Source organism: Squalius cephalus, assembly GCF_949319135.1.
Source record: "Squalius cephalus genome assembly, chromosome: 12".
Lineage (NCBI taxonomy): Eukaryota > Metazoa > Chordata > Actinopteri > Cypriniformes > Leuciscidae > Squalius > Squalius cephalus.
In genome coordinates, this window is record NC_137133.1 from 31,965,525 (window position 1) to 32,183,024 (window position 217,500).

Consider the following 217,500-nt stretch of genomic DNA (forward strand, 5'->3'; position numbering starts at 1 on the left):
CAATGAGGAGTTCTTGTAATCAACGTGTTGGATGCAGGAGAAATGGGCAGGAATAAAGATCTGAGCGGCGACTTTGTCGAGGGCCAAATTGTTATGGCAAGGGTTGCATGGTCCAATAAGTCCCGGATTCTTTTACATCGCATGGATGGCCGTGTACATGTGCGGCATTTATCTGGTTAAGTAATGGCATCTGGATGCACTGTGGAGGACAAGTTGGTGGAGGGAGTGTGATGCTCTGGGCAATGCTCTGCTGGGAACACTGCGGGTCCCGCCATTCATGTGGACATAAATTTGACATGTGCTACCTACCTAAACATTGTTGCAGACTAAGTACATCCCTTCATGGCGTTCTCTGGTAGAAGTAGCCTCTTTCAGCAGAATAATGAAGCCTCCATATTTCCCAGATCTGAATCCAATTGAGCTCTGTGGTATGTGCTGGACCAACAAGTTAGATCCACGGTGGCTCCACCTCACAACCTACGGGGCTTGAAGGATCTGTGCTCAGCTGCATAAAGCACCTTAAGTGTTATTCTCCCTTAAGAACGCCCTTAAGTTTCACTTAAACTTAAGGGTGTTGGAAAAAAATAGGCTAATTGTTAAGTGTTGCTTAAAGGGTAAGTTCGGTATTTTACACTTAAAGCCCTATTTACAGATCGTTTCTGATGAAATAGAACGGTTAAGATTAAAATTTGGACACATGCTGCTGTCCCGAGAATTTTAGGTTTCTTTCGCTTTCCCCAAAACCTCTAGAATGGGTGTATAGGTGCACTGGAACAATCCTTCATAAAACGCATTAAACTTTCGTTTACAAAGACGTGAAACTCACCGAGTGGTCAGGGGTGTTCACTGATATGCTCACACAAAAATCGCTGCAAAAGATGCTTTCCAACAGGTGTTTTACCATTCGTTGTAAAACTGTGGATCTATTTTTCCAAACGCCTCACACCCGTAGATTCTTCCGTTGAGAGCTTGAATAATAGACACTCCAGCCCAGTTGGTGGCGATAATGCACCTTTGCCAATTGCAAGCAAACCGCTGGCATTTCATTGAATACACAGAAGAAGCAGAAGAAGTAGCGGCGGAGTAAAGGCCCGTTCACACCAAGCACGATAACTATAAAGATAACAATAAAGATAACTATATATGCGTCCACACCAACGGCCGATAACAGTCTTTTTATTCTAAGCACGCGCTCGCCCGGATGATCCAGATCCATTTTAAATGCGCGAGACCTTTAAATTAGAGTGGATTCTGATTGGCTGTCAGTGTTTTATCGTTCGACAGCTGGAAAAAAATCGTTCTGAAAGTTATCCCAACGATATCGTTCCTCATATCTTTATCGTTATAGTTGTGGTGTGAACTCTGTTATTCTTTAATATGGAGAACGATTTTTAGAATTATATCTTTATCGTTATCTTTATAGTTATCGTCCTTGGTGTGAACGGGCCTTAATACCGTACCTCACACAGCACATTCAATACAAGTCAATGGAGTTGGACAAAAACTACGATAAAACCTGTTGGAAAGCATCTTTTGCAGCGATTTTTGTGTGAGCATATCAGTGAACACCCCTGACCACTTGGTGAGTTTCACGTCTTTGTAAACGAAAATTTAATGCATTTTAGGAAGGATTGTTCCAGTGCCCATAGGCTGCCATTGTGTAGGTGGGGGGGGAGCGAAATAAACCTAAAATTCTCGGGACAGCAGCATGTGTCCAAATTTCAAATGTAAAATTTTGAGTAAACTATCAATTTGAGTTTCTGTCTCATCTGGTCCTTCTCTTTCATATTTGGTTTTCTTCTTTGTTTTCCTTATATTAACAAATATAGTGTCTATGGCAACAACAGAATTTTATAATGGCAAAACCTGGATCGCTGTCGTGAAAAACTTAAAACTTAACTTTCCCTTACCTAAGAGAACAGTTTACGGGATTATATGCAACACCCGTAAGTCATTCCCTTGGGTAAGGGGAAATCACGCCTTGAGTCTCATACTTAAGGGAAAAACTCAAGGTGCTTTATGCAACCTGGTCCTGCTGCTAACGTCTTGGTGCCAGATAACACAGGACACCTGCAGGGATCTTGTAGAGCCCATGCCTTGGCGGGTCGGTGGTGCTGTTTTGGCAGCACATGGAGGACCAACATAACGGTCATAATGTTTTGGCTCATCATTGTACACATGTACACTACCGTTCAAAAGTTTGGGGTCAGTAATTTTTTTTTTTTTTGTGAAAGAAATGTATACTTTTATTAAGCAAGGATGCATAAAATTAATTAAAAATGGCAGTAAAGACATTTATAATGTTAAAATTTCTTTTTTGCAGCAGCAGCAGCAGCAGAAATGCATTTCTGTAAACTGGTCAGAAACTCTCTTACACTGGTCCTGGTCCAGAGGGCCATCCTTTTTGTTCTAATAAGTGTTTATAACTTCATGGAGCTGCTGGTGTTCCCTGTGTGGGTGTTCCTGGCTACATATAGTTTCTGCTTCCCTTGTTGCTGTCTAGCAAGTTTTTTTTTTTCACACCGACAAATGATGCATTTCACCTCTAATGCTCTCAGACAGCAGAACGGCTCACGTTCAGTCATTAAGCGGTCGTTCCTCTGTAGAGTACAGGAAGACAGCAAGGCTGAGTTATCGCAGGAGTTTAGCCACAGATGGGAAAGAGTGAACTTTCTGTGCCCTTATCTTGTACCAGAATATGTAATGTAGACATATAACTGTCACCATCGATTAATCTGTAGTGTCAACAGGCCAACCAAACTGTCACAGGGGCAAAACTGTGGAGGAAATCAATACATCCGAACACATTCTCTACAGAATGTAAAATCTCATACCGAGAAAGAAAAGAAAATGGCAATTAAAAACAGACAGAAGGAATGAGATTAGAGAAGGAGGTAAGAAAGGAGATGGTGCTAATGACGGTCATTCAAACAGCAGGAAGCGGTTTCCTCCATCACAGGATGCAGTAGAAACAAATCTGTTCCTCTCTCTGATACCGCATGGTTTCGAGCAAAAGCATACATGCACCATCTTTTACTGTTAAAGCCAAAATGTATAGATTCCGCATGTTTAAAAACATCTATAATCTTTAGTGTAAAAGATAAAATATGGGATATTATGCGCTAGAAGAGGCACATGATCATTTTTTTGGTATACTTTTTAAATTGAGAGTGGATGTGACTCCATGCTGATCTGTCCAGAATCCAGAAATCATGCTTCACTGATCTTGATTTATGTCTTAAGACGGATTATCGTCTACATTTATCCATCATGGCATATGTATGAATTAGTCTATCAATACTAATCTCAAAAATTGTTTTTGCTAAAACATGTTAACTAAAGGGAAAAAAACATAAATTGCAGATAAATAAATAAATAAATAAAATATATTTAAAGAAAGAATGAAAACAGGAATGTATATATTATTGTACTGTATATATATTATACTGATATATAAATGATAAATACAATAAAAATGTATTATAATAATATAATAAATATTTAGTCTTTCATTCTGTCAAAGCCATGATAACACAAATCAACTAAAGGCCTCTAGACCTCAAGATATCATAGATACTAAGGGTACATGAGGATTAAAAGGGTTATGGCATGGAATTTTTATTTTAATAATTAAATATGTACCTTATAATTTTAATAAAGTTTTTTTTGTACAATAAATAAATAAATAAATAAATAAATAAATATGTGGAAAAACAATTATTTTCAAACTTCATTCTATGTCTGAAATGGTCCATTTTTAAGGGGCGGCTCCTTTAAGGCTTGTCAGTAAACGGCCACAGTTATGATTGGCTAACGTCATTCCATAGAAACAATATCATCATTTACAGACAAAGCGTTATGAAATCATTTACTGACAGTTTGTGATGCAGCTGCTGTCAGATTCAATACAGCTGACTGCTTCATCTTACAACAAAAGTTTCTTTGCGAGCTCTCATTACATAGTGTCTCGTTTACAAAAAAAATGCTTCAAAAAAACATATAATCCTCCGACACGATCCGGACTTAAAATAAACCATCCACTTTGTTTCCGACGCTGGGATCCTTCTGAAGTCTGTACAGACAAGCAAACGAGCTGTTTTAACTGGACGCGTCAAAGCAAATGTCCTTTCATTCTTTCATTAGTCCTGTTAACAGACTGCAGTGTGTGGAGAATGTCAGAAACTGAACCCGCTATACTGTATCCAGTGTGACAGCGTCAGTGATTATAATTGCTTCTATTTTCTTTTGACGCAACGCAATGCTAACATCAAGTGTAGGCAAATGTCAGCAGTTAAGCGAGTGAATGCCATGCCAGTGGGCATGGCCTATGGTGTGATGATGTATAATTTTTCGTTGAAGACTTGCTCTGGAGGCACGCATATGGAAATGTATTTGCCCGTGTGACTTCACAGGTCACCCAATTTCAGAACGAGCTATTTTTCAAGCTTGATTAAATAAATGCTTTGTTTATAATGAGGACGTTTTAAGCTATGAAACATGCAGGATGTTGTACAAAGACCTCTTATATGTCAAAATATCAAGGTATATTTGTTTTCTCATGTCATGACCCCTTTAAACAGATTCTCTCTCTCACACACAAACAAACAGACTGTCAGTTATCAGCAATCAGTGCTGCTCATGAGGCATTTTTCAGGCTGAGTCTCAAGGCTGAATCTAGAAACCTCCTGCTTCCTCTCTCAGGCACCTGCGTAAATTCACAATCAGTACACCATTCCCAGCTGCAAAAGAGCCTTGATTATGTAGAGAAGGTTCCCTGATTACAGTGGAAGAATATGTTCGCTACGATTACTCAGGGTACGTCGATCAAATCACTCGATACACTGCCCTACAACACAGGGCATTCACAGGGTATTCAGCTAGTTACAATTTGCAGTGCGTGAGTAGGTACCATTACCATTTAAAATTTCAGAATTTTGCAAAGGAAACAACTATACATCAATATATCAATAGAGCCCTACATGAAGTTTGGCTAAAATAAATTTCATTTCAAAAGCTACAGGCATCTTTATTAGTAACAATTAAAAATACATATATTGCTAATTAAATTGCATTTATTTTCATTTTAAAGCTTGCAACAGTAATTTCTGACAAAATGTAAGAAGTTTTAAGCTATTTAGATTCATTTCACCTCTCAAGAGTGAAGAGCATTACGTGAAACACAATAAATCTCATATGCCATTGGTCAGACAAGAAACTCAAATTCCATTGTTTTAAAAGGACCCCAGAAATATTGTGTTTTTACCTTTCAGGGGGAATTAATCTGCAAATGGCTTACTTATAACTGTTTCTACATATTAATTTCACTATTTGTATTGAGATCTCACTATTAGTACAGAAATACAACTGCAACATGTAGATACACACACACACACATTCAGCAATGTGAACTGCTCAGTGGGTCAGCATTAGGAGATGCTGTGCTGCCCTTCAGGAATGTTATATAACACACACAGCCAGGGACCACAATCTTCTATTTTTACACGAGATCGGAGAAGGGCCGCCTCAACAGACATCTCCAGCGAACACACACACACCTCTATCTGAAACCATGTTATTGTCTATCCTGTTAATGCCCAGGATAGACAATAACATGATTTCAAAAAGTCCAACAACACTATGGGCCAAATATATTAAATGGTAAATTAGCATGAGAGCGAAACATCAAAAAAAGCACAGATGGGAGTGGAAAGTTCTGCGCGTGATCTACTGACGACGCTCAAACACAGACGGATCATTTCCATGACCAACGCAATCTACCAAGAGCAGCACAAATTAGCATCTGGTTTAAGACTTTTTTTGGGGCGGTAAATTGATGAGTGCAAACCTTAGCAAATCACCTTGCATGATTCATTTGAATACTCTCCTCCCATAAATTTTGCGTCTGAAGGGGAAACTCCAACAAATGCATATGCAATAAGGTCAGTCGCAAAGATAACTGTGTCCATGCTTTTTCAGCACAGATTTTTCACTGCATTTCTTTAGTAAATCCTGACAGCAGTTTTTTTTTTAACACCAAAAGAGGGTTTGTGCTGGCACAAGCTGTTAGTAAATCTGGCCCTATATAAGTAATGATGTCAACTGAATTATGAATATTTCCACACTGATCATTAGATTGCATTAGATTCACCTTTAATATCAATGTGCAGAGTAGGGCTGTGCCAGTGAGCGTGACAATCGCACCACCGCAATAGCAGGATATCAGCGGTGGTGGTATGCAGTTTTACATGGATATTGGGACATAAGTTAAGAACAAAGCTTTGTTTTCCAAAGAAATTAATATTAAGCCATATGTAGGCTTTGTACTTGTTCTTGCGATCTGGCTATATAAAGTCATGTGAAAAAGAAAATACACCCTTTTGAATTCTATGGTTTTAAGTATCAGGACATAATAAAATGAAAAAAAAACTCTGGTCCTTGATAGCTCTTAAATTTTGGTAAATACAACCTCAAATGAACAATAACACATGACATATTACACTGTGTCATGGTTTATTTAACAAAAACTAGGCCAAAATGGAGAAGCCATGTATGACAAACTATGTACACCCTTACTGCTTCCATATGAATTAAGAGGGTAAGTAGACTGAACAAGTATGGCTTGATTGGAAGGGTTGCCCAGAGAAAGCCTCTTCTCTCTATAAAGAACATGGCAGCACGGTTTAGGTTTGCAAAGTTGCATCAGAAAAAACACAAGACTTCTGGAACAATGTCCTTTAGACAGACGAGACAAAAGTGGAGATGTCTGACCATAATGTACAGCATCATTTGTTTTGCAGCCACAGGATCTGGGCACCTTGCTGTCATCGTGTCGACCATGAACTCTAATCAGTATTCTACAGTCAAATGTGAAGCCATCTGTCCGACAGAAAAAGCTTGGCCGAAATTGTCTCAAAAATTGCACGATCTGAATGAACGGGTGACAAGAAACCACCCAATGCATTATTTTAGTAACGGATCTAGTATTCTGATCTAATATAATATACACAGAGTTGTCTGATACACAGAGAAGTTTTTTGGAAAGATAACATTTATTTAAAATAATTATTGTCAGATAGAGAGAGGGTTGTACATGTGCATTATCTGCGTCTGTGCAGCATCTCTCTAATAATAATAATGAAGCTGCAAGTTTAAATGCATCAAAAACAGATACATGACCACTTTGCTGTAGCTTTTTAGCTTTTCAGTATGTTTCTGTGCTTCTGAATGTTTATGTGTGCGCGCAACTTGATCTCTTTTGTGTGTGTGTGTGTGTGTGTGCGCTTCAATGAAGGCTGCACATTAATATAAACACAGAAAGATGATCAATCTGTCCCCCAACACTGCCTGGTTCATTTGACTAGTAACAGCCAGATTGTGTCTTCATATTCAAATTTAATTTGTTTTAAAATAAAATAAAAATGTTAAATGTAAGTTTAATCATTTGACAAAAAAAAGATGACATTTAAGGTAAAACAAATCCCCTTAAAAAAAACTTTTAAAAAAGCCCATGGAATTCAATTTAAGGAAGCAAATATCTCCCCATAATGAGAAAATATTTTTTTTTGTCAGAAGGTCATCCTAAATTTTTGGCTGTGCTCCTAAAAAAATGTAAGTGTAGAAACTGCAAGAGTTGAAAGCAGTTTAAGGAAGCGCCTGACAGCAATATCTATGATTGCATTAATCAGCTCTACTGTGACATAATTAGCTGACATGCCATGTTAACTTGTCAACAGGATGTGAATTGTGTCCTGACACATTTGAATTGATAAACATCCATTCGTAATGTGATCTGTTAACAACACAACTAAGTAACTGCACTAAAGGGTCACCAAACATACACAGTGTCTCCAAGACATCCAAGGCATCTCCAAGACAATTCAGCAGATCAAACGGACACACACTTAGAAAACTTTGTCCTTCATAGGAAGCCCATCACCATCAAAGCGATCAAACAAACCTACCATAAAGCAATCTCATGACAGCATCTGTTGGAGAGATCCAGCATGCACACTTGCGTTTATCACGAGTTACTGAGTGCACTAAAGAGAAATCATGCATGAGCGCTCAAGGAATGCTGTCAGGGAAGATTCCGGTTTCCCTTTATTATGCACCAAAGCCTGCAGGACACACACACATAGACAAGCTCAGCGCTTACCATACATTGCTCTTGATGTCAGTGAAGAGGCTCTCTCTTCTCAATCCTTCCCTGCAGCGTCTTAGATGCAGCCACAGAGAGATTTTTGGAGACACTCAATCTACACGCTCATACACATGAGGTCTGGCTGCTTTGACGTCTGAAATTGATGCGATGCAAAACGGGAGCATTCAGACATGCTAATGGACAGTGATGGAGAAAGCTATGATGCTGCTGGGATGACCTTGGTTATTGCACCCGCCTGCACGTACAGGTCTCAAAAGAATAAAGCTCATTTTACATGCACGAGTGTACACCTTCTGCACGCCAATCACCACTCAAAGAAGGAGGAGCCAGAGAGAGAGAGAGGGAGAGAGAGGAGGAGAGTGGGTTGTGCTCATTCATTCTCACCAGAAGCTCCTCCCACATTCTCAATATCTCTCTCTCTCTCTGGTTGTGTTCAGAAGCGAATACTAGTGTACTGCTTACAGTACAGTGGACAGTATATATATCACTGATTCTTATACATGAAACTTAAAAAAAAGAAAAACTGACATATAATTATGTCCTTTTTAAGAAACATTACAATGTCCTGAAAGAAAAAGCAGCTATTTATTATCAATATTGTCAGATTTTAATGAAAATCCTGAATTTATTTATGTATACTAAAAACAACATACACTACCATTCCAAAGTTTGGGGTCTGTAAGATTATACCATACCATACCATACCATACCATCTTCTTCCGCTTATCCGGGGCCGGGTCGCGGGGGCAGCAGTCTAAGCAGAGATGCCCAGACTTCCTAGCCTGGCAAGCCAGACCTACATCAAGATGTTAGGTCTGGCAACTCACCATAGACACGGCTCAATCCAAGGGGCGGGATAAACGGCTGTCTTTCAAATTCCCTCTGCACGCAATAGGACAGGGCTTCAACCAACCAGAGTGTTTTCCCAACAGCGGAGCAAACGTTAGTTGATAGATTCAAGTTTTAAATCTGGCGGGCAAAACTACGAACACATCTTCCTTTTTTAAGAATGACTTAAGTGCCGTTCTTTGCTCTTTTCTCTAAGAAAAACTTAACTCCAAGTCCTCCAGAGTCGCGGCCAAAGCCGATTTGAAAGACTGTTCTCCAGCAGCAGCCGCCATTCTTTGTTTTCAAGTAACGTTAGCAGGGAACCGTCACAACTCTGCCGTCATTATGTTAAGCCCGCCCCGCCTACTCTATACACAATGTGATAGGCCTGACCCAATTTAGGTTTTTACAGCTCCGAAAGTCAATGGAGAGTTGCTAGACTACCCTGGCTGCAAAATAAATTTTGCTGCCGCTAGGGTGCGTCTAGATTTCTAGGCTACAGACTTCCCTCTCCCTAGACCAGGGTTCACCAATCTCGGTCCTGGAGGGCCGCTGTCCTGCAGAGTTTAGCTCCAACCAGCTCCAACACACCTGTTTGAAAGTTTCTAGTATGCCTAATGAGACCTTGATTAGCTAAACTCTGCAGGACAGCGGCCCTCCAGGACCGAGATTGGTGAACCCTGCCCTAGACACTTCCTCTAGCTCTTCCGGGGGGACACCGAGGCGTTCTCAGGCCAGCCGGGAGACATAGTCCCTCCAGCGTGTCCTAGGTCTTCCCCGGGGTCTCCTTCCAATACATTATATTTTTGAAAGATGTCTCTCATGCTCACCAATGCTGCATTTATTTGATCAAAAATACAGTATAGTAATATTGAGAACATTTATTACAAATTTAACTGTTTTCTTTTTAAATATATTTTGAGAATAAATCCTAAAATGTATTTATATTCATTTATTCCTTATTCTGACATTGGAAGGGGACCTTATTATAATATTACCGCCCCTTAATCTGCATGTTTCCATCCACGGCGCCACCATTTGGTTTTCGCAAGCGACAACAGTGTAACCGGTTCTAACACAATGGCAAAAGTTCGAGCAAAGCATGCAAACTGTTGTGTCGTTGGCTGCACAGACGAGCACAGAACACTATATGACCAAACAATCTCACAGCTGTCTTATAAAGACCTCAGGGAACTGTGGGGCGAGGAAAAGCAGCTCATTTGCATTTAAAGGGACACACATAAAAAGGCACGGTTTTGCTCACACCCAAAAAGGGATAACTTTAATAAATGATCAGGGCAGTATGTATTTTGAGCTGAAGTTTCACAGACACATTCTGGGGACACCCATAGATTTATATGACATCTTGTGAAAAGGGGCATAATATGTCACCTTTAATTAAATTAATAAATAGAAAATGTTATGCTTTACACACCTGTTGCAGCCAATTCAGCCATTTTAAGTGTGAATGGCTGTCACATAGCAGTGGTCAAAAAAAGATTTTTTCCATCAGTTCCTCCTCCTAAACTCAGAGATATTGATTCAGACAGGAATTAAATTGAAACCCTCCAAACCCTGGAGTTTGTCTAAAAACACACAAGTTAATTCAGCCTGGAAATTTCTTCAGGGACATCAGAAAAAAAAAAAAAAAAAACACTAACATTTCCAAATCAGATGGCAATTAAATCACAGACTACCACCTGTAAATGCTGAAATTACTTTACATCCCCCTGGGAAATAATTACCGCAGGAACAGGGCTTTAGAGCAGTATGTTAGTGTGCTATTCCAAGCATAGCCTTTCTCTCTCTCAAACTGCATGGTTTTCCTCCTGCAATTCATCACTCTCCTCCTACACACTCTCTCCTCCTCTCACATGTGTGTGCTGTGGAAAACATGCTACACACAAACACCACCGCTAATGTGTAGGCTTTCACAAATGCTAAAAATTCTGCTGGCAGTGGCACTAGATTGCCTTCGAGTTATGCAATTACAATGACAGACATCTTATCTGAAACTCTAAACAAGATCAGAACTAGACTATATCCAGTGTCATAATTGTTAACTAAAACAAAACTATTAATACAGCTTTTGTTCAAGATTAAATATAATATAAATATTCTATGAAAAACTTGAAAGAATCTTTGTCTTTGCAATTAAAAAAACTCGAAAGAATCGCTGTTACTAAAATGACTAAAAACTGAAATAAAAATAAATTACAGCTAAACTGAATTATTTCAAAAACTAATAAAAAAGACAAAAACACAAAAACAAAATTACTGACACTAAAATGAAAATAAAAACTGAAAATACAAAAATAAAAGCTATTTTAAAATATGAATAAACAGATCAATAATATATAAATCAACACTGCTAGACTACAATAGTAATCAAAGGTCTTTTTGAATGTCAAAGCAAACCTGATGCAAATGTCAAATTTAGGCAAATGTACAAAAAAAAAAGAGAAAAAGAAGAAGAAGAAAATATTCATTTGACACCAGCTGTTATAGATCTGGAGCAATTATGAATGCACACATTTTTAGTGACATTTACACAGGAATTTGGCTTGGCCAATTAGCAACTAAATGTGCTTAATTAAAACCAACCAGAGCGCAGATGCCAAGTGTCATAGATGAGTGTTTCCAAGACGACGCAACAAATAAATCTGTCACAATTGCAGCCTCCAGGTATCTCCGCACTGTCATCACTTGCAAGAAATAGTGGTGCTTTAGACTTTGGTTAGTAAACAACCACATAGCAGCCACCCAGAATACCCTAGCAACCATCTAGCAATGACCCAGAACAACTTAGCAACTGCATAGCAACACCTGGCAACCATCCACACCAATCTTGTGCCATTGCATTGCACGTTTTGCATTGGCAGACAACATTCTTACACTTTGTACTTGTCTTTTCACCCTAAAACATACATTTACTTTAAAAGATTTAATCAATCAAGCAATGGCGGCTTGTCAGGTAAAAATGGGAGAAGGACGATTTAATGTTAATAAAATTGCAAGGTATTCTTGAGTGTTTGTTTCAGAAATGCAATTTCACCACAGTAACACCAAAAAAATATTACTTAAGTCAGAATCACCACTGCTCTTCCCCGAATGTCCCAAATCTGCTGGTGTAATTACAATCGGTAAAACTGTGCTCAGGCGAGGGGAAGGGAAGGCAAAATCCATGATAGCCGGACACTTTTGCCTCTGTTGGTTAAAAAAAGTGCAAATCACCATGGAGTCTTTCACTTTCAATGGTTAGAGTGTTGAGAACAAAATAAAAATCACAAAAGGAGGATTCAGTCATCCTTGGCCTTGGTATATCAACCAATCATTGTAGAGACGTAAATTACATGATATTAGTTTGAACTACTACCACTGATAATGTACCAACTACCTTAATTATAGAGAGCAGAGATATTGAATATTTGATCGCCAACACATTTACCAAGCTACCATACAACAGCAGCTACAAATTAAATCAATCAGCTGCACTTAACTGCTAAACGTGTTCTTTTAACAGGACAGAAGGATAGATTTTTGCTTCAAGTGATAGGTTAGGTTAGTGAAACTATATTGTTGTGCTGTACATGTGTCATTTTCTTTAAATTTTCTTTCTAAAAGTGATTTTTTTTTAAAAACTCAGACCTCTACAATTTAGTGTGCCTCCTCTATTTTGAAACCCACCAGAGTTTATTTCTTCAACTGAACACAAAATAAGATATTTTGAAGAATTTGTGTAACCAAAAAGTTGATGGACCCCATTGACTCCCATAGTATTTTTTTCCCCCACTTAATATGAAGTCATTGGGGCCCATCAACTGTTTGGTTACCCACATTTTTCAAAATATCTTATTTTGTGTTCAACAGAAGAAAGAAACTTTCAGATACAGTTTTGGAACAACTTGAGAGTAAGTAAATGATGAGAGAATATTTATATTTTTGGGTGAACTATCCCTTTAGTATCCCGAAATTCTCAAGCCATATGTAATTAAATGTGAATGACATCACTTCAGAGTTGCTCCATGAGCACAATGGCATTCCACTGAGCAAATCTAATTCTGTGAGAAGAATACATCAGTATCCTAGCAGAGACAGGACCTCTTACCACGGCTCGGGCGGTGATCCAGCAGGGTACGGCAGTCCAGTGCCAACCTCCGGGTGGCAACAGGTTCCGGGACAGCCATGGGCATAAGAATATCAGCTCACAAACAACTCTTAAAGTCACAAAAATATTTATTTAGATAACCTCTTGGTTATCTATATAAACTAACAAATGAAAAATATAAGAGAGCAGCCTGTTGTCTTGCAACTCACATTATCCTCTAATGTCCTAAAGTACAGAATGCAGAAAGTAAAGTAATTTGTTGATCCAATACTCAGAAAGCCAAATCAACCGAAATAGAAACTCTCTGAAAAGCTCCCACGAAACACTTCTGAAATAATGTTATTAAATCCTTCAAAATCTTGATTTTTACAACAACAACAACAAAAAAACAAGCAAGCAAACTAAATCCTCTGGTTCTTGCGCTTTCTCAGGTCTCTCTTTTTAAAGTCAATCACTGGGTTTTTGCAGGGTGTTCAGCTCACGGCATCCCTTCAGCTCTGGGCAGATTCCTGTGCCTTGTCTCACTTGCCTTCTCACTGACAGCGTCTCCTCGGTCCGACAAACTCCCACACTCTCTTTCTCTCTGGAGTTTATTGAGACAATGACGGAGGAGGAATAGTGGAACTCATTGTGTCAGTGAGATGTTTATTAATGAGAGAGAGAGAGAGAGAGAGAGAGAGAGAGAGAGAGAGAGAGAGAGAAAAAAATGCAAACTTGCCAAATCCAAGGTCTGTCCTAACAAACATGACTACAAGAAGTAAGCCCAAAAGAAATCTGCACTAGCAGAAACCTTCCAAAAACAAACCTCCAGAGTCTTCTGCAGAATGGAAATTTCTATAATTGACAAATATTTCCAGTTAGTTGCGCAGCACTCTCAAAATCTGAACAAAAGTTTGCAGATTCCATAAAATTGCAGTGACATTTGCGAATTTAGTCAAAACTTTGCTGGCTCACACTGAAGTCACTTTCAAACCATGTAGCTTTCTGGCGGTCATCACCGCAATTTGTATGACCAACATAAGCTAAATCTGCATGTGGAACTTTTTCAGCCCAATGTGAAACATAAACATGGATTAATTATTCAAAATAAGATCAATGAGATGTGAAACAAAATATTGAATAATAGAGGGTGAGGTTTTACTTTAGCGCACTTCCTCTCCATCCCTCGCTCATAGCAGATTGATTAATAAATATATTCAGAAAGATATTCAACCCAAGCCGTCAAACTGATGTCATCAGAGAAGGAAAGCCATTCCAGAGCGAAAGCAAATTTTCAGATTTTGATTCAAACCATGACAAACAATTTTTTCCTGTGTATAAATTTGCACAGATTAATTGATCACCACAAGCCTAGTAATGTGCGCTAACAGAGTAAATAGGGTTCATTTTGATTTCAAGACCATTTTAAAGATCTGCTAAAACTTTAAAGGACAGTTTCTTTGAAAAAAAGATGTGGTGTTTATAAACGGACAATCCTCATTTCTGGGAAACTCCATAAATGCTTCCACCAGACACACTAAATTATGTGGACAATTAAACACAATAGTATTACATACTCTGAACACTAACCAGCGAATTAAAAGCTTTTCAAATAACTCTTAAATAAAGATGCTGTTATACCTGCAATAGGCTACTCAAACAGCACAGCCATATTCAACCAAACCAAACATTCACCTAACTGTTGTAACCAGTTTCCAATTAGGTTATAGTAACTAAAAATACTGTAGTTACTAGTTTACCATGGTGAATTTTAGTAGGTATTCATTCATTTATATACAATCATTATGCGTTTCAAAATGTTACCTGTATGTACTTCACATGCATTGAACCTTAGATAAAGTAGAATAAAGCTCATACCGGTCATGTTTGCTTTCAGGTTACGCCAGATGTCGCTCTTGCACTCAACCAGTTACTGCGACGCACCGGCGTCCAGCGGTCCAAAGCCGGACTTCACGCCAAGCAAGCGGACGCTACTTTCCGTTCACTCACAGTAGGAAAGCCCCAGGATGGTGTGAGGCCTACCGCTAGAGCACATAGATGAGATTCAAAACAGATCCCGCTGCACTTCAACACTGCTTACATTTATAGGTACAATTAACATGTTTGTGCTTTTGTGGGTTTAATAACATCAGTCCAATGTTGTGAAAAATGCTCTTCTTGTAGCTTTCCAATCTGTTATTGTGAGCGATTTCTAACAAAACACGAATGTAAATACTTTGAGTAATTATTCACGTTTTAACAGCGTTTTTCTTTTCATTCAGTTTATAAACTGACTTAATAATAGTCAAATAATATGAAGAACATCTTAAGAAATTAACTGTCTAGACAGGGTGTGTAATATGTACAGTTGTTACTAAAAACAATTGTTTGAACATGCTCGTTTGACATATTAACACTTTCATAACTATATATATATATAAAAACCGAATCTCATATTTATTTCCTCACCGCTTGTTTTCAGTTGCATAGTCTGGTAGAACATTAAGCTCCTCTCATGATCCGTCAACGAGCCCAAATAAATATAAGTGACTCAAATTCACTGCCTCTCATGTAATGACGGTGGTTCCACACAGTAGTGATTCAGACACACACACTTCCTCTGAAAGCTGCACTATTACAGTAAAGCTGCATAGAGGAACTCCCCACTTTCAGATTATTAATTTTTAATCTTTAGTCATTTTAATACGAGTAATAAGAATAATCATCATCATCATCATCTTATTATTATTATTATTATTATGTAACTGCATGAATATTAATAGACAAACCAAATAGATTCATCATACATTAAAATGTCAGTTGCTGATTCCTTTTTTATTATTAATAACAATAATATTGTGAATTAAAATGAATAGCTGAACACATCCATATGAATTCATCATGCATTGAAGTGTCGGTTTATTTTTTATCATTAATAACAATAACACTGTGAATTCAAATTAATAACACTTACAGAACAATTGGTAACACTTTACAATAGGTTTTCAGTAGTTCATATTATTTAACTACATTAGTTAATGCACTGTGAACGTGAAGTAACATGAATAAACAATGAACAGCTGTATTTTTATTAACTAGCCCTCAAAACCTTTTTTGGACAAATGTGGGCAAAATAATTTGTATTCATTTTTTAAAAATACTTTCCTTAATCTGAGCGGTACAAGACTTGGCAACTTTTCCTAAGTTTGCCACCTGAACACACAAAAAAAAAATTGACTCGATTCAAGAATGTTAAGTGGGTGAAAAAAAAAAACTCCTTAATCTCGTGTTTGTGGACAAAAATGGGCACCCATAGGAATGAATGGGAAAAACTGTAATTCAGAGCATTTTTTTGGGGGGAGTCAAAAAAAAAAATCAATAGATCCAACACAATGCATATCATACATACACACAAATGAAGGGGTGATCCTGTACAACAGTCTCATTGTGGCAAACACTCACACTCAGACACACACACACACACAAACACACACAAACACACAGACACACACTAAGAAAGCATTCAATGAGCCAATAACAGAGCCGTTCTTTTTTTTTTTTTTGAATAAAAAGTCACTCACACATAAAAACAAAGAATTGAATGAGCCAATGACTGAATTTTTATTTTATTTTCTAAAATCACCTGTGCACACGCACACACAAACACACACATGCGCACAAGTGCATGAACACATTATAACTATGATTATTGTTTGTTCTTACCTGTTTATTCTTACTTAACACTTACTTTTTTGAGTTATTGTTGTTTATTCTTACCTGTTGGGTACCAATTAGCTTTTTGAGTTATTGAAATTTGATGTTTTGAAATACTTTGTATTTTCCTTATAGCATCATATTTGATGGGTCATATTTGTCTAAGCATATTTTGGTATCTTTGTACAGTCTCACCTAACAAAGATATATATATATATATATATATATATATATATATATATATAATATATAATATATATATAATTTTAACTTGTGATAAAGTAAAAAAACTTGGTGGTTAAATTCATAAGAACAGTGAGTTATAGAGCCTACATGCAGCCCTTTAGTAGAGCCATCTAGTGGCTAATGATATTATTTTTTTTAATTTTTTTTTTTGTTAATTTTTTACCAACATAAGACACCAGATGTCACCAAAGTCATTTATTCTTACCAGTTTTGTACCAAAACATTTTTTTTATATTTTTAAATTTGATGTTTTTTGTTTAAAATAAACAATAAATGATCTACTACTTATTTGTCATATTTGGTCATATTTGTCTAAGCATATTTAGCATTTTTGTATTGTCTCACCTAACACAGATATATATATATATTTTAAATTACAGTTTTAACTTGTGATAAAGTCAAAAAATTACATTTATTATAACATTTTTATAGAGTTCAGCCTATATGCAACCATTGAGTACTAAAGCCATATTTACTATTGAAATAATTGATATTATTGCTTTTTTGTAAAAATTTTTACCAACATCAGACACCAGATGTCACCAAAGTCACCACATTTTTTGAGTTTTAGCTATCTGAATTTAATGAAATGATGTTTTTTACTGAAGTTAAAGAAATATTAAATATAACATAAAAATAAGCATATTTTAAATATAAAATATGGTATTATTAATTTAAATAAATTCAAAAATACCCCCAAAATAAAAAAAAAACACCATAAATTGATAGTTTTTATTTTATTGAAGATAGTGATATAACATTTATTTAAAAAAAATTGTTGGATCACACCTTAGACCCCCGTGCCCACATTTGTCCACATTTACGGAATTAAGGGCTGTAATGTGAATAGGGTTTGAGGGCTAGATGAACAAATACAGTAACAAATGTTTTGCTCATGGTTAGTTCATGTTGGTTAAGACATTAACTAATGTTAACAAATGAAATCTTATTGTAAAGTCTTACCAAATAATTCATAATTTTCTGAGAAATGCCTCTTTAGGTTCCTGGAATCAATGGGAAAGCCTTTTTAATAAGTCTTTTAATTGCACTGAAGTTACAGATGAAGACATATGCTGATGAAGATACTTTCTTAAAGGTGCAGTTAGCGAATTCTGAGAAAGGCTGTTAATAAGTGGATCTCACCAAGCGCCACAACAAACATGTATCCAATCAGCAGTAGGGGGCGTGTCCACTCATGATGGGGGAGGGGCAGGGGCACGGGGAGGACGGGTGCTGTTTTCACAGGATTTCAACGTATGTTTTGTTCATGTAAATTTTTTCATTTTTAGCTTTTAGCAATTTATTTTTAATAAACACTTGAAGTGGGCTATTAAAAAAAGTGTTATTTATATGTTGAATTATGTTTTTTAAAACATACGCGCAGAGTGTGATGTCATATTGTGACTGTTGAAGTGTGCGTAGAAAGAATTTGTCCACTCTCCCGCGAAACGCAAGTCCACCTTCGGTGTTGTGTTAGGTAGGCAGGTTTTTTTTTGTGTTAATTTTTTTACCTGTCACTGTGCAGGCTCTTTTATTGTATATGACAGTGTAAACAGCTCAATATCCCTTTTATTTAAAGGCTTAATTTATGTCCCGTAGACCAGTCTATTGCATTACGATTGCAAGCAGTATCAATAATGTCAAAAATGTGATGTGCAGTCAATTGTCCCAGTGTGTATTTAAGTGATGCCAGGCGGTCATGTGAGCAGTGATGCATTGTGAAGCAAAGCTGATTCAACCACATGATGGCAGCATGTCATGCCATTGCCTGGGCAAGACTCGACCATCGAAATTTCGCAGGTACATTCTCAGTCTATTTTTCTTAATAAAGATTAGAAAAATGTATATTTGATTAAATTAAATAAATATCATTAATATAGATGTTTCAAACTCTCAACGCTTTAGTTAAATGAGCTGCTAATAGAGATAAACCAATTAAATTAAATATTCAAATGCATCATTAACATCATGACATTATGCTGCTGAGACACATAATGAGTCTAAATGAATGTGTGTTTACACTGGCCAGGAGCCACTTTCTTTACGGTTGTTTTTAGAAGAGCTAATACTCTCCTTCACCTTAAATCACCCTCACCCAGTTTAACCTCTCTGCCACTTTAGTATGTTATCTCCTTTCTACTGTATATTTCTGTCTGTAGTATATACCAGTCAACTGTGTCCACGAATAATGCACTCAGTTGATATACATTACGATGTTCTGGGGCGTTCCACCATTAAATAATGCTTGCCATGTTTTAGTGAAACAGTCTTCTGTTTACAATTCATGGCAGTCAAAAATGGATCAACTGCTGTTTGATAGCTCATCACTGGATCCCACTTTGATAAATGGAGCGTTTTTCAAGTGATTAAAATCCATCATCATCTGTAAGGTGCACTTCGTGCCAACATTTTGCATAATTAATTTAGCAAGTGTAACTTCTCCGGTTCCACTCTTAGCGCGTTTTGAACCGCCGTTTCCAGCATGAGAGGCTAACAAGGATGCTATAAACCACAGCCTCTAGCGTCAGTCGCTAACGCTACTCTTGAGGCCAAAGGAGTGAGGTTTTACCAGCACAACTCTTAGTAGCTGGCCTCTGTTATACTAGTTGGCCAAAACGTTTGTGGTTTGACCTCCTTGCGCACAAAAAAAGGAACTGCTAAGTTTAGCACAGATAGAGTCTGGCCAGGAACAGAAATAGCAGTTTTGAAGGCTTAGCTGGGTCGGCTGCTGTTTGAGGAGGACTGGATTGAATCATGTGTGTATTAACTGATTAGTGAGCTCTGGGAATCCCATTAGAGCCAAGCTACCATTGCTAATGCTGATTAAGTCCCTCTAGAGCCCATAGACCACAGTCCACAGTAAAATCTCATCCTCTCCCAATAATTAAGCTGCATGAAAAGCACTCATCTTTTTTTAACTTTTCATTTCCATTAATGTGAAGCAGTATTTTTTGTAGATAAAGACTGTGGCTCGGTCATTGTATTAACTATGACATTACATCCATGGCGACCATATGGTCAATTTGTTCAGTATGTCTACCCATATTACTCTGTCTGGTGTTTCCTCATTTTCCTCATGTGAAATGTCATTAGTGGTGCTTGCTAAGGCATGCATTACATGCTTAGGTTCAGGTGTTTGATGAAATCCATAACCCTAAGTATTAAACTTATTTTTATATGCGATCAGACCATTTTTACCTAGTGGATGAACCACCCAGAACACTCTAGCCACAACCTAGCAGCACCCTTGTAGTAACTACCCACAGACCGCTAATATCTTGGCAGCAATATAGCGCAGGCAGGCAAGTACCACTCTCGCTTTCTTCCGGAAATTTATAATGTGTAATGAGAATGTGCACTTATTTCAGAACTGTGATTATGGACAATCATTATATATGATTGCCCTGATGGGTTCACAAAAAATATAAATGGTACAATAGTACATCATCTGAATCTTCAATTGATACCATTATTGTCTCCTGGTACAACAACAGTTGTGGGGTACAAAGGGTTGTTGAGTCACTAGCTTTTAGTTTGCATTGTTTGGTATTTCCTGATTTTACCTTGTGTGATCTCAAAGACTTTCTCCTCATCAGGTCACTATCTGAAGTCTTGTGCATAGTGCACAATTAGTAAATTCTGTCGCAAGCACTTTATCCAGCTTATAGCCAACATTAACTGATCCTACTGACCTGCTTAGCTCAGTTCAGCCAATCAGATACTTTCTTTTACTCCTCTGCCCCACAGATATGTATACCTAGATTCCTCATTCGACCGCTCTAGACACGTATCGCTTATCATCTTGCGACAGTCAGCATGTCGTCACTCAAAGTAAGAATTAATGCTGACACATCATTGCGCAGCTTCTGGTTGTGAAACTGCCGAGATTTAAATTTTCGAAGAAATGGGATAACCTTTTACAGGTGAGAATGTGTTTGGTTTGTGTTTTTACTATGATAATTGTAATGTTTTTACTTTTACTGTGGTAACTTTGTAATGTCAGCTGACGTCTTCGTCATGTTGTGTTAGTTTATCTGCTGAAGTCTATTACATGTATAGATATTTTATTCATTTGTGCGTCTAACTACTGTTGCAGACGCTCAGTCAACTCACTCTTGAATGTTCATTGACCACTCCAATATGGCGGATGGCTTACGTATAGCGGCCCATTGGAATGCCCGCTAATGAGGCATCTATATATATATATTTCTATGCCCTGCCCTGCATTTCATCTCTATTATTTTAAATATAAATATAGTGTCCAAATAGTATGTGCCATTTTTACACTGCACTTATTTTGTATTCTTTGCATTTACATTGTTTAGCCTTTTATACTAATAACATATATTTCATGAGAGATCTATTGACAAATCTCCCAGAATTTTTAAGGTACTGACATTTGACCCTGAAGGGCTCTTGTCAGCTAAAGTTTTCTCTACTGTGCATCATGTGATGTCAGTGATGGATGCTTTGAGTAGCCAGGGCATGAGTGCTGAGTAAGTAATCCTATTTGGGAAACTTGAGCTTCCGTCTCGCTTTCGGCGTGGCAATCTGTTGATCGCTTCTCAGCTCAATGAATCGTAAAAACGTGTTGTGCTTTTTCATCAGCAAGTTGGTATCTAGATTGCGTAGGTATTTTGCCTGTGTCTTCCTTTACCTGCATTTTGAGAAGAATGCTGTGTATAACAACAATATGTAGGATGAAGAGAATCAAAGGAACGACTCTTCGATGGAGATGAACAAGTGGATTTTTTCAAAGAGCAGCAAAATGTACAAAGAAGCTTTGGGAAGTTTATTAACTCACAGGTAAGCAAATACATTTTTATGATTGATAAGTAAACTATTGGAAATGTTCGATGAATATATATTTCTATTTTAATGTATAAATGTACATCAAAATTATTTATACATCAAAATATAATGTATTTTTTATCTATAAATAATGTGTTTTGTATATTTATGTAGGCTACTTTACTTGAAAACAATCCTAATGTGTAAATTATAATATTTTCCAGTCAGTTTCTATATTAGTGTAAAAATAAATGGTTATTTATATAGAAATTAACTGAAAAATTTTTTTTTTCGAATTTTGTACCAGCATTTTTATGATCTAGTTTTAGAAACAACATTTACATGTACTGTACGCTGTGGTAATGGTTGGATAAAAGATCTCTTTCGTTGACCACTTCTGTTTACATTTGAATTCTGTATACTGATGCTTTCTGAGTAAGAGCTGGGAGAGTTTAAGTAAGAGTTTAAGTTGGGATCACAGGTGTGGGATGGGTTGTGTACGGCGAGATAGAGCCACACATTAAGGGATTGTTTATAGCAGCTAACAGTATTATGGAGCTCAGTGCTAAATCTGGCAGCCTCTTTTAGAGCATAGGGTGACATCACAGGTCCAGTTAAACAGCTCAGTCTGATTTGTCAACATAGTTGTAACTTGTACATCTGTAGAATAAATGTAACTAATTCAGTTAGCAACAGGTAAAGCAACAAGAAGTCTAATTTAAAGAGAAGTTTCTACTTTTTATTTAAATTCTAAGTGAGGTGCTTATGGCTTTAGAGAAAATACATATGAAGTGCTGAATTTCCTTTTTTCTTTTCTTTGAAAGGGTGATTCAGCGAGTCCCTATGTCATGGGTAACGGTGGCAAGATAAGCCTGTGATTGTCATGGTAACGTTTAGTGACACAACTGACATCCACAATATGCAGCCACCATCCTGCATACCCACTTCAATGTCACCTAGCGTACGGCGCAAACAACTGCTGTGGCAGAACGCAGTGAAACACATCATCAGCCAACAGGGGCTGAGGCAGCAGTTCGGCATGGAGCCAGCCCAAAAGATTCATGTCACTGATGCCTATATTGAGGAAATCAACCAACAGATACGCAGTAAAGCATCACGGGGTATGACTAAACGGCGTTCCTCGGTTGCCAGAGTTCATCCATCCTTTTTCGGGGAACGAGGCAGTGCATCTAGTACACAGACTGGAGCATCTGCGGACTACGTCAGTGATGCTGACTTTTTTGTGCACTGGGGCCACATCATCCATGGGGTGTATATGCCAACATTGAGACACATCTTCAAATCCAAAGATCTCGAGAAACTCTACCAGCGCCATTCATCACACACTAGAAGAACCTCATTAGTTGTCACCAACATTATTGATGCAGCTGCCAAACTACACCTGCTTTTGCTCTACCTGGCCCTGGCACCGGACAATTCGGACATACTGCTGGGCTGGTTTACGGGGTTCTTCATGGCCTGCGCAACTGCCCTGTGTGTTTTGGTACTCACCTGTAAACGCTCACATTCCCCAAGATGGTTGCATTACGCTGGTATGGCTAGCTGGCTGTCACAGACTGCTCAGATATTGGGGGGGCTGGCATACGGATTGGAAAGAGACCAATCCTGGTATGTTCTGTTCAACCTGTTTGCCACATACACTCTGCTGCCACTGTCACTGCTCTGGGCAATCGGAGCTGGCACACTCACCTCCATACTGCACCTCATTGCAGATACCATACGTCACCTCAGTGAAGTAGGACTGCTAAGAAAGGTAGAGATGGATGGTAGATGTATGGATGAGTCAATGACCTGTGTAGATGTTGATGTATGAGTTCCTTGTCTAACCAAACAAATCATTTATCAATCTAGCTCTAGTCATCCCAGGTACAATCATTTAATTTTCCTTTCTAAGAGACTGGTTCTCAATTGGCCTCTTTGTCTTTAGATTCTTGCCAAGGCTTTACTGTACACATGCATGAATGTGGCAGGTCTGTTCATCCATTACCTGACCGACCGGTCCCAGAGACAAGCCTTTCTTGAGACACGCCGCTGCATCGAAGGCCGCATGAAACTAGAAATGGAAAACCAGAGACAGGCAAGTGGAACTGAAGTCTGTATGTTTTGCTGAGATTCCAGTGTCCTTTGTCCAGTGATGTTAACAAATTGGCGTTAATACGGACGATTGGAAGAACACATCTAGTATGTGTCAAAGTTGGTTCAGTGAGAATATCTGAGGTCAGCTTTTGTTCCCGCCTCAGGAGCGTTTGGTGCTGTCGATCATACCCCGCTTTGTTGCCTTGGAGATGATTGCTGATATGACTTCTATGGATGATGACCTTGATCCACAGCAATTTCACAAAATATATATCCATCAATACAAAGATGTCAGGTATCTAACAGGACATGTTTTAGCAATAAGTTATACAGCAAGGATGAATAGAATATGACCATTCCATTCCTAGTGAAATATTATTTTCTAGATGAGATCATTTGGATTAAAAAAAAACAAAAAAACATTTGGATCACCTAAATAATGCAATGTCAGTGTTGTCCTTAACACCCCAATTCCACTGGAAATGTAATGTGAAGTTTGGTCCTTATGGAAAGATGAAATTCAAAACTGATTTGTAGATTATAGTAAACTATTATAGTAACCTTTTATATTGAATATAATTAAAAAGTATTACTAATACTGTCACTACTTAATCTTTATCACTACCTCATCATTATCTTTCTTTCCCAGTATCCTCTTTGCTGATATAAAGGGATTCACACTATTATCCATGAACATGTCCGCTCAGGAGTTAGTGCGCTTACTCAATGAGCTCTTTGGACGTTTCGACCGGCTAGCCGAGGTATGCTTTCAGATTTTATTTGATTTTCTGAAGTTGGTATTTTAGAGCTTCCAACGAGTGTCTTAATTTAAAATCACTGACAGAACACCATAGTCCATTTTAAAACTCCTATGAGATGTGTTCAGCTGATATTTCCAATGTGTGTCTTTTTAGGAATATGACTGCTTGAGAATAAAAATCTTAGGGGACTGTTACTACTGTGTGTCTGGAGTACCAGAGCCTCAGCGGGCACATGCCAGCTGCTGTGTGGAGATGGGACTAGCTATGATCAGCACTATACGGTACAACACAGTGCTATTCCCTGTATAACCAATAAGTTCAGAGAGTTTCTGTAGAATTAGAAATAGTGTGCTTTTTAAGTGATCGAAGTGCATACAATGAAAAACTGTAGCGCTGGATAAGGTAAACATCATTTTGGTTGCCTAAATCCGGAAAGCTGAATCAATGGCTCCACATATATTTGTGGCTTAAACTAATAATAGTTAATTCTCCTTCTGAGCTTATTTATACAGGCATTAAGGATTTATATCTGTATATTCTTAGATCTATAAGGAAACAGCTGAACTTTGACATGGATATGCGGATTGGGATCCACTCTGGCTCTGTTCTTTGTGGGGTTCTTGGCCTACAAAAATGGCAGTTTGATGTGTGGTCCTGGGATGTAGGCATTGCCAACATGCTTGAAGCAGGGGGGATCCCTGGGTGAGTGACCAAAACTTTATACAGGAGTAGATATCATATAAACACATTCCAATGTTACATTACCTCAGTCTTTGCTCTAAGTCTTTAAACAGACTAGTTACTAATATTGGAACAGTTTCACTTTAGTGTTAAGAGGATCTGCTTTTGTATGTAACACTATCTTCTGACTGTCCACTTTATCAACAGACGCATACACATTTCACGCGCTACTCTGGACTGCTTGGATGGGAACTACCAAACAGAGGAAGGGCGTGGATATGAACGCAATGAGTTCCTACGAAAACACAAAATTGACACTTTCCTTATCTGCCACAAGGAAGAGGACCTAGATGAAATTAAAGCTGATCATCCAAAAACCCGTCCCTGGAACAAAGAGGTTCCATTTAGCAACATCATTGATATTAATTGTGTATGGCTCTCTATCAGTAGAAGAATAACACTGAAGATGATTTCTAATTCTTGTATAATGGGTCTACTTCTCTGGTGAATTTTAACCTTGCAGATCTTGGCCTCCTTCTCCGGTGGCTCTTACATACAACTTCCTACATCCTCAGTGAGCAGATCCACATCCAAGGAGATCAACAAACGGATAGAGCATGCAGTCGATCTCCGCAGCAGTGAGCGCATGCGTCAAGAGCACATTACTTCAACCACATTGGTGTTTAAGGATACACACATTGAGGAGAAGGTACAACAGGCAGGATGTGATGTGATAAAAATATTGTCTTGGACTCGAGACTGAGGCTATGTTTACACCTAATATATTAAGATGCCTTTTGGTCGATCGGATCACAAGTAGACGAGGGAGACACATACCCATTTACACCTGGTATTTTAATACATCTCTTTTGTCCACTTTCAACCACTTCTGTCCTGATTTCTTCGAGGGGAGGGTCTATGGGCAGGTAAATCTATGGTTTTTTTCAGATCTTTCGATCTAATGGATAAAAATAAGCTTGCGCAATTTACATATGAGCGCATCCTGAGACGACGGAAAAACATACGGAGAGCAGCAGCTTTCATTTCTGCTCTGACAGCCGCGAGACCACGCTGAATGCTGTGAGTGTGTGTTAGAAATCAGGAATGGAAAGAGAACATTGTGCTTGGTACATTTTTCTTCTTCAAACCAAATTTGGGTCTTCAGCCGACAAAGTTTAAATCCCATCTGGCTAGCGCACTTCCCGTAATGTTTAAGTGTTAGGTCAGTAGGTGGAGAGTAGGTGGTCTTTTGTGGCTGTTCGTGCGCTTTTGACCACATGAGCATTTACACTACGAAAGCAATCCGGTCAAATGCGTTTTCGACTACCTCTGGAAGTGGTCGAAAGTGGACAAGCTCAAAATGTTTACACCTGTATTTAGCATCATCCACTTGATCTGATCGACCAAAACGCATCTTAATACCTGGTGTACACAGGGCCTGAGTCCTGTCATGAATTCAGAAGCATGAGGACTTGACTCAGACTTGAATTGGCCTCTGTCTTGACTCAGACTTGAATGAGCTGGTCTCGACTAATAACACTGGTTTGTATAGTCTAGATCATGAAAAGACCATCATGAAAATAATCTAGCAATCCAATTGATCATAAAACATGAAGTTACTGAAATGTGTAAATGCCCAAAGATTTGTTTTCTTTCTAATCCTAAAGGTGTCTTTTGAAACAAAAACAAAAAACTGACTGTTTATATTTTGCTCCTTGGTTCAGTTCTCACAGGTGAGGGATGAGATGTTTAAGACCAATTTAGTATGCTCCTTCATCATGTTTCTTCTCCTCATGGCTGTCCAAGCCCTCATCCCTGTACCCAGGTAAAGAGTCTACTCAACTGATGTTTAGCACCTGAAAAAGATTATATTTTTGTCACATTTACATAGAGCTTAGATATGTTAAATTTCACCTCCATTCCCCACTGTCTTATCTGCAGGTCGTTTCACTGGACAGCATTACAGTTTTGTCTGTTCTTGCTGGGATATCTATTATTGCTTGTGGTGGTCCTGGCTGAAGAGTTTAAACATTCTCCAGGCATCCTTCAGCAGTTTTGCTGCTGGGTCCATGAAAACAACAGTATGCGGAACATTCTCACTGTCGCAGCTATAGCCATCAATTTTGGCATGGCCCTCTTTGACATGGTGAGACTTGCATGAATTTTTTTTAGTGCAATTAAAAAATATATATACATTTTGAATTCTGTGATTTATGATGGCATTTTAGGAGGTAAATCAACTTGCCTCTAGAGAAATACCCAAACAAAACATGCAGGTTTTTTTTGGATGGTGTGGCATAGTGCGTAAAGCTCAGGGCTGGTAACTGATGGCTGGCTGATTCAAGCATCATTGGGTCCTTGACCAAGGTTGTTTTGAGGTGGTAAACATTGTTCTGTGAAACTCTCGTGAGATTTGGATGAGTTCTTACCAAGGTTAGCGTAAGAGATAGGATTACTGTGGGATTTTTTTTGGATGGTGTGGCATAGTGGGTAAAGCTCAGGGCTGGGATTCAAGCATCATTGGTTCCTTGACCAAGGTTGTTTCTAGGTGGTAAACATTGTTCTATGAAACTCTCGTGAGATTTGGATGAGTTATTACCAAGGTTAGGGTTAGAGATAGGATTACTGTGGGATTTAAAATAAACTGTTTATGAATGTCGAATGTGATTCTCGCAAAATATTTTAGAGAGGGTTATCTAGACACAACCCTTGAGCAAGACACTTAACCCTGCTCTCCTTGTATTTTGTTTAGTTGATTTGGATAAAATGCTAAATTCTTACCACGTCAAATTATTTAAACTGTTTCATAGTGTTCCACCTTATGTTTTAATTGTTGGAGGATAAAAATTGGGCTTTACAATTTCAATTTTGGTCCATTCATTATAATTTTTCATCTTGTGCTTATCCAGATATGGTGCAACGCCACTGAGACAAGAGAAATAAACACCAGTGAAACAGAGGACTATCAGACCAGCCAGAAGCCATTTACTGCCTGCACCTATCCAGAGGTGTGACTACCATTTAAACTGTCCTGTTGTGAAGACTCCACCTATCTGTTATTATATGTCATGCCTATTATATTTATATACACAGTTCTTCATTCTGAGTGGGGTGGTTTCCATAGTGACCTGTGCTGTGTTCCTGAGGATGAGCTCTCTCTTGAAGTTGACTATTCTGTTGTTAGTGGTGGCTGTCTATACTTACTTCATCGAAGTGTCCTTCCACATGCTGTATGTACATCAACCAGAGCAGAAACAGTTAAGTAGGTGAGTGTCTATCATAAATCTATGTGTCTATCACTATTTAGAAATACTTTTAAAAAAACACTTTCATACTAACTTTTATTTGCATTTTATACTTTCAAGGTCCCACTACCTCAGAAGAAAGGGAGTCTCAATTATGTTGATTGCAATGTTCATCATAGCTGTGTTTTACAATGGACGACGGGTATGAATCTTTCAGGTTTTTTTTCTTTTTAGTTTCAGCAGGGTTGCCAACTTTCACGCATTTGGCGTGAGACACGCTTTCAGGCTTTGTCTGATGCTCTCACGCTGCCGAAGTAAATCTCACGCCAAATTTAAAAATCTAACCGTTTGGCATATGACATCGAGGATCGCAAGAGCAATTCGAAAGATGTGCTTACGAGTCGGTCTCTAGTATTTTGATGCCATATACCATTTGGTCTGCATAGCGCCGCATGATGTTGAACACACGTACTGACATGGTATGGGTTTTAATTCAACCAATGAAGACCTGCAACCTCTTGATTGGACCAGTCTGTACCAATCATATTTTCCCCACACCGTGCAAGGTCATTGTATATAAGCTGCTGACCCCTACCTGTGCAACACTCACCAAAGATGTTTAGGCAGCATTGTGAAATGTAGTATTTGTGCACACAAGCAGATTTACACGTCTGAGATAACTATTATTAATTTGAGTTGTTAATTTAACCTTTAATAATAATACCAGTTGACAGGGCTCCCTGTATGTTTACAGCATTGGTTGAGAGATTTTTCCTTGAGAAAAATTAACATGTAGCTACTGTACCTGAGATTTATCCAAATGAATCGATATTGAATCAAGATCGGAATCATATCGCAAGCTTATGAATTCAAATTGTGAAATTTGTATCAAGCACTAATAAAAACAGAAAATAAACTTAATGAAATTGTTTCACAATCATAATACGCAAATTTGTGTTGCAAGGTTTTTGTGTATAACTTTGTATAATTCTCACTCCAAGCTAAACTCAAAAGTTGGCAACCCCGGTTTCAGTCTTCCGTTTTGACAACACATTGCCCTGAAGCATTATATTCTCTATATAGCATGTATTCATTATCTGGCAGGGAATAGTAAAATGTAGAAAACTGTAATACACATCTGGGATCTTTCCTTATTCTGTGCCATCTCATTCTGATTCAGTGGGAGGCCACAACACGGCTTGACTTCCTGTGGCGTTTGCAAGCTCAGCAGGAAGTGCAGGAGATGAGAGACCTGAGAGAACACAATGAGTGTCTACTGCACAACATCCTGCCTGCACACGTTGCTCGTCACTTCCTAGAGAGGAACAGAAATGACCAGGTACATCAGAGTCATATATAAGCAACTATCAGTGATGATATTAATTTTGAGCAAACTTGAAGAAAATGTGAGTGGTGCTTGCCTGTGCAGAATTTGCTCCCATGATGCAAGGGTGATCTTATCATCCGCCGGGTGAAAACAGTAATATTTTAAAGGTGCAGTAAGCGATTTTTGAAAAATGCTGTTGAAAGTGGATCGGACTAAGCACCGCAATAAACATGTAGCCAATCAGCTGTAGGGGGCGTGTCCACTCATGATGGGAGAGGAGAGAGAGTGAGCAAGAGGGAGATTTGAAGAAAGACTGTAGAAAGAGAGATGGCTGAGAGACATTACAAAAGAGAAAAGCATCTGAAAACAGATGCCAAGGTTGTGTTGTTTCTGCTCCATAGTGAGTAACATTGGTTTTACAGTGTTTCCAAAGGAAACTGACTGTGAACAGAACTAATATTGTTGTAATTAGCTCTAGTAACAGGACAGTTTTGAGTGTCATTAACCGTGTTTCCACTGTCGGCCCAAAAGCGAGCGTGCTAGTGCGTGCCAGGGCAAGTCGCATTTCTACTGTCACTTCCGGGCTTGATCGGGCCTTATCGGGGCTTCCTCAGGGCCAACAGTCAGGGGTTTTTGGCCCGCCGAATACCTTGGTCTGAAAACGGGCCAACTGGGGCCTGAGAAGCGGTCATGAACAAAGGCAGAGTTTACCTGAGTCAGGAGACGGTCAACACCGCTGCTCATTTCCCATGTTATTATATCAGGCTACCAGCTAACTTCAACATTTAAGATATTTTAAAGAAAATTCAGCTGAAAACTCACTTTCAGACACCAGCGAGTGTTTGAAATCATTTTCTTGCGATCCGATGGGGATTATGATCACCGTATGAGGCAGAAATATATATATGTGATGCTAAAGGCTACTTATGCTAACCACTGTCATATTAAATACACATATGATTATATAAAATACTAAAGACCACTTGAAGAGCGTAGACAAATCATATATGATTATAATTGTGTATTTATTTGGTTACATGTTTTATCTGTCTCTTCCCTGTGCCTTTGTTGAGACTGGACTAATGCATCCGTGTGCGCTCTGACTGAAGAGTATAGCGAGACGGGAGAGATCACATCACTTAGTGGAAAATTAATAGAAATGCTCAGAAATATGACGTAAACATATGATATTTTATCAATATTTTTTTATTGTGTAAGCACTTGGACTTAAAAGCCTTAATGGAGTTGTTTTGTGCGTTCCTGTGATCGCAAATAAATGGAAGCAGGTGCAACTGAATAGGTATGTGTTCTCTTTTTATGTGAAATGGTAAATACCAGTTTGATTCAGCATGATCGATGTGCGCTCCAGACAGAAAAAATAATAAATAATTTTTAAAAGAATTAATTAATAAATATTTATTATTCATGAATCGTTATTTTGCGTCGCTTCAGCTATGATAAAGAAACATCCACTGCATTGTGTGTTTGTACATTTTGGGGGCGGAGCAATAAAGGGAGGGTTGTGTTTGTTTGGTTTGATTTCAAATATCAACAGTGTTCAACAACGATTCTCAGAAATCACATACTGCACCTTTAAATAAGAAATATCACAACTTAACCCTCTATGGCATGACTTTTTGTTTTTTGGGAAAAAAAATCTTTAACCCCATTTTTTGGGAGCTTGGGGGTCCTTGATAACATATCCATCATAAAATGTGCCCCCCCTCCACCCCTGAACCAGATATGGGTTTGTTGCCTCAGAGCAACACTGTGCTACGAGGGTACTAAAACTCAAAGGTTTTCTACATAAGTGGAATAAGGGAAAACAAGCAATATGTGTATTAGAAAATGATTTATTTTGACAAACATCAATCACAAATGGTTTTAACCTATCACAAACATCAAATAAGCAACAAAAACAACTATTACTACTAATTACAACTAACACCCCCCATAACACTTTATGTATAAATTTTCATTTTCATATGAACATTTACACCAAACACTACACATACACATACATATGGGGGGTGTTAGTTGTAATTAGTAGTAATAGTTGTTTTTGTTGATTATTTGATGTTTGTGATTGTTTTTTTATTTATTGTTTTCTCTATGTTTATGTAACGTAGGGTGCTTTCACACTTGCATTTTTGGTGCACACCTGGGTTGACATCAGAGTTTGGTTTGATTGGATGAAAAACTCACCCTTTCCGAACCATACCCCAGTCTGAATAAAAAGTGTGGTCTGGTGGACGTATGATTTAATAAAACTTTGTGTTTGTGTGTTCTCACTCCCTTTTCTGGCAAACGTGACTGACGCACTGCATACTTTGGGGGGGGGGGGGGTGGTGGTGGTGGTGGGGGGGGGGACTCTTAAGCAATTAAAATGTCTTTTCCGTTGCTTTTTTTGTTTGTTTTTTACAGTTAAAATTACAGGAAAAAAAATACAATCACAACTAACACCCCCCATATGTATGTGTAGTGTTTGGTGTAAATGTTCATATGAATATGAACATTTATACATAAAGTGTTATGGGGGGTGTTATTTTTGTTGATTATTTGATGTTTGTGATAGGTTGAAACCATTTGTGATTGATGTTTGTCAAAATAAACAAAATAAAATAAACCTTCTAATGCACATATTGCTTGTTTTCCCTATTCCACCTATGTAGAAAACCTTTGAGTTTTAGTACCCTCGTAGCACAGTGTTGCCCTGAGGCAACGAACAAAAAAAAACAGTTTTAGTATATAAATAAAAACAAAATAAATCTTTAAACAATCAAACATACTTCTTTACATACTGATGCACATGCATATATTTTTTAATAAAACAATATTTTAACGTAAACATGTTAAAAAGTGATATTTATCTTACTAATTGGTGGCACTCTGTAGCATGTGGTTTTGCTTCATTAAAGCACAGCTCCACCCCCCAAAAAAAGGTCACACCCACTTCAGCCCCTCATTTCATTGAACAGACATGTCAGGTGATATTATATATATAAAAAAAATATATATAAAAAAATTAAAGGGCCGGTGTGAGGTCCAAAAATGTGGTTTGTTGCCTGAGGGCAACACCATGCCATAGAGGGTTAACAACCCACACAGTTTGAGGTATCAATAACATCCATTGCAGTTTGTTTTATTTTACCTGTACAAAAACAATCCGTTATGCTGCTTGATATTTATCATAATCATACACACTGGTTTGTATGCAAATAGTCATTCTTCTAATTATTTACCTATAGCGGCTAATTTATCAGAAGTCTCGCACATTCACAGAAAATGTTGCAAAAACAATGGTGGGAATGACCCACAGCTAATAAACTACAAAGACCAAATAAAAGTCCATGCATCATGTTGTCTTTGTCCTCTCAGGAGCTGTACTCTCAGTCCTATGATGAGGTGGGGGTGATGTTTGCCTCCATCGCTGGCTTTAATGACTACTATGAGCAGAAGGAGATCAATCACGAGGGAGTTGAGTGTCTCAGACTGCTCAATGAGATCATTGCGGACTTTGATGAGGTAGGACTTTGATGAAAGGTTGTACTTTTTTTGCTGATGTTTTTTCTCTCATCTGTCTTATACAAAGCCCTCATTGTTTTTGTTTCTCTCTGGAAAAGTTGTTAGAGGAGTCATATTTTTTGAACATTGAGAAAATCAAAACCATTGGCAGTTGCTACATGGCAGCATCTGGTTTATCACCCGATAAACAGGTAAACCATTCTAATTAATTTGATTAGCCTTCTTAATTATATACATTTGGAATTTCCAACTGTAATGCGCTATAATTGTTCTGTGCTTCATCCTGACAGTATTGTGCTGTAAATGACTTGCATCATATCAGTGAGTTGGTTCTGTTCGCTTTGGCTATGCAAGAGACTCTGAGCGAGATCAACAAACATTCTTCAAACAATTTCCAGCTGCGCGTTGGTAATGGCTAGTGGAATAGACCTCAGTCAAAGTAGATGCTATATTTAATCTAATGCAAATGAGTCTGTAAGGGATAGAAGTAAATATTTTCTACAGTTGTTGTGTACCTGGGTCTCAATCACAATACATAAAAACATGGGTTGTATAAAATATTGAACAGACTGTACGTCTGTCTTTCACAGACTTTTGGTTTTGGTTCATGCCACATTTAAGAAATAATTCAGCTAGATTTTGTAATTAATTACAATAATTAGCATTGAGTGGCTTCAGAAGGCTTGCCCTTTTTGGATCTTGACAGAGCCTGGTCACTGTAAAATGAAAGTGACATGTGAAGGCCAAGAATGGTAACCCATACTTTGTCCTCTGCATTTAACCCATTAAACTTAGTGCACACACATTAGGAGTAGTGAGTAAGTACACTGCAATCCGTGGACACACACACCCGGAGCAGTGGGCAGACAGTTTTGCTGTGGGGTTAAGTGTCTTGCACAAGGGCATCTCAGTCATTTCCTGCCAGTATTGAGAATTGAACCCGCAACCTTCAGGTTAACAGTCTGACTCTCTTAACATTAGGCCACTATTGCCAAAATGCTTATCTTGTAAAAAAAAAATCGGTCCCTTTAAATATGCCATCTACTCTGAAAATGAAGTCTATACAGTTACCTATAATTTATGACAATAACAATGAGTATATATGAGTAACTTCAATATTCCCCCCCTAGGAATTGCCCATGGCCCTGTTGTTGCTGGGGTCATCGGTGCCACCAAACCCCAGTATGATATCTGGGGCATGACAGTGAATTTGGCAAGTCGGATGGACAGTACTGGAGTCAGTGGAAGGATTCAGGTCCCCGAGGGCACACGTAATATTCTAGCAGACTGGGGCTTCGTGCTAGAGTTGCGTGGTGAGATATACATCAAGGGCGTCAGTGAGAGAAAGGGATGTGTCCGAACATACTTCATCAGCACCAAAAGGCGTCAGATGGCAAGCAACGGTATTGCAGACAGAGGAAAGAATGGACGCAGTGGGAGGACCACCCTGGCCACTGTGGTATTTGGCCTTGTACAGGCCATTCACAGAGAGAAACAGAGAGGTACCAATGGAGGTTTCACTCTGCCAAACAGCAACTTTAGCCACTAAAGATTATGATGTGACATATCAAACCTGGATTCACTGTAACTTGAATGACACTCAGTTAAGACACTGCCTTCATCTTTGAAAGGATACCTCAAATATCATATAAAATCCTCATATGGACTTGTCTGTAGAACATTTTTTTTTTTTTTTTTTTTTTTTTTTTTCATAAATTTCACTTTTAACTTCTTATAATGAAACAATCTAATGAGATCAAAATATAAGGAGACTTTGCAGGTAATAATTTTTTCACCTTGATACAGTTAATGTAAACATTCAGATAGAATGAATTGATCCTCATTCATGCCATGACAGCATAAAATACCTCATATGTACCACAGATACAAATTGTGCACAAACTGTCACTTCTTTTTAAGTTTCGTGATGACTAGAATTCTTTTGTACCTCAGGAGAATAATAAAGATTAAGAAAATGTACTACAATATTTGTTTTTAACATTAACATATAGTTTTATAAGTTAATAGTCTTTATTCTTTACTTTTTCTTTGTTTACATAAGACGTTTGTTTCTGATTTCCACTGAGATGTTATATATGTAAATGCCATTTAAAATGTAAAAATACATGTGTAACAGCCATTTTATATTGCCTTGGAACTACACTGTAGTTAGTAATGTGTGCTAAAAGAGATATTACATAAAATCACCTTTATTTACCAGGAAATGCTTTCATATAATTAAAGTTTAATGATCAGAGTATCATATTTAAAATAGAAAATGTCATACTTAACACCTACACACGTTCACCACAAACTGATTTTGTAGGTTTTTTTGCAGAATTTGTCTAAACAAATTTGCCATGATAACACCATGGTATTCTTTGTTCTAGTACTGCTACACAATTACGTGAATTTGCATGATGGAACAATTTGCATAGGCCAATATTTATATGTATGAATGAAATAAAAATAAATAAATGTATTTACCTTTTTTCTGTTCTCTTTTTTATGATAAAAAGCCAGTCTTGGGTAGATACCAAAGTTGGCCTATCCCATGATTCCCATCCCTTACAAAAACTTTACCATGATAACTAGTTCACGCCAAACTAGTTATTGACCACAGTTATTTTATTAAATGTAAAATTCAAACAGAAAGATTTTAACCCTTAGCTTTTTTGAAGAGGATAGCGTGGATAGGATAGGCCTACTATTTTTAGTAGTCATGGACGCTTTCGAAACTGCTTCGTGAAGCTTCGAAACCTTTGCGAATCATTTGTTTCGAACCAATTCGGTCATAATTATTTCAATGGTTCTTTGTGACCCGACTCGTGAAACACTGTCTATATGATTTTTAGCTAATGAATTTGTAGACATTTTAATGACAAATTTGTCACAATAAAAAGGAATAGTTGTGGTTAGTCTCTTATTGGCCTGACTAACCAAGCGTTTCTTTAAACAAACAAAACAAGCCTTAGTACACACAATAACACACATAATTATACTGTCACTTCATATTTGATAATATTATATGATCTGTGTCAACTGCATTTAATAGATGACACTTTTAATAAAACGTGTATTTTATTTGGTTTGTAAAAGGTGTTTTAACCGTTCTGACCAGCAGGAGTCACCAGCGTTTCTCCCATCACTTCATCTAGGAATGAGCAGGTTATCAAGTTAGAAGGAATGAAAGTTATCATTAACAAGATAACACCACTGATCCTAACCACTGTGGAAGTACACGTGTCGTAATGTTTAAAACATGTCACTAAAAATACACAGTCATTGTCGGAAAAGTAGCTCGAGTTCGATTAATTCTGCCTGCGCGTATTCTCTACTCTAGAGGAATGTAGAATCGATTAGTTTGGACTGGTATTCTGCGCGGGTGCTTCTGCACGCGGACTGAGTGCTATTTCTCATTGCATTGTAACGTTAGTTGTTGCCCTCTCTAACAAGAATTGAACCGCAAACGTCCACCTTTCACAGTTATATCTGCAGAAATGGCTGATTCACAGGACGACAAGCTGTACAAAGCCGAATATGCGAAAAGTGGACGCGCCTCTTGCAAGAAATGCAAAGAAAACATTGCTAAGGACTCGCTGAGAATGGCCATTATGGTGCAGGTAATAAATGATGTGCTACTTTGACCCAATGATGCTATTAAGCATCGGTAATTTGGTGTAAATGCATTTGTATTTTGCAGGTATGCTTTTGAACGCATATTGTAGTCAATGCAATTGCATTAGCCTACACGTAAGTTATGTATGCAAGTTTCGCGGGCCCAAGAGGAGTTTAATAAATGGTTATGGAATGATATGAAGAGTTCAGATGCAAAAGCCTCTAAGTGCCATCTGAAATTTTCTTCTAGAATGATCATTTTTATCAAGCTCGTATATTTAAGTTCAGTAATTTCACTTAAATGACAATTAATAGGTCATTTTCATTGCCATTTAAATGAAATTACTGAATTTAAATATACAAGCTTGATAAAAATGATAATTCTAGAAGAAAATTTCAGATGGCACTTAGAGGCTTTTGCATCTGAACTCTTCATAACAGTTATTTCATATGGACATCAGTTTGCAATTGCTTTTAGTGGTGCATTGGACAACATTAACAAGAAACAAATGAAAATGTGGAAACAATAAAAACAAAGCTGTGTGCTTGTAATGAATTGATGATAATACAATGAATCCCAAAAGAAACAATGTGTTTGCAATGACTGAATTTCACATCTCTTATAGTTGGATTCATGGCTTAATAAACACAATGTTTACTTCTGTAAATAGACTTCTGTAACAATTAACAAGCAATAGAGCTGTACAATACACAATATATTATGTTTAGTGATCTGTTTTACTGCAAATCCTCAACCAAAAATGACCAAGCTGCTGACTGCTGTAATGTTATGTTTATATGTGCTTTCAGTTTCATTTTGCAAGGAACTAATGTTTTAGTGGATGTTTCTTAATCATCCCGCACCTGTCTCTCTCACAGTCTCCCATGTTTGATGGCAAAGTGCCTCACTGGCACCATTTTTCCTGCTTTTGGCTCCGGGCTGCAGTACAGTCACCATCTGACATATCTGGATTTACTGACCTGCGCTGGGATGACCAGGAGAAAGTGAAGAAAGCCATTGAGAGCGGAGGTGCTACTGGAGGTGATTTGTTGAGTCTTTTTGACCTAAAAACTGATTTTGTTTGGTTTGATATGCCATATGGCTGTAAAGCAGTTAGGCTTAAGTCACTAAGTCTTAAATGAATTCATTAATCCTCATTGCTTTGCAGGGAAAGGAGAGCAGAAGGGAGCAGCTAAAGGGGAAAAGACACTGAATGACTTTGCAGTGGAGTACGCCAAATCCAACAGAAGCACCTGTAAGGGATGTGATCAAAAGATTGAAAAGGTACATAATGCATAATCTATTGTTTAACAAATTATGCTTTTTTAACACAAGACGATTAGTTATTAGTTAATATTTTCTTCCCTGCTGATGTTCAGGACCACATCCGTGTGTCAAAGAAGTCAGTGGACCCAGAGAAACCTCAGCTTGGTCTGATAGATCGCTGGTACCACACTAGCTGCTTTGTGAGCCGGCGTGAGGAACTATTGTTTAAACCTGAGTACAGCGCCGCCCAGCTCAAAGGTTTCGGAGCTCTACGAGATGAAGACAAGGAGGAGCTGAAGAAAAGACTTCCCGCAGTGAAGAATGAAGGGTGAGCGTTCAATTTCTTTTTGCTGTCATGTTGCCTCAAACTGTATAAGCACAGTTTTAGGATGCTTTTTTCTAAAGGTTTTAGTTTTACAAGAAATGCAGCATGCCTGTTTATGTAAGCTGGGCAGGTTTGTGTAGCAATTTCAGCTTAATAGATTTAGTGTGGATCCGTCATACTTTTCATAACAGGAGCAAAGTATCGTTGTCTATGGTCTTTAGTAGGGCTGCACGATTAATTAAAACCAAAATCACAATGTGGATTAGTGATATTATCAAATCACAATTTCTGCGATTTAATTAAATGCATATATTAGGGTTGGGCCAATAGATGCCTGACAGACATCACAATGTTGAGCCGGAATCGTGTCTGTTTATGCCGCAGTCCAGAGAGTCCTGTCAGTCGGATTTACAGCACGTTAATTCATCAGTTTCTCCCGAAATACATGAAAGTAAGTGGCCAGTGAACTGGGAGAAGAATAGAGTAAACTTTATAGTTACTTACACTATGTGTATCTGATATGACTAAAGCACGTTGGCAAATTATATTTGAATGGATTGTTATTGCCTCTTCCATAGACACCAGTGTGTATTTTACAAACTAGAAACTTTTATATTGGCAGGATATTTTTTTCACACCAATATAAAAGTTTGATCTTTAATATTTAAAAATGAAAAAAAAAAATTAATGCAGGAATAAATGTTAGTATTGTATCTGTAAAGTTGTACTGTAAAATGAAATTGACACTTTTTATTTTACAGTGAAATATTACAATAGTTGTATTTCTTGTTTTGTTTAATATTTTTTTATTTAGTAAATATTTATAATCATATTAAAATCATAATAATAACCATTATTTTATAGTTATAGTAATATAAAATCACAAAATGTTTGTCCAAATTGTACAGCCATACAGACAAGCACAACAAACCTGGAGCTTTTTAAATGTCATTTTAAATCGCAATCACAATTTTTATTAGAAAAAAATTTGCTTGCTGCAATAGTTCATGTTACAGGTGTTCAGTCGCACACCAATAACATCTCTTGCCTACCGTGGCACTCACCCCCACTGTCGTTTTCATTTTTATAGTAATAAAAATAATTTAGTTCAGTTAGAGGACACTACAAACTGACATTAATGAACAGGGTTGCCATGGGTCTTTGAAATCCTTGAAAGTCTGTGAATATGAAAAAAAAAATTGAAGGCCCTGGAAAGTTTTTGAAAATAAACATACATAGATACAGGTCCTTGAAAGTGCTTGAATTTATTTTGTGCAAGTAGTTTACTGGAAATAAATCCATATTATTCCCTCCGGTCCACTAATGTGTTATTTCGCCAACACTTGCGTGGCCTATGCATACTAGCTTGCTTGATTTACCTTAGTTACCTTCAAGTGCACCACAAGAATTTTGTTAATGTTAATTAAGCCATCTTATTCGTTTTATTAATAAAAATCTATGTTTTAAGTTTGTAATTTTGCTATTTTTGTTGTGTTTTTCATTAAGAAGAATAATAAACCCACCATTCAAGCAATTTCCGTCCCCGAATTGATGCTAATTCGAATGCCGTCATTCATAAGCAAATTAAAAGCGAGGTGGAAATGAGGGGAAAACTCCAATGGCAACCCGGTGATACCAGTATTGCTGGAGTTGTCACATGTCGATTAATCGGCGGGAAAATTTCATCACTGTCACATCCCTAATTTCCTCCACTCCCCCCAACCCCCAAATCGTCCAGCCCTAAACTGAAGTCTATTGTAAACTGAAATTATTTTCTCTCTCAAATCAAAGATTGTTTCTTAGAGTGACTCGTAGAAAATATAGGTCTGGATTTACACATCAAATCACCTTAGAATTTAGTTTTTACTCCCATTGTTTTGATTCTTTTCAGTCTTTACTTTAGGACTAGATTAAGTGTTAGCGTTCAAGTTAACACTTGGGGTGGGTGTTGTTGCATCCCCCGTCATCATGCCTGATGCTCATCACCATCACTGATGCCCCTGCCACATAGAAAGATAGCCTTGAAGGCTTTTCTGAAGGTTTTCATCTTGTAGGCGTAGAGGAAAGGGTTAACAGCCGAGTTTGCGTGGGAGAGAATAATGGCCGATAGTAGCAGCGGTAGTGGAACGGGACATGAAGGGCACAGCAGCAGGAAGCAGTTTATGATGTGTAGCGGAATCCAGCAGACCGTGAAAAGGAAGAGGACCAGAAAGAGCGAAGTGGCCATTTTCATCTCTTTCTTCATCTTCGCCGTTCCCTCTGTGTTGGTCGCGCCGCCCCGCTCTGCTGCAATCCTCCTCATCTGACGTTTGACCGTGACGAAGATCTGTGCGTAGATGAGGAACATCACCACCAGTGGGGACAGGACGCAGGCGAAGAAGTTGAAGTAGACCATGTAGGTCATATCCACCACAAACACGAAGAAACAGTAGCCCGAATCAGGCGGAGGCTTGTGCCAGCCCATCAACGGCACCAGACCGATCAGGAAGGCCAGCGCCCAAGTCACACACAAGACCAGCACTGCGTTGCGAGGTGTCATGAGCCGGTGGTACTGGAAGGGCATGAAAATGGCCACGTAACGCTCCACAGCGACCGCCAGCAAGCTGAAGATGGAGCTCTGGGTTAACATGATGAGCACAGATAACATTAGCAAACACAGATACAGATTGTGCCGTGGGATTCCCAGGTCCGTCATAATGGCGCAAGGGATCGCCAGGGCACCCACGCATATATCCGCCACTGCTAGCGACACCAGGAAGTAATTCGTAACCGTTTGGAGGTTTCGGTTCAGTCCCACTGCAACACATACCAGCAGGTTGCCCACGGTGGAGAGGAGGGCTATGATGAGCTCGGCTATCATGTAAGGCAGGTTTATTGATGCTAGGATGTTCGGTGCAGCTGTTGTAGTTGTAGAAGTAGTAGTACTAGTAGTAGAGGTAGTTTGGGTAAGTTTACCTTGCGTAAGTGTGGACATGGTGGACAGGCCGTAGGTGAACTGCACAAATGTGTTATTTTCATAAGAGGTGACATTCATAAAAGTCGTGTTGAGGTAGAGCAGAGTCGGCGAGAAAGTGAAGTTGGCGATAGACTCATTCATTTTGACCTGTAGACATAAAACCAAGCCAGGAAGAAAAACGATGATTGAAAATCAGTTATTGAGCTTTGTATTAAAATGATATAAAATGGTCAATCTGATTGCCTTTGAATGAGGAATTGACCTTCTGAATAAACCATCAGTCGGTAAAGAAATCAAGAACTCCTTCTCAAATGTTAGTGGAGGGAGTGAATGTTCACTTTCTGAATGTTATATCCAGTGTTATGTCTGAAAGTTTTTGATTAAGTCAAAGTAAAGCAACGAGTCGGTGAAGTGTAGATGGTAAACAAACAAATCACAACACATGTGCTCTAACCATTGTTCTTTCATTATTTAACACTTGTTTTTTCCATTTCTTATTTATGTGTAATAATTGTATTCAGGGCTTGACATTAACACTCGCCAACCCGACAAATGCGTGTGGATTTCAGCAGTGGCGTGTAACGCAGTCACTCCTACTAGCCAATTTACTGGGTCGAATTTTATATTATATACATTTTTAATTGTAGTCTTTTAAAAAGGCATCTGAAATAATAAACTAAATGCAATTTAGTGTTGTCAAAAATGTTGATATTTCGATACATATCAATACTGAAATATCTGACACTCTTCCGCAGGATACACAATAGCAGCTGCGCATTCTCGCTCTCTAATCTCTCCGACAGGGAGTTGACACACAAACCCTTCACTCACTCGTTTCATTTGCGCTGGATGAATATTGTTAGTGTTACAGGGCTTGGATTTCAGCGTGGGATTGTGAGTATTCAGCATAATTTTGCTCACTCCAGATTTTGTGCTCACTCCTACAGTGTGCGCACATAAAGATGAGTATATTGGCTATATAAAACAGTATAATGGGTCTTAAAGTGACAGAAGACTATTTAAGAAGAAGTCTATCCAGCTGCCAAATTATGAGATAATATAAAAAATATTTATATAGCAGTTTTCCCCTATGGTATCGATGTCAAAGTTGTGGCCGGTGAAAATGCTAAGTGGATAGTAACTTTGAAAACCACTAGCCACAGTGGCTGGTGAGCAAAATGTCAAGCCCTACTTGTATTAATATAATAACAAATATATGTTAAAATGTAATTTATTCCTGTGATACAAAGCTGAATTTTCAGCATCATTACTCCAGTCTGATTTGATGCTTAAGAAATATTTCTTATTGTTATCAATGTTGAAAAAAGTTGTGCTGCTGATTATTTTTATGAAAACTGTTACATTTTTACAGGATTATTTGAATAGAAAGTTTTTAAAAAAAAATTTTGATTTGAAACCGAAATCTTTTGTAACATTATAAATGTCACTTTTGCTGAATAAAAGTACAAGTATAAATTTCAAATAAACAATATATTATTATTGTTTATTATTATATAAACATTAAATGTTAAAGTAAAACAAAAAAAATACTTAAAGTTTAGCAAAATATTGAATTTCAAAACATCTAATTAAAAGTAAATATTATTGATGTACATACCAAGTCTCTGTCGTGTATGCTTCGTATTCTGCTCTGAGATGTCACTCGTCGTTTGTTGTTTGCCTATGATCTGCCAATGTGTTTGACTTCTTTGGATCTGCTTAGAAATGTTCTATCCATTAGCAAAAGATGCCACATCTATATTCATTTATTTTCTCTCGCTGTGTTGTCTTTCACCTATCACTGTGAGATATGGGCTTTTATAAGCCTTTCATTCTAATGGGAAAAATGCTCCTGTTTGTGTTTTTCCCACTATCGGTCATCATTATCGCCACCCAAATGGGCATTAATTACTTTATGGAGGGAAAGTAGGCTCAGTGGTGATGTTGAGATCAGCTTGTTTGTCAGGAGGGGAATTATTAATGATCGGCATTATGATGGGCGCTGGACAGAGGAACCTGTCCAGACATGACTGTGACTCAGAGGACTGATAATCTTCTAATGAGGTCCACTGATAGATGAGCCGCTACACGAGCTCAGAGGAGTCCAAATCTCTCTGTAGGATTAACTCAAATCCACAAGGTGGAAAAGTTCACCATTCAGATCAGGTGATCAGATCATGGATCAGGGTTTGTTTTTTCAGGTTTTCAGTGAGAATATCCTATTTACATCCTTATGAAGGAGCAGTGTTATTTAAGTTATTTACATATCATTATAGTGTTTCATTTTGACATTTTTCACTTTTTCTTAATATTTCTATTTAGCTTTATTTTTGTTTTATTTTTTTAGCAATTTTAGTACTTCAGCTTAAAATTATTTCAGTTAGTTGATTTTTTTTTTTAGGTTTAAGTTTTTCATCTTATTTATATTTTATTTTATTTCAGCTTTAAAATAACACATGCATTTTGTAATAGTTTTCATAATTAAGAATAGCATCATTATGCAGAAGTATTTAACTGGTGAATACCTCAGTTGATCATTGAGAATCAAGAAACTCTTAAGTAAAGAAAATAAGTCGGTTGTTTGCGTATTTAAGTAATGTCCTTATTTCAAAATGACCACTAGAATTTACAATGTGTTTTCATGAAGTGTTTTAGGCTCGTGCATCTGGTTGTCTTTGTTGTTTGTTTTTACAAATGTCTTTTCTTTCTCAGGAAAAGAAAGACAGATGATGTTGATGGAGGAGTTTCTAAGAAACAGAAGAAAGAAGATGAAAAACTGGAGCTGAAACTGAAGGTATGAGATGTGTTCTGAGATCATCTATAACATGGTTTGGATTATTGTGGATAATTATTACCTATTAACAAATTAATTTTAACCAATATAATGTAGAAATAAATTTTGCACATTTAAACGTTCAAACCCCTATTTGTTCTAGTTGCATTTTATTATTTGCGTTTTGGATTCTTTTTCCCTGCTGTTACTACAGAGCCATGACACATGATTGTGGCATCTGTAAAAAATTTATTGTAGCGTTGGCTCCCAACATTTAACTTATTGCTCTTTGTTTTTTCTGTAAATAGTAGAAAATATATCAGCCTAAAAATGCTTTTGTCTGGTTCTTGATGTATTCTAGGAGCAAAGCCAGCTGATCTGGGGAATTAAAGACAAGCTAAAGAAGTTCTGCTCCATCAATGACATGAAGGAACTGCTTATTGCTAACAATCAGGAAATTCCCTCTGGGGAGTCAAATGTAAGTGTGCAATACAGAAAAACTGTTTTGACATGCTGATTTGACCTGATGCTCGCTGTCTGACTGGCAATTTCAATAGAAGCATCAAAAGTCAGATACACTATAACTTTATGACTTTGTGTATCATTTCTTTAATAAAAATTGAATTTGATCGACAGGTTGTGGACCGGCTATCAGATTGCATGGCGTTTGGGACCCTGAAGCCTTGTGAGACTTGCAAAGGGCAACTTGTGTTTAAGAGTGATGCATACTACTGTACTGGAGACATCTCTGCATGGACCAAGTGTGTGGTCAAGACTCAGACACCTGATCGCAAAGACTGGGTCACTCCTAAGGTCAGTAGATCTGTGCTCTTTGAATTTCAGCACGTTGTTCTCCTAATCCTAACATGTCCTGACTCCTGACAATGTTATACTTCCTCAGGAGTTCAGTGATATTCCGTTCCTGAAGAAGTTTAAGTTCAAACGGCAGGACCGTTTGTTTCCCAAAGATGCTCCTCCTGCGGCTCCCACCCCCTCGTCTGCTACTGTGACCTCAGCCGTCCCGAGCATGTCCGCTTCCTCCAGTAACAACCTCTCAGAGGTGCCTGCAGGTCAGTGACTCTGAGAGAAACACTGATGCTTATTTAGGAGATCAGTATGAGTCTTTCAACAGCGGATGCCCACACTAATAATGATATCTTATCAGATGTAAGCAAAATTATTTTTGTAATTTTTTTTTTATAGGCTATTTTAGTATGTTTTGAATTAGCTTTGACTTATATTTTCATTTATTTTCTCTCGCTGTGTTGTCTTTCACCTATCACTGTGATATGGGCTTTTATAAGCCTTTCATTCTTATGGGAAAAATGCTCCTATTTGTGTTTTTCCCACTAACATCATTATCGCCACCCAATTTAGTTTAACTTGAAGTACTAAAAATGAATAAAAACATTTTAGACATAAAAATAAAATAAAAAAATCTTCAGAAACCAAAAATCTTCAAATAAAAATTCAAAATATTAATTTAACTAGTTTATCGATGATACTAAAATAACACATTTTAGTACAATAACTTAAACAACAATTAGAAATGCTGCCTTGGCAACTAACTGAAATAAAATAAGTTGAAAACTATTTTTATTTGTCAATAATACTGACAAATATTACAGAAATTAAATGAACGCTACATTAATTATGTTGTGTACTTAAAGGGACAGTTCATGCAACAATGAAAGTTTTATTCACATCTTGATGCATTTAAAATATGTGGATGGAAGCCTGGCTGATCTCAAAATGGCCAAATATTGGACAATCTGCTTCAGTCTGTCACTTGTATTATTTAATATTCTCTCAGGAACTGATCATTTGGCAAGCAGGTTGTTAAGGATTACTCTGCTCTTTCAATTTTTCTAGGTATAAACTAAGAATGTTTTTGTCTGAATGTATTCTCTAGATAAGCCTCTGACAGGACTGAAGCTGCTCGCCGTGGGAAAACTAAGCAAGAACAAAGATGAGCTGAAAAATACAGTGGAAGGACTTGGAGGAAAAATCACAGGCACCGCCAACAAAGCTGCTCTCTGCCTCAGCAGCAAGAGTGAGTGATGCTCTGTAGCTCTTTTACAAACTCTAGTGAGCTTCCTTGTTAAATAGACAGATTTTGTGTTTAGCTGGTTTGCACTGACTAAATTAAGTAATGCCCAATACATTCTTAAAAATAAAGATTCTTTAATAGTGGCATTGATGGTTCCATGAAGAACGTTTTAACATCCATGGAACCTTTGCACTGGACAAAATATTCTTTATATTATTAAAATGTTCTTTAAGAATGGTTCACTAAAAGGTTCTTTGGGGACCCAAAAATGGTTCTTCTATGGCATCGCTGAGAAAACCCCCTTTTGGAACCTTTACTTTTACGAGTCTATAATACAAAATGAGGTGTGCGTGTTAACTAGGTGTCCTATATAGGCCAGTATGTTCTCACAGGAATCGGCAGTCTGCTTCTACTTGCCGATTAATACATTTGTCCCTTCTGATTTTTCGCCAGCTTATTTATTTTTTGGCGAGTCACTTCGAAACTCCTTAACAACCCGCTCTGTTCTTCTTGTGTCTCAGAGGAGATTGAAAAAATGAGTAAGAAGATGGAGGAGGTGAGGGACGCAGGTGTGCGTGTGGTGGCTGAGGACTTCCTCACTGACATCAAGGAGTCCGGCAAGGCCCTCCAGGAGCTCATCTCCCTGCACAGCATCTCCCCTTGGGGTGCTGAAGTTAAAGTCGAGGCCCAGGCTGCAAGCGCGGCCTCCAAATCCACTGGAGCTCATTCCTCAAAGAGTACCGGCAAAGTCAAAGAGGAAAAAGGTTAGAGAGATTTATCTGTAAATCGTCTTATGAAGCAAGATTTTGCATGAGATTTTATTTTTATTGATTATTTAATTATATTCGCAAAACATTTAACTTCAATTGTATAAAATATTTGAGATTGAAACAAAATATGGAAATGATTTTGGGTGGGTTTTGATTGGGTAAAACACGTTAAGCTTTGATATTAATATTATTTTAATAAAATATACAGTATATTAAATAATATATATGAAATGTTATAGAATTATTTAAGTAATATATTATAATCATTCTATATTATATGAAAATATTATTATTTATAAAGTATATAATATTATCAATTTTCTATTATAAAACCAGGGACGTTCATTAAGAAATAAACACTGTTTATTTTTATTTGAATTTATTGTAGTTTTGTTCTAGGATTGTTAAGCTTTTTTTTTTTTTTATCTTTTTTTTTATTCCATGTATATACATGCATAAATGCACTGTCAGAAAGATTTCAGAAACACACCTACATGATATTTAACTATAATAATTAGGGATGCAACGGTACACGGTAAAATCCCGGACCGTTCGGTCAGCCCTGCACGGGACAATCTACCCTCGTGTCCCGCGGGACTTCGGTTTTGCCATTGAGTTCGTGCTGATCCTTTTAGTTTTTGCTTTAGGCGCCGTTCACATATCGCGCCTAAAAACGCGTAGAAAACACTAGGCGCGCCGCGTTCTCCTTTTTCCAAAGCGCTAGGGCGGTTGCGCTCCGGAGGCGTCTGTCGTTGCTAAAGCAACCATCAGATGCGCTCTGGTTGGTTCTTGTCACGTGACCTACGGTGCGCTTGCGGCATTCTGAAAAGTTGAGAATTTTCTGCTGGGGACATCGTTAGTGCCAACCGGTCTCGCCTTGCACCAGACAGTGTTGATAGACTCATCTTTTTGCACAGGAATCTCTCAATAGTGGATGAGTAAATAACATTGCACTTTGTATCCTGAATGCAGTATTTTTTTATTATATTATTTTGCTCTGCTTTTTTTTATTCAAAGCACAAGCTAATTTATGTTTGTTAAAGGTAAAAGTGCACTTTTTCTTTCACATTGATCACTTCATATACCAGTTATCAAGGTTTGGAATTGGGATCCACTTGAATATTTTGAAGTGTGTTTGTTTACATTTTGTATTTCATATTTCATTCAAGTGATAGTTGAAGAGGTTGTATTACTTAGTGTTGTTCAGTACAGACTAGAGTGTTAATTTATTCCATACATTGATGTTCTTCCTACTGTGACATTCTGTTTATGCTCATAAGAAAAATAAAACATATTTTTGGGATGAAATAGCAGTCTCTTTCTGCACAAAACATGTACCGAAACCGAACCGAGACCGTGGCCCAAAAACCGAGGTACGGACCGTACCGTGGGCTATCTGTACCGTTGCACCCCTAATAATAATTATTTTTGCTGAATAATACTTTTTATTACTCCTCCAGGTGAAAGCAAATCAAAGAAAATGAAACTGACAGTGAAAGGAGGGGCAGCCGTAGATCCTGCCTCAGGTGAGACTTAGTACTTTTTCCCATAACTCATTCAAAGTCAATATACTGTATTTTGATATCCATTGATTGTGCAATGCCTTATTCATGATTTAATTGCTCAGGTCTGGAAGACTGTGCTCACGTTCTGGATCAGAATGGGAAGATTTACAGTGCCACACTGGGTCTTGTGGACATTGTTAGAGGGACAAATTCATACTACAAAGTACAGCTGCTTGAGGATGACGTCCAGAAACGGTGAGCCTTACCCATTTTTGTGATTTTACTATGGATTACTGTTATAAAAACATAATTTCATCTCTAACACAGTACTATTTAGTACGTCTATATACAGGCAATTAAAATTTTTTTTTTAATTTATAGTAATTTCATACTGTATGAGTTTCTTAGACTTAAAAGTAAGTGCTTTGCCAGCCGCATTTTTATCCAACACCTGCTTCAAAACATTAAAATATTTGTATATTTATGCATGTTTCCCATAAGGCATTTCTCTTATAAAAGTGTGAATTTACAGTGCAATACATGTAGATTCATCAATGCAAGCATTTTGTAATGTGCACATGTTATAAGGGAAATACCTTTTAATTATTTTATATCAGCAGCTGCACCAATTTCCACTTTTCTTGAGCATGCTTGTGTTGCTTTCTCAGATACTGGGTGTTCAGGTCATGGGGTCGAGTCGGCACCACCATTGGGGGAAACAAACTGGAAAAGTTTTACGATAAGAACTCTGCTATGGATAATTTTTGCAGCGTGTATGAGGAAAAGACAGGGAATTCCTGGGCCTCAAGCAACTTCACAAAACACCCCAATAAGTTTTACCCCCTTGAGATTGACTACGGACAGGTAAGAACTGGGACAACATGTAGCCAGAGAACGATTGGGCATGAGTTTGATTTCAAAAGCATTGCCAGAATTGTGCATACATCTTTGTGAATATTATTGCTTTAGTGTTTGTCAACATGAATTAAAAGTCAGAAAGAATGAACTAGATTTGTGTTGAATGAACTAGATCTTCTCCCTGCTTTCAGTGAAGAACCTACAAATGTAATCATGATGTAGTGTTACAGCCCTAAGTGTGTGAGAGATATGGGAAAGAGGCCAAATATATTTTACTAAAGTATTTTTTGGGACAAATCTAACTCCAAAGATCAAAACAATCTGCATAACATCATGAAGCCTCAGTTGATACCCAGGTCAAATGTAACTTTTAACTTTTTTTAATGATTATTTCACTAAAAGAAAATCTATTTTACTTTTTTTATTGTGCATTTTGGCAGTTTTGACACATTTCCAAACTTTGGTTCCCATACTGAAAGCTTTTTTTTTAGGTATTTCTTCCAGGTCAAAACCAACCCAAATGCATTATGAGGGTAAACAAGTTGATTATAATCTACCTTTTTTTCACATATATTTACCTAGGATGAGGAGGCTGTAAAGTTGTTGACTGCAAGCGCAGGCGCCAAATCCCAGTTGGCCAAACCCATCCAAGACCTCATCCGAACGATCTTTGATGTAGAGAGCATGAAGAAAGCCATGGTTGAGTTTGAGGTGTGTTCACTTCCTTTTTTTTATTAAAGCAAAATTAAGAAATGCATGTTTGTGGTCATGGATGTGAATGTAACTGGGTGTAATTTCTCCTACAGATTGACTTGCAGAAGATGCCTTTGGGAAAACTAAGCAAGCGACAGATCCAAAGTGCCTATTCCCTTCTGAGCGAGGTCCAACAGGTTGGTCTTAGTGTTTCTGAAACTATATTTTGGTAGTCCAAGCCCAGTTCTTCAGTATATTCATAAATAAGTTATCCCCCTGGTTTCACAGACAAGGCTTAAGATAGTCTCAGACTAAAATGCATGTTTGAGCTGTGGAATTGGCATTCGGTGCTGCTTTATAAAGGTAGAGCACCAACCGCTATTCACGCACTTGAATGCTGATGCAACAGCTGTTTTCTTTTTTTCCCCTGCTGATCTGTGGTCTAATTTGCTGTCCTAGTTTTGGTTTCCCTTTTTGAATGATGAAAATATTCAAATACCTGCTGATATAGACAGATATTTCCTTACACGCAGGTGCAGAATGCACGTGCTAGTCGTCTTTAGTTCTTTAGGTGACAATACAGTCAGTTTCATCGCCTTTAGTTTTTTGAAGTCGGCTTGGTTTGTCCCGGGCTTAAGCCCTGTCTGTGAAACCAGTCCATCAAATAGCATCAAATATGCACTCCTTTTATTTTAACTCATTTATTTCTGTAGGCTGTGGCAGATAGCTCTTCAGAAGCACTGATCTTAGACCTGTCCAATCGCTTCTACACACTGATACCTCACGACTTCGGCATGAAGAAACCACCGCTGTTGAGTAACGTGGATTACATACAGGTATGGCTTGGGCAACTGTCAAAAATATTGTCTCGGCAGCATTCTTGTTGTGATGTCTGTCTTAAACCTTTTGCATATTCTTTATAGCAAAAGGTGCAGATGCTGGACAACTTGTTGGACATTGAGGTAGCCTACAGCCTGCTACGGGGAGGAGTGGAGGACAATAAGAAAGATCCCATTGACATTAACTATGAGAAACTCAAAACCAAAATTGAGGTAAAAATGTCTTTCATTGCAAGACGAGTGAATTTTCCTTTGCGGCTACCATTGATATAAACATGCTGTAGTGTTTGATACTGATTTTGTGTTTCTAGGTGGTCGACAAGTTATCAAATGAGGCTGAGCTTATCCTACAATATGTGAAGAACACACACGCTGCTACTCACAACACCTACACACTGGATGTTGAGGAGGTGAGATTAACGCTAAAAAAGTCTGCTATACGGAACCATTTAATGCGCAAATTTCAGAGGCCAATATAATTTAAAAAATAGCTTAAAACCCTGTTTTACACAATCTACTACATGCCTTCTGTCATCTGATTAATAGTTTATACTTTTTAAGTGTAGTAAAGCACCTTTAGTATAATTGTAAAAAAAAAAAAAGTCCCCCTCAGGTTGTGGTACTCTTCTTTTTTCTGTGTAGTCTTAAATGATTTAAGAATAATTTTTATTTTGTTAGTAATATTTCAATATGAACACTTGCTAGACTGAAGCATCTTAGGTTTATTTGATTATCCATACATTTTTTTTTGAAAAATCTAAAATGTGATTATCAAATATGATACATCAGTCTTTTGAAGAACTTATTTTTTGTACATCTCTTATTCAATGCATTATACAGTATGTTTTGCCTCCCACAATAAAAAATACAGAGCTTTGTTCATAAAACTAAGCATTTAAATTTTAACTTACTAAGACATTATCAGGTGTCCACTGATATTGATATGCATTTTATGTTAGTAGTCTGCTATACTGTTGTAAAGATCTCACTGATTTACATTACGAGCTATCAGAATGTCATCGTCTTTTTTTTAATATATATTAATATCAGCATCTGCACCAAATTGCAAATTTTTGGGTCTCTAAATATGTGTGAGCTCTATATTCTCTTATATCATTCTATATGAGCCATAAAAGCCTGATGTATCAAATATAATTAAACACACATGCACATGCATACTACTTTGTCTAAAGGTTCAAAAAACTTATTTTCTTTTTTTTAATGACTTTTTTTATATGCCAAACTTTACAGGTTTAACTAGTGCATTAATTATTGTTTCATAAATGCACTGGGTACACCATAGCTGCAAAATAACACATAATAACACATGTTTTTATACCATTAGATCTTTAAGATCGACAGGGAGGGTGAGTACCAGCGTTTCCGCCCCTTCAAAGAATTACCCAACCGACAGCTGTTGTGGCACGGCTCCCGCGCCACCAACTACGCAGGTATCCTGTCTCAGGGTCTACGTATCGCTCCGCCTGAGGCTCCAGTGGTAAGTTTCTCCTCCTCTAGTGCCATTAGCTGCCTCTCTCTGAAAAATGAGTACGTAAAAATCTTCTTGTTGATTAATGACTCAATTAGAGCAGTTTCTTTCTTAGTTTATGCTTAATTTATTATATTTGTTGTGCTTTGATATAAAACACACATTTGCAATATTGCTGTACTCTAATGATATCGATACTGATTATGTGATCTTTAATACAGACAGGTTACATGTTTGGCAAAGGCGTTTACTTTGCTGACATGGTGTCGAAGAGTGCAAACTACTGCCACACGTCCCAGGCTGATCCTGTTGGCCTCCTTCTGTTAGGAGAGGTTGCCCTTGGAAACATGTGAGAGATGCTCTTTTTGTCCTAGTTTGTTTTAAGTCTCCTTTTGTAATTATGGTATCAAGACGGGCTTTCGCACCGGATAGTTCTAGGAACTTAGTTCCTAGAGTTTGAACTAATGGTTCCCTTAGTAACATTTTCCTGGTTGCAATCGCACCGCCAGTTGCAACTCTGAAGTGACGTAAGCCGCGATTGTTGTTGTGACTTTTATTTTGACAGCGCAGCTGTCCTTTATTTTGACGGTGCTAAGAACACCAGAGCACACAGTGCTTACATTCTCCGTGTTCATTAGTTTACGATCTGTCTAACAGTCCTGTCTAATACAATATTAGATAGAACTGTTATACATAGAAGATAGACATTATATGAAAAGGTATTAGCGTATGCCGTGTGGTTGATGTCCAGTGTTGCTAGCTGAACAGAAATACATAATCATATTTTGCTCGGACCCCTCAAAGTTGAGTTAGATTTTCTCCTTAGCGTAAAGGTTAAGAGGCCCATCTATCACTGTTTTCCATGTTCGTAGAGTTAGTTCCTCCTGGAGTAAATGTATAGGCTATAATCTATGTGTTGACAACTTTTTTTTTAAATGGCGGGTGCTGGTGTTTTGCATGCATTCGGCCAATCAGCGCACAATAACGTCACTGGTAGTTTCTATAGTGCTGGTTTAGACACTACTGTGAAGTTGGAAAGGGAGTTCCTAGAACTAAAATTGTTCCTAGTTCCTGCGGTGCGAACACGCTAAAATCTGGGTACTTCCGCCAATAGCTCTAGGAACTATGAAAAGGTTCCTCCGGTGCGAAAGCCCCTAAAGTCACTAAAGTTGAACAAGTTAATACACTACTGTTCAAAAGTTTTTTTTAAATTGTTTTTAAACATGTCTCTTATGCTCACAAATGCTGCATTTTATTTGGTCAAAACATGTTGTGAAGTTGTATTACAACTTTTACAATACAACTGTTTTCTATTTAAATATATAAAAACTTTAATTTGAAGCTCAAGAAACATTTCTTATCCATTCTGAAAACAGCTGTGCTGATGTTTTGTCTGAACCATGATACATTTTGTTTCAGGATTCTTTGATGAATATAAAGTTCAAAAGAACATTGTTTATTTGAAATATAACCCTTTTGTCACATTATGAATGTCTTAACTGTCAATTGAATGCATTCTTGCTCAAAGGTATTAGTTTCCTTCTTTCAGTAGTGTTTGTCACCACTTTTAGGAAGGCAAATGATATTTGAAAAATGAAGCCCTTTTATGATTTGTTGCTGAGTGCTCTATAAAGATCTGATTTTGAGTTTTATTCTACTCTAAAGGCATGAACTGAAGAAAGCCTCGCACGTTACAAAGTTACCAAAGGGTAAACACAGTGTAAAAGGTATGGTGGTTCTTCATTTAGAAAGAAATCTTATTTTATAGTTCTGTTTTTTTGTTTCTGACAAATGTTTTACCATGTTTTTGCTGTCTGAAGGTTTGGGAAGAACTGCTCCGGACCCAAGAGCTACTGTATCTCTGAATGGAGTGGACGTTCCGCTGGGCAAAGGCGTCAACACAAACATTGATGACACAAGTCTGCTCTACAACGAGTATCCTTTAGTTTTTTGTATTATTTGCCTCCTTGCTGTCTTTCATCTGTTGTTTTACATAAATATGCATCTTATATATATATATTTAACGGAGTGTCTATTTTACACCAAGTGCAAATAGCCCATCTTTTGTCTGCAGATACCATTTACACTAACTCCGCCCAGTCGCCCACCATTGTCTGATTGAACCAGACAAAATACAAAATAAATCCTGCTCATAACAGCGCAAGGCTGATGGCGCTAGCTTTTGATGTGACCGACCCGAGTTCGAATCTGCCATTTTTAAAACTCATTCTTATCCCTTTTCCCATCACATATCAGCTCGGAGAGAAGTTTTAAAAAATATAAAAATTAAGACAATAAATGAGAAGTGGAAATCAAAGGGCCTATTTAATTGCAGTAATAAAGTTTTAAAGGGGTAAGGTTAGGAGTAGGTGTAGTGGAGGTAATGTCAAGTACAAGTAATGTCCCAAAAAAGCAGCATCCATTTATAGTTATAATAAATACAATCATATACACTGAATATGTTGTTGTTATTGCACACTGTTTTATAATATACTATTACATAACACTGGTGCAAACAGTATCTGCCACAATTTGCACCAAGTATAAATAGCATCTAACAACTATTTACACTTAGTGTAAAGAAAATACTTATATTTTAATTTAATGTACATAGAATATATCGCGATTAGCCGCTGCCTATATTTATATAACTACACATTCATCTTTCACTGCGTTTCCCTTGACTCAAACTTTCCTTCAGGTACATTGTGTATGATATTGCTCAGGTTAACCTGAAATACCTGCTGAAGGTTCGCTTCAACTATCAATCTTCTCTCTGGTGAGACAGCGGATCAGATCTGCCCATGTGGACAGGCTTTTGGACTCCACTGAAGCCCACTGCTACAGCTTTAGCATCAAGACCAAGCAGCATACGAGTTGACAAATGGTTAAATCAGTTCTCTAGCGCTTCAGTAACACATTCCCAGTTGCTCTAGTTTGTTAGTTTGGAGTAAGTTAAGTGGCTATATCTAAATCTTCATTTGCAATCACAAATTGTATCACAGCATTGTTGCAAATGTTGCAGGCTTTGGTATATATTCACAGAATGATTGGACTTATCTGTGGAGATCTTTCTTGTAAGCTACCAACAATAATAGGTAGACAGTCTTCCATTTTTCATAGACTTTTTCTTTGTTTTAATACTTTTGCTAAACCTGGAATCAGGTTAACTGTAACACATGTAGTGTACATGTTTTTGGTTGTCTTCTCAATATAAGAAAATGTACAGTTTTAGAAAAAAAAATTGTTGTAAGCTAGGATATAGCCTGCCGTGAGTGAGTAACCTTTTACTAGAATTGCCATGTTTGGACAAATATTTTGTATGTTAAATGTGTACTGTCCTGGTTTTGCTTTTCTGTTTTCTGTCCCATGCGAAAATGTACTTTGGCCAACTAAAATTGCAATGTAAAGCTAAGAGCAATGACTGCTGCTGTACTCACACACCTGTAATATTTTTAGTTTTTTTGGGGTAAACGACACAATTTTTGTGAAAAAGAAGCCTGTTTGCGTCCTGACAAACGTCTTTGCTTCATAAATAAAACAGGTTTTGGCTTATTTTGTTTGAAGCTCATTTATTTCTGTCAAACGCTTCCATAATAATACAAAGAAAAGAAATAAATAAAATCATGTTTTGCAGGGGTTAATATAATAGATTTTTAACTAAAATGTACTGGAATAACCTATTTCTGTACATTATTATTACTGTAATCTTTTTTTATTTTTTATTACAGCTTTCGTCCTGTTGGAAGTCCCTCAGTTAATCTACACTACAGTTACACTGCAAGAACTATGGTCAATTTTTATAATTTTAGTCCGACAAAAAAAAAAAAAAACACTATGGTACTATGTTTCTCTAAAGTCTCTTAGTTTAGAACTGATTCAACGTCATGCATTCATGGTTTTACCTGTGTTTACTATGATCTTGCAACAAATACCGCAAATAAACTATGGCAGCGCCTTTTTTACTTGAAGGCACAATATTTAAAGGCCCCTTATATAAGCGATACAATTTCTCTGCTATGTTCTGCTGTCATTTTGAAGAAGCTGCTTGTTTTCAAACTACTTTTAACAGGAACTGAGTGTAAATATGTTCAAATAAATCTTTGAGTTTCAAGAAATAAAGAATCTTTAAGACAGTTATTGTAAATTAATAAAAGTTCATAAAAGTTTTGCAATTAATTTTTTTAAATGTAAAATGTAACTTAAATCATTTATGTCATCTTGAGGCCTCCTAATGTGCCCCAATCCCCTGCTTGACAACCGCTGAACTATGAAAAAGTGTCCTAATGCCTAGCTAGTCATATGGGGATACAGAAGATGAACCTTTTTAAACATGTTTTATAAGGTTTATATGAAAAGAAGAAACTGCATAAAAATTCCTAATGCATCTTAAGATTCTCATTTTTCTATACAATGTAGCTGAAATAAGAAATGTTTTGATAGTTTTGTGAGCGCATACTGTCGAGTGTTTGTTTGAACTGCCCTCTCTGTCCCACAATGCATCGCGGCACTCGGCCTTTGAAAAACCGGCGCGGCTAATTCAAGATGGCGGAGCTCGAGCAGCTGTTAGACGAGAGTGAGTAAAATAACAAACTCCTCACTAAACCTTCATAACTCTCCTGCCGAGCATGTGTCCAATTTAAAAGCGCTTTATAACTCATTTTACTCGCCATACATTTCAAGTGTTTTTCAATGTTATGAGTGGTGTTAAAATAGACGCAAAGTTATTAGCGCTGAGGCTAACGAGCTAACAGTTAGCTTTCAGAGGCTACTACTATAAATACATATCATACCTGAAGAGATTTTTGCCTTAAAATCCTGTTATAATCATTTATTTATAATCAGCACAAACCGTACGGCTGGTAGTAGTAGCGTGGTGTTTACAATACGGACAGGGTTAAACTTTACAGACATTTATAGGGTCGTAACTCGATGACAGCTGCTGGGTTTTGTTGTTCTTGTCAGTGTCAGTCTGTTTGTGTATTAAAACACTCTCCATATGATAAACAAACACGTTCCATATGTTCACAGCACTCTTCCTATGTTAATATACGCTTTTTCTATGATGCAGTACTGGTTTTTGGATTTTATCTGGTTCATCAAAATAGTTATCAGTGGGTTGTTTTGTTCCACTATCATATATACATTCTTTGTTGTATTGCGTTAGGGTGAATCTTGATGTAATTCCTCAGCTTTGCTCTTCAAGTGTTGTTATTGCCATTAATTAATCATTATTACTGTTAATATTTGCATATGAAGTGATTGCATATTGAGCTAGAGCAGTGATATAAAATGACACATTGTTATTTAGTTAGTTCTACAAGCAGCTTGTTGTTACAAAGATATTGTTTGTTGTTTCTGGTTGGATCACCATGGTTGGTGATCTAAAATAATAAGCCTATTCATTTATTTTTATCAACCAGGGTGATCCATCCAGAAACCACAAGCTGTGTCATTTATCACTGCTCTAGTTCAATAAGCAATCACTGTAGAGAAAGATAGTGTCAAAAATCACTGGAGCATTATTGATACATGATAGCATTTTTATTAAGAAGTTGAACTTCTATTTTACTTTATTGTTGAAAAACTTTGAGGTGTTGAAATAGATTTTTTTGTCGAAATAGCTTTGAGGTGCAAGATAAATAAAAATAATAATTGAAATATGATCTAGGACTTTATGTGTGTTGCATGGTTTATTTGTAAGACTCATTTCAAACTCTTAATCATATGTTGCTTTTGAAAACTTTATGTGTAGAAATCGATCAAACTCTTTGTGCTCTTTTACCCTTAGGCTCTTCAGCTAAAGCTCTTGTAAGTTTAAGAGGTACGTCAATCTTGTTTCTGGCACAAATACATTGCGATGCCAATTGTCAAAAAATGCTTTTTTTCTTTACATCCCAGTAATTTTTGGCACTTTTGTTTTGTTCTTCTACAGAAGGAAGTTTGTCTAATACTCTAAATGAGAAGAACAATTTACCAAAATCTCAGACCACCAGGGGACGGAGCAGTTATGTTTCTGTGGAAACGGTAAGTTGTCATCAATGCTTCATACTCTTTTTTTTTTGTATTTACAGGATTGCTTACTGGACAGTTTTACATCTTAGCATTTATTGCTCCCCAATGTCTCACGTCTGCTTTGTCCTTCAGCCAACAAGGAGCTCAAAGAGGAGTCGACTGTCGTGTGAGGATGAGGAGCGGCCTCTCGCCTCCAGATCTCCCAGGAGGAGCCAGAGGGTCACCGCTGTGCCTCAAGTGAGAGACGTCCAGGATGTGTTTATAGTAGATGGATCTTTTGACATGAAGTTCAGTGAAATTGCATTTTCATTTTGAATGTTTGCCTTTGCAGAAACTTACAAATGTCACAACACCAGACAAAAGGGTTTCACAGAAAATTGGTCTGAGACTAAGAAACTTGCTCAAACTGCCCAAAGCGCACAAATGGTGCATCTATGAATGGTTCTATTCAAATATTGACAGGTATGTTTTGCCTACTTTATATTTCCAGTCACTGTGTGTGGTTCTTGTTCTGTTAAAGGGTAGAGTAGAGCAATTTTTGGGAATTCTGGTTGAAACATTCTTATCACATCCTGATAGCAATCAATAATAGAAGTGGTCTAAATATTAAATAATGTAGATATTTCATCTGTGGATGTCTCAGGACCTACTAATGTTCGTCCAATCATTGCATTCGGTCCGTGATGTTCCACTATGAGTTGTTTCCTCAGACTCGGATTTATGCGTTTCTATGTCAACAACACTATCAATGCCGAAATAAATCTGCTGCAGTCAGGTGGTACAAATAAGAGCTCTATAAGTTGTTTACATTCATTATTATTGTAATGCTATGTGCTTTGAGACATGAGGTAATTTAATGCTGTCTCTTATGACGCTTTGCTGAATCTGCTTTGGCTGTGCGCCACCTGTGCGTTCATGTGTTTTGAAGGAGGCGTGGATTGCTTTCAAAGCTAGCTTGCTATTGCTAGCTGCTCCGAAATTGCCTACCCTACCTTTAATATTCACATTCTTAAATTTGTAATCATTTTGATTATTGGAAAGTGAGAGTAGTGTCTCTCTTCCATGAAAAAGACATGTCATGACATTGCATTTACATTATAAATAGATAATAATAGTAATAGACTAAATCAATTTGCTTTAATAGTCTGCTTGGTTGATTAAAAGAACAGTCAATTTATAATTAAAAAAAAAAATCCTTTTTATTTTATGCAAATTCTAGATAAATATTATAAGTAAACAATATTACATAGATGGGATTTGCTAACTTTATTAGGTCTGTATCAGCATTAAATTGGATTATTGATCTACCAGTAATATTTTAAATGATTGTCTTTCCAAATGTCATCTTTTTCATGTTCTTTAGGCCTTTATTTGAAGGAGACAATGACTTCTGCCTGTGTTTGAAGGAGTCTTTTCCCAATCTAAAGACCAGAAAATTGACAAGAGTTGAATGGGGAACAATCAGAAGACTTATGGGCAAACCTCGAAGGTTAGCTGACTCCTCATTTTTTTTTTAACCTTATAGAGTAATCACTTAGAGATTAGAGCTGCATTAGAATGCAAATGTATTGCATGTGCTTGGACTTGTGTGTTAATATATTATGTTTTTCAGATGTTCCTCAGCATTCTTCGCTGAAGAGCGAATGGCTCTGAAACAGAAGAGGCAGAAGATGCGTCTCCTGCAGCAGAGGAAAATCACAGATATGTCTTTATGCAAAGACTTGCCAGATGAGATTCCTTTGCCCTTGGTCATCGGCACTAAAGTTACAGGTGAGGATCTGATTATACACGTTTGATATCTGCCATTATCTGACGCTGTCAGGAAAAAAAACATTTCAAAATAGAATTTTTCTTAAGATTGTGAGTTTAGAAAGAGTGAACCTGATCAGGTGATGATCTAGTTTTCTAAGTTTTGCACTCTAGAACATGATTTCTTTGCTTATTGTATAGGCAAATGAATGTCTTCTAGAGCAAAAGAAAAAATGTACAAAATGAAATGGTTTGAATAAAGATAACTTTTTTTCCCTCCTTTTTCTTTTTTCTTTAAACTCTAGCTCGTCTTAGGGGTGTCCATGATGGCCTGTTTACTGGTCAGATTGATGCAGTGGATACCAGTGCAGCAACATATCGAGTGACTTTTGACAGAAATGGGCTCGGCACACACACTGTTCCTGACTATGAAGTGCTTGTAAGAATAAAACTGTTTTGTCATAAATGGCTATTATCATCCAGTCTCTTCATTAATAACCTTGTCATTTGATTTTAATGGCTAACACTCTCAAATGCTTTCTCCCCAGAGTAATGAACCTCATGAGACGATGCCCATATCTGCTTTTGCTCAGAAACAGCGGCCACCTCGTTTCCAAAACTTTCTGACCCCACCCCGTGGAGCCTATCCAGGCTCAACCCAGTCCATCTTAATGGTAAAATGAGACTTTCAAAGATGTGTTCCTTGAATTAGTGGTGGTTAACTGGTGTGTCATTACCCAAAAAATGTTTTGCAGGTCTGTTCTGCTAGGGTTGCATGGCTCCTGGGATAAAACAGTGTTAAATGCTAGAGCTGTGCTATTAATCCTAATTGATTTTCGATTTTGATTTTGGCTTCCAACAATTATGAAAACAAGATACGATTAGTGTGCCACTTTCCATCTAGCGCACCTTCCTTTCCTTTACAGCAGTGCGCTTTCGTTTCTCCCTAAAATCCGAATAAGTTGCAACATTCAGTCTACTGTTGCTAAGCTGTGGGACATTTTAAACTGTTTCAACCGCATTAAGCTGGAAAAGAGACCTTGTTTCCCAGTCGGCTTTCTGTGTGTGTGCGCTCTTGAGTCTGAGCCGAAATGCGGTTAAGCAAATGGTGGATAAGCGCATACACACAAAAATGTCAAAATGCCTTTTTGGAGAGTATTTAAGTGAACACAGTGGATTATGTCTTAAATAAACGTACAGTGTTGTGAAAGAAAACACCTGTGTAACAGTATCCGTGCATTAGCTCTTAAAGTGACAGCAGCCTAATATACCTGCAGCAGTCTGTCATTAATGATAATCAAACAACAAATAACAAAGGAAAATCACTCTCTCCTCTTGACTGAATAACTTAAGTAGCTTTAATAAGGTTATTTCACATTTGATTATATTTTTTTGTTGTTTTAGGCTATTTCTTAGCGTGACCAGATTTCTCAGAATGGAATAAGGGATGGACAGGCACCCTCCTCCCCACCCCACACATAAAAGTATCTATGACAATAACATTATATATATAGCCTCAGATTTGGTGCGAGCAGAAAAAAAAAAAATCTCGTTAAATGTAAATGCTTTTTTTTTTTTTTTTTTTGACATCTTCGCATAAGACTTGATCTCTTCCACGCTATCCATCACTGAAACACTGATGCCGGATCCGCCTTCACTAATTACTAGTTATTCAATATTCAAATTGAATTGTGATTGGATAGTAATTTTGTTCTCCAAAATATACTATGATGTGATTGGTTAACCTTTGATCAGGCTGTTCTTGCGTGACAGAAGACTACTACTTGCTCTATCGCTGAGCAATAAAGACATTTTAGGAAAGATGAAATACGGGACAAAGCATGATTTGGCCAGAGATGAAGTAAGGACACTAAAAATAAAGCTGATTTACGGGACTGTCTCGGTAAAAGCGGCACGTCTGGTCACCCTACTATTGCTTAGTACATCTTCCTGAAAAACGTTTTAAAAAACATTTAATTTGTATTTTTGTTCTGTTGTATTTATTTGTCTGTTTTGTTTGTCATTCGTTTCTTTGTTCTTATTGTATTGCTGATTATTTACTTGTCTTCTGTAATTGTTTTGAGAACCTTTTTCTTGCGTTAGTTAACCGTGTATTAGTTTTTGTCAATAATAAGTGTCGATAATTGTGATATTTGGCAAAATTGTTCAAATTACTCATATCGTGAAATAAGACTTTGATCATATCGTCCACCAATAATGATATTAAATAATCATGATATCAATATTGACCAAAAATAATTGATTATGATTTTTCCCATAATCGAGCAGCCCTAATAAATGCCAATAATTAAATGATACAATATGCAGTTTTTTCTGACCTCAAGATGTCAATGAGTCATTTAGAAACCAAACACTCAATCTTTAAAGTCAATTCTATTTCATATTAATCATTTTCAGATTGTTGGGCTATTTTATACATTTAAGGGTATGGGTGAAAAAAAAATCGTACATTTTTTTAAAGGATTTTTCTTTTTCTTTTATTACAAACAATTTTGGTACAATGCAGGGTATCCACTTGCTATTCAATGTAAAATCTGTGTCCTTAACCAAAACCAGTTGAGAACCACTGACACAAATAACACGTTTAATAATTATTCCACCAACATTTTTATAAAAAATAATTGTAGTTCTCTTTGCTCTCTTCCCAGGATAATGACCCTCTATTCAGTCAGTCCCCCTGGAAAAGTAAACTGACAGGAACTGATGGAGAGACATTGGGTGGATTTCCTGTCAAGTTTCTTGTGCAAGTGGTGAGAATTGCAGTCACTTATGATATCTATTTACTTGGGTTTCGTTTTACACAGAATTTTGTCATTTTGTTTTATTTTCCTGCTAGACACGCCTGTCCAAAATCCTCATGATTAAAAAGGAACATATAAAGCATTTGAAGGAGATGAACACAGAAGCTGAGAAACTAGTAAGGCTGTCAGTAAATGACAAGAGCTAATATGGATTTGTTATTTTGTTATGGTTGTAAGGCAAATAACTTTTTCCATTCTGCCACTGCAGAAGTCCTATTCCATGCCGATTGGGTTGGACTTGCAGAAGAGATATGCCACAACAGTACTGGACCTGGAACAACTCAACAAAGACCTCAACAAAGTCCTCCATGAAGTACAGCAGTTTTGCTTTGAAGTACGTGTTTCTTTTCCCCTCTCACTACATTTGCTCTCCAGATGTTCAGTTCTGGTTTTCTTGGTAATATTTTGGACATAAAACATGCATTCAAATTGCGTTCACTCTTCTATAATCTTCTCTGCTCAGCTGGCTCCAGATCAGGGCATGCAGCCTGCAGATCAGCCCAGTGAGCTGCGACGGCGCTGTGAAGAAGAGTCACAGGACGTTGTGCGTCTGAGTAACGCGTTGCCTGATGGAGAACAGCGTGTCCAGAGCCCCGGCCTCACTCAGCTCGTCTCTCGTCTCACGGCACTCCTCCTGCAGATCAGGGTACCAGACTATAGTGTTTACTGTTGCATGTCGTTTACAACAACATAGAACATTTTTACATTTTCTGAAGGAAAAATTATTTGTGCCCATCCTTATCACTAAAAATGCATTTACATAGAGCGCAGACCAAGAACTTGGGAGTCAGGATTGCCATGGTCCAGCTTAATTAATACTAGCTTAACCAAGTTGTTTGTCCTGCTCTATCAAGCACATTTACATACTACATGTACATTGGATCCTGATCATATCTTTCTTGTTATTTAATGCAGTGTTTGGCCGAAGGGGGAGACTTGAACTCGTTTGAATTCAAATCACTCACAGACTCTCTTAACGACATAAAGAGTTCAATAGATGACTCCAACCTCAGGTAATACTTATTTTGCTTTGTTTTTCCCATTTCCCATTCCCAGAACTCCAAACATTCATGTGCTTTGCTTTTAAAACATTGTCTTCTACAGTTGTTTTCAGGATAATGTGGAGATCCATGTAGCACACATACAAAGCGGTCTGAGTCAGCTGGGTAACCTCCATGCTTTCTCTGCCAACAACACCAACAGAACGTGACTGAAATAAACTTGCACGCCTCCCGGGAATCCGATCGCAAATGCGGATAGCAACTCGCCTCCTCAGATCACCACTTTGTTCTTTTGTGTTCGTTCTGTTTGACGTTATGGAAGGTCAGAATGTTTGTTCATTAACTGTACCTGCAAAAGTAGTGTTCAAATTCCATGCCCGAAGGCACCAGAGTGTCTTGGATGATGTTCGACTAGCTAGTAAAAAAAATGGAGTGTGAAGTTTTTTGTAGATGTAAATGTTTGACATAATTTCAGATGTTACTCACACTCAATTTGATATTTATGTTTCCCCTTATTTTTATTATTATTGCTGGTTTACAACTAGGGTGTATGCCGAGCAACACTACTTGCTGGTGCAGTTTGTTTGATACTGTTTTGCATAATTTTATTTCCTCTGTTTCTTTCTCAAAGTGCTTAACTTTGAGTGTCCTGAGAGAAGAGGTACCGTTCTGTCTGTTTTAAACTGTTCTGTATGTTTTAAATATGTACATTGTAGATAACTGTACAGTTCACTCAAAATATATCAATAAATCGATCATATATAGGGTAATGTGGACATTTTTGACTTGCCAGATTTAGGTATTTTTGCAAAGAAACCATTCTGTTTATACAAGGCCTATAATAGACAGCTGTATGGAATGAAACAGTTTGTCTTGTCCTTAGGAGAAGAAATAATCACCCAAATGCCCCACTGGTGTGTTTTTCAATGCGGTAGTTTTGTGTTTGTTTTTTTTTGTTTGTTTTTTAACCTGTAAGTGTATGCATGACACAAAACATTTGTAAATAAATTGATTTCTATTATCTTCATAAAGGCTCAGAGTCTGTATTTTGGTGGTTTATAGAGATTTTTATTATGAGTGTAGAATGTCTCCCTTTTACCCCCATATTGTGTGATAATCACATACATAATATACAATAATATCTGAAATATACAATAAATATCTGATTTTCAAACCATAAATGTTCTTCAAAGCTTCAGATAAAGTCTGTGAGTGTAAAAACTTAAAAAGCTAAATGAACCCGTTAAAAATGGCTTCTCTTTCCCAATCTGAGTCAGAATCTGAGAACTCGACAGCTTCGCTTGCTCTGATAGGAGAAAAAGTTCCAAAACTTCCTGGCTGGACCTTGACTGGTATGTTTTGGACAGAACAGGCAATGTGTTTGGGGGATGATGAGGACATCATGAAGTTATTCTGTGATGGGAGAGGTGGAATAACCACCTTCATCTCTGGCCCAATGGTTTTGTTCGGTGGGAAGTTGTCGTATTCCACCAAAAATTGCTTCATTGTAGACTTAGCATGGCTTGCGGCTGTGAATTGTCCATGTCCCTTCGGATACTGCTGTGTGTAATTGCGTGGCACCACAACGCTCAGGTGATCTGTTTTGATTTGGTTCTCGTCGGTTCTGCTGAACATGCATGGAATCGTGGTTGGGTCGTATATGTCACCTTTCAGAGTGCAGATCTTCTCTTCTGAAGAGTTGATCATCTGTTGACTGAAGTTGTCCATCGTGACAAACTTTGGTGTTCTTTGGGTCTCCAGGCTGGTGTGGTTCTGATGTGTCGTAAACTGGTTCATAAGGAGATTGTTGGGGGTCAGTATACTTCCACTGGTCTTGTTGGGAACAGGAATTCCCACCTGGCGCCGTGACTTTGCCCTTCGGTTCTGGAACCACACCTGAATAGAAAATGAACACAGTTTAGGAACCTGATGCCATTCAGTTATCTACAATATAGGCAGTGAACATTAAACCACACTGGCATACATTCACACAACAGTAGAGAAAACCAGGGCTTGTTGTCACACTTTTCCTAAAACTTAATTTTTTATAAATGTTGGGGCAAGCTGTTATATATTATAATTGCATATAAAAGTGTTTTGTTTTACTGTTTACATTTCATACAGATCAACTTAAATACATAGCATATTACATTTATGTATGATGGCTTTTTCTTTCTTTATTTTTTCAAACTTTATATAGAATTTAATATTTAAAACAAATTCTCAGATCTGTGTCACATCTTCTTGACCCCTCTGAGTTCAAAGTTTGTTGAATAAACTAAAACTTATTCCCTGGCCAATAAAATGTTTAAGCTTTTGTAGACGTTAAACCAAACGTGTGACAACTAGCCCCGGCGTCCCGTTTAACGTTAAGCAGGTCTTTTACTGAGGAACACTGCAAACAGAAATCTCACCTGGATTCTCGACTCTGGCAACCCGGTCAGTGCCTCAAGTTTCTCTCTTAAATAAATATCAGGGTATTTGGTGTCCAAGTAAACTTTCTCCAGGACGTCAATCTGCTGTTGCGTGAAGTTGGTGCGTTTTCTGCGGTGTGTAAACAAGCTCGAGCTGTCCGCCCTTGAGGCGCCATTGAGGAACTTCATCCTGTCTTGAGCTGCGTAATCTGAGGAGAAACACGAGTGAAAATGATATTAGTTAAGCGTATTGATTACTCAGTCACTCTCAAATGTTTCATTTGAAGCATTTCAAGAAAGATTCCTGCGTAAACACCCACCTGTCGTGTGCATGTTAGTCCTCCTTTCCAAATCTGCGGTTGGAAACAGCTGGAATTGTTTTAAGTGTCCATTCCCAAGGTTTCCATGCACGACTGCCATTGTGACCCAGACCTACTCGTGTTCAGCATGCAATAATTTGACTATCCTTCGAGCTGCATTATATATCCAGTCAGCCAGCCTTCCCTCAGAGTTGATCAAAGTGAAGCTGAGAGGCGGCAGGACGCAGGTGTGAATTTTTGACCTTCGTGGGCCATTTGCATCTGTAAAAGGTTCGTGTGTGGGTTTAATGGGATCTCCACCCGAATACACATGACTTGAAAAAACATGTACGTGTATTGTTGGGTTGAGATGTTTCCATGATCAGCTCCTTAGATCAGTTTGCAGCCTTGCACTTCCTGCAGACTGATCACCTTTTTATACAACATCTTGTAGAAATGCATCAGAAATGATATGGGTCTTCCATTGGGCCCTGTATATTTTTTTAGAAAATACTCTTTGTAGACATGCATCAGAGGATTCTGTCATTTTTTAAATGTAGCCTATCACAAATGTATCCAACAACAACAACAAAAAATCAGTAATATTTTCACAAAATAATTTTTGAAATACTTTTTAATATTACATTGTGATATATTTCTTATTAGCAGAGTTTTATATTTTTAAAGAATTTAATTCATATTTTAAGATTGAAAGGCTGGGGTCTGTTACAAGGGTAAAAGAACAAAGCTAAATATGAAAAAAGCACAAAAATAATTGGCAAGAGAATAAAAATTAAACTTTTAAAAGCTTTAAAGTGGCTGTCATTTAACAAACAGAAATGAGCAACAAAAATGTTCATAGTCAAAGAAACAAAGTATTGTGGTTTATATATATATAGCATTGATTGTTTTGAATGCCATGGAACAAGCATGTGTCATATGGATAAATTTGGCCTGGATTTTAACCCTCATCTGAGAAGAACCTGTAGAGTTCATGTAAAGACTGTTCATGTAATCTGACAATGATTCAGACAGGTTTTCTTAAAACAGTCGCTCCACTGAATACTTGTGAAATGACAATAAACTAAACTAAAGAAAACACATTTGCTGTACTTTTGCAATAATGCTAATGTATGCACTCCTTTAATCCTCTTTTGTCTTGTTTTGAATGCCTCCACTAGATGAACATTTTTTAACTTTGATCAGATCCAGGGCCACAATGATTAACTCACCTATTCATAAATATCACCATCTGGAAACATCAAACATAAGGCTGTGTCTTTTGATGCAGCCAACAGCAGCAGCTAATGATCAGCCATTAACACATCGGCTGCCATCTTTGATAGACAAAGCTTTCTCACCTCCAAAATACCTCCATAGACAGAGGGATTAGAGAGGGACAACTTGCCCTTAATGTCACAAATTTGTTGCCATCATTTGTCTAGACATTTGTCTAGAGTTTTTCCTTCTCTCTAACTTTATTTTTTCTAAAAAAATCCTGAATCAACTAATCGAACTATACATTATTTAAAAAAGTTTTCTGTTTAATAAATGATCCCCTGGTTTCACAGACAAGGCTTAAGATAGTCTTAGACTAAAATGCATGTTTGAGCTGTTTTAACTGAAAGCAACTTGCACTGATATATCTTAAAATATGTAAAAAAAAATTGTCTCAAGATTCACACCAGTATGTTTTTTTTCTAAGGCACGTTTATAGAAGCTGCTTAAATGGTGCATTGGTAAAAGAAGCTGCATTGGTGGTGGTTGAGGAGATCCCCCCTTCTATGTAATGCGCAGAGAAAAGCGCTACATAAAATGTTATGAATTATTATTATTATTATTATTATATGTCCTTATTGAACTAAGTCCTAATCCTGGCTTAATCTAAACCCTGTCTGTGAAACCAGGCCTATATCCTTCAAAGGTAACACATTTTTGTATTAATTTAATCAAAGTATGTCTATTTTTTTTTATACAGACAGTGTAATAATGCAAACTTACAAATAATTATTGCTGTTTATTTCGCCTCCATGAGATAAATGTAGTTCTTATGTCACATTTAAACAATCCCTGAGACAATGCAAATTTTCATCAAAACCTCTGAAATCTTTGGATATTAATGTGTGTGAATGATTCAAAACGCAAGTGGATTAAAGTACAATAAGTTGCATTCAATTTATATTATACTATATTATAACCCTAACCAATGCACAACGGTATAAAAATGTAGCAGGTTGATAAATGTACAATCAACATAAAATGGCAGCAACAAAAAAAGTATAGGACTGAAATTCCATGAAGGATCCGTCCTGAGAATTTTCTGTTCTGTGAGGCTTGTACAATATTTCCTAACCCTCCCAAAGTCTAACACTTGTTTACACTCTAAAATGTGGCGCAAGGATCATATTTACAATATGAATCTCCCAACAAAGTCACACAACATGCTCACTTTCTATACGGACACCAGTTTGGGATCAAGTGTTTCGTCTCTAATATATATTTCTCAATATTCCATACTTTTTTATAACCAGTGGCTGTCCAAAATCACTTTTAAAGGGGAAAGCATAAAATAGATAATAAATATCAATACACGAGCAAGCAGTGCTTACAGACAGATGTTATCAGAGGTGTGTCTGAAAGTGTTTTATTCAGCTCTGACTAATGACTTCCTTTTGTTTTCACTCTGCTTCCTAAGCTTTTATTCCTCCATTATGTCCCTTGACCCCACAGTCAAGCTTTTCTCTTCTAATCTGCATTGTTACTTTGCAATAAAGATATATGAGACGATCAACAAACAGACATCAAATTTGAGAAGGAATTGCATTTGATGAGCATTTGAAATTGAATGGCCAATAAGGCAGTATCACATCTTTTGCTCCCATTTCTGCTATCTGTAATATCAGAACATGTTTCAAAACTGATTTGAAATGGTAAGCATGATCATTTTATACTTTAAACAAAGATATATATGCACCACCCAGGAGAGGAAGGTACATTAGGCGGAATAGGAAGTAGAAGTGTCACTGTCATAAGTCTGGCACCCAGACCACACTTCAGCAAAGATAAGTGCAGAAGTGTGAAGGTCTCCACTCCCAACACACATACAAAATAAGGTGCTCTACCTTTTAAACAAACATTTAAAACCTCTTCAAAGTCCCAGTTTTAGCCTTATTTTAAGTGCTTCCCTTTTGCAAGAAGCATAACAGGAAGTAGGCTACACAAAATTAGAAAAAGCTGTGACTTATATTAGTATAAAAAATAATTGTTGATTGTTGTAGGTAAAAAAAAGAAAAGAAAAGGTGGTGTTTTGGTAAAACACTGCAGCAAAAATAACCTTTTCACATATTGACACTAAGGTTATGTTCAGACCATGGGAAATCAATTTTTTTTTTTTACTTTTCAGGCAGACTCTCCGCAATATTAATTGCAAGTGATCAAATAAGATTTGTTTGCCTTGACATAACCAACCTATCTGCATGGGTTGCTTTAGTAACGACGTAGGCGTACCCCCGTTTGTGACAAGACTTTTAAAATGTATGCAGGAAAAATGAGGTGCATCATCTCGCTTTCCAAATAAACGCCCTGTCGGGTAAGGGTGCAGAACTCCTTGAGGAAATCTTTGGACAAGCCATTTGAACACCGGCATTTCCGTCACCAGTTTTGATGTTATCATTGTGCCACGTTAAGAGACTTTCTGCTTCGGAATTGATGCAATTTGACAAAAAAGACTGATTTAAAATCTGATTTGAGCAGCCAGAGCGTCCAGACTGAAACAAATCTGTAAAAATCTGATTGGAATTGCATTTCAAACCACCTCCATATTTGGTTTGATTAAGATTTCAAAATTTGAAAAATTCAGATTTCATGTTTTTTTTGCTGTCCAGACTTTCAAAAACATCTGCATATACAAAAAATCTGATTTTTACAGAAGTTCCTCCAAACGCAAACTTTTACTTTTTTTCTTGATGAGACAGGAGTTATCAAATGCACGATCACTGCCTGGCAAGTTTATGTATGGATATTTGTATGTAGATGGATAGATGTGTATGAATACATGAAAATAATTCTCTTACCAACCACACACACTTCAATGTTTTTGAAAGGCAGTAAAAATATTGTGAAATCTTGTTACAATGTAAAATAATTTTGCATGCTACAAAAAAAACCCACTTTATAAAAGCTGTTCATGCAGCACAGAGTGGAAAAGGTTTAACAATCTTTTTTATATTAAACATCTCCAGTCCTCAATTTCAGCACATTGCTTGATGGTTTTCACACTGTGTTGGTGTCTTTTCATCACTCCACGCCTGCCAAAAATCACCATTGCTTTTCCAAGCCAATCTAGTCTGACTGCCACTATTCCACATGCCATCTACTAACAGTCCATACACAACTGAGCTTTTTATCTCAAATTTGACCCATTAAGAACTGGGCTGTCTTTTTGAAACACTATAAGAAACTCAAAGATCAGAGCTGTGCCATCAAGTTGCAAATTTTTATACTGCACTGAAATATAATGGCACGTTCATTTCAACACATCAAAAAGCCAATCTTAAGACAACTAGTTTACTAACTTTAAATTTTTTTTGGGGGGGGGGCATAAAGTCAACGTGTGGTAAAAAAAACAAAAAAAACTTAAGCTTTTATTACTTAGAGTACTATGATGTGTTTTTAAATATTTAGACCCTTTGTTTTTGCACAAAATTTGAGCAACTGCAACCACACAACTCATGTTTAGGCTTATTGGACCTTTCTGTACAGTAGCTCATGAAAAGAAATCATACACTTGGTTTAACTACTGCTAAAATTGACAACTGCAGGACACAAAGATTAGGCTTTTTGAAGACTTTATTAAGGTTTCAAATCAATGGACTAAGAGGCAGCAAACAGAATTTTGCCTGTTGACAGCTGTGCTTTCTGGATCTGGTCATTAGTTGGGTCTCTTCGTACTGTCACATGGGAAGAAATAAGTTAGTTCGGACAGATTTCACAAACCAATACACAATTTAGCATACTGGATTGAATCTAAAATAAAGTCAGTAAAAGCATACCTTTCTTTCCGGTTCTTCCGAGACACAGTCTCTTACAGATTCCGTCACTCTGATCGGCATCACAGAGCACAGCATCACAGTGTACATAAATCTGGGGATAGAAGTAGTCTCAGTAATACAGCCTAGTGCACAACCACTTCTCAGATAAGATATATATATAAATACCTGATCTTTGAGCATGACGTCATCCTGCACAAAAGTAAACATCTGGATTTCAAAGCGTTTCATGTGAGATGGGTATGGAACCCCATCAGGAGTCACAGGGTGGAAAATGGTCTCATAATTGTCCTCCAGATTCACACAGCTGTCAAGATCAAAGAAATTTAATGCAAACAAAGCAGATTTTAAAGTCCTTCTCCAAGGCCCTGTTCCACAGCAAGCCACTCGCTCAAAAAAGCCTACATTTATGCACTTGACAAATGCTTATGCACAGCATTTAAAGGCATGCAATTTAATGTATCGCAACATTCCCTGGGAATTGTGTAACGTCAATTTTAGATGTTTTCATGTTGAGTGGGCAGCAGTAACCGCAAGCATACAGAATTGCTTTGAACACTTCATGGTATAATAGTTCATTTGTGATGGAACAATGGGGAGATGACCCCTGGCAAAGTTTTTGGATAAAAATGGTTTTATAGACTTTAGAAATAAAAGGTTTGTATAATGAAGACAGCTACTACCAAAGTTGTTTTGGTTCTGATCGGTAACATTTAATATGGAACACTTAGCAAAGGGTCAATTAAAATAAATGTTTTACCCATCTACAATCAAGTCCCATCTTGGAGTAGAACTCCGGTCTTCTTTCAGAGTAGCCCAACAATTCTCCAAGACTAGCTCTATCTGAGGATCAGTGGACTGAAGCAACTCCACCTCAAAGAACAGAGGACTTCTCAAGTACTGTACAACTGGGTAATCCTCCTCTGCATAGAATTTATTATAAGAACCATCTGGGTGGAGAGAGAGAAGAAAAGCAAAGTGATCCATGAAGAGCACATCTGAAGTTTACCTTCCATTTTTCAATGGTCCAAGACACCCTTTTACACCTGAAATTAACCCTGGTTTTGGGCGATTTGATCACCAAATGGTCAGCATTAAATACAAGCAGAAGTGGCTTCAATGTGTGATTGAACCACAATTTAAGTAGAATGGAGTGTGGGCAGGACTGGGACGTTCGGTAACTGTATAACAGCCAAAATTTCAAACTTCACTGCGAGTATATCTGGGTCTTTGAACAGATAGCATTTAAGTTAAAGTAGTCTAGCATACCCAAAGCAAGTCTCAGTGCAACATGCAGCTCCCCAAAACCAGTCTCCAGCATAGGATCATTTTCCCGTGGCTTTGTGAAGAACGCAATCGTCTGGGTATCATTTATCGTGTAAAAGCAGGACACGGTCACTCTAACAACGAGAAAAGCACACTTTAAAATTTCAAAGACATCAATTAGCAGGCATGATATACACATGTTGTTATAGTCCATCTCACCGATACTCTGGATCAGGAGGTAGAGTGGCTACTCCGTTACCCAAGAGGACTTCATTCTGATACATCATGACACCATCATAAAACTGAGGGAGAGACAGGAGCATAAGAGGGTGAGCATTTATTACTATGACAAATAAAGTTTCAACTCTATACCTTTCTAGTGGTTCCACAACTGTTTGCATCATAAGAGAAGTAGGCAAATCGGTCGTTGCTGAATTTGGGTCTGCATGATTGATCTCTCAGGGTAAGTTGACTGGGGACAAGCTGGGGTACAGATTCTACCTTTACTGCAAGGGCTGACATGGAGCCATTGCTAAAACACTCTGGGAAAAGGTCATGCCAAAACAATTGTTATTCTCTAGGCAAAATTCAACAGAAAGTGTAAAAGTTGATAACTTGTGAGAACACTGTAAAAGAACATACCAGTCATGGTCATGGGAAAATTGCAAGCCAGGGAAAAATCACTAAGGGTCCATTTGTTGACGGGCTCCCAAAGCAACACATCAAGCCGTGCCCTCAAGGATGATGGGTACATCAGCTGCAATGTAAAGCGAGACACTTAAAGACACAGCAAAGTATACAACAGAAGGTAACAAAGGGAAGCCATACCTCAAACGCAACATCAAGTGCTAGGAAAGGCACCACCAAGCTCATGTGACTAACGTTCTCCTTTACGTCATACTCTGCTTTCAGGTCTGGTGTCAGGTCACGCTTTCCCAGCATAATATTAAAGTTTTTGCCCAGATTTCCATATGAAATCATTATGTAGAACTTCTCCTTATCACAGGATCCAGCCAAAGTTGGGAGAGCTGGATGGGGAACAATTCATTAGCAACAAAACAAATCCCTTCAGTATTTGTGAGATGACTTTGGATACCCAAGTTGTTACTTACTGATATCTTGAAGGGTTACATCAACTGTTGCAATGTAGGAGAATGGAACGGATTCAGGGAAGATCATAAAACCGAAGACAAGGCGAAGACTGTAAACTGTAAGCAGCAGACTAGTTTGCTGCAATAAAACAAATTCAGATCAGAAAAAGCCATAACAAACAGCCCCACTGAATTATATTAGACACTCACAGTTTTAACAACAAAAGAATCAGAGAAGGGGACTTGAAGTCTAAACGCCTTGGAGCCATTTTGAAAGCGCTGTTCCTGTATGTTGAAACCCCTCATACTGGCCTCTGCCAAAGTAAGGACTTCAGCAGAAGAGGTGAGGTTTACCAACTCGACATCGTAAAGGAAAGGACCCAAGAGCACATCAAACATCCTTTTGTCTACATCAGTGACTACAAGGGAATGAAAGTCAAGCAGCAAGCAATTAAAAACAAATTCTAATGAAACCACCACAACGACTTCTGCTACACTAACACCACCAAATGGAAAAGCAGCTAGAGCATATAGTGATTGTGCAAGTAAGGACTACATGTTCAACAGGAAAAAGTGAACCTTGTCTGTTATTTTTTATTTTTTTTATTTTTTATTTATTTAATTTGCAGCACAAATATTACACTAGCTTGGAATGTCAGAGAACCCATAACACTCACGGTCAACAAAATGGGGTGGTCTAGGCATGAAAGGAGTCTTGATGGGAAAGAGCACTCTGTATCTAGTAGAATCCATGCCTCCCTCACTCCACAGTAACTCCAGCATTGGCTCGATGTAGTATCTTATGTTGTAATGGTTATCTACAGCATGACTCTACAACAGGATACAACCATAAGCTCAAGACTTAAAGTGGTCAAATTCAAGAAAGAAAACCAACCTTGTAGTAGCCATCTGGTCCACCAATTGGTATTTTCATTACAATATTATTGCCTTCTATTGTCAAGATATATCCTCTAGAGGCCATCTGCGCTGAGTCTATTTCACTTCCATCGATTCCCATGAGCATCCCAAGGATAGTGGCCTCACCAGAAGTCATTAGTGGATTAAATCGTGGAAAGTTCCAGGTGATCATTTCATCCGTAAAAGAAAGGCCACCTGTAAGTAAAGCAATAGATCAGGGTTCCTCCATCCTGGTCTTGAAGAGCCACTTACTTGAAGGATTTGGTTACAACACACCTAACTGTAATTAAGTGAACTTGGACGCATTTAATTGGAACTTAACACTTCGGGAAAGAAAGAGGCTCACATCTTAAGTCACACATACCAACTGGACATGCAGCAACAGTATCCAACATGGTTACAGACCATTGTCTCTTGAAGTAGGTAGTCACCTTTATCATCTTCATTGGCACTCCATTCACCTGTAGAGCATGTACAACAGCTCAAACATTAGCTCTTAGCAAATCAATGATCTAGAGTTTCTACTCACATTTTCTTCATAGGTCTCAGGCATGTCAAAACCACTTCGCAGCACCAATCGAGACTTGGTTGTTGTTACTCCATATCCTGCCTTCAGGGCATCTTCCAACAACATGGCTTTTTGTTTTGGCGTAAAAAACACCATCCGCCAGATGTTGGATTTTGAGGTAATAGCCTAGAAGGTGAGAAGTGCACATGACCGAGCTGCATGTGCAAAGACGACACAAAACAAGAACTGAATCTCCATACCTCAGGAACCGAATCAAGCCACTGGTAATCACCCTTTGCTTGCCTTTCAGCCGTCTTAGGTTGCCTACGCATGGCTGTAATTTCTCCCGTCAATCGTTTAACAGAAACCTGAGGAAAGTACCTTGTTCAGATATCTTAAGACCACTAGTGCGAGATGTTTTTGTGGCATCACTTAAGACAAGAATTTACCTCCATATAATTCCGATCGCAAAGAACTTCACGGGGGGCCCAATTGTCATGGGTACAGGTCTTCTCCACCTGAAGGACGTCTTGTTCCTCTTTGACACCACGCACCCGGACACGCATGTTAATATCAAACAGGTGATCATCCTGAAATTGAGAAAGAAGTGAAAGACAGCAGAATACAGCAACTGTTTTTAAGGCCAAAGAGAGCCAATTACCTCATTCGCTGCATAACAGTTGAAGAGAGACGCAAAGACTCTGTAGTTACCCCAGGGATCAGAATTTACACTAAAGCCACATTTAGAAGCCAGACTTGGAGTTAAAGGTTCAATTTGGGAACCATCTGAAAAGGGAAAAAAAAAAAAAAAAAAAAAAAAAAAAAAAAGTACAAAGTTAAAACATGATATAGATTACAATAATCTTGCTTGGCAATATAACTAACTGCAGGCAACTTACTGACGACATCAAATTCAACCAGATTTCCAAAAGCTAGAGATTTATCAACAGTTAGCCGCATATAACTTCCCAGACAATCGGTTTTCAATCCTGTTCCTGAAAATATGTAATTTAAGAGAAACAGAGGGAAAGTGGACATTAGTGGTAATTGTGATCAACACACCTAAACAATACACACATACAAAACATACTTTGGTTGAAATTCTGTGCTGGAATCACAGTTTTCTGTGGTGATACAACATTGAAGTTTTGTGCCAAAACCACAACCCCCAACAGCCATAAAGTACTGAAAGAGAAAAAAACATTAAAGAACAACTGGATTTAAAAAAAAAAAGCAACAACAATACATTCTTAACACAGATTATAATTTACCAAAACCCAGGAAGCCATGGCATCATTGTTCACAACAGTTTTCTGTTATCAGGTGGACTAGATGTATAATAACCACCAAAATGTAAAGCTTTCAAGCTCAAGCACTGAAAGTAATACTTGTGAATCTTTTTGAAAGGAAATGTATAAAGAAACCAATATAGTGCGCAGGTGATGCTCATCATCATCATCATCTAAAGAACAGCTGTCATGAGTTAACTATTATGCTGCAGTATTTAGAGGGAGCAATCCCTCTCACCATTACTGACTGAAAGCTGAGCCCAGCCAATGATTGTTGCAATAAAACATTTATATTTCTAGAAACTGTACAGGCTTCTGAGAAGGTTAAATAAATGTACATTTTAGTTAGTTACTGCAGGGTACAAGTAATAGCAGTAATGAGCAGTTTTTCCTTTGTGGTATTTAATATAATTTGAGAATACAACCCATACTGAAATATTATATAAGTATACCTAAATAGTACAAAATCTAAAATAAATTTTGGAGTTAAATATGCACCAGTCATATACTTGAAAGGTCTTGTGAAATTCAACAAAATGTATTTTAACAAGATACCAAAAAGCATAAATACAAGCAAAATGCACATTTTAAAGAACGTGTTTATTTAAAAAAAATATATATATATATATATACATAATTATTGCACCACTTGTGATTGACAGGGTTCTGCAGTTTGGAAAATGTTCCGGGTCTGGATAAGTATGGAAAAAAGAAAACAGAGTATGGAAAAATATTTGTTTCGAGACTATTGCTCCAATTCAGTTCCCTAAAATATATAATAATTCCCTAAAAAAATGCATCATACAAGCAAGGTATTCTTGGTAAAATTTTAGTGCTTGTTTGATTGTCAAACACAACTGAATGAATTCAAGGTTCACATTTTCATTACACAAAACTGCGAGTCTCTTTTGAACCTCACTAAACAAATGTGCGTGTGTCACTCAAACCAGCAACATATAAAGGAGCAAAGAATCATCTAAATCAGACTGTACTTTGATGTTTGGTGATTGTGCAACGTCAAATCAAATTTACAGTATCAAACTGATGTGTCAGAGGTGAATATACGCAGGTAATAAAGCGTTTTAGGTTTCTTCTTATCATGTAAAAACATTATCACTTCAGGAAAACCAGTGGGAAAAAAAAACTGAGAAAACTAAAACATTTAAAGGTGACTTCTATCAAATAAAATGCTGTATGGTCTGGAAATTTCAGTCATGAAAAGTATGGAATTTTGAAATGGAAAGCATGTAGGAACCCTGGATTGAGAAATCAACGACTATTCAAAGTACTCTGAAATGCACACTGTCATGCATTTTATTCAGAACAGTATTCACTCACATCTTGAGCAGTGACCAACAGGACTGGACAAAGTCTGAAGGACTGCTAGCAGGATTTGTAATTGTCCACAAAAAAAAATCAGTATAGATACAGAAACATAACATTTTTGAATGTTACTTAAACTCATGAATGCACAATCACTTTCTATTGGATTGTCCATGACAATATAATATATTGTTCAACAGTTCAAACAACTTGGTTCAGAAGAGAAATGTAAAATGTAATGACTAGCTCTCATCAGTAGCCTCTCTTCCACTTTTCTTCACTGTCCAGGAGTGTCTGACTCAAACTTTCTTTAGCATCTTTAAAACCAGGATTCAGCTCCAGGGCTCTCCGAAAGTCACTCTCCGCCTCCTTGAAAAAGCCTTGGGAAGAAAAACACACTGAAATCATACAGCACCCCTTAGTGGAACACAAATGATTTACAGAAATAATGCTCTGGAAAAAACAAAGTTTAACTGGTTGGATGTCTGAGAGTTTAAGCTAGTCTGGCTGGTGCCCCATTAAGCATACATATATGAGGAAAATACTTAATCTACAGGCTTATGGTTAAATTTTGTACCTACCTAATCTATAACGTATCAATCCTCTGTTATATAGTGGCACTTCAAACTGGCTGTTGATCTGTATGGCCGAAGTATAGTCATCCATGGCTTCATAGAAATCCACCCTGAGATACTTCACCTGCCCTCGATTATTATAGGCGATGGCCAAATCAAGAGCATTACAGTCTCTAGAATATATAAAACATGTGATTTTTAGTGAAAACAAATTATGTTAATTTATTAACTAACTCAATGACAAGCTAATCATAGTATTTTATGTCTGTACTTGACAGCATGTAGACTGTGCTAATGTTTACACTGGCAGTTTCCTTCTAACTAATTTATTCACATTAAATTATAGTCATTAATACCTGGATTTGGTGCAGGACTCGATGAATTGTGTGTATATTTCCTCTGCTCGTTTAAAATTCTTACTGTTGAACTCATCGTGTGCTTTTTGTAGGATTATGAGCTCGCTGTCCTCCATGAGACGCGATGTGGCGACAGTCAACTCATGAATATTAATTATTGCGTACTAAAGTTGTTTTACACTTTTTTTTATGGCATAGACATACAGGCTACATATGCCAGTGGCGGACCGCCATATTGAAACGGTCAAAGCCGGTCCGTGAACACAACACTCGAGAGCAAGTTGACATCGTCTGCAACCATACGAATACCATATTTATATCTGCAAAAGACTTAAACAGATGATTTTGATAAACTAACACAATACAAGACGCAGACATTAGCTAACACAACATTAAAAAGTTACTATAAAAGTAAAAACACACACAAAAAAAACTGTAATATTGAGTTAATAAATATTAAAACACAAGCCAAACACATTCTCACATGTGAAAGGTTATCCCATTTCTTCGGGAATATAAATATTGGCGATTTCAAAACCAGAAGCTGTGCAATGTTATGACATCATTGACTCTTATTGTGAGTAACGAAACGCTTACCGTTCCAAGATGGCGGGAGCGCCGACGTGTCTTGAGCGGAATGTGAAATCTACGTATACATATCTATGTTTCCTGAAACGTACAGTTCCTGAACGTAATTAATATTCATGAGAGTTAGATCGTTTGATGTTTCTGTGCGTTAGCGAAATGCGAGCGTCCCCTTCTGAGCTGGAGTAATGATTAGTGCTGTGCTTCCTTTGCACCATCTTAAAACTGTCTTTGACCACCAATATAAAGTGTGAACTTTCAAAGTGCCACATTGAGGTCTGATGTTGTTGGCATCTGGTAATTTTACTTCGAAGAAATGCATAGCAAAATATTTCTGTGAGGTGTCTAGCACAGAAATTCACCCATGGTTATGTCAATATGTACTGTCTTTCAGCATAATTTTTTTTTTATGCCTAACCTTTTTAACTTGCTGGGGAATTTCTCAGCTCCATGCTTACCCGTGAGGTTAGGATGTGAAAATCTTTACCAGACTTGTTTTTCAACCAGACTCTGACAGAATAGATGGTTTGAGATGCAAGTGGAAGGAATATGTGTAGGGAATGCTTTGAAGGGAATAGGATAATTTATGACCAGCAAAGTGTGCCAGTCAAGATTCAGACAGACGAAATACTGGCCGCTGTGTACTTTAAAATGGTTGCGATAGTGAATGTCTCATGTTGCAATCATAGAAGGTGGACAGTTTGAAATGCACCAATGGTGCCTGGTGCACCTTCACCCAGATCTCAGTGAACTTCGAGACCTCATATTCTGGTAGATGGATTTTGCACTGAACCGAATGATCTTTGCTCACACCTTTGACCCAAATATTGGTGTTTGCTGTGAGAATTAACACGTTACACTTAAGTCTAATGTGAGCAAGGCCAAGAGCAGTCAGATGGGCACTGATCAATCCTCTCCAAAAAAAAAAAAACTCTTTCATTCCATCTCCTTGCAACCAGATGAATACTTTCTCTGTTTGCTTTAACGGGTGATGGAGAAATATCAGTTGAGGTGATTCTGGAAATGCTCCAATGCCAAGGGGTTGTGAATCGATTTTAGATGGGATTCATTTGGGGTGTGAGAGGGATCTTGATGTTCTCAGTCTGTCTGAATAATTTGTAGGATGTTCAAATGTTTGTATAGTGCATATGTGGGCTTAAATGGTCACAATCTCACACAGCTGAATTGTCATGAACATGTTTTTGTGCAGTTCATACTATATGGCTAGACTGATAGTCTACAGTTGGTCTGTAATGTTTGAGATATTGATTCAGGCACATCTCACATTGGTTGCAGACAGACAGGTTTTTGACATCTTACTGTTAAACCTATAGTCTGTCTAGCTGAACTGTGTGATAATGATTTCAATAGGGATGTCTGTACTGTTTCAATACACCATGCGCTATGAAAGCAAGGCAAATATTATGAATCGGACAAAGAGACTTTGAGACTGTTATTTGAAGGTATTTAAAGTTTTAATGTAATGAATACTATTGATTAAATTGCTTGATTATAAATATTGTAGATTACAGTATGTCTTTATTTGTACTTGAGAGTCTACATAAGATTAAACAATAATAATATTGAAAATGATTCATTTTTGACATGAACATGGGCAATAAAAATGACACCTTAGATGAGGATGCAAAGCAAAACAGATTACAATAGATTGCATAATTAAGTCTATTTAAATGAAAAGATTTCTACTGTCCACATCATTACACATCATACACAATCAATACATCTTGCATTGTTTAATATTCATTTATATTTGAACACAATTAATAATCATTTCTGGAACTTTTCAGTGATCTGTGAACATGTGAAACTGTGCTCCAGGTGTTTTGAAGCCATAAAGAGGTTCATGAGATCACTGTGGCCTGTGATGAAGCTTTGCTGATGACTGCTGAAAGCTCACAGAACATGCGGACCCTGATGAACAGAAGTAAAGTAAGACTGCTTTTAAAATCCATCAAAATCACGTCAGAGAATCACTACTCACCAATAGTCGCTCCGTTACATGCGTCCCAGCATGTTTTCCATTTGCTCAACCTTTCTTATGACAGCAGCAAGTATAACGGCTGTTAAGGTTAAAGGGTTTAAAAGGCAACATTTCCAGAAACAAATATAAAAGTAAAAAAGATGGCAGAATTTACATTTCTGGGTGAATTATTGATTTAACTTGCAATGCATTATGGGAAATGTAGTTCCACTAAGACAGAAAGGATATTTCTGGCGTTGAGGTCCTGTAGGGAGGTTTGTGTCTGCCTCTGGAAAGCCAGTCGGGCCTCACACATGCAAGGGTCCTGAACAATCTCCACCTTCACCTCTTCACATCACAGTCAAACAAGAAATATCACAGAAATACCTCGCAAAGGGTGATTTGAATTAAGGGTAATAATTACAGAGCAAATTATCTACCCCCAACTCCAAAGTGAAAGTTATTTCATAAAGTCTTTTAGCAACTATGTAACACCGTGCAACACAGTTTATGCAATGTTGTTCATTTCTGAATTTCTCACAACATTGTGAGAGTGTTACATATTATGGGTTTACATCGATGTTGAATCAGTGTTCAATTGACTCAACATGTCAGAAATTATAAGACACTGACAGATGAAGCTTAGTGATCCCAGTTTATTTTAATGAATGATTTCTTTAGCTGATTTTAATGATTAATTCCGCTTTCCCTTCACAGGAAAAAAATACATTTTAGAATATATTCAAATAGAAAACAGTTATTTAAACTGTAGAAATAATATAAAAAAATATTTTTGATAGCCTTGCTGAGAATAAGAGACTTCTTTCAAAGGCATTAAAAAATCGGAATAATTCCAAACCTTTGACCAGTATATGTGTGTGTTAGGCATTGCCCACCACTTATTTCAAAGCCATATAATAAACCAGCACCCCCCCCAACCCCGCTATTTTCTACATCTATTGCATTCAGTGCAATATTTGATCAGAAAACACATGGTTGAGCTCTTACGTTTTTTGGAACATGTTTTCTTGTCTTCTTGCAACACAAAACCCTGCCGGCACTCACAATGATAGGAAGAATCATCGTTGACGCAAACGTGATCACATTCATGACCCAGCGCACAGTAGTCCAGACCTGCAATAAGTTAAAACTCTAGAGCCCTGAAGCTAACAAACCTCAGCAACACATACAAGACAATAGAACTATTCGATTCTTCTTAAAAGAATATTACATTTTTAACAACAAACATATTTATATAATCTTCAGCTGGCTAAAGAAACCTATCATAAAATGGTATGATGATAATACCATTTATGAAGGTCTGAGACCGAAAACTCACTGGCACTACCATCACCATCAGCATCACTGGCTTTGAAGCATGATCTTGTGTCCTGCATCAAGACAAAGCCAGGGGGACATGTGCAGTAATAGGAAGAACCGCTGGAGACGCAAGTGTGTTGGCAGTCGTGGCCCAACGCACAGACATCCGCACCTGAAATAAGCCATAGCGATGGCCAATAGGTCCGGGATTATTTTTTTTCTACTTGACTTTCAGAAAATCCATTGAGACATAGGGCTGGGCGGTATGATGATAAATATCGTTACCATGGTATCGTTAGAGATTTTGCTATATCGGGTATATCGCGGTATGCATTAGCACTATTGACACTTCAACATGTCAAATCAGCATGTGAAATGCATGAATGAGAGTTTAAACAGTGGGACGTGCTTGATGTTAAAAAGAGTTATAAGCGCAATACATCCTGAAAAGGATGACTGGCACACTGCTAAAGTGCACACACAGAATAAAGTGCGATCACGAATTCAGTTCTCTTTCACGTCTTACTGCGCTTGAATGGTCGAATTATGTCAAAATGCCCGTTGTGTGGCATATTCATGTAAACACAGCTGGTTATGTCTAAAGGAAAACTTAATTAGTTCAACTCATATTTTTGTTATATTGTATTTTTCCTATTATTTGTAATTTGCTTATTTTTAATAACAGAAATTAGATAGCACAAAAATAGCCTGGGTTTCCCCATACTGCCTTGAGCGCAGGGCGATTTTATTCACGCTGCTAGGCAGCCTGGATACCATGGACCAGATTTTCCCCTCAAAAAGGGAACCAATCACAGAACGGGGAGTGAGCAGCAAGACGATGACGGCGTCTATGCGACACACCAAAGCAGTTTGTTTATATCTATGGGTCCAACATGGCATCAGACGCGAAGTTACCTTTCGATGCAGCCTTAGATAGTGTTCTAAGTAGTTTAGAACGCAAGTTTATTTCGTCTTCTTCCTCGACGAATTTCTGTCGCTCTACATACGTCATCTGGTATAATTGAAACGACTGGCTATGAGCTACGTACAGGCGCATTTGATAGACATTCGTAGCGCCCAATAAACGGCTCTGGGCATTCGTAAACCACGCCTCAAATACAAGAAAATGAACATGTGGTTCCCAGACCACGTCTCAATGAGAAGAGGTCTGACTTTAGCCAGGCTAGCACAAAATAGCTATATCATGGTATATATCCTTTATCGTGAAATAAATTTCTCACATCGTGAAATAAGAATTTGGTCATATCGCCCAACCCTATTGGGACACATTGCTGCAAAGTTAAAATTTTAAGAACTTTTTGTTAAAATAATATTAATATCCAATAGCAGTCGGATCACAAACTACTTGTAATCGTTTGATGGAATTTTTATTTGATTTTCAGATCACAAAATGGCATGAATAAAGTCATAGTCATTTCTGATCGTAACTCACTAGCACTACCTTCACCGTTTTGGTCGCCATCATTGCTTCTGTTTCGGTCACCCCTGTGTACTCTGTCACCAAGCCCGTAAGCACCAGCGCCTCTAATGGAGCATGTTTGCATGTCATCGTTCAAGATAAAGCCTGAGCGGCACTTGCAGTGATAAGAGTCGCCACTGCTCACACAAATATGTTGACAGCTGTGTCCCATTTCACAGGCATCCATATCTGGAACAATCCATAGGACATAAACACTGACAATGCTGTGCACGGTAAAAGTAAAACATCAGGGATTTTTCCATTGCAGGGTTTGGGGATTCAAACAAAGAGTGGAAAATGTCATCATAGCACTGCCAAGCTTACCTTCTCAATAAACTAGTTCAATACTAACATCTTCAATGAAATTGAACTTCACACTGCATACAATCCTATTCTTAATGAGTATTTTTTCTTCTTCAGGTTTTCTGGTTCATATAAAAAATACCCAGATTTACTTAAGAAGCAAGACTGCATTAAATATTAAGACTTATTTTCAAAGACCGTATTTTTGATACGACTGCATTTTACCTTACTGTACCGGAAGAATTTTTCACTCATTTTAAGTAAAAATTGCAGTAAGACAAAATACACTTATATTCAAGATAAAACCTATTAAAATGAGTCTTGATATTTTATGCAATGTTGTTTTTCAAATAAATGTCTTGTTTTACTGTAAAAGTCAAGCAAAATTTCCAGGCATTTTCAAGCCAAGATGTAACCAATACACCTCTATGCAATCTGCTCTATTGGCCCCAAATGAAATATTATCTGCCTCTAATAAATTAGCTATGGTTTGTCATCTGTCTCAGATTTACAGCAACACTGACACTGATGTTATTGCTGTACTGTTCTGGCAACGGAATAGCACAGAACAGTAAAGTCCACGGTAATTCAACAGTGATTTTGAATGGGTTGAATTAGTGGCTAGAATTCAGCTGCTAGTGAGAAAAATAATGTTACATTGCACACACATAACTAAATTACAGCTCTGTTCCAAAACCCAATGAACTGCCAAAAGCATTTTAAGGCACAAAGGCTGTTCCAAAACATCAGCCACAACGAGATTATGCTGCCTTCTAAAATACATAATTTTCCCCTAAATCTGAGGCAGCCGCCCATTCAAGACATCGACGACTTCAACAAACATTTGCTTTTCTGCTTATTGGAGATTTGCTTTGTTAGCTTAGCATGTTAGCATCTTTTGTGTTGTCTCCCATTTGCTTCATGTTCAGAGGGCTATTTGTGTGACATGAGTAGAGTGATCCAGATCAGTCACTTTTGAGTTTGCATGAGGAGTTGTCTGAGGAGTTGTAAACAGCAAGGCAGCTCACTAGGTTTTGGAACATCTTCATGTAACCTGTAACTTAGCACACACAATAAGATAAATGAATCATAGACTGCCATCATATGATATCAAGTAATACAATCCGAACACTTGTAAAAAGCTGGCAAGCAATTGCTAGCTAAACAGGTTAGTCAAATAGAATTGCAAGTATTGTCGCAATGTAAGCATTCTCTATTATTGAGCTGAAATTAGTCACGGTTAGATAAAATCAAATATGTTTGTACTAAGTATGTCTTCAAAATATAAAGTTAAGCAGTTAGCATAATCTTCTGGCTCTTACGTTTTAGGGAACATGTTTTCTGGTCTTCGTTCAAAATATAGCCCTTCCGACACTTGCAGTAAAAGGAGGAGCCACTGCTGACACATATGTGCTCACAGTCATGTCCCATGGCACAGGCGTCCATACCTGGAACAAGCTTTCATTACTCGACTGAGTGATGAGCCACTCTAGCAAGATTAAGTTAATGGGCAACTGCCTGGATTTTATTACATCTAGCTTTTAATTTTGGTGTGGGGGGGGGGGGGGGGGGGATTGTTTAAAATATCTGCAAAGTCCCTAAAGACACACTGGAAACTTTATGGGAGTTTTATTGGCTCTTATGTGATGAAATTACTCAGCAAATTTGATGCCCTTAGTTTGCATAGCATTTAGCATTTATATCAATATGTTATGGTGACTAGCTGACAGCTGCACTAAGCAAATTGTTTGTTCACTCTGAAGGCGTAACTAGCAAGCACTTTTCTAGCGCAGCCCTTGATTGAGCAATTTTAATGTCCAAAAGATCGACTCTCGTCCTGAAAAAGACAAACAATTTTAATTATCCACAAACAGTCAGTCAAATATTCAAAGCTCTCAATTATCTGAGGTTTCTATGAAAAACATACTTGAAGCACACTAGTCTAACAACAATTGTGAAAAGACATTGACAATATTAAATTTCAAAAGCGTTCCATTCCAAGACCTTCATTCCACAAAAATAGGATGCAAAGCACATATATAAGCTGATTCAAAGCATTCAAATGAGCCAAACTTAGAAGAATGCTTCTTTGAATGATCGGTGGACTTTATCAGCACTCACATACTGAAGAAAAATTTCCTTCAGGATATGTTGCGATCCGACGATTCAAACTTCTGGAGAACACAATAATCACCTTGAAAGTTCTAATGCCAAATTATCACAATGTATGTTGAATTGAAAATGAATTTAAATTTGGGGTTCAGAGCCAACTGGTTTCCAGAGAATGAATCATCACCCACTCCCAAGGATTGAGATATATATCCTGTAAAAAAGAAAAAAAGAGAGCCCCATCTCCCCTTTTCTTTGCATTAGCCCTACCACACAGCGTCTCCCGAAACTTCGAGGTGAGCTTCTCAATAACACCGTAGGTCTCCACGTAGAACACATGGTCCTCAAGTGGATTGCTGGCCATGAGCTTCAGTGACCCCATGTCAGCCCTGTCCACTCCAACGGCGTAAATCTCAATCCCTGACGCCCGTGCTGCAGCCGAAACCTCCTCGACTTGGTCTTGAGGACGTCCGTCGGTGACAATGATGGCAACCTTTGAGATGTTCTTCGATTTAGGCCGCGCACCTGACTTTTCGGTAAAGGCTTCATCCATGGCTTTCTTGATGGCCATACCAGTCATGGTTCCTGCTGCCAAGGGTTCGATGCGGTTGATGGCTTGCTTTATCGTGTCCTTCGTAAGATGGTTTTTCAGCAGGAACTCGATTTTGACAGTGCTGGCGTAGTTCACCACTGCGACACGTGTGGCATCGGGACCAACATCAAGAGTGTCCACCATGTCAGCCAGGAAGATCTTGACCTTCTCGAACTCACCTGGACGCACACTACGTGAGCTGTCAATGATGAAGACCAGGTCCAACGGGCGGCTCCTACACTGTGAATCTGTTGCTGAGAGTTCAGTAAAAATGAAGCACTTTAGAAGTTGCGTTACTCAATGTCCATATGATATAATGAAGACTGGTCTTTTAGTCTATTAAAGGATTAGTAAAACAACCAGATTTAGAGTTGACGGTGATCCACTGGAATGGTAAATATGAGTAAAGCATATACTTTACATGCAAACAGTTAGATTACATTAGTCAGTTAAAAAATATTGAGTGTGGTCGCTTTTAAAATATCCCATTGGACCTCAGCAAAATGACATACTTCAAACCACTGGAATGCTAGAATGCCTCGGGAATATGAAAGGTCACATTTTCTGATCTGTAAGATGCCTTACATCAGGAATCAGGAACAAATAATCGGCCCCTAATGTCATTTTGCTCCATCCACCCATGAAACAAAGAACCCTTAAGATCCCTACTGCTTTTATGTAAAAGGTGTCCAATTCTGCCCCTGAAGGGCCACTGTCCTGAGAATTCATCTCCGATCCTTATTAACACCTGAACCAGCTAATCATGGTCTTCAGGATTACTGAAAACTTCCAGACAAGTATGTTGGGGCAGGTTGGATCTAAATGGCAGGACATTGTCCCTCCGGGAGCAGGATTGGACACCCCTGCATGAATAGATGGAGGGTTAAACCAAGCAGTAGAATTATTGATGGAATTATACCTGTCGACCCTGTGATGGCTATCCTGCCGTGGGTAATAATCCTGCCTGGTGCCTCTGGTAGTGATTCTTGTGGCACAGTGGACATTGGTGAGAACTGTGGTGGGACGGTCTGAAGATGTGCTTCTTGTGTCAGATTGGATGTTGACAGAGATTGGGATGAGATCTTTTGATAATATGGCCCTGATCTATGAGTGGACATTGGCACAGGCTGGGATGAAGCGCTTTGGGGATTGTCCTCTGATGTCAGTGTGGATGTTGGCAGGGATTCGGGGAAGGCACCTTGGGCATACGGCTCTAGTGTGACTGATTGGGATGGGATTCTTTGAGGATTTGGCCCTTCAGTATAGGTGAACTTTGGCAAGGGTTGGGATGAAGTGCTCTGGGAGTATGTCTCTGGTGTAAGGGTGGATGTTGGCAGGGATTCGAAGAAGGTACTTTGAGGATATGCCTCGGGTGTGGTTGGAAGGGATTGGGGTGAGGTGCCTTGTGAATTTGCTTCTTGTGCCAATTTTGACAAGGATTGTGGCATGGATTTCTGAGGCAGGGAGAGGTTCAAAGATTGTTGGGCTGTAAAAGTCAAGGAATGCGTCATTGATGGCTTTGATGGCTGAAAACCTGTCTCAGGAGCAATTGTCGAAAAGGTTGGTTGGTTATTTGTTGATCGAACCACTGATTTCTCTGGACCTGAATACTGTTGTTGTGGAACAACAAGTGGCTGATTTGACACCACCGCAGAAACGCCTGTCTTTTCCCCTGATTCTCCTGTAACTAAAACTGTTTGTTCTGGATCTTGAACTTTTCGACAAACTATTGGCGCCCATTCACCTTTCAGCTGTTTGAGTGCCACAGGTGGAGATTGGTATTTATTTGTATTATAAACTTTTGTGGTTGGTATGTCTTTTAGCCAGTCATAAACTTTGAGCTGAGAAGGAGCTGTGGGTCCTGGATAACCTACTGGGATAAGATGGGGTAAAATCCTCCTCCTCTGTTTGTGAGGGCGATCAGGTCCATCTAACCAGTATTTAGTCCTGTACACTACGGACCATCAGAAGGTTGAAGAGGAACAGGAAATTAGGCAAACAGAACGTCAGTCAAACAAATACAATTGGCATTGTTTGCAATACATGCCCCAAGTCCTCATTGTTAAACATTTAAAATACATGCCACTCAGATATCCCACGAATGCTTTTTCTGTAGCATTCATGCACTTTTTTATGCATGCACAAGGGATGGTTCGCACAAAAATATTATGTCATTATTTACTCACTCTCAAGTGATTCTAAACCTGTATGTATTTCTTTCTTCTGTGTTAACACAAAATATTTTTCATTGACTTTGAATGATTGGACAAAAGAACAGTGAGGCATTTTTCAGAAAAATGTCTTGTGTTCCACAGATGAAAGAGTCATACGGGTTGAGTAAATGATTTTGATATTTTTGGAGTGAACTAGCCCTTCAATGCTTAAATGTGGATGCATTTTATTTTCACATAAGCTATTATTAATGCAATAAATATATTTCTAACATTGTGCATTTAACTATGAATTACACACTGTTATGTAAATATTTTTTTGTAATGCATCTAGTAAAATAATGAAACCATAAATGTTCCATTGCTGTGATGCAGTTTAAGATACAATGCAAACACTGAAAACGTACATAATACATAACTTAGTCAAACATGTCAATTGAAACTAACATAGGCCTAGTGGTTTAAGTTCAGAAACCTACCTGCTGGGCTCAATGTCCGGTGTGGAAGCGCATGATTTCTTCTTTGTGCATAACTTTGGGCCAAAATGTAGGCTGGATTGTTAAGGTCATAGGATTCACAGAGATCCACCAGCAAAAGAGAAAAGCAATATACCAAACTCCCAATGAAGGACTTCATTGTTTCTGCGTTCTTCTCAAGTCTGCTTCAGGTTTGTGTGCGGTCCTCTCGTCTAACTGACACCAGTATGCTTCTGACAGCATCCTAGACCGCACATTTAAAGGGTTGGATGTCCGCAAGAAACTTGTCAGATTTTTGTCCAATCCAAATAAAGGAGGGGGAGCCCCACCTCAAATTACCAGGAATCTGAATTACACGTATTAGAACATTGCACAATAGACCTCATAAAGGATGCAAAACATTAAAGGGGACATATCATGCTAAATCCACTTTTTTAGCCCTTAAATGCATTTTGTTGTATATTTGGAGTGTTTAGAAGTACAGAAAAGTTGAAATTATTCTCTTCAGGTGCTTCGTTGATATCTTCATATTCTGTTTTGGCCTTATTTTTCAACCTGTTCCGATTTTTCTGTTATCTATGACGTTTTGTGAACTATTACGTCACAGTATTTGCAGCGGAACTGCAAAATAAGGACATTGACTTCCAGCCCAACACTTCGAGTAATCCGCCATTTTTATTTCTCGCTGCAATTTTGTAGTCCAAGCTAAAAGATGCAGAAGTTACGAGAGGGTAAGTTAAAATGTTCTGTTGTTGGATGTAGTAACCCACACGCTTCATTACACCGTCTAATGTAGATGAACTGCCGCGCTTGTGACAGGGCGCATGTTTAACTGAAAGAACGAGCAGAGAGAGAGAGACCCGGTCACGCACACGCACTCTCTCTCTCTTCGGAGCCAGGCGAAAGTGTAAACAAGACACCGTCTCCAAACTAGATGCTGTCTTGCTCTCTCTCCCTCGCACATATTAATCAAAATAAATTGACACGGTGGTAAAAGGTCGGAAGACCAAAGTTTCATGTGTAAATACAGTAACACACCATTGCGATACATCCATATGAAGACGTTGTTCTGCAGGTTTGTCGTCTTCATTTTCATCTCGCTCCGGCTCCGACTCTGGCTCGAACATGTAAGGCTGGCTGGACAAGTCTTCCGTTGTTGACATTTTGTTAATAACGTGTGAATAAAAAGTTTCTGTGCCGCTAGATAATCGTATCTCTGCTATCAAACTACAAAAATGGCCGAACGGGGTGGAGTTGAACCGAGTGTCACCTCTGCATCCTGGAGAGGGGGCGGGGTATGAAGTGTCTCAATTGTATTTAAAGAGACCGCACCAAAACGAGTTGCTCTCAGACGCACATCAGAAAAGGGGTAGAAAAGGGGCCTGTGGAGCTATAATAATGAGGAATTCAGACCCAAGCATTGCAGTTCCGCTTTATATAGACTACAAATGTATGATTTATATGTAAAAAGGAACGATTTAAAAGCATGATATGTCTCCTTTAAGGCAGTTATTCTAATTGCAAATTGAGTAATACTAATGAACCAAATGTTAATTGTAGATAAAAAGTCTGATAGCAGATTCAATGTTTTGAAACGTTTATTGAAGTAATTAGATTCAGAACATGTACAAGAAAAGAAACGGACCACAAAATAAAATAACATGCATCCATTGATTTACACAACACTAGCAGTTTTCTTTTTTAATTCTAAATCATTGTCATTCATGTGAGGAAAGTTTCCTCTTGTGTGTTAACCAGCATTACCATGACAACAGATCACTGTGACAGCTGCATACATGATGGTGCACAATGGCTCAATGGATGGAAAACAAACAAACACACACACGCACGCACACACAAATTATATAAACAAGATAAAAAGTGCTTTGAGCTTTTTCACTTTTGAAAGGATGTAAGTCCTACGTCCACAAATAAAAGTACACAATGGAAAAAATATATCTTTTAACCATCACACTGGATTGTCTAAACATTTTTAATCTAGCAAAACAGATTTATTAGCCAAGGGTGGTGATTTTTAAATGTAAGTACCCAGTCAATGTTGATTTTCACTACTAAGACACCAGGAACAAAATATAGCATTGAAAAGCATGGAAAAATAAAGATCTCACGGTGGCAGGTAAAGTGAAAGCTTTCATTGGTAAAAACATCATTTTAGATAATCTGCCCCATCTCAGAATCATTTCATTAGTGATTGACTATCAGTTAACTATATAATTCTGTCGTAAGCACAATTTATTGCAGAGCCCGAGTCATGATGTCCACAAAAGAGAATGGCATTTCATATCTCAGATACAACACTAAGTAATTAAAAATAAATCCCGCCACAAACGATCTCTTCCCCAACACTGTACCGCTTCAACTGTTTTCCTATAGTTTTACAAAAATAGATCTGCAGTGACGAGCTGTTACAAGAGTCATGCGAAAGAAATAGTCATGGGTAAGTCTAAGCTGCTGATGTGATGAGTGGATGCTGGGAGTCTAAACGCCTTCCAAGTGTTGGGATGGAAGGCGGGATCGAAAGGCAAAGATGGGAGTCTGCACTGGCTTTTACTGACGAAACCATTCGGGGGAATTCAAGCTGGCATGTAGGGAGGAGGTGGCTCCTTCGCTGGCATTGTCATGGCCATTTCATAGGTGGGAAGGATGTACTATGATAAAAAGAAGACACCGTTAAAATAAAGCCAGTCTGAGGTCATGTACCACGAACAAAACCACACAGCACACTTTCCTTTGGTAACAAGCAAAAAAAAAAAAAAAAAAAAAAAAAAAAAAAAAACTGTACAGCTGCTGGACTGTTAAGGAGTCTAGAAAAAAACATTGCTCAAAAGCTCTTTCAGAGGCAGAGAGTGCCATCTACTGTAACAGTGTGTAACGTGTATTTGGATATAACTAATGAGAGAGGATATTAGGATGCTAAAAATTAAATCACTGTACAGATCAGTATTATTATTAGAATTATTTTAATCAAATATAAATATTAGATGAAAAACTTGAATGAAAATTAGAAACTAAGTCAAATAAATAAGTTAAAGTACTAAAATTACTAAACCTAAAACTGAAATAAAAATAAATTAAAGCTATATGGAAATGAAGAAAAAATAAAAACTAATAAAAATGACAAAAGCACAACAAAGCAAAAGTTTAAATAAAATTAAATTATTTTAAAAACCTAATTCAAATTATTAGTAAATGCAGTATACAGATTAGTATTTATATAGTAGATAAATAATACTAAAATAACAGAGAACAAAGAAAGAAAGAAAATATTCTAATAAAACAAAAACTTTCTGAAAAAGTTCTGTTAATAAAATGGCAAACCGAAATGTGTTCGTGAAGAGGTTTGGATTGCAAAAAGTGGGCGTTATATGCTACAATGGAGCAATGTATTGAAAAACAAGAGAAAGATGTTTCAGAGGCAAAGACAACCATGTTTTTCATCAGAATAATGTAAAGTGATGAACTGTACACAATTAGACCAACATATTCTAAAGTAAATAGGGTTTCATTTATGTTGTTACATTTCATCAGATTGTATAATGCCTGTTAATGGTGTAGTGTTGTTGTATAAAATGTCATCTACTCAACTCAAAGTAGCCTAGGTTCAGACTGGGAACCCTGTTAAGATGGACATACCTGAGGGGGGGTCTCAAAAGCAGGATAGACGGCAATCTCTGGAGTGTTCCTGTTGTTTATGTACTTATAGCAGTTCCACACACAGTTGATCAAATAGGCCTGTTAAAAAAACACACAAAAAAACCCCACATAAGTTACACTCTGTAACCTGGATCTTAAAAATAAAATATGTACAGAAACATCAGGTGAGGCTCATATATCTACCTTGAGGACGATGAGAATGGCAAAAAAGATGAGCACAAACAGAAGGAGACAGCTGGAGTCCAGAGAGAGCAGGTTGTCTTTGTAAGGGAAGTCCGGCTAAAAAAGAGACAGATTTTAGGTTACATGTTTTTAAATGAGCTTCTAGTGTCAGAGGCTTGCGACAGACAGAGGGCAGACTGACCAGCTGGTCCAGGTAGTCCTTGATTCTGGGCAAGTACGTGAGCGAGCTGATGGCCACCAGACAGCTCAGTGCAAAGTCAAACAGCTGGTAGCAAAAGAACGGGATGAGCCAGCCATCACGATTCTGTGCCAGAGGGGAAAATAACAGTCATGTCATAGACTGTTTCTCACCATTTTAATGCTGATGCAAACCTGTAAGACTCCAGGGAATACTGAATCATCCAGTTTTGAGCAAATAAAAGGAGAACTCAGAGAATGCCTAAAATGGAAAGGGAGCTATTAGCAGATCTGACAAGGCTGTGACTCTACTGGAACAGCATTTCACTGCCTATAAGGCCTAACATTTGCGGTCAGAGGATACTCAGGGTCTAAAACACAGTTAAAGCTCAATGTTCACTCGAGGTATCAAGCTCAGGTATGGCAAATATGCATTGGCAACAGTGAACTCATGACTTCACAGCAGAAACTACCATACAACAAATGCTCACAGATCCAACCTGTTTTTTAAAGATGACATCAAGCAAGACTGTGAAATACAGATGAACACAATGATGAAATGCATTATTCTCACGTCACAATACATTAACCCAACTTACTCCGCATTGATAGTAATAATGGATGAAATTCGGTGCATTGCCTTTAAAAGTCAGAGAACGTTTACCATGTTTAAGTCCTTAGTATATGTGCATCATGACATGCCTATTTACAATACCAAAGAATACAATTTATTGTGTTCAACATCAGATATTAAACTACTAGCCAGGCATAGTAATCATTTAAACTTACAGTAATGGCTCCATACACCATCATGGCACTAATAGTGAGCATCAGAAGAGAGATGGCAAAGCCCACACAAGCGTTCTCTACAGGGGTGAAGGAGATGTTGTATATAACATATAAATACAAAAACAATATACAAACAAGTATAAAAATGTATAATTAGGTTTTATAATTAAACATTTAAATACAAATAAATATTGAAATATAAACGTGGCATAAAAATATCGCATTACAAAATATTGTATTTGTATTAATGACTGAAAAATCTCATAACATACCTGACATCCTGTCTGACGCGAAGTAATGCTCAATAACCTCATACTGCAGGTCAACAATAGGGACGTTCTCAGGGTGAGTTACTGCCACAGTCAACAGAATACCCATCAACAGGTTCACCACCTTTGGACAGAGATTATATTAGCAAAGAAAGTATAGATGGCATTGATAGTAAGACATAACACTGAAACCAAAAATGAAAGTGTAATATGACAAAGTCTGATGATTCACTGTCATGTGACTCCCTGTACATTTTGTAATTGTAATTCAGCAGGTTAAAGAAATCAAGGTCTTAAAACATATGTCTTGCACTTTTTACTAAGAATATATGTGTAACTTATAAAATTAACAAAAAAAGTCAAAAAACCAGTCAGTCTTCAATGGGTCAGGTTTTCTGAAAACACTTTGACACAATGATTTACTTCAATATTTACCATTGAGATTGGCAGAGCGATTATTTATTTATTTTTGTCGGCAAAAAGTGCCATTTAATCCAAAAGTAATCATAAACTTGCCAAGCAACACTTCATTATCGTTTATTAGTAGTTTTTTTTTGTTTAATATCTAGTTGGCATTCAACATACAAATATATAGAGCTGACTTAAACAAATATTAAATAACTTACCATCATAAACATATAATAGCTATATTATTCTAAATAATTTCCTTTAAATCACATTTCGTGCAAATTATCAACGAACTGAATTTCAACCCAATGGCAGTGTAGTAAACACAACGTCAGGCCTCAGCTAGCGGTTAGCTTGTTAGCTACATACAAATATAATAGAAAATTAACACTTAAATATAATCTCCACATCACATTGTGCTACTTCAATTGAGAGATAAGGTCCTTATAAAGCGTTTAATACAAATGTAACACGTCTAATCTCGTTTATGTGTCTTGCTTGTTGATAGTTCCAATTCAAAACATTGAGTTAGCCTAGAGGTCGTAAACATCGAGCTAACACGGCTCTGCTTACCAAAAACCACCCACACAGACGCACTTTAACACACAGACACACCTCGAAAAGAGAGGGGGAGACTGCTGATATATTTCAGTTGTGTTAAAATCTACAACACGACTTTAATTGAATGTTTTAAGCCTCGTACCATATACCAGGTACCCAGGATGATGGTTCCAGTCCGCACGTGACAGCAGCCGCAGCAGCGCGCGCTGTACAGTCGGTCTCGAGACGGCTTAAAACGCATGTCGTTCTCGGTACTTTGAAGAAACATCGAAAAAAAAAAAGAGACGAAATGAGTCTCCTCTGTCAAAAACAGCAGTTACAACAGCAGTGTTCAATCTTTCTGCAAAACTCCCCCTGACGGGTGAGAAACGATGGGGGCGTGACCACAGCTAAAACATAGCGATGCCCGACTCGGAAACGAATCGTTCTTTTGGTTCGAATCTTTTTAATGCATCGGTTGAACCGATTCACAAAAGAGGTTTGAAGTGGTCTGAATCAGACTGAGAAAAACGAGTTTTTTACTTTTCATTGTTTCTCGAGTAAACCTTTTGGCAAAATTTGATTTCTAACTAGAAACCCAATTTTATGTTTTTATTGACAGAGGTAAGGCTGCATGTAAAGAGTATTTGAGACTGTGAATAAGAAGGCTATCAAGACTTTAAAAATATGTGAGATTTAAGTATTTACTTGATATCTTTATTGCTCCTTTATACTGATTTCTATATTATCATCTCCCCTGGCACCCTGTTTTCTTGTATTTGTATATTTTTGTTTTTCAATATTTTTTGTTTTGTATTGTATGCATACTGGCATACATATTTAATACTTGAATTTCTATATTTCATGTTGCTTGAATAAAAAAAAAAACGCATCGAACCGAGAACCGACTCTTTCAAACAAAGTGAATCGAGGACTTCCACTTGATTGTACGACAGTTTTATTTACACATATGGAAATAGTAGTGAAATATGCACGCTGGGGTGTAAGGGACGTAATACGCAATGGCGTAAATGAATTCATTTTGAACAGGCTCTTTGAAATGAACTGTTCATTTGAACCGATTTGCGAAAATGAATCATTACCGAGTCGTGCGTGGAAAATGGGGCGTGGCTATTCGGATCATGCATGGAAAAGGGACATGGTCAGAGTTTAATCAAACATGACTGCGTTTATAATTACTACTGCTTTGGTGGGTCGCACAGGGGGATGATGCTGTGCACGAGTCCATCCAGCTGTAGACAGATGCATGGAAGTTCAGGGCAGTGTGCTTTTCTGAGAAAAGCTTTTATGAATTTGAAGAGCTGTTATATAATAGATAAGATGCTGGAAATTATATAAGGGATCAGGTGATATACATATGTGTGTCAGGCTAACATAATCTTCTAAAATGCCAATTGATTTTTGTTTTTTGTTGCCCTAGACAGTTTTATACACCTATTCCTGTGTTTCCAACTATATTTTGGAGAATATAGCTAATAATAAAATAAAGTTTGGACATCTTTGAACTAAATTAGTTTTTTAAATGTTTAAATTATTTTAAAAAATAAAATAAATTGTGCCTACTGCCTACATATGAATGTCTTTACAAAACTACAATTATATATATATATATATTTTTTTTTTCATGGAAATAAATGTCCTGCATACACATTATCAAACACTGCTTGAGACCTGTGGTTTAAGTAATTATCATCTATTGTGCAGAAATAGACTTGCTTGATACCTTAAAGTAAGACCAAGATCCAGACCAAGACTTTATGCCTGGAAACTCAGAGTAATAAGATCCAGATCAAGGCCACAACTTCATGACTCACTTCCAATAAAACCTCCTAAATATGACTGCATGCAAAGGGCAATAAAGGACAAAGTATGCAATGATCGCCGTGGTTGTGGGTTGTATCACGTAGAGGTTGTCTTTGGTTATGTATTAAAGTCCTTCAGCTGTTAAAAGAAATGAAATGTTCCACCAGTGATTTAAACATTTATGCTTGAATTGAGCCTTGTAAAACATGTCCAAAAAAAACGCCACCCTGCAAATCATTGATTTTCAGTTGTTTTAATGGAGACACTGATTAACCTTATTCTGTGATGAGTTACATTAATTTCCATAGTTTCCGACTCACAGCCAGACTTAGAAAAGAAAAGAAAAAAGTATATCAATATGCTGTTGCTGCAAAACTAAGGTACATTATTTACATTCCAAAAAACAAACAGAAACATCAAAACAAAATAATAACAACAGTGCCGTTGGTTCTTAGGGATGGGAGTGAATACTGAAGCCTTGAAACGGCAAAGTGAAAGTTCTGAGCCGAATGATTCATGGTCATCGGTGCGCCCTGGGGGCCGGAGCCAAAGCCAAGACATTACAACGACACCTGAGAGCGTTTCGTCATCGCCTCAGGCCTCGTAAGGAAACAAACTAAATACTTCGACGGACCAGGAAGGAAAACATTCCCGATCTCGTTCTTTACGTTCCATTGCAGTAGCCCGTCGGCTGAAGCGCACTCGATCCTGGCCGTCTTCAGCCGTGTGTAGCGCTAGAAAACAACAAGTGGGAATATCCTGGGTTGAGGAGGAAAAGATGGTTGGGAAAGTGGAGGAATGGATGGATAGCACATCTGGGAAAATGTGCGTAAATCAACATTGGCCATTTGCTTTGGCATTCAAGAAGGGTATTGGCAGGAGGGGCGGAACGATAAAGAGAAATACTGGAGCGATTAACCGTCAATCTTCTGTCTGTCTGGTTAAGAGACATCTTTTCAGTCACTGGTGTTAATCTTTTGGCCCCACAGGGCACCTACTGCAGTAGTGCATAAACAAAACAAACAAAAAAAAGAAAGTAAAGAAATAAAACTGTCATTTTGTTTTCCTACAGTTTGAAATAATATTACACAATAATAATAATAATAATAACATCAACAATAACAACAATAATATTATTAATAATGCTTCAAAGATGCCGGAAATTATTGCCTAAGGCATGATTCTATACAATATCTTCAGTAACGTACATACTTTGTAAGTGTTTGAGGAAAACAATCCTTGTATCTGCTACTTGTTCAAAAAGAATGTACAGCTTGATTACTCTAGTTTTGTGCCTTAGTCCTTTTTGCTGCCTTTTCACATTTTCGACTTATTTTTCCCTTACAGCTTTAGTTCGTTGGCAATTTTCGAGGCGATGTTCTTGAAAGCGATGGATGTTCCTGATATCCGCTTGAAGCGGACGCCGTTTAGCGAGAGGCGGGGCAGTTTGCACACCTCCATCTCCCATTGGACCAAGCTCTCGGCGTGGCCGTCGCCATGGACACACAGGAGCAGGAAGCGCTCGCGCTGCTCGTAATCGCAGTTGTTGGCGTCCAGGACTTTGCGGATCTCGCGCATCATCTCTGTGGGCTCCATGGAGGAGGTGGTCTTCATGCTCCAGGTGAAGCGTAGCGAGCGGGGTTTGGCGTCTTTATGTTCCTCTTTCTGATCCCCAGACACATTTCGACTGCGGAAGAGAAGAGACCACAATCAGAGAAACATGCATTCGGTTGGTTCCTGGATGTATGTAGAGGTGCTTGTGTGAACATGACAACGTTAAAGGGATAGTTCACCCAAAAATGAAAATTCTCTCAGCCTCAAGTTGTTCCAAACATGTATAAATATCTTTGTTCTGCTGAACTCAAAAGAAGATATTTTGAAGAATGTTTGTAACCAAATAGTTTATGGACCCCACAACTGTGTGGTTACCCATATTCTTCAAAATATCTTCTTGTGTGTTCAGCAGAAGAAAGAAACTCATACAGGATTGGAACAACTTGAGGCTGAGTAAATGATGACAGAATTTCATTTTTGGGTGAACTGTCCCTTTAAGGCCAGAAACGTACGCAGGTAGACAAACTTTTTTTTTTTTTTTTTTTGTATTTTGATTGTTAATATCGGTTTAGTTTGAATCATTTACATTTTTTAAAGTGTTTGTTCTTTTGGAAAATGTTCATGTTAATATATTTTAAATGTACATTTACAGTTTTACTTCATTTTCAATCACCTACACTATATTGTTTTTAAAGAAATGTATATTTTTCAGCATGGATACATTAAAGTGCTTAAAAGTGACAGTAAAGACATTTATAAAAAGATTTCTATTTCAAATGAATGCTGTTTTTAACTTTATATGGTAGAAAATCAGAATATTAGAATGATTTCTGAAAGATCATGTGACGTGAAAACTGGAGTACTAAGCCTGAAAATTCAGCTTTGGCATCACAAGAATAAATGTAATTTTTAAAATATAATACAACCGTTCTTAAAAATTTTAATAATATTTCACAATATTACTGTTTTTACTGTATTTTTAATCAAATAAATGCAGCCTTTGTGAGCATAAAAGACTTGAAAAGTGAAAAAATATGGCTTATCTTTGTGTGCATTATTCTCGCATTACTGTGATGATAACAATCTGACAGTTTATGCTAATTCCTTAGCCTGGGAAAACCCAGACAACTTCCGGCAAATTCAGATTTGCTCGAGAAGTAGTCTGGCAAAGAGCTCATTCAAGCCCATTTCCATGGCCTAGAAATCGCGGCACCAATCAGAAACGTTGAGGCGGGCTTTACACAATGACGATCGCTCTGATTGGTTTTTGGTCTATCCAATTGCGCCCAGAGGCATTTGAGCGACGTCCGTTCAACTTTTAAATGCATTATTATATTCAAATTGCAAACACATGAGGACAGTCTCCATGAAAGACCCACTGGCAGATGAACGTGCTACTACATTTCTCTCCGAAACGGTAGGAAATTAAATTAGATTTAATAGAGGATTTTAACTGTGACGAGATGATTGACAGGGCAGTTTACGTGACAGGATGCACGCGACAGATCCGTCCGATAAAGATGACGAAGTAGTATGTCCCAAAGCTTGCCTACTTTTTTGCTACACATTCAAAAGTAAATACTTTTTCTTCACAAAAAGAGTACATACTTTTATGGCGTAGTGTAACTTAGGCAAATTGGGACGCAGCATTTACACGATGACGATCGCTCTGATTGGTTTTAGGTCTATCCAATTGCGCCCAGAGGCATTTGAGCGACGTCCATTGGTGACGCCCCTTTGGAAATGATTTGTCTATGGAGCTTTGCCAGACCAGAGATTCTGTATGGAGGAATGGTCTCTGATCTCTTGTCAGGTGTTCTCCAAACTCATCAGGCATTATAGGAGAAAACTCAGAGCTGTTATCTTGGAAAAAAGAGGTTGCAAAAAGTATTTAATAAAAGGGGGCAAACAATTGTTCCCAACGTGTTTTGGAGAAAAACATTTATTTCATAATGTGATTTTTGCCCCCCACTTTCAATTATTTTACTTCAATGAAAGGTTAGATTTTTGCACATTTTTTAAATAAAATATCAAAAGGATTAAAAATGCAGATTTATTTTTTACAGCCATATTTGATCATATTTACCAAGGGGGCAAACACTTTTTCACACCACTGTACTTGCGTTGCATTACGAAATGTATTCGGTCACTTTTTGAAACAATGGCATTAAAACGGAGATTGCGTAGCTAGAAGTGTTTGCGTTCACATACGTTTCAGGCCTTCATAGTGACATATAGCAAAACATAGCAAAAACAAGTTCGGTTACACTTTATTTTAAGATGTCATTGTTACAGTGTAATTATATATTTAAATACTGAGTAATAATAATTAACTACATGTACTTACTATAGGGTTAGGGTAGGATTAGGTTTTGGTTTAGGATTAATTGCATGTAATTATGCATAATTTACTCTTATTACTACGGTAAGTACATGTAACATATGTAACAAGGACACTGTAAAATAAAGTGTTACCACAAGTTCTTGTACAAATTCTCCACTGTTTTCAGTGGACACATCATGCACTGAACCACCGAGTGCATTTGACATGCAGTGAACATGAAAGTAACCATGCAGAGATACAGACAGTGCAGTGAGCAACTCAAAGGTGCAAAATATAAGAATATAAGGAAAAAAAATATGCATTTAATTTGTCAGTGAGGGATGATCTACAAAATGTTTCCAAGCTCAGATTCACAAAATCAACTAAAGGATGATATATAGTGTTGAGGGTGGACGCCAAGGTATTTGGAGTGATTTTAGTGTTACTATTTTATCAAACCCATATCTCCAAGTATGAGCAACATTGCTGGGACTTTAGCAAACAGCATTAATAATCCTGTTGTACTTCCTTCATCTTGCCACAAGGGGGCAGAGCAACAGAACTAGCTGTCAATGCAACCAAATACTTTGTGGCATATTATATTTTGATATTCACAGAACAGATTTTGAGTTTATTGGTCCTTTTGAGACTCACATAAGCTTCACTGATTAATCTAGCATTTGATCTTTGAGGGAATTATGTCAGATGCCAGTTATGTATCAACATAATGGGGTTAAGTCTGTGGGATGATAACAGGCCTAAACTGGACTAAAAGTCCAGAACGCAAACAAAAAAATGGGAAATGATGAAGTAAATTCAGAACTGTAAAACCAGATGTCCTGTCTCACCTTGAGTCCTCATACCTCCCATTTCTATCGCATTCTGCCGGCACTCTTTAAAAAACCAGGATGAAAAAGAGAAAAATAGTTTAGAGGCAAGAAAATCTGAGACTCACTGATAAAGGAAAGATAGATAAGAAAACAAAGCTTTCAGACATCCTAGGACAAAAGAGAGAGAGAAAATCAAAGACAATATGGAGAAAACGCCACCAACAGATACAATTTCCTGTGTAAGTGGAGAGGAATATTGGACATGCACTGAAAGTTGACCTGTGTGGAGAGACAGAGGGTATTACGGATACCCTTCCTGTCCCCTATGATTCAACTTCCTGTTCCAAATAGTTTCCATGCAGTGGACACAACTGAACTCATTCTGTCTGGAGAGAAAGTTTTAAAAGGAAGGGGTTTCGCAAAATTAATAATAATAATAATAATTTAAAAAATAATGCATATTTGCTTTAAAATGTGGGGCATAGTGGGGGTAAGCGGTCTTCTAGGCAGGGAGAAACGCTAATTGTTAATATTCATTATTTTTTAGCATATTAATGAATATTTCAGGATATCTGCTATCTACTGAAATGAGAATAAAACTGGAAGCTGCCGCTGGCACAGCTTACCCCAACCACGTGACGCACTTTACTTTTTGGGAAAGTTGCTTATTATTTAATAATTCATCACAATTCACCAACATGTACACTACCGTTCAAAAATGTGGGTTCAGTGCGTTGCATTCAGCAACTTCAAACTTCAAAAGTGACAGTAAAGACATTTGTTGCAAAAGATTTAGATTTCAAATAAATGCAGCAAATCAGCATATCAGAATGATTTCTGAAGGATCATGTGACACTGAAGACTGGAGTAATGATGCTGAAAATTCAGTTTTGCATCACAGGAATAAATTACATTTGAAAATATATTCAAATAGAAGAATTGTAATATTGCCGCTTTTACAGTATATATCAAATAAATACAACCTCGGTGAGCAGAAGAGGCTTCTTTCAAAAATATTCAAAAAATCTTACCGACCTCAAACTTTTGAATGGTAGTAGTAGTGTATGATATATCGATATAGATAAGGACAAATTTGTTTTAAAAAATACACAAAGTATTTATTTTCTGATCGGCAGCTGTACATGACGGGTTGTTTCTAAATGTTTGGTCACATGTACAGTTCGCTAGATTACCCACTGACTCATCTGAACCCTCTCTCTTTTTTATGACAATAATGCTACATAATACAAAGCACATTAAATACAGATATATTGGGATATAAGAGAACATTTAGAAGATGAAAAAGAGATTAGGAGAGGTCATGCAGTGGCGTGGGCAGTGTGCAGCAGTCAGAGGAGAGGACGGTGGCAGAGAAGTGCTCTTATGGGGCAACCATTACAGGCGAACTGCCTCTGAAACAGATCAACATCCACTGTGACCGCTTCCTTGCAGCGTCCTGCCACTACTGGGAGGAATATTACGGGTTAGATACAACTTAAGATCTCTTGATGGCGTCTGTGGCGAAAAAACTAAACAAGGAAACTTCTTGTAGATGCCATAACTATTGCATATTCTAAATATCATATAAATTGTGAAGAGAACACATATGTGACCCTGGATCACAAAACCAGTCGCACGGGTATATTTGTGGCAATAGCCAACAATACATTGTATGGGTCAAAATCATCGATTTTTCTTTTATGCCAAAAATCATTAGGATATTAAGTAAAGATCATGTTCCATGAAGATATTTTGTAAATTTCCTACTGTAAATATATAAAACATTGATTTTTGTGCGTGAATGCAGCACAATCGTGAACATTAATGGACGTTTTTTTCTCAATGTTTCGATTTTTTTGCACCCTCAGTTTCCAGATCTTCAAATAGTTGTATATTGGCCAAATATTGTCCTATCCTAACAAACCATACATCAATGGAAAGATTATTTATTCAGCATTCAGATGATGTATAAATCTCAATTTAAAAAAAAATACCCTTATGATTGGTTTTCTGGTCCATTGTCACATATTTCACATATATGAAATAATTTTAAATATTTTAAATATAATACAATTAATATTTTAAAAAGAGTAAATATAAATATTTAATAATTGATTTAAATGGTTAGTTTACACAAAAATGAAAATGTCATCATTTACTTTAAATATTTAAATATATTAAAATATTAAAATATGCATTTATTTTAAATAATTTCATTCAAGGTTTTGCCAGCCAGCATTTTTTACAAACTGAGGAATGAGTTCAATTTATTTTCTGTGTTAATCGACAATGGGCCACAGATGCTGTCAAGAGTTTAACTTGTATATATCCAGAAATATTTGTGTATATTTAGGGCTGTCAAAAGATTAATCGCATCCAAAATAAAAGTTTGTGTTTACATAATATATGTGTGTGTGTACTGTGTATAATTATTTTGTATATATAAATACACACACATGCATGTATATATTTAAGAAATATTTGCATACATATACTGTATATATTTATATATAATTTATATTATATATAAATATAATTTTTTTATATATAAATTACACATTTTTCTTAAATATATACAAGCATGTGTGTGTATTTATATATACAAATTTAATTATACACAGTACACACACATATATTATTTAAACACAAACTTTTATTTTGGATGCGATTAATCGCGATTAATCTTTTGACAGCCCTAATATATATATATTTTTTATTTTTTTAAATTTTTTTTATTTATTTAAATGGTCAACCTTATTTATAACTTGCCTTAATGAGCATGCTGCAAATAAAATAATCTAAGTTCTTCTCATTTATAAAGAGCAAAAGTCAGCGTCACTGTCTTTCTTTGCTCTGTCTTAAAACACATTTCCAAGGGGACATCTGACCAACTTCTGGATTACTCAAATGGGAAGTTCTCCACCGAAAAGCGAAAGTCATAACAGCACTGGCGGGAATAAAAGCGCTGGGATTGCGAGACCACCTGGAGGAACAATTCATCTGGGTAGGTCAAAAAAGGAAGAGCTGGAAAATCAGAATCAGAAAATCCTGCTACTTCTAGAGGTGGATTCTGGAGCATGAGGGCTGAAATAAGGAAAGGGTGCTTGTCACAACAGGAAATGCTGGTACCTTAACTCCAGAAATCCTGTAAAGAACACCTCTCAATCGCCACATCAGTCAGCTGCTAAATTAAGAGCCCAGTAGAGTGGCCTGAATTACACAACCAAGAGCAAGTCTGTTACTGCGTCGCATTCATTTCCTTATCGTCAGAAAAGATTCATTATATAAAGGTGAATCTCTGAGGGATGTAACACAATATACATTCATAGTGACCTATATAAATCTCACGAAACCTGTAAAGAACGTGTATTTCACATCAAAATCAAAAGTGGGTAATAATAAATAATATTATTACACACAGACACACACACACAAATGTTTTCATAAAATTCAATTATATATATATACAGAGAGAAAACCATCATTATTTAAGTCCAGAGGTTTGGATGTTTCATGGCTGACTGAAAAATGCTGTCATTGAACAAATGCACCCATTACTGTGCGCTGTAGGTTATCTAACAGTGCAAAAAACACAACCTTCCTCGAAGACAAAAGGCGTGAATGGAAAATGAGGCTCTAATGAGACTAATGGATCTATTGTGCTCAGTTGTATCCTATGAGCAGGCATGCATGGGTGATTAGTATTGTCTTCAGGTGCTGTTCATTAGAAAACAGCAGGCATGCTCAGTTGCACTCCGATTAAGAGAGTGTGTCAAAGGTGAGTGACAAGCAATTAATCGAAAAACATCTTCACGCTAGGGTTAAGAGTTAAACTTCATCTTTCAGCTCTGGTTAACTGCACACAGCCCATCGAGGGTCCTACCTTTTGGTAAACCTGAATGACATATTTCTACAAAAGAAACAGAAACAGACACTGATCAACATCTGGAGTAGATGTGTTGTCTCTTGAGAACATACTGGGGAATCTGATGCCACTGAAACATCGTATATAGTTCTGACATGCCAAAACTACTGCGTGATATCCAGTTTTGGGAAGTAACTAACTTAAATTTTTGCAAAGCTACTACCTTTAACTACATTTTTAAAGTCCCCCTGTGGTGAAAATCAAGTTTTTAATGTTGTTTATATGTCTATGTGGTGTTTTTAAAAATGCTTTAAGACAAACCATGTGCAAATTTATCAGTCAACACCATTACTGATTGTTTTCTCCTTAAAACTGCAGAGAACCAAAGACAGCCTCAAAAACACGGTTTGGATCGGCTCGTTTCGTCCCATAACAAACATGTAACCAATCCAATCCGTTAGGGCTGCACGATTAACCTTTATCGCATCGATATTGAGGTTTTAACTCCCGCAATAACCTAACCTCAGGAGTCTGAGGTTTTTTCCCCCGCCTCTGACATTTGAGTGACAAACCTATTAGCCAATCAAAATGGTCGAATCTCGCGTTCCTGGCTTGCTGGCCAATTAGAAATGGCAATGGAAAGTTACAAGGTTGTATGCAGTGCACCGGCTTTCTTCGCGAAGAACGACGTGGAGCAAAAGAGTGCTAAAATATGTCGACGTGCCGTGGCCAGATCCAGAAGAAACACTACCAATCTATACCAGCATCTTAAAAATCACCACCGACACCAGGGTTCCAGACTGCGACCAAAATGGTCGCATATGCGACCATTTTTTGAGAATGTGCGAGTTAAAATTTTATGTGGTCGCATTTGTGCGAGTGCATGGTCATGTAGCCTACTAAGTTAAATTCACGCATGAATTTTCTGCATTGAACTTGTTTTAGCGCCCGCCAAAGTGAATTTTTGTCCCGCCAAAGTCTTATTTGATCGGTGAGTAATTAGATGAACTGCTGCGCTTGTGAGTGACAGGGCGCATGTTTAACTGAAAGAACGAGCAGAGAGAGAGAGAGAGAGAGCCGGTCGCGCGCGCATTCTCTCTCTCTCTTCGGAGCCAGGCGAAAATGTAAACAAGACTTCACCGTCTCCAAACTAAGCGCTGTCTTGCTCTCTCTCCCTCGCACATATTAATCAAAATAAATCGACACGGTGGTAAAAGGTCGGAAGACCAAAGTTTCATGTGGATCATTCGGAGATTTTTTTTTTTTCCTGAATTATCGCTGGGTGTGAATTGTGCTAAATAAATTTAACTGAAAAGCGTTCCGGACATTTAACTGACAAAAAAAAAAAAAAAACTCTTTAATTGAACGAAAAAAATATCCAGTGATGAAATGTTTTCTGTGTTGACAGAAATCTTGGATGTCCATGTCCTAACTGCTGGGATAATCACACAACGCGCATGACACGTCCAATTCGCGAACTAATGACTCCTTTGAACCGATTCATTTTAATGAATGGTTAAAACAACTAATCTTTCCAACAGTGAACTCAGGAGACGTCTGAATCGGTGTATAACTAATCAGTAACACTTTACAATAAGGTTATATTTATTACATAAAAAGTACAGTTTGCTTACTCAAGCTTTAAAATAAATAAAACCAAAAAAATCGAAAATCGCACCGCAATCGCAATATTTGTCAGAAAAACCGCAATTAGGTTTTTTCTCAAAATCGTGCAGCCCTACAATCCGTGTAGCGATTTTGGGCTTTTCTCCATTGACTTTCTTAGTTGTTCAAAGCGTTTGTAAGGATGCTGATTTTTAGATGGATCAGGTATTCTGAGCTGGTGTGAGTGAGTGGAGGCGGGACTAATTTGCATATTAATTGTTCCATGTATACTAAATGAGGCAAGGGTGTAGAGTTACATTCAAGTTATTTTAAAGGGATAGTTCACCCATAAAATTTTATTCTGTCATTAATTACTCACACTCATGTTGTTACAAACCCATAATACTTTTGTTCATCTTTTGAAAATCAAATGAAGATGTTATTAATAAAATCTGAGAGCTTTCTGAGAGCTTTTTTTTTATTTAACATCATTAAAGTAATCCATGTGACTCCAGTGGTTTAACCTCAGTTTTATAAAGCGACACGAGCGTTTTGTTTGCATAAAAAACACAATTAACCTCTTTATTTACATAATATTAATCTCTGGAGCGCATTTATGCAACAACGCCTGCTCTCGCATCAACACAACACGCATGTTGTTGATTCATAATTTATTTTTTCTGTTCTGAAGGTAAACAAAAGTCTTACGGGTTTGGAACCACATGAGGGTTGAGTAATTAATGACAGAATTAAAAATTTTGGGTGTACTAACACATTAAGCATGAAGACATTATTTTCAAAGAAAAAAACATTTAAATATGCCATTTTGAAGATCAAAGATGAGTTTCAAGAGATAAAATGATTGACTGCAGGGGGACTTTAAGTAGTTTTATTGTAGCGGTTTACAAAATAGAGTATCTTTTCCAGTAATGAACCTATTTTTGAACCTATCAAACTGTTGCGTTCTAATGCGTGCATATTTCAAATTCCCAAACTCCAAATGAACACTTTCCTTCTTATCCCACTGAAAATTGATTTCCATTGGTAATAGTTACTTGTCAAAGGTGCGCTGGAAGGTTTTGTTGTGTATTGAGAACATGAAGTGCTGATTTACCTGCGCGTGAGCTTGGATGTGAGCTTGGTGAAGAGGTTTGTTGATCCACGGCTCCGGGACTGTGAGAGTGGCGTGGCATCGTGTGATAAGGTTGGCGAGGCAGGGGGTCCGTTATAGGTGGCTGTGCGTCGGTCCCTCAGCTGGCCTCCGTGGAAAGTGCTGCGGCTCAGAGTGCCTCGTGGGAAACGCAGGCGGTCCGGGGGAGTCGCGCTACTAATACTGTGGGTGGAGGAACCAGGGTTCCGCTGACTCGTCTGAGCCGTGCTCGTGCTGAAGAGAGAAAATTCAGGGTCACAAAATGACGATATTGGAAAATCAGCGTGCAGCGTCACGAGGGCGAGTAAATGATGCAGTGTTGTTAATAACTAAAACGATTAGGGGTGTAACAATATATCATGTCACAATATATCGCAATACTAAAATGCCATAATATATGAATATGCATCATATGCATCATGGAATATGCATCATGGAGAGTTACAATTTGTGTATAATTCACCCAAGAGATTTTTAGTGTCAGTACTACATTAAACTACTATATTTAATGTTGAATATAATGCATAATAATGCAATGGGGGAATATTTGTGGGTCCTGATAATGCCAAATGTCTTGTAACCAATAAAAAGTGACCTACATTATTTTAAATATATCTAGTCAGTGACAGAGAGCAAACATTTTTGTCTAAAATAATTCTGTACTTTTAACTTTATTCTGGTGTCACCGTTGTCCTGTGCATTGGGTTACCAGCACCAAGTCCAAGCCTATTCATTTACACCCACAATGTAATACCAAATTTAGAATTTTGATCAACTGTACATTTTTTTTTTTTAAGACTCCCGTCTTGGAGTATCGCAAATTCGCAATAATATTGTATTGTGAGTTCAGTATTGTTATTTGTACCGAATCGTGACATGAGGGTATCGTTACATCCCTGAAAACTATTAAAAACAAATTTTGTTCATTGAAATAAAGTAAATAAAATAAAAATATTAGATGAAAAACCTAAACTTAATAAACATAAAAGAAAATGTAAATGTTGCTTTGGCAACTACCTGAAATAAATAAGTACTAGAATAAAATAAAACTAAAAAGAAATATATAAAAAGCTAATAAAAAAGCTTTTTTAATTTTATTATTAAAATAAAAGATATTAAAAAATATTTATTACAAAACATTTTAGAGTGAACTATCCCTTTAAGCTAAGCATTTGAAGTTAAAAATGTCATTGAATATTATAAGAGAATGTAGCAAAATATCAAACCAATACAATCAATCTGCAAACAAATGATGCTAGGCCTTTTTCAGAAATAATTTTCATAAATGCTTTTAATAAACTAGTGATCTTTAGTGGATGTACTCAAATTCACACAGGTGTCCTAACAGAGTAACCACAGGTTTCGTTCATCACATTAACCACAAACATATCCTACCAACGTTACAATGTTTTATCTCTATTTTAAAATATGGTCAAGCCACTATTATAGATGTTTGTTAGTAATATTTTAAAAAGTGACATAAAACACTATAAAAGTCACTTTAAAATTTCAAAGGTAACACAAATCTTATTTACACTAAGGTTTCATCTGTTAATATTAGTTAACTATAGATTACATAAATTAAGAATAAACAATACTTCAACAGTATTTATTAATCTTAGCTTGATTTTAGCATTTTAATACATTTTTTAAATCAATTATATTTGTGAACATTAATTAATGCACTTTGAACTAACATCAACAAAAAATGTACAGTTTTTTCAAGTTGTAAAAAATATATTGCTCACTGTTAGTTCATGTTAGTTAATACATTAACTATTAATAAACAAAACCTTATTGTAAATTGTTACTATTTCAAACTAACAAACATCAATAATAGTGACTGGACAATTTTTTAATTCTAGCAATCTGCTCAACAAAGCAATTTCTTATGAAAACAATTCATTTTTTGCACATATAATAATCAAAATAATCATGTCAACAGTCTTTCCACTAGTCAGTTACTAGGTTAATGGAGTTTATATCCTATATTAGTGGGTTTAGACACCAGGAAGTTAGTTAACGGTTTGAGTGGGAAGATGCAGGAACTCCTCAAATGTTAAACGCACCGGAAGCTCCATGACGAGTCCTCCCTGATTGGTTGAAAAACTAGAGGTTTAAGACGAGGGTGGCGGGAAATCAAAGACGCAGACAGCAGAGGTCATTAGAGAGGAGGAGGAGTCAGGCGATGAAGAGACACACTAAGATTAGAGACAGACGCTACACTCGTCTTTACTTGGGCCTGAAGTAGTCAAAGGTGCCGTCGTTGTGCGGCAAGGTGGTGCGGCAGGTGTGTCCCGAGGCAGAGAGGGCCTTTTGGTGGCGCAGACGGACCGAGGCCGATGAGGTGGCGAGAGCCACAGCGTAAGCCGTCGGACTCGTGCTGACACATCCCGACATTTCACTCAGACTGGCCGAAGGCAGACGGGCAAATAAACAGCATTGGGATGGATCAGACATATACGTACAAACAAAGCAGAGCAAATGAGATGATAACCGCGAGTGGAGAAGAGCAGAAAGAGAGAGTAATATAGAATACGGATGGTCGGCTAGTCGTACAAAAACTGACCAGTCAACATGAATGTGTCTGCTGTAAATGCATTTGATTATACAGGAATTCTTAAAAGCAATAGTTCACCTAAAAATGACAATTCCGTCATCATTTAATCCCCCTCATGTCGTTCCAAACCATGAATCGGAATCTAAAAGATCATATTTTGAAGAATGTTTCAACTGTTTTTGTCTATATAATGAAAGTCAATGGGGTCCAAACCAACAGAGACATTCTCCAAAACATTTTCTTTTGTGTTCTGCAGAAAAATTCAAATAAAACATTTAACTACCTTTCAAAAGTTTGAGGTCGGTAATATTTTCTTTTATGCTCACCAAGGCTGCATTTATTTGATCAAAAATACAGTAAAAACAGTAATATTATGAAATATTATTACAATTTAAAATAATAATTTTCTATTTGAATACATTTTTAAATGTAATTTATTCTGTGATGTTAAAGCTGAATGTTCAGCATCATTACTCCAGTCTTCAGTGTCACATGATTCTTCAGAAATCATTCTAATATGCTGATTTGCTGCTAAAGAAACATTTCTTTTTATTATCACTGTTAAAATTAGTTGAGCGCATTAATATTTTTGTGGATGGCCAAACTTTCGAACAGTAGTGTATAATGGTTTGAATGACATTTTTGAGTGAACTATCACTTTAAAAATAGTCGATAAGGTGTTCAGTCAACCCAGCGACTCAATTTTGAAAATATGTAATTTTGCGTATCCCTAATATGGGATTTAGCTCATGGTTGCTCTTTCTCTCTCTGGACTGCAAGGCAAAACAAAGCACTTTAGCATGGCAGACTGGCACAGCAAGGTTAACCGTTGTGTTTTGTGACACGTCATTGCCGTCAATCAGCAGGACAGAGGCCTCTTTGTAAAAAAAAAGTCTGATGCAAACATCCCAAACGAACCTGGAGTTCTGGTGTGCCCGTATGTACCATATCCTTCATATTTATTTCCGCAGATCTTCCACCAGAATATTCATCAACACATTCATAAATGCTTAGACAACACTATTGCAACATTATGGATCATAATAATAATAAAAGTGTTTCTTACCACTACAAATTGCACTACATATATTTAAGTATGCAGGACACACTGTAGAAGTGATTGGCGATTAGTGAAAAAATATCTAAGCATTGTCATTTAATCTTTCTTTTATGTCCAATAAATGATGGGATATAAGGTAGATACTAGGGCTGCACAATTGGGTGAAAAATTGTGAAAATAACATTATATATAAATATTATATTATTAGAATAATAAACAATACTATATAATATTACAATTATGAAATGTGTTATGAATATTTTGAAAAATATTGCCATTTGAACTATGATTTGAAGCATTTGTCTCATATTGCTTCTGCTGAGATATCAAGGCTGCAAGAACAAAAAGACATAAAAACAGTGGCTCTCATGTTAAACAGTGTCAAGGGTGTTTACAGAAACACACAAAAAACGATTTAATTAAATCGCAGCCTTTTGTAAATGAATAAGTGGATACCATATCACAATTTTTATATTTTCATTTGATTAATTATACAGCTCTAGAAGTTACAGCAGTAAAATCCAGCAATTAAGTCTAAGGTCTACATGACAAAGTAATGTAAAGTATTAAACCAAAGCTCCATCTTCAAATGCTGCATAATGAAAAAAACAGATGAAGCTCCACAAACACCAAGAAACTGCTTCTGTAAAGTTATCTGGTAGTGTGAGGATGAAGAGATGCAAGATGTCCCTTGTTGTCAGTGATCGTTTTGAGTAACACAGTGGCATTTCCTTTTGTTAAAAGGGAAGAGAGAGATTCACAATATTTGACCTAAAAATGAGAGTTCTCAGGGACTCACCTGTTCTCTTTGCCGTTCTGGATGACGGTGTGGCGGTCTGTGGCATTCCTCTCACTACACACGTACGTGTTTCTCCTGATCATGCCGGTAGACACAGAATTGCTCTGCAGAAATACATGTTGCCAAGTCAAGTCGTCATTATTTTTTATAGCATTTTATACAATATAAATTGTTTCAAAGCAGCATCACAGTATTAACAGAAAAAAATAATGAATCAATGATACAAACTTCATCAAATATGAGACCGATTCAAATTCTGCTGTAAAGCAGCTCTACAGAAGACAATAGTGTCATTATTCTGATCCATTCAGTTCAGTGTTCATTCAATTCAGTTCAATAACTGTGTAAAGTTCATTCATTATTAAAAAAGTTCCACTTAAGCGGCTCTACCTCAGTGGTTCTCAATTCCAGTCCTCGGGACCCGTTGCTCTGCACATTTTGTATGTCTCTCTTATCTGACACACTCAGTTCAGTTCATGGAGTCTCTCCTAACGAGCTGATGATCTGATTCAGGTGTGTTAAATAAGGGAGACATACAAAATGTGCAGAGCAGCGGGTCCCGAGGACTGGAGTTGAGAACCACTGCTCTACCGGACACAATAATGTAGTTAAACAGCTTGAGTCAATTCAATGTTGATTCAGTTCAGTTCAATAACAGTGTCGATGTTTCAAACTTCATCAATAAAAAATAAAATAAAAAAAGATTTAGCCATAAAGGAGAAGACAACAGTGACACTTGTTATATGACTGTTTTCAACTAAAACCATACTTTTTTTTTTTTTGGCCGTTCATTTACACGACAGCCTTTTGTGGGCCTGAAAACGCAAATGTTTGAAAACGGGTTTCAAAGTACACGTTTTTAAAACTTATTCCGTCTCCGTGTAAACTACAACAACACGAATTTGTGAAAACAGTGATGTCATGCGCATGTGTATTACGTGTTCAGTCTATAGACGCAGTGTTTCTTTGTGATCAAGTGACATTGCCAACTACTGGCCTGGCAGCAGAATACAGTGTTTTTAGTTGTTTTCGCAAATCCGTGTGAACAGGGATCGCTTTGACAATGGTGTTGTCTGTACATGAAAAATGGAAAGGAAAAACTTTTCCGTTTTTTGGTACATCACTGTCGTGTAAACGTATTTCTGTATCTCAAACTGCAGAGCAGGCACAAACAACGCCACGGTCGTGGGTTTAACTCCCAAGGAATGCATGAACTGATGAAATGTATACCTTAATGCAATGTAATTCACTTTGGATAAAAGCATCTGCCAAATGCATAAATGTACATGTATACTGTATATGTATATGAGCAACATGCTGTTCAAATTGATGTGATCATACAAACAATAACATTATGAAAGATTTTACATTTACATTTATGCATTTGGCAGATGCTTTTATCTCCCTGGGAATTGAACCCATGACCTTTGCGTTGCAAGCGCCAATGCTCTACTGTTTGAGTTAGAGGAAAGCTGTGTGTGGGTGGTAGGATGGTAAATTGATGGTAAATTGTAGGATGGTGGGTGGTAGGAACTTACCCCAGGGGCACCAGCGCTCTTTTTGCGGTCAGGAATGTCAGCCTTGTTTGGGTTGTTGGCGTTGCCCAGCATGGGGCTCGGAGGAGCCATGCCTCGACTCCCAGATGAGCTGGACTTACGTGCCTGTGCACTGCCCTCCTCTTTATGGTCACTTTCTGCAGAAGTGGTCTGACTTCTCTTGGGGTAACCCACCGAGGGAATGGTTGGACCAGCTGTGAATGGAGAGGAACGGAGATTAGAAAGACAAAGACCTCATAGCAGGCACTATGTCAGGCCAAGTCAAGTCACCTTTATTTATTCACCACTTTATACAGATTGTTTCAAAGAAGCTTCACAGTAATGAACGGAAATAACAGAATCAATGATGCAAATATGAGAATAACTCAAATTCAGCTATATGCTTATTTGACAATGATTCCATGACAGGCTCTACAGAAGACAATAGCGTGGTTACTCAGCTTGCGTCATTTCATTGTTGATTCAGTTCAGTTCAATAACTGTAAAGTTCATCAATTATGAAACAAGCTCAATTCAGCAATAAAACAGCTCTACAGAAGACAATAGTGCCGTTATTCAGCTCAATTAAGTGTCATGTTGATTCAATTCAGTTCAATAATATTATCGATGCAGCAAAATTCGAAACAAATTCAATTCAGATATAAAGCAGCTCTACAAAAGACGTAAAGACCAAAAAGCGTGCTGTGATGGATTTTTTGTTTTTCAACATTTGTTTTTCTTGCAAGAGCGAACAGAGGGAAAAGGTTGGGGCTTTTAAACCAATTGAACCAAATCATATTGAATCATACTGACATGTTAGTTTTATTTGTTTTCTCGATTCTATAAAAACTGTTGTATCCGTGTTTTCTGGTGGGATTCTCAATGGAATTTGTCTGAGATCCTCCGGCCTTGCTTCTTGGGAGAGATACCTTGAGAACTGCTCGGGAAGATCTCCTGGCCGTGATTAAAGCATTTAAAGGACATTTGCAGAAGTCTGTTTGTCGATTATTCCTGCGCAGGAAGTAAGCTAGTTTAGGGAAGCAAGTTAGTTAGAGTAAGAAACTCAGCCAGTTGTCGACTGAAAACGCAAGAGCTAGAGTATAAAGGTATTGGGTGTCGATTTGGAGATGCCCCCAGTTAATAAGATCAACTGGGTGTCGATTGGAGATGCCCCAGAGAGTTAGGTTTAGGGAAAAATCTACTACAGTGCTCACCCTGGTCACTGTAGCGACGCTGTTTCTGGTTGGAGGAGATGTTCTTCTGGACTTTGAGGTGAGATGGTGACTGGCCGTTATTGTGCTCGCTGTTGGGTCTGGCCTTGGCTAGAGAGAGGTTACTGCTGGAGCTGGAATCACTCACCTCCAACTGTGATCACACGGAACAAAACACATGAACTGGATGAGACAGACTGTTTTTCTTATGTCTGGATGTCAGGGCTGACATCTAGCAAATGGAGGATTAGTGCGCAGTGGGAAAGGAGCGAATGTAAGTCGCTAATCCAGCTTGATAAGAATAACCAGCGATATGGGTTTAGAATGCCATGCTACAAGTCTAAAACATCCATAATCAGATGTCAGATATAGCCAGTCGTTTGTCTATGGGCATAAAGACTAGCCCACACTGCAGCTCATTCTGTTTATTCTGTCCACTTAGGCAGGAAAGCTTTGACTGACCGACATGACCTTTTTGGGTGGGTAAACCTAAAATCAATGACAACAAATTAATAATAGAGCAGAGTGCAACAAAGTGGCAACTCACTGAAAAAAAAGGGACAGCAATTTCCATGACAGGCTGTATAGACAATGTCAAAAAATGGGTACATTTTGTGGTCAAAATCTCAAAAGTTAAGACTATAATTCTGCAAACAAAACAAAACTCCTGCATAGCTTTCAAAGATTCTGTCCAGATACTAATTTGTCCTCAGAAACACTCTGTAGTTGTTGAACAGTCTGTGATTGCGCCAAATTATCCTAAAACTCTTCCATTCGAAAGTTTGGGGTTAGTAAGATTTTTTTCAACAAGGATGCATTCAATTGATCAAAAGTGATATTAAAGACATTGAAATGATACAAAAGCTTTTCTTAAATCAAAGAATCCTGAAAAAATGTTTCACAGTTTCTTCAAAAATATCAGCACAACACTGATAATGAGAAATGTTTCTTGAGCAGCAAATCAGCATTTTAGAATGATTTCTGAAGGATCATGCGACACTGAAGACTGGAGTAATGATGCTGAAAATTCAGCTTTGTTATCACAGGAATCAAGTACTTTTTAAAAATTATAAAAACTGCAGCCTTGGTGAACATACAAACTTTTGAATGGTAGTGTATGCTCTACTCAGCATGCTAAATTTTACAACTGTGCAACACAACAGCTCTGAAACGTCATGTTGACCGACTCACCTCAGTGGACTTCCTTCCTAACAGCAGGTAGGTAGCCGTGATTTCATCGTACTTCATCCTGGTTAGAGATTCGTGGATCTCCTCCCGTGAGTAACCCATTCCCACCATAATATCTGCAACAAAGCATATACAGACAGGTTATTAAAAACAATTCAATGTACTGGTACAATACTGGTTGGTTGGCCTCTTAAGTAAAGTATTTAAATTGCGCTTTATACAATACAGATTGTTTAAAAGCAGCATCACGGAAAAAAACAGGAAAATAACAATCAATGATACAAACTTAACCAAATATGAGACCAATTCAAATTCAAAGACACTAGTGTGATTGTTCAGCTCAAGTCAGTTCAGTGTTGATTCAGTTCAATCACTGTGTAAAGTTCATCAACTATGAAACAAGTTCAACATTTCAGCTTTAAGCAGCTCTACACAAGACAATAAATGTCATTATTCAGCTCAATTCAGTTTAATGTTGATTCAATTCAGTTTAATAACACTGTTTTTCAACTATGAAACTAATTCGATTCAGCTATAAAGCAGCTCTACAGCACACAGTAGTCGTAGTCCAGCTCAATTCATGTTTTTGTTCTCATCTAATAGTGTCAGTGCAGTCAAATCAATAAATGCACTATTACTGAATATTAAGAGTCTTTTAACCACAACTAAGCAAGCCAAAGGTGACAGTGGCAAGGAACCCAAACTCCATCAGATGAAAGAAATGGAGAAAAAAATCTGGGGGGAAACCAAACTCAGTCAGGACAAATGGACAAACATGGTGTAAATTATTCCAGGCTGCATCACATTGTGATTGATATAATTAAAAAACTTTCATCCAGCTCCTTCTGCTTGAAGATTGGGATACATCACGCTGGCATATTGTGAGAGGAGGACGACTTTTTCAATGGCCAAAGCTATTGTAGCAGAGTGGTATCATATAAAAACAACTTTAAAAAAAGTAAACTGATAAAAACCTGTACATCTTGACTCTTTTCATATTTGTGCATAAAAAGACACTGATATATAAAGAGCAGGGTAGCTGAAAGCTGAGAAAAGTGTGCTTTAGCCAACCTTGAACAAGTTTTATTCCAGATTCTTCAAGAATGATGTCTGCTTACTTTGTCTCTGTCGTGAATGTCCTTCACAAATTAAAAAAAAGAAGTAATTTCGGGTATCATTTTAGTTTCACCTGGAAAAAAGCACTCTCAATCAATGCCAATGCCGTCACCGTTTCATGTGCTAGACTAAATGTGACGGCCTCCGCTCATTTGAACTGTTCCTGCACTAGCGGTAAACGCTGTTAGGGACACAGAACTAGGGCTCAGAGATCAATGTAGTGTTAAAAGGCAGACAAGCCTCCAGCAGCAGTGGAAAGAACAGGGCCAGTCTGACCCTTAGCTATCATCGACCCCTGCACTCTGCTGAAACCCACAGGCACACCACCAACCACAATCAGCGTCACGTTGAACCAAGCATGCCAGACTAACAGCTTCTACCGAGCAAAAAAGGGTGCTCGTAGGACGTTATGCAATGCAGTGAAGCCCAAATGTCTCCCTTGATTGCACTTGTGAACCATAAAAGCCCTGACTCACTCCCACAGAAACTCACTAATATAAAAATAAATGATGAGCAGATGGGAAAGATCTTATTATGTCTGTAAATTTGGATTATTTATTGTCCATCCAGCTAAAAACAGAAAGAAAGCAAGTACACAAAAGCTTGCGTTACTGTGGCGGTAACAAAACCCCGTACTCAAGGGGACAATACAGTTGCCTTCAAATGTGCAATTAAACCGGACATTACTATAGAGGTACATGTTTAAAAAAAAGAAGAAAATAATACTTTTATTCAGCAAGGACGCATTAAACTGATAGAAAGTGACAGTAAAGACAATTATAATGTTGCAAAAGATTTATATTTCAAATAAATGCTGTTCTTTTGAACTTTCTATTCATCAAAAAAAAAAAAAAAAAATGATCACAGTTTCCACAAAAATGTTAAGCTTCACAACTGTTTTCAACATTGAAAATAATAATAATAAATGTTTCTTGAGCATTATATCAGCATATTAGAATGATTTCTGAAGTATCATGTGACACTGAAGGTGCTAAAGCATCTCTTGTCACTTAATTTATGGAAAGTGCCATGTATATTTACAGGTTCCCCACGTTCTCTCACCTCGAGTGTGCCCCGTTTAACAGGGTTCATACAATTTTGAATAAATTACATTTTAAAATATACTCAAATAAAATACATTTATTTTAAATTGTAATACAATTTCTAAATATTACTGTTTTTTGATCAAATAAATCAAGATTTCTTTTAAAAACACTAAAAATCTTACTGACCCCAAACTTTTAAACTGTAGTGTAGCTAACTGTATACATGTCAACAGTTTCACTAACTTTAACTAACTTGCTCAGCAAGATTCTCTTCAAAAGTTGACCTGCCGCAGAAAACTGACTGTAGAAGAAGACAACTGAAGCTAATAGCGACACTAAAAATGCAATATGCACTTGTAATGTGTTATGCACTGAGGTCTGACAGAATTCAATGCATGAAATCAAGTTTGTGTAGTTAGGAGAGTTAACATTCACATACTTGCGTTGAGTTAAGTATGTTTCGACTCTTAAACTAATGACCCTTCTCCTCCATTATGAAAAAAACTGGGAAGTGTTACATTTAAAAAACCAAGAGTTCTGCTTTGTAATTCAAAACAATTTTGTGGAAACTGCAGTCAGGAACATGTGATCATCAGCAGCTTGTAGCCATAGGAGAGCAGTATGAACTTATCACTGGTACAATCGCCCTGAAGCGACAGAATAATCTTAAAACCAAGCTTTTAATGTTGTTTATATGTCTATGTGGTGTTTTCAATATGCTTTTAGACAAACCATGTGCAAATTTATCAATCAACACCATTGCTGAGTATTTTCTCCTTAAAACTGCAGTGAACCAAAGACAGTCTCAAAAACACAGTTTGAATATTCATTTTCATAGAACCACGTATACTAAATGAGGCAAGGGTGTTGGGTTACATTCAAGCTATTTTAAGGCATGAAGATTTTTTTTCAAGGAAAAATTATTTAAATATGTACTTTCGGTGATCCAAGATGAGTTTTAAGGGATACATTTATTGACTACAGGGGGACTTTTTAAATCAAGCTTTTGCTTTATGTATGTGTCAAGTTAAAAATTATAAATAAAATAAAAATGTAGCAATCACATTAGAGACTTTTGAAGCCCCCCTTCTTAAAGTATTTAGCTTATTTTCTACAAATAATTGCATGTAAGAGTGTTGATTTCATACCAATTCTCTTCTGATCCGAGATGTCGAGCTCCGGCTCCACAAACGGTTTGAGCTCATCCTCGTCACAGCCTGCGTTGATCCATCGATCCTTCATGATTTGCTGAAACAGACATACACAGGGCAGTGTGAGAGGTTCTGCTATATCATGAATATGCATGATTATGCAAGAAACCAAATACATATTTTAAAGTGGGTCAGCTGGAAGATTCTTGACACAAAATACAGTCTGCTCCCTAAAGGTGGGACGGATTTTTTGCAATAACACTGCTGTACAAAGCAACTATGACTCAGACAAATGTAAATCTTATGGTTTTAGATCCATGTATGTATATACATTAATGCATACACAAATATATCTGTATATGTATAATTCCTGTTCAGTTTTCATAACTTTCGTTACATAAAGTGTTGAATGAAGTGGCCCATATGAAAGCCACATAACTATCAGGGAGTGGAACACCACATGCTTGAGTGCACAGTGACATCTCTAAAATCCTCAATTATTCATTAGCGGACATCATTTCATTCTGAGTTTCCTGTAATAGACATAAGATTCTGCGTGTGCATCATTGGCCCTAAAGTGAACCTCAAATAACCTGCACTTACAGCCCTCAAACATTGGGGGCGCCGTTTCCCTGGGCCTCTGTGAGATTTTATATTTATATATATTCTTTTGAACTTTCTATTCATCAGATAGAAATTGTAAGCAACTGTTTTCAACATTGATGATAATAATAAATGTTTCTTGAGCAGGAAATCAGCATATTAGAATGATTTCTGAAGGATCATGTGACTTCATATATGGAAAGTGCCATGTATATTTACAGGTTTACCACGTTCTCTCACCTCGAGTGTGCCCCGTTTGACAGGGTTCAGCACCAGGAAGCGTTTCAGGAGGTTCTCACAGTCAGTCGACATGTAGAAGGGAATTCGATATTTGCCCCTCAACACCCGCTCACGAAGTTCCTGTAGGTAAAAAGATCATTTTGGCATTACTGAACTATTCATTGTTTTTATTGACTGTTACTGCTATTTTATAAAAGTAATGATCTACGAGAGGTTGCATGATTTCACAATTCACCTTTGCATTGTGCTGAAAACCACTATAATGCATAACCTCTTATGGCTTAAATGCTTTAACAAATCACTGATTTCATGCAGCATTTTTCATGAGTCACAACACGAATCCAAAGGCTTCTCAGTTGTACGATTCTCTGTGAAGGAGGGCAAAAGTGACCTTTCAGGGCTGAGCACACTAACCTTTAGATTCTGTCCATCAAAGGGCAGAGATCCACTGACCAGTGTGTAGAGTATGACCCCCAGACTCCACACATCCACCTCCGGCCCGTCATACTTCTTGCCCTGGAAAAGCTCGGGGGCGGCATACGGTGGGCTGCCGCAAAACGTGTCTAGTTTGTTCCCAATAGTGAATTCGTTACTGAAACCGAAGTCTGCGATCTTAATGTTCATATCTGCATCCAGCAGTAGGTTTTCTGCCTGCATGAGAGAGCAAGAGAAAGAGTGAGAAGCTGAGAGTTTGAAGGTAATTTTCTCTGTTATTTTTTTCTACGGCTCGTTAGATCTAGAATTCTGAAGTGAAATAAAGTAGCGCTGTAAGATACATGAATTCCCGAGAGAGAGAGAGAGAGAGAGAGAGAGGCCTAATAGTGAAGCTTGTTGGTTTAATTACAGCAAAGTTATTATCTCATTGCTGAGAAATATAATGTAGCTTTCAGTAGTGAAACGGTTTTATTTATCAAATTCACGGGGCAGAGATTGAAAACCAGCTCCTGAATGTTTCTGTGAGTGCGCAATTTCTTTCCTTTATAAAGTTTCCACCTCATTAAAAAAGCTGTGAGTGAGCGCATACAGGCACGTCTGCTTCATAATACAACATTAAAAAGCTATCTTTGTGGGCAAATGTGTCTCCCTCGCCAATTCCGGTGGCTTGGAATTGGATATTTGTGTTTAAATGAAGGTCAGATTTCCAGATATCGGATATGTATCTGATTCAAAACCACATTTGGAATTGGCTCAGATCAGATGCGAAAAAACGGATCTCGTGCAGATTTCTGTGTTTACACGTGTGCAACCAATCCCGATCTGTGTCAGATGCGAGTAAAAAATCAGATTTTTTTTGTACCAGTGTAAACGCAGCCTTTGAGTATATTGTGTTTGCTCGGTAGGAGTTTATGAATAATGAAATGCAAAGAGAAATTAGATTATTATCATACAGTATATAAAAGTACAAGGAGGGAAGAAATAAGAATGATAATTACTTTATTAATTAAATTGTAAATAATAAATACTGATAAAATTATAATAATTTTAGAGCCATTAAGATTTGTTGCGTTATTAAGAACCAGATTTGCTTTTTTTTTTTTTAAGTAATGCATTATTTACATTATATTTAATATTATTTCATACATTTAAAAAATATATTAAATACAATAATTGCATTATTATTAAATCATTTTAATAAGATTTCAAATAAAAAATATTTCAAGTATACACACACACACACATATTGCCTTTAACTTATACACATTTAAGATATAAACTGCTTAAGATAAATAGATACAAAACTGTATTATTTTATTAATTTTAAATAAATACAAGAAAGAAAGAAAGAAAAAGAAAGAAAGAAAGAAAGAAAGAAAGAAAGAAAGAAAGAAAGGACGATGAAAATAAATCTATGTGGTCAAAAAAATGTGACCTGGACATTTGTGGGAATCTGTTTTTTCACCCAAGAACATATAATGAGCAGAGACCATCGAATCTAAAATATGTCTCATTCATTTTACATCCTAATGTTTCTTTGTTATGAAAAACACTATTCTAAATTCCGCTGCTTTTTTCCAGGTTTAAATTTGATTTTGAATCCCAGCTTTAGACCTCAACGAATGCATAATGTAAATGTCATTTCTTTAAGAGGCTCCTTCCAGTTACTCCTTCCTAACCAACATTAACACAGACAGATCCAGAGAGTGAAAGCACACAACTCAATAAGAAAAAGCCACATTTCCACCTGGCTTCCTTCACACGAGACACTGGCCTCATGCATCATTTACAGAGCATCAGTCTGGAAACAAAGTGTGTAATGGAGCATGGAGACTCGGAAAGGGAAAGCAGACGTAAGGGAGACGGGAAAGACGAAGCAGGGGTTCTTGTTCATGTTCTGTCCTGCTCAGAGACATGGCTGCTTATTGATTTGACCATTTAGTCTGTATCAAAGCACTGGCTTAAGCCCCATTTGGCTACAAAAGGAGCATCAACGTGCACGACTTCTGACAGTATAGCAGCGTTGGAATTAGATGAACCTATGACTTCAGACTTTTCGTTTGCCAAGGGCAGAAAAGATGACACAACGACACTCAAGTGACCTTACCTTGAGATCTCTGTGGACAATGTGTTTTTGATGGCAATACTGAACCGCTGAAACAATCTGAAGAAGAAAAGGAGACAAAGGCGTTTTAGAACGTGGAGAGAGAGACAGAACTGACTGGGTGACAGACAGGGTGTGGTGTAACAGCCAATACGCCAAATTAACTGGCATCATCGCTTTTTCCCAGAATGCCATTGATTGGACGGGGGAGCATGTGTGCTGTGGGTTCTGACACATGGTCCAGGATGATAAATGAGGGGGGAGAGAGAGGCTTGCTGAAACTGACACTGGGTTTTTTATAGAAGAAATGAGGTTCCTCAATCTCACACCCACATTCTAAAGCGTCAAATCAAAATTTAACCAACACTACCATTTAAAAGTTTGGGGTCAGTGATGTTTTTTTTTGTTTTTTTAAATTAATCAATACTTTTATTCAACAAGAAAGCATTGAATTGATCAAAAGTGACAGTAAAGATTTATAGGTCCAGTTAACACCTTGTGTTAAGATGCGTTTTGGTAGATGCGGAATACAAGGGTCTAAAACGTTTTGAGCTTGTCCACTTTCGACCACTTCCAGATGTAGTCAAAAACGCTTTCGACCAGATTGCTTTTGTAGTGTAAACACACATGTGGTTGAAAGCGTTCAAACAGCCACAAAAGACCGTCTTACTGACCTAATGCGTAAACATTATGAGAAGCGCACTAGTAAGACGGGATTTGAAGACCCAAGTTCAGTTTGAAGATTAAAAAAAACATACCAAGCACAATGTTCTCTCACCATTCCTGATTTCTAACACACACTCACAGTGTCAGAGCCGAAACGAAAGCTGATGCTCTGTATGTCTTCTGGTCTGTTAATATGTAAATTGCACAAGCTAATTTTGTCCATTTTCGATTTCCAACAATTGCTGTTCTTTTGAACAAAGAATCCTAAATATATGGACTTTTGAAGTTACTTTTTATATTGTGTAAAGCTCATTATAATTGTGGTATTCTCTTCTCGTTCTCCAACACGCAACATTCCTGATACCGTTTAATATTCATGCAGCTCTGTCGGTGGACGGTGTCCCAGACATCAGATAGTGGGACAGATTTCCATTTCTTTCTCTGGCTGGTGAAAGAATCCGTTCGTTTTTCTGCTCCGCTCCGAAATCTCAGCGGTGCTTCATGCCTGACCCAGATAAGCTGTCTCCACAGCAGCAGAGGAGAGGAGGAGAGGGAGACCCCATCGCTATGACTACAGATGTCTGCATCAGCTGCGGGATAACCCACCGTACCCGTCCATTAGACCAATGGGTCTCAGTGGGAAGGAGGGAGGTTGAAAGGGGTCTTCGGCTAATTAAACAGAGCAAATGATGCTGTCAGTGTGTGACTGTCTCATTAGAGCTCTCTCACCGCACTAAACACCTGGAGATGTTTTTGCTGATGGCGCATTTAGCTAAATGCTAAAGTAAATCCAATATCACCGTATGTGTTTATTAACCGTGATTAATTTATTCCACAACCAAACGTTTATGGGATTATTAAGATAAAGGGAGTATTTGGCTGGTCAAATGATTTTAACCATAAAACGACCACCTTTATGTAGAACAATATAAATAATCTAGAACATTGATTAAGGCTGGAGTCTTCAACTCACTCAAATAATTGTACAATTAAAGTTGTATTTTATTTGTGTAAAAATAGTATTATAACAATCAAAACGAATTAAAATGACAACACAAAATTCATTATGTAGGTTCACAGTATGTAAAACCTTCACAGTATGTAATGAATACTGTGTATATTACATTTTGTGAAAAGGGGCATAAAATGTCCCCTTTAATAAGTAGAACCAGATCATTATGAAAATATATGTGACCTTGGATCACAAAACCAGTGCACGGGTATATTTGTGGCAATAGCCAAAAAAACATTGTATGGGTCAAAATGATCGATTTTTCTTTAATGCTAAAAATAGTTAGGATATTAAGTAAAGATCATGTTCCATGAAGATATTTTGTAAATTTTCAACCGTAAATATATAAAACATTTAATTTTGTGAGTGAATGCAGCACAATCACAAACATAAATGAATCTAAATTAACTTTAAAGACGATTTTCTAAATTTTTCGATTTTTTTTGCACCGTTAGATCCTGCTGTTCTATGCATAGAGAAACCATGGATAACATGTGCAGTAAACATACTGAAAAAATTGCATAAGGCAATTTCAAAACCCTCCCAAATTTCGAGATTCTGACACTACTGTGATGTCAGCAAATTAGTTCTGATGAGGGTTTGTGGTTTTCCACAAGCGGTTCATAAACTGTTCAAACCATATTTAGTTTTTGACCCCAAACCAAAAGTCGTGTATATGGGCCACATACGGCCCACTGGGAAACCCTTCACGCAGCTGCCACACAAGCGCCAACCAATTGCAGCTCACAGCTGTGTGAATGGGCAGGACGGCCCGGGTGAGAGCGAGAGGGCGGGACAGGCCTGTATCCAGCACACTGCAGTACTGTACCTGTCTAAATTTAGCTCTGGCCTCCTTCTCCTTCATGCGTCCATGCGCTACGAGGTAGTCAAACACCTCCCCTGTGGAGAGAAGAGATGCACATTCTCACTTTCATACGCTTCATTATGTAGAATTACAGGCCTGTCTGCACAAGATTACATAACATAAGAGGCAGTGTCACATCAAACTCACCACCGCTGGCGTACTCCATCACCAGATAAAGTGTCTTGTCTGTTTCTATGACCTCAAAGAGTTTTACTGTAGAAAGAGACAGAGAAAGAGACACATTAAAATCAATAATCAATTATCCTGCTGCACAAAATACATTTTTGCTTGTATTGTCTGTCATTGAGAGCAGCACAAAACAGAAGTAAAAGTTACTGATGATGAGGTTACTGATGCCTAGTCTTTCTTTTTTATATATATAAACTATATATATCTATATATCTATATATATCTATATAAATCTACATATATCTATATCTATCTATATATATATATATCTATATATATCTATATATATATATCTATCTATCTATATCTATATCTATATATATATATATATATATATATATATATATATATATATATATATATATACACACACACACACACACACACACTACCGGTCAAAAGTTTTGGATCGGTAAGATTTTTATTAATATCATTTATTAAGATTTTTATTAAGATAATTATTTTTTTATATATAAAAACACACATATGCATGTATATATTTAAGAAAAATGTGTTATTTATATATAAAATTAAATATATTTTTATATAATATAAATTATGTATAAATATATGTACAGTATATACATGCAAACATTTTTTAAATATATACATGCATATGGAATTGAGACCATTACCCAGTCTTCGGTGTCACATGATTCTTCAGAAATAATTCTAATATGCTGATTTGATGCTCAAGAAACATCTCTTATTATTATCAATGTTGAAAACAGTTGTGCTGCTTAATATTTTTGTGGAAACAATAATGAATAGGAAGTTCAAAAGAACAGCATTTATTTGAAATAAAAAATATAATGCGTCTTTGCTGATTAAAATTAATATTTTTTTAAATGTTGCTTTTCAATTGTTGTGTTCATTTATAAATATACTGTTGTTCACTGTTAACATTATGTTCGCTCAAAATAAATATACCAAATGTTCTTTTATACAGTTTGCAAGGTTAAGAATGTAACAGTAACCTACATTAATAAATGCACCAAAACTAATGCTCATTGTAAGTTCTATACCTAATGAATTAAACTGAATTGTTAATTTTACTCTTGATTTTAGGTTGGAATATAACCTGGACATTCCTTCCTAAAACATAGCATTTTCTAAAATCCTTTGATTCAACATTTTAATCACCATTTCTCAAGCCGTACTCTTATAGCATCTAAATGAGCTGAAATGTAATTCAGTTCACAGTGTGCCTGCAGAGCTCTTCCCTGTTGACCTGCAACTGCACAGACATATGCCATGTCTCCGGGAAAACGTTACTGTAACTGAACGCTGTTTGAAATGTGAGTGACAGGCCAGGTTTAAGTAACAGTAACCGACAACACAAAAACATCAAACATGTACTCCCAACATGCACACTAAATTTAGCAACACCGTGAATGCCAGCGAAGGCAGCGCTCTGCTTCTGTGACAGCGATGATTGAGTGATTGAGTACACAAACACGCACTAAAGCTTTAGTGATTCTGAAAATAGGTCATCATAAATCTGTTAGGTTATTTAATTATAATTTGCCACTATTTACTCATCCTGACGTCATTCCAAAACCTTTTCCTCAATGGAACTGCGAGGGCTCAATCCCTCTCGAAATACAGAAATGTTTGTGTATATATACACACTGCCGTTCAAAAGTTTTAGATCGGTAAGATTTCGAATGTTTTAAAATAAGTCCCTTCTGCTCACCAAGGCTGCATTTATTTAATTAAAATTGTGATATTTGTTTTCTGTTTGAAAATATTTTAAAATGTAATGTATTCCTGTGATGCAAAGCTGAATTTTCAGCATCCTTACTCCAGTCTTCTGTGTCACATGATCCTTCAGAAATCATTCTAATATGCTGATTTGCTGCTCAAGAAACATTATTTAATTTTATTATTATGAATCTATTTTATTATGAAATAGAAAGCTTTTGTAACATTATACACTACCGTTCAAAAGTTTGGGGTCAGTAAGAATTTTTTTGTTTTGGAAAGAAATGAAAGTATTATTAATACTTTTATTCAGCAAGTGAGAGTAAAGACATTTATAAGGTTACAAAAGATTATATTTTAAATAAATGCTGTTATTTTGAACTACCTATTCATCAAAGAATCCTGAAAAAAATGTACACAACTGTTTAATAATAATAATACATTTTCTTAAGCAGCAAATCAGCATATTATAGCCTAATGATTTCTGAAGGATCATGTGACACTGAAGACTGGAGTAATGATGCTGAAAATTCAGTTTTTCCTTATGGGAAAAATGAATGGAAAAATACATCTGAAACTAAGGCTGCTGAAAAAGTTTGTACTGTTGCCATGAGTAAGCACATTAGTGAATATCAGTGAATAAATACTTTAATTTCAACCTTTTCTCACAAAAAGCTATCTAATAGCTTCTGAAGACCTAATATAGTGGAAAAAGAAGTATGGTAAACTTTTATGGGAGTTTTTTTTGGAGCTTGACAGACATGATTGATAGATTACAAGAACGATTCTTCAAGTATGTCTAGTGTCTACAGACATTTTTCAACTGACCAAAAATAACATCATGCAGGTTGGGAACAACACAAGGGCGAGTCCTTTCATTTATCTCTGCCCTGATTGTGCCAGGCTCCGCGTTTGACACAACCAGAGCCACATCAACGCCACCCACATCCTCTTCTGGCAATCCACTCCGCCTTTTTCCCTCATTTGCGAGAATAGGAAAAAAAAGTAGGTCATCTCCGGGGCAGTGATACCGTGTGACCAGACGCCTCACTCTCGACAGCCCAAGGACAGGCAGGAGTCGTCGATGCCCGAGCATGTGCCGTCACAGTCTGTGCAGCAGATTATTACAAAGGGCATCGCATGTGGAAGCGGAAGCAAGCGTTGTCATGACAACCCCTGCTTTTCCCAATTCCTGGAAAGATGCTCTACATTCGGTGAAATCGAATAAGGGGGCGAGTGAGGAGAAAGGCTGTCTTTGAGAGACAGAGGTTACGTGAGGAGGCTGACAGAGGTAAAATCTGAATGAAGGAAAGGTTAGGAAGAGCGTGGGCCGTAGCTGGGAGTTAACAATTACCTTCCCTCCAACTCGCTGGAAACACTTTATGTTCACGACGATGCATCAAACGCTTTCACTGGCTCAGTCATTCATATGTGAAACATGCATAATGTCACTGACAATGGAACAGACACGCATAACGCAACACAAACGAACGCAGTACAGACATCCAGAAAACAATCGCGCTGGGAATCGGATTCATTTTAGCAGATCAGGTCGTTTGGATGGTTTGTTGCAGTGAAGTGGTTGAAAGAAACTATTTGAAATAAATATTTAGTTAAATACTGCTTTTTGAGATAGATCTCATCGAATGTGTTGCCAAACAAAGTTCTTCCATTCTCACAAACACAATAGATTTTGAAATCTCAATAGATTTTCAAATCAATCAAACATGATCTAAAAAAGTGATTTGTATGTTTTGTGAAGTCACAGCGAAAGAAGAGTTCCTGCAAATACATAACTGTAAACGCAAGGTATACTAAAGGCCCTGATACACTTCAAACTGAATCAGAACTAGCTGGTTTTGAACTAAATCAGGCAGAAAAGAAGTTCAATTTGGTGTTCGTTTTGCGAGTTCGAAACAGCTTGCAAAGCAAACTTTCTGGAAAAGTTTGTTTCGGCTGGTAAACTCCTTTGTACTACCATTGGTCCGTGATTATGTAATAGTTAGGTGTGGCTCTGAGGCTCCGCCTTCTGTCACGTGGAAATATTTTCCGGTTAATTTCTCCTGTTCAGTCCATTGAGGTCAGACGTCTACGAGTGAAACCATGAACACACTGGAGAGCAGATTTATAGTAGAAAATGAAGTTGTACTTCTGATGAAACGAGACACTATTTTTCATGTTAAATACGGTAAAGCTGCTTGATTTTAAAGCTGCAGTCCGTAGTTTTTCCTCTTTGTCGCAATCTCTGTTCGAAATCTGCAATTGCAGTTATTCGCAGAATTATCAACTTTCCGTGGGTTGTGCCTCGGCACTAGCCTGGAAATCCAGACCTAAATCTGAAAGACTAATGAAGACGTCGACTAATGAAAATCGGCCAGCTCGAGGGGCGGCGCCAAGCATGCATTTGAAAATCTCACTGCACGCAATTGGATAACACTACGACCAATCACAACAAGTTATCGCTTAGCTTCCAGTGGAGCTAACTGGTAGATTAGACTCTTACCGTATCCGGTCGGCAAAACAGCAAAAACGCCCTTCTTGCAAAGGAACGATTCGAGCGCCGTCTTCTGTTCCTCTTTTAGATAAAAAGTCTAACTCGTTCATTGTAGCGGCCAAAGGCGTTTCAAACAACTGGTGTTCATCCATAGCCATCTTGCAATGTTTACTAATGACTTCGACGTCACAGCGCTGTCGTCATCTCGCCTCTGGCCCGCCTATATCAGATAACCCGATGTGATTGGTGCAGCTCAGATAGAGGGGCATATTTAATGAGCATCATTACTCGACGCCAGAGTAACTCGCTGAGCAAATTCAACTTGTGCTCTCGCGAGAACTCTGGATTACCAGGGTACCTCGGCACGGATGAATACAATTATTTTGAACTTCGTTTTACCCCTAAGTGAAGAACGAAAAAGAACTTCGCCGTGAGTATATCGGGGCCTTAAAATGTTTGTTGTCCAATGCAATACCAAACCATTTTGGGTGAACTCTGACCTGAAATTTACAAAGCAATTTATTTATTTTTGTAAATATTTACAAAATATTTACATATATTCCTTATATATGTTATCAGGAATATATATCATGTGGTCACCGTTTTATAATTAAGCAAATTCCTGCTCTAGAACAGGGGTTTTCAAATGGGGTGCTGCAATTATTCTGATCTGCAAAAATTCTGATTCTGATTATTCTGATCTGTTTTGCGACAAAATTATTTCTAATTCTAAGTAAATAAAAGTTATGCCATTAATGGAATAAAAGTAAACATTTTTTTAGATCATATTTTGATTTGTATAAAATATAGTGGCAAAAGAAAAGCCACTTTGCATATTTAATTTAACAACATGTCTTTATAATATCACGCTTACTATTTTAGTCAAACATTATAAATGAGTATTTATACACATCGTTCAAATGTATGGGGTCGGTAAGATGTTTTCTTTCAGTCTCTTATGCTCACAAAAGCAATTTATTAATATCATAAAACAGTAATATTGTGAAATAAAATAACTTTTCTATTTTAATATATTTTAAGATGTAATTTATTCCAGCGTTGACAAAGCTGAATATTCAGCATCATTACTCCAGTCTTCAGTATCACATGATCCTTCATAAATCATTCAAATATGATGATTTGATGCTCAAGAAACATTTCGTATTATCATCAATGTTGAAAACGGTTGTGGTGCTTAATATTTTGTGGAAATCGTGGCTGCATTCAGCAATCTTTCCTGAACAGAAAGCTCAAAAGAACAGCATTTATTTGAAATGTAATTGTCCTATAACATCATTTTTAATTAATTTAATGCATATTGTATTCTTACCGGCCACCAAACTGTTGGTCCTATATGATTCAGTCCCTTACGCTTAAGTTTCATGTCATCGCTGACCAGTGAGCATTCAGAACTAAAACTGCATATTATAATAGGAAACAAGGGTCTCTCACGATTCGACACAAACACCTGCTCATGTCCGGAAATGGCAGATGGGGGTCGCTGAGGGCTGATAAAGGTATTGGGGCGAGAGAGGGGCCACACAGAGATGACATCATGAGACGGGGGGTGGGGTGGGGGTGGGGGAGATGAGGCATGTGCAGGCCGTCAGATGATGGATGCTCAACAATGGAACACACAGAGGCATACAGGAGTGCTTTTGTGCTGCCGGGAGGAGCCGGTCGGGCCGTCTGAATAGGAGCGGTGTGGCGGCTCTGGGAAAAGCAGAGGGAGTTCCTGCACAGGGGATTAGAGAGGCCTCCACTACAGTCCGCTTTGTGTGCCGCATTCCCAAACATCTCCACAGAGAGCTTCTAAAAACAGATTACTGTAGGACAACTTACCAATATTTGGATGATTTAGAATCTTCATTATTCTTACTTCCCTGAAGAGCTGCAAAAGAAGGCAGAATAAGAACAATTAGAGGATGAGCTGGATATTTACATTTACTGATGAAAACATAAGTGGTGTGCAAAACTCAGTCACAATTCTAGGGCGATGCATAATATCTTTCAAAAGTTGAAGGTCCGAAAGATTTTTTTTTTTTTTAAGAAATTAATACATTCATTCAGCAAAGACGCATTCAAATGATCAAAAGTGACACAAAATATTTTATTTATAATTATATATTTATTTATATTTTATAATATAACAGTTTTCTATTTCAAATAAATGGTGTTATTTTGAGCTTTCTATTAATCAGAGAATCTTGAAAAAAATGTAACAGGGTTTCCACAAAAATATTAAGCAAAACTTTCTTGAGAACCAAATCAGAATTTTAGAATGATTTCTGAAGGATCATGTGACATTTCACAATATAACTGTTTTACATTCTCACCTATACCATTCCCATTCAATTTTCCATACCCATTGTCCACAATAATATTTGAAGGCCTATCCAATAATTTTTTCTTTTTTTTGTTTTGTTATAAACATAATCAAATACTAAGTAATATCTTGATTTTAAGCTGTTTTAACTTATTTTAATGCTTGTTTTGTCTTATTTTAAGCCATCTTGAGGCCACTTTGGGAGTTTGTTGAGGCTCCCTGAGCGGCAAGGCTTGTGCACCATTCAGAATTGATTGAGAATTGTATTTCTATTCCTGTTCAATCTTTCTCTCTCACCATATATCTGTTCACTCCAGTCTCCGGACTCTTTCACCCTCAAAACATGCATCAATTTTCAATGGTCCAGTGCGTACGTCACTCTGACGCGTGCGGTAACATACAAAAACACTAAAAGCATGAGAAAGAGTGAAAGGTACAAAATGTTTTGTGTCCATTTCACAGAGTTCAATAGTCAGTAGTCACTGCACAAGAAGAAACTAGCAAAAATCAATACGAGCCTCTGAGTGCAGGGCTAATTAAGCCCTTAGTCAGCCATCAATGTACTAAACCCACGCAATCTATACTAAAGCACTAGTACAAACACTTTAAACATGCTTTCTCACACATCAGAACATGTGGACACGGTCAGGCACTCTAGAATAAACTGAGCTGACATCAAAGTGGACGTATGCGGCCGATGAACCCCAGAGCTGTAGTACAGTAGCCGCCCCAAGCGCGCCAGATCTAAATGATGGCATCTCATTTCAACAGGCTAGAGTGTAAAAGACTCAATTTAGCAGTATACACAGCCTGTGACTTTAAACATGAAAAGCGGTAACACAATCTGTTCGTACAGCCATTGTGTGCAGTTTATTTTCCACACAGATAGCTCCGCTTTATTTGCTGCTGCTGAATTTACAGCGCCATAGCAAAAGAAATCATATTTTACCCAAATATGCAGGCTTCACTGAAAGTGACGAGATAAAAAAAGTAAAGGCAGGCAGCATAACTCATCTGTAACACATTACAATGTCTTCGCCATCTCAAAACAGCCATACAGAAAATGTAGTGTTACAATTCATGTGCCGGATGTTGAAATGAACCATGAGTTCGTGAGTTATTGGTTTGAATCAGCCTGATGAATACCATCGCTTCGCTTCAGAAGGCCTTTATTAACCCACTGAAGTCGTATGGATTACTTTTATGATGGATGGATGGATGGGCTTTTTGTAGCTTCAAAAACTCTAGCTCTATTCAATGCCATTATAAAGCTGGGAAGGGCAAAGACATCATTTAATGTTACTCTCCGATTGTGTTCGGCTGAAAGAAGAAAGTCATATACACCTAAGATGGCTTAAAGGTGAGTAAATTATGGGATCATTTTTAGGTTTTTTTGGGTGAACTATTCTAGTCATAAAGATTCACAAACTCATCAGTTTCTGTTCAAATTAGACAGACTAATCTTTTCCTGAATGAACTCACTAAATTTGACTGAATTCAAATTCGTCGGACTCAAAATAACACAAGAATTAATTTGTGCATTTAAGATTTGTGAATAGTATTAATACTGGCTGGTTGTTTATATGACAATATTGAAATATTCAATTTCATTAATAAAAACTAAATCTTGGTACATGCACTTTTACAAGTTGATTGTACTGAAATGTGTGTTGGCAGTGCCTGTACACAACCATCATAAAATGATAAAAATCCATCCAGTGTTTTTAAAAAAAAAATCTTCTTATATGTTTTCCCCCATCTCAAATCAAGCCGTTCGATTTTGTGACGTCACAAAATCGATGCCCCTCCCACGATTGTTGATTGACAGCAGCGTTTCAACACAGACCCGCCCTCGCTCGTGAGCGAGCTGTCAATCATAGTCCGCGAGGACCGGCGCGGTCATTGTTGGTACGCTGGAGCACTGTCTATGAGCTGAATGGCGTCTAAGCGATTGTGGTGTTCTGTTCTTGGGTGTAATAAGGAACACAGCAGTCATTTTAATGTTCCTAAATCCGAACCGCTGAAGACGCAGTTGCTGAGTTTTGTTTTCGAAGGGAATATTCCCCACGATCAACGTCAATGCTTTCATGTTTGCGCGAACCATTTCACACATCAGACTGCTTTATAAACGAAGGTCAGTATAAAGCCGGTTTTGCTAAGAGGCTGCTCCTGAAAAAAGGATCAGTACCAACTATTCGTGTTCCTGCCGCACCTCCAGAAGAAGAAGTGAGTGTAACGTTTTATTAACATTTATATTAATATTTATATGAATCTTTGCAAATCGCTAGCACGCTTCACGATGAATGCGGCTAAGGTTTACATTCAGGGGACATTACGGCATGTTTTCTATGTACGACGTTCTCAATATAATTCATAATCCCACGTTTATAATGAACAACACGTTATGGTTATTGTGCTATTAAAACTGTGTACGCACAGAACAGAGGGGCGGGGTGAGCAAAGCTCATTATCATTTAAAGACACATGCACTTAACCGGCGTGCTGAAAACAGAGCTGTTTTTGACCAGGTAAAATGAGTGTTTTCTTACAATACTAATGAGAATTTTTAATTAAAGTATATTACAAACTTTTAATTTAGACCATAAAGAATCATATTAGCTTGTACAAAAATGGCATTATATGACCCCTTTAAAAACATTAAAGCAGCAAAAAATTTAATAAAATTGCGCACAAAAATAATATTGTTTTTATATTATATCAATTATATTATACATTTATATGCAGAATTTAGTAAGAAACACTGATTCTACCAAAGCATAAAAACACTCCCCGGTGGTTCCGTGATAATCGGGCCCTGATAACAGGCTGATGGTGTTTAAACTGGCAAAACAGATTACACAGACCACGGTCTGGGGCTTTTCCTCTCAGAGAGCGAGATGCTGGAAGCACATGGTCTAGAAAAGAGCACACAGAAGTCGTTTCAGCCCGCAGCCACACATTACAGAACGCTAATTAAAGAGAGCGAGGTCTCCGCTAATGAGCGGAAGCCATCCAGACGGAGATGGGCATGTCGAGCGTCTAGAGGTGGAACATCAGCTGTTTAACATCACCATATGTAAGTGATGAGTCATCATCAGACATGGGAATGACAAACTGTGGACGGCCACCCAGAGCATCCTGTTTAGATGTCAACACAGCACATTGCTGGCTGGGAGTGTAAAACAAACACTCATTGATGACACATTTAGGCGTTATAGGAGAAAAATATGAAATAAGAATCATTAACTTACAATAAAAATGAACTGATAATTAAAAATGATTCACGGCACTATTTTTTTAAATCCTGCAAAATGAGTCAAAACGTTTGGATCATGCAACCGAATTAGTTTAAACTACACTCTAAAAAAAAATTTAATAATTAAAATGACTTTAGTATATGTTATGATCTACTTAAACACACAAATAACAGTAGAGATTACAATAAGATACAAAACATAATCAAAGTTTGTCACAAACCCTAACCCTTAAATTTCAACTTATGAAAATAATAATAAAACAATAATAATTGTTAAATAAATTAAATAGAATGTAGTGTATGTGTAGTATCAATTATATCAAACTTGAGAAAAAAAAAATTCTCAGTGAATAATCATCTAAATTTTAACTTATGAAAATAATAAAACTTAATACAATAACAGCTTAATAAATAAATAAATACAATGTAGCATGTGTAGTATCAATTTGATCAAAATAAAGCAATTTGTTTTTAATAAATAAGGACTTAAATTTCAACTTGTGAAAATAATAAAACACTGTAATAAAATAGAATAATTAAAGTGTATGTGTAGTATCAATCAGATCAGACTAGAAGAGCGGTTTGATTTCAATAAATAATTACCTAAATTTTAACGCATTATAAAACTTAAAACTTAATAAAATAACGGTTAAATAAATAAAGTGTTTGTATCAATCAGATAAGACTAGATTAGAAGAATGCGTAATAGTTTAGTTTAGGGTCCAATTCTCACTATTAACTAGATGCTTATTATTAGCGAGCATATTATATTAATTCCTTATTCTGCATTAACATATTCTACATTCCTTATTCCTACCCAATACCTAAACTAAACAACTACCTTACTAACTATTAATAAGCAGTAATTAGGAGTTTATTTAGACAAAAGTTGTAGTTAATAGTGGGAATTGGACCCTAATCTAAAGTGTGACCGAAGAATGATTTGTTCAGACTTCTATTATGCATCATTTTTGAAGCTTGACAGCTCCAGTCCCTCATAAATTACAATCAAATGGGGAAAAATGACCAGTAGGTTTGGAATGAGATGAAGGAGATAACCTACCCGTCTACTTCATCAAATTCTAGATTGACTGAATGTTCTCCTGTAAATAACACATGGTGCAGATGCCATGCTCTTCAACATCAAGTGCTTGATGTTGGGTGTGTATAGTGTGTAGGTGTGAAGCTGCACTGAGACTGCCTGCAGAGAAAAGCTTTCTCTACGAAACATGCACTTTTGTAAATAGATGCAATCTTATCTGTAACACATCCTACAAGCAATCAGCGCAGTATTTTTGATAAGCGCTCCCATGCATGTGCATTACCGTGCACATGTTCATTATTGTGCCATTAAAGCACAATTGCAGCATGCACTTTTGTCCATATGCGCATCTCTAAAACGTGTGGTTTTCACATGCCCTGAAGTGGCAGCTACTTCCTGTTTCTCACAATGAATACTCTCAATGGTGTTCTGTGGGAAAAAAACAACAGCCCTTGCTGAATAATTCACTAGTTTCACAAAGTGATGACGCTCCTCTTTGCAATCATTGAAGACCCTCTGCTTTTGCCATTGGTTCTACGCCTGGGAAAAAAACCAAGATAAAGTTGCATGAATGTTGTCAATTCATCAGACACAGTCATGAGGAGGCAGAATGAGTCGGGTTGGTAGGTTAAATGACTTGGATCATTGGTTGATGCCATCTAGGAATCTCAGGAGTAACCAAAAGACTTAACTCATTCAGGTCTGGCCCACTTTTCATGATCCAATCAATTCCCGCCCTACATTTTTTTCCTCAATGAATATCCTGTTTCACTCAGTACACTGAATAAATTTGGTGCAGGATTTTCACTGCTTTTGCTAGTAAATTATAACAAATTATTACATTGAATTAAGCATTCAATTTTGTCTGAAATAGCATTTTCTTGTCAAATGTACTCTGATAATCTTGGTTTTATTAACAAGTTTGAGAAAGTGAAATAGTATTTTCTTGTATAATCTGTTTTATTTACAACTTTGAAAACGAAAGTTTACAGTGCATGTTAAATTACGAACAATAAGAACCAATGAAAAGGGCCACAGATGTATGTCGAGTCTTATAAGCACACACAGGCTAGTTTGGGAAACCACAGAAAACAGCTCATCTCTACTCAGAGCTTCTGAAGTGACAGGAAGAGGTTTTTGTCGGTGCTGTTCTATTCGCTTAAAAGCCAAACAGATTTGCATAATCAGGTTTTGAGAATTAAATGTAGGCCTTTCAATAGAATTCACTAGTGCAATTAGTTATCAAATAATATCCGTAAGGAATTTTCCAACCATAAGAGCAACTGAAGTACTTAAAGTAATTAATCACCTGAGCCGTAAATGCCACGTGACTAATCGCTCTGGAGATGCAGAAAATTATATTATGACAACGTGTGATTGGCTGATGGAACGTGCACAATACTAAACTCGACTGAGCTGTGACTTCAAAGACGGCAGACAGGAACAATTACAAGCCCAATTCATGCTTTTAGTTCCCACAAAGAACCAGTCACTGGTAAACATCTAAAACAATGAGATAGGAGCTTGCAAAAATAAGCTATTTTTAGCCAGGTAGGTTTCTCCAGAAAACAATTTGAGGTTACAAAAATAAAAATAACTAAAAATACATATACACTATCATTTAAAAATGTGGATGCTGTGAAGATGGGCCTGTGAAGGAAAAGCAAAAATGCAAGCTAATTTCCTGAGGTTAGTAAAATAGCCCCGCCCACCACTGTACAAACACCAATCGCACGCTGGCCACTCTGGATAGCAGTGGAGAAACAGGAAACACTTCAGCGGTCCCTCAACAATCACCCCACACTCCCCTCCTCTCTCAGCACATCTCATAAACAGGAACTCCCTCACAGAGATGTACTCATTTGTACTGACCTAGAAAGAGAAGGGCTGTCCACGCTGCACACACAGTTTTTACCACCACAAATACACAAGCTGCTGTGGTAATATCGATGAGCGGTTCACAGGGATGCTCATAATCAACTGGTTAACTGACAGTAAGAATTTTGACCAATTAATACTATCAGTTAAGCGGTTTAAAAAAGTAATTTAAGTCATTTTATAAAGTCTACGGCTGTCACTAACAATTATTTTGGTAATCGATCGATTACTTTGACGATCGAGTAATCGGATATTTTTTGTGGTAATAAAAATCTAAAGAGCAATGACCTAAGCCTTTAAAATGATTTAAAATGCATTATAACAATGAGGCTATACAATTTGGTTCAAATAAAGTATCAAAAGAAAGTAATCATATAGTTTTATAGAACAACACTTAAAATACATAATGGCAACAATTATCTTATGTATAAACAAATGCCTGACGAGGGTGCCAACTGTCTGTTGCTTTAGCAGATCAAATCCTTGTTTAATACTGGCCAAATGACATTTAATTTAAAGGTTTACTTAATCTTTAATACTTTGGCTACTTAAGATAGAAATGCTACAGCCACTGTAATTTCTTGAACAAGAATATGTGGACATCAAAATATGCAAACTCAGAGTGAGGGGTTAAACTTTTATTTTGAAATGGCGATTAACAGTTTGCATCTTTAGAAACATATTGATGTATTCTCCTGTGTTGGTGTAGGTTTATAAAAGATTTACCTTACAAATCTGATGAAATGGCACACATTACGTTCCCAGATGAATGTCATAAGCAACCCAAACTCACAGCATATGCAGACATGGAGCTAGCTAGCTAGCTATCTATCTATCTATCTATCTATCTATCTATCTGAATCTCAGCCTTTGTGAATTCACAATATAGTTTTTAAATGGTTTTAATATATCGTGCATCCTTAGAAAACGGTCTAATAATGCAATTCATGGATTCTCGTCTGTGGAATGCACCATTTCAGGTATTTTGCCGTGCTGCCATTTAAATCGAGTACTCTCAATTTAATCGAAGAACCGTGACAGCCCAAATAAAGTCATTTTCAAGACATTTTAAAACGTTTGCTGCATGGTTAAAAAAAATAAAATAAAAAAAACCCGCTACACATATAAACTGCTTTTTTTGGAGAAAAAAACAACTCTCGTGTAAGTCGCATTTTATTAATCCATTCAGAAATAATGTAAAATACTGGTAAATAAAGCAAAATTTGAACAAACATTTTAAACACTATTTTAGTTCCCCTCACGCCACAACAAATCCATGTGTTAGTCAAAAATCTCAACAATACTGTATATATATATATATATATATATATATATATATATATATATATATATATATATATATATATATATATATATACACACACACACTGACTACAAAGTAGAGAGTGATTCAAGAGTAAAGTGTCAGAACCTATAATGGACAGATAATGTACAATAACTCATTATGCAACTCTACACAAGAACAAACACGCAATATTAAAAGGGCCATTTCATGCCTTGCATTTTTGAAACCCCTTCAAGATAAACAATACATAAAACCCAATTTTGCTTACTTTAATAAAAGGAACCATCTCTCTTTGACTTTATGATCTTTCAAAGAGAATGGCCCTAAACCAAAAACCACAACAGGAAGTCAAGCTCAATACACGTGCTACATAACACACAAACATATGACTCAAACTATATTTCCCACTTTAGTCAACATTCAGATCTCAAAAGCTCATTTAGTTCCTTCTCGGGCAGAAGGGAAAACATTGTCCACCTAATTCGGATGACTTTTGGACATTTTAGAAAAGGATAATGTGAAAGTGGGACACAGACACATTTAGGTAGAGAAAATAAATCCACAGATGAAGGATATGAGGCAACTTTAAGCGCTCACTCAATCGCCAGGGTGATATTTATTTCCTAAAAGACATTTTCTTTTCCTCCTTTGATAACTCCAGGCTGCCATCATCCAGGTTATTGGGGCAAGTTATAAAGAGCTTCCCACTTTTTCAGGGGGGGAACTGAAAAAGTAATATAAAACCAGTTTGGACGCACTAAAGGGTGAATGAACACAATTACTGAACATTAGAAGATTCGCTCAGAGGAATCTCTCGGCTGGCCTAATTGGACAAGAGCCCACTTTTCCTCGCCAGTATGTTAACGTGTTTGTGTCTTTAACTTCCTCCATGGCTCATTTCCCCGTTTAAGGTGCATGCAAACAGCAGATACCGCTCCACTTCTGAAAACATGAAACGCTCTCAAATGGCTCATGAAAATAGTTAGAATGCTTGGCGGCAAAAACAGAATGCGGGCTTGGTTGTCATGGCGTATTCCTGATTACATTTTAGCGCTTCATTAAGTGCCTGTTTTAGGATCTTTTAGAAAGCACGAAAAGAGCCATAAAAGAAAAAGATGCAATAATTACATTGTATATTTTTCTTAAGGTAATGTGAGTGATGCTTGTTCTGAGCGGTTGCCAGGACGTTGTTTTGCGGTTGCTAATGTACTTTTTTTTTTTAGTACATACACTACCGTTGGAAAAATAAATACTATGGAAGTCAATGGGCCACATCAACTGTTTGGTAACCGACATTCTTCAGAATATCTTCTTTTGTGTTCAGCAGAAGAAAGAAACAACATGAGGGCGAGTAAATAATGACAGAATATTTCAGTTTTGGGTGAACTAACCTTTTAATACCAGGTGGAAACAGGGTCTTACTCACCTCATGTACTGTATGTGACTTTTTTCCCCTCTGTGGAACACAAAACAAGAATTTTAAACTGAACTGGTTGCTCTTTTATGAGAAATAAATGGGACTGAGGCATTCAAGCTTAAAAAAAGACATAACATTTGACGAGAAGACTCTCAGGTTTCCCACACAAAGCCATTGCATGATTATGAACCACTTTAATGATGCAGCGAGTGACCAGCACAATCCTCCACTTTTCACGCTTGTAACAACATGAGGATGAGTAAATGACAGAATTGTCATTTTTTTCTGTCCCTTTAATATTTAGGTTTAGGGGTTTGCTGTCATTGTTAACAATGATTCCTGCCTTAGCACACCACTAAATACAATGACAAGTCTAAATTTGTTCTCTAAGAAAGCACAAAAGTTTTTAGTAGCTGTCACAATCTCGCTCTCTCTCTATCTCACTTTTTTAACAACAAAGAGCGTATTAGACAGAGAAAGGTGAATAATTACATTAGGCGGTTATTATGACAGCAAATGCAGACATGCTAGAATAAAAAATAAAAAACTTCAGGGACTCAAAATAGAAACTTCAAGATCTAAATATTTAGATGTTCCTTTGTTCAAAACTATGGAGAGCTTCTAGGTTTAGATGTTGAGTTGCTGGAGAATCAGCTTTGATCACAGCCAACTGTTCACAAGTCATTCACTGTGCCAGACGCACACACAAGACAAGACGGAAATAACCAAAAGATAGACTAAATACCAGCCGAAACAACAACCTGAATCTAAACAAATATCAAAGACACTAAACGTCCAAGCTGAAATGAAAGGCACATTGCAAAGAAAAACTGTACGCCCAAGCATAGTTTTATAACAATGTACAGTATAAAATGACTTTGAAAGCGTTCAAATGTGTCAATCAATTGAGGAAAGCCACAATTTCGGTTAACAATGTGACATAGCTTTAGCTCCAATTGGACACGACTCACTTGCCATGACGGAATTAGGTAAATTTGAGTTTCCCAGACAAACTTTGTGGTAATCCTGTCTGAATCAAACGAGAATGTGTTTTCCCCTCGCACAACCTTGGTAAAAAAGAAGGCGCAAATTATCAACTGTTTTTCAGTTAATTCTAGGGAAATCTAATCTCATGCAGTATATGAATCTTTTCACAATGCTTCTCCAAACTATCCTCCAATACCGTAACTAAAGCTTCAAGATAATGACCTATTTGCCAACATTCTGGGTTAAAAAAAAATACTATTAGTGGTTCTAGTAGAGCTAGTTGAACTACAGGTACTAGTAATTATTTACTAGTTCAAATAATTCTTTAAATAATTATGAATCTCTTAAATATGTACACTGCTGTGTCACATTTTCATTATTCTTTGATGAATATACAGTTTAAAAGAACAGCTTTTCTTTGAAATAGAAATATTTTGTAACATTATGAATGTTTACGGTCACTTTTTGACCAATTTAATGCATCCTTGCTGAATTAAAAGTATTAATTTCTGCAAAAAAAAAAAAAAAAAAAAAAAATTTACATAATGGCTGATTGTCTATAATATTTTTAAAAATTGCTTAGATGCTTGTTTCACAGAAATTTTTGCATAAAATTAATCCCAAATAACCAAAAGTTTAATCCCGTGAGTCAGTAAGGGATATGTTGAAGTCACATTAGGACGCTACACACACACACACACCGGGATGGCCTGAATGCATTTAAAGCAACATTCCTAATTGGTTTAATCATCAGGTCTACCCTTGTTTGAAGAGAAAAGGGGCAAAGGTGTCAGGATTATGCAGGGGTCGGTCACATCACATCCTATCCGGTGCAACACCACCCAGATGGGCTGAAAGCTCTCTTCTTCTCTATTATCTGTTTATCCTCTTTTTGTTTTTGTTCAGTTTGTGTGTCGAGGATGGAATATTTTCTTCATATCTGCCTCTCACTCAGTGGAAAATTTTTATTAGATGCCAGCCAGACCTTACAGTGCACAGGTCGTGTTTCCTGGAACTCCACTTGCTCACACGCATTTGAGTTACTGTCTATGATGCTTACTATTTAGATAAGATACATTTTTTAAAACCACATTTGAAGTTAACAACATAAGACATTACATGCATGCAATGCATATGGGCGGGAGAGAAATTTGTAGTTATTTCTAAGATAGGAGCTTATAGTCTGGATGTGAGTATCATGCAACAACATATGCTCTGGATGTGTGCATGTATGTGATTGTGCAATTTTACCGTTATTTACACATATTTCATGGACTGTTATGTCTTGAAGCCTTTAGGACTAAGATTTTTAATGAAACGAGACCAGATTTTTATTATTTTTTAAACCCTTTTTGTAGTTTTTTTTATTTTTTTTTTACTTTATTATTGTTTATTATTATTATTATTATTATTATTTACATTTTTCACTTTTTTATATTGTTTTAGCTGGTATGGCGTTAAATTACAGTAAAGTAAAGTTTTGGAGGAAAATTTACTTAATTATAAGATGAAAATGTTACAAAGAAAATGGTCCTAAAAATAGGAAAAATATAATGGTGAAATTCAACATGTACCATTGTATATGGAAATCACACAGTACTGTGCTATTAATATCTGATACTTAAACCATGCAGCACAAAGACTCCCGAGCTTTCCTGTGTACTTCATTCTTTTGGATTTGATTTGTTTTTTAAAGAAATGCAGTGAGAATTGCTTAAATACAATTTCTAAGTGTTGCTGTTAGAGGAAGGCACACCAGAGAAATTCACAATAAAAAGTCAAATCTGGTTGATGGAATAAAAACAGGAAATGGGAAGTCCATTATCGAAGTCCAGTTGGCAAAACTTGAGATAAAAAAGAACAAAGAAGCAACTTGAAGATTTGCATGTCTGGCTAGCGGAGCGACCCAAAAAGTCCTGCCTTTGTGCTTGAGGTTTTTTACTACCACATTTGTGCATTTTACATCTTTAAAAAGTAATTGACGTGATCTTGCTTCTTTATTCATATTTACAGTTGATAACCGAAGGAGGACAGGAATAACAACCAATCCAGATGTTACAAAATCTCAGGGCAAATCCAGACATAATTAGTCAGACAAGTAACAAATGGACCTGCACAGATGCATTGCTTTCTGGATGATGCAAGCACGAAATGAGGTCAATGCCAGCGGGAAGACAGGCCCGCAAAACGCTGCCAGACTGCAGAGGTTTTGTGGCTTTGAACATTCCTGAACCTTTGCTTTGCCATTAAGGATGCACGATATCGGAGAAAAATTATATTTATTTTTTTAAACATTTATTGCGATATGAAAACCCCCCCAGGAATTTTCACCAGATGAGTTGAAAAATTAATCATTGTAGAGTGAGGTGATTTTCTGGGGATGTGCATCTGCATAAAAAATGAAATATTTTTTATGAAATATAAATTTTACTTTAAGGTAATCCTTGAAGGGTTAAACAATTTAAGGTTGGGGTTCATACTTGGGTACTTTTTCCAAAAAACAACTCAAACCTTTTAAGTAACCATAAAGTGAAGAGTTAAAAAAAAAAAAAAAAAACTCTTTTCACTAGAGTTTTGATAGGTCACATTCCCACTGTTTTCGACAAATTCAATATGACTACAAAATAATAATATTCTGCGTTCACGCCATGTCATAATCACCACAATTTCGAGATGACAACACGTGACCGTCTACTCTGAGCTGTTCATAATCTCCTCGTACTGGGAATTACGTATTTCTATGGCACCACTATCAATGCCCTAAATGAAATTGCAGTGATCAGGTGGTACAGTGGTCACATGGTACAAGTAGGAGTTCTCAAAAAAAAATCCCCAGCTTACACGTGTTGAAATCTCGTAATTATGACATGCAGTGAACGCGCCTATAATTATTATATGATTTGATTGTGATTATTTAATAAAAACATTGAGGAAAAAAAATTGTGATAATACTACTGTAAAATAAAAAAATATTTATTTCACTGTGAAATTACAATACTAATACATGTCTTCATTTTCTAACAGTAAACCATCAAGCTTTTATTTTGATGGGTTGGTGGCAAATAAAAATATAGTAGTCAACATTTGAAGTGGATCAAAACCTTTACCCGTTCAATACCCGTTCTTGTCTTAGGACAACTTTGATGAACTTTTTTGATCCACTTCAAATGTTGACTATTGTATGTGCGGCTGGTTTCAGAATGAAGCACGACACTGTTTGTTAATTGACAGTATTTTGCATATATTTATTTAATTTAAATATAGCCTGCGCAATTTGACAATTGTACTAAGCCTAATTGCTACATCAATTTTATGTTCATAAATCATGCAGCCCTAGGACCCATCCAGAAGAGCGCCTGTACTTTAAGAAATCCGCCTGCCCTTTCCTCATGGCCACACACAAAGGAGATGCTGAACCAGAAATAAACGCATTTGAGCAGGTGCTGGACGATTTTGCTGTAGACCAAATCAGAGCGATGCGCTCAAGAATGAACTTCAGATTCAAGTCTTCTCTGAGGAGAGAAATGGTGACTCATTCCATTTTCATTCACATCCCCTGATCTCAGATGTCCCTCATTCACTAGCTGCAAGAAAGAGTGCGAGTTCCTTTACATCGACACCCACGTACACCCACATGCGCAGTCTGAAAACACGCAATGATGACGTTCACCCGCTTCTTTTAGCTATTGAGTGCTCGGCGTGCTTCCGTGCTCTCAACCTTGACTCGATCGCAGCGCCTGTCGATCGCTGACTCCAACCTGTTTTTCGTACATAAAAAGAGGTTAATTTTAAACGAGGAGATGGAACTAGCACCAGAGGCTGTCTTCCCACTCTCTACGGTTGCGTAAGTGGTCGCACCAACGCAAATACAAACGGCATCGGTGAGAGACGAAGAAGAAAAAGCTCTGGGAAGCACAGAAGTGGTCATTGTCTGTGAGAGGGCCTGAGGTGTGTGGGTGGATGCTGTATTTAAATATTAAGGTTAATGGCAAAGAGCTGCGTGCCAAATGATACAGCTCCAAGACGTGTAAAACTGACTCAGTATTAAGCATAGCAATTTTCCTCTATATCTAGTATTTATTGCATGTTTTTAAAAAAAATTGCACTGTAAGCAGCAATAGGATCTTAGAGTGGCTTTTGCTTAGCGATAAACCGCAAAGATAACTGCAAGTATCCTAAATACAAACATTTTTTAAAATTGGGGTTTAAAGACCCTAACAAACAAACAAATAAATAAAAATACTATATAATAGTAATAATACTGGTGGTGTGGTATGAGATGGTAAATAAACGCTAGAAAATATGTACACTCCCCAATAAAATGCTTACATTTATTATTATACATAATAATACTAATAATAAGGTATTGGATGCTAGATAAATTAATAAAACAAAATTATATGCCCTCAAATTCAAGGTACATCATTGATATTTTTGCTTTATTGTCCCAGAAGAGAAAGACTATACATTTTAACCGCATATAAAAGGTAATTTTGTCAATGTTTAGAAGTACACTAGCATAGAGATTACTTGAAAGCAAAAAAAAAATTAACTACAAGCCACAAATAACTATATATTAACAGCTAAAAACACCTGAAATCAACTAAAACATAAATAAAGGGTTAGTTTTTTAATTCACTGTAAAAATTTTAATTCTGTCATTACTCACCCTCATGTCATTACAAACACGAAATGCTTTCGTTCATCTTCTGATCATAAGTGAAAATATTTTTAATAGAGAGATTTCTGTCCCTCCATTGACAGCTACGCAACTGACACTGACATTTCAAAAAGTTCATAAAGAGACCATAAAACTAATCCATATGAATTGAGCTGTTCAGTCAAAATTTTCTGAAGAAACTCAATCTTTATATGTTCAATCTTTTATTCACATTTAAACAGTCATCAGTGAACATAAACAGAAGCTCATCCGAACCATAGACTGTAAAAAAATATGGACGTAGTGTCCGTGACGTCACCCGTAGGTTTCTGAAGACCGTTTTTGAAGCCTAAAGTGGGCGTGGCCGACCGTCGCCATCTTGGCAGCGCGTCACTCCCGAATTTATTTATTTTTACAGTCAGACGATGAAATGAGGTAACATGACGGCTAACAGACAGCAGACAAACGGCTAATGATGACTAATGACCACAGCAGCGGGAATCCACCTGTCACTCAAAAGTGGACACCCTCAATTATGCAGAAATTTAAGGCTTAATATAATTTAAACGGATGAGTTATAAAAAAATTCACCCCCCTCACAGTTGTCATGAAGGGCAAAATTAGCTGTATAGACCAAAGCCACTTTTTGCACCAGGCTGTAAACATGTTTTTTTCTGCTGTAAAGTTGGGCATTTTAACATGGTGGAGATGCAGATTTGACTCACTTCTGCATCCAGCCTCAAGCGGCCAGTCGATGAATTGCAGTTTAACTCACTTCCGTGTTGGTTTCAAGAGAGAGACGGGGAGGTTGCCGCTTGATCCGAACCTGCTTGACGTGCGAGAACAAACCTCATTTGTTCTTTTGCAGAAGCTCAAACATGATGCGTAACACTAAAATGAATCTCACTGATTCTCACACGTCAAGTGAACATCCTTGAGCTTCAGTTTGGAACGACATGAGGGTGAGTAATTAATAAAGTTCACCCTAAACTTAAAGTTCTGTCTTCACTTACTCATCCTCATGTTGTTCCAAACCTGTATGACTTTCTTTCTTCTGTGGAACATAAAAGAAGATATTCTGAAGAACACTGAAGACCAATACAACATAAACACTGACTTTCATCGTATGGATGAAAAAAGACAGAGGCATTTTTCTCAAAATATCTTCTTTTGTATTCCACAGAAGAACAAAAGTCACACAGGTTTAAGAGGATGAGTATACAATGACTGAATTTTCATTTTGGTGTGAACTATCCCTTTAGTAAACTTTTCTATAGCATAAATATGATAATAACCTCTTTATTTGTGCAAGGATTGTTATGGACTTCGGCAATATGGGTCAGACATTTAGCCTCTTTGGGGTGGTGTGGCGCAATGGATAAGACACCTGCCTTTGGTGTGAGAGACCCGGGTTCGAATCCACTGTGAGACACCAATGTGTCCCTGAGCAAGACACTTAACCCCTAGTTGCTCCAGAGGCGTGCGACCTCTGACATATATAGCAATTGTAAGTCGCTTTGGATAAAAGCGTCAGCTAAAAAAAAAAAAAAAAAAAAAAAAAAAAAAAGAAAAAGAAACATTTTAGCGCTGCCATCTAAACCATTGTCTGGGGCGGTCCAGTACTGACAACCATCCACTACTGACAATATTAAACGGGGTCATCACTTCCCATTCACTCCCACATGTGGGTCTCATTAGCAAGTCCAGAGAAGAAAACAACAATCCACTTACACAACAAACAACTCTCAAGACCTCCGCCAAAGATCCATACACAGATAAACGGCCATTATAAAAGGTTGTTTTTGCACCTGATGCTGAATAGGGATAGAAACCTACAATTGACTAGAAGAATTTCTGAATTCAGCTTTAAGAAGAAAAAAAAACCCATTTCAACATTCAGAAGGTCTGGACTCCATAGCAGCTTTCATTGGCCAAGGACAGTCCAAGAGGACATCTGATATGTGCAGCAACCAATCACAGTTCATTTTGTTCGGCGTCATGTTTAGAGACATGAAAATGTCCCTACGATAACAGACCGGCATGCATCTAACAAATTGTTCATTCAAGAACGTTACTGCAACAATGGCGCCATGAATTTCACATACTTTTGAAAATCCAGTGTTTAGTTGATCCTGATAAGCTCTCATTGAGTGCGTTTACATGCACATTCTTAACTCGGTTATGCATAATAAGCTGATAATGCATGTGATCATGTAAACGCGTTAACCCGTTTTCTTTTATCGGAGTAAGGTCATAAATGGCTTAAGCATAAACCGAACGTCACAGCTACATTTTTGGCCTTTACGAAGATTTTGCTCAGCATGTAAAAGCATTAACCTGCTTTCTGTCGTGATATGTGACAGGAACGCACGCGTCCTTACTGTGGATTTAAGCGCATCAAGACTCTGGAGTAAAGGTGGAGGAAATACATCGCAAACTCAGACTCTTTCTTAACCCAAAAAATGATAAAAGTGCTCTCATCTCGTGCAGCAGAAGAAGAAGTGGGAGCCTACAGTCAAAATGCTGCATCATTAACTGCATGAGAGGATAATATATGGGCTGTAAGTTTCTCGCTGACATGTTGCAATACTCTTCTTCGATTTTTTATGCTTTAACATCACAACCGACACAACAAATGAAATAACCTGGTTATTGGTTTGCATGTAAACCCGGACAACAGGTTATTTCAATAAGCAGATTTTTGCTTTGTTGAGTTATCAGCTTACTGGTGTGCATGTAAACGTGCTCATTGTCACAGTTGTAAACGTGACGGTTTTCTTCTTCCATGAGAGGGTTTGGCATCACGACGGCTTTGTTTCCAGGTGGACCGTAAAAGAAAGCGACACAGATGTCTCCTGGAAATCCTGTAGAATTCAACCAATAAGATGAGGACTTTGAAATTCCCAAAGTGTTCCCCATTTTGTGTGCAATATGCATATGCATGGAGGTCTGTAGGCATGACATCTGAGGCTGAGACTACCATTACTCCAACATCCCCTTTCCCCGTTATAATGCGAAAGATCAGACATGAGATATCAGAGCTATGAAATGTCAAGCAGTGAAAGTGAGTTACGGCTGCAGGGTCTGAATCAGCAATGATGACTCAGCCTCCCTCCCAGGACTATGGAGTACGGACGGACAGTCATTTAACACTCCCGCTGACATGAGTTATGAGCAGAGATGGCAAACATCTTTGCAGAGGGTGAGAGAAATAATACAAATGAAAAACTATTCTATGATGGAACAATAAAAAAAAAAAAACCTTGACACCAAAGAATTGACTTTTGAATTTTCATTAACCGAGGCATTTAGACCAAATTAGTCATACTGCTTGTAGTCTCGTCGGGTTCAAACGTACACTACTGTTCAAAAGTTTGGGGTTTTGAAAGAAGTCTCTTTGAAATTTATTTGAAATGCATTCCTGCGATGCAAAGCTGAATTTTCAGCATCATTACTCCAGTCTTCAGTGTCACATGATCCTTCAGAAATCATTCTGATATGATGATTTGCTGCTCAGGAAACATTTCTTATTATCAATGCTGAAAACGATTGTGTTTTGTGGAAAACGCAATAAATTTCTTTCAAGATTCTTTGATGAATAGAAAGAAGCATTTATCATTAAATAGAAATATCATAAACTTCTCCACAGTTTTTGCATCCTTGCTGAATAAAAGTATTAATTTATTTAAAAAACTGTAGTATAAATCAGTCATATTTAAAATTAGTGAGAAAAATTAGCATCGTTCCCATCTTTTGCATTCATTTGAAAATCATTTTAGTGAATTTTCAAGCATTGCCATGTTAAATAAATGTTTATTTCCACAAATTAGCGTATTATTTTTAAATAAATGTGTCATAAATTTGAAAATAAATATATAAAGTATAATTTAACTGATACAAATGAGACCAATTTGTGAAAATCAAATATTATTTTCACACATATGTAATGGTCTTATATGCCATCAGCTGGTCTCTATATATCAGTATCAGACACTGAAAAACCAGTTTCAGCCAACCACTTACGAAAACATGATCTAGTAAACCATTTGCTATTCCATATTGTCTTAAATTTCGGTTCCACTATTTATTTAACCCTCAGGTTGTGTTCAAAACCCATAACACTTTTTTTGTTCCTGGTCAAAAATGACCGGCCTATTAAAAAATAGCTTATTAATCACTTGTTATGCTATATCATCACCCATTATTGGATTAAATTTTTTTGTTAAAGGAACACGCCGACTTTTTGGGACTTTAGCTTATTCACCGTATCCCCCAGCGTTAGATAAGTCCATACATACCCTTTTCATCTCTGTGCATGCTGTAACTCTGTCTGACACACCCACCGCTAGCCTAGCTTAGCACAAAGACTGGAGGTAAACGGCTCCAGCTAGCATACTGCTCCCAATAAGTGACAAAATAACGCCAACATTTTCCTATTTACATGTTGTGCTTTGTGCTCAGAAGGCGAAGCACTGCTACTTGGGCGGAGTGATTCTGAGTGAACTCTCTGCTCCTCACCACAGGACTTCTCAGGTGCTGCGAGCAAATCCCTCCACCCAAGTAGCAGTGCTTCGCCTTCTGAGAATATAGTTACCAGTATGTATACGGTTAGAAGATGGCTGTGTCTCATGTGACCTTGTTATTTGTACACGCTGTGACTATACAAATCACAACATGTAAATAGGAAAATGTTGGCGTTATTTCTCACTTATTGGGAGCAGTATGCTAGCTGGAGCTGTTTACCTCCAGTCTTTGTGCTAAGCTAGGCTAGCGGTGGGTGCGTCAGACAGAGTTACGGCACGCACGGAGATGAGAAGGGTATGTATGGATTTATCTAACTCTGGAGGATACGGTGAATAAGCTAAAGTCCCAAAAAGTCAGCGTGTTCCTTTAATTTGTTCTCTTTCAATTAGGACTGGTTTTATATTTCTATTTGCATCTGATTAATCATAGGCCTCATTTATCTGAGAGTAAGCATCTCATTTTTCGAGTAAAAAAAGCATTATTTTTGAATATTTTTGAATAATTTGGGAAATATTAAATATGAAAATAAATTGCACTGTTGATCACACTAGTCTACTTTAATGTTTCACAAGGAAGTTTGTGATGAAGCCAGTCAGTATATAAGTGCTCTCTATATATGGGGATGATTAGGAGGCCATGATGAAGGACAGAGGCCAATGGGCAAATTTGGCCAGGATGCCAGGGTTACACCTCTGCTTTTTTAATTGGAAATACTGAGTGTAGCAGTGGGTTGCACTGGGACTGGGTCATACCCAGTCTTTGCCCCTTATGTCCCAAACTAATCATCGCCTCCCCTCCAGAGACACAACCTGAGCCATGGACTGTCAATCGGCTCGCAAATGGAAAACGGCCTAAATCAATGGCCTGGAAAAAACAAGTGCCAGCTAATTATAGGGAAAAGGGCAGCCAGTGGAAGAGAACATCAACACCTCACGTTGACCTCAATCTGACAATGTGATCTATATGGTCCATCCAGAGAAAAAAAAAACAATTTTTTGGCACCAAATATGACATCAGAACCAACAAAGTCCAAGAGACTCACGCTAAGCAAAGTGTCCCATCTAAGCGCTCTGCAAATGTGTAGTTATTATTCGAGCCTCTCATTCTGGTTTCTCGGCTTATGCTATTATTAGCTGCCTCTGAAATCCAAGTCCACTGAGGGTTCCTCCATCAGCTGCTGCTCTCCCATCATGCACCACTCTGAACAGAAGTCCTTTTGATTTTGGTCTGCATCTTGTGCTGATGAAAATGAACATGTCAACTAATGCCAAATCAAAACGATAACTATGATGTTTATAAAAATAAGCAATAAAACCCAGTGTTCCAAAGGCAGCTGTCCCTCGAACTTGCAAAGAAGTACAGCAATGCTATCTTCATATGTGGTTAATGTTTAATTTGCTCTACAAGGACAAATGGAGGGATTCCATTCTTGCACGCTCTTGTCCTTAAACCAGCAAAAGAGAGAAAGATAGGGGAGACTGAGAATGTAGGGGACAGGATTTTTATAGTTCAGCAAGAATCCTAAAATGTTTACCTTTTGAAGGCTGGTAGGATTAAGTTGTGTCTTATCAATTATTTTTATGGCCACCTGCAGGAAAAACAGAGAGAAGGGAAAGAAAATACATTTTACTGCCTTGTTCAATGAGGTCTGACGAGTCGCCAGTAAAAGAGCATCAATTTTGATGGTTTTATCGCTACAGCTCAACTCAACATCAGAGTGAATCCCACAAAAGCAGTCAGGAACAAATCCAGCTCATATTTCTATGGAGCCATGCACAGGTCATGCAAAAAAAAAAAAATACTGTATATATATATCGTGGCCACGAATTAAGAATTTCTCCTCTCATTTTAGTCAATCTTGGCCACGATTTACTATTTTGTTCCCTCGCTTTAAGTAAATTGTGCACAAGATATAATAATTTGTTCCCTCCTATTACTAAATCATGTGCACAGTATAATAATTTGTTTCCTCGATTTAGTAAATCTTGGCCACATTGTAATAATTTGTTCCCGCGTTTTGATTTAACTAAAACGGGGGAATGAATAAGCTAAGTAAGTATTAAGTATTAAGTAAGCTTCCTCAAGAACCAATGAGGTTCATTCTCGTGTTACGCAGCACTTTTGAGCTTCTGCAAGAACCAATGAAGTTCAACGTGGCCACAATTCATTAAATGAAGGAACGAATCATTATATCGTGCGCACAATTTACTAAAAAAGGAAATACATTTTTATATCATGCGCACGATTTACTCAAAACAAGGGAACAAATTAGTAAAACATGCTGATGTATTAGTAAGTCGTGGGATTGAATTGTTAATCCGTGGCATTGTTTTTATCCACATGGCATGTGCGGGGCTCCGTATATTTCATCCCAAAAAAAATAAAAAATAATAATTTTAATACATATACATAAAATAATATATATATTTTTTTCATAGTGGCATTTTTAACGTAAAAACAGGTTTGACTTTTCTTACAAAATAGCATGACTTCAAGCATTTTTCAAGCATTATGTCTATTGCCTCTAGTACGTAAAGTGTTACTGTGACAACGCATGACCTTTAGTATAACCAACCAGTTTCTCCATTCATATCTTCATAAAGCTCACCTCTCGTCCAGTAAGAATGTGTCGTGCCAATTTGACCTTGGCAAAGTTTCCCTTGCCGATGGTTTTGAGGAGCCGGTAGTTGCCGATATGTGGCTGCTCATCGGCACAGGAGGCAATGGAGTTCCGACAGCGAGCCCCTGACCGCCCGGGACGGGACGCCACTTCAGTCCGCCCATCTGTGTGTGATGTGGGCTGGAGACAGATAAAAAAAAAAAAAAGAAGATTATTATTAAAAGACAAATACACTGTTTAAAAGTTTCATGTCTTCAACATTGATGATAATGAGAAATGTTTCTTTAGCAGCAAATCATCATATCAGAATGATTTCTGAAGGATCATGTGACACTGAAGACTGGAGTAATGATGCTGAAAATTCAGCTTTGCATCACAGGAATACATTACATTTTAAAATATATTCAAATAGAAAAAATATTTTAAATTGTAGTAATATTTCACAGTTTTTATGCTAATTCTGGTCAAATAAAGGCAGCCTTGGTGAGCCCAACAGTTTTAGATTAGATCAATTCTCAGAAGTTTAAAATTATTAAGATTTTATTAAGATGAAAATTTGAATCACTTTGGAGATCTCTGTGTACTGCATTTGTTTTGGTAGTCGTTAAATGCCAGCCAAATGAAACATAGGGAATGTCAAATGCTGATTGCATGAAGATTTCTGAACCCAACAACCTCAAAGAGGAGCTTCACCACGGGAAATATCTTCATTTCCTCCCAACAAGGATATATAATCTGTGAACTGTGCCAGTCAAAGAGTTCCAGTCTACATCTGTTAGCGCTACAGTATGGTGCCTAAAAAGTTTCCCCTCATAGGAAGGGAGACATGTAAATAAAGTAATCTGGACAAAATGTCAGACGATATCCTGGATTTCTGCTTTGACTTCCTCTTTCTCTGAAAAACACTGAAGCTGCATTCTTTCAGAAATGGTGCTTTTATAAAATGATTGTTTTTGTTTTAAAGACAAGCTATATTTCCTGCCCGTCAAGTATAACTAACACTAGTATAACATTGCTAGATCACTTTTTATGTGAACATGAAGCTATAAATGACAAGTCCATTCAACTATAAGTTTGACAGCGAATGTAAAGTTATAAGAATGTAAAATAGTGAGTTCGGCTCCACTAGAAGAAGATGTTAAAATCTCAAACTGTGGAGAGAGTCAAACGACATTGCTCAAAAGAAAAAAACACCCAGCTACCTTACCGAATCAATAATTGTAATGGTTGATGAGCGATGATAATTAGTGGACATGGTTGCAGAAATCTATTAAACATGTTAGCATCACTGAGCAAACAAAAGGCAGAGATGACACAATAGGCTCACACAGCGAGGAATCATCTATGATACGTTTTCAAGCAGAATGCCGGTCCATCTGGAACAAAGGGACTTAAATTATATCAGACATCTTAATAATAATATTCAATGTAGATGAATAGACCGCAGCACGAAAAATGAACAAGGTCTCTAAATGGGCTGCAGGAAATGAGGTATGACGTGGCTGAAGGCTGAAACAATACCTGAGAGGAGACAGATCGACAAGATGTTGCCTGCATCACTGTGAGTCATGCTATGAAAAGAGCTCTAGTGATTAGAATTGGGTAGTACAACTAGATCTGGGTCAAGATTACTTAAAGGGATAGTTCCCCTAAAAATGAAAATTCTGTCATTAATTACTCACCTTCATGTCGTTCCAAAACCGTAAGACTTTCTTTCATCTTCAGAACACAATTTAATCTTTTTGATGGAATCTGAGAGCTTTCTGTCCCTCCATTGACAGCTACGCAACTACCACTTTGACGCTTCAAAAAGTTCATAAAGAGATCATAAAACTAATCCATATGAACTGAGCAGTTTAGTCCAAATTTTCTTAAGAGACTCGATCGTTTTATATGATAAACAGATTGAATTTAGGCTTTTATTTACATGTAAATATTCATCAACTCACACATCAGTTGTGGTAAAAGGAAGCTCAAGCATGTCCGCTTGACGTGCGAGAACCACTGAGGTTCATTCTCGTGTTACGCAGCACGTTTGAGCTTCCTCAAGAACCAATGAGGTTCATTCTCATGTTACGCAGCACGTTTGAGCTTCAGCAAGAACCAATGAGGTTCATTCTCGTGTTACGCAGCACGTTTGAGCTTCAGCAAGAACCAATGAGGTTCATTCTCGTGTTACGCAGCACGTTTGAGCTTCCTCAAGAACCAATGAGGTTCATTCTCGTGTTACGCAGCACGTTTGAGCTTCAGCAAGAACCAATGAGGTTCATTCTCATGTTACGCACCGCGTTTGAGCTTCAGCAAGAACCAATGAGGTTCATTCTCATGTTACGCACCGCGTTTGAGCTTCCTCAAGAACCAATGAGGTTCATTCTCGTGTTACGCACCGCGTTTGAGCTTCCTCAAGAACCAATGAGGTTCATTCTCATGTTACGCACCGCGTTTGAGCTTCCTCAAGAACCAATGAGGTTCATTTTCGTGTTACGCAGCACGTTTGAGCTTCTGCAAGAACCAGTGAGGATCATTCTCATGATACGCAGCACGTTTGAGCTTCAGCAAGAACCAATGAGGTTCATTCTCGTGTTACGCACCGCGTTTGAGCTTCAGCAAGAACCAATGAGGTTCATTCTCATGTTACGCACCGCGTTTGAGCTTCCACAAGAACCAATGAGGTTCATTCTAGTGTTACTTTTTGAAGCAATAAAGTGGTAGTTGTGTAGCTGTCAATGGAGGGACAGAAAGCTCTCAGATTTCATCAAAAATATCTTCATTTGTGTTCCAAAGAAGAACGAAAGTCTTATGGGTTTGGAACGTCATGAGGGTGAGTAATTAATGACAGAATTTTCATTTTTGGGTGATTTAACCCTTTAAGTTTGACATTCAAACTCCATCTAGACATGACCATTAGTCATGCAGAGTATTACTTAATCTATTTTCCTCAACAAATAAAGGAATAGTTGAAAAATCACCAATTATGCTCCACAGAAGACAGGTTTGGAACAACATGAGGGTTAGTAAATAACACAAATGTTTCATTTTGGGTTGATCTACTCCTTTAAACTACAGAACCAGTGTAATTTGGATCATACTACAGTACTATTATGTTCACCAAGGCTGCATTTATTGGATAAAAAATAGAATAGTAAATACAATAATATTGTGATGAAATTATTACCATTTAAAATAATTGTTACCTCTTTTAATATATTTTAAAATGTAATTTATTCCAGATGGATGCCCGATGCTGGCAAAGCATTGGCCGCTTTTCCACAGTCGGCCCAAACTAAACAAAACTATTTCATTCCGTGCCAATCCGGCCAAGCCGGTATAGATATGATTTCATTTTCCACAGTGGAGCTGATAACTCTTTGGAATGTAATACAAAGAGTTTACAGAGATATGAGATGTAAACAGAAACCACATTATGGAGGATGATCAGATATTTCTATGATTAACTTTGTTTACTTTAGTTTGCTCAAATTGTACACTTAGCCTGCTATGTACACTTAGCCTGTCACTACACGCGCATTCTATTCCAGACCAAGAACGGTTTGTAATTGTGCCGTACCGAACCAAGCTCAAGTGGAAATATAACCGTAACCATTCTTTACCATAAAACCGTTCAGCCGGAAGGTGGAATAGCGATTAGTGTCACATGATCCTTCAGAAATCATTGTAATATGCTGATTTGGTGCTCAAGAAAAAAAAAAAAAAAAAAAAAAAAAAAAATATATATATATATATATATATATATATATATATATGAGCCTGAGCCAATTACTTTGTTAATACATTCTTCTGGTCTTAATTCGCCAATGTTATTGCGAAGAATATTTTTTTCGCTAGTCTTCATGATTAGCTAACTCACAAATGTATGTAGCATCTAATCAATTACTTATCAGTGGATTAAATTAAGTCCCCAACTTCATATACATATATATTTTTCACTTAGAAATGTCACATTACACAGTAAAAGTAACAGCAAAAAAGTACATCTTAAATCACACAGAGTAATTTTAAACCAGCCAATAAAGTAGAAAAGCAAAGCATTAACATGCAAAGAAAGAAGCTCGACAAAGCATATTTTAAATTGTATTATGAGAGCATTGTTCCACATTGTAATGTATGATTCATAAGCTTTGAGTAATATAGCACATATTGTTTGTAACTAAAAACGGCAGACTACAACAGTAAACAGAAACTGGTTAACTTGATTAGATGAAATAAGGATACATTTTGCCATCTAAACAGCAGGTTAAAGTCCAGTCTGATTTGTAGAAAAGCAGATGTTGAGTCTGTACTGTTTTTTTCCCTTGGCTAATAAGACATTACATTTTAAATGCATTATTGATTGCATTAAAAAACATCAAGCGTCAAGTCTGAAACTATATTAACTGAAGTTTGCAGAGCAAAACCATTTAAAATAATTTTTTTAGGACCAGGACAGATCCTTAAAAAAGACTGTGTCCTAAATTCTCCCTCTAGGACAAATGTGCTTATCTAGGACATTCTAGAGCACAGAGTAATATTTCTCTATCGCAACCCATAAAAACATTATCATCGCTGATAAGATCTCAACATAGTTTCACTTTAAATGTATCAAAACAGCTTCAGTCAATATCTGATGCAGCCAAGGTGCTACAATGCAATCAGTCGGTTTTTACACCTTTTAAAGAGCCAATCACAATATTCACTGTAGTTCTGATTAAACATTTCCCAAATATACTCTAAATCCTCACAACTTATGCATTAAAACCTTCCCGTGTCAACAAATCTGCTTCCTCTCTGACTCTGAATGGCTTCGCAAATTACAAAAGACTCATTACTAATAGCCTTTTCCTCATATCCTAAATTTAATCAGCCTAATTAAAATGAGTAATTAGCACTTACTATAGTTATGCGGTGCCTCTTGACTGAGTGGGAGCCCTTCATTCTAGCATTGGCGATCTGAATGGCATCAAAACTGACAATCGGTCGGTTTTTGTGATGCTGACAGCTCATTGATCGTCTGGCACACAAACCGATGCTCAGAGGAGCATGAAAACATTTCCGACACTTGTCGTCAGAGGTCCGACGGGTGCAGATGATTTGAGTCTTCTCTCTCTCTCTCACTCTTTAACTCTCTGGGTACCAAAGAAGGGAACAGTCGTCACTCAAGGACAACCAGTGGTGAGACTGGATAATAAAGGCAGGTAAGGTCTCCTTGCTTATATGCGTGTCCCTTTTCTACCCAATGACGCACAAGAGCTCAAGCTCCATCTCCAGCACAATAAACTTCATTTATACAGTGCTTTTTATAGACACTGTAACTCAAAGTGCTTTAAAAACAAGTTTTTTTTATTCTTCCAGTTTTCTTTATATTATGGATGCAATTTAAACACTGCACTACCGAATGTTAATGAGCTGTTTATGTGATTTGTCAAGCAGTGACAGTAGCGTCATGCAGTGTTGTATTTAATATAAAACTACTGAAGAAACATTTATTGTATTCTTATCATGCATGCAATGTGAACGACCTCCTATTAATTGATTGCTAACATGGAATAGTTGTACTTTTATATTACACAGGAGACAGGACTATCTACGTGAGCTGAAAAAAGTTACAGCTAAAGCAAAAACTTAAAGGTGACCGGTCAGATCACCAGTCCACACTTATACATTCATATACTTCTTACAAATTTAAACCTGAGGAAAAAGAATTCTCTTTAAACTTAAAAAACATGCCAGTTTCATCCAGTGCATGTGACAACAGTGTAGCAGATTGTGTCAATGCAATGGAAACACTGTTATGCTGTATTGGAAATACTTTCAAATATCATCATGGTTGAAATATTGCTACTCTGTAAAATTGTAGTAGTGGAAATACTGTTACACTGTATTGGATTTTTTTTTTTTTTACACTGGAGTGGAAAAATAGTTTCATGTCACAGGAAACACTGTTACACTGTACCGCTGCAGCAGAAAAATTGTTACAAAGAACAACTAAAATACAGTGTAACAATATCAATCAACATGTAGCAGATTTATTTTTTTACATTGTATCAGTGTAATGGAAACATGGTTACAAATACTATTACATGTTACAATTGTAGTGGAAATATTGTTACACTGTATCACAGTAGTTATATATTGTAGTTATAATTATATATTGAGTAATATTAAGCAACTACATGTACTTACTATAGGGTTAGGGTAGGATTAGGATTTGGCTGAGGGTTAGTTGCATGTAATTATGAATAATTTACTGTTATTACTGTGGTAAGTACATGTAACATATGTGACAAGGACACTGTATCACAGTAATTAATAATATGTTTACACAGGAGCAAAAAAAGTGTTCCACATTATAAGAAACACTGTTACTCTGTACATCTGTACTGGTAATTTTTATCACTGTAGTGGAAAATACAGTGTTATTACTGTATCAATATGCAGAAGAAAACAATGTTACATTATCTCAGTGTGTAGTGGAAACACTGTTATGACGTATTGAAAATATTGTTAAATATCATTGGAGCAGAAAACAGTTATTGATTGTTACTCAGTTAGATTGTAGTGGCAATACTGTTACACCGAAATCTTGTTACTGTATTAAGGTAGTAAAAAAGGTTTACAGTGGAGTTGAAACATTGTTACACAGCACCGCTGTATTGAAAATATCGTTACAATATTAACGCTGATACATTGTAACAATATTTTCGCTACAGAGGTCTATTTTTATGGAAATATAGTGTGTGACTATAACTCCCGCAGAAATTCCGCTACACTGTATCACTCTAGGGGAAACATTGATAGTCTGCATCAGTGTGTCGGAAATATTGTTACAGGAAGTCGCTTGACATGAGGGTGAGTTTTTTTGCGGAGTGAAGCTGCGCGTGAGAATCACACCTATGTTTATGTGTCACCCCGACGGATCAGACTACTTGCCTATGGAGAAGGGTGACCGGTGACCAGTGACCACCCGTCCCGCTTTGCGTTGTACCATACAGCATTTTCATCACTCTATTGGTTTTTAATTATCATATTAAGAAAACGTGCATGCGTTCTTTTGCCTTTTTAAGAAAGCGTTTTATTTATTCTTTAGTTTTTCACCTATATTTAACAGCGATAATACAACAGCCGTTTTTTAAACCCTATCCAATGGTTGAAAAGAAAGTAGTAAACACGGTTACTAGGTTGTGACAGCTGTCAATCAAAATGTGGAGCGGTGATTCGTTCCATGTGTATAAAATGGATAATTCGGTCAATTAAAATTAACTTAATTGTTAAATAACTAAATAATTAATAATTAATTAAATTATTTAATTTAACAGAATTGATCCACTTGTTGCCTGCTGTGGTTGTTTTAATTCACATCCTTTCTAAAAATATTTGGTTTAATATATGCTTAATATATAAGACTGACAATGATCTAATTTCATGTTGTTTTATATTTTATGTTTCAAATTGTTGGATTTTAGTTGGACTTGGTCAGAACTGTTTCAAAAATAGTTATCTGCATGATGCCTGCTGCCTTTGGGCTCAGTGATGTTGGATTTAAATGACGTAAAATAAAGACATGTTATGTTACATTTTGTGATGGTGTTTTCTGGAAGGGACTAAAGAACAAATTATTTTTATCAGCTGAAAGGCAGAATACAAATGTTTTTATTAAGTTAGATAGACATTATATAATGTTTCAGGTTATGTTTTAGTGTTGGTAACATATGTCCCACACAAACTTTTGGTTTGTTTGATGGTGCTCACCCTACTATGGAGCGATGTAAAAACATGAGATCCATAACTTTAGATAATGTCACAACTGTAGGAAACACGATCACAACCCTTGCTGATAGTTTCATCAACATATGCAGCGCTAGTATGCACGCTTTAAAGTTTAAAAGTGAATAGGAATTTGCAACCAATCAAATAAAGGCTGTGAAATACAAAGCAATCCCAGCGAACCTCAGCGGAATTAATAGGGCTTTTCATACTCACGTTTTCTGTATCTCTCTCATTGACAGTAGGCAGTGGTGTTCTAGCTGACATTTTAATGTGTCTTTATCTCTTGCAGTCCAAGTCTGTCTGATCACAGCAACCTTCAGTTTGCAGGGTGGACAGCTGCCGGGCACCAGCTGATGAAGATCATGGATTCGATCGACATCAAGACCAAATCCCAGCACAAATAAAAGATCCAGATTAATGCAATAATTTATCCAGACGCATAACGGCACAACAGGTCACCGGTGACACAAAGGAGCAACTCTCCACAAAGATCTGGCAACCAACAGGTCATAACCAATATGCTGCACTGTATTACTTTAGCAAACTTTGAAAAAGTGCCTATTGTAAACTCAAGCACAAACAGTTCACAGGCCCCTCAGAAACTGCACACAGCGTTCAGACAAGGAAAAGGGGAGGGGGGGCGTCCGCTTGAAACCGGTTCTGGGTCTTGATGTAAGCTTTCCGAATGCGCAGTCTCGTCCTTTGGCTCCAGACAATCTGCTCTAAATCATTCCAGCTTGATTAAATTCCTCCCATCCCGAAGTGTGGGTTTGCCAGTCCAGATAGAGCTCAGTCCAAGATGGCTGCGTGCTGGCTGATGGTGCCAAGCCAAACCCAGCGAGCGCAGCCGGAGGAAGTGAGGACAGAGGCGGCTGCACAAGCTCATTGGCCGGCGCGGAGCTGTTAGTTGTTGCTGGGGTGATTACTAAGGAGAAAAATGTACCTGTCGCACAAAACCCCGGCTAAATAACTCAGTGGTACCTCAGTGGTCCATGCTCAGATCCTTCATTCGGAGATTTGTGACCAGAGCATGTGGAAAACACTTAATAGTGTAGAAAATGTCAGAGAATATTTTGCCAAGTTTTTGAACATGTGCCATAGTATGTCTGAGTATTAATCTGTGGTAAATAAATATGAAATCACTATTATAGTAGGCTACTTTCTTGTGATGTTTACATTATTTCCAATTATAGCTAGCAGGAAGCTTGGTGCTGTTTTTATTTATCGCCTTTTTCATATCACATATTTTAGTAATCATCATAGGGACGTCGTGTTACCATGGAAACGGTACTCTAAATTATTTTTGCAGGCTCCTCCCCTAGTGGGTGGTGTCAGGTTTCATATTACAAAATATATTTTAACTACTTTATAATCAAAAGCAAAAAAAATTCTAATCTTGACAAAACACTTATCGTCGGAAAGGTCTGAGTCTCAAGGTTCCATACTGTGTGATAGAAGTGATATTTGAACAGAAATGTATTTTTGTTACAGGACAACCATCAAAATAATAATAAGAAGAAGAAGAAGAAAAAAATAATAATAATAATTTAATGGAATGTGGGTGAAACCTAAACAAACAACACCTAAACAAAATCTCACAGGAACTTCAATTTTTGTGATGTCAACTTCAAATTTGGAACACAACTTGGTTAGACATATGGCTTTGATTTTATAGTAATTTTGTAAAAACGATATTTAGAAAAAGTAAATTCGATTTACAGTAAGTTTAAACTTCCATAACTTTATTTTTTTTTTAAATTTAGGTCTATATTCCAAAGCATTCTTGAATTACAACCATTTAAGTTTGGATAGTGCATTTTTAGTATCTATCTATCTATCTATCTATCTATCTATCTATCTATCTATCTATCTATCTATCTATCCATCCATCCATCCATCCATCCATCGATTCATCCATCCACCCACCCACCCATATATCTATCTATCTATCTATCTATCTATCTATCTATCTATCTATCTATCTATCTATCTATCTATCTATCTATCTATCTATCTATCTATCTATCTATCTATCTATCTATCTATCTATCTATCTATCTATCTATCCATCCATCCATCTTGTGTGGTCATGTACTCATTATAACTATATTAAAGTGTTTAGGTTTATCTTTTTTGACTGAGGTTTCTTTTGAATGAGCTTCTAATGCTTAAATGGGATTTTTAAAGGGAAAAACTCTCATGCTGCATGGCAGATGGTGCCTGCACACAAACACAGACACATGACATCCCCACAATGGCTATTTTGTTGTGTTTTGTGTTTTCTGAGCCGCACATTTATCTGTGCACCTCCTGTGTGGCCACATCACTCCAATTAAAGAAACTAAACCAATTTGTACAGTGAGGGTTAATGTGACCACTTTCAGGTCTCAGTGTATCCAACAAAAGTTAAGAGAATTCTGTCACACGATCACAGAAAAGGTATCCATGCAAAATTGAGATGCAAATCTCAAACACTCACACTTAATACTGTATCAAATGTGTCACTACTTGGCTGTTATGATGGCATGCAATATTTAAAGGGATAGTTCACCCAAAAATGAAAATTTTGTCATAATTTGCTCAACTCTCAAGTTGTGCAGCCTGTATGAATTTCTTTCTTCTGTTGAACACAAAAGAAGATATTTTGAAGAATGTCAGTAACCAAAAAGTTGATGGGCCCCATTGACTTCCATAGTATTTTTTTTTTTTTTCAAACTATGGAAGTCAATGGGGCCCATCAACTATTTGGTTACCCATATTCTTCAAAATATCTTTGTGTGTGTGTGTGTGTGTGTGTGTGTGTGTGTACAGCAGAAGAAAGAAATTCATACAGGTTTGGAACAACTTGAGGGTGAGTAAAGGATGACAAAATTTTAATTTTGGGGTGAACTATACCTTTAATGGCGAAGAAAAAAAAAACGTGAGAAAAGGTAATATGGATAATAAATCATGAGGGTTCAGAGGTTTTGTCAGAATTTCCCTGATGAAAGATTTTTTTTTATTATTAAGGTAGCCTATAAACAATGTCCAAACATACAAAATGAAAAAAAAAAGTAATGTATAGGCTACATATAAAGTACAAATTTAATAAAATCAATTTATAACTTAAAAAAGCCTCTTGGATATTTTCCCAGCATCTTTAAAATGCAATTAACATGGTGAACATTGGTAACTGTTGTCTGTTAGAATTGTTTTTTTTTTTTTCTATTCCTGATCACTCACTGCCACCTAGTGATCATAATTGACCATTTCCGTTTGAAGTTGTGTTATATGACGGCTAGGTGGAGGGAATTCATTTTTTCCCATTTTTTTTGTTTTTACAGAAATGCCCTCAAATACTTTCTAGTAGGCCTATATATAATAATTAATCAAATAATAAATATTATAGCCTAGCTAAGCGGGTATGTGTAGGAAATCCTAATGTTTGGAGAGGCTTGTGGAAATGGTTGCTTCCAGACGGTCAAAGAAAGTTTTTGTGACTTTTGGTTTTGTTGTTTAGCAAATAAATACAATCAGGGAGAATGAAACACAATACACACGCAAACTGCGTTAAAACAGGTAAGACTGGCTTTGTCTGAGGCAAAAACAAAACATGGAGGATGAACGCATAAGCTTATTCCCTGGACTTCGCTCGGAAATGACTCATAACATGGAATTACTTGTGTTATACGCTAACATGTTATGCGTGATGAAGGTGAAGTTTAAAGCAAAACCTTAGAAAACGAAAAGCAACCCTTGAGATTCAGACATTCTTTTTGGTTTATTAAATTATTTCTTTAATATCACATAATACACCACTTTTTTTCTTTTTTTTTATTTCTACTGAATGATATTTTGTGTCATACCAAACGTTTAGGGTGTGGTCAGTATGATTTGTAGGCTAACTTATACACATAAATTAAATAAAAATGTAGCAAATATGCAATGAAAAAAAATCAAACTTTTTCTCAAGAGAATATGAAGACCTAGCGGGGAGTCACTTATTTACTAGGCTACTGCTCACATTTTATGACAGTCATCGAGCAAAGTTCATTTATAAGTGATCTGTCATCTTCCGCTGCAACAGGTGAGCGACTTTCCCATTTCTCCAGACGTCCTCGCACTTCTCCAAAGTTCTGGACGAGCTTTAATCATGGCCACGAACCTCCAAGAAAACATATATGAACAAATCGACGAGAGGGTCGAAAACATCTACGAGAAGCCGTATGTCGACATAAACAGTACTAACACAGAGCCGAAATATGAGAATCAAGGCGCGCGTGAGGAACCGATCTACAGCTCGGTCAATCAACCCTCTCCAGACTACATGAACACGAGAGTCTCAACTGAAGAAGAAGAAGAAGCTCAGCTTTCACCCTCCAGTGAACGAGGAGAGCAGATCGAAAGCGAGCTGATGGTGGCGTCTCTGCAGAATGGAGACGGATACGGGTCCGGAAGGTCTTCATCTTTAGAGGGAATTGGAGACCCTTGCTATGAAGAGCCCTCACTGGTCCACGAAGACCTGCTCATGGCTTACAGTTTCCCAGAAGACGAATCTCCAGAACCGGAGGAGGTGGTTGACTACAGCCTGAAGACTGTGGAGAACAGCGAAGTGCAGCAGGAGACCACTGAGGATCCCGACCCGAGCCAGCCTGGGATTGCGCTTTTCGTCAAGGTAAGGGCTGTTGTTGGTTTATTTGGGGCTGCATTTATGACAACTGCAAAAATGAACTAACCGGAACTTTATTTTGTTTATTTTTTAAGAAAGTATTAAAGTTGGCCTCACTACATTTCAGAGTCTAAAGGTCATTTGGGTGTGGCTTGTGATAGTGATGTAGTTTGTCATATTTCTGCTTACCTTTGACCAGAAGACTAATGTGAAGACAAAATGAATGTCAAACCTTTGTTCACTCCATCAGCAGTTTTTATGTTGAACCCCTGTTTCACCTAAATTGTTGTTATATCTTTTAGTAATGCATTACACATTCAATTTTAGTATACTGTATAAACTCAGATGTTAAATAATTTTAAACGTTAATTATTAAACATATAACATTAGCGTATAATAAGTGAGGTAAAATTGAATACTGGAAATTACAATTTGTTTCTATATTTTATTTTAATCCAAATTAAATAAAATGTATATATATAACTACACAAAATTAGTATTTTTTTAAAACTAATTACAAATTATAATATTAATTTAATTAAATCAAATTTTTACACTTGTCTATAAAATTGTATTTTTCATTGTCATTTCAACCACAATCTCTCAAACCTCATTTGGGAAACCCTCAAAACAGTGGTTTTACTGAAAAAAAAGAAGAAAAAAAAGAAAAGAAAAATTAAGTATTGGTTTAACTTAAAAAAATTAAGTAACCTGGTTCATTTAAATAAAGAAAATGAGTTAATACAATGAAGGAGATTGGTTTAAACAACAGAAACTATTGTCTGAACCACATCAATTATCTAAGTTGATTTGACAAAATAAAAAATGTGATAAATCATGAAAATCATTTTTTTTACAGTGTTTGTTCTTAGGATTATGAATTCATACTGTCAAAACAGTTTTGACATTAAAGGATGCAAAAGAAAATCAGGCTGACTGAAATGCTGTTAGAAGTAATGGATGTAAATATCTCAAGCCGGTAGTTAATGATTCGGTTGATAAAAATCAATGTTAAGCACAATGGCCTAAAATTTACAGAAAAGATTGGTATGATTTATTCGGGTACTATTTTCCTCTTGATCATTAACTTCAAAGGAGCTTTCAAAAGTTTCTGTGCTTGCTCACAGCCTGTGTATGTCAGTAGATAGACATCCTGAACTGATTTCCATCGCCATTCATTTTCCTTTGTAAGGTTCACTGCGACAAAATGAATAATCATTAACTTGGGGATCCGTACAGTCATGGATACCAGAATGAACTCCTGACCTGAGGAACACTTTAGTATGTGAACATGACACGGTCACTCAGCCGAATGAGAATCTGTGATTCAGGCTCATGTTCATGTTTGATGCCATTAACAATTATGGCATCAAGACAAATTTAATTTTTACCGGTTCATAATTGAAAATAAGATACACTGATATGGATGCACCAATGAACATGGCGTGATAAAGGTGTTGTCCTTAAGAAACCCTTAGGAACAATTCAAACATTACATAACTATTTTATGGCCGTCATAAAAAAACAAGGAATAAAGGAGTGTAAGTTGTTGTTGATTGACATAACATCAGACTGCTTTCGTTATAAATCCTGAAAGAGAACTCACATAAATGATTGCAAACAAAAATCCATAACAGCATTTGTCAAGTAAATATTGGCCTTGGTTAATATGAATTTAATCTTATTGGCTGTGTTATGACCTACTGAAGCCAGATGATTATGACTGGAATTGACATTGCCACCTGTACTAAATCATACAGATGTTGGTGGTTACTGATTAGTTTAAATATTTACATATTAAAAAAATTACATTTACTTCTTACATTTATAGTATGTCTATATTTGTTTTAACTCCTGCTATTAAAAAGGATACAGCTGTATCAGTATTGTATTGTTTCCAGAGTATCGCTGAAACCATTTTAAAGGCCTGTTCACACCAAGGACGATAACGATCACAATAACAATAAAGATATAGCTCTAAAAACCCTTATAAATATGAAAGAATAGCAGAGTTCAAGCATTTAAAGCAGTCAACAAAACTGCAGTGAGCACTTATAATAAGCAGAACGATAACATCCGTTGGTGTGGACGCTAATATAGTTATAGTCTGATGTAGTGAAATTAGTGGCCATTTTTTATATGTGAAGCAGCAGCAATGTCATGTGATAATAAGATATAAATAAGCAGACTCTATACACAATTGCAACTTTGATTAAACAATGTTTATCAGGCGGTAAACAATTCCTCAAGTGTGACCTTGAACATTTAAGAAACATATTTTAAAACTCTTAAAGGACTTTGGCTCAGCCAAATGTGCACCATGCAGAAGTTAATTATTCACTGCAGTGATTACACTGAACCTGTTGGGAACTGAGCCATGAAAAAAGATACTCATGTTGGAGTTCCTCTGAATCTCTTCATTCACTGACATTATTTAATTCATATTCCAACTCATTGAAAGGTGATCTTATAATGCACTCGGACACATCATCAGTGATGTAACCTGTGGTTATAGGGCATTTGTGACCATGGATGACAAAACCAGTCACATTGGTCAATTTTCTGAAATTGAGATTTATACATCATCTGAAAGCTGAATAAATACGCTTTCCATTGATGTATGGTTTGTTAGGATAGGACAATATTTGGTCGAGATACAACTATTAAAATCTGGAAACTGGGTGCCAAAAAATCAAAACATTGAGAAAATCGGCTTTAAAGTTGTTCATTTATGTTCGCGATTGTGCTGCATTCACTCACAAAAATAAATGTTTTATATATTTACAGTAGGAAATTTACTAAATATCTTCATGGAACATGATCTTTACTTAATATCCTAATGATTTTTGGCATAAAAGAAAAATCGATAATTTATCGAACAATGTATTATTGGCTATTGCCACAAATATACCCGTGCTACTTGTGACTGGTTTTGTGATCCAGGGTCACATTTGATTTACTAGTTAATTAAATCCATTTGCTTCTACATCAAAAAGTTTTTTTAACAAAATATATTTTACTGGGAATTTACTGTATTTAAAGCCACTGTAGTCTTTCCTGCGTCAGGTTTAATTTACAACAACACTGAAGCAAGCATTGTTAGTTGCTATGATTAGTCATTCATATATTTATACATAGACAGTATATTTCAAAAAGGAGGAAAATCGTATACTGCATCATACACTGTAGCATGAATATAGTAATTTCTACCAGTAGAGGGGACTGTTAAGTCGACTAGAATAACAACATTCCAATACATCTTTCCTCTTTTAGCTCACACGTGATGATGTTATTAATGATGTTAATAATGTCCAAATTCAATTCAGATTCAACATCCAGGGCCCTTAATAAGATGTAAAAGCATAATATAATGACATTTAGAAAAGACCTTTTAGCAGGATCATTTTAATAAATGGTCCCATGTGATTGGGTCATTATCTTTACAGACACAGCAGTTGTAGTGTGTTGTTTCTATTCACTATTCAACACTAAGTAGACATTTATCTGACATATTTATACAGAGAAACTTACAGTACACTTAAATGTAAAATTCCAAAACCTGAGGTTAAGTGACAACAGTGATGATAGTTGGATCCACAGGTGCTAGTTTGGTTACCAGTTCTATATATATGGAGCCTAGAAATCTAGACGCACCCTTGCAGCAGCAAATGTAAATGTCTAGCAACTCTCTGTTGGCTTGCGAGCTGGAAAAACCAAACTCTAGTCAGGCCAATCACATCGTGTATAGAGTTAGTGGGCGGGCTTAACCTAATGAAGGCAGAGTTGCGACAGTTCCGCGTGAAATTCCTGCTACTTGAAAACAAGTATGGGTTTTTCGAATTGGCTTTGGCGGCGACTCTGGAAGACTTGGAGTTAAGCTTTTCTTTGAGAAAAGAACGGCACTGAAGTCATTCTTATAAAAGGAAGATGTGTTCGGAGTTTTGTTGACCAGATACGGCAAAAGTTTAATCTATCAACTAGCTCCGCTGGTGGGAAAACGCTCTGGTTGGTTGTAGCGCTGTCCTATTGTGTGCAGAGAGAATTTGAAAGACAACCGTTTATCCCGCCCCTCGGATTTAGCCCTGCCAATGGTGTGTTCCCAGACCCAACATCTTGATGTGGGTCTGGCTTGTCAGGCTAATATATATGAATTTAATTTAGACTACTGACACCTAGTGGAGTAAATATATATGTCCTGCCTATGAAAATTGAAATCTTCACCCTTTGTCCAAATATTATTGAAGATTTGTTAAAGACTTTGTAAGCTAGTCGATAAGTTTGCGAAGTCGTCTGGCCACTCTGCAATACATCCCGGATCGGTGAAGTGTTGCAGTGATGATTCTCCTTCTGTAAGTTTCTCCATAAATGATCATGGAGCACATCTAGAGTTCTTGGGCATCACTCTAACCAAGGCTCTTCTCCATTGAATGCTCAGTTTGGCCAGAAGGCCAGTTCGAAGAGTCCTGGTTGTCCCAAACTTCTTCCACTAAGGTTTATGGAGGCCACATACATGCACCTGTGAACCTTCAACGCAGCAGATTTTTTTGTAGTCTTCCTCAGATCTGTGTCTCAACACAATCCTGTCTCTGAGCTTTCTTTGACCTCATGGCTTGGTTTTTGCTCTTAAATGCATTTTCAGGTGTTAGACCTTTTATTGAGAGTTGCGTGCCTTTCCAAATCATACCCATTCAATTGAATTTGCCACAGGTCCACTTGAAGTGTAGTAACATCTACAAGCGAAATTGGATTATGGAATATGGTGTATACCAGGGGTGCCCAATCCTACTCCTGCCGATCGACTGTCCTGCACGGTTCATCTCCAACCCTAATCAAACACACCTGAAGCAACCAATTAAGGTCTTCAGGATCACTTGAAAATGAAAGGCAGGTGTGTTTGATTAGGGTTGGAGATGAACTGTGCAGGACAGTCGATCGGCAGGAGCAGGATTGGTCACCCCTGGTGTATACTGTATAGAGTGTAGATTTATGTGCAAAAAAAAAAAAAGTAATTTAAAGTAGTTTAACATGAGGCAGCAACATAACAAAATGTGCAAAAATGAATGTGTATGAATACTTTCACAAGGCACTGTATATGGGCCTTATATGAATACAAATGATAAAATAAAAATGTGACTACTGACATTTGGCAACATATTTAACCAAACCGGCTTTCAGAACATTCAAGATTGAACATTTTGTCAGTACTGTATGTGTGTTACCTCAAAATGTCAGTTTCACTAAAGCTACTTGCAATATTGTAGAAAAGTTGCTCTGTTAATACACTCCACATGTAAAAGTTTAACCATAGTCAGGGTGCGAATTAAGGGGGGTTTTTGGGCGTCTGACCCCCCTAAAGAAGGCTTGATGAAGGACATCAAAACAAGATGTTGGGGGTGGGTGGGTGGGGTCAAAGAAAGTAGTCTACCCATAACATGAAGCTTTGTAAATATGAAGATATGTTTCTAGCTCTGACTGATTTTAAATCATAACTTTGCCCACCCCTGAAATGGGATATATGATTAAGTTTACCTGAGCTGTTGAATTAAATACGCTATAAAACCACGCTCATTCAGGGACGTGCATTTGTTGCATAGACGACGTACATACTTTTTAAAATGCATATACACAGTTCAGTTGAATGATAACAAACCCTCTTTAATGCTGTTAAACTCAATGTACAAAGCAAAATGTTTGCTGATAATATCCTCAACTTAACAACAACACTGAAGTAGGAGCAGTTTATCCGTCAATCAATTGCGCATGAAAGTTGCGTCCATTACTCATATAGTAGAGTATCTATACTGTATGTGCACCCATTATATATTTTAAGAAACCAAATGAGTAATCTTCATTTCAAAGGTTCACATCAGTCATGTCCGAAAACTTTGAACGCAAATTCATGGTATAAACCAAAGCCAGCTCATAAAATATTTACCAGGGAATCTTATTCTCCTGGGCTCCAGAAGATGATCAAATATAACCTGCCGTTGCCTGCCAGCATATTGCCTGTGACTCCGACTGCATTAAAAATGCATGTGGCTCATTCCTCTACTCTTGAGTTTCTGGGCCATGAACATGGTGCACGAGTTTAGTGGCCGAGACTCTAAACAAGAAACTTATTTATAGGGCTCAATCTTTTTGATAAGAAATGTTTACATGTAATATATGTGCATGGACTAATACTGAATCAGAAACGTGAATCTCCATAGATGTTTCAAGGTAATCTCTCAACATCATAGTTACAGTTCTGGTTTATTCTCATCTGTCACTCAAGCTCATCAGAGTTATTTGTGGCAGGGGCGGGGCAAAGTAAAGCTCCACCCCCAACTAAAGCCTCTCACCTATTCCCTCTCTTTTACATCATCCCTGTTTGGGAGAGAGCTAGATTCACCTTTCATCTGGGCTCGAGCTGACATTACAGCAGCTGGTGCCATTGGATGCCCATCAAGAGCTGAACAAACTGAATTTAAGTGAGCGTGGGTAAAAGTTGACGTTTAACCCGAAATATTGGCAAAATACTGCTGGGAGGATGTAGGTGATCGATCGGAAGAGGTACTTGAGTCAAAGAAAGTGTCTACAATGGGAGACGGTCAAGAACCTGAAATTGAGTTATTTGTCAAGGTAAGGAAAATATCTTTCATTAGAGTATGCAGAAGTAAAGTTATGAAGCTCTTATGATGTCAGTGTAACTCAATAGTTGTTCTAGAGTAACATGTGCATATTTGACTAGGGTTGTAAGTAGAGTGGTGTTTGAATGCCAGTAGTTCTCGCACATTGGTTTATAGATTATCGGTTGCTTATAAAGGTGGTGTTAAAAGAATATACCCTCAATAATGTTTTTGTTAGAGATGCACTGTTATTAAAAATTTGACCTCTATCAATAAGCTAATAAATTGGCTAATAAATGATACTGTTTTGTCTAAATAAACCATTTGATACTAATTAAAAATAAAACACTGAAAACTAAAATCTGTCTTTTTTAAATGGTAAAAGTGACACAACATTTATTATGTACAGTAAGAAAAATGGATTTGCTAGATTTCATTTAACACTCTTAAATTCATTATCATTATTAGTGTTTTAAAGATTCAAGATACATTAATGAAGGAAATAAGCATGCAGAATTAAATATCCAGAATTGGTCAAGATTTATTTAATATTGACTGATACCAATAGATTATAAAACTATTATTAAATATAATAATATTGTCCAATAACCAATATGATACTGATATCATGAACACCTAGTTTTTGTCATTGTGGGCCTAACACAAGATAAAGGTAGACATAAGATCTACAACCATTATTAGACTACAATTTGTTTTCATCGCACACAAATACAAAATAAATACAGTTTTTAAAAGTGATGTCCATCATTGCAAATAATGCAACAAGCTTATACGATCTGAACATTATGGGAAAAGTAAATACATTTTGTATCATAGATAGCCTCTGCAAAGTCACTTAACCCACTTATGAGAAAGCAAACATATGCATACACTGACAAAGCATTACTTCACGCTTCAGTTATGATGAAAGTCATATGATTATATTGGAGAATGCATCTCATGTGCCAATGGCAGTCATAATGAAGCAACTTAAATAAAAAAAGAAAATGTTCGAAACAAACAAATCCTCTAACAGGCACTAATCTTTTGCATTTAACAGCATAAATACTGAACACAAGGCACTGTCAGTCAGTCACACCCCGTTCTGTTTACAGCCCTGAACTGCTGCCCAATAGAGCAACCGGTCCTATAGCAAACCGGCCTATTGTTCTGCACTTTCCAGATCGGAGCTGCTCATTGTTCTGCTTCCAGTCGTCTCTCTGTTCTGAATTTGCCAGAATGGACGGATGAGTGGAACTGGAAGTGTCCTGACCTTTCACATACCATCTGCCTCATTTATCTGACTGTGTTATGCTATGTATTGTCTCTCATGATTCCTCTCGAACCTTGTAATGAAAACAAACTGTATTAAATTAGAAAAGATGCAACAGAAGTATTTTCACTAGTGGTGTCGGTGTACCTATTATATATTTGACAGCACGCTCCTCATGTTCTTCTCACTACCAGGACTGCGGTTAATGAATGCAGTGTGCATAATTCATATTGTGCTGGGTATTGTGTCACAGTGTAAGCTATAGCTGGTCTCGTACTAGTGTTGCCGCTGTTTTGGGACACCAGATCTCCTCCACTGCAGAGACGTACAGTAGCAGTGTGAAAACATTTTTCAATGCACTGTCACGCATTGAAAAAACCAGGGTCATTTATACACTTCATAATGAGGAAATATAGTGTTTATCACTGAATAAGGTAAATTAGAGTAACTGTATGATTTGTATATTGTTATACTCATTTTTGAGTAAATTATAAAATGAAAATTTCACATTTAAATTGATTTTAAAATGAGCATAAGCACAATTGCTCCTGGTGCATGTCCCAATTTAGTGGCGTCCAGTCTAAGGCAGGGTTTTCCAGAAGGGAGACTGCGACCTCTGTGAGGTCAATGGCGGTACTGCACGGGTCTGCCAATCTAAGGTGTTAAACAAAAGTACAATATTAACTTAAATACTTTTTTATCTCCCTGACCTGTAACTGAATGTGTTATGGCCTTTACTTCACAAAATTATGAATCAATATGAATTATTTAGCCTTAATAATTTAAAGGTTTTAGCAAAATCCCACCAAACCACAAGTATAATCTGTACCATTTTACATTATAATATCACAAAACACTGAGTTCTTGAGCGAAATAATAATAATAAGAAAGAACTAATAAGAAAAAAAATAACAATAAGAAAGAAATAATAAAGAACACAGCTCACCTGCAATACATTGCACTTATTGGAAAACCTCTGGTTTGTCTTCAGATATTTAGGCATTCATATATTAACATGTATTAAGCGATTTATGAGAAATATATATTTCTGAGAAACGCTGTTGAAAGTGGATCAGACTGAGCACCACAACACACTTGTAGCCAATCAGCTGTAGGGGGCGTGTCCACTCATGATGGGGGAGGAGAGAGAGTGAGCAAGAGGGAGATTTGAAGAAAGACTGTAGAAAGAGAAATGGCTGAGAGACATTACAAAAAGAGGAAAGCTCAGAGGAATATCACTGGAAAAAGAAGGGTTATGATCAGGCAAGAGCTTTAGGATCGCGTTAATATTAGAAAAGCATTCCAGCGCTGGAGAGGGAAGGCCTGAAAATGGCCACTGAGATTGCGTTGTTTCTGCTCCATATGCGAGTAACATTGGTTTTGCTATAATTCACAGAACCAAAAATATACTGTTGTTGTAAGGTTAGCTATGGTAACAGGAGAGTTTTGAGTGTCATTGTTTGTATGGACCTGCTGCGCTGCTGCTGGCGATTAACAACCAACTCTTGCATGTATATAATATAATAATAATAATTTGTTACTTTTAATAAAGCGCTTTTCTAGGTACTCAAAGCGCTTTTACACATGGAAGGGGGAATCTCCTCAATATACTCTTGTGTACTGTCTTCATTTTTTGTTCTTCATCGTCGTTCTTTCATCATCTTTGCTTTATTTTTTGCGAAGCATTATTTTGCCTCACTTCAGACATCCATCCATTAAGACACCCAAATCTTGCATTGCATGTCTGTGCATTTTGGGGGCGGAGCAATGAAGCGAGGGGTGTGTTTGTTTGGGTTGATTTCAAACATCAACAGTGTTTTTAAGAAATTGCTTACTGCACCTTTAATTCAGAACATGGATTGTTAACACTACTTAAAGCCTTCATGTATAATGCATTATAAAGGTATTCATAATGTACGTTATAATGCATTATAATGTCACTTTCTCTTTCATTATATATTTTCATAAATAATTGTAACCAAAATTAAAATTCATTATAATATTTGCAAAATCCTTGTTACATCTGAAATTGGTTGTTTGTCATGTGTTTTAATGCATTATACTTTCTAAAGGTGTGTTTAATTATAATTATAATAATAAGGATTATAATGTATTATAACTGTGGTTACAATTATTCATGAGACCATGCAATGCATTATAAATATTTTATAATGCATTATATATAAAGGTTTTAAGTAAAGTGTTACCCATAGGGTTTATCTGACAACCTTAAAGCGATTATTTTACTTGAAAATGTCCTTCAGGTTAACTCTTTTCTTAACGTCCATCAAAACATTAAAGCAGCAGCAGGGGGCGCTATGACTTTATCATTCTCAATCCAGTCTCTTCCCTCTCGAACATGAGGACTGGTCTCAGACATGTTACATTAAGATAAATGAAGACTTACTGATTCCTCTAGGTGATGTAAAGATGTGTCTTTGTGTTTGCAGGCTGGTTGTGATGGCGAGAGCATCGGAAACTGTCCGTTCTCCCAGCGCCTCTTCATGATCCTCTGGCTCAAAGGTGTCGTCTTCAACGTCACCACTGTCGACCTCAAGAGGTGACAACTTTATTCATCTGATATATCTAATGACAAGAAATCTACATTATTATATTTAATAAATTTCAGTAACAAATGCCATGTGTTCATGTTGCTAATTGACATTTCTATTGGATATTAAATCTAAAAAAAAAGTTATTACAGTATTTGCAGTCAGTTTTAGATTATTAAACATTGGTTTGAGCTTTGACAGCAACACTGCATTATTATATTTGAGCAATATCAGTCAAACATAGTTCAGACTTTTATTCATTGCAAATACGAAAATGAAAAAGAATCGACCTACATTTTTTCTGCAATGCAAGTGCTGGTTGAGTAATAACATTAAGAAATTAATAAAATATATCATTTTTGTTGTTGTTCAGGAAACCAGCTGATTTGCACAATTTGGCTCCAGGCACTCACCCTCCTTTCCTGACCTATAACGGTGAGGTGAAGACAGACATTAACAAGATCGAGGAGTTCCTGGAGGAGGTTTTGGCACCACCGAAGTAAGCTCACTTTTACAAATACACTATAGAAACTTTAAACCTGTGGTTCTCAACTGGTTTTCCTTCAGGACCCATTTTGTATTGGACATCAGTCACAGTCAAACAAAGCACCAAAATTGTATACTGAAGTAAACAAACATCAACCATTCAAATCTATTTGTATTGGCATCACTTAATGGGACAAGTTATCCAAATTTAATTTGATTAGCATTTATTTTTATATTATTTATTTTATTTATCATTTTTTTCATGGCCTATGACCCATTTTTAGGTCACAACCCACCAGTTAAGAACCGCAGCTCTAGACTTCCAAGATTTTTTTTTTTCCCCTTTGCATTGTATATTGTATTAAACATCACATTAAACCACTGTGAACTAGAACTGTAAAGAATACTGACACATGTTTTTCTATGTACCTTTCCTTGTGTCCAAGGTACCCCAAACTTGCAGCCAGGCACAGGGAGTCAAACACAGCTGGGAATGACATATTTGCAAAGTTCTCAGCTTTCATAAAAAACACAAAGCCAGATGCGAATGAAGGTATGCATGTCAAACTGGATCAAACTGATTGAATGAATGAATGGATATATTGTGTTTTGGTCAGTACACTGAAACAGAGCAAAGTTAAATTCGGTTAACTCTATATGGAATCCATAGTGCTGTAAACATCCTACGTATTTTAGCATTAAATTATGACTAGTGTTCACTTTTTAGAGTGGCTACGTTTTCAGTAGGAATGTGCCAAAATAGACATTTTGGCTGAAATGATAACTATTTTTTGTTGTGGTTGATAGACGATAACCGATGAGGACTGATATACATATTTTCAGTTTTGCCAGTATTTAAAAGACGTACATATGGAACCTGGCAGCCAAAGAAAATATTCTTTTAATAATAATATTAAATATAAGAATATTATATTTATATTCACATATTATATTCCATTATATTAACACTACCGTTCAAATGTTAGGGGCCAGTCATTTTTTTTTTAAAGAAAATAATACTTCTATTCAGCAAGATGAATTAAATAGATCAAAAGTGAGACATTTTGTACAAGGTTACAAAAGATTTCTATTTCAAATATATGCTGTTCTAGAACGTTCTATATATCAAAGAATCCTGAATGGTTTTCACAAAAATATTGAGCATAACTGTTTTCTATATTGATAATAATATGAAATGAAAGAAATTACATTTTTAAAATATATTAAAATAGAAAGCACAACATTATTGCAGGTTTTACTGTATTTTTGAATAATTAATGGAGCCTTGATGAGCATAAAATAATTATTTTTCAAAGTTTACCCAAACTTTTGAATGGTAGTGTATGTAATATTAAATATCATATTTGGTATTGATATTATAACACTGAAAAAAAGTGCTTCCGATATCAAACCAATCAAGCAAAAGGCACAAACTATTGATAGAAATACTTTAAATGTGTTTTATACGTGAGCAGGGGCGTCATTGATAAACTGTTACTTTAATTACCTTGCACAAAACTCAAAATCATTAACAAGACATTTGTCTCAAATTATGGTCAATCATTTTATCCGTTCTTATTTGCTACATAAATCTACAAAATTCTTAAAAAAAACATTAAATATCTGATCAAATTAGCTCAGAATCAACTTTGCGTTGGTGTCCGTGATCGCGTCAAGGATCAGCCAAATTTGAGATTTTTTTGTGCCTAGTAGTCTAAAAGAGAATAAAGTCAAATACGCCTTTAGTCCTGTTACCCTACGCTTTTAGAATTTTTGCCAACTGATTTTACCATTCACAATCAAATACCGTGCAAAAACACACTGGTTATACTGGTTATTATGTGCTGTTTTGTTAGCTCTGGAGAAGGGTTTGACAAAGGCACTCAAGAAGCTGGACGACTATCTGAACAGTCCCTTGCCTGATGAGGTAGATGCCGACAGCATGGAGGAGGAGAAGGCCTCCAACCGCAAGTTCCTGGATGGGAACGATCTGACTCTGGCAGACTGCAACCTGCTGCCAAAGCTCCACATAGTGAAGGTGAGCCGAGCCGCTGAAGGGGACTTGTCACTAGCAGTTGGCCTGCAGTTTTTGGGGGAGGTCTGCAATACCCGGAGAGAGCTATCCGTTAGCATTCTCATTCATCTCAATGGCAGTTTTGGGGGAAATTTGGATAGTCATGGAGAAGATGCTGTTTGCTGCCATATGGTGTAGTTATGGCATTCACCAGCAGGGGGCCATGCTACCAGACAATGAAGATTTTAAAGGGATAGTTCGGAGTAAAATCAACCTAGGGTCCTTTGCACCATGACCTCGAGCCAAACACCCCCCCCCGAAATGCTTTTTTTCCCTTGGTCGAACATTATTAAAGTTAGAGCTTATTTAGAGATATCAGCCGAATGGCTTAGTGTAGGCGCTAATGGATCCAAGGATGTATCTCGTAAATTACCCCACTAATAATGCCCAGAATGGTACCAAACTTATACAGTAGTACAAATAGGTTCTGTACTCATAAAAGTACAGCAGTGCATAAACAGAAGCCAAATGAAAAGCAGGTTACATTTCTTTTTAAATGGAATTATTTTCATTCATGTTTTTCCATCCATTTTTGTCTGCAGGTCGTTGCCAAGAAATATCGTAACTATGACATTCCCAGCGATTTGACAGGAGTGTGGCGTTATCTGAACAGTGCGTACGCTCAAGAAGAGTTCATCAACACACGAGCTGCAGACAACGAGATCGAGTTGGCGTATCAGGACGTGGCTAAGAGGCTAACCAAGTAAACTGATGAGTAAATTCGACACAACCAGACCTGGGGATATTTTCTTGAGGAAGAGTTGATGTTTTCCATGTAATTCAAACTTATTGATCCCAAACTACAAGTTAGTAGTTTTTCATCCGGGGCAATGATAATCAATCATCCATTGTGCTCTGATAATACAGTAATTATGAAACACCTCATTTGCCTGAGTACAGTGACTCAAATGTGAATCCGAAATATCAGCCAATACTTACAAGCTCTCACTGATCTGTTGCTCATGTAAACATCAGCCTAAGCAACTTTGCTGTTGTCTCTATTTAAAGAGACTGGACATTACTGTTTTTCTGTTGTTCTCTCTCTCAGCATAGACAACAGTTCTTCCTATTTTTTAATTCTATGTATCATATCATGCACTGATTCTTGAGATATGGGACAAAACATGTTCCACTGCATCAGAATGAATCAAAGATGATCGCTGGAATATTTAATAGAACAGCCCCAAACATAATCATTCATATAGATTTAAACTTAAGAAAAATCTGAAATATAAATATGTAATCCAAAGTAGTTTTGATACACACACTGCCGTTCAAAATTTTGAGGTTGGTAAGATTTTTTTTAATGCAAAAAGGCTGCATTTAATTGATCGAAAATACAGTAAAAGCAGTAATATTGTGAAATATTATTACCATTTATAAGAACTTGTATTATATTTTTTAAATATAATGTATTCCTGTAATTGCAAAGCAGAAATTTTGTCACATGATCCTTTAGAAATCATTTTAAAATGCTGATTTGCTGCTCAAGAAACATTTCTTATTATTATCAACGTTAAAAACAGTTGTGCTGCTTCATATTTTTGTGGAAACAGTGATACATTTTTCTGGATTCTTTGATGAATGGAAAGTTCAGTAGAATTTATTAGAAAAAGAAATGCTTTTTAACAATGTCTTTACTGTTACTTTTGATCAATTTAATTGATTTCTTGCTGAATGAAAGTATTAATTTCTTTAAAAAAAATCTTACTAACCCTAAACTTTTAAATGTTAGTGTAAACTTTTTTTTGTTTAATCTGCATTGTCACATTACTCAAGGATCATGACAGTTGAAAAACCTTGTTCACTTTGTTTTGGTTTTACAATATCGCATTCCGTTATGTTTTTATTATATTTGTGTTTAATGCATGAAAAGATCAAATGTGAGCTGCAGGATAAACTTAAAAGTTAACTAATCAAATCAAAGTTTTTGTACATGTTTCAAAGGTTTTTATTTCCTGAATGCGCACTAAATGAATTTGTTTTTAAGTAATGATTTAACGAGGATCTAATTTAACATGTGCCTTCATTAGAAGAAATACAGTGTGGCAAATACAGTATGATCGCTTCTAGCTAAATATCCTGCTCTTTTATTACACATTGAAAGCCACTAACAGAGTTTCCGCAAACGGTTTACAGAAAATTCTCAATTCTTTATTGTCATGTAATTTCTTTGTGAAGTACAAGTTGTTCAGACTTTCCTCTGTTATTCCTCACAACTCGTATAATTTTGTCTTCTCAATTCATGTTGTCTTATCTCAAAGTGTTTAACATCAATCAACGCTGGATATATCATACTTAAATATTTATTCACAACCCCGTTTATGGGAAATTAACGAGCTGAGGTGGAAAGGAGATTCACGACACACAGCGGTCCACCGAAATGGAGAATAAGGAAATCTGATCAGGCGTTCATCCAGGTCTCCTCCTCTCCACTTAGCACTGCTGGAATATCATAGGGCCCATGATGGGTCCTTGTGGAGCTCCTGCTCTTGTGTGGTTTGGACAAGCGTTTGATATGAAATGAGAGTGTGGCGCCAGAGAGGCCTATTCCGAGTGAAGCTCTATGAATAAAATAATATTTTCACAGTTTGACTTGCATTATTTCTTTTTCCCTGCGCACACGTTTTTGCTAATTGATACCGGTTTATGGAGCCGTTTCTAAGGAAATTGATATTTATTGTAATTGAATGATGAGTGCTAATTGTGCGGTTACGTTTCTGGATCATTCTGAGTGTTTTTGGACACTTAAGCCACTCAGAGAAAATGTATGGATGTCATTGCACTAGATCTATCTGTCTGTCTGCCTAGATACATGATATATATATATATATATATATATATATATATATATATATATACACGCACACACACACACACATACATATATACATACATACATACATACATACATATATATATATATATATATATATATATATATAAACACACACACACACACGTATATATAATATACATATTTGCTTAACGTGTTGATTGAGCCATTACGTTAGCTGATGGTAGCTATGTCACCAGCATCTAAACTGGGTTTCATTGTCCGTTAAATGCAAAGAAACCTACTTTGATCTGGTCGTTTCATCCTTGAGCAAAGATGAGTGATGTCTGCTAACAGATTTAAACATGAGCTTACAGGCCATGGATCAAAGCTCTCCCTTTGCTTCCACTCTCTCATTATGGCCAAAAGCCATCCAAGCCTGTCTCTATTTTTCCTTAAAAAAGCCTCAAAAGTCTCCGAAGACCTGTGCCCGTCAGATTTACAATAGGGAACGGGACTATTTACCCGAAGTAGGAGCCATCCAGAAATAACAGTGCAGAAAAATAAATGGAGCCTGCTATATTTTTCCACACAAGTAAGAAAATATGCTATAGGACTTGTGCCTCGCTGGTTCGTAATTAGTTCTTAAACATTCTCCGCCTTGGATCTCTGCGTCCACATTCAGCGTTTCTGATAATATACAATGCGGCATTAATGTCAAACATGTCTCACTCTGGTTCAGGGCTGTAACTCTAATCTGTTTGTACAGACTCAAGTGATTCACAAGTCCTTAAGGAGGAGACCCTATAGACAGGGGCTCACTGTCTCTCTCTAGTCCATGCTTGAATTTGTGAATTACTTTTTTTAAAGGAATAATTAACCTACAAATCATTATTTTCTACACTCTTAAAAAGCTTCTTTATTGGCATCTATTGTTGAAGAAGCTTTTCATTCCTTTTCATTGCACAAAAGGTTCTTTATATTTGGAAACATTTTCTTTAGATTAATTAAAATATTCTTCATACAAAGAACTTTTTTTTTTTTTTCATTTATGAACTTGTTTTTTGGGGAACCCAAAATGTTTGTGAAACCCCTCTTTTGGAACCTTTATTTTTAAGAATCGAATCACTTTTATCCACACTTTCGGGAGTTTCGCGTGAGGGTGAAAAAGATCTGCACGCGGATTTCTTGCATTTTCAAGTAGCAGTTTGACGTGCTGACGAACATAAAGCTGCTTGGTCTCGCAAATATCATTCGTGTTTTGTTGAAATCAAATTTAAAGTTCCCATGAAATCAAAATTGAAGTTTTTTTTGGCTTTTAGTATGAATAAGCTAGTCTCACTCTTATCAATAAACAAGTGTGCTCCAAAAATAAAGACAAAATTTGCATTTAGAAGATAAGTGTTCAAAACTTAGTCTCTCATTTCCGCCAATATGGATCAATGATTTTGCTGATATGATATCACTCTGCACCTCTAGCCTTGGTTTCCCCATGCTGCCTTGAGCGCAGCGCGGTTTTATTCACGCTGCTAGGCAGCCTGGACACCATGGACCAGATTTTCGCCTCAGCGAGGGGACCAATCACAGAACGGGGAGGGAGCAGCAAGACGATGACGACGTCTATGCGACACACCGAAGCAGTTTGTTTATATCTATGGGTCCAACATGGCATCAGATGCGAAGTTACCTTTCGATGCAGCCTTAGATAGTGTTCTTAGTAGTTTAGAACACAAGTTTATTTAGTCTTCTTCCTCGTCGAATTTCTGTCGCTCTACATACGTCATCTGGTATAATTGAAACGATTGGCTATGAGCTACGTACAGGCGCATTTGATAGACATTCGTAGCGCCCAATAAACGGCTCTGGCCATTCGTAAACCACGCCTCAAATACGAGAAAATGAACATGTGGTTCCCAGACCACGTCTCAATGAGAAAGAGGTCTGACGTTAGCCAGGCTACCGCACTTCTGCTTTTCATCCAATTTTCTGTCCAATCAAATGCTCTCAATAGACAAAATAGATGCTGAAACTGTGGCTGAAATCGTTCACTTGTTCACACATTTACTCTTTTCTACATGGTGAATGGCACATAGTGCACTATACAGGGGATAGGGAACGATTCAGACAGTGTAAATATGCTTTCAATTGGGGCGAATAAAGTCGTTTCATGTTAGTGTCACATGAACTGCACAGCGCACACACGCAGACACGATACATAGAGCGGATCATATGCGTGAGTCGGCGGAGACCAGAAAACGTATCGGACCCATATGAATTCTGCACAGAATGCTGTATTTGAAAGCGATATGGAGGAGATTAGAGGAGAAACGGTTAGAGATTAGGAGGAAACTGTGGTGGCTTTACCGAGCTCAACAGCTCTGGTCGAGCTGTGATATAAACGAGACGCTATTGGCTATTTAAAAAAAGGGGAGGGGCTGTTCGATATGTCCCGCCCTGTCTTCCTGTTTCAGTGGAAATTACGTCAACACATTGAATAATGCGGAATATTTCAAGGCACTTCAGGGGGCCTTTAATTAAAAGCGCAAAGAGGCTATTTTACACAAAACCTTTATCTTCTATAACAATCTTAACAGCTGCATTTTCTGTAAAGTGTGACTATAGCTGACACTTAGTATTAAAAAATTCTAATATACTAATTCTAGTAAAAAAAATAAGGGGGGGGGGGGGTCCACATTTTATGTCATTATTTCATCACCCTCTTGTTTATTGCAGTTGCAGAACATGTCCAGCAGATGGAGGTATTACAGCTTTACAACACTCTAATCACATTTTGACCAATGTGTCTGTGGCACAGCAGACACATATCTGAAAATGTACACAAGTGTGTTTAAACAAAGGTTTGACTGTGAACCAGATGAACAAAGTATTAAATTACCACAATCAGTGACAGTTGAGAATGAATCAATGTTTGAATGAGTGTCTGGTAGTGTCTGAGTGACTTGAAAGTATAAACAACAGTCAGTACTAAAGCGCGCAACGGTAAAAAAATGGATATCGCCAGATTTATGGAGTATACAAGACCATATATTATTGCCGAACTTCTAAGACTCCTGCAAGTCACCCTATTTAGCCTCATTTTGGTTGTATGTTTGCAGTTCCTCTCCGGATTTCAGTAATATTTAGTTTTTAGGATGACATGAAAGTTTACTGTTGATTTGTGGTCTAGTAGAATGAACTGGTCTCCAGAATTCTGACACAAATGCATTATATCATTTTTATTAGGACAAAGTGGAAGAAACATAAATCCAGGTTTTTCTTGGAGAAACAAAATATCAGGTTTTTCCTCACAATCGTAATGAAGTTGCCATGTGACTGACATGCAGTGGGATTTGATGGAGATTGTTGATCTGACAGGCACACGCCTGTGGCTTCAGTAGAAAGCTGACGACCTAACCAGAGGGATTTCTGGCTCTGCAGAGCTCCAGTCTGGCAGACCAACTGGACATCAAAGCGGAGCAGTGGGGTTTAGTACTCGCCCTGTCATACAGGACTGCTCCAGATCCACAAACACAGAGAAATCAGATACTTTTGGGGTTATTCTACAAAATGGGTGTCATTTGTATATCTCATATATAGCCTACAACAATGAGTCACTGAATAGCTGTAATGCCAACGTGTACCATGTAGATTTTCTTTTGTGTGCGTGGATATATATACTGTATATATTGTATATATATTTTGTTACAATTGAGTCAAGAACTCTAGGGTTCTATTTTGAATTCTACTGAACCTTTTTTTCTAAGAGTTTCTGTATTTATTTTATGATGGCACAATGGATTTGAACACATAAGCACATTTTTTTATCTTGTATATGTTGAAAATCCTACAGAATTGTACTTTAATTTAAAATTCACTTTATCAAACTGAAAAAGGCACCTGTGTCATAGAATGAATAGAACCTTTTGAGTTTTTTTTTTATTGTCCTTTTTTTGTACAATTTCCAGATTAGACATTCAATATATTTCATTTTGAATAATGTATGCTGCATTATTGTTTTATAATCTCTTTCATTTTATGTATTTAATTTATATTAGCCTATTTATAGACTATTAATATATGAACCCTTTGTAGATAAACTTAAATAACGAAACCTTCCCCAACTTCAAGGTTGTCTATGAAAAGTTGTCTGGGTAGCCTACTATACGGTTATCCGGACCACACCTATAACCACACCTATTTCTGAATTTTTTAAACGAGGACTCGGGACGTTTTTGCCGGGAAAATCAAAGGGATGTGACGGTTACGCGCTTTCCAGAGCCCCTCTTTCATTCTATTACACATAAAATAAATGATTTTAAAGCAAAAAAGGAATTGATTCAAAATACAGTCACATAGCCAGATCCATAAAGTCTTTAGTCTCAAATATATTTATAACCAAACATCATAGCAGTGTTATTTTAATTACCTCATCTGTCGACATGATGCCGGTGAATTGCAGAGATCGTGCAAACATCCACATCGCTAGGATCAGATGCTTTCTTAACTGCTGCTTTCTCATCGATATTCATCTTCTCAGCAGCGTGGACGGCGTCTTGACGTTCGTTATCGCTGCAAAGGGTATTTCCAACTTCTTTTTACTTCTAAGGGAAGAACAAAAAAGCACTTCTCCGTGAGTAGCCTACACTGAATTACACATAGTCTGGGTGCATGAGCAATACTTTGCTAGCTGCAGAGGTGTAAAGTCCAGGTTCAGAAAGTAAAATTCCTCCTCAGTATTTTGTTACAATCACCTGGATTTGCTAATTCAGACAGGAGATAGAACTAATTAGTGAAATCAGATGACTGAGTTATGGGTTGAATAAACATATGGCCGGACTTCTACTCTTTGGCCCCTGGATTTCCCACCTCTGGCTAGCTGCATGCAGTTCACTTAACGCCACGAGTGTCACTAATAACAAGGGTTTCTGAATTCTCTTTAAATTAATGGACTATTCCATCAATCAAAAAGACTTTGTCATAATGACATCATGATTAACTCTCCAACTCTTTAATGTTAGCTACATTAGATCACTTTATCATATGTTTTGTAATGTTTGTCAGCAGAGGATGATCTTAAATTGTCAAGTCTGATACCATGGTTTTGTAAGAAACATTTGAAAAGTGGAAATTTCAGCATTATTTTCTTTTTAAAATGTATAAAAAAAGCCCACAAGGCTTTTGATGTAGGATTTAACATAATTTGACATTTCTAAAACCATACTGTGTATATCCCAACATAATTGTACACTTTTAGAAGAAAAGGTTCTACTGTAGAACCTTTTGTGGTTCCCATCATGGGATCATTTTATTGATTTAGTTTTTATTCGCTTTGTTTTAAATAATTTTTTCTTTTAATTAAACGTAATGAATTAAACAGCTCGTAAACATACTTTATCAGTAGAAAAAAATTATTAAATAATTGTTTAAATTGAGTCGAGAACCCTCTAGGGTTCTAAGTTGAACTCCACTGCACCTTTTTTTCTAGGTTTCTATGTATTTATCTTAAGATGACACAATGCATTTCATCAACACATAATAACATTATTTATCTTGTATATGTTGAAAATCCTACAGAATCGTACTTTTAACTGAAAAAGGCACCTGTTTTATAGAATGACCATTTTTGTCAGTACCGAGTATTTTATCGTTCTTTTTTTGAACAATTTCCAGATGAGACATTTATTACTCGGATATATTTCATGTTGAATAATGGAGTCTGCTGTATTATTATTTTCCTCAAAACTGATTGATCAAAGCCAGAGCTGTAAAAGAGATTTTCTTCATTAGCCTTTAACAGTGAATCATATGGTGAACAGAAAGGGTGATTACAGCCTCAGTAAAAACAGATTGTCATTTCAGTTTTTCATTTAAGTATGGAAATGTTGCTCTTCCTGTAGTGACAGGATGTGGCGGCGCGTGCGGAGACAGTTGCGCCTGAGAGGACCCTAATTCATTTTAGACATGACTTGGTGCCTGCATACGAATCCAGGACAGCCGAGTTTCCTTCTCGGTGCTCCATCATGCGATATATCTCTCCACATAAGAGCACAATCTGTTCCTGAGCCCGGCTTTACCCACAGAAGCTCTCGCAAGTCCTCGGCTGTCAAGAAAATTCGTTTTATCATTCAGCCATATAAATCATCACAAGCTCCACAGGAAATCGAGAAAGTTTGACTTTCCAGTCATAAACCATAAAATCTGTCATTAATATAATAACATGCATCGGGATATTTGGAGACAGGGCTAAATGAGTACCAGACGTGGGCATCGATAAAACGGTTTGGCTTGCAACATCAGTTTTCCAAAATACAGTATCAGAAATAATAGGTATAATGTCACCGGGACTATATGTCACTCATCATGCGAGATCTCTGGAAACGTGATTTGACCGGTTTGCATTACCAGTTCATTAGTTCTCAATTAACACTCAGTCACCTCAGAAGGTTTATAGGGCTGTTTCTTTGACGAGAAACATGTCTTTGCTCCTCTGTGACTGGCTGCGACTCAAAACGCAGTTTCTTTTCCAAATATTTCACATTTTAGTGTTTGGCTCAACCCTATGGAAAAAGGCAGTTTTGCATGAATATTTGGCATGCTGCTGAACTCTGTCCATCATATGCAAGTCGATCTTCACTGAGTCGCTCGCTTGTATTGAGCGGCCTTTGACAAGTCAGATAGAAGATAACTTGAGCCTCCTGGCATGGACATATAGATTTAACAATGAGATCTATTGTTCTTCTGGTAGCTGTCCATGGTACTGATATCAGAGCCGATTGGTCCACAACTACCTTGATTAGAGTATGGTGGGTTTGAGCGTAATGTCACCAAAACTGCTTGGAAGTTTCTTAAATATGCCACATTTAAAAGCACTTTGACCTTGGAACTGTCTGAGGACAACTTTATAGAGGTCATGCTCAAAAAATGTACTTTATCTTTTATGCAATGATTATGATTCCTATTTGGATTATTTAGGAGCCTTTACACTCTCATATAAGATCATGAATTAGTAATTGCTGAAGAACAGCACAGAGCTCATGCTGAGCAATGGCTCAGTTTCTCCAAAAGACAGAATTGAAATACAGCAGTGAGAGTAAAGCACTAGAGGGCGCAGCTGACTGTATCTGGACCTCCCTATCTGATTATTAAAAACAACATGATTCTGCTTGTTTCACACACTTACTGATTAAGAATCATATTACAGATGATGTTTCAAAATTGTCTAGCTTCTTCATTTGATAAAAAATCAAATTTAATTGATTTAATTCAAGTTGACATCACTAAATCACCACATTAGATTACACCAACAAAACTTTAAATTTAAGAGTTTCAGGTAGAGGGATTATTAAAATAATATTTATCTAGATTTTAAATCTGGTTTTAAGCATATATGTCAATAAATTGTGACAAAAAGCCTTTAAAAACTACTTTGTGGTGGTAATAGGAAATAGGTAATAAGAATTTTGGAATATTAAAGTTTTGGAATAATTAAGAAGTCATTAATTGAAAGAAGCCTCTTATATTCACCAAGGCAGAAGCTTGATTAAATTTATATTTTAATATGCAAGTTATTTGACGGCAAAGCTGAATTTTCAGCATCATTACTCCAGTCTTCAGTGTCACACGATATGCTGATTTGGTGTTTGGTTATTGTTGGTGCTCAGTTATTAATAATGGTTCTTATTATTATCAATGCTGTATTGATGAACTTCAATGTTGAAGTTTTCGCTGCATAATATTTTAAGCTGTGATACCCCTTTTCTAGATTCTTTGATGAAAAAATTCAAATGAACAACATTTATTTGAAATAGAATTTGTTTGTAACATTATTAATGTCTCTATTGTCCTTTTTGATCAATGGACTCAATGGAGTCCTTGCTGAATAAAAGTTTTTTTTTTTTTTTTTTTTTTAAATCTTACCTCAAATTTTTGAATGGTATAATGGTAGAAAAAAAAGTAGACAGCACAACGGTTTCTGCATTAATAATAATAATCATGTTTCATGAGCACCAAATCAGCATATAAGAATGATTTCTGAAGGATCATGTGACACTGAAGACTGGAGTAATGATGCTGAAAACTCTGCTTTGCATCACAGGAATAAATCTGTTCAAATATAAAAACAATGCACTAATATTGCACAATTATATTGTTTTTACTGTATTTTTGATCAAATAAATGGGGCTTATAGGTGAACTTCTTTCATTCTTTCTTTTCAAAAATAATTATTCCAAACTTTTGACTGATAGTTTATGCTTAAACTAATTGAAAGTTATTTGAAGATGTTTAGACATTTCTAATGGAAAGACAAAAGTACTGATTAAGATAATACATTTTTTTTGCAGTATTGGTGGCCATAGTAGAATGCATTTAGTGGGCCCTTTCAAACCCAAACCGTTTACAGACTTTCAGTCGTTTGACACAGAGGTGCTGACTGGTTTGTGGGTGGAATGTCTCTCTCTCTCTCTGTGTGTTTCTCACTTAGTAAGACAATAATTGAAAGATTGATATCAAAGGGAAAATCTGGGGGAATTTTGCTTGACCAAGAACAATGTAACAGTATCAGGTACAGTACATTCCCAAATACCCAACACACCCGACATTACTTCAGATTTCACTCCACTGCATTTAATAACATACAGCGGGGTCCAAAAGTCTGGAGCACATTGAAAATCTGGGATTTAAAATCTAATTTGGGTCCATTTAAAACATTTCTTTGTTGCCCACTCAGATTAAGGACCCCGTGCTCTCTGGCTCAATACTTACTGGATGTATCTGAACATCTAAAGTGTGAACCTGAAGCGTGCTTTTCCCACTCAGTTCATATTCATGGAAATTTCAGGAAGGCCCCTGGTTTAAATGGAGATGGATCGCTCTCTGATTATGCCTGTTATGTCTTCAAGCAACGTGTAACAGCAATTTAACAGACATCAATACCAGAGAGACGAACGCAGCACTGAGGCCAGCCGTGTGCTTCCAGGACAATCCAAAGCAAATGTTGATCCAGACTTTTGTCCAAGTCCTACAGTTCTACAGTAGTGCACAAACCCTGAGCTGCTTCCCAGCTTTCATCTCCGGCCAGGTATCTTCAAGGTTCATTGATAAGGCAATGAAACTGTATGTAAATGGAACAACCCGGCGCATGGACTTCTGGCCATTAGTCTTCCCTAAAGCCCCAATGTGACTTTTAATCAACGTCAAACTGGAGAAAAGAGACAGAGGAGAAAGTTTAATGACTGAGATGATATATTTAAAGAGGAACACAGTAATGCCAGGAAACTATGATAGAATACTACGTTTGAGTCCGACGAAATCATTGCAAAATCTCTTTTTATTTCTCTTACAAAGAAAACTATTATAATCAACATACAACAATCAAAAAAAGCCAATTTCTTTCACTGTTGTCATGATAATTTCCCCCTTAAACCCTTTTTTTTCTATCCGTGGATAAAAGAGAACAGGCTTCACAGGGAAGAAAACACAGATGTGCAAAGGAAACAAAGCATGCAAGAACCAGAGACAAATTTGCTACAAATTGCCCTCAGTTAACCTGTCAGATAAATACTAATTTACAAAAGAAGGAATGAGATAATAATTCAACAAAACTCGGGTGGTGTATTTACCTCCTGTAATATACAACATGGTCTCTGAACGATGTAAACATTTCGTACACACTCACAGCTATTTAAATTTATAGGCAGACGCCCTGATTTTGAAGCAGTGTCTCCGTCAGGATGACGGAGGGACCAGAAATGCTGAACCGGGCCTTGAAAATAAACCATGACCAGTCCTTCCAGAGATGCAATACTGGACCAATGTTCAGGTAAATAAGGACAGAAACACATCCTGCCCAAGCTAAGAGCTTTTGGTTTTTTAATTGCTTAAATATGGGCTTTACAAGCCATATTTTATTTAAAGCACTGCTTTGAGGAAAGCTTTCAGTTGTGTGTTGAGGTCTGTATAGTTCCAACTGTAAGGCACTAGATAAATATAACTCTGGTACACTATTGCAGTTGGGTAAGTCAATCCGTCGATGATGGATGAACTAAGGGAATACTATGAAATTATAAAGTTAATTTGCACACGTATAACCTGATAATGAACATTTTCATTAGCTAAATTGACTATGTACCGTCCATGGAATAAAATTTAGCTACATTACCATTCAAAAGATTGGGGTCGGTAAGAAAATCAGAAAAAGTTCTAATCGAAGTCACTTTCGGGCAAGTCATTTCAATCGGCGGCCATCTTTGAAACGCCTCTCATGCAGCGATTTCAGTCATGCAAGTGCGGCTCCTATCTCTTTGAAATTCTCCAGCTTATGATTAAATTTCATATTTGAAATCACCAATGAAATCTGACAACAACTGTCTCAACAACTGTTTTCAGGCTGGACCAGTCAATGCGCATTTGCAGTCCTAAGCGGAGCTTCTGACGGCAGCTGCAGTGACTCAATGACTTTAGCAATTGCCGATTGGCTCTTTCATTCAGAAGGCAGGACTTATTCCACCATATTGTGCTTTGCACTTTCTCCCATTCATAGTACTATGAGTGCACCTTCTTTTTATATTTACCCCCAGTTTCACAGACAAGGCTCAAGTCTAGTCTCAGACTAAAATGCATATTTGAGCTGTTTTAACTGAAAGCAACTTGCACTGACATATCTTAAAATATGTTAGTACCATTGTTTTGTCTTAAGATGCACACCAATAATGTTTATTTTCTAAGGTACGTTCATACAAATTAAACATAATTGAACTAAGACCTAATCCTGGTTTAATCTAAACCCTGTCTGTGAAACCAGGCCCTAAAGTCTTTGTTCTAATGTCTGATTTGTTACTCAAGAAAGAGTTCTTATTAATATCAATGTTGAAAACAGTTGAAAGTGCTGCTTAATATTTTTGTGGAAACCATGATACATTTCTTTTATCAGATTTTTTTTTAAAGAATAGGAAGTTTAAAAGAACAGCATTTATTTGAAATCGAAATCTTTTGTAGCATTATTAAAGTCTTTACTGTCACTTTTGATCAATTGAATGCCTCCTTGCTGAATAAGTATTAATATAAAACTCTTACTGAACCCAAGCTTTGAATGGTTTGAATGAAATTTAGCCTGTATTAAAATAATAATAATAATAATAATAATAATAAAAAATACTGGGATTTACTCCAGCTGCATGTTCTGCAATGGGTAATATAGTGCCATAAGTGTACTACCCCTCTTTTTTTTGGGCATATGAACCACTCCAGTTATCGAGAAAAGAATATAACCTTAAATATCCCCCTCACTGGAAACCTTTCCCAGACTTTTGACGAAGCAACATAAAAGCTAAATAAATTATCCCAGCACATGCACGTTACTGAAAGAAAGCTTGATCTAGCGCATTGGCAAACACTTTTGAGCATCCATGGCTGTTTCTTTGGTTTATAGCTTTCAACCAGAGAAAGATCATTTGGTACCAAGCAATATTAACTGCATACAAATGTAGTGTACTTAGACACAGAGACCCTATTCCGTTTTAAACGCATTAGACTTAAACATACAACTCTGTGTGATCAATTAAGGCACATGAATTTAAATTAGCCTAAATTAGTTGCATTAATTAAACATAGATGCTTTACAAAAATATTCCCCCTATGTTCCAAATACATTAATCAATCTATGGCTTCATAAGTTACTTTAAATCCTTTTATCAAATACGTATAACTTACAAGCTTAAGTTAAAAAAGCACAACAAATAGATTTTGATCACAAACTGTCATACAGATGTTGTTCAGTGCTTTAAAATGATATATTAAAAACAAGCCAAGACAAGTAAATAATAACATGATGCTAATGAAATACTCGACCCATCTCTTTTCCTTCAATTCGAAATTCTCCTGCCTATGACAATGATTCCCAGAGGTCAAAAAGTCCAGAACAATGTATTACAACAACAAAGTTCAACGTAGTGTAAAAAATACTTCCCTTTCAACAGGCTCATAAATACTCGTGTCAGCCAGGAAAAGTTTCTCAGCGAGATCCTAGTAAGGTTTGTGCTTTAAAACCATGCCGTTCGCTTGGAGGTTCAACGCTCACGTCATTGTCCGGTCAATATGGCCGCCACACGCCTTCGTCCATTCTACCAGCAGGATTGAGCAGAGTGGGGGAGTTGCTATGACTACCGTCTCCCTCCACCCCCCCGCCTCCATCAGCCTGGACCGGGAGGTTGGGATTGACCAGGCTGGTTCCCGTGGATGCGCTAGTACAAGGCGGCATCATGCGGGTGGGCGATCGGTCCCCTCCTGGAACCATGGAGAACTGGTAGGAGCCAGAGGAGGCCCCGTAGTAGAGATAAGGGGTGCTGCTGCTCTGGAAGGGTCCGCTTTGGGTCTGTGTGGAGCCGGGGTACGGTGGCGGAAGGTAAGTGTGGTAATGAGCGCTGCCGAGAGACATTCCCGTGGTGACCGGGGTGGGCGTGTACGTGAAGGTCGTCGGGTAGTGCATTCTGGGACTGGAGAATCGGCTCTCGGTGAGTGAGGAGAAACCGGGAAACTGACGTTCAAACTGGCCAGGAAAAGGACTCAAATCTGTCGAACCTGTAGAAACAAATGTTGAGGTTACTTTCAAAGCAGGATGAAATACTGTTGAAGACAGAAGTGACAGCGTTAAATAACATGACAACACAATCATTTTCTTCAGTGAACTACAATCCAGTTTAAGTAAGTGCTGAAGGAGTTCATTGTGAATTAAGCTGTATGTATACAAATTTACACACACAAACTGTGTATATGTATTGAAATGTTTTTGAAAAGTAGTATCTTGTGCTCACCAAGACTCCATTTATTTGAAAAATACACAAGTAATAATAAAATGTCTTATAATGAAATAAACAGCCATTACTCTAGTCTTAAGTGTCATCATCCTTCAGAAATCATTTTTATATGCCAATTTGATGCTCAAGAAACAGTTTGTATTATTAATAGTGAAAATACTTTTTTAATACTTTTATTCAGCAAGGATTAAATTGATCAAAAGTTACAGTAAAGACATTTATAATGTTACCAAAGGTTTATATTTCAAAGAAATATATGTCTGTCTGTCCTTCTATCCATCTACATACATATACTGTGTATACATTTATATATATATGTGTGTGTGTGTGTGCATATATATATATATATATATATATTCATATAAATTTACTGAAACCGTATAAATGACAGAATGTAGCTATTAAAAACCAACCATTAACTTTAAATTACCGACGCACAGACGAGAACAGTTTATCGATTAGTTGGTTTAACTTCATTGTGGTTTTTCCTCTTTGTCACAGACAAGTTCATGTGTATGTGTATTCATGTGTGCGGTTATATGTCTCAGTTCATTTGTGTCTCCAGGCTATTTATATGCCTCTGTATTCTGTGTGGATGTTTAAATTGTTTCTGTGCATACAAAAGTGTGTGTGTGTGTGTGTGTATCTGCATCACTTGGCTGCCGCACATAAAACACAACCAGGATGCATAATCGGTCACACATTTGGAAACATTTAGAGGGGTGCGAAGCAGCATCGTAGCGAGAGAGACAGACGTCTGCACTGTTGTGGGCTTCTGGTATCTTCAGCATTATAAACCCAGGCAAAAACTGTCCATCTGCCCTTCTGTCCTTAACATATTCTTTATTTCTCTCCAAAAATCAGAAACCACTAATGGTCTGTAGCTATAGCAGTAGTGCCAAGGGGTAAAGGAACAAAAAGAAATGGCCTCGCCTCCCTGGCGCGGGGCTGTTTTCATAAATCACACGGCGTCTTTCTTGTCACCATGTCTGCGCCTGTGGGCCGACTGGGTGGCATGGTTAAATGTGGGCGATTTGCGGAGGCACGGCTTGTCGCTAATGCTAGCAGTGTCTCCTTTCCCCTCTACACCCAACCCCTTTTTCTTTTATATTCAAAATCTTTGGTTTGAGCGGCTGACGATTATGGTTCTCTCGCCCCGGGCTGTTCAGACAGCCTGTGCTCTGAATAAAAGGCCATATGATAAAAGCCAAAAAGTTATTTACATACAATCTCTGGTGCTAGTCACCAAAAATCCATAGACGAGATGGCGCTGGTCTTGAAAACAGATGCTATGTCTGTAAAACTAATGATTTATTTGGCAAGAGTGATTAGTTACAGGTGAACCAAACAATTATGGGTTATTAAATTTAAGTCATGTCTACATGAGGTATGATGTCACCGTACAACACAGTGCAGTAGTTTTTAGCCTTTTATTTGATATAATACAAAATCTAAGCCTCTAACTTTCTAAATTTGACATGTGAACACATGCTTCGAGATCGATTTCATGTGTGACCTCAATTCATAATGCAACTAGTGTTCTTATCATTAACTAAAACTATTAAAACATTTGGTTAATAATAATAATAAAATAAAATCTAAATATAAGATGAAAAGCTTAAACTAAACGACATTAGAAATACTGAAATAAGTTGAAGTTGAAGTAGTACAATTACTAAAATTAAAAAAATTGCAAAAGCATATAACAAAATTAAAAATTCCAATCAAATATTAAATATAAACACTGATTTAAAATATTAATAAAAACTACAACAACTATAAAGGTATTAGTCCAGTCATTTTATGAAAAAAGGTTGAAAAAATTGCAACAGAAGCAAACTCAACTGATTTTGTATCCTCAATATGTCCTGAGTAAGGAAAAAAAAAAAGCCCAGAAGAATCCCATTAGGGGAAAGTTTCGAAAAAGACCCAAATAGCCTATTCATATGCCTATTCATTCTTTTTCTTACGTGAATAAGGTAAAAAGTTTAACCTTTAGATATCACCATTACTGAGTTGATTACTTACATCAAGACAAACAAAACTTGTATTACAAGTTTTTTGAAATTTTTTGTTAACATGGACAAACGGTGCATAATCTAATTATGTATGTGCTAATTTGCATAAATACCACAACAGATCTTAAAGGGATACTCCACCGTTTTTTCATATTAAACTATGTTATTCCCTTAACTAAGACGAGTTGATACATACCTCTCTCGTCTCAGTGCGTGCACTAAATCGCTCTGTCTTGCGGCGAAACTTTGTTAGCATTTAGCTTAGCCCAGTTCATTCAATATGTGCCAAGCAGAGAAGCTACCAAACACCTCCAGTTATCACAGTTACTCGCGTAGTGTAACTCGACCTAGGACGGTGACACAAAACAAAACATTGCGCTTTTCTAAGCGTGTAAAATGGATAACTATATTGTATGGCGGAATACCATAGCAAGTGCTTGGAAGCACTTCGACTTCGGCGCAGTAATATCTTCACTAGAGGGAGCGGGGGCCGGTGAGAGGATTTTTCACGAGTGAAGATATTACTGCGCCGAAGTCGAAGTGCTTCCAAGCACTTGCTATGGTATTCCGCCATACAATATAGTTATCCATTTTACACGCTTAGAAAAGCGCAATGTTTTGTTTTGTGTCACCGTCCTAGGTCGAGTTACACTACGCGAGTAACTGTATTTAAATAGGAAAAACGTGGAGGTGTTTGGTAGCTTCTCTGCTTGGCACATATTGAATGAACTGGGCTAACAAAGTTTCGCCGCAAGACAGAGCGATTTAGTGCACGCACTGAGACGAGAGAGGTATGTATCAACTCGTCTTAGTTAAGGGAATAACATAGTTTAATATGAAAAAACGGTGGAGTATCCCTTTAACATTGGGTCTAGCCAGGTGAAAATGTCTTGTTGAATCTTGTTGACACATAACAGTAAAATACTTAATGTCTGAATGGAACCCATTTAGGCTACCCATGAGTATTAATACATAGAGCAGGAAGAAGTACTTTAAACCAGCCTTTATTTGAGCGGTCAAATAAAGTCATTAATGGCAGTATTCTAGAAACCCCTTAATATTTTTGCAATTCTGCTTGGTGGCACTTGTGACACAAAAAAAATGAATAATACAAACTTTACCTTTAAAACTGATATGTTGATAGCTAACGATCTGAATAATAACACAATAACCCAAGTTTAAAGGCACAGTATGTAAGTTTCACCGCTAGGTCGCTCATTCAAAACGAATGAGTGTGGAATCCACAGCCGATGGAAAGCAATCCGACCGGACTCAGGTAGAAATCATGTTCATGGATGAGCTAAAAGTTGTATTAATATTAGTGTGGTATGAAGCAGGGCAAAGCTGAGAGCTGTGGGATCGGAACGGTCTCGAGTCAAACGAAGGAGCTTTTAATACGCTTACATACCACAGTCGGCAGCTGCCGATCCTTTCGTTTAGTTGTTTAAGTTTATTTTACGATTAAAGTTGCTTTTAACGTTTGCTGGTTCCCGCCTTCTTCTTCTCTGAACTTGAACTTTGTTACAGTTACATTTGATCACTTATAACCACATTATTATATTTCATTCTAATGAAGCAGCCGCAAGTGCTGAATTACTACTCGTACGGGTCCGTTTATTTGACGAATTAAAACTGTACGCAGCGCTGTTTTACTTGGTCAAAACCATCATACTAAAAATACATTTTTGAGTGTGTTGAAAGTTATGTTATTACTCTACTTGTTGCATATTGCAGTAAGTTAGATCGATATTAGAATATCATATTAATAAAAGCTGGATGACTTGTGTTGCTAAATGGCATGCAATTCCTTTTAAAATATATTGTACGTTAGAGAAAATGCTGTATTACTGATTTTGCTATGTTAACAAAAAAGTGTTGTCTCTGATGCATGGTACAGACATTGCGGCGGGTAAATCAAGAAATGATTCGTTTTTTGTCAATAAAGGTATCCAAACAGTTGTTTACCTGTCTAATAAAACACATAATATATTAAAGCGTCTTTGGTCTTTCCATGGTTTCTACGGAATTTGAGGGTAACGTGGATATGACGTCATTGACACGGGCTGTCACACTGGTTAAAATAGTGGATTTCTCTGGATTTAAACATTGTTGGAAACATTTGGGATTATGTAAGTACACAAGCCAACAAAATATATAACATTGTTCTAGTGTTTTTTTTGGTATTTAAATCCAAAAATCCTTTGATGGAATGAAGGTAACTCTATCGCCCCCTTGAGTACGGAGGTATATTATCACCAAAACAAACACACACTTGCAGTGTTAAAAGTCTAATACTCCTGAAGTGTTTTATATCTCGCAAAAGACTTTGCACGGTTACTCTTACAATTAAGTTGTGGGAAACATTAAAGCGCCCTGCCCTTATCTGACATCAAAGCTTTTATTAACAAAAGCTCACATGCGCCAGCGTCACATTAAAGAATGATACACCTGAATTAATTAAACATGACAGGCGGGTGGCAGGCCTCCAGAACCTGCCAACCAGCGCTAAGGTGAGGGAGATTCTTCTTTAATCACTTTAAGCCTATCCAAGTTCTCTGGAATGGGTGAGGGTGTAGTATGGAGGTAAATGAGAGAGAATGAAAACACACACCTGGCACTGATTCAAACAGGTGTTTGGAAATGGAAACTTGTCTGTCTACATTTATTCTTAAAGGGTATCTGGGTGTGTTGTAGGGCACACAAGGACAAATTATCTTATGGGGTGCAACTCGGGCACCGAGTGGCCTTCCATTCCCCAAAGGTTCTCTGGGAAGCGTAACGCTATAAAGCGGCTTTATTTGCCCGCCACTGGCCTGTTATTATGTCTTGGTCTGTTATTAACGATATACTACGCAGGATCAAAGTCATGGAAAGAGGAGCTAAGGAAACCTTTTTTTCCCCCTTCCCCCGAGTTTTAAAAATACACTCATGGCGCAGTCCAATTTTAAAAACTGGCTCCGTTTACAAATCTACAGGACCATTACCTAATAAAAATCGAGTGAATTTGAGATTGTGTTTCTAACGAATTATGACTTTGAAATTTAAAGCTATAATTTGTTTAATATGATTGACAGACCATTACAGAAAAATGATAATTTCAGAAAATAGCCCTACCAAAACGAAGCCCCAATTGTTTTTTTTTGTGTGTTTTTTTTAGGTTCATGTGTGTTTCTCATTAATCTGATTAAACTTTCATCCAACAAATCTAGGAGCGAATTTACAAAACATTTGCAACAGTTTTGTGTAAATTTCAGTGCAAAAACCAGAATCTTAAAAACCAAGTGCAAAAAAATGACAAAAGCACATAGCAAAATTACATAAAATTAAAATATAAAAACAAAAGTTCAAAATATTAAAGGGGTGGTTGATTATGATTTCACTTTTTTTTTACTTTAGTTAGTGTGTAATGTTGCTGTTTGAGAATAAACAACATCTGCAAAGTTACAACGCTCAAAGTTCAAAGCAAAGGGAGATATTTGCTTTTAAAGAAATTGCTTTTTAAGGACTACAACAAATGGCTGGTAGAGACTACACCACATTCCTCCTGGGTTAGTGACATCACCAACCCTAGAATTTACATAAACCCCTCCCCCGGGACGCGATTTATAGATTATCAAGACAGAATATGCTAATCAATGACTAGAAGATAACTACACATAAGCTGCATAAATTCATCAACTAACCATTCAGAAATGTCCTGTTGCTTCTACATGTTGTCACTTCTTCTTGAGTCTCTCCATCTTTATCTGACTCCGTTTTGAACATAAAAGGCTAAAAGTTTTTGAAATTTTCAGTGCATGTCTATGTGAGTGCAAGCTTCTCTGTGCCGGAAGCAGCAGCTCATTTGCATTTAAAGGAACAGACACAAAACGGTGCTTTTTGCTCACCCTCAAAAAGTGACAATTTTAACAAGCTATATAAAAATATCTGTGGGGTATTTTGAGCTAAAACTTCACATACACACTCTGGGGACAATAGAGACTTATTTTACATCTTGTGAAAAGGGCATTATACCACCCCTTTAATAAAAACTATAATAGCATATATAAATTGTATTAAAATAACACTGAATACAAGTTTTTTTTTGCGTTGTGTCAAGGGCTGCTATAGACGTTATAATCTGTTATAATTTACAAATAGTTTTCTATTTCAGAGCAGCAGTAAAAAAAACAAGTTAAAAGTAAAGTGTGTATTTTTTTAATGCAAAATTTTTTAAATCTAATATGGAGACAATAAGTAAGACATTGGTAGACTGATTTCCCTCAAAATGAATGGCAGTTTTCTGGAAACCTGTTTGAAAACAGTAACTATTTTGGCAATTCTGCTTGGTGGTGCCTACTCATTTTAAAATCCATTGAAATAGTGCCGTGTTACTCTGAAATAGTTACTCTAATTCTTTTCAGCACAAACATGCTTATTTCTAATGCAAATGAGGCTTGAATGTGGCTCATTCACAAAATTCTGAGGCATTTTTCTGATGACAGGGTGGTAAATGCAGTTTTTTAAAGAGTTATTATAAAAATGCACCCCTTCATTTCCAAATATCTTTCAAAGGTGCTTAATTCACACAATCCCCAAATCTTCTAAATGTGCAAATGACCATAACACACGTGCCCACCCCCCTGCCCACTGCAGTGTTGGACGCGAGGGGTAGGGGGCGCACCTGCTGTAGGTCTGAGGCTGGAGGTTACCTGGAAGGCGTCTGGGCACATCGCTGATGGAGGGCAGTCCTGTGGCCCGGCTGGACGACAGCGGAGTGGTGGAGTGCACAGACGGGGAGGCCATGGGACTCAGGTACGACGGGTACGTCTGGTCGTATGACCAAGGTGGGGAAGATTGAGCCTGGCGTGGATCTAAAGGTACAAACAGGTCAAAGACAAGACCACAGTTAAAAGGACAGTTCACCCAAAAATGAAAATTCTGTCGTCATTTACTCCTCATGTCATTCCAAACCTGTATGACTATTTTAAAGAAAGTTGGTAACTTAAAAGTTTCAGTTCCCATTGGCTTCCATTGTGAGGACAAAGTCTATGTAATTCTTTTGACAAGCTTATGTTCAGTGAAGGGTTCTCACCAAACACTGATATATGGAATTAAAGGGATAGTTCATACAAAAATGAAAAATCTGTCATCATTTACTCACCCTCATGTCGTTCCAAACCCGTAAGACTTTTGTCCATTTTTAAAACACAAATGGAGATATTTTAAATGAAATCTGAGAGATTTCTGTTCCTCCATAGACAGCTACGCAACTGACACTTTGTCACTGCAAAAGGTTCATAAAGAAATCATAAAACTAATCAGTGGTTTAGTCCAAATTTTCTGAAGAGACTCGATCACCTTATTATTATTTGATGAACAGATCTAATTTAAGCTTTTATTCACAAATAGCGACATGAGTAAATAATGACATAATTTTCATTTTTAGTGAACTAACCCTTTAATTAATCAATACATCTTGTCATTAATTTAATTAAACTGAAAATTGCAATTCTTGATCTATTTATATTTGTCTGTCTGTCCCATATAGAAGCCTTGTGAATATACACATATTGCAAATACAGTATGATCCCTTGGGTAAATGATTTAAACAAATGCATTCACAAATGTTTGTCTGAGCTGACATTTCATGTCTCATAATTCAAGCTCTCTGTCATGCCAAGTATCAGTTTAAAAGCAGGCATATAATTGCTAAAGTCAACAAGGTACAGTGCATTTCTTCTCAGATCCAGTCCCTTGGCTTTGGAGCGGTACAGTAACAGGACCCAGAGTACAGGACATGCGCTCTCCAACAGTAATTAAGGACAGGTGATATCCTGTTCTCTCACAGTGACACAACTTCTGCCCTAGGCTGTCCACACTCGGTTTCCACTTGTCCATCATGTGGCAGTGTGCGATTTCAGCTTAGACGAATAGACACTAACAGTGACACACACACCATATATGCTGAAATGCTTGGGTGGATGAGTAAATATAAAGTGATGATTCGAATAAAGCAAACAACAATTGTGACTGACATGTTAGCGGTGACTCAAAGGGTCCTTGACTTCATTCATGTGGTTTTGTGTGCAGATCATACCAATAAAACAGGAACTTAAGAAATATGTGCACATCTGTAAATTAACATTACTCGGGTATTTGATGAATTACAAGGACATTTAAAATAAACAAATCAAAAAACAAAAAAACAAAAACATATGTCCTGTATACCTATAGTTCAAACAATAGAGCATGCTGCTAGCAACGCATATACCTTGAATGCAATGTAAGTTGGATAAAAGCATCTGCCAAATGCATAAATGTAAATAATTAAATATTATATCCATTCATCCATTCTCTAAACCGATTGTCCTGTGGCTGTGGGGATGACACACACACGCACACACGCATGCACACACGCATGCACGCACGCACACACGTATATACTGTATATTAGTGCTATCAAATAATTTATTGCATCTAACATAAAAGTTTGGTGTTTATATAACGTGTGTGTATAATATTTATGGATTTGACAGGACATATATATACATACACAATATATATGTGTGTGTGTATACACACACACACACACACACATATAAATATACACACACATATATAAACACAAACTTTTATGTTACAAGTGATTAATCGCGATTAATCGATTTGACATCCCTAATATATATATATATATATATATATATATATATATATATATATTAACATCTAATAAGAGTGATATACTGTAATTGTTTTTGCTGTCACTTCTTTAATTGTGGAGTCAGCTGCATCTTTCTGAATAGAATAGAATAGATTGGAATAGAATACGCAGTGTGTTTCTATCTCATACCTGTGATCTGCGTCTGGCCCTGAGGTGTGAAGGAGTTGGGGCTGCTAAGGGAGGGCCGTGGTGTTTGCGTTGGCACGGTAACCCTCATGGTGGTCTGCCGGATACGCTCTAGTTCACTGAGACGGTCGGAGAACAGTCCGGCCTTCGGAGAATCATCCAGCTTCGGCCTGTGCCCTGCAATCAATATACTGCCATCAATAAAACTGACCACCACATAATAACTTGTATTTATATATTTCTGACAAGATACACCACAAGTGTTTTGCATATTACAGCACAGTTACTCGCACTTCTGCTCCTCAGGGGCTGCATTTAAAAACAAACCTACATCATTCTTATGAACTGGTTCTTTTGAATATGACTCAAGATTCACATACTATGGATAAAGATAATTTGAGAAATTAATTAACCACATTTGCACTTACCCTAAATGTAACAAAAATCTTTTACGTAATTACTTAAGTGTTAAAAGTACAAATTTCAGTTATTAAAAGAGCAATGCAATGATGTTCAATTATCTGGTTTTCACTATTATTATTATTATCATAACAAGTCCAATTTGTTTAATTATGGACAAGGGCCATAACCACCATAGACACTAAGGGCCCTATTTTAACGATCTAAGCGCGTGGTCTAAAGTGCACGGCGCAAGTGCACTTAGGGCGTGTCCGAATCCACTTTTGCTAGTTTAACGACGGGAAAAAGGTCGGCGCACCCGGCGCATGGTCTAAAAGGGTTGTCTCTATTCTCTTAATGAGAAATGGGTGTGTTTTTGGCGTAACGTGCAAAAAAACAATCAGAATGTAATTTCTCATTCCCTTTAAAAGCCAGTTGTGCTCGCGTCATGGCGGATTTGCCATTTACATGACGGAATTTGCAAGCGGAAAGACTGAACGCTTCTCCAGAGAGGAAACGGAACTGCTCGTGCGCGAGGTTAAAGCGCGCAAGCAGACGATCTACTACGGGACAAGCCGGATTCCACCATATATTTATGTACACAATATTAATCTTTTACATTGTAATCCTTTTATTTTTAATATTTGGCTAGTTTGTGTGTAATAAGCAGAATGTACGCACGTTGTGGACCCGCCTATAGCCTCATATTACTCTTTAAATAACAAAAAATAAATATTGCGCCATTGACCAACTGAAACTGGTCTAAAGTCAATGGCGCAATATTTATTTTTTGTTATTTAAAGAGCACGTTAGTAATATGAGGCTATAGGCGGGTCCACAACGCGCGTACACTCTGCTTAAGTATGGACTTGCTACTGCTAAAAGATACATAGACGTGCTGATGTGAGCATGTAAGATATGCTACTGCATAAATAGACATACATAAATCCATAGCAGATCTAGGCAGGTGGAGCTGGGGGAGGTGGAGGATTTCAGGGGAACTCTGATAGCGCCCTGCAGGAATAGCATACAGAAAACAATGAACCAGACTATTTAAATGTTGAGCAAGCAATCTCATTGGATCAGCAGAGGCCAATCAGCTTGTTCCTTGCGCTAATGATGTGATTGCTTGCAGATTGCATGTAAAGGACCTATCAGCCTGCACTCAAAAAAGTTATTTAGTGGGTCTTCTCGATTATATCTCCTAGCATGAAAAAGTTAGCCAATCTATGATGTATATGTATGGCATACGTTTGACTATGAGACAGGTGTTCCATTTCCCCTCTTTATAAGAGCTTTCATTATGCCCCATGGCATTTGAGTCTTTCAAGCCACAATTTACCGTGACTCTGCCATATGGAGTCAAACCGAATCTAATTTAATTTCCATAAAAAAAAATCAAATATTACATATTCCATGTTCTTAAAATATCATCTATTAATCTGCCCCATCAGGGCGGAGATTTGGCTTTGACAATGAAGTGCTATGCTTGGCATATAATAACATTCTGTTGGCACACATTAAACACTCAACCTTCCCAGACAAGACGAAACGCTTATAATACAAGACCGCATGTGCTTCCTCTGTATAGGATGCATGATGACACTGGCCAGCACCTTTCTGGAAAGCTATAACAGAAGCGTTTAAGAGTCCATATAGCCTCAAGTCTATTCTCGGCAAATTAGAAGAGGGATAAGACAGCAGCGCGGCCCAATACACAACTAGTCCCTTTTTCCACATTAAAATGGTCCAGTGTCTCCCTCAGACTGCAGCCGTTTTTTTTTTTTTTTTCTGAGAAGGCCGTAAAGTAAATATCAAACAGGAGAAAGAGAAAAACTCCTGCTGGAGTTGGCAGCGCTCCAGTTGGCACCGAAAGAGCGATCTACCTCTATATCTCGACTAACCGACCTGTGCCAGGAGAACAAAGAGAAGCAGCAAACACACTCAGAACAGTTTCATAATCAAATCATTAAAGTGCTTTAGTATTTCTAGAATATAAACTATGAAGTGTGTTCAGTTTAAATCTTAAAATCCTTTCTTCTATCTTAATACGCAAAGACAACTGCGAGTCATACACTGTAAAAATCATATGACCAATAATTTATGATAATTAAGCATGATTTTCCATTGCTTTAACTCATCAAAATAAGTTAAGCAATTTTCAAGTTATACAAGGTTCATTTTTTTAAGTCAGTTTAATGTAATTTAAGTTGAAATGACTTAAACATCCAAGTTGATTGTACTTAAAAATTGAAGGCACTTTTTTTTACAGTGTAAACATTTTTAAATCAAGATACATTTGCTTGAGGAGCAAAATGACTTTAAGTGAGTTCATGCATAAAAACAAGTAAAACCATCTGTCAGTGGGGTAAGAAAAATACATTTAATTCAAAGGGAAAACAAGATTATTTGTCTTACCCTATTTACAGTTTTCATAAATTCACTTAAATTTTATACATTTTCAGGAAAGATTTTTAAGATTATTTAGATATTTGCAAAAGAAAACAAGACACAAATACTGAGGGAGAAAAATCATATTTTTGCAGTGTAGATATGTGTACTATAAAAAACACAAAAATAGAGAACATCCTTTTTTTGCAGTGTGTTTTACAGACTAAAGCTCAAAAAGTGTTTGAAAAACCCGTTTGAAAACATTCATCCATTATTTCCATTTGGTTCCCCAAATGGTGCAGAAATTACACACTTCATCTTTAATTTCACGCATGTCTTCTGTAGAAGCACAAAAAACTATAGAGACACAATAATAAAGTATTTCACCTCAATGAAAACATTACAGCTAATGGAAAAATCATTAGCTTGACTCTGAGTGTAACTTCAGGACATCGTTGCATCGCACTCCGCCTTTGAACTCGCAAGCAATGTGACACATGTAAAAGCTAAAAGCTAGCATAACTCAACCTCCCAGGAAGTGCAGCATTTGAGCAAACCATACCTTTTCACACAAAGCCAATTTGTCAGCTATAATTTTTTGTGACAAGCTGAATCCAGACAGTGGACCTGACATAAATCCTGCTGGGGAAATAAAATGGACAAAGATGTGCTTTGTGCGGCTGTATTTCACAGAGATTGATATAAAACACAATGTTCTGCGCTCGGAGAGACAGCGGACTCTGATCACCAGTAAATTTCGAGTGTTCAATGTGCATCCGTACTGCTAAAGCCTCCCTGAAGACAGATTTGCAAGGGGTGATATTTAGATTTTTGAGAATCACCAGAGCAGAAGTTACAATAAGACCACATACAGGTAATGGGTACACCAGAGATGGATTTGGATTTGCAAACAATGGGAATTTTCAGCAAGAGTTCTGGAATGTTAAGTGGCTTGTTTTTGATTCTGTCCGTGGAGAATATGTAGCCACCTTAGTTTGGATAATGTATCTGGTTACATTTGCTCGCCCAAGAAGTATCTCACGGGGGTGGGGGGCAGCCAAGTGGTTAACAATCTGGGCTGCTAACACAAAGGTTTTAGGTTCAATCCCAATGGTGTGGCTAAAATACAAAACCAGGAACGAGTGTTAGAGAGATCACAAGCACCTTTGTACTGTTGAGCTCAACAGGTTGCCTCAGGGTAGCTGATGAAGAACATCTGATAAAATATAGTTCATAACTAAATAATGGTCTCTCCCGCACAATTATGCGAAAAGCTATAACAATATATAATTAAAAAATAAAATTGTTGGCTGGAGCTTGTTTGTTTGGCCTAGTGCATGTTGTGTCGTGTTTGGAACATTTCCTGCTTTTGTTTCTTCCTCTTCTTCCCATCAATTCCTGTCCTCTTTCTATTTCTAAATCAATAAAAATGTGAATGATACAAGATAATGGTTAGGCTTAAAAATGACAAAAATCAAGCACTAAAACATGATTTTGAGACATTATTAGTTATGCATGATGGAAGACAATTTGCTTCTACCGCTACTGCGGTCAGAGATGGACAGTAACAAAGTACATTTACTTGAGTACTGTACTTAAGCACACTTTTTGAGTATCTGTACTTTACTTGAGTATTATTTTTTCGGGAAACTTTTTTCTTTAACTTCCCTACATTTGAAAGACAAATATCGTACTTTTTACTCCACTACAATTCGGTCAAAGTCCTTGAGTAGAAAGTAGTAACGTCAGTCGGGGGATGATTTTGGTTTTAGGGGTTGCATTTGGTTGGAAATGAAAGTCGGGTTGACGTAAGAACCCGACTGATGTTGGTTTCTGACGTCAACCTGATTTTCATTTTCAACCACAATACAACGTCTGTCCAACGTTGAAGATTAACGTCAATCTGACGTTGGATTCTGACATCAACCTGATTTTCATTTTCAACGTTTGGTTTGGTCTTAAATGCGAATTTGTCATTGTTTTGGAGCACACTAGCTTATAGATAACAGTAAGGCAAACATATTCATACTAAAAGCCAAAAAACTTTAAATAGGCCACTATTTGAGGGAACAGCCATTTGCGTGTCCGAAACCATTGTGGACGTTATTGAGTGCACTTATTCAATCTCACATTCAATCCCACTACTGGAACTGTGTTCTAGAAATAAATGTGATATTAATATGAGGGTAGACATAGATTCAGAGGCATAAGGTACTGTAAGTATTACATACAACAATGCAACAACAATAAAACAATGCACTGACATTTACTTTTTACTTTAGATACTTAAGTACTTTTAAAAACGAGTACTTCTGTACTTTTACTGAAGTAAAAATCACTCTTTACAACTTTTACTTGTAACGGAATAATATTTGACTAGTAGTATCTGTACTTTCACTCAAGTAAGGAAGGTGTGTTCTTTGTCCACCTCTGACTGCGGTAGTCTCGACATTACAAATTACTTGTTAGGAGGGTTGTCAGACATTAAAAAAAAAAGGATCAGCATTTTTGCAGTACGAGTAGTACCGGTATATTCAGTACCTGCTGATAGACGCTGTTTTCAAACGCTCTCGTTGTGTTTGTTTGAGCGCTCTCTGAGCGTCAAAGGGTTCTATTTACGGCATGTCTTTACAAGCGTTGAGCATTGTAGCCAATCACAATCATATCTGTTGAGTGCATGAACGAAATGGCCAATCAGAGAGGCTAGTCAGAAGAGATTAGTTAGAATCCACTAAAAAACGCACAAGGTTTGGTTTTGTTTAACGTGAGCAGTGTAAAAAATGCAAATAAGAGATTCATTGTACAATTAAAACAGTTTTTATATAAGATAGCAGAATTCAGTGAGCTTGTGCTTTAGAGATTGACAGCCTTGGTGATGATAAAGGGAGGCTCTTCTCTTGCAATCTGAAGACAAGTTTAGTTATTCATGCTGCTAAGTACAGCACTGCAAAGTGACAGCCGTATTTAAATGCGCAATTGAATCGGAAACTGAGATGATTGACAGTGATAACAAAAGGACGAGACAAAATGGGACATAATTCAACAGTTTTTTGCTCTGGTACTGAAATTGGTACAGAGAACCGCAAAAAAATGACTTGTATTGGTACCGACTACTGAAATGTTGGTACCTTGGCAACACTACTTGTGAGTGTAAATTAAATCAATGGTATAACAATGTCAAAATGATCCAGAAAAGCAACAAAGAATACAAATGCAAAATACAAACTTACAGATATTAATTGATATGCATGTATTCTTGTGGATTTGTTGCTGTTTTAATTTGATCAAATTTAATTTTTCAAAATTGTATTGAGAACGTACCCCTGCTGAAATTGGGGCTTCATGACACTTTCAGGATCCACAAAATAACTTAGTGACATAGAGTAAAGGAATGAGCACAAGGACATCATCTGTATGAGGAGATGTATTTAAGAGAGCCAGGAAACCAGATGAAATCACTGCTGGAGGGAAAGTCCCAAAAATTCCTGTCATCCCCCAGCCAGAGGAGTGAGATTTTCGATAGCTAGCACTTCCCTGTCCAATCACAGAGCGGAAGCGCTAACACATTCATTCCAGATGTTTAAATGGCCCTGTGGGATGTGGCCCAGTCTCCAGCTGACACAGATCTTATCTCAGGTTGAGAATCACAGAGCAAAGAGAATTATAATGGAGTAATTCCTGTTTTCAGGCTTCCTTTGATGACAGGGGAGTCTGTAAGGCCACATCAACTGATCCAAGAACAATTGATGAAAAAAATGAAATGAGTGTGAAATATATGATCCAAGGGTTTTTGGACTACTCGAAGAACAGCATGAAAGGCTGTTTGGACAAGGAAATCTAAACAAACACTGATGATCCGATAACGTATTCCGATGGTAATGAGCAATGGACACAGGAACTGATGAATTTAGGACACAGTCAGTGTCAATTAAACTGTGATTGCAGGGAGATGCAATCAAAATGCCAAATGTCTACTAAATAAATAAATTGTAAAAGTATTTTTTTTTTTAATTTTTATAATAATATAAATATATAATATATATAGCATTATTTATTTTAATTTATTAAAATTAAATTAAATATAAATTATATATATATATATATATATATACTTTTTTATTGGAAACCATGATAGACTACCATTCAAAAGTCTGGGGTAAATAAGACTTTTTAAAAAAATACTTTTATTTAGCAAGGACAGAGTAAAGACTTTATAATGTTAAAATTAACAAGATTTCTAAATGCTGTTCATTGAATTTTCATTCATCAAAAAATCCTGAAGAAAAAAAAAATCCGTTCCCACAAAAATATTAAGCAGCAAAAACTGTTTTCCACATTGATAATAATAAGAACCATTATTAATAACTGAGCATCAATAATAACTGATAATAATTGAGCAGTACCACAAACCACACAATGAAACCTTCAATGTCTGAATATCCGAGCACCTCTCTCTTGAATTGCCGATGTCGGCTGCATCCGAAATCCCATACTTCCCTACTATACAGTAGGTGAAAAACAGTATGTGACAAAAGAGGTATGACTGAATTCACATTACTAAAAGAGTATAGGCAAAAAGTACCCGGGCGACTTACTTTCGGTGAGATTCTGAAGTGTGCGTACGATGGACACTTTACTATCCCATGAGGCCATGGGAGAGGATTTGTGAATGGCAGTGAAGTAACACAACTGACGCTGGTAGGTCACATGGTAGGACCGAATTACATTCATACTACTCACATTCATACTATAGAAAATACTTTTTTTTAGCGGTCGTTAAGTAATTACTCATTCAAAATAAGTACCTAAGATAGTATGCAATTTTGGGTGCAAGCAACCTAGTTACCTTAGTACCGCTCTTCTTCTACTACACTTTCCTCACTTTTTAGGCTTCACTATCGCCACCTAGTGATAAGGCACTGAGATCGTATTATATAGATCACCAGATGCTGTAATTTTAGTGGGTAGGTTTTTAGCATGAGTCTGTATTAATATTATAACTGTATTAATTACATTATAATTACCATGAGTCTGTATTAATTTGATTGTGTAATTGATTTTATGTTTTACTCATAGCTATAATTTCATACTTCATTAGATTCCGAGGCAATATAACTTAGCCTTACAAACCTAACAGAAAACTTCAAAAATCGTTTTAGTCAATGACATCCACGCTTGTTTCTTCGCATGTGGTGTAGATTGTAGTAGGCATAACTGGCAAGGACATGGTATATATATACGATTAGAAAATTAGAAAAAATAAAAAAAATAATTTAAAACTAATATTGGATTTTAGATTTTAGAACAGATTTTCATAATAAATCCTCTGCTGTGGAATCGCTTCTCTCTCGTGTTGTCTGTGTCAAGTGAAATATTTCAGCATGAAAAAAGTCAAAATAAAGAAAATTAGTATTTGAGAGAAGGCTAAAATAACCCAAAACATCTTCACCATCTGTCTCCGTCGGTGATGCCGCTTCTCCCAAAACAAATATTCGTATATGACATCACTACCTGTGGGCGAGGCCACTGCAAATTTCCCCAAAACATCTGCTGAACGTCATTGAAAGGTTCGACGGGGAATGTTTTGGACATCTTACAGATCTCGCATCGAATAGACGTCCGGACGACGCACATGCGCTAGTTGGGGCGGCCCGGAAATTATGGAAATTCATCACGGCCGTCATCAACAGGGTTTTTGAGAAAGTCAGCGGAAGAACGGAATAAACTGGAAAAGAAAATCAGAGAAAAAGAGAAGGGAAGGAGAAAAAGGAAAGTGGGAGGAAAAAGCCAGGCTGTTGTGGAGTGTTGCCAGGTGTCTGTGTGGTCTTTACATTTCAGCATTTAGGAGGAAAGCCAAGCAGGGAAGGGGTACAGACACACACGCACACACACACAGGGCCCTCAGCCCTTTTCAAACCGCAGGCACACTTCTTCATCACCTCCATGCGGATATGAAAGCAGTGTGACTCGGAACAGGGCGCCATCAGTATTTCTCGACTCCTAATGATGCAGCACTGATATACGCAGCAACTATCCAAACCAGACGCAAACACACACAGCCTCGGTGGTTGGCACCTTCACACACAGTCTGAACGGATCGAGCCTGCGGTTCTGGTTTTCTCTTCTTCTCCTCTCTTGTTTTGGTTGGGTTTATGTGAGCAGTTCCCATTGTAAACTTAACTCGCCCCTAAGTGACGCCTCTGCTAAGTGAAACCGACTTCTTTTTACATTCATTGTAAGCTTAAATAATGTCTATCAGTCTTGTGTGGTCTGTTTTGAAAGGAGTGCCGCGCGACGCGCCAAATCTGGCTCTCTTTTTTTTACTGTAATATCAGCTGCTGTTATTGCTAAGGATAAATTATTATCCCCTTTCAACTTGTTGATGTGTGAGATTGTCAAAACAATGAGACTCGTGTCAGATTTGGGATTTTAGCTTCAAGCAAATTCACTTGAAAGGAGATTTTGAGCAGATTTACTTGCGGTCTCTGTGACTTCTAACAGTTGTGCTGTTTGACTGCTGTGATTGAGCTGTGGAAAGACAAAGATGCATAGAGCACTTCCTATAGGTGTTACACAGAGTGACAGTCTAACACTGAATCCATAATTACACTGGGCCCCCAGCGCAGGTATGTTAGTTTAACCAACTCCACCCCGACTATTAGATCAAATGACGCTTAATGAGTGCTATTAGACACACAACCCCCCCAAACACACACAGAAGTTGGGTTTCCATGTTGTATGGGGACTTTCCATAGACATAATTATATTTATACTGTGTATTCTATCCTCTACCCCTACCCCTAAACACAACCCTCACAGAAAACCTTCTGCATGTTTACATTTAAAAAAAACATCAATTAGTATTATTTATAAGCCGTTTTCCTCATGTGGACCAAGAAATGTCCCCACAAGGACAAGGATTTCGGATATTGCCGACATTTTGTCCCCATAATGTAGGTTTTACCAGGAAAAACACACACTCATTTTGGGTGTCCATGTTTACCGGGGACTTTCCATAGACATAATGATCTTTATACTGTACAAACTATATACACTATCCTTACTCTAACCCTAACATAGAAAACTTGAATTTCTGCCTTTTCAAAAAAAAAAAAAAAAAAAAAGGGGTGGGGACCAAAAAACGACAACAACAAAAAATGGACAAGGAATTTTCTTCTAACGCCTGGAACTCACAATATCAACATCATGGGTGTGATTCCGAAGGAACAGACATTTCATAAAGCGAAAGATAGAAAAGCACAATGTATTGCAAACATACACTGCTGGAATTATTAAGGCATAGTTTGTAACCAATAAAATCTGTTTTTAATTTGATCCCTCTTTTTCCTGGAGTCAACAGTATGAGGAACACACATGCTGAAGTGCTTCTGAAATCACACCATTTCTGTACATTTCTTATTTATTGGGATCGCCTTTTTTATGAAAGGTTTTTCAAACATCATATAATATATCATAAATATTTAAAAAATCATAGAAATTAATACTTTTATTTGGCAAGGACACATTAAATTGATCAAAAGTGACAGACTTTTAAGAAAATATTTTTCTTTTGAACTCTCTATTCATCAGAAATTCCTGAAAAAATCCTGTGTTTTCAACTGATAATAATCAGAAATGTTTCGTGAGCATCAAATCATCACATTAGAATGATTTCTGAAGGATCATGTGACACTGAAGACTGGAGTAATGATGCTGAAAACCCAGCTTTGCATCACAGGAATACATTACATTTTAAAATAATTTTAAATAGAAAACAGTTATTTAAATTCTAATAATATCTCACAATATCACTGCTGTGAAATATTACTGTTTTTACTGTATTTTTAATCCAGCAAATGTAGCCTTGGTGAGCATCAAAAATCATGAAAAAAATGTTTTACCAACCCTAAACTTTTGAACAGTAGTGTATATATAAAAATATTTTTACTTTTTATGAGTTATTTTTATTGGAAGATATAAAGTGCAAAGGTGTCCAGCAAATTAATACATTACAAAACATTGACCTTGCAACTTAAAAACGATAGAACGGCAGCCATTTAGCAGCTATGACATATCCATGACTCTCATTCCTTCAATAACCTTTAAAATAACAAAAAACACTCTCTCCATAATTCAATTCAAATGTTAGGACAGCATGCACTGTTATGATACAACTGCAATAAAAAACAGGTGTATGGACTTGAGCTGAGCACTTCTGGCTAAGAGAAAACCCCATGTGTGAGCCAATCAAGAAGCAAACTCACTGAGAGACGTCTGTCACAGAGAAATACTCAACGCTCTCGTTGTCTAGCGCTTTCCTGGCCCTATTGATTCACAGTTCATATGGCACCCATCAGGATCTATTAAATACACAAACACATTAATACGCTTCCTGTACTGGATATCAGCCTCAGAATGAGGCCTGTGTGGTGGACGAGGAAAAACACGACCCTAACGAGCATTACAGCCACCTGTACTGGACATAATGAGGATATTTGGACTGAAATAATAATAATTTGATGTACAAAAACATGTTACAGTTATTTCTATGATTCTCAAAAAATATAAACGCATAGAGATGTTCCATCTGACAGCACACTGTAGGCATTGTCTGTACGTTCGAGATGGGCCTCTTCCCAAATTACCTGCTCATTAACGCCAATTTGAGGTTTAATGAGGCAGAATTGTAAATGAGGCGTTCTTCGATAAAATCAGTGCGAAATGTGAAATTATTAAGAGGGCATTTGTGATTAGTCTCATAGCGAACGCATGGACATCTGCACATGCTCAGAGCACAGGTGATGTTTGACCAATACTCTGCGCATTTATTTCTGGGTTCATTTGTTTCCTTGTCTCTGCTTAATTGATGCCGTAGCTGTATGTGTTGCATGACTGCTCTCTCTTTTAATAGCAGTAAGTGTTCAGGATATTTCCCAACACCAGCAAAGTTCTTGTACAGTAGATGTTTCAAGACTTTGATACTTTGGTATTTAAACTGTGTCTATGCTACGCCTGAAAGCTCATCTGAAAATGCCTCGCTGCCCTATCAGGCAATGACTTGACATGTAGGCTGTGTCCGAAATCACACCCTATACCCCTAAATAGGGCACTATTTGAGGGGACAGTCATTTGTAGTGGTGTCCGAAACCATAGTGGATGTTATCGAGTGCACTCATTCAATCCCACAATGCACCGCAATAACAAGTGTACAACAAATGTATGCTCAACAGCTAGAGAATACCCATAATGCACTGTGTTGAATGAATTTGGAAGATGGCGCCGCAGCTGAATCATCCATCCATCCATTTTCCGAACCGTTTGTCCAATGTGGCTATAGTGTAATATAATTGATCAATTTATATACAGGTATAAATTCCGTTTTACTAG

The 217,500-nt window shown here is 37.1% G+C and overlaps 13 protein-coding genes across 38 annotated transcripts in view; 4 read left to right on the top strand and 9 right to left on the bottom strand.

Annotated features, from left to right (window-relative positions):
* efr3bb (EFR3 homolog Bb) overlaps nucleotides 1-15,698 on the bottom strand; it is a 36,999-nt gene extending 21,301 nt beyond the window's left edge. The window contains exons 1-2 of one of the 3 annotated variants that reach the window (XM_079888232.1): nucleotides 15,546-15,698; nucleotides 14,955-15,121 (exon numbers count right to left, since the gene is read on the bottom strand). The gene's annotated coding sequence lies outside the window, so the exon portion shown is untranslated. Of the gene's footprint in view, nucleotides 1-8,155; nucleotides 8,414-13,097; nucleotides 13,206-14,954; nucleotides 15,122-15,545 lie in introns of those variants that run through there. The other 2 variants (XM_079888234.1, XM_079888233.1) reach the window with 2 other exon arrangements.
* Nucleotides 15,699-20,812: 5,114 nt separating this feature from the next.
* LOC307169057 (adenylate cyclase type 8) lies at nucleotides 20,813-35,954 on the top strand. The gene is made up of 20 exons (XM_079889445.1): nucleotides 20,813-20,959; nucleotides 21,736-21,842; nucleotides 22,652-23,601; nucleotides 23,776-23,925; nucleotides 24,089-24,219; nucleotides 24,574-24,685; nucleotides 24,839-24,966; nucleotides 25,229-25,387; nucleotides 25,574-25,763; nucleotides 25,890-26,075; nucleotides 27,091-27,191; nucleotides 27,308-27,512; nucleotides 28,276-28,374; nucleotides 28,460-28,632; nucleotides 28,732-28,813; nucleotides 29,792-29,950; nucleotides 33,317-33,463; nucleotides 33,562-33,654; nucleotides 33,754-33,871; nucleotides 34,594-35,954. The coding sequence occupies exons 3-20, from the start codon at nucleotides 22,711-22,713 to the stop codon at nucleotides 35,010-35,012; spliced, it is 3,543 nt and encodes a 1,180-aa protein (XP_079745571.1). The 5' UTR covers nucleotides 20,813-20,959; nucleotides 21,736-21,842; nucleotides 22,652-22,710; the 3' UTR covers nucleotides 35,013-35,954.
* Nucleotides 35,955-36,658: 704 nt separating this feature from the next.
* parp1 (poly (ADP-ribose) polymerase 1) lies at nucleotides 36,659-56,166 on the top strand. Its single transcript, XM_079888563.1, has 23 exons — nucleotides 36,659-37,086; nucleotides 37,961-38,123; nucleotides 38,251-38,366; nucleotides 38,462-38,676; nucleotides 44,342-44,423; nucleotides 44,764-44,880; nucleotides 45,039-45,215; nucleotides 45,304-45,472; nucleotides 46,315-46,455; nucleotides 46,974-47,216; nucleotides 48,683-48,748; nucleotides 48,850-48,982; nucleotides 49,396-49,591; nucleotides 50,168-50,296; nucleotides 50,392-50,475; nucleotides 50,992-51,114; nucleotides 51,202-51,330; nucleotides 51,429-51,527; nucleotides 52,463-52,615; nucleotides 52,828-52,955; nucleotides 54,272-54,333; nucleotides 54,427-54,541; nucleotides 55,308-56,166. The coding sequence occupies exons 1-23, from the start codon at nucleotides 36,964-36,966 to the stop codon at nucleotides 55,387-55,389; spliced, it is 3,045 nt and encodes a 1,014-aa protein (XP_079744689.1). The 5' UTR covers nucleotides 36,659-36,963; the 3' UTR covers nucleotides 55,390-56,166.
* On the bottom strand, nucleotides 40,640-41,770 carry adorb1a (adenosine receptor B1a; the record flags this gene model as incomplete). Its single annotated transcript, XM_079888696.1, has 1 exon — nucleotides 40,640-41,770. The coding sequence occupies one exon, from the start codon at nucleotides 41,768-41,770 to the stop codon at nucleotides 40,640-40,642; it is 1,131 nt and encodes a 376-aa protein (XP_079744822.1).
* A 919-nt stretch (nucleotides 56,167-57,085) lies between the features above and the next one.
* Nucleotides 57,086-65,214, top strand: lin9 (lin-9 DREAM MuvB core complex component). The gene is made up of 15 exons (XM_079888804.1): nucleotides 57,086-57,182; nucleotides 58,398-58,430; nucleotides 58,542-58,633; nucleotides 58,754-58,858; nucleotides 58,953-59,083; nucleotides 59,985-60,110; nucleotides 60,234-60,391; nucleotides 60,676-60,809; nucleotides 60,919-61,044; nucleotides 63,040-63,141; nucleotides 63,228-63,308; nucleotides 63,401-63,526; nucleotides 63,656-63,838; nucleotides 64,108-64,205; nucleotides 64,297-65,214. Exons 1-15 carry the CDS (start codon nucleotides 57,152-57,154, stop codon nucleotides 64,400-64,402), a joined length of 1,632 nt encoding a protein of 543 aa, XP_079744930.1. The 5' UTR covers nucleotides 57,086-57,151; the 3' UTR covers nucleotides 64,403-65,214.
* A 29-nt stretch (nucleotides 65,215-65,243) lies between these two features.
* mixl1 (Mix paired-like homeobox) lies at nucleotides 65,244-67,359 on the bottom strand. Its single transcript, XM_079888805.1, has 3 exons — nucleotides 66,928-67,359; nucleotides 66,608-66,816; nucleotides 65,244-66,089 (listed from the first exon to the last, which is right to left on the bottom strand). The coding sequence occupies exons 1-3, from the start codon at nucleotides 67,025-67,027 to the stop codon at nucleotides 65,424-65,426; spliced, it is 975 nt and encodes a 324-aa protein (XP_079744931.1). The 5' UTR covers nucleotides 67,028-67,359; the 3' UTR covers nucleotides 65,244-65,423.
* Nucleotides 67,360-71,742: 4,383 nt separating this feature from the next.
* On the bottom strand, nucleotides 71,743-77,138 carry zpax1 (zona pellucida protein AX 1). Its single transcript, XM_079888266.1, has 21 exons — nucleotides 77,009-77,138; nucleotides 76,828-76,922; nucleotides 76,637-76,732; nucleotides 76,399-76,523; nucleotides 76,187-76,327; nucleotides 75,998-76,105; nucleotides 75,759-75,923; nucleotides 75,594-75,690; nucleotides 75,207-75,424; nucleotides 74,989-75,142; nucleotides 74,522-74,730; nucleotides 74,333-74,450; nucleotides 74,049-74,248; nucleotides 73,863-73,977; nucleotides 73,593-73,762; nucleotides 73,440-73,522; nucleotides 73,224-73,354; nucleotides 72,715-72,904; nucleotides 72,123-72,261; nucleotides 71,958-72,048; nucleotides 71,743-71,855 (listed from the first exon to the last, which is right to left on the bottom strand). Exons 1-21 carry the CDS (start codon nucleotides 77,032-77,034, stop codon nucleotides 71,779-71,781), a joined length of 2,748 nt encoding a protein of 915 aa, XP_079744392.1. The 5' UTR covers nucleotides 77,035-77,138; the 3' UTR covers nucleotides 71,743-71,778.
* A 469-nt stretch (nucleotides 77,139-77,607) lies between these two features.
* Nucleotides 77,608-79,494, bottom strand: ttc32 (tetratricopeptide repeat domain 32). Its single transcript, XM_079888687.1, has 3 exons — nucleotides 79,281-79,494; nucleotides 78,931-79,097; nucleotides 77,608-78,729 (listed from the first exon to the last, which is right to left on the bottom strand). The coding sequence occupies exons 1-3, from the start codon at nucleotides 79,394-79,396 to the stop codon at nucleotides 78,602-78,604; spliced, it is 411 nt and encodes a 136-aa protein (XP_079744813.1). The 5' UTR covers nucleotides 79,397-79,494; the 3' UTR covers nucleotides 77,608-78,601.
* A 2,165-nt stretch (nucleotides 79,495-81,659) lies between these two features.
* matn3a (matrilin 3a) lies at nucleotides 81,660-91,493 on the bottom strand. The gene is made up of 6 exons (XM_079888761.1): nucleotides 90,301-91,493; nucleotides 88,570-89,604; nucleotides 87,329-87,904; nucleotides 82,096-82,194; nucleotides 81,868-81,937; nucleotides 81,660-81,797 (listed from the first exon to the last, which is right to left on the bottom strand). The coding sequence occupies exons 1-5, from the start codon at nucleotides 90,455-90,457 to the stop codon at nucleotides 81,882-81,884; spliced, it is 1,923 nt and encodes a 640-aa protein (XP_079744887.1). The 5' UTR covers nucleotides 90,458-91,493; the 3' UTR covers nucleotides 81,660-81,797; nucleotides 81,868-81,881.
* Nucleotides 91,494-91,877: 384 nt separating this feature from the next.
* laptm4a (lysosomal protein transmembrane 4 alpha) lies at nucleotides 91,878-96,772 on the bottom strand. The gene is made up of 7 exons (XM_079889510.1): nucleotides 96,502-96,772; nucleotides 95,394-95,514; nucleotides 95,122-95,198; nucleotides 94,337-94,459; nucleotides 94,156-94,251; nucleotides 93,952-94,050; nucleotides 91,878-92,966 (listed from the first exon to the last, which is right to left on the bottom strand). Exons 1-7 carry the CDS (start codon nucleotides 96,625-96,627, stop codon nucleotides 92,892-92,894), a joined length of 717 nt encoding a protein of 238 aa, XP_079745636.1. The 5' UTR covers nucleotides 96,628-96,772; the 3' UTR covers nucleotides 91,878-92,891.
* A 1,627-nt stretch (nucleotides 96,773-98,399) lies between these two features.
* On the bottom strand, nucleotides 98,400-164,083 carry mark3b (MAP/microtubule affinity-regulating kinase 3b). Of its 20 annotated transcripts, none has more exons than XR_013822883.1 (19): nucleotides 160,374-160,561; nucleotides 155,472-155,663; nucleotides 154,398-154,451; nucleotides 133,310-133,358; nucleotides 127,228-127,293; nucleotides 127,045-127,115; nucleotides 124,541-124,597; nucleotides 122,413-122,649; nucleotides 121,999-122,118; nucleotides 121,153-121,252; nucleotides 117,846-117,958; nucleotides 116,658-116,808; nucleotides 115,447-115,658; nucleotides 113,909-114,012; nucleotides 111,726-111,899; nucleotides 109,454-109,723; nucleotides 105,999-106,079; nucleotides 102,888-102,932; nucleotides 98,400-99,849 (listed from the first exon to the last, which is right to left on the bottom strand). XR_013822883.1 is itself a non-coding variant. In XM_079887405.1 (19 exons), the coding sequence occupies exons 1-19, from the start codon at nucleotides 163,509-163,511 to the stop codon at nucleotides 99,504-99,506; spliced, it is 2,439 nt and encodes an 812-aa protein (XP_079743531.1). In that variant the 5' UTR covers nucleotides 163,512-164,083; the 3' UTR covers nucleotides 98,400-99,503. The 20 variants fall into 20 exon arrangements, 18 of the variants coding, with proteins under 18 accessions (XP_079743531.1, XP_079743528.1, XP_079743533.1 ...); XM_079887405.1 differs by lacking the exons at nucleotides 105,999-106,079; nucleotides 160,374-160,561 and adding exons at nucleotides 106,753-106,779; nucleotides 163,461-164,083; XM_079887402.1 differs by lacking the exon at nucleotides 105,999-106,079 and adding an exon at nucleotides 106,753-106,779 and having other exon boundaries at nucleotides 160,374-160,579.
* Nucleotides 164,084-167,297: 3,214 nt separating this feature from the next.
* On the top strand, nucleotides 167,298-183,481 carry clic5b (chloride intracellular channel 5b). The gene is made up of 6 exons (XM_079888477.1): nucleotides 167,298-167,901; nucleotides 178,227-178,336; nucleotides 178,702-178,827; nucleotides 179,261-179,367; nucleotides 180,671-180,852; nucleotides 181,431-183,481. The coding sequence occupies exons 1-6, from the start codon at nucleotides 167,380-167,382 to the stop codon at nucleotides 181,593-181,595; spliced, it is 1,212 nt and encodes a 403-aa protein (XP_079744603.1). The 5' UTR covers nucleotides 167,298-167,379; the 3' UTR covers nucleotides 181,596-183,481.
* Nucleotides 183,482-192,979: 9,498 nt separating this feature from the next.
* Nucleotides 192,980-217,500, bottom strand: part of runx2b (RUNX family transcription factor 2b) — a 53,522-nt gene continuing 29,001 nt past the window's right edge. For 4 of the 5 annotated variants that reach the window (XM_079887947.1, XM_079887946.1, XM_079887948.1 and 1 more), the window contains 4 exons: nucleotides 206,665-206,736; nucleotides 205,327-205,500; nucleotides 203,186-203,347; nucleotides 192,980-196,240 (listed from right to left, as the gene is read on the bottom strand). In XM_079887947.1, the coding sequence (XP_079744073.1) occupies nucleotides 195,753-196,240; nucleotides 203,186-203,347; nucleotides 205,327-205,500; nucleotides 206,665-206,736 (896 nt within the window). In that variant the 3' untranslated portion in view covers nucleotides 192,980-195,752. The remainder of the gene's footprint in view (nucleotides 196,241-203,185; nucleotides 203,348-205,326; nucleotides 205,501-206,664; nucleotides 206,737-217,500) is intronic. The other variant, XM_079887949.1, reaches the window with a different exon arrangement.

What these genes read in the sequence shown, in the direction of transcription:
- laptm4a (XM_079889510.1), bottom strand. Translation starts at nt 96,627, where the DNA reads ATGTTTCTTCAAAGTACCGAGAACGACATGCGTTTTAAGCCGTCTCGA. An exon ending in TGGTGTATGGAGCCATTACT is followed by an intron (nt 94,460 to 95,121) that starts GTAAGTTTAAAT and finishes CCTCTGGCACAG; the next exon opens with AATCGTGATGGCTGGCTCAT. An exon ending in AGGACTACCTGGACCAGCTG is followed by an intron (nt 94,252 to 94,336) that starts GTCAGTCTGCCC and finishes TCTCTTTTTTAG; the next exon opens with CCGGACTTCCCTTACAAAGA.
- parp1 (XM_079888563.1), top strand. Translation starts at nt 36,964, where the DNA reads ATGGCTGATTCACAGGACGACAAGCTGTACAAAGCCGAATATGCGAAA. An exon ending in GAGCGGAGGTGCTACTGGAG is followed by an intron (nt 38,124 to 38,250) that starts GTGATTTGTTGA and finishes ATTGCTTTGCAG; the next exon opens with GGAAAGGAGAGCAGAAGGGA. An exon ending in CCCGCAGTGAAGAATGAAGG is followed by an intron (nt 38,677 to 44,341) that starts GTGAGCGTTCAA and finishes TTTCTTTCTCAG; the next exon opens with GAAAAGAAAGACAGATGATG.
- ttc32 (XM_079888687.1), bottom strand. Translation starts at nt 79,396, where the DNA reads ATGGAGGACAGCGAGCTCATAATCCTACAAAAAGCACACGATGAGTTC. An exon ending in GAGTCCTGCACCAAATCCAG is followed by an intron (nt 79,098 to 79,280) that starts GTATTAATGACT and finishes TATATATTCTAG; the next exon opens with AGACTGTAATGCTCTTGATT. An exon ending in ATTGATACGTTATAGATTAG is followed by an intron (nt 78,730 to 78,930) that starts GTAGGTACAAAA and finishes TTTCTTCCCAAG; the next exon opens with GCTTTTTCAAGGAGGCGGAG.
- clic5b (XM_079888477.1), top strand. Translation starts at nt 167,380, where the DNA reads ATGGCCACGAACCTCCAAGAAAACATATATGAACAAATCGACGAGAGG. An exon ending in GGATTGCGCTTTTCGTCAAG is followed by an intron (nt 167,902 to 178,226) that starts GTAAGGGCTGTT and finishes TTGTGTTTGCAG; the next exon opens with GCTGGTTGTGATGGCGAGAG. An exon ending in AAAGCCAGATGCGAATGAAG is followed by an intron (nt 179,368 to 180,670) that starts GTATGCATGTCA and finishes CTGTTTTGTTAG; the next exon opens with CTCTGGAGAAGGGTTTGACA.
- LOC307169057 (XM_079889445.1), top strand. Translation starts at nt 22,711, where the DNA reads ATGGTAACGTTTAGTGACACAACTGACATCCACAATATGCAGCCACCA. An exon ending in CATCAATACAAAGATGTCAG is followed by an intron (nt 24,220 to 24,573) that starts GTATCTAACAGG and finishes TTTCTTTCCCAG; the next exon opens with TATCCTCTTTGCTGATATAA. An exon ending in GCCCTCATCCCTGTACCCAG is followed by an intron (nt 27,192 to 27,307) that starts GTAAAGAGTCTA and finishes TCTTATCTGCAG; the next exon opens with GTCGTTTCACTGGACAGCAT.
- zpax1 (XM_079888266.1), bottom strand. Translation starts at nt 77,034, where the DNA reads ATGATGCCATGGCTTCCTGGGTTTTG. An exon ending in ACTGTTATGCAGCGAATGAG is followed by an intron (nt 76,328 to 76,398) that starts GTAATTGGCTCT and finishes TCTCAATTTCAG; the next exon opens with GATGATCACCTGTTTGATAT. An exon ending in GACCAGATGGCTACTACAAG is followed by an intron (nt 75,143 to 75,206) that starts GTTGGTTTTCTT and finishes ATCCTGTTGTAG; the next exon opens with AGTCATGCTGTAGATAACCA.
- lin9 (XM_079888804.1), top strand. Translation starts at nt 57,152, where the DNA reads ATGGCGGAGCTCGAGCAGCTGTTAGACGAGA. An exon ending in TTCTATTCAAATATTGACAG is followed by an intron (nt 59,084 to 59,984) that starts GTATGTTTTGCC and finishes CATGTTCTTTAG; the next exon opens with GCCTTTATTTGAAGGAGACA. An exon ending in CATCGGCACTAAAGTTACAG is followed by an intron (nt 60,392 to 60,675) that starts GTGAGGATCTGA and finishes TTTAAACTCTAG; the next exon opens with CTCGTCTTAGGGGTGTCCAT.
- matn3a (XM_079888761.1), bottom strand. Translation starts at nt 90,457, where the DNA reads ATGAAGTCCTTCATTGGGAGTTTGGTATATTGCTTTTCTCTTTTGCTG. An exon ending in CCGGACATTGAGCCCAGCAG is followed by an intron (nt 89,605 to 90,300) that starts GTAGGTTTCTGA and finishes GATGGTCCGTAG; the next exon opens with TGTACAGGACTAAATACTGG. An exon ending in GTTTCGGGAGACGCTGTGTG is followed by an intron (nt 82,195 to 87,328) that starts GTAGGGCTAATG and finishes TGTGATGTGAAG; the next exon opens with AGGTGAAGGTGGAGATTGTT.
- mixl1 (XM_079888805.1), bottom strand. Translation starts at nt 67,027, where the DNA reads ATGGCAGTCGTGCATGGAAACCTTGGGAATGGACACTTAAAACAATTC. An exon ending in GACTAACATGCACACGACAG is followed by an intron (nt 66,817 to 66,927) that starts GTGGGTGTTTAC and finishes GTTTCTCCTCAG; the next exon opens with ATTACGCAGCTCAAGACAGG. An exon ending in TGCCAGAGTCGAGAATCCAG is followed by an intron (nt 66,090 to 66,607) that starts GTGAGATTTCTG and finishes TTTTCTATTCAG; the next exon opens with GTGTGGTTCCAGAACCGAAG.
- mark3b (XM_079887402.1), bottom strand. Translation starts at nt 160,484, where the DNA reads ATGAGCTGTCAGCATCACAAAAACCGACCGATTGTCAGTTTTGATGCC. An exon ending in CTCGGATCAGAAGAGAATTG is followed by an intron (nt 117,959 to 121,152) that starts GTATGAAATCAA and finishes GCTTTGTTGCAG; the next exon opens with ATATTATGGTGGGAATGGGT. An exon ending in ACATCCAAGCTCACGCGCAG is followed by an intron (nt 106,780 to 109,453) that starts GTAAATCAGCAC and finishes TTTCTTTTGTAG; the next exon opens with AAATATGTCATTCAGGTTTA.